Source organism: Carica papaya, chromosome 7 (genome assembly GCF_054855325.1).
Source record: "Carica papaya isolate Zhongbai chromosome 7, ASM5485532v1, whole genome shotgun sequence".
NCBI classification, from domain to species: domain Eukaryota; kingdom Viridiplantae; phylum Streptophyta; class Magnoliopsida; order Brassicales; family Caricaceae; genus Carica; species Carica papaya.
Window position 1 is genome coordinate 11760602 of NC_142315.1, and position 288358 is coordinate 12048959.

Here is a 288358-nt window from a genome sequence, read left to right on the forward strand (position 1 = left end):
CATATCCATATCACTTTTTATTTTCATGCATAAGAGAACGAGAAACAATAGTTTTCATTTCTTACCTGCTTGCTAGTACCCTTGGGGGTCCATAGGAGCGTTCCCCCTACTCGTTAATCTAACATCTAATTTTATAATTGACCAACCGTCTCCATACCCTGTCCAGTAATGGGAGCCAAATATCCTATCGCCTTGATAGCCCATCTGGTATGAGGGTGAATCATATCTCTCAAACCTTTCTGCTAAGGGACTTTTCAGTCCCATCCAACTGAGGTAACATTCATGGTAGGATTTTCTATATACCGGGCCCGTCCGCTCTTTCTCTGAGTAATCAGTAAGTCTTTCACATAAAGATTTTTGTAACGTCCTAGAATTGAAAGGAAGATAACGACATGAATTGAATACGGAAGCGAAATAATAGAGTTAGGGTTTACATTCTTCATACAATAATTTAGAATACCTAATGAGGATACGAGAATGACTCTTCTAAACGAATAACTAAAAAATCAAGAAATAAATGAAAAGTACACAATTAGGTATCCTAGGACGACCTTCACTAACATTTGAAGAGAGTCCGAGTGGTGAACTATTCATAACTCCCTTGTTGATCAGGATCAGGATTTTAGTTCTCTTGATCTGGAATAGTTAATAAAAGGGTGAGGTACACTAACCTAGTAAGAATATCACACTACTCACTGATACAGAAATAAAGGTTGGTAAAAATCATAAAATAATTAATTGAACTCTTAAATTAAGTAAATTTATTTATCATAAATAAAATTATTTATTGCATACTTACAGTAGCGAGATTTCCAAAACCGACCTATAAAGGCAATAACACAAACAACATCATAATCTCATATTCAATTAGTCAGAACAACAACTTTTTTTTTATTTGTTTACTGGTATTCCTAGGGGTCCATAAAGATGTCATACCATGCATGAATCCATAACAAAACTTGTCAACTAACCGACTGTCCCCTACCCCATCTGGTATGAGCACCAAGAATACCAATCCTTAAGACCCTGTCTGGTATGACGGTGAAACAGGCTGTCCCCACACCCCGTCCGGTATGAGTGCCAAAATACTAATCCTCGATACCTCCTCTGGTATGAGACGACGTTCACGATAGGGTTCTCTATATACCCAGTCCATCCACCATCTCTCAGGATATCGAGTAAGATAACAATTTCATTCATTCATTTAACCAAGAAATTTTGCGTTTACATTTAATTTTCAGTTTTACAATTTAATTGTAAATCACGCAAGACAAGCAATACATGCATCAAGAAAATACAACTGAATCATCTTACCAATTCTAGTGTATTATCATGTATTTAAAAATGTAAAATCAAACAATCAGTTAAAATATGACAAACAGAAATAAATAACCAGTTCCGGCTCCATTAGTAATATGTAATTAATTATCAAAGTTTTCTAAATTACGCAAAATACTATATTATTTATAATTAGACTTCAATTCCATAATAGGGAATAAGGTGATGGATTCTTACTCGAATCGGTGTCCGAAATACTGAACTTTCTACTATGCCTACTAGTGGTCCCTGGGTTTCATGAATTTTCTTACAGAGGTAAAAATACGCTTTATGTACCTAAAAATTCTTCAAAAATTTAAAATCGGTGTTAAAAACTTTTTTCAGCTAATTTTAAAATTTTGGCATGGTGGCACCATTGCTTGTGGCGGTGTTTTGCTTCTGATTGGCCATTTTTGGCTAGTTTTGGCCAGTTTCAGCCAGTTTTATACTCATCATTGTGAGAAAATACGTTAGGGGGCCTCGATTGGCCGAAAAAAAGTCAAAAAATAAAAACTTATCGACGACAGAATTTTTTGTTGTGGCGGCTTTGCCGGCTCACTTTCGCAGCTAGGTTTTTTTCTTTAGTCAACCTGTAGAAAATATAATGGTGAACACAATGGTGGAAAAGTCGCACCAAACAGGAAACGAAAAATAGGCTCATTGGAGGCGATTTTTCGTTTTTCCTGCGGCAGCACCGCCGGGATTTACCCACAATTTTTGGCTCATCCATCGTTCATTTTGCTCCGATTTGGCCATAGGGATGTTCAAAATTAAATTCCAAGAAAATAAGAGAATTTTTACCTTTTTTAGCGCTCGGAGGTGGCTGCGGTGCGTCAGTGGACGGTGGTCGGCTTCTTTCTCCAGTGACTTGTTTTTTTTCTCCGGCGGGGAGCTGGCGGCTAGGGTTTGGATTCAGTGTGAAGTGTGGTATTTATACCTGTCTCCCTTAAATCTGAACCGTTCATCGCGTTTGATCTCAACCCTCCTATCGCGTTTAAAGAAAAATTAAATCTAAACCATTCATCGCGATTTGATCTCGACCATACAATCGTGTTTAAAAAGGGAATAAATCTACACCGTTCATCACATTTAACCACAGCCGTCTGATCACGCCTGCCGAGGGAATGGATCCGGGTCGTCCACGCGCAGAGAAAGTATTCGGACCATCTGATTGCAGGCATGCGGATTGCCAGCATGGCCTCTAGCTTGGCATCGAGTCAGCGTGCCTTGCCACGCGGCATGCTCCAATTCATTGGGGCTGCTGATTGGGTAGTCCTACGTGGCACATTTTTCTTGAATTGAGTTTTGACCTCCAGTTTCTGATTTTTCTTTTAAAAATATCCACCGAACTCAAATTTTCACCCATTTTTCCTAAAATTATTTTCAATTTCATCCTCCACCTATTTTTTTCTCTAATTTTATATTAAATAAAAATTTATAAATTTAAAAATTATATTTATATATATTTTTTATTTTTAAAAATAATCATGGGCTAAATTTCAGGCTCGGGTATTACAACTCTTCCCCCCCTTAAAAGAAATTTGGTCTCTCAAATTTGTCTCTCTCTAACTCAATCAAACAGTTAGGATACTGGTCTTTGAAGTATGATTCTAGCTCCCCTATGGCCTCTCTCTGTGTATGATTCTATCATAGGACTTTAACGAAGGAAATTTTTCGATTGCAGAGTACTATACTCTTTCGGTCCACAATACCCACCAGTTCCTCCTCGTAGGACAAATATTTTTAGAGTGAAGGGGCTCGTAGGCTAAGACGTGAGAGAGGTCCGAATTGTGCTTGCGTAGCATGGACACATGAAATATATTATGAACCATGGATAGTTTTGGAGGTAGTGCCAGTCTATAGGTGGTGGTGCCAATTCTGTCTAAAATTTCAAATGGCCCAATAAATCGGGGATTTAGTTTCTTTCTCTCGCCAAACCTACTGATTTTCTTGAAATGAGTGACCTTAAAGAACACCCGATCACCTTTCTCAAATTCCAAATCCCTCATCTGGGTATCCGCTTAACTCTTCTGCCAACTCTGAGCCATCTGTATGTTCTAGTTGATCTTAACTATTTTAGCTGTAGTTTCTTCCACAAGATCTGGACCGAACAAATTTTCATCACCTACCTCTTTCCAACAGATTGGCAATCTGTATAGGCGGCCATATAACACCTCGTATGGAGCCATGCTGATACTTGCTTGGTAGCTTTTATTGTAGGCGAACTCTATTAAGGGTAAATGATCATACCAATGGCCCCTGATTTCAAGAATACAAACTCGGAGCATATCCTCCAGTGTATAGATCGTCCTTTTTGATTGTCCATCGGTCTGAGGGTGGAATGCGGTACTAAGGGACAGTTTCGTTCCCATAGCTTACTGAAAATTAGACCAGAACCGAGAAGTGAACCTAGGGTCCATGTCAGATACTACTGTTACTAGCAGTCTATACAACCTAACTATCTCTCAGATATACATTCTTGCTAACTTATCCAATAAGTCGGTCATCTTGATAGCTAAGAAGTGAGAAGACTTGATGAGTGGTCAACAATTATTCAAATGTCATCATGTCCCGAGCGTGCCCTAAGAAATCCTGTCACGAAATCCATTGTAATATGTTCCCACTTTCACTCCGGAATCGGTAATGGCTAAAGTAATCTTTCTGGGCGTTGATGTTCTGCCTTGACTTGCTGACATACCAGACACTTGGAAACAAAGTCGACCATCTCTCTTTTCATCTTGTTTCACCAAAATCGGGGTCACATTCTTTGATACATCTTAGTGCTTCCGAGATGCATAACAAACCTTGAGTTATGAGCCTCTGTCATGATGTCCCCTTGCAACTTACTGTCATATGGAACACACACCCTGTCCTGAAATCTGAGCAACCCATCGGCAGAGACTCGAAATTCTTAATTTACTCTATGGTCTGCATCTTTCCTGAGGGTGTTAGGGTGGAATCGACGGATTGAACTTCCTTCATTTTCTAGATCAACTCAGGTTGAACAATTAGGTGGGCCAAACATGTAGCTCTCTTCAGGTCCTGAAGTCATACTTGTTGTGTGACCTCTATTACCTTACATTCTGAAATCATTAGGTGAGCTAATATGCCTGCACTTTTTCTACTGAGTGCGTCGGCTACCACGTTGCCTTTGCCCGAGTGATATAAGATATTGCAATCGTAGTTCTTGAGGAGTTCTATCCATCTTCTCTGACGCATGTTGAGATCCTTTTGAGTGAATATGTGTTTCAATCTCTTATAGTCGGTATAGATATGAAAAATCTCCCCATACAAGTAATGACACCAAATCTTCAAGGCATGGATAATCACGACAAGTTCTAAGTCATGGGTGGGATAGTTTTTCTCATGACTTTTCAACTACCTGGACCCATAGACTATATCATTCCCATGCTGCATCAAAACACAACCCAACCCCAGGTAAGAAGCATAACTACAAATTGTATCTCCACCTGTCCCGCTCGCCAAGGCCAATACAGATACAATAGTCAACCACTTCTTTAGTTTTGAAAAACTCCTTTCACAATCCTCATTCCACTCAAACTTGACGTTCTTCTTTGTGAGTTGAGTCAAAAGAGCAACTAGGCTAAAACATCCTTCCACAAACCTGCGGTAATATCCTGTTATCTTCAGAAAGCTACAAATAATGTGCCCTAGAAAGGTTCACTAACACTCCATCTCTTGATATAATGTGCTCTAGAAAGGTAGACTGCTCGAGGCAGAGCCCACACTTACTCAACTTTCCATACAACTTCTTTTCTCTGAGAATCTGCAAAACCTGAGTCAGATAGTGAGCGTGTTCCTCTCTGCTTTTTAAATAGACCAAGATATTATCGATAAATACAATGACGAACTGATCTAGAAATTGTCTAAAAACTCTGTTCATCAAATCCACGAATATACCTAGTGCATTGGTTAGTCCAAATGACATGACTAGAAACTCATAGTGTTCATACCTAATTCAAAAAGCCATTTTTGGGAATATCATCTGCATTGATCTTTACATGATGGTAACCTAAATGCAGATTTATTTTGGAGAAGACCTGAGCACCTTATAACTGATTAAAAAGGTCATCGATCCTAGAGGGGGTACTTGTTCTTAATCGTGACCCTATTCAGTCCCCTGTAATCTATACATAACCTTAACGTCTCATCTCCTTTTTGTACAAATGTGACTTCAGCACCCCGAGGGGACACACTATGTCGGATGAATTCACTATCCTGGAAGTCATTAATCTGATTCCTCAACTCTTCTATCTCTACACGATTCATGCAGTAAGGGGCAACCAAAATAGACCGGGTGTCTGGCTGAAGATCTATAGTGAATTCAACTTCTCTATCTACTGGCAGTCTGACTAGTTCATCCGAGAACACATTTGGAAAGTATCAGACTACCAAAATCTCTTAAATACAATTTTTTTTAAGTTTGTATATTACAGAGAAAACAACCGAGTCAAAGTGCTATGTATTAAGGAATTTGTTGGGGAAGAATAATATTTGAAACTTTTATTAGCTTGTAAATAACTCTTTGTTAGGAGGTTTAAATATAATTTTTCTCATGGAAATAATCCACGGTGGTGTGAGACATCACTAAGTAGTTCATTCTTGAAAATACACAGGGCCCCCCGTGTCAATCTCTATTAAGTCCATCATGGGTGAAACCGAGTCTCGTGGAAGAGGGATCAGATGTTGCTGAGGAGGGACCAGGTGGCCCTGTTACACTGTCAGATGATATGGTGGGGGCTCCGAATTATATGGTGACGGTGTCGGATGATACAACGGAGGAGCAGAGTTGTATTGAGGTAGTGCTAGATCCTCTCGTTATAGGAGTGACTCATATTGTGGAAGTGGTGAAGGGTCAAACAGTTCCCTCCTCTCTTCCCTAGCCTACTGGGCAGAGATAAGTCTCTCTAAAATCTCGAAGAGCCGATCAACATTCTCTCGAAATGACCCTTTTCGGGTTGCCTTATTCACTAAAAGACCTCATCTCTTCGTGTCTTTATACTTATTTTTCACAAGAAAGGGTTGGGTGATAGTTCGTATTTGGTATTTTTAAATCTTTGTGTAAAGAATGGTTCCGAAGAACGCGGCTCTAATACCAACTATAATGCCCCATAACTGAAAGAGAGATAAAGATATGAATTAAATGTGGAAGCGAAATAATAGAGTTAGGGTTTACATTCGTTACATATTATTTAGAATACCCAACAGAGCTACGGGAATGAGCCTTCTAAAAGAACAAGCAAAAAATCAAGAAATAAATTAAAAGTAAATAATTAGATATCCTATGACGACCTTCACTAGCCTTTGAAGGGAGTCCGGGTAATGAACTATTCACAACCCTCTTGTTGATCGAGATATGGATCTTAATCCTCTTGATCTGGAATGATTAAGGAAAGAGTGAGTTACACTATCCCAGTAAGAATATCACACTACTCACCGATACAGAAATGAAGGTTGGTAAAAATCATAAAACAAATAATGGAGCTCTTAAAATTAAGTAAATTCATTTATCATAAATAAAATAATTTATTGCATACTTACTATAACATATTTTCAAAACTAACCTATAGAGGCAATAACACAAACAATATCATAATCTCATATTCAATTAGTTAGAACAACAACTTTTCTTTTTTTATTTGCTTACTGGTATCCCTGGGGGTCCATAGGGATGTTCCACTATACGTGAACCCATAACAAAACTTGTAAACTAACTGGCCGTCGCCATACTACGTCTAGTATGAGCGCTAAGAATATTATCCCTCAATACCCCGTCCGGTATGAAAGTAAAACAGGACGTTTCCATACCTCGTCCGGTACGAGCACCAAAATACTAATCATCGATATCCTGTCCGGTGTGAGACGACGTTCATAGTAGAGTTTACTATGTACCCGGTCCGTCCACCATCTCCCAAGATATCTAGTATGACAACCGTTTCATTCATTCATTTAACCAAACAATTTTTCGTTTACATTTAATTTTCAGTTTCACAATTTAACTGTAAATCACGCAAAACAAGCAATATATGTATCAAGAAAATACAACCGAATCATCTTACCAATTCTAGTGTATTATCATGCATTTAAAATTGTAAAATCAAACAATCAGTTAAAACAGAATAAATAGAAATAAATAATCGATTCTGCCTCCATTAGTAACATGTAATTAATTATCGAAGTTTTTTAAATTACGCAAAATACCGTATTATTTATAATTAGGCTTCAATTCCATAACAGAAAATAAGGTGAGAGATTCTTATTCAACTCGGTATCTAAAAGACTGAACATTTTACTGCGCCTATTAGCGATCCCCGGGTTTCCTGAATTTTCATGCGGAGGTAAAAACATGTTTCACATACCTAAAAATACCCTACAAACCCAAAATTAGTGTTAAAAACCTTTTTCGACTAATTTCAAAATTCCAGCATGGTGGCACCACCGCCTGCATGGTGGCACCACCGCCTGCATGGTGGCACCACCGTCTGCATGGCGGTTTGCCTTGGAATGGCCATTTTCAGTCAATTTTAGCTAGTTTCGGCTGGTTTTATACCAATCTCTATGAGAAAACACATTAGGGGGCCTCGGTTGGCCGAAAAAAGTCAAAAAAATAATAACTTACTAGCAACAGAATTTTTCGGTGCGGCGGCTACGCCGGCTCTCCTTCGCAGCTGGACATTTTTCTTCATTCAACCTGTAAAAAACAGAATGGCGAACACAATGGTGAAAAAATTGTGCAGAACGGGAAACGGGAAGGGGCTCAACGAAGGTAATTTTTTTTCCTGCGGCATCGCCGCTAGGCTTTACCTGCGTTTTTTGGCTCATCCGCCGTTCTTTTCTCTCTGATTTGCCATGAGGGTGTTCAAAATCAAATTATGAGGAAATAAGAGAATTTTTACATTTTTTGGTGGTCGGAGGTGGCTCTAGTGCGACGGCGTGCGACAGTCGGAGGTGGCTCCAATGTGGCGGAGGGCGGCAGTCAGCCCCCTTCTCCGACGACTGGTTATTCTTCTCCGGCGGGGGGCTGGCAGCTAGGGTTTGGGTTGGGTGTGAAGTGAGATATTTAAACTCTTCTCCCTTAAATCTAGGCTGTTCATCACATTTGATCTCGATCATCAATTTAAAGAAGAAATAAATATGGACCGTTCATTGCGATTTAATTTTGACCGTACAATCACATTTAAAGAGAGAAGAAATATGGACCATTCATTGCATTTAATTGTGACTGTCCGATCGTACTTGAGGAGGGAATGGACCCAGACTGTCCACACGCACGGGAACGCATTTGGGCCGTCTGATCACAGGCACATGGATTGCCAGTGTAGCCTCCCGCATAGCACCAAGTCAGCGTGCCTTGCCACACGGTGCACTTCGGTTCGTTGGAGCTTCTGACTGGGTGATCTTATGTGATAATTTTTTTCTTAATTGCATTTTAACCCTCAGTTTCTGATTTTTCATTCAAAAATATCTCCTGAACCCAAATTTTCGCCATTTTTTTCCAAAATTATTTTCAATTTCATCCTTCACCTATTTTTTTCCTAGCTTTACATTAAATAAAAATTTAAAAATTTAAAAATTATACATTTTTATATATTTTTTTTATTTTTAAAATTAATCCCAAGCTAAATTTCGGGCTCCATAATTTTTTATTATAATTTTCATCAACAAACAACCAACAACTCATATCAATATCTCATATTGCATTCACAGATTAATTAAACTACATTTATACTGATGGTATATAAACAAAATAACCAGATAAGTTGATAAGACTATTGAATTATAATTAAGAATATGTACTATTCGAAAATCAAGCAAGTAGAATATTACAGGAAAATAAATAGGAAATTAAGACAATTGTGAACTAGCTGGTTCCAAATCTACTAATAAGCTGTAATTATTTTTAAAATTTTCTAATTTTTCACAAAAAATACAAAATTATACATCGTTAAGCCTTAATTTACCGTAATGGAGAATATGGTGAAGAATCCTTATCTGGATCAGTGTTTCGAGATGTCGAGCTATCTACTAAGCCTCCTAACGAGTACTGAATTTCCTGAATTTTTTGACGAAATTCAAAACACTTATCACATACCTAAAAATACCCCAAAAAATCTAAAATCGATGTCCAAAACTCATTTTGGCCATTTTTTGGGTTTCGACACGGCGTTGTTGCCGTGCTCCGTTACTGGCTCTGCCGACTACGGTGGTGGTTTGCCTCAGTTTGGTTGATTTTGTCCGGTTTTGACTGTATCCTTGCAAAAAACACGTTAGGGACCTTGGTTAGCCGAAAAATCACAAAAAACCGAACTTACCAATGGGGAGGACCTCTGGGTACAGTGAGTCTGTCGGTCCTCTTTCGTGGCTGAGGTTATTTCTTCGGCTACCCTTCAGAGAAAAGGATAGTGAATACAATGATCAAAAAATAACATAAAACGAGAATCGAAAAGGGGCTCATCGGAAGAATTTTGGGATTTTAGCCACGGCAGCTCTGCCGAACTTTACCTGTAATTTTTGGCTCACCTGTTTTTCCTCTTACTCCAATTTAGTCACAAGGGTACTCGGAATCATATTTCAAGTGGGTAGGAGAAATTTTTACCTTTTTTTGCAGTCAGCAGTGGCTCCGATGCGGTGGCGGTCGGCGATTGGCTTCCTTCTCCAGCGTCTGGTTCTTCTTCCCTGGGGGGACGCTGGTGGCTAGGGTTCAGATTCTCATATGATGCGAAGTATTTATAATCATCCCGCGTTGATCTAGGCTATCCATCGCAATCAATCTCATTTGTGCAATCGCGCCTAAGGAGGAACGAATTTAGACCGTTCATAATGATTTATCTTGATAGTTCGATCCCACCTAAGGAGAAAATGAATTCGGGCTGTCCACGCACGCAAGATCAATCCTAGATCGTCCGATCATGGGGCACGCAGATTGTCAGTATAGCCTCCCGTGTGGCACTGACATCGGCGTGTTCTGATTTGTCTAGACTGCTGATTGGGTAGTCCTACATAGCCGAACTTTCTCTATTTATATTTTAACCCTATGTTTCTAATTTTTCTTTTAAAAATATCATCAGAACCCAAATTTAACTCATTTTTTTCAAAATTATTTTCAATCTCGTCCCTAATTCATTTTTTCTCAAAATTTTATTTAAATATAAATAAAATTAATTATTTATTTATTTTAAATTAATAATTAAAAAATAAAAACTTTATCCTGGATCGTTCTTCGAGCTCGGGTATTACAATCTCCCCCTTTAAGAAAATTTAGTTTCTCAAATTGGTCACCCTCTCACTCAATCGAATAGCTGGGAGTACTAGGCCTTAAAACTTGATTTCAGTTCCCAAGTAGCCTATTCCTGCATATGGTTTTGCCATAGGACCTTGATGAATGAAATTTCTCAGTTGTGGAGTACTCTACTCTTCCGGTCTATAATGTCTACCGATACCTCTTCATAGGATCGATCTTCCTAAAGTTAAATGGGCTCATAGGATAGGATGTATGAGGGGTTCAGGTTGTACTTACGTAGCATAGATACGTAAAATACATTATGAACTCTGGATAGTTCTAGAGATAATGCAAGTCTGTCGGTAGTCGCACTAATTTGGTCTAAGATCTCAAATGGTTCGATGAACCGGGGATTTTATTTTTTCCTCTTGCCAAACCTAATTATCTCTTTGAAAGGAGTGACCTTAAGAAATACCCGGTCACCTCTCTCAAATTCTAAATCCCTCCTCCAAGAGTCCGTATTACTTTTCTGTTTGCTCTGAGCTGTCTGAATATTTTTTACAATCTTAACTATCTTGGCTGTAGTCTCCTCTATAAAATCTGGCCCGATTAATTTTCTATCACCCACCTCTTCTTAACAGGTCGGCGATCTGCATGGGCGACCATATAATACCTTGTATGGAGTCATGCTGATACTAGCCTGGTAGCTATTATTGTAGGCAAACTCTATCAGAGGTAGGTGATCATCCCAATGATCCCTGAAGTATAGAACACAAGTTTAGAGCATATCCTCCAGTGTGCGAATTGTCCTCTCTATTTGTCCATCAGTTTGAAAGTGGAATGCGGTATTAAGGGACAATTTTGTTCCCATGGCTTACTGAAAATTAGACTAAAATTGAGAAGTGAATCTGGAGTCTCTGTCAAATACCACTGACACTGGAACTCCATATAACCTGACTATCTCTCGGATATATATTCTTATTAACTTGTCTAAGAGATCGGTCATCTTAATAACCAAGAAGTGAGAAGACTTGGTGAGCCAGTCAACATTTATCCAATGACATCATGTCCTGAGCTTAGGCAACCCTGTTACAAAATCTATTGTGATATCCTCCCACTTCAACTTCGGGGTCAGTAATAGTTAAAGTAACTCATCTAAGCATAGACTTAAAAACAAAGTCGACTACCTTTCTTTTTATCCCGCTCCACCAAAATCGGAGTCGCATACTTTGATATATTTTAAGACTTTCGGGATGTATAGCAAACTTGGAGCTATGAGCCTTTATTATGATGTCCATTTTTAGTTCACTGTCATCTGAAACACACACCCTATCCTGAAACCTGAGCAATCCATCGACAGAGACTCAAAATTCTAGATGTACTCTCTGTTCTGCATCTTTCTTGAGGACAAATATGGTGGAATCGGTTAATTGGGTTTCTCTTATTCTCTGGATCAATTCAGGTTGGACAGTCAGGTGGACCAAACATGTAACTCTCTTTAAATCCTGAAGTAGTATCTGTTGTATGGCCCCTATTACCATACATTCAGAAACTATTATGTGAGATAACATACCTGCACTTTTTCTGCTGCGCGCATCAACTACTAAATTGCCCTTACTTGGGTGATATAAGATGTTATAATTATAATTCTTGAGGAGCTCTATCCAATGCCTCTAATGTATGTTTATATAATTCTGAGTGAATATGTGCTTTAAGCTCTTATGGTTAGTAAAAATTTCAAAAGCTTCCCCATATAAATAGTGACACCAGGTCTTCAAGGCATGAATAATGGTAGCAAGTTTTAAGTTGTGGATGGGGTAATTTTTCTCATGACTCTTTAACTACCTGAACCCATAGCTTATGACTTTGTCATACTGCATCAGAACACAACCCAACCCCAAGTAGGAGGCATCATTGTACACTATATATCCATATGTCCCACTTAGTAATGCCAACACAGGTGTAGTAGTCAACCGCTTCTTGAGTTCTGTAAAGCTCCTTTTGCAGTACATATTCTATTCAAACTTAACGTTCTTCTTTGTGAGCCGGGTCAAAGGAGCGGTTAGACTTGAAAATTCTTCTACAAACCTGTGGTAATAACCTGTCATTCCTAGAAAGCCACGAATTTCCTTAACCAAGGTCAATTTTTCTCATCACTGTACACTATATATCTACCTGTCCCACTCAGTAATGCCAACACAGGTGCAGTAGTCAACCGCTTCTTAAGTTTTGTAAAGCTCCTTTCGTAGTACACGTTCTATTCAAACTTAATGTTCTTCTTTGTGAGCTGGGTCAAAGGAGCGACTAGACTGAAAAATTCTTCTACAAACATGTGGTAATAACTTACCATCCCCAAAAAGCTACGAATTTCCTTAACCAAGGTCAATTTCTCTCATCCAAGCACTACCTCAACTTTTTTAGGGTTTACTAATACTCTATCCCTTGATATGATGTGTCCTAGAAAGGTAGTTTACTCGAGCCAGAATTTATACTTGCTCAATTTTGCATACAATTTCTTCTCTCTGAGAACCTACAAAACCTAAGTCAAGTGGTGAGCATGTTCTTCTCTGCTATTTGAATAGAACAGGATATCATCGATAAACATAATGATGAATTGATCTAAGAATTGTCTGAAAATCCCGTTCATCAAGTCCATAAAAATAGCTAGTGCGTTGGTTAGTTTAAAGGGTATGACTAGGAACTCATAATGGTCGTATCTGGTTCTAAAAGCTGTCTTGGGAATGTCCTCTACACTAATCTTTAGCTAGTGGTAACCTGAACGCAAATCTATTTTAGAGAAGACTTGGGCACCCTGCAACTGGTAAAAAAAGTCATCAATTCTGGGGAGGAGGTACTTGTTCTTGATCGTGACCTTGTTCAATCCCCTGTAGTCAATACATAATCTTAACGTTCCATTCATTTTTCCTTATAAATGTGACTCTAGTATCCCAATGAGACACATTATGTCAGATGAACCCACTATCCTGCAATTTATTGATATGTTTACTCAGTTCTTCCATCTCAACACGGCTCATGCGGTAAATGGTGATTGAGACTTGACTGGGTGTCGGGTTAAAGATCTACAGTAAATTCAACTTCTCTATCCATCGACAATCTTGATATTTCATCAAGGAACACGTTCGGAGAATCTCATACCACAAGAATCGCTTATTTGTATCACGTCCGGGTTGACTTCAGTATTCTGTTGGGTGAGGGTATAGATTATGCCATAGACTATAGGTTTAGCCTGATTTTTGATTTCATATACCCTTTATCGCGTAGTGCTAGGCACTTCCGCAAATGGAGCAGGTGTTATTGAGGCGATAGTAGGGTCAGTCCCCATGGTCCTTGTCGCGGTGTTTGTAAGTCATGTTGAAGAGGACTTGGATTATGTTGGGGAGAATCCAAGTGACACTGTGGTGGCACTTGATTGTATGGTGGGGCATCGAATTGTACTGTAGCAGTGCCAGATGATACAGTGGAGGGGCAGAATTATATCGAGATGGTGCTGAATCCTCTCGTTGTAGGGGTCGTTCATACTGTGGCAGTGGTGGAGGGTCAAACAGCTCCCTCCTCTCTTCCCTGGCCTGCTGAGCAGAGATGAGTCTTTCTAACATCTCGAAGAGCCATCGAGATCCTCTCGAAATGATCCATCTTAGGTTGCCTTATTTAGTAAAGGCCCTCATCTCTTCATGTCCTTGTACTTTTCACAATGAAGGGTTAAGAGTGATAGTTTATATTTTGGTGTTTTTAACTCTTTGTGTAAAGAATGGTTCCGAGGAACGCGACTCTGATACCAACTATAGAAGCCCAAAACTTAAAAGAAAATAAGTTCATAAATTAAATGTAGAAGCGATTAATAGAGTTAGGGTTTATATTCCTTACACAATAATTTTGAATACCCAATAGGGTTACGTGAATGTCCCTTTTAAAAGACAAACGAAAATTAAAGAAATAAAACGAAAAATAAATAACTAAGTATCCTAGGACAACCTTCACTAGTACTTGAAGGAAGTCCAGATAGTGAACTACTCACAACCCTCTTACTGATCAAGATCTAGATCTTGGTTATTTTAATCTAAAATAATTAATGAAAAGGGTGAGGTATACTGGCCCAGTAAGAATATCACACTAATCACACTTACGAAAAATTGAAGATTGGTAAAAAATTTTTAAAAAATAACTAATGGAGCCCTTGCTTTATTTAAATATATTTAAAGCTTGAAGACATTTGTTTAATACTTATCATAACAGGTTTTTCAAAGACAACTTATGAACACCATATCCATATTATTTTTCACTTTCACGCATAAAAGAATGAGAAACAATAGTTTTTCTTTCTTACCTGCTTATTGGTACCCCTGCGGGTCTATAGGGGTGTTTCCCTAGTCGTGAGCGCAATATCTAATTTTATAATTGACCAACCATCCCCATACCCCGTCTGGTAATGGGTGCTAAATATTCCATCGCCTCGATACCCCATCCACTATGAGGGTGAATAATATTTCTCAAACCTTTCTGATACGGGACTTCCCAGACCCATCCGACTGAGGTAATGTTCACAGTAGGATTCCCTATGTACTGAGCTCGTATGCCCTTTTCCTAAGTAACCAGTAAGTCTTTCACATACAGATTTTAATCAAGAAAAAACCAACAACTCATACCAATATCTCATATTTCATTCACAGACTAATTAAACCAACAACTTCCGGTATGAGAGACAACGTTCCCGGTAGGGTTCCCTATGGACCCGGTCCGTCCACCATCTCCCAGGATATCTAGTGAGGCTATCGACTTATTCATTTATCAACTCACAAACCTTTTCTATTTTTCCTTAGTTTTTTGTTCCTCACATAATCATGAATATTTAAACCAGTAACGAGCATCCAACAAAGCAGGCATATCATCGGATTCACAAAATCAAGCCATAATGAAGTAAATAGTGATTCATGCATTCAAAATCATAAAATAAATAGATCAGATACCATAATGCATTTAAAACTGTAAAATAACTCAAACAGCAATTGACCGAAAATATATTAGATTCGGGCTCCATTAGGAACCTTAATTAATTATACATATTTATTAATTCATAAAATACCGTTTTATCATTTATTAAGCTTTAATGCCATGATAGAAAATAGGGTGAGAGATCCTCACTTGATTCGAAGTTTAAAATCAGTTTTTCACTGTGCTTACGGGCAGTCCTTAGATTCCCTTAATTTTTCTCTGGGAACTGAAACACACTTCCGGTACTTGCACATGTCCCCAAAAAACTCCAAATCAGACCCAGGGCCTCTTCGGCCAATTTCAGAATTCTGGCACGGTGGCTCCGCCGTGCTCCAGCGACGGTGCCGCCACCCACGGCGGCGATCCGCCTTGGGTTGGCTGTTTTCAGCCGTTTCCGGCCGAATTCAGCCAAACTAGCACCAGTTCCTGTGAGCAAACACACGTAGGGCCCTCGGTGGGCTAAAAAATATAGAAAACTGAGACTTACCGACGACGGAGCTCTCGAGTACGGCGGCTCCTCTGGCGCGAGTCGCAATTTGGCGTTTTGCTCCGGTCAACCTGTAGAGAAAAGGACGGTGGTAACAGTAGTGTAAAATTACATCGAACGGGAATTGAGAAGGGCCTCATTGAAGGTAAAAATTGAGAAAACTTGCGGTGGCGCCGCTGGGCTTCGGTAGCATTTTTCAGCCAATTGGCCAGTGGTTTGGCTCCGATTTAGCCACAAGTGGGTTCAACATCAAAATCCGAGCCAAGAACAGAAATTTTACCTCGTTTGGCGGCCGAAAAGTCTCGGACTACCAGAATCTCTTGGGTACAAATTTCCTTCTTCAGCTTGCCTAGTTAGAGAAAATAGCAAGGTTAAAGTACTTGAAAATTAAGGAAACTTGCCATCAAGGAATAAGTACCAAATGATTTTATTAATTTGTAAATGGCTCCTCATTAGGAGGATTGAATACAACCTTATTGTTAAAGCAATATATGGTGGCGTGATATACTGCTAGCCAATTCATCCCTAAAATTACATCAAAATCCTCCGTGTCTAACCGTATTAGGTCTACACTCAGTTTTCTATTTGCTATCTCTACAGCACAAGCCCCGTAAACAACTTCCCCTAATAGTGTTTCACCCCCAGCAGTAGACACAAATAACATTGAATCAAGTTTATCAGGTGATATATTAAGTTTAAATGCAAAAACATGTGAAACAAATGAATGCGATGCACCAGTGTCAAATAAAACATGAGCAATATAGTAACAAATAGTGTACATACCCTGTACCATGTCCGAGTCGGCATCGGCATCCTGCTGTGTGAGGTTGTAAACCCTGCCCTGAATAAGAGGTCTTCATTAGTTCTGGTTCCTCGGGCACTCTCTTGCATAGTGCTAAACACTACCACATATGCAACAAATGTTATTGAGGCGATAACATGGTCGGTCCCCGTGATCCCTGCCGCAGTGCTGATAGATCTTGCCACGTGCTGCCCCTGGAGCCTGAGGGGGAGCCTGGATTGCCGGTATGAGCCTCTTATTTTGTTGGACAGGTGCAGTATGTCTTGAGTTCTAGTACCAATAAGTGCTGCTTGATCTCTGGGCGGAGGCCCCACTGGAACCTCCTAGCCTTCCTGCCCTCATCTATCAATGTCTCAGGAGAGTATCGGCCCAGCTCTAGAAACTTACGAGCATATTCCGATACCATCATGTTTTCCCGGACTAGCTAGACAAACTCCATCTCCTTTAGATGTCAGATGTGCTCCGGGAGGTACTCCGCATGAAAGGCTGCTAAGAACTGCTCCCAAGTGATTGGTGTAGGCAGGGTGGTCTGCTTGAGCTCCCACCAATGACCTGCTTCCCCCACCAGCATGTAGGAAGCAAGGGTAACCCTCTGCACGGGAACTACTCCTAAGGTCTTGGAAGCCTTTTCTGTCTCTACCAACCAGTACTGGGCATCTTCGAAAGAGGACTCCCCTACAAAAGTGGAAGGGTTCAGTCTCCTGTACCTCTCTACGTAGCCCGGGTCAATCAGGGAAGGAGCTGGGTCCCGTGGAAGAGGGACTGGGTCGGGCTAAGGATAGATTGGGGGGCCCTATGGTGGCACTTGCTGATATAATGGGGGCACTAGATTGTACTGTAGCGGTACCGGGAAGGACTGTGGCTGGGGCACCATATTATACTGCAGCGGTGGTGCCGGGGGGTACTGCGGAAGAGCAGGCTCGTGCCGGGGTAGCTCGGAATCCGCTCGCTGTAGCGGTGGCTCAACCTGTGGTAGTGGGGGAGGGTCGGGTAACTCCCTTCTCTCCTCTCGGCCTTGCTGGGCAGCAATGATCATTTCTATCATCTCAAATATTCTATCCACATCTTCCCGAAGCGAATCATCCCGAGTTGCTCGGTTTAGTGGGGGTCTTCCTCTCCTCATCTCTCTACACCTGCATTTCACAAGGAAGGGTTGAGTAACGATTAATCGGTTGGTATTTCTCTAAATATTATTGTGTAAGGGACGAGTCCGAGGAACGCAGCTCTGATACCAACTGTAACGGCCCCGGAAATTAAAAGGAAACGTATATATAAAAATTTTAAGTGCGGAAGCGAAATAAAATATTATGATTAACATCCCTTACATAATAACCAAAATGTATTAACGTATGAAAGAATAAGCTAACTAAAGTAAATACTAGAAATTAATACTATAAGGAAAACTATAAAATCTTTAGGCATCTACTCGCCGTCTTCCTGTGGAACGGGCCCGGGAACCAAGTCCTCTTAATCTGAAATAGTTAAGGAATGAGCTACACTAGCCCAGTAAAGATGTCACATTATCTCACTATCACAGAAGTAAAGGTTGGTAGAAAACAAAAACGACCAATGAAGCATAATTTATAACAAATTCATTTATCAATAATAAAACCCTTTACTGTCCATTTACCTCGATGAGATTCATGAAAACAACTTATGAAAACAATAACATTATAATATCATAAAATCATACACACTTTGTAACATAACACATGTCATACTTTTAATATTTTAATCATCAGGCAACAAATTTCCTCTTTTACTAGTCTACCAGTATCCATGGGGATCCATAGGGGTCCCCGCTACACGTGAACCATTCACCTTAATGACTTAACTCCAAGGCCATCCCCATACTCCATCCGGTATGGGCGCCAAAACAATAAAACTCAATACCCCGTCCAGTATTAGGGTGAAGCGGGTCGTCCCCATACCTCATCTGGTATGAGCGCCAAAACATTTAAAGTCTCCATACCCCGTCCGGTATGAGAGACAATGTTCCCAATAAGGTTCCATATGGACCCGGTCCGTCCACCATCTCCCAGGAAATCTAGTGAGGCTGTCGACTTATCCATTATTCAACTCACAAACCTTTCTATTTTTCCTTAGTTTTCTGTTCCTCACATAATCATGAATATTTAAACCAGTAACGAGCATCCAAAAAAGCAAGCATATCATCGGATTCATAAAATCAAGCCATAATGAAGTAAACAGTGATTCATACATTCAAAACTATAAAATAAATAGATTAGATACCATAATGTATTTAAAACTGTAAAATAACTCAAACAGTAACTGACCGAAAATATATCAGATTTGGGCTCCATTAACAACCTTAATTAATTATATATATCTATTAATTCATAAAATATCGTTTTATCATTTATTAAGCTTTAATACTGTGATAGGAAATAGGATAAAAGATCCTTACTTGATTCGAAGTTTAAAATCGGTTTTTCACTGTACCTACGGGCAGTCCCTAGATTCCCTGAATTTTTCTCCGAGAACTGAAACACACTTTCGGTACCTGCACATGTCCTCAAAAAACTCCAAATCAGACCCAGGGCCTCCTCGACCAATTTCAAAATTCCAGCACGGTGGCTCTACCGTGCTCCGGTGACGGTGGCTCCGCTGTGCTCCGGCGACGGCGCCGTCGTCCACGACGGCGATCCACCTCGAGTTGGCTATTTTCAGCCGTTTCCGACCGAATTCAGCCAAACTAACACCAGTTCCTGCGAGGAAACACAACTAGGACCCTTGGTGGGCCAAAAAAATACAAAAAACCGAGACTTACCGGCGGCGTAGCTCTCGAGTGCGACGGCTCCTCCGGCGTGAGTCACGATTTGGCATTTTGCTCCGGTCAACCTGTAGAGGAAAGGACGGTGGTCACAGTGGTGTAAAAATTGCATCGAATGGGAATCGGGAAGGGCCTCATCGGAGGCAAAAACTGAAAAAATCTGTGGTGGCACCGCTGGGCTTCGGCGACGTTTTTCGGCCAATTAGCCGGTGGTTTGGCTCCAATTTGGCCACAGGTGGGTTCAACATCGAAATCCGATCCAAAGGGAGAAATTTTACCTCGTTTGGCAGCCGGAAAGTGCTCCGGTGCGGCGGCGGATGGCGACGGTCGATTCCCCCGGCTATTGGGTTGTCTTCTCCGGCGAGGGCTCTGGCGGCTAGGGTTTGGGGTTGGGTGTGGATGAGATTATTTATAACATTTTTCTTTTAATCTGAGCCGTCCATCATGATTTAATCTGGACCGTCCGATCGTGATTAAATTGGGAATGAATCTGGACCGTCCATCGCGATGCGATCTGGGCTGTCCGTGCGTGATTCAACCTAGGCCGTCTGCATGCGTGAAATCTGGGCCGTCCGCACGCGCTTTTGATCTAGGTCGTCCGTGTGCGCAGGAACGGATCTCAGCCATCCGATCGCGCGCACGCGGATCGCCCACGTGGCCTCCCGCGTCAGCGTCTCTGCCACGTGGCGTGTCCTGGTTGGTGGGGGCTGCTGACGTGGCATAATTATTCTAAATTACGTTTTGACCCCTAATTTTTTATTTTATTTTCAAAAATACCCACAAAATCTGAATTTTTATCAATTTTTTCTAAAATTGTTTTCAATTAAATTCCAAAAATAATTTTATCCCTTTTAATCATTATTATTTTTTTATTTCCATTTAATTAAATTAAACTAAATTTACAATCATATAATTATTACATAATAAATTAAAATAAAATAAAAATAATTCCAATAAAAATAATAATAATAGAATTAGGGTGTTCCAGTTATTATTATATAAACTTAAAATAGTTGACATTTGCTATAATTAAAAAGTATACTAAAACTAAAAATTTCTCTTCACTATTTAACCAAAAAAAAACAGTAAAATTAAAATCTTTCTGAAATCAAAATATAATTAATTGCAGATTTCATTACCAGTTATAATCCGTACATATCACATCATAAAAATTAGCCTAATTAATTTTTTTTTTTAAAAACAGAAAAGTGGAATATATATATATATATAAAAACCAAAAGGTTCACGATATCACCGTGCTACAACCTACAAAATCGAAAAGGGACAGTTCACCTAATTTTTTGAGCAGAAAATTAATGTGAACTTTGAAGGATGCATGTGTGGATCTCGCTACAAACACAAATCTAATCTCACTCTTTGTCTTCGATATCAAATTGGGCAAACCATTTCTGTTCCACCAACCAATTATATATATATATATATATATATATATATATACACACACACACATATATATGGTCACGTGGGCGAAAGGATTGGTAAAATAAAATCGACCCAACACAACATGTGACCTCAATTATGAAATATCAATTGAATAAATATATTTATATCCCCCCAATAATGAATTTTGGTTTCGCTTTTATCTCATTCTATATTATTTTAATAATAATTCGTAAGATAAGGTAATGGTTTTAATGAAATGTGAGTGTGCATATTAGGAAATGTCAAAGATGAGAAAGAACATAAATTAAAGCTTAAAATAGCTTATGGGTATATAGTATTTTTTATTACAACCAAATAAAGACTTGATAATATGAAATGAACAAACAAATGGGCATGAGGGAGAATTGAAATCAACAACTGACATAAGAGATTTTTATACTTTTTTGCGTGAAATTGGGAAGAAAATGTCTAAAAAAAGCCAGCTGGAATGTTGGTATATATTTGGAATTTTTCAACACATTTTTTGGGTCATACCAAATTTAGTCAAAATTAGTACAGTACATTTTTGGCAAAAGTTAAATTTCATCAGACACGTTTTGCAGAACGTTCCTCTTTAGTAGGCACAATGGTAGACCGCCAAACCCATAATAAGTATAGTTTGATGATCTTTTTTTTTTTTTTTTTTACAGTGTATGTTTTTCCAAGGTAAATAAAATAATTATCTTTTGAAGATTAATAAAATAAAATTATGGACGGATGGATAATGGTTATAATGATGATACCATTTTTTCAAAATTCAAATCTAAATCATTTCTATTTAAGAATCTTGAGAAATTATTTCCCATTTTCTTAAAAAAAAAAAAAATGTCAACATCTTCCAGTAAGTTAAAAATTTGTTCACACATCCTTTTCAGCCTTTAAAAACACAAAAATTCAATATCACCATAATTACTTGTAAGAGCTTCACGATTTTCTTTTTATTCAACAGTAATTTCTTTCTAAAATTAAATTAAATTAAATTCAAGACATATTTCCTTCTTTTCCCTTGAACAGAGTTTTGAAATGAAAGTTCCGTCATATTTTGATTGAAAATATTAAAACCATAGTCGTTACATATCAGAATAAACTTCCAATAAACATATATATATATACACACACACACATGCTTTAACAGGGAGACTAATTCATGAAATGTTTTATCTCATTAACTAAATTTTTTTTCTGAAAATTTTTAATTACATAAACTAAAAGTGAGATCTGTTTATAAGAAGAAGTTTGCTCTAAGTTGAGCTCCTGAAGGAACCAAATACAGCTAGCAGATACAGCCAGCCAGAGTAGCAGTAACCCTCAACCACCCCCATAAATAACGAGGAAGGCAAAAAAGGAGGAATAACAAAAACATGCAGTCTCTAAATTGTAGCAGACCCAAAAAAGGGAAAAAAAAAAAAAAAAAAAAAAACAATATTCTTAAGCTTTTATCTACTGTAACAATGGTGATTGAGCCGCCAAACCCAACCATATCTTGCCTTCGGCTGGTTTTGAAGAGCCATTTGCTGGGTTACCAGTCTGGTATGGTGCTTTTGCAGTAATCCTGGTATAAGAAATCAACAACAATATATTCGATTAAACCATTAACCCTTGCAATAGAGCAGCAAATTACACATGAATTCGAGCTTTAGTTATCTCCATTAACAAGAAAGTTGTCGAGTCTATCAAGTAACATATCTGATTTATTTCAAATCATTTGATACAATGATTAGAGATTATAAACTTCAAAAGCAAAACCTTACGTCCTGGTTTTTGTTTTTGGGCAGTTCGTAAACATCAAACTATAACTTTGTCAATGAAGCAAGATATCCCGAGAAATTCAGTTGAAACAAAACTCAGATTGATGAAAGTGGAAAACAATGGTGTTCCATCCTTGTGAACTAGTCTTATGATACAACTAGAGCAATAAATTCATCATATGATTCCAAGTGCCTACCTGTCTTTTCTCTTCTCCAAGAACCTGTGGAGTGAGGCCCTCCTTGCAATAGGAAGCTCTGATGTTGAGAAAAAGAAAAAACTTCTATTAGAAACATGACAACTATTAACCTAAATTAATGAAGAAAACTAAATTGGATTAGAGGATGAGAAGATTACCACAACCAACCGGAGCTGTGGAAGTTTTGATGGCTTCTTCGGTTATATTGTTGCCAAAACTTGGAAGTACAGTCGGGGTAGGAGGAAGAGAACTCCTAGATTCGGTTGGATTCTTGGTTAAATTTCGAGGAGAGACAAGTCGGGTCTGAGCCGGATTAGAAGTAAAAGCTGTGTAGCTTTGGCTGCTTCCCTTGCTTGCTAGGAGCATGATTTCGTTGGCTTTTTCAGCCGGAAAATCATTAAACACAAGCACTTGTCCACCATAAAAGATAGTCATTTGAGCAGTTTGAGGTTCAGGAGTCACGGACTTGCTTACACTAACACAACAAAACCAAGCCAAAATCAGTCAAAACAGAAAATTCATAGCTCTATCAAATGGAACTCCAGCATTCAGAGAACATGACAGCTTTTTTTACTCATCAGTTTTCTTAAACGCACCTAGAAGAATCAGAGGAAGCAAACCCAGTTTGTTGAGGGAATAAATCCATAGATTTCAGGTTTCGAGGAGCCGTCGCCATGTTTCTGCAGGAAACCTCAGCTGGTTTCTCAATAACCGGAAACAAACTCATGGTTTTTGTAGCGGCAGGATGCAGAACGTCGTGCATGCCTGCAAAATTTTGGGTTTGGTAAAATAAAACATCAGATCTCTGAAATTTCTTCTAAATTTGGAATATCAAACTCAAATGAGAAAACTTAATCAGTTGATTTAGTAAAATAGGTAGCCGGGTATTTATAACAAAATTCTTAGCTCCACCTTATCCCAATTTGAATAAAGATCTAGAGTCAGATATGCCTACCCACTAGGGACTATCCTAACAGAGAGGGAAGAGAAATGGAGTATTTCCAACTTTGGATTATCTCTTGCCAGGGCTAAGTTGTAACTATACATATTTGAGGGTATAAACCGACATGCTTATATCAAACGATACGCAAGGATATTAAGGAAAAACAACAAACTAATAGGATTAATTCCAACTCCAGATTTTGCAGATCTGTACACAGTTGAACGACTAGAAACTAATCCAATCCATCCAAAGTAAACGCCAATAACAAATCCAGAAAGAACTATAAATCAGGTAAAAAGATTTGAATTCTATAAGAGATTAACTATATTATAATGCAAAATTTTCAAATTAGATTAATTGGTTTCATAAAAATAATTGCTCACTTTGAAGGGATAGACTGAACGCATCCAAGGATTTAAAGCATCGACTTAATTGAGCCTTAATCTATTAAACTAAAAATTTGAAGAACCAAATGAAAACAAAAGAACTCTCCAGGTTTCCTCTCTTTTTTTTCCCCTTTTTCTTTCTCAGATACCAAACGGAAATAGTAAACCCCGAATATCGGAATATATATATTTGAAAAAGAAGGAAGAATTCCCAGTAAAAGCTAGAATTGAAGGAAGTGAATAAACTCACCATTTGCTTCGATGTTGCATGTCATGCCCAAACTTAGATCTCCAAAACTACCTTTCTCCTTGAGGTACTGACTGAGCAAACTACACTTCTGAGAGAAGCTTGGCTTGTCCGAGAGCTTCCCCGGCTTCTGGCCTGAAGATTCTGAATACTCAGGCGAATTCGACATGTTTACGGGCAACTTAAACAAAAGAGAGACAGAGCGACAGAAGAAGAAGAGAATCCAAAAAAGAAGAGCGTTGCAGAGACCCGATCTTGGAATTCGATTCGTATATAAAAATAAAGCGATGAGATTTATGTCTTCCACTGTCTCTGAAGAGATCAATGTTTTTTGATGGTAATTGGTATCAATCAATCTGTGGCTGGGTGTGGGGATTGAAGGGAGAAAGACCGAGTTTTTATCGTCTCTTTTGGGGTGCTGGGGGGAGTTGAGTTAAAAGGCACGAGGAATAAATGGGAGACTTTTTTAAAAGCTCGTTCCTTGCAGCTTCCGGTGGTTTACAATTTTTTAATTCTCTCGTTTTGTTGATACGATTTTAAACACGTGTTTTATTTTCCTGACACTTCTTTTTGGTCTAATCATTTTTCCGCCATTCCAAACCGCAACGTTTTACATTCATCTTTTTTTAATAAATATAATTTTTTTCCATATATATAAAATTGAGAAAATTGATCAACTCAAACGGCGGAACAAGAAACGGTGTTAATCATGGTTTTTAATACGTGCCGTCCTGCAGGTAAGCAATACGACCGCGGTGGGGACCACTACCATGTTGTTTTACTTATTCAAGGGAAAGAAAGCGGCAAATGCACGTTGCCTCAACCAACAGGTTATCGCCACGTGGAAAATAAGTGGAATGGGAATTCCGCGTGGGGATTTTCCATTTCTTTATAATACAAAAAATGGGGTGTGATTTGGTGCTCCTCCCCCCCCCCCCACCCTCTAATCACATCATCTAATTTTCTCATTTTGATGTGATTTGATGGCTCATGTTTCCATTACCTTTCTTTTCTTTTTTTTTTCTTTTTTTTTTAAAAAAATAAAAATAAAAATTAGTAAAGAGAAAATTATAAAAGATCCAGAAAAATAATTTTGATATATTAAGGTTCCAAGAAAGATTATTAGATAATGTAATAATATATATCATATACATACTTTCATTGTTATAATTAACTCTAAACATAAATTTAGTATTAAATTAATGAAATTTGAGTATATAGGGAATTAATAATTTCAATTAAAATACAAATTATGGACAAATAGTAAAATATAAGAGAGTTTTATGATGATATCTCATATTTAGATGTAAATATCGTTGTATCATGACTAATTATACTATTTCATTCTATTGTCTATAATTTAAATAAAGTTTATATAAATTTATTAAGAAAAAAATAAGTTATGACTAAACATGATTTCAAACATCCGCATATCATTTCTTCAAATATTATCAATTTAAAAAAAAAGTAAATTTAAACGTAAATTAATTACTAATTATAATAAATTCATTATATGAACATAAAATAAAAATAATTTATTATTGTAATAATATCATACACAATAATAAAGAATCTTTGACTAAGTAGTTAATAGCCAAGATAAAACTTAGAGACCCTATTCTTTACCATTATCGTACCATCATATATTGTCATTGTTTCAACCATTGACAGATCATATTGCTACAAACGATACTTAATAATTAAAATAAAAATAATATTGAATGGATCATGCAAATAATGTTAAATTCTGGTGACTTTCATACGAGATCATTAGATATGACTCGATGAATTTAAATTATAATTTTAAAGTATTGAAAAAATTTATCTAAAATATATAGAAGTTATTTTATCATAATATAAAAAGTCAATACAAATATTTAAAAAATATTGTTCAATACAAAATAAAAGAAAAATAATCTACTAATTGCATACATTCAAATGTAAAAGAATATCATAATCCAAAACGTTCCATATATATTCAATTATAAAAACATTTAATTTATATGTGCATGCTTAATAGTTTTATAATTTGTTTAATACACAAAATAAAAATAATTTTAAAATAAAAGACTATATAATAATGGAAGTAGAGATGGGATAGGGATATTTCAATTTTACTTTTTCATCCTGATTGAATTGGAGATTTAACCTCTCCCTCCGCCGGGGAATCCCCATTGGAAAATTATAACTCCTAATCATTGATAATGACAACTTTTTTTTAACATCATTTTATTAGGCTACTACCTATGCTAATGCTTAAATTTCTACTCTATACTTGGAAAGTTACTGAGTTTTTCTTTTTATATAATTCTTTTGCGTGTTATTTTTTATTTTTTTATTTTTTATTTTATTAATACATGTACAGTAAAAAAAATATTAAAAAAAATTCTCTAATAAATATTTAAATAATATTTATTATTTGTCAATGTAAGTGTAACACCCAATTTATTTTTTTTATTTTTTTCTTATTTATTTTAATTTTTTAATATTTAATTTATAAGCTTTTAATTTAATGAAAATAAAAATAATAATAATGATAAAATATGATAAAATTATTTTTGGGATTTAATTGAAATTGATTTTGAGAAAAATGGGTGAAAATTTGGATTCTGGGGGTATTTTTGAAAAGAAAATCAGAAACCGGGGGTCAAAACGTAATTTAAGAAAGTTGTACCACGTTAGTAACTACGTTAGCAGCCCAGTTAGCGGCCCCGGCCAACCAGAACACGCTGCGTGGCAAGGAAGCTAACGCAGGAGACCACGCAGACGGAGCCACGTGAGTGATCCGCGTGCACGCGATTGAGCGGTCCATATCTCATGCGTGCGAACGTCCCAGATCTCACGCGCACGGACGGCCCAGATCTCACGCGTGCGGACGGCTTAAATTGAATCATGCACGGATGGCCCAAATCGCATCGCGATGGACGGCCCAGATTTATTCCCATTTTAATCACGATCGGACGGCCCAGATTAAATCGTGATGGACGGCTGAGACTAAAAGGGAATGTTATAAATAACATCACCTACACCCGACCCCAAACCCTAGCTGCCAATGCCCTCGCCGGAGAAGAAGAACCAGTCGCCGGAGGAGCCAGCCGGTGCCACCCGCCACCGCACCGGAGGGTTTTCCGACCACCAAACGAGATAAATTTTCTCCCATTGGCTCGTTTTTCGAAGCTGAATCCGCTTATGGGCAAATCGGAGCTAAACCACCGGCCAATCGGCCAAAAACACCGCCGAAGTCCAGCGGCGCCGCCGCGGCTTCCTTTGATTTTTTCCTCCGATGAGGCCCTTTCCGGTTCCCGTTTGATGTAATTTTTACACCACTGTATCACCGTCATTTTCTCTACAGGTTGACCGGAGCAAAACATCAAATCGCAACTCACGCCGGAGAAGCCGCCGCACTCGAGAGCTCCGCCGCCGGTAAGTCTCAATTTTTCGTAATTTTTTGGTCCATCGAGGACCCTAGGATTGTTTTATCGCAGGAACCGATGCAAGTTTAGCCGAATTCGGCCGAAAACAATCAAAAATGGCCAACCCGAGGCGGATTGCCACCGTGGGTGGCAGTGCCGTCGCCGGAACATGACGAAGTCGTCGTACCAGAATTTTGATATTGGCCAAAAAGGGACCTCGAGTCTGATTTGGGGTTTTTGGAACACGTGCAGGTACCGGTAGTGCCTTTCAGTTTCTCGAAGAAAATTTAAAGAATTTAGGGACAGCCCGTAGGCGCATTGTAGAGCCGATTTCAGACCCCGAAACAAGTAAGGATCTCTCATCCTATATCCTATCACAGCATTAAAGCCTAATAAATGATAAAACGGTATTTTATGACTTTATAGATATGTATAATTGATTAAGGTTGTCAATGGAGCCCGAATCTGATATATTGTCGGTCAGTTGTTGTTTGATCTATTTTTCAGTATTAAATGCAGTATGAAATTTGATATATTTATTTTATGGTTTCGTATGCATGAATCATGGTTTCTTTTATTATGGTTTGAATTATGGTGAACCCGATGTTGTGTTATTTTGTTTGGTGTTATTATTAGTTTACGTGTTTGTGTATGATTGAAAAATTGAGACCAAGAAAAATAGGAAAAAGATTATGTGAATTGATAAATGGATAATGTGGACAGCCTGACTAGATATCCTGGGAGATGGTGGACGGACCAGATCCGTAGGGAACCCTACCAGGAACGTGGTCTCTCATATCGAACGGGGTATGGAGACCTTATGTGTTTTGGCGCCCATACCGGACGGGATATGGGGACGGCCTGTTTCACCCTCATACTGGATGGGGTATTGAGGTTTATGATTTTGGCATCCATACCGGACGAGGTATGGGGACGGTCCTGGAATCAGCTTATTAATGTTAATGGTTCACGTGTAGCGGGGACCCCCTATGGATCCCCATGGATACTAGTAGGCTGGTAAAATAGGAAATTTGTTGCCTGATTATTAAAGTGCAAAAGTATGACATGTGCTATGTTACTAAGTGTATATGATTTTATGATGGTTATAATGCTATTGTCTTTATATGTTATTTTCACAAATCTCACCGAGGTAAGTGGACAGTAAAGATTTTTATTATTAATAAATGAGTTTGTTATAAATTATGCTCCATTGGTTGTTTTTATTTTCTACCAACATTTACTTATGTGGCAGTGAGATAGTGTGATGTCTTTACTGGGTTAGTATAGCTCATTCCTTACTTAACCATTTCAGATCAGGACGACGTGGTTCCCGAGCCCGTTCCACAGGAAGACGGCGAGTTAGACGTCTAGAGACTTTATAGTTCTATTTATAGTTTTTATTTCGAGTATTTCTTTTAATCAGCATATTCTTTCATATGTTGAATACGTTTTTGGTTATTGTGTAAGGGATGTTAATCAAAATTTTTATTTCGCTTCCGCATTTAAGATTTTTTTATACATACATCTTCATTTAAATTTCCGAGGCCGTTACAGTAAGATTATATTTCTTACCACTTTCTCTCATATAGAATAGATAAATTATCGACATAATATTAAGTAGAATTAAATTATGAAACAAAATCAGACTTTAATATTATATTGCATTTTTCACTAAAAGCATATGACATTAAAAAGAATCACATTTTTAACATATGTATAAATTAGTTTAAATGCTCAATTTGGTCGATGAAAAATTATATTTTTTAACAATATATAATATAATATAGGGTGATATGTAATATTGTTAGACACATTAATTTTTTAAAAAGAAAATGTGATAGCTTAAAAATATTTTCGAGTTAATTTCTTATATTTGATATATTTAATTTAAGTTTTATATATGTTTAAAAAATATATAATAAGGTTAATGAAATAGTTTAAAGTCAAATAGAAAAATGATGGATAAAGATGAATGAGCTAAAGTAAGCATAAAGAAGCATAAAAAAAAATGTAAGAACATTTTAAATGAAATGTTATAATGAACAGAAAGTGACAACTTTTAGATGAAATGGTATGTGAAAAGTGGTAACTTTTAGATGAAGTGACATCACAGAAAGTGATAACTTTTAGATAAAGTGACATGTGAAAAGTGATAACATTTTAAATGAAGTGTCATGTGAAAAAGGCTATTAAATAAAATGATACGTGAAAAGTGATAATCTTTTAAGTGAAGTGACATGATAAAATATAACAACTTTTAGATGAAATAATATGATAGAATGGTGACAACCTTTCTCTCATAACTTCCCACTCCTATAAATAGAGGGTAGGAAGCGAGAGGAAGAATCCGAATAAGAGAAAAATAGTGAAAAGTAAAGAGGTGAAGGAAGAAGAGAGAATACAAAGTGACAGTATTTTGAGATTTTAGATAAAAATCTTGGGGAAACTCTGCTAAAGTTGTAAGAGCAGAGAAAGAAGAAAATAAGAGGAAAAAGGTTCACAATCAAAAGTAAATTATAAACCATTAGAAATGTAAGTTTTTTCTTAAGTTTTGAAATTCAGTTTCTTTTTTATTTTTGAGATTAGTTTTTGAGTATTTTGTTGAATCTTTTTGAGTTAAGAAAGTGACCAAAAATCATTCTGAAACTCTGCCGAATTTTTTAGAGAAAAAAGTCATAAATAAAGCTGGAATTCCACCAGAATTAAGACTATGACTACTAAGGATCTAAAGTAAGTGGATTTTATGGATTCATAGTCTACGTAATTTTGAAGTATTTTACGTATTTTTAGTATAAAAATATGCAAGTATTTAATTTGTCTTCCGTATTTACTAAGTATTTATTAAAATTTTACTTCGATATAAGTGTTATTTCGCTTTGTGTTTTCAATATATGATTTTGATATGTGTACATCACTCATTATGAAAAGAAGTTATTCCGAAAGTACCTGCATTATGCTAGACTTCGATCTGGTCGTACATAATCATTCTATATTTGGGTATATTAGTGAAGTGATAAGTGTGTACGAGTATATGAGGAAACAGTTTAATTTGCGTGCCCTAACCGTTCCATGTTCAGAGGGTAGTAGTGTTTCGAGGTACTCATGTATATCGTTTTGTATTCGGGTACATGGAAAACCAGTGATAAGTATTTATGCTTACGCATAATGTATGATAACTGATTAATCCTCCATAATAGTGATGAAATATACAACATGAATCTATTATCTGATTTGTGCATTTGTTTTCTAATTTGTATATATTTTGGAAAGATTATATGATATATATTTTGTTTTGTATAGAAAAAACTATATATTGTATGTACTATACTGTAATTTTATAATATCATTTATTGGGATATTTTATCTTACCCCTCTATCACCATCCAGATACTGAAGATACCGCTACAGAGTAAACAGTGATATGAAAGAAATTTCTAAAGTTAGACTCTAATATTAAAGTTATTATTTCATACTTTTATTTAGTAATGTAAATAAGAAAATTTAGAACATCGTACATATGTTTATGTTTTACATTTAAGGGATGTAACACTTTTATGACTCTTTTATAATTAATAAAGTTAAGTTATTTTACTTAACTCGAGTGTATGTGATTTAAGTAAATATGCTCCGGTCATTACCCTATAAGACAGGGTGTGGTTCGTGACAGAAAAAATAATTTGTAGTTATATATGATAAATTTGGTTAATTGGTTTTCAAAATTTTCGCAACTTAAAAATGGAATTACTTAGTGTGTCATGTGATATTGTATTAAAAGGCAAAAGAAGTCATAAAAACATTCAAAATTGTTTGCATTTTTATCACATTATCGACAATCCATGCATACAAGCATGTGGGAAAGGAAATAACATAAGTGTCCCCAATTTATACAAAAGTATCTTGAGGTATCTCTAAAGTATTTTCGAACAAATTTTTTAGATATATGTTTACTAAATATATAATATTTATACCAAAAGAGCATAAGAATATTATTTTTGAAATAATTAAACATAATAAAATGAATATGTAAATATGTATTTGTTCAAATAAGTATGTTAATTTTTTGTTTTATACTTAAATATTTTGAATCTATCTTAAAAACATGTCATCCCTTATTGTAATTTTCATACTAGAAAACATTAAAATATGCTTGGATTTTAATAATTTTTTTAACAAGTGGATCTTAATAAAGATTAGTCTTAATAATTAAATTGTTAAAGAATGCATAACCAATGTCAAGCCATACATCGAAACTAAGTCAATATGACAGCTCAGAGTCTAGCCAGAATGTCAAGCGATCAAATAATACATGAATAGTGCAAAGTGCTAAAAGCGTGCTCTAGCAACATACCTCCAAATCCTTTATGACTATTATGTTAATTTTGTTTCATTTGATTACCTCTATGTATACACCAATATTTTATCTTATATAGAAGTTAAAGGAGAAGTATAACTGTAAATAGGAGAAAAAATGGAGTACTTATACAACTCTCTCGAGTATATATATATATATATATGTATAGTGACATTGAAAGTACAACATACTCAATAAAATTCTCTTCATCTTTTTGGGCTTTTCCTTATCTATTTTTCTAAAAATATTTAATAATTTTTTGATATGGTATCAAAGCGATAAAATTCAAGATGAATCTAATCAAAATTCAAACTCAAATTCAACCATCAACCTAAATGTTAATGTTCTCGATATTATACATACAAGCAATCCTTAGTATACGCCAGCAAATGAGAATTCAGGAGCTCTTCGTGTGACTTAGTTACTTGATTCTAGTAGTTATCATGCATGGTAAGATCGATCAAATGAGCATTGTGTATAAAAAATAAACTAGGATTCATTGACGATAGCATCACATAACCCACATATCCAAGCAACCATTTAATGAAACATTGGCTTCAATGTAATGGCATTATAATTACATGGTTATAGAGTGCATTTTCTGTAAATATAAAGTGTAGTGTGTTTTGTGTAGACACTACTCGAATGGATCAACTATAACATTGTCATGCTTAGCAAAATACTCCCAACATCTACAACGTGAAGTAGGGGATAACTAATCTTTTATAAAACCAAGATACTAGAAGTACTTTTTTTAAGTTAAAAGCTCTATTTGTTGAATTAGTGAATTGTGAATCTATTCTCAATTGTATTTATTGGGATTTTAAAGCCATGGTTAAGTATCAATAATGGGATTGGGGAGATGAAATTTCTTATAGGGCTTAATGATCATATAAGGGACTTAAGGCACATATTGTAGCACCCGGAAAGGAGGAAAAAAAAAAAAAAAAAAAAGGGGGCCACGTCAGCAGCCACGTCAGCAGTCCCGGCCAACCGGGGCCTGCCACGTGGCAAGACCGCGTCACTCCGAAAGGAGCCACGTTGGCGATCCGCGTGGGTGCGATCCGACGGCCCAGATCAATCGCGCGATCGGACGGTCCAGATTCAATCGCACGGACGGCCCAGATTCAATCAAAAACGAACGGCCCAGATTAAAACGAAATGAACGGCTGTGATCAAAAGGCAAGGGGTTATAAATAGAACCCCCACACCAGACCACAAACCCTAGCCGCCCGCCACTCGCCGGAGAAGACGAACCAGAGGCCGACCGCCGCCACCCACCGCCGCACCGGGGAAATTTCTGACCGCCGATCGAGGTAAATTTCATACCCTCGACTCGTTTTTCTCCGCTGATTCCTCCTATGGCCAAATTGAGGCCGAAATCCCGGCCAAACAGCCGGAATACGCGGCCGAAACCCAGCGGCGCCGCCGCGCCCCTCTCGGTTTTTGCCTCCGACGAGGTCCTTCCCGGCCTCCGTTCGATGCAATTTTTATATCACCGTGATCACCATTCTTTTCTCTACAGGTTGACCGAAGCCGAATCACCAAAACACGAACCTCGCCGGAGAGCCGCCGTACCTGAGAGCGCCGCCGCCGGTAAGCTCCGCTTTTCCGTGATTTTTGGCCCCCCGAGGGCCCTAGGGTTGTTTTCTGACAAGGACCAATGCGAGTGTGGCCGAAAATGGCCGAAAACAGCCAACCCGAGGCGACTCGCCGCCGCCAGCGGCGGCGCCGTCGCCGGAGCACGGCGGAGCCGCCGTGCCGGAGTTGCGATTTGGTCCGAAAGGGGCCCTGGGCCTAATTTGGATTTTTTTTGGAACACGTGCAGGTACTATTAGTGTGTTTCAGTTCCCCGGGAAAAATTCAGGAAAAATTAGGGACGGCCTGCAGGCGCACTGTGAATCGTATTCGGATCCCAAAAACAAGTAAGGACCCCTCACCCTATTTCCTATCACGATATTAAAGTTCAAAATGATAAAACGGTATTTCTTGAATTAACGAATGTGTGAAATTGCTTAAGGTGGCTAATGGAGCCCGAGTCTAGTGTGATTGGTGATTTACTGTTATTTAGCCTGTTTACAGCTTTAAATGCAAAATGAGGTTTGATGTGTTCATTTTACAGATTTGTGTGCAAATACTACGTTTTTATTAATCATGGGTTGAATGACTGAAAAACTGATACTGTATGTTGTCTGTTCGGCATGAATTACTGTTTTGCTTGTTTGTATGTGAATTGATGATGCTGACTGAGGAAAAGGAAAATGAAAGATTGTGTAGACTGATAATTGTATTATGAGGGTCAGCCTAACTAGATATCCTGGGAGATGGTGGACGGACCAGGTCCGTAGGGAACCCTACCGGGATTGTGGTCTCACATGCCGGACGGGGTATGGAGATCTTATGGTTTTGGCACCCATATCGGACGGGGTATGGGGACGGCCCGTTTCACCCTCATACCGGACGGGGTATTGAGGTTTATGGTTTTGGCGCCCATACCGGACGGGGTATGGGGACGGCCCGTTTCACCCTCATACCGGACGGGGTATTGAGGTTCATGGTTTTGGCGCCCATACCGGACGGGGTATGGGGACGGCCCTGGAAACTGATTATGAATGTTAAAGGTTAACGGGTAGCGGAACCCCTATGGACCCCCACGGATACTAGTAGGCTGGTAAATGAGAAAAAGATATGTTGTACAATGATTGAATTACAAGAGGCGTGATAAGTGTTATGTTTTACAGCTTATATTATTCCATGATTATGATAATGTTATTATTTTTCTTATATTGTTTTCATAAATTCCACCGAGGTAAGTGGATGGTGAAGGTTTTCATGTTAATAAACGAGTTTATTGTAAATTATGCTCCATTGGTCTTTTTGTGTTTTTCTACCCACCTTTACCTCCGTGACGGTGAGATATCGTGATGTTCTTACTGGGCTAGTGTAGCTCACTCCTTATTTAACCATTTCAGATCAGGAAGACATGGTTCCCGAGCCCGTTCCACAGGAGGACGACGAAGGGGATGCCTAGAGACTCTGTAGTCATACTCATAGTTTTATTTTCGAGTTTCTCTCTTAGTTAGTTTAATCTTTTATATTTTAAGTACGTTTTTGGTTTTTCGTGTAAGGGATGTTAACTGAAATTTTGATCTCGCTTCCGCATTTGATATATTTAAATACTCATTTCATTTTAATATTTCCGGGGCCGTTACACATATTTTGCTAATAAAGCCATTTCTTAGCCTCAATAAGATTTATTGTATTATACAATAAGAAGAAAAACATAGGGATATATCCTTTAATACTATTAATAGTGGGTCTCTCATGCTCTTAGTGAAGGAGCCAAACAAACAACCAACCACACAGGGATTAAACCTATAATATGGTAAACGTTATTGCTTGTATTGTAAAATCTCTGGACAGTCTGTTGAATGATGTTTTAAGGCTAATCCAAACAAACTTGTTCACTTTTATTACCACATTCTTAAGTGCACGTTTGAAGCTTTTTACAAATTACATGAACATTGATCTGATACAACCTCCACCCACTAAGAATAAGTAAGTAGGCCCTAATGCTCATCTTACGTTTTCATCCACTTTTCCTGCACATCAGCAAGCTATTAATGCAAACTAGAGTATGACAACGCAAGAGCAGTATGTTAAGTTAATGGCACTGTTACAACATAATAAGTCATTTGTTCACTTAGTTCAATATGTTATTATCACTTCAAATAATGCTCAAATGCCAAGGTTTTCTGATTTATCCCTATACATTTCTGTTTATTCAAATAAACTAAAAGGATGTTTTGACTACACTATAAATTATTGATACAGGTGGTTCAGATTATATAATTTATTATTTTTTTTTACAAGTTTAACATTATTGTATCCTACTTTATCACTCTGTCAAATGGGGAAAAGAACTTTGCCACTCATATTGAAACTATGAAACTCACTGAGAAATGAGCCTTCCATTATTTTCTTACAATCTCATATCAGCCTAGATATTAGTTCAAACACCTAAAATGTTGCCTTTGTTTCTTGTTTGAAATTTGTTTTGTGTAGAACCTTTTGGTGTGGTAGACGACCGAAGAGGGTGAATAAGCATGGCTAGTATCATTTGTTGCAAAATAAAGTCTCTCCAATAACTTTATCCCAAACCTTATCTATTACTGATAAGAAATCCGTAATAATAGTAGCCAACATATATGATGAAGGTTTTGATTTTTGGTATTACCTTCATGGGCATCCTTTAGTATCTAGATTAAAGTTTCTAAATGATATCAGCATATACAAGTCTTCCCATAACAAACCCTATTGCATAGTCCTTTAGCTAAATTTCATAAACTCCATTTCCCTAATAATTAACATAAATATGTGAAATGTTTCGATCTTATACATTACGATGTTTAGGGCTCTTGTAATGATATTTCTTATAATGGATTTCATTATTTCTTTACCATAATTAATGATTTTAGCCAATATAATGGGGTTTTTTTTACTCAAACATAAATTTAGATATGAGCCATGTTTTGCAAGGATTTTATACTATGATAAAAAACACAATTTGATGCTAAAATCAAGGTGACTCAAAGCGAAAATGGAGAAGAGTCTAACCTAAAAGAATTTTACCTTAAAAGGAGAATTATTCACCAAAAAACTTGTATGAAGTCCTTAAATATATCCACCAGAAGATTAATTTACTTTTCTCTCAGTGGAACTATATCACAGATCTTCTTGCTCGCACAAAAATGACAAGGGCCAAACCTGTCACCACTCCACTTGCCACTGAACCAACATTTACAGTTTTGTTTAGTACTGTTTTGATTGATCCTAATGAATACAGAGCCATTGTTAGAAGCCTCCAATACTTGTGCCTCACTCGCTTAATTCATGCATCGACGTTCTAATGAATATTGGAATGCTGTCAAGCGCTTGCTTCGCTATCTTTCTGGTACAAATGATCATGGACTTGTCTTGCACTTTCATACATCTCTATCTCTTCATGCCTTATCAGATGTTGACGGGTTGATAATAAGGATGACTACCCTCTACCAGTGCTTATATTATTTACCTCAGTTGTAATCTCATATCGTGGTCTTTTAAGAAACAATGTATAGTTACACGATCCTCCATTGAAGCATTTTGTTATTGTTACAGCTACTAAGTTACGTTGGATTTGTTATCTTTTAACTGAGTGTAGGATTTATATTACTACTACTTTGGTTATCTATTGTGACAATATTGATGTAACTCATCTTCGTTCCAATATTGTCTTTCTTTCACAGATGAAACATGTTGGGATTTATTATCATTTTATTCGGGATCAAGTCTAAAGTGGAGCTTTACGTGTCACCCATGTGTAATCAGAAGATCAATTAGAAGATGTCTTAACCAAACCTCTTCTACGCACTCGCTTTCAACTTTTGAAGACTAAGATTGGACTCTCTACAGGAGCTCTATATTGAGGGGGCATATTTAAGGAATTAATTATATAATTACTATCAGTCTAACTTAAATACCACAAATTAGGTGATTGATAGTCAACGAAATTAAACCCATAAATCAGGTTATTGATTAGAATTAAAATATTTTATTTGGATACAAGGAAGAGAAGTACAATAAGAGCCAAAAGAGAAGCTTAATTTTTACGAATTCTAGGCTAGGAAACACCAATGATATCCTTTCGAACAAGGTTTATCAACTCCATAGGTGGCTGCTGTATGGAATAGAGGCCAGGGGCCCAGGTGAATGCAAGATTAGCCAGGTAGTCTGCACAATGATTACCCTCGCGATAAACATATTATATACGGACAGTCCAATCCTTCATGAGCCCAGCCTTGATAGCTAAAATAAGACTAGAATTCATATTTATCATAATCGCTTCCCTGTTAAGCACTTTGTTAAGAATTTGTACAGGAAAAAAAACTATCAATCTCAAGAATAACCTAGCGCGAGCCCAGATTTCAAGCTAACTCAAGACCATCTAGGGCCCCCTAAAGTTCTGCCTGGAGAATAAAAAAAAATCCCAATATTCCTAAAGTGTCCCCCAAGCCACTGATCGACACAATTCCTGCCCAATGCACTTGCACAAGCAGTATCACTACTAACACGAAGTGCTCCGTCCGTGTTGATCTTTACCCAATTTTAGGGCGGTGGAGTCCAGCTGATGTGTTCTTCCTGTTTTTGAATACTGTGGCCCGAGATGGCAGACGAGATACAAGAGACTCGGAAAGTGTATTCTGTCAAATTAGACACCTCCTGCTTTAACTCCTCCACATTAAGAGGGTTCCCACCAAAGATGAAAGCATTCCGTTGTTTTTAAATATCTAAGATTAGATTCATATTCTATATATTATAAAATAAAATTATCCCCAAACACTTAGTAAGATACAAACATTTAGAGGAATGTCCATATTTTAAAATTCATTTTTATAATATGTTTTTATCTACTTAACAATGATACTTCAATTTTTAAGTTGTGAAAGAGCAGTAAGCAAAGCAACTAGCTAATTTAATTTATTATAAATTATAAATTCGTTGTGAGAAAGAAAATATATAAATAGTGTGTTTAACTTTTTGACCGTATGAAATTTGAAATTGTTTATAATCATAGAATTTTATACGATTGATGAAGAACTGGTGAAGTCAAAATTGAAAAATCCAGAAGGTGGAATATAAGAGGGTGAAAAGGAGGAGGAGGAGCATTTTCCTCGTGATGATTATGATTGCTTCTCATTTAATTAAAAAAGAAGTCACGGGCAAATGAAGTTTTCTTTAATTTTCATGCGACACGTGTCCTCTTTGCAGACACCGTATATTTTCCTTCTCTCTAAAATATATATATATATATATATATACATATTAAATAATTATTCAAAATACAGTTAAAAGTTTTTTGTGGAAAAATATGAACCGTAATTTATTATTATATTTGAAAATTTTGATTTTTTTAAATATGTATTATTATTTTGTAAATATTTTATCCAATTGAAATGTGTTGAGTGTCGTGTAAACTTTTTATTATTATTATTATTATTTTTTAAAAGAACCATTTATTATACGAACATTATGTAATTAATACAAGGAAATTATAATGTTTGGTCTTTAAACAAAATGATACATGTTTAATCAAAAAATCTATTACAATATATATATTTATATATATATATATGTATGTTGAAAATTTGTCTGGATTAATTAACTCCTTGTAATTTTTATTATTTATTAAGGTACGGAACAGGTTAGATAAAAATTTTATCCAACTGATTTCCAAATCTAAAATCTTAGAGCGTCAAATTATTTTCAAACTTTAACTTCAATAAGAATTTATGTATTTTTAATTTTCAAACTATTGTGTCCATAAATCACTTGTTAAATACGTTACCAAAAGGAAGGAAGGAAGGAAGGAAGAAAGAAAGCTTAATATATAATGTCAAACTAACTAATTATAAAATTGAATATTTAGTGTGGCAACAATGCATAAATAAAAAAAGAAAAAGCAGCAAATATTAATTAAAAAAAAGCCTAGCATTTTAGGCATGTGACCAAAGAGATATATATATATATATGTATTTATATATTGTGAACGGAAGGTGGTCAAATATATAATATAATATAATATAATATAATATATATATATATATATGTATATTGAAGCTGGCATAGTGGACTAAGCAATTGGGCATATTATTATGTACATGACTCGCGACCAGTAGCGGAATTTGCGGGCCAACCATTTCTAGTAATATATTGAAGCTATACGGGGATTAAATTATTGGTAGCGTATAAACTATAGTTTTATTTATTTAATATAAATTTATTTATTTATTTAACTCTTTAATATGTGCCTGCGTTTTGTAAATAAGAATATACAAAAAAAAAAAAACTATAAGATAATAATTTAAAATTAGGAAAAGTTGATTTGGGGACGAATACATTGTTTGGTTGGTAGACCGTGACTCTTAATTATGTATGTATGGCTACTAAAATCACGTGCATTATAATAATAATAATAATAATAAAAGTTGCGTGAAGTCGGTGTTTGGTCAACCAACTGAGCAGAGACTTGAATTAATAATTAATTAATAAGAAAGTTTATATATATATATATATATGATGATAATAATTAAAATCGGTAAATCATCTATTTTGACCCAAATACTATTTTTTATGTTTTATGTTAAAAAAATCAATTGGGTATTAACAGCAGCACATAATTTTATACGTCTATAAACATGTATAATAACTGAAAACAATTTACTTTGGAACTTTTTAAATTGTTTTAAGCATTTAGAGAAATCACTTCCTCGGGATGATTTTGAATTATACACCAAAACAATTCCTAGTTTATAGTTTAAACAAATTACCAATTACTAGGATGATCTGGAATCAAACAAAAATTTAATCCACGGATTGAATTTGAATAGCTAGACTGGAAGTAATCTGTCAACCCCATTGAAAATACATACATTTATATCCTGCACAATTGGTTGGAACCATGAAAAGCAGCTGTCGAAAAACAAATATTTTTTTTTTTAAAGTACAAAAATCATCAACAGACTTGCTCTCTAATCACAAAATTTAAAGCAGCTCATCATTTAAGAGATGCAGGACTGCGTAAAGAAGGCCTGCCTATTCATGAATGTGTAACCTGAACATATTTTTCCTTATGTACAAACTCCATTAAGTAAAAAGATCATAAAAAATGGAGAGAATAAACACAGAGAGAAACTGCTCCTCCTGTTGACCCAATTTACCTTATATCGAAATATAATAACATCAAGTGTTGACTCCATCAAGAAGACAGGCACAGGCACCGTGCATTGCAAAACCAGACATGTCAGAAATCATAATCTATGTCTGTTATATTCTGTGAAGCAGAACGCTTCACAAGCCGTTCTTGCTCATCATATCGGTCAAGGTTCTCACAAGGGGCAGGGAAAATGGTCCCTATCACCCGACCTTGAACAAAGGCACACTGGAATATACGCTTTTTCTTGTATGTTATCCCTACTGACATATCCCGGAAACTCACATTTCTCACTGGGATTTCTTCACTTCCGTGGATACGAACTGGAACACGAACATCTTGACCATGGATTCCTGTGAAGCTGATGTCCTTGAGTATGGGAACAGCCTTTGGATCATAACCATTATCAGGATGTTCATTGTAATCTGTCTTAATAACGATCCCAACTCGGACAGTGTCAAAAGTCAGATTTCGATATGTTATCTGACGAACATATCCACCCCTTCCAGGCGCAGTCTTGATCCGAACTGCGCGCCTTGAGCTCCATACGAGGAGATTCTCCACGGTGACATTTGATACCCCACCAGACATCTCACTTCCTATTGATACACCAGCACTGCTTGCAAAATTCAGCCAAAGGATCTGAGTTACCATCTAAAGGTGGGAGCCGTGCAATTGGTACACAGAGGAACAACAGAATGTGACAACATGATCAAATAGATAACTTCAGCTGCAATGACTTATATTTTCTTGTCTTTCCATGTTTGTGCAGTGTTCCTATAAGATGGACTAGGTCATGCTTTCTTACAAGGTCATGCATTCATGCAATCATGATTTATACTTGAATCCATATCACAAGTTATACTTCTGGACACAATAACCAGCATGAATTCAATCTGCACAAAGTTTGAGGTAACAGTGTCAAGAAATTCACCTGACCATAGACCTAACAATGAGATTACGGATAAGAATGTTCGTTGAAGGTCGTCCATATGCAATTCCATACTGATCCCAGCCACTTTTTATTGCAATGGCATCATCCCCAACACTAATGTAACAGTTCTCAATTACCATATCCTCACATGAATCTGCTCACCGTGAAAATATGGGAATTACTTATGGTAAATTTCATATATTAGAGGCTTGCAATACCATGAATATCACAAATATATTAAAAAGGAAAGAGAAAAAAAGGAAGGAGAACTAGAGAAGGAAAAAAAATAAATGTTGTTTGCTCGCACAATAAAGGAATCAACGCATGAATTTGAACATGAAACAGTATACTATGATCAATTTTTGGAAATATTCTCAGCTCCAGTGCAAGTTCAATCAGCAACAGAACAATGTCAAAGTTTGCCTCAGTGGCATTGCTGCTGGTCAGCTTCAGTTTGCAGGTTTCGTCTTGTGTTAAACATGTCCTCTAGGGCTTACTCCAAAAAAATGAAAAACTACTTAAAGCTTGTTTAATACATGAAAACATTCTACTTATCATTTCTTTATAGATAAAAACATGCAACTAATTTTTTTCTTTTGAAAACAATGGCGTATTTTCATTTCATTTTCCAAATGTACTTTTATTTTTAACTACCATAATGTTTTTAAGCAAAAGCATAACAAGAAGTAGAAAATGTATTCCTATACCAAATGAAGCCTTAGCTTCTTCATATCTTGAAAATATCTCATGATTTGCTGATCCAATCAAACAGATATTATTTTAGAAAACAAAGCCTCTAAAAGCATTTCCTAACTTCAGGTTCCATAGCTTCAATATTTTCCTGTTGATACTTGCTTTGAATTTTACTTCTCTCCTTTGGCAATGTGGTATGTAACCCTTACCACAGAATTTGTGATCCACAGATATTTTACCCATCATATATCTGGAAAAAGTTTGAATTAGAGTACTTACCAGGATCAATTCCATCGGTGTTTGGGGCTTCAGTTACAGGGGCCAAGATGGTAACATCTCTGACTGTTATATTCTTGCAGTCATAAGGATGGAGTGTCCAAAATGGAGAATCACGCAAAGTTATATTAGTGATCACAATGTCACTTGACCACATTATCTGCACTAGAGGACCCCTAGTGTGGTTGAGAAGCTTTTGGCGATACTTCTTCCACCATGTTTGGCCCTGTCCATTGATGGTACCATTATGCCCTACAAAAAATGGAAAGCATAAATGAAAAACACGAATTTGTAATCAAGCCTTAGCAGAATAATCAGCCAGGTTTCTTTACGGCACTGTTTAAGAAAATTACTTAATAAATAGTAAAGATCAACACATGGACCAATCAAATGTGTGTTTGATTGTTGCTGGAGGTGGATAATAAAATGATGTGAGATTCAATACAAAGACCCAGTTTCCCAATACAAAAAAAGAAAAGAAAAGCAAGTTTACCTTCTTTGCAAAAAATTATTTTGATGTAAGTTATTATAATATAAAATACTTGTACCAAAATGTATGGGATCTAGCAGAACTGAGACATTTTCATAGGGATAATATCTCTGTTTTGATTTCTCTTCTATTTCTGCAATATCAGTTTTAGTTAACACAGCTAACCAAATCTTACATATTGCTATATTGTTGCAGCAGACGAAATAGTTAGTGACAGAACAACAGAAAGGAACTTTTTGTTAATTGGCTTTGATCCAATGAGTATAAGAGTTGAAGAACATAAACTATTGGATCCATAGCAAGTGTAACAGTTTTTGGGACAGCAGCTTTCAGGTTTCTCTTCTGAACCTGAAATATATGTTCTAGTTTCAAAACGTTATCCTTATTTCAAAAAAAAAAAAAAAAGGTTGCAAAAAGTTACCCAAAAAACTCTACATATTGCTACAATGCGCCAGCAGTTAAGTTGCAACCCACTTAGCAGTTAGAAAGGTATCTCTTGCTAAGTCTCCCTTCTTACTCTCTTTGCCCAAGTTTATAACAACATAAGGTGATTAAAGAGAAATGCAATTGATATTGCACAAAGGAAAGGAATTTCCAGCTATGTCACTATCTTTATGCTGTTTGCCCAACTATACTGCAACCAGCTAATTAAATGAGGAAATGTAATTGCTACTGAGCAATAGAAATAAATTCTCTTGCTAAGTCTTCCTGATTCTGCTCTTTTGTGCCAAGCATACTGCAATGAGGTGATTGAACTGACATAAATGCAAACCATATATATTTGATGCTAGAAGAAGGAAAAAAACTGAAACATAAATTTAAACCAAGACAAATGTGATTCTAACATTAGAAGTCAAACTGCACAAGAAAAATGTGAATATAAAATTCAGCTTATAGGAAGGACAAGTATTTACTAACCAGTAATAACAATATCTTTGAGGTTTTGACCATGGATTAAACTTCCATACCGAGCTCCAGGATGCTCTCTCCCATATCCATATGAAGGCAAGGGAGGCAGTAGTGGCCAGTACTTCTCATCCTGTTAAAAAACATATCCAAAATAAACTACATTACTGAAAAGTAAGATGCAAAAAAGAAACTAAAATTAGAGGCTTAAAAATTTCGGTCGTGAAATAAATAAAATGATAGACAAGCAGGATTTGGAAAGATGTGTAAAGAACAACTGTTTCAAGCTTCTGAATAAACTGCAGATCCTCATCAATGATGCATGCAAGGCATGCCAACTATACTGAATGCAAGCAAAACTATAATTTTAACATATTAGGCCATGATATTGAATAATGAAGAAAAACATCCTGATATCCCCTTATCAACTCTTGTATCCTCAACATCCTAATATCCCTCAAACCAACCTCTTGAATATATCCCATGCAAGGTAAAGTGCTTCAAAACAACAGATTTTAGGTTGCCATGGATAGCATCCTTGGAATGGGCGTGAAAAAAAGATTCAGAAGGCAATTGATCATCTCACAATATAAAACAGATTAATTTTTTTGAAATAACAACACGAAACAGATTAATATTGACCCAAAATTAATGATACTCACTTTGTACTAATAATACATGGCAAAAATTAGTATACTACTACTTAGCACAATATAAAGCAAAAACTTTCCACCATCTCTCCCATAATTCTTTCTACTTAGATACTCACATTAATTGGTTAGGTTGTCTTTAGTTAGGCTGTAACAGAATTTTGAGGTTACTAATGAGTCCCAGAAACTTCAGTCATGTGAATCTAAAACTATGAAGATGGATAGAAATCAAAAGTTTCCTAAGATAACCCATTGCTTCTCTTGGTACTATTAATTTCATAAAGATTACATGCAGTCCTAACTTATTTTTTCCTTTATTTACTCCTTACTTTTGCTTACCCATGCACTGAACTACGTATGTGAAGCTGTTAGTTTTGTGTCTCAACATGTATTTCAGTGGTAATTATGCAATGGTAATTAGGTGTAAAATGATTATTAAGTTGCAGATAGGACATGTGCTGTATTTATGCGAGCTGTTATATATTATGTGTAGTATTTTTTTGTGTTTAGTAGGAGAAAATTCGGGAGAAAAAGATGGGAGTTATGTTGATGCTGGGAGTAACTTCCAGAATAATAGTTCCTCATTCCTTTGTTACAAACCTATGTTATTTCTGTTTACAGCTTAACAGTAGAAATCTTATTGAAGTTTGAGTACTTTCTTACTGAAGAGATTGTACAGTTCTCTTTAATGAGCTCTTACAATTATTCAAGATAGGCAAGGGCAGGAAAACACAGAAGCACTCAAAAGTTTTTGAGGATTTTTATGTTAGTCGCCTTATAACTAGATTCTTTAGGCAGGACCATAACAGAAGCTTAAACTTTATTACATGTATCTAGGAAAGAAAGTGTCCTCAAGTGTCCTCATTCTGTAAGCAAGCCTAGCATAGAAGACACCAGTGCGCACAACATCCATGGTTAAATGAATCTCCATTTGTTGTCACAAAGTTTTATGTTTTAGTTTGATCTTTTTTCTTTAAAAAAAGAATTATACATAATTCCTTTAGATTTTCATTTTTGTTTGGGTGGGAGTTAGTTCACTTTCATTCAGCTACCTTCTGATAGTTACTGAATGAGCCATACTTAAATAACCTGAACAGTATAATGTCAGGATAATGGCTCATTGGCAGGCTAGGCTGTTGGGTTATTGGGTTATAGAAATATGAGGAGAGGAAGATTGAGGAAAGGAGTCGCAGAGAAGAAGAAGAAGAGAGAATGGGGAGCAGAGACTAGTGAAAAGAACTGTTGAGAGAATTTAGAGAAATATCATATGACTTCATTCATATCTTTTCCTGCATTCTATACATTTAGTGACAGGTCACTGCAGCTAATCATTAGCTGGCAGCAATAGTAAGATTTCTACCACATGATGACAGCTTTACACAGTCAATCACATTCTTTCATACTATACTATCTAGGTACTGCTAACAAACATAACAGAAATTCAAAATCCCAATTGAGCTTCAATTCAAGCTTGAACACCAAATATTTTCAGCAAAAGGAGCATGAACATCCTAAAGGTTAACTTTGCTTGACCTTTCCATAGCCATGAAGATAGGTAATGTGACAATGTTTTTCTAGAACCAGTTTAATGTTATTTCAACCCCTTTTCCTTCATTTTTCATTGCTTACTTTGTATAATTACAAAAAGCCTCTTAATGTGAAAACGACAAGCCGAAAAGCCAGCATACCACCCCCGCCACAAAAAAACACACACCCCCTCCGCACCAAATGGGAAAAAAAAGTATTGCTGACATAAAAATTTTGTGATCCTACTGTTGGAGAACATGTTTGGTCAGTGGCAAGTCTTATCTACCAATACATACTGCTGGAGAATTTTTATGAATAAGGATCCACACATGGAATAAAGCTAATTGCTAAGACAATGATTATTGGAATAAGAACTGCCTAACTTGCAATATCAGTATCTTATCATCAATGCACCAACCAATTACCCAAAAGACAATGATGGAGTGATGCTAAAAGTGAGTATATAACAACTTATTTATAATTTCAGTATCTTACCATGAACACACCAATTATACAACTGAATCAACAATTTAAATGCCAAAATTTCACTTATATTGATAAAGAAATTAGTTTACCGCATGCTGTAGGTATTGCTGAAGATACCTCAAAGAGGTCACGGTTTTTTGTGGCTGACCTTGAAAATTTGATTCAACTATAATTCTATTTAGTTTGTCTCAAACGACAAAGAAAATCAATTTACAAGATATTACATGCCTCCATAGTTCTAAAATCTGCAATCAGCTTGTTAAACAAAACTGGATCTTCAAAAACCTGTTTGGCATCATCATGCAAAGGAGATGATGGGGGTAATCAAAGATGCAGGAGAATTACTGAAAAGATTTTCAACAACGGGTCATTGCCATCATATCCAGTCCATAAATGATCAGCACTTACCATACATCACGATCTCCCACTAATTAAAAAACTTAACCCCATTCCAGCACTTAGTTCACCAACTAAGCAATTGTAATTGGATTGAGGTACTAAGTTCTCATCCACATGAATTTCGTTCATAGGGAAAAATTAAGAAGAATGTGATTGAACATAAATCTACGGTAGCAGTTACAACTATTGCAAGAAAGATTATAATAAAATAGAAAGATCAATTCAAACGTGTATGCCGCTTCACAAAACAGACGACCCAACTTAAATAAGCAAGTGAGAGAGAACCGACCTGGACGCCAAGTATCTCAGAATCCTCAGCCAGGAACAGTGTCATGTGACTGGTAAGGTTAAACGGTGCCGTCAGCCACCTCCCAGGAGGAACATTTAACTGTCCACCGCCTCTCTTCCCGAGCTTGGAGATCGCGAAGACGGCCCTCTCGAAGGCTTCGGTATTCAATGTCACCCCATCGCCGACGGCGCCAAAATCGGTTAGGTTGAAGGCCACGGGTCTCATCCGGGGCATGGGCCGGTTGGGCAATCCCCGCCCGAATATTGAGAACCCGCCGCCAACCACGTTTCGCTGCCATACGAAAACCGAGGCGAACGCCGCGATCCATAGGACCGTGAAGAGGGTTTTGTGAGAAGAAAGGAATGTGGAAACGCACCGCTTTACTTCCAGCCTCTGTTGCTGCAACTGAAAGCGTCCGAGTGGCAGAGTCTCCACCATGATTAGATTAGGAGAAAGGGATTATTCCTTTGTTATCGCCGTAAAAAATTAAGTTCGAGCTCTATGGTTTTAGAGTAATTGTAAGTGCAGAAGGTAATGGTTGGTAGGAGAGAGGAAATGTTGGGTTGCGAACATGGATTTGGTGGATTGGAGGGGTTTATTCGTGTCAGGAATAAAGAGAGATCTATTTGAGTAGGAGCAGGGAGAAGAGGAGAAAGAATTTTGGGAGGATTGGGCGAGACGTTAGCAATCGGGTTCTGGTGGATTGGTTGGGAAATGATGGAGTAATTTTGAAGGGAAGATTCAGTTTGCAGTTGTGTTTTAGGCAGATGCAGGGACGGAGGAGCAACATGAAGTGATATAGTGACAGGGAGTTGATGAGTGATATCTGCTACTATTTCATGTAATGACACTTGTTTGATTACATATAAAATGATATAACATATACTTATAGTTCTCGAACCCATAAATTTAAAAAGATAACATAAACCATATAAAGAAGGAATTTAATTACACTCTCGTTCCTATCTTCTAACTCCTTATGATAAGAAATACATAAAGTATAGATTTCAATACTATCATAAAATAAAAAAGAGTAACATCTAATTATAAAAAGTTTATAGGGAAATTAATTTTACACCATCAATAAAGAATGAATTTAATTACAATACATGAAAAATAATTATTATTCATCAAGAGATATTTACGATTATATATACAATTTTTTATTCTTTTTTATTTTCTATCATTATTTAAAAAAAAATTTAAAATACTTGAATATTTATATATGTATTACTAATTGGATTATAAGAATGAATTTTTTTTTTATAAAAAAATATAAAATAACTTTTTTTGATAGTTTTAAGTAAATAAAAGTATAAGTAAGATAAATAGAAATTTAACAATAAACTGATTGTTCATTAGTTACTATATAAGAATCATCAATAATATTGATTAACTCGTCTTATAATCTATCATCTATCAATATTTATTTATTTTTTTTAAAAAAATATTATTATTTTTTATATTAAATGATAAAAAAATATTATAAAAATTTTTAAAAAAAATTATCTAAAATACATGTACTAATAAAAAAAAGGATGACATAGACAAAATCAAATAATAGAGGCTATAGAACAATAGATAAAAGAGACGTAGATATTAGTGCAAACTTTCATTAAAGATTATCAACTAAATTTGAACGAGAAAATAAGTCATTGATTGTTCATAAAGACAGAAACTATGATAATATGCAGAAGAATTATAATAATACAAAACAAACTTTAAAAGAAAATTTGAAGATGTGAATCATTAAAAAAAATGCAAAAAAAAAAAAAAGACCTTGAGAAGTAATGTTTAAGACCACCTAAAACAATGAAAGAAGGATCGTCCCAACCAAGGCCTTCAAGGAGGAAAAAAGCTAGAACTAATGGAAAAACCAAATCAAGAAAAAAAAAAAAAAAAGAAGTCTAGTCCATTGAGAAGTAATATTATAATTAATATGGAAGCATTTCAGAAAAGTTTAAAAGCATAAATTCTCAAAAAAGGAGGATCTATATAGGTTGAAGTACTTTTATCAGATTTGGAAGAGTCCCCCTTTATCTCAATATATTAAAATAGATAGTATTCCCAAAACTTAAAACACTCTCCTAAATCAATGTAATAAGACTAATAACCATGTTAATTACCTTAATCATTACTCCGCCATAATTGAGTTTCATGGAGCCATTGATGTTAAGCTTTTATCAATTGTTTGTTTTTATACTCGAGGCATGAGCTCACAATTGATTTTTTACTTTGTTAAGCTAAAAAATTCTTTAGTTTTAAAGAGTTCACTTATCAAGAACAAAAAGCTGAATAGTCCATGTGTTTTTCTACTAGGAGTGGAAGAAAGGAGAGATGAAACCATCCATCAGCGCATCTCTGACTTCAAAGCAGAAATAATCATTATAGATAAACTAGGCAAGGGAGTTACAATTGGAACAACAACTAGAGAGATACACGATAACATTTTTGTTTATTCTGTTTTCATTTCTTCGTTATTCACTATGAATTAGTTGGCAAGTTAATTTTTTGAAATTGACTTGCCTTCTCATGTTGATTAGAGAGAAAAGGGCATGTTAAGATGAGAAAGAAGAGGAAGAGAAGTGCAAGAAGGGAACCCCTTTTACTGGCTTTAGAATCTGTTGAAAATGGATGCTATTTGGTCATGTCATCATTTTTTTAGTTCGTTTTCATTTTAAACTTCTTAAAATTCTTTCTCATGTTTCTCTGCAACTCCAATTTACAGACTATGAATTAGTTGGCAAGCTAATTTTTTGAAATTGACTTGCCTTCTCATGTTGATTAGAGAGAAAAGGGCATGTTAAGATGAGAAAGAAGAGGAAGAGAAGTGCAAGAAGGGAACCCCTTTTACTGGCTTTAGAATCTGTTGAAAATGGATGCTATTTGGTCATGTCATCATTTTTTTAGTTCGTTTTCATTTTAAACTTCTTAAAATTCTTTCTCATGTTTCTCTGCAACTCCAATTTACAGACTATGAATTAGTTGGCAAGCTAATTTTTTGAAATTGACTTGCCTTCTCATGTTGATTAGAGAGAAAAGGGCATGTTAAGATGAGAAAGAAGAGGAAGAGAAGTGCAAGAAGGGAACCCCTTTTACTGGCTTTAGAATCTGTTGAAAATGGATGCTATTTGGTCATGTCATCATTTTTTTAGTTCGTTTTCATTTTAAACTTCTTAAAATTCTTTCTCATGTTTCTCTGCAACTCCAATTTACAGTCAACTGCTGCGAAGGAGTCTCCCTCTCTCTTGCCTGCGTTTCTTTGTGGGAGACGAAGTTCTAATATTAATTTTTGTTGACTTTTGGAGAAGGGGGCCTGGAGATTCGGATTGCCCAATCAAATCTTTTATACGTGTCAGGATATAATTGGTTTGCCTCTTCATTTTTATTGCACGTCACACAATTACAAATGAGTCATATATTTGTGCAGATAGATAAGACAGTCTCCAAGGCAAAGGTGTAAGTCACAGGGCAGGAGATTTGTCATCAATGGCTTTAGCCATTGCTTCTACTGCACTTTCAAGTCTTCCAATCAGGTCATTTCTAAACTATTTCTTCTTCAACTTTACTTGCACTAATAAGTTTTATAAAGAAGAACAAAAATAAACTTGTTAGTATTATCGTGGATGAATTGAACAGGGATAATATACCTCGAAAACCATTGACAGGGAAACTAACAACAGCACTAGGATCAGGAAGAACTCTGGTGAATGCAACAAAAGGAGTTTCCAGTGTATGCGAACCACTTCCTCCTGATAGACCATTGTGGTTCCCTGGTAGTACACCTCCTCCATGGCTTGATGGCAGGTAAATTAATTATTAATAATATTTCTTTTACTGTTAACCTCTTCTCTATATCTACATGAACTACAACTCAGAATTTTCTCTATTCTTTAACAGCCTTCCTGGAGATTTCGGTTTTGACCCTCTTGGGTTAGGTATGTATTCAACTAAATCTTGCTAAAAACCAAAAATTAATTTTATTGGGTTTTCTTCTCTTTTTAGTTATAGTTATTTCTTCTTCACGTATATGTAGTATTGGTGGATGCAGGTTCTGATCCAGAGTTGCTTAAATGGTTTGCACAAGCTGAATTAATGCACAGCAGGTGGGCAATGCTGGCGGTGGCCGGAATTCTGATACCTGAATGGCTTGAAAGTTTAGGGTTCATCGGGAACTTCTCATGGTACGATGCGGGCGGTCGAGAATACTTTGCGGATCCGACCACCTTGTTTGTGGTGCAGTTAGGGTTAATGGGTTGGGTGGAAGGAAGAAGATGGGCTGACATGGTTAACCCAGGCTGTGTGAACATTGAACCTAAGCTTCCTAATAAGAAGAATCCAAAGCCCGATGTGGGTTACCCTGGTGGGTTGTGGTTTGATCCGTTTATGTGGGGAAGAGGATCGCCGGAGCCAGTAATGGTATTGAGGACAAAAGAGATCAAGAATGGCCGTCTTGCTATGCTGGCATTTGTTGGCTTCTGTTTCCAAGCTATTTATACTGGGGAAGGTCCCATTGAAAACCTCATGGCTCATCTTGCAGATCCTGGTCACTGCAACATTTTCTCGGTACTACTAATTTTAGTTTTCAGCTTAGTTAATTAACATGATCAAAGAGTGAATAAATGTTTTACAGAATAGTAGCTTCTGTGTGTTTGCAGGCTTTCACGTCAAACTGATTCAGATGATCATCAGTTAAAAACGGGTACTGGGAGGAATATAGTGTTGTACGGTAAATATTGGTTATTGAGCCATTGTAGATAACAAGAATGTTGAAAAGACTTGGAGAATTTGATTGGTTTAATGTTATTTTTGGTTTGATTGGATTAGATTACATGATTGAAATGAGTAAACGAGGTTGTAAGTCCGAAAATTTGGTGACAGAAATAGAAAAAAGTTCAGCACCCACAAACTGGGTTACCCCCTTGAAAGCCTCAAACTTTAAAAATGCTATTCTTAGAATGTAAAACGTAAAACCTGCCAGCTTCATGCACCTCGCAACAATGACACCTGCTCCGCACAAACTCAAACTAAACAAAACCAAACCAATCGACACCAACAGAAACTCACACAACCACACAATCTATCCGAACAGCGGCTCCTTTCTACCCGAGGCTATCCCATTTCCGCCTCAGCAATGGCCGCTGTTCGCTTCCCTCTCCTCCTCCTCTTCCTCCTCTTCCTCCTCCTCTTTTCTCTCTTCAAACCATCTTCTTCACTATCCGATACAGAGGCTCTCCTCAAGTTCAAACAGTCTCTGAAAGTACCAGCAGGTGTCTTGGATTCTTGGGCTCCAGGCTCCTCTCCTTGTAAAGACCGTTGGGTTGGCATTTATTGTACCCAATCCACCATTTTTGGCATCCATCTCAACGACTCGGGTATCTCTGGAACTATCGATGTCCAAGCCTTGGCTGCTCTTCCTGATCTTAAAACCGTCCGTCTCGATAATAATTCTTTCGCTGGCCCAATCCCTCCTTTCAACCAACTTGTCGGCCTCAGGGGTCTTTTCTTGGCTGCTAATCAACTCTCTGGCGAAATACCAAATGATTACTTCGCCTCCATGACCAATCTTAGGAGATTTAATATTGCTAACAACCAAATGACCGGCAAGATTCCCGACTCCCTCGTGCAGCTACCTTACCTCAAAGAGCTTCACCTTGAAGGCAACCACTTCTCGGGACCAATCCCGCCATTACGACAAGGGCTCACGCTAACGGATCTGAACATGTCAAACAACAACCTGGAAGGAGAAATTCCCTCCACTTACGCCAATTTCGATTCCAAACCTTTCCAGGGCAACCATCAACTTTGCGGAAAGCAACTCAATGGTCATTGCAACCAAGCGCCACAATCATCTGCACCTTCGGGTTCTCACTTTAAGGCGACTGTCTTTGTCACTGGTATGGTGGTTTTAGTAATCTTTCTTCTCATGGTTGCAATGATAGCAGCCAGGCGGCGGAGGGATGCTGAATTCAGCGTTCTTGAGAAGGAACACCTTAGCGACAATGAAGCCGGGGAATCCCACGTGCCCGATTCGATCAGGAGGCCTGTGGAGTCGACCCGTAAGGGCAGCGGAGAGTCCAACAGGAGAGGGACACACAATCCCAAGAACGGGATGGGTGACTTAGTGATGGTGAATGAGGAAAAGGGTGTTTTTGGTTTGCCAGATTTGATGAAGGCTGCAGCAGAGGTTTTAGGAAACGGTAGCTTGGGGTCTGCTTACAAGGCCCTAATGAATAATGGTATGTGCGTGGTGGTGAAGAGGATGCGGGAGATGAATAAACTGGGGAGAGATGGATTTGATGCAGAAATGAGAAGGTTTGGAAGGCTCTCTCACCCTAATATTTTGACCCCACTGGCCTATCATTACCGACGAGAAGAGAAATTATTGGTGTCGAATTACATGCCTAAAAGCAGCTTGTTGTATGTCTTGCATGGTAGGAAACACTCTCTTCATTTTTCCATTATATACAAATATTTTTCATTATATAGGATGTCTTTAAACTGTCTGAATCGGTGAGCGTTTCTCTCATCAAGACAATACGGAATTTAGATGGTTTGTTTATGATCTTCAGGTGATCGTGGCATTTTCCATGCCGAGCTGAATTGGGCAACCCGACTGAGGATAATCCAAGGAGTAGCACACGGAATGGATTTCCTACACAGAGAGTTTGCATCCTATGATTTACCACACGGAAATCTCAAGTCCAGCAATGTTCTTCTAACTGAAAATTATGACCCAGTACTAAGTGACTATGCCTTTCTTCCTCTGGTTCATCCCAACAATGCCCCACAAGCTCTGTTTGCGTTTAAATCCCCCGATTACATACAACACCAACGAGTGTCTCCAAAATCAGATGTTTATTGTCTTGGCATAGTCATTCTTGAAATCCTAACAGGCAAATTCCCATCTCAGTATCTAAGCAATGGCAAAGGTGGTACAGATGTGGTTCAATGGGTGCAAACATCAGTTGCTGAGCAGAAAGAGGAAGAGTTGATTGACCCAGAAATATCAAACAATGCAGATTCGATTGGAGACATGATTCGACTTCTCCAGATTGGGGCTGCTTGCGTAGAAAGTAATCCTCAAGAGAGACTAGACATGAGGGAAGCTATTAGTAGGATAGAGGAATTACAACCGTGAGGTATGCCAATTGCTAATTATGATGTTTAGGCTAACAAAACAAAAAAGATAGGACTGGGTGCCAACTGCACCTCATTGCCATGCTTCAAAGACTCCCTCGGGATCCACTCCTACCCAATGCTCTTCTTCATGAAAACATATGATCTGATCTCATAAGGATGCTTGGGAGAGGATATTTTTGGCGAATACGGAAATCATGATTCAACTTTTAATTTTCTCTTTGCCCACTCCATGGCTGCCTGAAGTGAGTGAACTGTAATTGTGCATGGCATTTTTGTTTCTTTCACTAAGAAGTCTTTCTCTTTTTTGCTCCCCCCCCTAAATTAGGAACAAAGCAAGAAACAGGAATATAATCATTTAGTGTCTTTTTTTTTTTTTTTTACTTTTTCTCTGTTGCCTTATGAAGAAAGAAAGCAGGATGTCGACTGGGAAACAGAATGATGTTAATATGAAATATGGTTTGTGTGATCCTCTCAAAATTGAGTGCGGGGCTGGGATCTACCTGCCATCTCTTTAAATGAAAAACTCTTCAGATACTGATTTGTAAAAGGCCTTGGAACTTGTGAGGAGTCACCTCAGGAAATGTAAAATTTCAGACTCTCTTCACTTCCTGTATTTGTATAGGCCAAGTTTGTTTTTGTTTAAATTTCAAATGTACACAGATGAAAATAAATTTCTTTTTCTAAAGTTTCTCTGATTCATATACACAGAAAATGCAAACAGTGCACATGGCATGAGTTTATAGCACGTTTATTTCTAGTACCTAATCGAAGGTGTTTGAAGAGCTTGTTTATTAATCGCTCATGACTGGGTTTAATGAATTCAGTTCACAACATAACATGAAATATGTTTTGTGTAACTATTGAAGTCGTCATGATATGTTTCATTTTTTTATTAAATTAATCTATTTTTTATGTCAAAATAAATAAATAAATTTGATATTGATTTAGAATTTAAGTTAAATAGTATATGAAGTTGAAAATTTGTAATTTTATTGATCTAAATAACTAAGAAAAAGTTGTCAAATTTTACAAATATACACTTAAGAACCTAATAGTTTATTTCTTTGAATTAATTACTTCAATTTTAATAGCATTCAATTAATAATTCATACATAAGTCAACAAAAATAAATATATGACATGTTATTTCATTAGTCAAATTGGTTTTAATATTAATATAAAATATTTTTATCTTATTTTTAGTTATACCAAAGAACTTAAAAAAACTAATATGTTTATTTATATTTAAACATATAAATTAAAAATTGACACAGTTTTTACATTTAAACATATAAATTAATTGGCTTAAATTGTTTAACTATCAGTAAATATAAGATAAACTATTTTTATTTTAGCATATTTTTAATATTAATTTTATTTCCATTGAATATGTGAGATGTTGACATTTTTCATTTTTATTTTTATTTTTTTAAAGCTGTATACTATCTAGTAGAAAAACTATTAAACAACTAAGTAAAGCTTTTAATTTATTGTAGTTGAAAACATTAACTACTCACTTACAAAACAAAATATTATATTCTTAATTGCATTTTATGCAGCAGTTTGCCCTTCAAAAGGGTTTAAATTGGTCTATATTCATATATTTTTTAATCTATATATCAAATGTTATTTCACGTTTAACATTTGAACTAATAAAAAAATATTATATATTAATAAGTTTGACATTATAATATTTTATGTTAATATTATTAATAACATGAACCAAATCAAAAATTTTATATCAAAAATTAAAGTAGAGATTAATTTGAGTAAAATAAATAATACAGAAACCTAATCATTCATAATACAGAAACCTAATCATTCTTTTAACTTATATATTTACCTAAATTCTTCTATATATTTACCTAAATTCTTCTACATATAATAGAGAAGTTATGATGCGGAACTCCAGGACCTTTGCTTGAACTTTAAAACTATTCAATCGGTTTAAAACATAATTTAGATCACAAGTAAAAATGAATCAAATTTGTTCAATCACCCAAATGATATAAGTCAAATAAAACCTAAGAAAGATAAATGATATCTTTTGACCCCAATCCAAACAAGCACCAAGAACAATTGAAATATGAAATCAAAATTGAATCCAAGTGATAACAATTGTATTTCAAATCAACACCTTGTGCACAAAGTGAAAAGAAAGCCAAAACGCTCTTAACCCAATTCTAAAATATTTGATTACAACTCTTGATGTCCACAAAGAATAGTTCATTTGGTATTTATAGCCAAAGAAATCAATGATAAGTTCCAACACAATAACTACAATTGTAACTCCCACAATAACTAGGTTAATTATGTGATAATTACAATTGTAACTCTAACAATAACTAGGTTAATTATAGGCTCATTCTTGTAATAACATTAAGACAAGACTTAGGCCCAAATGAGTTACACTTGACTATATGAGTTTGATTAACTCAAAATAAAATAAAACAATCCAAAATACTTAAAACAACTCAACTAATCCAGCCCATATACAAGACTTATTCACCCATTACCAATAAAACTCAAATAAAGCCAACTTATCTCAAATCATTTAAACCCAATTAAAGTTACAAATTTGGGCTGTTCAAAAAGCTCATATTTGAACTTTCCACAATTGGCCAGCCCATCATCCACATGTTTTTGAGTGAAAACTTGGAGCAACACTTTTAACCTTCTTTACCTTTGATCTTATTACTGGTCCGCTAAAACTTTTCAGGTTTGGAACTCTATTTGTATTCACGTCATTTGAAATTTGTTCCAAGTCACTTTTTGATGTTCTTTGAGTATCTTGAGTGTTTTTAGCCTTATTTGCAACATTCTCCCTCCCCTCAAAAGGGTTCCTCCTTGAATTAATTCCTTCTTGAAAGTGCATCAGCTATCACTTTTTCTTTTCCTTGCTTATATTGGATCACATATGGAAATGACTCTATGAATTCCACCCATTTTGGATGTCGTTTATTAAGCTTGCATTGTCCTTTCAAATGCCTCAAAAATTCATGATCGGTGTGAATCACAAATTCTTTTGGTAACAAATAATGTTGTCATGTCTCTAATACTCTTACCAAAGTATAAAACTATTTGTCATACGTGGAATAATTCAATTGTGCACCATTGAGCTTCTCACTGTAGTAAGCAATGAGTCTTTTATCTTGCATAAGAACAACACCTATCCCAAGCCCAGAGGGATCATATTCAATTTCAAAAGTTGAATCAAAATTAGGCAATCTTAATAAAGGTGCATTACATAACTTTTCTTTCAATAAGGAAAATGCATGTTCTTGTTCTTTTTCTCAAACAAACCCCTTATCTTTTTTCATTATTTTAGTTAAAGGAAGAGCAATGGTGTTAAAATCTTTTACAAATCTCCTATAAAAACTTGCCAAACCATGAAAACTACGCACCTCACTTACACTTTTAGGTGTAGGCCACTCTTGAATAGTCTTTACCTTTTCACTATCTACCTCGATTCCTTTTACACTCACGACATATCCTAAGAAAATGATGCGATCAATGCAAAAATGTACATCTCTTCACGTTACCATATAGTTGAAATTTGTGCAATGTGTCAAACACTTACCTCAAATGCATGACATGCTCATTAATAGATTTGCTATACACAAGAATGTCATCGAAGTAGACAACCATAAATTTTCTAATAAATTCACGTAAAACATAGTTCATTAAACGCATGAAAGTACTTGGCACATTAGTTAAGTCAAATGGCATAACCAACCACTCATATAACCCTTATTTTGTTTTAAAAGTAGTTTTCCATTCATCCCCTGGGTTCATTCTTATTTGGTGATAACTACATTTAAGATCAATTTTAGAAAATACACAAACACCATGTAACTCATCTAATATATCATTAAGTAGAGGTATTGGGTATCGATATTTTACTGTTATTTTGTCGACAGCTCTACAATCAACACACATACGCCAACTACCATCTTTTTTGGGTACTAATAAGACGGGCACTGCGTATGGGCTTAAACTTTCTCGAACGTGTCCCTTTTGTAAGAGCTCCTCCAATTGCCTTTAAAGCTCTTTGGTCTCCTCGGGATTGTTCCTATAGGCTGGTCCATTTGGTATGGCAGCCCCGAGAATGAAGTCAATTTGATGTTCAATCCCTCTCAAAGGTGGTAAACCTTGAGATAGATCATGGAGAAAGACATCGCTAAATTCTTACAAAACTTCAACCACAATACTTGGTAAAAAATGGTCAAGTTTGTTAGTTGAGAAATAAGCTTCCTTGTACATGAGTACAATCATTGGTTTGTTAGAAAATATAATTTTTCTCACATCTCTCATTTTAGCATAAAAGCTCATTTTCTTTCCTTCATTCTTTTCTACGGTCAAATGCACATCTCTTTCTCTTTCCTTTTGATCTTCATTTTTCCACTCTAATTTTCTTTAACTCTCTTTTCTTTTCTCTTTTTCTTTTTCTTTTCTTTTTCTCTCGGCTTCTCTTTGTGCGAATTCATCATGAGACTTTTCAAGTTACATTTGATTTTCAAAAACTTGTTTAGGGGTTAAAGGAAAAAGAGTATACATTTTGTCCTCTTTTTCTACCATGTACCTATTGAGATACCCATCATGCATCACTATCTTATCCCATTGCCATGGTTTACCCAACAAAATATGACTAGCTTGCATAGGAACTACATCACATGTCACCTCATCACTATACTTCCCAATAGTAAAAGGCACCCTCACTTGCTTATTAACTCTTATCTCCCCACTATTGTTAAGCCATTGCAGTTTATAAAGTTTAGGATGTTTTGTAATTTCCAAACCCAATTTATCAATAAACAAGGTACTAACCACATGTACACAACTACCCCCATCAATAATCATGCTACACAATTTTCCATTCACTAGACATCTAGAATGAAAAATGTTCTCTTTTTGCAACTTAACCCCTTCATTATCATTCTTTACTTGCGTATTCAAAGCACGTCTAGAAACCAACAATCTACCTTCCATAGGCATTTTTCCATCACTACAATCCTCCAAAGGAGGCATTTCATCCTCCACATCACTCTCATCATCTATTTCAACACCATCACCACGCATCACCATTACCCTTTTAGTTGGGCATTGAGATGCAATATGACTAAAACTCAAGCATCTAAAACACTTGATATCTCTATTCTTAGGAGTTTGGGAGTTAGAACCTTTGTTTTTATTATCATTAGCATCTTTTGGCTTGGTTTATCATCTTTTTTGAATTAGATAGCCTGTTATCTCCCCTCCAATTTAGCCTCCAATTGGAATTATGAGCCGAAGAAGTGTTGGCTGGCCTTGTGTTCCCTTTTCACTTTAATTGTCTTTCAATCTTTATAGCCATATGCACCATATCATCAATCTCCACATAATGTTAAAGCTCTACAATGTTGGCTATGTCTTTGTTAAGGCCATTTAAGAACCTTGCCACAGTATCTTCCCTATCTTCTTTAATATTAGCCCTTATCATGGCTATCTCCATCTCTTTGTAATAGTCTTCTACACTCTTGTTCCCTTGTATAAGACCTTGCAATTTTTTATGTAAGTCCTTATAATAGTGAGTAGGAACAAAGCACCTTTTGATGATATCCTTCATTGTGGCCCAGGTGGAAATAGGTATCTCTCCATTTTTCCTTTTATTTGTGACGAGTTGATCCCACCACACAATGGCATACTCTCCAAACTCCACAGACGTAAGCTTTATCTTTTTTCTCCTCCGAATAATTCTGGCACTCAAAAATAAGCTCCACCTTGGGCTCCCATTCAAGATAAGCATTCGGATAATTCTTGCCTAGAAACGATGAGATTTTCATTTTGATGCTCCCAATGTTTTTATCAAGATCATTTCGACCCCTACCATAATTTCAACATTCATTGACCAAAGTAGCTTGGTCATCAAATTCTTCCTCCATTTCCTCATCAAAAGGTGGTGTTGGAAGTCTTTTTGCCCTTGGATTGGTTTGGGAAGCTTCCCATCTCATGGAATTTAACTCACTTTGTTGTTTCTCTAGTTTTTCATTCATGTTGCTAATAGCTTGTTGAATCATTTCAAATTGTTGTTGCATTACTTTGAGGATGAATTCTTGATCTTTTGATGTTCTTTCACTTCATTGTGGCTCCATCTTCAAATATGAGATTTTAATGACAAACAAAATAGATTGCAACCTCACAAATCACTCCCTCACATGTTTACTCTCGTAGTATGGGCATTCGTGTTTTACTTAATTTTGGCTTTTACCATCTTTTGAGCTCACACTCTCTTGCTTTTTACCACTCAAGCAATCTTTTATAACTTTATATAAAATGGTCAATTCAAACACTAATTAATTATCACTATGTACTCAATTTTAATTAGAGATAACATCAAATTCCTAAAAAAACAAGATACACGAATTCACTCTATAAGCAAACTAGAACAATCTAAACAATGAAGAGCACACACTTGATATAAAAATAAGTGTATGATGATTTTCATGTTAATTAGACAACAACGAATCAATATTATTACCTCAAGATGTAATAAGAAGCAAATGCGCATAAATATTAAATGAAAACTAAAGATGCAAGAAGAAAAAAATGGTGAATATGAAATTTAATGCATGAAAGTTGCAATTTTCTAATAGAACCACAAATTATCACCTAAAACACTCAAATTAAGTGAAACAAATAATTTTGGATGAAAACAAACTCAATTGAGGTGAGTTGTTTCCAAACAGCCCCAAAAATTACACAAACAATCTCAACCAAACAAACAGCCTTGAAATGAATTTTTCTTTTAAATTTTAAATGTATTTGAATGTTATATGAGATAAATAAAAGGGAAATAACAGCAGGTGTTTCAATTACATAAGGTAAAATTGGTTGAATTGTGTTTTGCACAATTAAGCAAATTAAGCTAATTTGATTTTTTTTTTTTTGCTGAATGCAGATTTGTCTCTTATTTTTTTCAGCAAGAAATAATAAAAATAAAGACAATAAAATAAGAATATAATAATTTACTTGGTGAACCTGGCTCTGATACCAAATGATGCAGAACCCCAAGACTCTTACTCGAACCTTAGAACTCTTCAATCGGTCTAGAACAAAATTTAGATCACAAATAAAAAGAAATCAAATTTGTTCAATCACCCAAATGACAGAAGTTAAATAGAACTCAAGAAAGATAAATGATATCCTTTGAACTCAATCCAAACAAGCACAAAAAACAATTGAAATATGAAATCAAAATTGAATACAAGTGATAACAATTGTATTCTAAATCAACACCTTGTGCATAAAGTAAAAAGAAAGCCAAAACACTCTTAACTCAATTCTAAAATATTTGATTACAACTCTTGATGTCCACAAAGAAGAATTCATTTGGTATTTATATCCAAAGAAATTAATGATAAGTCACAACACAATAAGTAAAATTGTAACTCCCACATTAACTAGGCTAATTATGTGATAATTAAAATTGTAACTCCAATAATAACTAGCCTAATTATAGGCATGTAATTGTTATGTAACTCCTTGTAACCAACACCACTAATTGTTTATGGTACCATTTAGTTATGAGCTCATTGTTGTAATAACACTAAGACCAGACTTAAACCCAAATGAGTTACACTTGACTATATAGGCTTAATTAACTCAAACTAAAATAAAATAATCCAGAATACTTAAAACAACTCAACTAATTCAGCCCATACACAAGAGTTATTCACCCATTACCAGTAAGACTCAAACAAGCCCAAATTATCTCAAATAATTTAAACTCAATTAAAGTTACGAATTTGAGCTGTTCAAAAAGCTCATATTTGAACTTTCAATAATTGGCCAGCTCATCATCCACATGTTTTTGAGTGAAAACTTAGAGCAGCTCTTTAAAATTATTTGCCTTTGATCTTGTTACTGGTCTGCTGAAACTTTCCAAGTTTAGAACTGTATTTGTGTTCATGTCATTTGAAATTTGCTCCAAGTCACATTTTGATATTCTTTGAGTATCTTGAGTGTTTTTAGCCTTGTTTGCATCAAGTTAAATATCAAATTGCTAATTGATCTCTTTTTTCATATGTTACCAAGAACCCACGAGACTAGTAATGAAACAAACTTGATTGTTTAGCGATGAGAAATGCTTGATGAGAAACAATAAATCACTCGGCTTCACTATAGTCGTTTATAATAACTTAAAATTGCTGGTGGATACTAGATAGAGATAATTTTTCTATGAAATTCAACAATATTTTAGTGTATTTTAGAACTTCATATGAATAATTTTTAGTTTGTAAAGAGATGAACATGAAAAACAAAAAAAAATATAACTAACATGTAAACCATGTGGTAGCCACATTAATCGTATTTTTTAAAAGTTGCTATCATGTTTATCGTGAATGACTACTTAAAGTACGATGTTCATGTAATAATATTATTTATTATGCAGACATTTATTAAATAGTATTACAAATACTATTGGCGACAAAATTTAAAATCTAAACAAAAAATTATGTACATTTTAGGTATATATTATGATAATTATGGATATAAAAAATTAATGTTGAATAATTGTAGGTATGGTTATATAGTTGATCTTTATATGGAAGTAAAATTTAATTAAAATTTTATTTGAGTTTAAGGTAAAAAGGATTGTTATAGTATAATTTTAGTTTTAATATTTATGTAACACCCACCAAATTTTTTTAAAAAAATTATTAATAAATATAATTTTATATTTAATTTATTTTATTGTATTTTATTTTATTTTAATTTAATGTAAAAGTGGAGTAAAATTGATGGAGGATTAAATTGAAAATAATTTTGGGAAAAAGGGGTGAAAAAATTAGGTTTTAGGGGTATTTTTAAAAGAAAAATCAGAAATCGGGGGTAAAAATACAATTTAAAAAAAATTTACCACGTTAGACACCCGGTTAGCAGCCCCGACCAAGTAGGACGCGCCAAGTGGCAGAGGCGCTGACGTGGGAGGCCACGTGGGGGGGAACACGTGGCCGATCCGCGTGCACACGATCGAACAACTGATGTCCATTCCCGCGCGCACGGACAGCCTGGATGCGCTCCCTCCCAAATGCAATCGATCGACTAGATTAAAAGCGATTGGATGACCCATAGTGAATCGCGATGGACGGCCCTGATTGGATCGCGATGAACGACCTAAATTCATTTACTATTTAATCGCGATCGGACGATACAGATCAAACGTGATAGACGGTCCATATCAAAAGCAAATGAGTATAAATAACCCTCCTCCACACAAAACCCTAAACCGAGCCGCCAGAACCCATTGCTGAAGAAGACAACCCAGTTGCCGGGGAGCCGACCGCCACCATCCGCCACTGCATAGGAATCCTTTCTGACCGCCAAAAAAGGTAAAAACTTTTCTTTTTGCACAAAATTTAATTTTAAGCTCACCCATGACCAAATTGGAGTGAAAAGATCGATCAATTGGCTGAAAAATACTGACAAAGCCCGACGGCGCTGCCGCGGGGAATTTCACAAACTGCCTCCGATGAGGCCCTTCCCGATTCCCGTTTCGCATAATTTTTTTATCGTTGTGATCACCATTTGCTTCTCTATAAGTTGACTAAAGCGAAACACCCAACCACAACGTGAGCCAGAGGAGCCACCGCACCGGAATGCCCTGCTGCCGGTGAGTTTGATTTTTTATATTTTTTTGGCTAACCAAGACCCTTTAACATGTTTGCTCGCAAGAATTGATGCAAAATTAGCCAAATTTGGCCGAAAATGGCCAAAAAGGGCTGACTCGAGGCAGACCACCGCCACGGGAGGCGGCACCGTCACCGTAGCATGGCGGAGCCGCCGTGCTGGATTTCTGAAATTGGCCGATTGGGCCCTTGGACTTATTTTGGGTTTATTTAGAACATTTGTAGGTACTATAAGCGCGTTTCAATTTTCGAAGAAAAATTCAGGGAACTCAGGGACAACCCGTAAGCACAGTAAACCGTTTATCTATTCGGTGTTAAATCGAGTAAGGACCCTTTATCCTATTCCCTATCATATAATTAAAGTTTAAATAAATAATAATACGGTATTTTATACAAATTAAATAAATGTGCATAATTAATTATGGATTGCTAATGAAGCCCGAACCGAAAATTATTTTATGTTGATTTATTTTATAGTCTAAAAGCATGATGGTATCACCCGGCACCATCGTAGTATGATCCAGTGCCCCAGCTACAGTACCACCCTGCACTGCGATAGTACAATCCAGTGCCCCTACCGTATCAGCAAGTACCACCACAGGGCTCCTTAATCTATCCTCAGCATGGCCCAGTCCCTTTTCCACGGGACCCAGTTTCTTCCATGATTGACCCAGGCTACATAGAGAGGTACAAGAGACTAAATCCATCTACTTTTGCAGGAGGATCCTCTTTTAAAGATGTTGAGTACTGGTTAGCAGAGACAGAGAAGACTTTCAAGACCCTAAGGGTGACTCCCAAACAGAAGGTCACCCTTGCTACCTACATCCTAGTGGGAGAAATAGACCACTGGTGGGAATTCAAACAGACCACCCTGCCTATTCCAGTTACTTGAGAACAGTTCCTAGCAGCCTTCCATGTAGAGTACCTTTCAGAGCATCTCCGACATCTGAAGGAGATGGAGTTTGTCCAGTTAGTCCAGGGGAACATGACTGTGTCAGAATATGCTCGCAAGTTCCTAGAGTTAGGCCGATATTCCCATGAGACATTATTGGATGAAGGCAGGAAGGCTATGAGGTTCGAGTGGGACCTCCACCTAGAGATCAGACAACATTTGTTTATGCTAGAGCTAAGGACTTATTCGGTCGTTCTGGCGAAGGCACAGCTAGTGGAAAGGAGCTTCCGCACCCTTTCTCAGGCAGCAGAGAACCTCAGACCCTCAGCTCCACTCCCCAGACTAGCATCTACTGTGCCTGTTCAACAAAACAAGAGGCTCAGGCCGATGATCCAGGCTCCCCCTCAAGCTCTAGTGATAGGACGCGGTAAGATCTGTCAGCATTGTGGCAGGGATAATGGGGACCGACCCTGCCACTGCCTCAACAACACCTGTCGCATATGTGGTAGTGCCCAAAATTATATGAGGGAGTGCCCAAGGAACCAGAATTAGGGCAGACCTCCTATATAGGGTAGAACTTACAATCTCACTCAGCAGGATACAAAAGCCAACCCGGACGTGGTACAAGGTATGTACACTATTTGTAACTATCTTGCTTATGTTTTGATGGATACTGGTGCATTGCATTCATTTATTTCACCTGTTTTTGCATCAAAATTTAATATATTACCTGATAAACTTGATTCTACGTTATTTGTGTCTACTGTTGGGAGTATGACACTATTGGAAGAAGTTATCTATAGGGCTTGTGTCGTAAATATTGCAAATAGGAAATTGAGTGTGGACCTAATAGAATTAAACACGGGGGATTTTGATGTAATTTTAGGAATAAATTGGCTAGTGGTGTATCACGCTACCGTAGATTATTTTAGGAAGAATGTTGTATTCAATCCTTCTAATGAGGAGTCATTTACAAATTAATAAAACCATTTAGTATTTATTCCTTCATGGCAAATATTCTTATTCGTCGAGTACTTTAACCCTACTGTTTTCTCTAACTAGGCAAACTCAAGAAAGAGAATTGTATTCAAGATATTCCAGTAGTCTGAGACTTTTTAAATATATTTTCGGATGAACTACCCGGACTGTCAGTGCACAGAAAAGTTAAATTCACCATTAGACCTCCAACTAGGCACCCAACCTATTTCGATTGCTCCTTACCACATAAGTCGTGTTGAGATGGATGAACTTATGAAATAGATCACTGAATTGCAGGATAGTAGTTTTATCAGACATAGTGTGTCCCCTTGGGGTGCCGGAGTCACTTTTGCTAGAAAGGGAGATGGGACGTTGATGTTATGCATTAATTACAGAGGGTTGAACAGAGTCACAATCAAGAACAAGTATCCCATTCCCAAGATTGATCATCTCTTCGATCAGTTGTAGGGTGCTCAGGTCTTCTCCAAAATAGACTTGTGTTCAGGTTACCATCAGGTAAAAATCAGGACAGAAGACATCCCTAAGATAGCCTTTCGAACCAGGTACGGACACTATGAGTTCCTGGTCATGCCATTTGGGCTAACCAACGCCCCAACCATCTTCATGGATGAACAGGGTCTTCAGACAATTCTTGGATCAATTTATTATTGTGTTCATCGATGACATCTTAGTTTATTCAAAAAACAGAGAGAAACATGCTCACCATCTAACTCAGGTTTTGCAGGTTCTCAAAGAAAAGAAGCTGTATGCAAAGTTGAGTAAGTATAGATTTTGGCTTGAGTAGACCACCTTCCTAGGACACATCATATTAAAGGATGGAGTGTCAGTGAACCCTGAAAAGGTTGAAGCAGTGTTTGGCTGGAAAAAATTTACATCAGTTAAGGGATCCGTAGCTTTCTGGGAATGGTAGGCTATTACCGTAGGTTTGTGAAAGGATTTTCTAGTCTAGCTGCTCCCCTAACCCGACTCACAGAGAAGAATATTAAGTTTTAGTGGAATGAAGACTGTGAAAGAAGTTTTTTAGAACTAAAGAAGCGGCTGATTACTGCACCTATGTTGGCCTTACCGAGTGGATCGAAGGGATATAAAGTTTACAGTGATGCCTCCTATCTAAGCTTGGGTTGTGTTTTAATACAACATAGAAATGTCATAGCCTATAGGTCCAGACAGTTAAAGGATCATGAGAAAAATTATTCCACCCATGACTTAGAGCTTGCCGCAATCATACACGCCTTAAAGACTTAGTGCCATTATTTGTATGGAAAGACCTTTCAGATCTATACCGATTACAAGAGTTTGAAATATACATTCACTAAAAAGGATCTCAACATGCGTCAGAGAAGGTGGATAGAAGTTCTTAAGGACTATGATTGCGACATCTTCTATCACCCGCGTAAGGGTAACGTGGTAGCCGATGCACTCAGCAGAAAAAGTGCAGGTACATTAACCATTTGATGGTTTCAGAATGCAAGCAGATTGGGGCCACACAATAGGTACGATTTCAGGACTTGAAGAGAGTCACAGTTTGGGTCACCTGACCGTTCAGCCTGAGTTAATCCAGAGAATAAAAGAAGGTTAGTTCGCCGATTTCGCCCTAGTAACCCTCAAGAGAGATGCAGAACGGGGAGTTAACTCAGAATTTCGAGTCTCCGCGGATGGGTTGCTCAAATTCCAGGATAGGGTGTGTGTTCCAGGTGATAGTTAGTTAAAGAGGGACATCATGACAGAGGTCCATAGCTCAAAGTTTGTCATGCATCCTAGAAGCACTAAAATATACCAAAGTATACGACCCCTATTTTGGTTGAACGAGATGAAAAGAGATGTAGATGACTTTATTTCTAAGTGTTTGGTATATCAGCAGGTCAAGGTAGAGCATCAATGCCCAGACGGGCTACTTAAACCATTACCGATCCCAGAATGAAAGTGTGAACATATAACTATGGACTTCATGATAGGATTACCTAAGACACGCTCAAGATATGATACCATCTGGATAATTGTTAACCGGCTTACCAAGTCTTCCCACTTCTTGGTCATCAGGATGACCGATCTCTTGAACAAGTTAGCAAGAATGTATATCCGAAAAATAGTCAGATTGCATGGAGTCTCATTGACAGTAATGTCCTACAGGGACCCCAAGTTCGCTTTTCGATTTTGGAATAACTTTCAGTAAGCCATGGGAACGAAACTGTCTCTTAGTATTGTATTCAACTCTCAGACCGATGGACAATCAGAAATGACAATCCGTATACTTGAGGATATGCTCCGAGCTTGTGTCCTTGACTCCGGGGGCCATTGGGATGACCATCTACCCCTGATAGAATTCGCCTACAACAACAGTTACCAAGCGAGTATTAGCATGACTCTGTGTAACACGTTATATGGGCGCTCATACAGATTGCCGATTTGTTGGGAAGAAGTGGGCGATAGAAAACTGTTCGGCCTAGATCTGGTAGAGGAGACTACATTCAAAATAGTTAAGATCAGAAAGAACATTCAGATGGCTCAGAGCTGGCAGAAGAATTATGTGGACACCCGGATGAGAGATTTGGAATTTGAGAAAGGCGATCGAGTGTTCCTTAAGGTCACTCATTTCAAGGGAATCAGTAGGTTCAGTAGGAGGGGAAAACTGAACTCCTAATTTATTGAACCATTTGAAGTCTTAGACAGAATTGGTACCGCTGCCTACAAACTAGCACTGCCTCCAAAATTTTTCAAAGTCTATAATGTGTTTCATGTGTCCATGCTATGCAAGTACAACCCGAACCCCTCTCGTGTCTTGGCCCACAAGCCTTTTCCACTCAAGGAGGATCTATCCTACGAGGAAATACTGGTCGGCATTATGGATCGAAAGAACATATTACACCGCAACCGGGAAATTTCTTTTGTAAAGGTCATATGGCACAACCACACACCGAGGAAGGCTACATGGGAGCTAGAAACAGACTTTAGAGTCCAGTATCTCTAGCTGTTCAATTGAGAGTAAGAGACAAATTTGAGGGGCCAAATTTCTTTTAAGGGGGGAGGGGTGGGGGAAGTTGTAACACCCACCAAAATCTTTTTTTTATTATCAATAAATAATTTTTTTATTTAATAAAATGTATTTTTTTATTTTAATTTAATGTAAAAATGGAGTAAAATTGATGGAGGATTAAATTGAAAATAATTTTAGAAAAAAAGGGGGAAAAATTGGGTTCTATAGGTATTTTTGAAAGAAAAATCAGAAATCGGAGGTTAAAATACAATTTTAAAAAATTTATCACGTCAGACGTTCGGTCAGCAGCCCTAACCAACTAGGACGCACCAAGTGGCAGAGGTGTTGACGTGAGAGGCCACGCGGAGGGGGAGGGGGGCACATGGGCGATCCGCGTGCGCGCGATAATGACTAAGGTCTGTTCCCGCGCACACGGACGACCTGGATGTGCTCCCTCCTAAACGCAATCGAACGACCAAATTAAAAGCAATTGAACAGCCCAGAGTGAATCGCGATGGATGACCTAGATTGGATCGCGATGAACGGTTCATATTCACTCCCTATTTAATCGTGATCGGACGGTTCAGATCGAACGTGATGAACGACTCAGATCAAAAGTAGATGGGTATAAATAACCCCCATTTACACCAAACCTTAACCCTAGCCGCCAGAACCCCTCACTGGAGAAGACGACCCAGCCGCCGGGGAGTCAACCGCTGTCACCCGCCGCCGCACCGGAACCTTTTCCGACCACCAAAAAAAGTAAAAAAAATTTTTTTTGCACGAAATTCAATTTTAAGCTCACCCATGGCCAAATCAGAGTGAAAAAATTGGCCAATTGACCGAAAAACACCGACAAAGCCCGATAGTGTCGCTGCATGGAATTTCACAAATCGCCTCCAATGAGGCCTTTCTCGATTTCCGTTTAGCGTAATTTTTCTACCATTATAATAACTGTTTGCTTCTATGCAGGTTAACCGAAGTGAAACGCCCAACCGCAACGTGAGCCGGAGGAGCCGTCGCACCGGAGAGCCTCAGCGTCGGTGAGTTTTGGTTTTTGTATTTTTTCTGCCAACCGAGACCCTTTCACATGTTTGCTCGCAGGAATCGATGCAAAATCGACCAAATTCGACCGAAAACGACCGACCTGAGGTGGACCACCGCTGCGGGAGGCGATGTCGTCGCTGGAGCACGACGAAGCCACCGTGCCAGATTTTTAAAATTGGCCGAGTGGGACTTGGGACTTATTATGGATTTATTTGGAACATTTGTATATACTATAAGCGTGTTTCAATATTCAGATAAAAATTCAAGGAACCTAAAGACCGCCCATAGGCGCAGTAAACCGCTTAGCTCTTTGGCGTTAAATCGAGTAAGGACCTTCACCCTATTCCCTATCATAGAATTAAAGTTTAAATAAATAATAATACGATATTTTGTACAAATTAAATAGATGTGCATAATTAATTACGGATTGCTAATGGAGTTCGAACCGAACATTGTTCTCTGTTGATTTATTTTACAGTCTATAAGTATGATAGTATCTGATTTATCTATTTTATGATTTAAATGCATGTATTGTTGCCTTACCTGACTACTGTTTGATTTAGGATTTGAGACATGATTGCATTACCTTATGCATGTTTATTTGTTTATGTGATTATGTTTGATTTGGTAATGGAGACTAAAGGAAAACAAGAAAGTGGTGTGATTAAATAAACAGATGGAACGACAGCCTTACTAGATATCCTGGGAGATGGTGGACGGATCGGGTATATAGTGAACCCTACCGTAAACGTTGTCTCATATCGGACGGGATATGGAGATTTGGTAATTTGACACTCATACTGGATGAGGTATGGGGACGACCCACTTCACCCTCATACCGGACGGGGTATTAAGGTTTAATGTTTTGGTGCTCATACCGGACGGGTATGTGGACAACTCTGTAATTGAGATTGTTAAGGAAAATAGTTTACATGTAGCAATGACACTCCTATGAACCCCCATAGATACTAATAGGCTGGTGAAATGAGAAACGATTATGATTTAGTTTATTGTTAATGGATATGAATTTATAATATGTTCTATGTTGCTGATTGTTCATGAAGTTATGATATGTATGATATTATTGTTTCTATAGGTTGTTTTCATAAATTTCATTATGGTAAGTGAACGGTAAATGATTTTATGATTGATAAATGAATTTGTTAAATTTAGTGCTCCATTAGTTGTTTTGATTTTATATCAACCTTTGCTTATGTACCGGTGATATATTGTGATATTCTTATTAGAATAGTGTAGCTCACCATTTATTTAACTATTTCAGATCAAGAGTACCTGGTTCTAGAGCCCGATTTGTAAAAAAATTGCTAATAGATTCTAAATATTTTCTATTTTTCATTGCTTTTCTTATTTCTCGTGTTTCTTTCAGAGAATTAATTCCGTAATGCTGTTTAGTATTTTTAAATTATTGTGTAAGAAATATAAATTTTAACTTATTATTTCGCTTCTGCACTTAAATTATTATATATTCTCTTTTGGATTTCTAGAGGTGTTACAATTTACATTGATGAACATAATTGGTTTTGTTTAATTAATAAATAAATTATTTCTATATTTAGATTTATTTAAATTTAAAACATTGTTTTGATTTTATACGATTTTTAGTTTAATCTCCATTCCACACCTTTTTATAGGCAGTGAAGATTTGAACAAAAGAATTAATTAATACAAACATTTATTAGCCTAAAAGAAGGGCGTCAACCGGAAAAGGCCAAAATAAAAAATCGTGGCAGGTGGCACGACACGTGGTCCTGAGATGCAGAATACGTGGCAATTAAGCAACAGTCTCGATCGATACCAAAGCTCCTCGCTCTCGCAGTGCAACACAGGCGAGAATGTACCGAACAGCGGCTAGGCGGCTTCTGGCCGGTGCAACGGCAAGTAACTTCAGCAATGTCCGTGTCGTCCAATCCCTTAATCTCCAGGCTTCAATCACTCCCTCTTTGCGATTTTCCACTTCTACAAATTCCCAATCACCCACTGGTCCAACCCTTCATGTAGACCCCATAAATCCTACTCTTTCAGATTCTTCATCCACGTCAACCTCATCAGCTGAGGGGCCTCCGCGCCAGGAGAGGCGGAGACCAAGAGTCGAATACCAGGACGAACAAGCTCGAGTGCTTAAGGCATCTCTTGGTCACGTAGTCCGTACACTCACTATTTTCCCTTTTTCTTTTCCCAATTTTAATATGTTAATTCTGAATATTTTATTTTATTTTGTTTTATTTTTTTTATGTTATGGTGCGCAATTATCAGGTTATGTTAATCAGTATGGTTTTGAAATTGTTTTTAGTTGGAGGATATATACTGTTATAACTTAAGTTGACGCATATTATAATCAGCTGAAGTTTAGATTACTGGTATGATATGCATTAGCTTGTTTATTTGGGTGCTGAAATATGAGGAAGTTACTTTACACCATAATTGCGATTGGCGTTTTTAAGTTTTCAGTGGTAAATAAATTACCATATGCAACACTACCTCTTTTTGAAGTGACATCCTCTTTTGTCCCATTTTTCATGTGGATAGCTCTTATGTTTGATTGGCTCCCTTAGGTTCATTTGGTGGACACAGAAAACAATTGAAAAAAAAAAGAAGGTTGAGGAGAAAATGACTTCGGGGAAACTATATGTTCATACATCTGAGAGCAGACAATGTCTTGGTATCTTAATTGTGATGAATTGCTAACTACATGGATATGCAGATGAGGCTAGGATGGACTGAAGAAGCCATGATCGCAGGTGCAAGGGATGTTTGTATATCTCCTTCGATAATTGGATCATTTCATAGAAAAGAAGCAGCATTAGTTGAGGTGTGCTTTCTTCTTTATCTATTAATTTCTCTCCCTTGTCAAAGCCTTGAGGCAATTACTTTTAAGGTTTTAATTCTATGTAGTCAATAGCTGGTGCTCTTTGTTGGCCATTTGGTTCTGATGGATGACTGTTCCAAGCACCAAAAGTTTTTAGGCTACTAATCCTTAATTTTTTGAGAAATCCTTCACCCTTGATTGTGAATGACACACCAGATTTGGACTGGGGAAAAAGGATTTACAGTCTCCTGCCTTGCCAAAACTGTGGCATATATGTTTGGACTAGATTCTATTTTACACAAGAGCAGGATTCTCTAAAAATCTAAGGTCCCGGGTGGCCAAGAGGGCCCACTTGGAGACTTGGGATCTTAGTAGGAAATGCTTAAAACAAGGAAAATAACTCTGAGAATGACATCCCAGTATGAAAAAAATCTAATATTCCATCAAATTCACTATTTTATTTAGAGTTTCCTCTTTCTTTGACATTGAAAATAATATCAAAAAATTTTGTTCATTCCCTTTCTAAGAGAGGCGAGACTTATTTAATCTTTTTTAATTTTTACTTTATTAATATCTCCTTTTCTTTGATTAGAAATATATTAAATTTATTTTGTATTGTACAAGGAATAAAGTCCATTTTTTTATGTGCTTTCGGAAAATTCTAGTACTCCATTCTATTATATATAAAGATGTTAGAGCAATTGAAAAAACTAGAGACCTGCAGCCCAATATCTAGGGGAATCTTGAATATGATGGATACTATCAATATTTGTTTGATGAGAAATGAAAAAAGAAATTAACAAAAAAGCAAAGATACTATTAGAACAAAATATTCAAATAGCAAGCATCGACATATAGGTTCCAAATCCAAGTGGTAGTATCAAGTCCTCTAACTAAAAAAGTCTCATCCGAGATGAAATTCTAAATGTCCCTAGCACCAAGTAAATGCAACATTCCTAGAACCATACGACTTACTATTAGATTAGATTTGGAGTTATCAGTTTGAGTTTTTATCCTTAGTTGGGTTCATGTCAAAATTTTGACACCCAAAATCCTATGGAAGGTTTCTCAAACAACAAAGAGCTGAGTCAATTATTTAGTTATTGGCACAATACTAAAAGTTAAATATCTTTTGTATCTTGATTGTACCTTTTTGTTTTTTTTTTGTTTTTAAAATTTTTCATTTTCCTCTTTTCTTTGAAGTATGAGGTGGCACCTTAACTCTTTTTGATAGGATGAGGTGAAATCTCTCTAGTAGAATGGTATAGCATTTTATTTTCTGTTGGTCCTTTTGGTGCTGGAGTTTGGTTGTGCCAAAGGAAGTGGTGACTTGTGCTCTCTTGTTAGTTTAAGATGATTTCCAAGTGAGGTTTGCTCCAGAAGTTATTAACCTGTGACGATTCTAGTACACCCTCTCATGGGTCTAGAGATGGTGGCTAGAGGAAGTTGCGACCATGGTTTTCAACTTGTAAAAATAATAGTAATTTCAGCTGCCCAACTTGTCTAGTTCTGGAGGTTGTTTTCTTTTTTTTGAAATAAAAAGTATACTATATCATTACTTCATCAGCACCAAGGGCCTGCTATCCATGTACGAAAATATTTACAAGTCAGTTAGTATATCAATAAAATTCCTAAAATCCTTGGAGGCTTGCTAGGAGAGGATTTCAACTATTGACAAATTGAGAATTAGAGAAAGTGTGATGATTAATGGTTGCTACTGTTGCCTGCAAGCTGAGGAAACGTGTAACCATCTCTTATTATGGTGTCCATTAGTTTACAGCTTATGGTGTTTGATCTACGGCCTTATGGGGATTGATTGGGTTGTTATTGGGTCTGTTGAGGGAGAAATATGGGCTTGGGATGGGTTATATGTAAAAAAAAAAAATATTGTTAACTTGATTCCTTTGACTGTTTTCTGGATCATTTGGAAGGAAAGAAATGGTGGACTTTTGATAGTGTTGAGAATAGTATCAATATATTAAAAGATAAGTGGATACACTATTTTGGTTCTATTTTTTAGAACATGACATTATTAGGGATGAGAATGTCATTGATACGCTAACACGATTTTTAAATTTTTTATACATAGGTGGTACTTCCTTTTTGGTGCCTTATTAATACATACTATACATTTTTATTTCAAAAAAGAATCCTAAAATCCTCCAATGAAAGAATCGGATGCCCATCACCAAAAAAACCAATACATGGAGTTATCTATCTCTAACTCTAATAAAATCCTTTCTGCCCTCTTAAATGCTCTTTAATTCTCTCATTTCACAAAATCTATAAAATAGTAAGAGGGATGAGATCTAGATGTTTCCTCCCATTGCTAATACCTTTTCAGGCCAATATCTCATCTCTTACTAAGCCAGCTATTGGCAATTAATCCTCAATAATCCATAGGATATTGTCTATAGTTTGTGCATGAAGGGGTACCAAAGCATAATATGGTCACAAGATTCCCCCTCCCTTTTGCATATAAAATAACTTATTCACCAAAATTTTTTCCCTCCTCAATTTATCAATTGTCAAAATACACCCGTGTTTTGCCTTCCATACAGAGAAAGTAACTTGTAGGAGCATTTATCTTCCATATTTGCTGAAACGGGAATTTGAGCTCTAGTAGTTCATTCATAATCAACTAATTACAATATGACTTGATTGTGAAGAAACTGTTACTCTTGAAGTTCCATAATGGTTGATCAGTGTTTTCATTAAGTCTAAGCGTGGAGAGTAAGCTTAGTCTAAAAGTGGTGCAAAGGAATTTAAGGTTTTTAGACCAATATTAGCTTAGTCAGTTTTATGTATAAGCTTATTGCTAAGGTGCTGGGTAGGAGACTTGCAAAGGTGTCGGGGGTGGTTATTGGTGATTGTCAACATGCTTTTGTGGGTGGTAGACATATTCTTGATGTTATAATGGCTGCTATCGAAACGGTTGATGACCTTATGACTAACAAAAAGGATGGGTTGGTTTGTAAACTTGACATGGAAAAATCCTACAACCACGTTAATTGGGATTTTGTTGATTATATGTTTTTTAGGATGGATTTTGGTTTGAAGTGGAGAATATGGATGAAGAATTGCATCTTAACCACTTCTTTTGTCATTCTTGTGAATGGAGGCCCCTCAACATTTTTCAAAGTGATTAGAGGCTTATTACAAGGCGACCCTCTATCTCCCTTACTCTTCATTATTGTTATGGAGGCTCTAAATGGTCTTTTGAATAGACAAGGAGCTTCATTTGATCAGAGGTGTTTCGGTTGGAAAAAATGAGAACACCATCGAAGTATCTCACTTAGTCTTTACCTTGGTCTTCTGTCAACCAGATATAAAGAACCTACTACATCTAAAATGCATACTTCTGTGTTTCCATGCTGTTTCTGGACTCAAAATAAACTTATTTAAATCTGAAATGGCTAGAATCGGTGGTAGCGGGGATGTTGGGCTGTTTGCTACTGTTTTGAGGTGTAAGGTAGTAAATCTTCCTTTTAAATATCTTGGAATTCCACTTGGTGCTAAATACAAAGATCTCATGTCTTGGGAGCCGATGATTGAATTGTTTGAAAGAAAACTTTCTGGGTGGAAGAGAAAGTTTTTCTCTAAAGGTGGGAGATACATATTAATCAAGAGCACTTTATCTAATCTCCCAATATATTATTTATCAACAATTACCATCCATTCCAAGGTGGCGAAAAGATTGGAAACAATATAATATAGATTCCTTTGGAGTGATGATGATGATGGTGATAGGAAATACCATTTAGTAAAATGGGACAATATCAAAGAGCCTCCCAAACTTGGGGGGGGGGGGATGAATATGGCTTTACATGGCAAATGGTTGTGGAGATACTTGAAAGAAGAAAACAGTTTGTGGTTGCAATTGTTCATTCAAGATGGGGTAATTTCATGATGAGCAGGGCTGACTGTAGAATTACTATCCCTCATGGGAGAGGTGCAATTGTTCATTCAAGATGGGGTAATTTCATGATGAGCAGGGCTGACTGTAGAATTATTATCCCTCATGGGAGAGGACTGTGGAGGAAAATTATGATGCAATGGACTAATTTTCAGCAATGTTTTTCATGGAAACTGGGCAGAGGCAACAGGATTTACTTCTGGGATGATTGGTGCGGGATGGGTTGTCTTAGAAGTTTATTTCCCAGTATTTTCAGCATTTGCTCAACCCAAGAACTTGCGAGTGGAGAATGTTGTCCAGTTTGTGAAGGATAGAGCTGTGTGGGACATCAAAGTTTCCCGGAATTTGAATGATTGGGAGGTGAGCGAGTTTGTAGAATTATGCAGATTCTTGTTAAGCAGAAGGTATCTATGTGTGAGGACCAAATCTGGTGGAAACTTGGGAATAACGAAGTTTTCTCGGTCCGATCATACTACAAATTTCTTCGTAGAAGGAATGGTGAGGGTAGGGTTATCTTCCTGGCAAAACAAATCTGGAAAATGAAAGCTCCCCCCATGTTTTGTTTTCTTTTCTTGGGAAGCTTGTTGGGAACGAATCTTGACAATTGATAAACTGAAAATAAGAGGAAGGATCCTGGTTAATGGCTGCATCTGTTGTCTTCAAGCTGAGGAAAATTGCAACCATCTTTTGTTGTGGTGTCCAACTGTGCACAGTTTGTGGTATATGATTTATGGTTTGTTGGGTATTGAGTGGGTAATTGTTGGGTTTGTTAGAGAGGAAATTTGGTTGTGGGATGGGCTATCTGTAAAAAATAAATCTGTAAACTTGATTCCATTGACAGTTTTTTGGGTTATATGGAAGGAGAGGAATGGTTGGGTTTTCGACAATATTGAAAGTAGTATCAATAGATTGAAAAATAGGTGGTTACATTATTTTGAGTCAACATCGTTTAGTCATGACATTATCAGTAATGTAGATTTTGGAGATGTCATTGATACACTAACACGGTTGTAAATCCTTTTTGTAAATGAGTGGTACCCCCTCGGTTGGTGCCTTGTTCATATATATATATATATATATATATATCTACCTTACTTTTTATTTAAAAAAAAAATGATCATACTCATTCACCTCTCAATCATTTAGATTTCTCACTATATTCACAATCCACTCACTATTCCCTCCGTTATCTATGTACACCTCATAAACTGTGCTGGTCTTGTACCGTGCTATAAGATAAATATGAGGAAATTGATCCTTGCGAACTCCTCCAAGCCAGGAATCCTGCCAAAACTTAATTCGATCTCCTCTACCCACACTCTTTTTTCTTGAAATAATCCTCTACCCACACTCTACCTAATGCATTCTTGAAATTTAGTCTAGTCATTCTAATTTTCCTCCACATTCCATTCTCGTGCGGTCTTGTCACCTCTCTAAACAACCAACTCCTATCAGTACTGTAACTTTGTCTCAATCACTCTCCACAGAAGGGTACCATTCTCTTTCATGAATTGTCATAGTCATTTCCTTTGTAGAGCCATATTCATCTCTACAAAGGGTCTCAACCTCAAGCCACCAAGAGATATAGGTGTTTTGACCTCCTTCCAAATCACCAAATGATAATTTCACCCTTCTTCCAGATCGCTCCAAAGAACCTACACTGAATAGATTCCAATTTCTTAACTACCTTCACTGGGATTGTTCAGAAGAGACATGTAATATATAGGTGGATTCACTAACGTACTCTTAATAAAGGTAAATCTCCCCCCCTTGGATAAAAAGTTTCTCTTCTAACCCGCCAACTTTCTTTCGAACCTCTCCACCACTGGATCCCATGTTTTCTCATCTTTATAGTTTATCCCTAAGGATAAAGCCAGATACTTGATTGAGAGTTCCACTCTTTAACATTCTCTTTCACCGAATCTCCATAGTTGTGGAGATTGTTATTGACACTTTTAACCTTCTCTTTTACCTATATAAAGACGTTGGATGTAATAAGGATGATATTGTTTGTTGTTCTTAGCTAATTTGACAGTGGAGGAAGCAGTCAGCATAGGTTCGGCAAGCTCTGATATCAGTTGTCAGGATTCTGGCTCATGGATTTCAACAATTGCACCGGAAATAGGAGGAAGAACGAGAGAGAATGGGAGAAATTTAAGGAGTGGAAGTAGAGAGAATAATGGTTGAAGAGTGGGAGAAGAGTAGGGGGGGATAGTGACAATAGTCTGCTTTCTCATTGATTTCAGCGAGCATCTAAATACTATTGTCTCAGCAATTAAGAAGGTAGCGGTAAAATTCCCTCACAGGACAATACAACTATAGCCAGTACAACCTAGTACACTAGTACATAATAGAATAGAAATTGCTGAAAACAAAATGCAACAAGGAAATGAAAAGCAACGTCCAAAGGAAACATTCCAAAGAAAACTCTCATGCAGGTCTGCCCTTTGAATTTATTCCTGCCTTTATGCTAGGCTCTTAACATAAACCAGAGGTAATTTGCTATCTATATTTTGGAATAGAACTTAGATATGCACTGAGGGTTTCTTAGTATCACATTTTATGTTTAAGCATCACATTTGAGGTTTGATTGCATCATGCATCATCACATTTAAGCTTTTGATTGCGTCATATAACAGAAAATTAAGATGATTCTTAAAGATCGTATAACAGAAAATTCAGAAGATTCTCATAGAACTCTGTTGAATGACTGGCTTCCTCGCAAAGGTGAGATTAAAAGGTATTTATAATGAGTCCTTGGTAACATTTGCCAAATATGACTTAAAAAAATACTATGCTAATAAGAATAGAAAAATTCAAATACTTAATTAGAATAAAATCCTAAAGTTATTAAAATCATAATAGTAGACAATTAAATAGTAGAGCAGTTGTGCACTTGGAAGTATTATAACTTCTAATCTACTCAGAGAGTCTGAATCTAATACATTATCAAGAGATCTGTAAGGAATAGAGAAGGCAATGAAGAATTTTCAGCAAAAGATTCTTGGGTACTTTTCATACTCTTGGAAATTGTTGGTTTCTCTCTGGATGAGCTCATACTACTAAGTATTCATCTTTTTTGACTTCTGAGCTTTATATTAAAAGACCCATAACAAGATAACAGAGTAAGTGCCTTAACAAATTGATATCAGAGCCTAGTACTATGGGAGATTTACATCCTTTCCAAGAGCAATTTGATGGCTTTCTGAAGGTGTATCTGGAAAATCACACCCATGCCATTTTGGAAGAAAGAATGATTAATTGGTGCAGACGTGGGAGCTTGCAACCTTGGACATACAACATCCAATGTTGGCTGACAGATTGGATATATTGACCAAATATCATTTGGTGCCTGTTTTGCAGATAGAAACATGGTGAAGGTAGCATTAACAGGGAGCAAAAGGAATGACAAGGTGATCTAAGCATCAGTTAGGATGCTGCTGTTTTGACCCTGGTGCCTAAACTTTCAAAATAGGACTTTGTCCATTATGATGGTTCCAGTGATCCATCATGCTGGATTAATCATTGAGTATCTCTTTAGGCATCAACAAACACCCGCAGAAGAAGAGTTAGGACATGCTTCCTTCCATTTAGAAGGTCATGTGCAACTCTGATTCTTGAAATTGGTATGCAACAAACATCAGTTTCTTGGGAGGCATTTAAATAGAAGAATAATCTGCACCTTTGGTTGCCAATCTTAGCAATAAGTTGGGGAGTTATCCATACTTTGTCAAGTTGGATCCAAAATATCAATACCAATTTGAACTCTTGGTCACTCGTGCTAGTTCATTGACACTAGATCAAGAAGCAGAAATATTTGTTAGTGGTATATGAGATTAAATATTTGTGGGGGTTGAGTTGCATGAAGCACTTAGTTTACAACTGCCATAAGCCTCACTTGATTATATAAAAGAAGGGGTGATTCTTCAAAATCAGAGAACTGTTCCAGGTGACAAATAGGTTATCTTCTTCTTCCTGATTGCTCTTTGTTAAGCATTGAAGCCAAGAGAAATTGATAAGAGGAGACTGAAATGATTGTGTTTTAATTATGAGGAAATGGTTTGTGCCTGGTATTGCTGTAAGCGCCGCTTTTGTTTTAGAAGTGATTGATGAACCAAACTTAAACTCTTGGGATGTCTATGACATAAGAGGACAAAGTGGAATCTGAAATTTCTCCATGCAATAATTGCCATATGCTATTCCTGAACACTGTAGATTGAAGGATTGTGTTGTTAAATCACCGAGACGATGTACATAGATTAAAATAAAAGCAATGGAGAGAGAGTAGAAAGAATTTTAACGTGGTTTGGCAATTCTGGTCTCAGGAAGCACCAGAGATGGGTTCAGTCTGATAGTGTGCTCGGGTTCTGTACTGGAATTGTGCTGGGGCCTGTTTTGTGCCTTTAATTGTGCCCTGGGGTCATGTGTAGCTAGTTTTGGTCCTAAGATGGTGCCTGAAATGAGGTCTAGGTAGTTCCAAAATCGAGCCTGAAGCTGATGCTCTAGTTTACCTATTTTTATTGCATTAAAAATAATGTTAAATAAGTAAGATATAATAATACAAATATGATTGCAGTATTACCTTATTAATTTTTTTTGAAGAAGTATTACATTATTACCTTAATTTCTTTTTCCTTTTGTTTTTATGATTCTTTAGTGGGGGATCCCTTATCCTCTGGGTCAACATCATATTTTTCCTCTTTTTCTTCCTAATAAATCTTCTTTTTTTTTATTTTAAAAAATTATTTTTTCTCCTTGTATAATCAAATATTTGAATGTGATAAATATTAGATTACACAATCGTTTTATTACATTACATCCTTGTTTTTCTGAACGAAACAAGACTTCAGTTTTCTTTCATTCCCGGCTGCAGCTATTCTACATATTCTGCATATTTGAGATCCTGTTGCAGCATTTTAATGATTTTTAGCTGTTACCAAAGAAAAAAGAGATCTGTTAATTCTATCAAAAAGCTTTTGCATTTCTTGTTTTGATCTTGATAATGACTTGCATCTATTTTTCTCCGTGCTCAGTTTTTCATGGATGAGTGCTTACAAAAGCTTATTGATAGAATTGACCTGGGCAAGGACTTGCAGAACTTGATTCCAAGTAAGCATATCTCCAAGCTTGTTAGAATTAGACTAGAAATGCAAGCTCCTTATATCTCAAAATGGCCTCAAGCTTTGAGCATCCAGGTACTATCTTTGGCTTCTTTCTCTGATTAGGTTGTTTGCTTCTGTGGAGCTTGAATTCTTGAGAATATTGGTTCCTTGCTGTCTTCACAGGCACACCCACAGAATATATCGACAAGCTTTAAGCAGCGGGCTATGCTGGTTGATGAGATATGGCATGCTGCAGGTGATGAGGGCTCTGACATAGATTGGTATGTGAAACGCACTATACTTGGAGGAATATACTCAACAACTGAGGTTTTCATGTTGACTGATAGCTCCCCGGGTTTGTTTCATTCTTTGACAACATTTAAGTTCTGTTTAAAATATTTCTTAATTTTAATTTTCTTAATTTATATTTTATTCCAAAATCATATAGGTTTCTTAACAATAACTAATAGTAAAAGATTATGATAGATTAGAAATTTATTAAATATTATTTTTAGTATTTTTCTAAAAAACTGTTTTATTTGCAATTTGATTATTTCACAAATATACAATTTTACATATTTTTATGAATAAAATACATGTATATATATACATGAACTTAGAAAATAAAAACTAAAGAATATTTCACATACTAGTAGGAGCTTTAATTTTGAATTTTTGTTTCGTGATAGAATTTTGTGACACATGGGCTTTCTTGGAAGATCGAGTGAAAGATGCATTTGATATGAAGAAGACCATTCAAGAAGTAGGTTTTTCAAGTTTCTATTGTTGCTTGATTTTGTGTTTTCTTTATTTCCTTGCTGAGGGAGTTATACTTGGTACAGGCAACGTACTTGGCAGAAGCTGTTGGTGCGGGAATGGGAAGTTCTTTGCAAAAGTTTTTGACTAATGTTCTTCCGAAATGACAACCAATTATGGATTATTCGAAGGAAGCATATTGTTTGCTCTCTGGGTAACTTATGAAAATCCTACTATTTACGCAAGTATATTGCTTGTCTTGCCATTATCTATAGCTTCCACTGGGGACAGAATCTTGGAGCAGATATTTTCACTTCGATGGTGGTTTGCTGGTCCTTTCAAGTGTCTTCTTTAGTTGGGCATATTTAGTCCAATTGGGGGAGAATTCTGTGCTGCCCTGGGTTGAACTAACACCATGCGTGGTTTTACTTTGATGAGGAGCTGCCATATGGGAATGGTAATCTTTTTTAAGACGTTACCATTAAGTTTAGCGAGCTGTCTTTTTTTTTTTTTTTTTTGTTTTTTTGTGTGGATACTGGGATTTTTACATCTAGCCTTTTGTTACTAATAAATTGATGCTTTTATTTATTATTATTATTATTATTCTTTTGGTCTTTTTATTTCCAAGAAGTTAATTGGAAGCATATTTTATTTTGGTTTTTATTTTTAAAAAATAAATTAATGGGTAGTAAAGTTTATTTTTCAATCTTTTCTTAACCAACAAATAAATTGCTGTTACTGATTCTTCAGAATTACTTGTCAGCAGTCAGGTAGGTTTGTTTGTTTGTTGTTTTTTTTTTTTTTTGCAATCCAATTTTTTAACTATTTATTGTTCAGATTCGGAAGTCAATTGCTGTTGCAAATAAATGGGAATGATTTTTTATTAGAAGTTTTTTATTTAAAAGCTTGAAAATTTGTGGCTTATTTTAATTTATCATGTAAAAGCAAAAAAGCTACAGACCTGGAAAAAAAAAAAAAAAGAGTACGTAAAGAAAAAAAGATGAAGTATACTGAAAAATTTTGTGCCATGGCCATGAGGACACTATGTAATCATTTCAATTCCAATGTCAGAATGGTTTTAACGTCCACTAATTTTAAAATTTTATTATTATTATTATTAATTTTTTTTATTTAGTTTATTTTATAATTTTTAAATTTTAATTGATTAATTTAATTTAATTTAATAAAAATAAAATAATAATAATGATAAAATTGGGTAAAAATATTATTTGGATTTAATTGAAATTGATTTTGAGAAAAATAGGTGAAAATTTAGATTCTATGGGTATTTTTGAAAAGAAAATCGGAAACTGGGGGGTTAAAACGCAATTTAGAAAAATTGTGCCCCGTCAGAGCCACGTCAGCGGTCCAGTCAGCAGCCCTAGCCAACCAGGACCTGCCGCGTGGCAAGACCACGTCGACCCGGGAACAGGCCACGTGGGCGATCCGCGTGCGCGCGATCGGACAGCCCAGATGCGTCCCCGCGCGCACGGACGGCCCAGATCAAGCGTACGCACGGATGGCCTAGATGCACGTGCACGGACGGCCCAGATCCAATCAAGTACGAACGGTTCAGATTTAATCAAGATGGACGGCTGTGATTAAAAGGTAAAAAGGTATAAATAAAACCCCCACACCTGACCACAAAAACCCTATCCGTTTGCCCTCGTCGGAGAAGACGAACCAGACGCCGGAGGAGCCGGCCACCGCCACCCGCCGCAGCACCGGGGAGTTTTCCGACCGCTGATCGAGGTAAATTTCATACCCCCGGCTCATTTTTCAATGCTGAGTTTCCCTGTGGCCAAATCGGAGCCAAAATCCCGGCCAAACGGCCGGAAAACACAGCCGAAACCCAGCGGCGCCACCGCGCCCCTCCTCGATTTTTGCCTCCGATGAGGCCCTTCCCGGCCTCCGTTTGATACAATTTTTATATCACCGTGATCACCATTCTTTTCTCTACAGGTTGATCGGAGCCAAATCACCAAAACACGAACCTCGCCGGAGAGCTGCCGCACCCGAGAGCACCGCTGCCGGTAAGCTTCGATTTTTCGTAATTTTTTGGCCCCCCGAGGGCCCTAGGGTTGTTTTATCGCAGGGACTGATGCAAGTGTGGCCGAATTCGGCCGGAAACGGCCGAAAATGGCCAACCCGAGGCGAATCGCCGCCGCCATCGTCGGAGCACAGCGGAGCCGCCGTGCCGGAATTGCGATATTGGCTGAAAGGGGCCCTGGGTCTAATTTGGGATTTTTTGGAACACGTGCAGGTACCAGTAGTGCGTTTCAGTTCCCTGAAAAAAATTCAGAGAAAATTAGGGACAGCCTGTAAGCGCATTGTAGAGCCGTATTCGGACCCCGAAACAAGTAAGGACCCCTCACCCTATTTCCTATCACGATATTAAAGTTCAATAAATGATAAAACGGTATTTCATGAATCAACAGATGTGTGAAATTGTTTAAGGTCGCTAATGGAGCCCGAGTCTGGTGTGTTTGTCGGTTAGCTGTTGTTTGGCCTATTTTACGGTTTTAAATGCAGTATGAGCTCTGATGTTTTCATTTCATAGTTTCGTGTGCATATATTACTGTTTTATTGATTATGGGTTGAATGACTGAGAACCCGATGTTGTATGTTGTCTTGTTTGGCATAAATTACTGGTTTGCTTGTTTGTATATGAATTGATGATGCTGACTGAGGAAAAGGGGAATGAAAGGTTATGTGAATTGATAATTGTATAATGTGGTCAGCCTGACTAGATATCCTGGGAGATGGTGGACGGACCGGCTCCGTAGGGAACCCTACCGGGATTGTGGTCTCTCATACCGGACGGAGTATGGAGACCTTATGTGTTTTGGCACCCATACCGGACGGGGTATGGGGACGGCCCGTTTCACCCTCATAGCTGTAGCGCCCGGGAAATTGAAGAAAAAAAAAAAAACGCGCGCGCCACGTCAGCAACCACGTCAGCAGACCCAGTCAGCTGTCCTGGCCAACCAGGACCTGCCACATGGCAAAACCACGTCGATCCGGGACGGGCCACGTTGGCGATCCGCGTGCGCGCGATCGGACGGTCCAGATCAATCGCGCGCACGGACGGCCCAGATTTAATCGTACGGACGACCCAGATTTAATAAAAAACGGACGGTTCAGATTAAATCAAAATGGACGGCTAAGATCAAAAGGCAAAAGAGTATAAATAGAACCCCCACACCAGACCACAAAACCCTAGCCGCCTGCCTTCGCCGGAGAAGACGAACCAGAGCCGGCCGCACCCACCCGCCGCCGCACCGGGGAGATTTCTGACCGCCAATCGAGGTAAATTTCATACCCCGACTCGTTTTTCCACGCTGATTTCTCCAGTGGCCAAATCGGAACCAAAATCCCGGCCAAACGGCCGAAAGCCAGCGGCGCCGCCCCGTCCCTCCTCGGTTTTTGCCTCCGATGAGGCCCTTCCCGGCCTCCGTTTAATGCAATTTTTATATCACCGTGATCACTATTCTTTTCTCTACAGGTTGATCGGAGCCGAATCACCAAAACACGAACTTCACCGGAGAGCCGCCGCACCCGAGAGCACCGCCGCCGGTAAGCTTCGGTTTTCCGTAATTTTTTTGCCCCCCGAGGGCCCTAGAGTTGTTTAATCGCAAGGATCGATGCAAGTGTGGCCGAATTCGGCCGGAAACGACCAAACCGAGGCGAAGCGGCAGCGTCGTCGCCGGAGCACGGCGGAGCCGCCATGCCAGAAATGTGATATTGGCCGAAATGGGCCCTGGGCCTAATTTGGGATTTTTTGGAACACGTGCAGGTACCAGTAGTGCATTTCAGTTCCCCGGGAAAAATTCAGGGAATATTAGGGACAGCCTGTAGGCGCACTGTGAAGCCGTGTTCGGACCTCGAAAAGTGTAAGGACCCCTCACCCTATTTCCTATCACGGTATTAAAGTTCAATAAATGATAAAACGGTATTTCATGAACCAACGAATGTGTGAAATTGCTTAAGGTCACTAATGGAGTCCGAGTCTAGTGTGTTTGTCGGTTAACTGTTATTTGGCCTGTTTTACAGTTTTAAATGCAGTATGAGGTTTGATGTTTTTCATTTTATAGTTTCGTGTGCATATTTTACTGTTTTACTGATTATGAATTGAATGACTGGGATATTGATGCTGTATGTTGTCTGTTTGGCATAAATTACCGTTTTGCTTGTTTGTATGTGGATTGATAATGCTGACTGAGAGAAAGGAGAATGAAAGATTATGTAAATGGGTAATTGTATAATGTGGTCAGCCTGACTAGATATCCTAGGAGATGGTGGACGGACCGGGTCCGTAAGGAACCCTACCGGAATTGTGGTCTCCCATACCGGACGGAGTATGGAGATCTTATGTGTTTTGGCGCCCATACCGGACGGGGTATGGGGACGACCCGTTTCACCCTCATACCGGACGGGGTAATGAGGTTTATAGCTTTGGCGCTCATACCGGACGGGGTATGGGGACAGCCCTGGAATATGATTTCAAGTGTTAAGGGTTAACGGGTAGCGGGATCCCTATGGATCCCCATGGATACTAGTGGGCTGGTAAACGAGAAAAATATATTGTGTAACGATTGTATTACGAAAAGCTTGATAAGTATTACGTTATACAGTTTATATATATGATTTCATGATGATGATGATGTTATTGTTTTCGTATATTGATTTATGAATTTCATCGAGATAAGTGAATGGTAAAGGTTTTATTATTGATAAAAGGTTTTGTTGTAAATTATGCTCCATTGGTCTTTTGTGTTTTCTACCCACCTTTACCTCCGTGACGGTGAGATATCGTGATGTCTTTACTGGGCTAGTGTAGCTCATTCCTTATTTAATCATTTCAGATCAGGAAGACCTTATTCCCGAGCCAATTCCGCAGGAGGACGACGAAGGGGACGCCTAAAGACTCCATAGCCGTATTTGTAGCTTTTACTTTCAAGTTTCTCCTTTAGGTAGTTTGATCTTTTATATTGTGAGCACGTTTTTGGTTTTAGTGTAAGGGATGTTAATCGAATTTTTGACTTCGCTTCCGCATTTGATATTTTTAATATACATTCCATTCTAAATTTTCGGGGCCGTTACAATACCGGACGGGGTATTGAGGTTTATAGTTTTGGTGCCCACACCGGACGGGTTATGAGGACGGCCCTGGAATCTGATTACAAGTGTTAAGGGTTCACGGGTAGCGGGACCCCTATGGATCCCCATGGATACTAGTAGGCTGGTAAATGAGGAAAAATATGTTGTGTAATGATTGAATTGCAAAAGACGTGATAAGTATTATGTTATACAGTTCATATGATTTCATGATGATGATAATGTTATTGCTTTCGTATATTATTTTATGAATTTCACCGAGATAAGTAGATAGTAAAGGATTTTATTATTGATAAAAGAATTTGTTGTAAATTATGCTCCATTGGTCTTTTTGTATTCGGTGAGATAGTGTGATGTCTTTACTGGGCTGGTGTAGCTCATTCCTTATTTAATCATTTCAAATCAGGAATACATTATTTCCGAACCCGTTCCGCAGGAAGACGGTGAAGGGGACGCCTGAAGACTCCATAGTCATATTTATAGCTTTTATTTTCGAGTTTCTCTTTTAGTTAGTTTGTTCTTTTATACTTTGAACACGTTTTTTATTTTAGTGTAATAAATGTTTAATCAAAATTTTTATTACGTTTCCGCATTTGACCTTTTTAATATACATATTTTATTTAAGAATTCCAAGGCCGTTACAATGGTAGTTGTTTCTTATTTTCTAGGTCTACATACTTTTTAAGTGTCTGTTTATATTCGGTCTACTGTCTTTAATGACATATATTTTCACCTCTGGGGTAACTGAGACGTGTCCTAATCCGCTTTTTGTAGTAGTAAATGTCTCATGCTGCTCTTTGAGGGGAAAAAATTTACTAGTCTTCTAATGTTTACACAAGAAATAAAGTGTATGTATTAAAAAATATTTTATGATTAGAGGTATCAATTATGAAGTTATTTTTATAATATTATTTGAAGTATGCATTTAGAGATTATGTTAAAGTATTATACATTATGTATATTAATGCAACCTAATATTTATAATGATGTATAAATATTATATGCATAAACAGTATGTATATATACATAGAAAGAAAAATAAATTTTATATATGCTAGTATAAGAAATATATTAATCTAGTTTACCTTTACTTTGCTATCTTAATTTAGAGGGATTTTTTATTTACTAGCGGATATAAGATAATCAATTTCCCTTCATTTTCCATTTAATCTAAAATATTAACTTGTAAATAAAGCCCTTTATCCCCCTTCCCTCTTCTCCTCTATTCCCCTCCATCAGTCTTACCCTAACTGCATCAATAAGCTAAAAGGTTATCTTCAAAGTGGCAGTAAACAAAACAGTACCTGCTCTCTAGTGAGAGAGAGAGGTCAGGGCCCAGAACTGACGCTTATAAGCTACAATGCCATAATTCACCGGAGTAAAGTGAAGGCAACAGTGTCCGATGACAATGACAAAAATATTTGAAGAAAATGTAAGCAACGGAATTCATCCAACTGTTCTTTACAAGTTTCAGAAGGTGTAAAAGCTCTTTATGCAAGCGTTTTATACGTATCTGTTGGCATCAACAACTACAGCAGCCTCCAAACAGGAGCAGATTAGAATCTCTTTGTAACAGAAGGACAAAGTGTTCATGTACATTAACAACTTGGAGAAGATCAACTACTCCACCTTATAAAATAAAACAAGATTACAACTGTCAAAAACATTCCCAAATATTTGATCAATCTATCCATTCGGTTCCGCCTCTCAATTAGCCTCAACACCGAGTTTGAGAGCCCCACTGTATTGAGAACATCCAGAGCTTTCCGTTGTGCCCTCTGAACATAAATTTTAGGTAAATTTTACAAGTTTTGATCAACTTGTTAGAAGCAAAAACCATGTCAGTGTGCATAAAAATTGTCCATTTGTTTTTTAATAAATTTCTTCTCACAATTGATTAGCCTAAGGAACAACAATTGACCTGGATTTAGTTTTTACTAACTATAATCCATGAGAAGTCACAGGTCCACAACACATACTGTCCAATTGATTAATTCTTATTTCATTTCTAGTTAATAATTCCTAAACTTCATTTTTAAACTAGTCTAAAATCATGTTATAGTTCCACACTTCAGAAACTAATGTACAAGTACAAGAATTAATCAAACAGAATGAAATTGAACCAAAGGAGACTTAATTCCATTCTGTTTTTCATAAAATTGGCTGGGCACAACCTGTATTCCTCTCCCAATCAGTAAGAAGGAAAACATTGCACTTTCAATTACTAATAGAATTCTATTAAGTATTGTTTTCAGGGTTTTATACTACTAACAGAGGTAGATAGCTAAGACAATGAAAATGTTATTTGATTCATTCTTATAAACAGACTAAACAGAAATCTCAATACAACTGCTTAGTCATGCAGATAGTCCAGTTCCCATATATTAACATGTTCTAACCTTATCAGCCTTCTTACGATAATCCAAGTCCCCAACAAATAGATTAGCAATTACTTCTGTTTTTGGGTTGGGTTATTGCAATCCTCATAAGTACCCACAACTACGAGGCTACTGCCCGGGTCTAGAATAGACATAAATTAACAGAATCTTCTAATGCAATAAAGTACATAAAATTAGTTTCTACCAACTCTACAGAGCTCAAATTTTCCTTTGTTTCAGACCTCAGTAAATGATGGCAAAATATATTCCTTATTGGATTGATTAACTGAATTTTGAATTATATAAATCAGAAGAACATATCCAGATAAACATTTCAGCTTCAACTTCTTTTTACCAACTTAAATCCAGTGCGCATGTCCTGATAGGAAACACCACTTGTACATAAGGTGCATCAGAGACCCTGGACTGCTGAACCATTATAATTTTATTTCAAAGCACATGATTGATAACCCATTTCTCATGTTATCCATTTTGACACCTCAATACCACAAGTCTACTATCGGTTATTTAAGAATTACAGTACATATTATCTCCTTTGCTCCATTGCACGGAACTGTGTCCTTTGTCTCCTATCTCTCAGTTCATGTTCATGAGAAGTGCATGGCAAAAGGCTAAAAGGAAAGAAAAATACCTTCAGGCGTTCCCTTTGTTCTGAATATTTTGAAAGGATAGCTGTTCCAGTTGCAAAAGATTCTTCTAGCATCCTCTTTGAGTTCTGGACTGACTGCATTGCTTGGGCTTCCTCATCAAACACTGTCAATACATGCTCTGAGCCTCCTCTCTAGAATATGAAATAAACTCTATTAGATGGTAACAAGAAAGTGAAGCCATCAATGACCACAATATCATTAATCTTTTCAAATCACTACTAGAGAATAGAGAAACATACAGCTCTTCCAAGCAATTCTGTCCTTTCTTTGGCTTCCATCATTCTTCTCTGACTTCTCAAATTGTATCTCTCCAAACTTTGGTTCAAAGATTCACACTCTTCCACTACTTGTTCAACTTTTCTGTGTCAACATAAGTAGCATTCTATTGACTTACAACCTTACACGTGTATAAGAATAGAATCATTCATCAATTAATCCAATATAGAGTAGAACTCATTCATCAATCACCAATACATCTATTTAACCAAAACAATTTTAATTTTTTTTACTAATGGATTTGTTAGAAATTGTGCATGCATTTGTAAGACATATGTGCATGCAGAGGTTATTTTATTTTTTTTTTGCAGCTACCTTTTCCAGAGATCACGCTGGGGTCGGGCAGAGATGGAGCGCCAGAGGTGATCCATTTCTGAGCAAAGGGAGCGGAGCTTGGTGATGTCCTTCTTGACAGCGGAGGAGAGGTCAGTGGAATCCATGGTGGTGGAGTAGTCAAGGCGCTCGAGATGCTCAATCCCGTCTCTGGCTCGCAGGAGCAGCCGCTTAGAACTGCCATATATATCAGACAATGTCGCGCCTCCACCTCCTCCTTCCATTGGTAAATTGCCTCCACACTCTTTAATACTCAGCACGTCTGCTTTTAGATAGAGAGTAAGAGAGTCTTGCCGGTAATTTCCTGCTTTATCACTTCCTGTGGGTCGAGAATGTGACAGAAAGAAAGAAGATTTGAAGAATTTTTAGAATCAGATCTTTCACCTGCAATTTTTAAGGGAATTGAGCTGTCAGTAGTACAAAGCAGTTTACACATTCCAGCTTCATGTCTTCTTAAGTAATAAAATTTGCCCTATCTGCGTATATTTTACAGATAGAAGTGGAAAAGAAAATACATACATATCTTCCATTTGTCACAACAGGCCACGAGGTGAAAAGAAACCTAAAATACTTTTATTATAGAAAGAATCGCCAAATCCTATTAAAAAAGGGATTGGATGCTAGAAAATTCATTTGTCTTAATTTAGAGATTCTTAGCTCAGGAATAATATGGAGTAAGAAGGTGTGAGGCATCTACCCGTGATGTAAACTAAATAATGGTGTAATTTGCAAGCATATCCATTAAAGTCCTATCTAGGGTGCAAATGTGTGATAATATCATTCGTTCATAATTCAATCCACAAATTAAAAATGAGAAGTTAAAATATATCGTGAAGAAAAATAAATTAAACGAGTGTGAAATAATACAAGGAAAAAAGACTTTCTTTTTTCTTCCAAGTTCTCCATCATTTCTCGCTCAGAAAAAGGGTTCAGTAAGATAAAACTGATTCTTATTGTCTTATTATTATTATTGTTGTTGTTGTTATTTTATATTTCTTTATATTATTTGTTACAATCCCTACTGGCAGATTACACTATGGAACAACTCATGATGAAATCAGTAGGTATAACTGGATAATTTTTTTTCCGATTTTCTACCTTTATTTATCTTCAGAAATTAAATAAAATAATTAAGATTCATTGGATAGAGAGAATCCTATGGTCTCTAGAGTAAAAAAGGGATTGGATGCTAGAAAATTCATTTGTCTTATAATAGACTTATTTCCTACCTTTATACATACTTGACACTTATTTAAACACACTTACATAGAGATTACATAATAAACATTAAAAAACACAGAAAAAGAATTATTCCTTTTTATTCCTCCTTTGATAAACCTTCAGGTAAGGAACTAATGTTCCTTCCATTATTATTATTGCTTTTAGTATTCCTTGTAATAAATCAAAACAATTAAGAAAACATAAGCTTTCAAAAAATCAAGAAAATATAATCCTATAAATTAATTTTCAATATCAAATAGCAAGGGACCCAGTCAATCTAATAACAAAACTTTACTATTCCAAATGATATCACTCTGTTTGATTTTTAACCTAAATGATGATAAAGAGTAACACATCTTCCTTATTTATCGAAAAAAAAAGATTAAACAGTGAGAAAACTCTACTATTTCTAGCCCAAAAGAAGGAAAATTTTAGCTTTCAAAACATGGATGCTAGATTCACGGTAAAATCGTTTTATAGGCAGACTGTGGGGGCTGGGCAGAAAAACACACCCCTCTTCCCTTCAACCCAGATTTGGAAATCCAGAGTTCGGTCTAGAATTGCTTTCTTTGTGTGGGAGGCTAGTAGAGAAAACATATTGATACTTGATAAGCTGAAGACAAGAGGACAGATTGTGGTTAATGGGTGTTTTATGTGCAAGAGAGCGGAAGAATCATGCTGTCACTTCTTCACTGCCAGGCTGTTCATGAGCTACGGTGCCAGATTTATAGACTACTCGGTATCAATTTGGTAGTTTCAGACTCGGTTTTTGATGAGAAGGCTTGGAATGGGATAGACCTGAAAAAGAATATTGTTAAGATCATTCCTTTAACCATTTTTTGGATCATTTGGAAAGAAAAGAATAGGAGAGCTTTTGAAGGGAATAGAGATGGATACTAATAGACTAAGAGAGTTATGGTTTAATTATTTTGGATACATTATTTTGAGTCATGACATCATTAGAGATGAGGATTTTGGAGATGTTATTGATACCCTAGTAACTTTGTAAATTTGCAAATGGGTGGTACTCCCATTGGTACCCTGTTAATATATATTTACACTTTATTTAAAAAAAAAAAAAAAAGAACATGGATGCTAGGCAGGAAGCAAGAAAACGGTGAATAAACCATGAATAGGACATCAATTCAATGACCAAGTAATGAAAAATCAGTGAATGAACAAGGGTCAAAACAGTGACATTTCTAACAACAATCTCTTTCTGATTTAATCCAAAACAAAAGGAAAGATATAAACACGAATAATGTTCTAACGTCCTCACTGATTTAAACCTATTTATGCTCTCAGCAAGAAAACTTCTATTAAAAAAAATTTAGGGAAAATTGCATCATGCATTATACTCAAATGATATAGAAACCCATCACTGTCCAAACAAAATCAAAACCTATCCACTATCCTGTTTTAATATTTCAAAAAAAAAAACCTATTATCCTGTTTTTAAGTTTCATACTGCCTTGGAAATTTGTATATGGAACAAGAAAAGGAAGCAAATTTGCAAGACTCGGAATATCCCTAGACAATGTGGATCTCTCCTTGCCTTTCCTTTTTCTTACTGCTTCTCACTCAAAAAACCCAAATATGATCTCTTCCTTCACAATTTTAAATTCCCAGATAAACCCAGAAATTTTTTTTTCTTTTCTCTGTTCCTTACCTTTCTAACCTAGAAAGCTAACACTTCTCTCCAATTTTTCCCTCTCAATTTTCAGATATTGTGTCCACCCCCCTTTTCTCTGTCTGCCTCCTTCATTTAATAGACTCAAAAATCCGTACGTACTCTCCACTTCAAGCCCTAGCCTGCTCTCTCTCTGTCCTCAAGGAACCAGAAATACCATTTTTTACAACCACCAGATGATGGAAGACAAAAAAAGGACACTGGAAAAACATAATATTTCAATAAAATTCAAAGGGAGTTGCCATTAACTCATTTAAGTTGGAATTATACACCAAAACATGCACTGGTCGATTTAAAGAAATTTGGGTTTGCGAAATAGTCTCATATATAAATGCATATGTTCATAGATTTTCGCTGAAAAAGTTTTCTATTTTAATTTTAATGAAATTAAAAAAGTGATCAAGAGAAAACAATCTTCAAAAGGTATATGCATAAATCACAACTAGCCTCTAATTTTTGAGCACATGCTCTTCAACCTCCTATATCTTCTTTAACATCAAATTAGACATTCAAAGTACTTTTTTTAATACCAAAAACCTAGGACCAAGTTTTAAATAGGAAAATAAACAATGGCAGCAACTAAAAACTTCTGTAACCCACTTTGGACTTCAAACAAAATTAATAAAATATAATCAATGCCAACAAAAATCAACACAATAAAGGAATCTAAAATGGGAGGCTGGAGGCAGGCTGTGGCACAAACCAAACGACTAATAGGAGTCAAACTACAACTTATATCCCTTGTGCAAACAATAGACAATACAACTGAAAAGAAATATTGCTTGCACATTACCAAACAACCTACAATAGAAAGCTAAATAGAAGGAAATGGACAAAATGCCCAAAACAATCACCAGAAACCAAACTCCATTGGAAACAAAATCCACTAAACATAATTGTATGCATGCTCAAATAGTAACTTAAACTCCCTCATGTACCCAATAATAGAAACAGAAGTAAAAAGGCTTAAAACGAAGGTGCATCAACCCAAACATTCATTTTCACCCCACATCAACACAGAAGAAACATTAGAGAAAAGCTTGACAAAATGAAATGCTGAAAATCTGATCAATTTTAAAATTTAAAGAAATCTCCTTAACGCCCAATTGAAAATCATTATTCTACAATAACGAAGGATGCATGGCACAGCATCTAGAACAAAGCAAACTGAACAAACAGAAAGAAATCTTTGACTCTGACCATTGTTAACGAAAGAGTAACGTGACAGTTGCATTGGCATTAATTCATGCTCGTAAGAAGTTTGCAAACCCATCATACTCCATACTCCCAAAGTCAATCACAAATCAAGTACATAAAATTCCGTTCTAACTGTTCAGTCGACTCCAGAACCAAGTTCAAGTTATTATCTGCAGAGATCTATTTTAGAATAAATGAAAAAGAAAGTGAGCTTGGTTATACCGCAGCAGATCCCTTTTTCCCTATGACTTCAGGCTAGCCGAACATGTGGAAGGAAAATATTTTTCCTCTGCCGCTTCCTCAGCAGAACACTCTTCAATCCTTCTATAATTTCTCTCTCTCAGGAACCTCAAGACCCCGAAATCCTCCTCCTCCCTCTCTCGATTTCCCTCTCTTTTCCTGTTCACTCTGCCTTCTGCTCTCAAACCCTCTAACTCCCCAGAGTTTCCATTTGTCTTTCCTTCCCAAGAATGAATCCTTAGAGCTCTCTCCTCTCCGAAATCACCTCTATTCTGACGTGTAAAAGATAATATATATTTAATTATTTTTAATAAAAATAAAAAATAAAAAATAAAAACATAAAGTTTGAAGAAATAATACAATAACCAATGTAAATGTACATGAAATATTTTGGTCCTTTTTGTGTTCTAAATTGGGTTATAAGTTTTGGATTCTTTGAGGCAGCAATGCATAAGGAAATGACTAGATACTATCGCAAAATGAAAAAGAAATCATATACAGATAATTTCATAACTAGATATAATGAATGTATGTAAGAAGGAGAATGAATTCACCGTATCTGAGAGAAGATGGCCGACGTCGTTTCTGAATGCTAGACCGAGATTCTCCCGAATAATCGAAAAATATTTCGCGTAGATTAGGGCGTGCAAGTGTGTCGGTCACTCGGTGATGGGAAAGAAGAAAAGGAAAGCACGATGTTGTGGGTTGAGGAAACAAAAAAAATAAAGAGGGTTTTATGGATATGGCAGAGAGCGGGAGAGAAGAAGGTGATTGGCAAAAGAAGAATCTGGACGGCGACGGATAGCACTGGTCCGTGAAGGGGAAATTTTGGTCGTTTGATGGGTGAAGGTCAGCAAAGAGTGAGGAGAGGGCAGGGGGTTTGTGAATGGAGGGTGAGAAGGAGGTGGGTTAAATGCCAGAGAGAAGAGGGAAACACCTATCTCAGTTGTCATTCATCACTTTTTCCAATCACAAGCCGACACGTCAACGCATTGTTGGCACATCTTTAATTTATGTTTTTCTATTTTTTTAATTAGGAAACCAATTATATAAAAAAAATATAAAAAAAAAAATTTGTTGAACAATGAATTATAAATATTAATTTTTAACCTATATTTGTATTGTTACTATTAATTTCTTATCATATCAAAATTAAAATACTATTAATTATGACAATATATAATAAATAAAAATATTATATAAAATAAATATATTGATGATCCTATAACCAAATACATGATTTCTTAAAAAAATAAAGAAAAGTAGTATATAAATTAAAATATTATAAATCATCATTTATACAGTCATTATTAAATATTTAATAATTAATTAATATATACATAATATTATATACTGATAACATTAAATTCGGATATATTCTCTTTCATGTACTTAAACTATTATTAATGAGATAGATTTATTCTACGCAGTAATTATTTAATTTATATGTTAATTGTTTTATGATTAATATACTTATAAAATTCTTTTTATGTACATGTAAATCTATCAATACATATACCATACGAGAGTTATTACATATGTGTGTGTATACCCTATGCAGCACATATGCATCTTTTCCTGCATATGATGTATAGTTGTTATACGTGTGTGTATATATATATATATATATTTGCATGCGTGCGTATGTGTACGATGTATAAATGTATTTACGGTATGTATATATTTGTTTACTTGTGCCTACGGAATGCTTTCCTGGGGCTTAAGAGACGGGAAATGTATCACCAGATGCCACGTATAGGTATGGAAGTGAGACATGCCCAAGAAATTAAACTGAAGAGGTGATTTCAGGTTCTTCAGCCAGCCCATTACCATTACGCATAATCGACCAGATCGTTTCTCCATAAAATACTGAATACTTTCATTTTCCAAATAGTTAATTATTTTTACGTGTATTTAAATTAATTTTCTAAATAACTAATTAGATGTATGTGTTAAACCAATTACAAATCAATTACATGCATCTGTTAATTTAATTCTTAAAATTAATTTTTAAAATAATTAAAATATTATATCCATGTATATTATATTATTGCCAGGGATATGGCTGCATCAGATTCTGATATATTTAATTTATAAAAGATTATAAATCTATCTCATAATCGCAGAGAACGAATCCATCCATGGCTACTGCATCCGAGATTGCAAAAAAATTGAAGATGACCCCCCACCCAGAAGGCGGTTTTTACATCGAAACTTTCAGAGATACTTCCGTTCTTCTCTCCAAATCTCAACTTCCCTCTCAATGTAATTTTCTTCCCCTTCTTTTCTTTTTTGAACTTTTTACGTTCGCCGTTGACTTTCTTCTTAATGTTCTTTATGATTATGTTTCTTCTCTTGATTAGAAATTTACTCTGTGGGATCTCTGTCTGATTATTTAACACGTCTCCATCCTATTGATTGATGTCCTTTCTTTACTTCCCTTTTTCGGATGCGCTTTTATTTCCGGATTTGCTTTGAATGAATCTCGCACGTCAATATCGTATAAAAAGAAACTGAGGGCTAAGCTCTGTCATTTACCTTCATCTGATTCCTGTTAGTATCGAAAATTGGATTTGCATTTGGTTTGAAATCATGAGTGACAACGCTTGAGTCCGCTCATCTGAGGGTCTATACTACAATCCGTAATCCAATAATCCGATGCTGACCGAGGGGTTTTATCTGCTGTCTATTCACGATTCTGCTTCGTGTGTAACCATGAGTTATCCTGTAACTCCTTGCTTGGCGTGGGGTAATGATCTAAGGAATGGAATAGTTTTATACAAAAGATTAAAATATTAAGAGTTAAGCAGGCAATGTTTTGATCACTTGACGTTTATCTGATTTATAATTAATAATCTTCTTATGTCTGCAGTTGAATCATTCAGCTTCTTGTCTTTTCAATGTTAAAACCAGTATAGTTTGTCAGATTTCAATATTCAGGGATGTCTGATTATGTCATTACTCATTTTAGAAGTCATAATTTGCATAAGAATGAATAATATTGAATGAAAAATAAACTCTCTGTTCCACTTTAATCCTGAATGCGTTACAATTTGAAATCCCACTTTACTTGTTTCCATTTAAGATTCTTTGATGTAACTTCTTTTTAGCCCTCAGTTATTGTCTTTTTTAAACCTTCTTCACAGACAAAGTAGATCGTCCAGTCAGCTCTTGTATATATTTCTTGCTTCCATCTGGGAGTGTGTCACGTTTTCATCGCATACCATGCGCGGAGACCTGGCATTTTTATATGGGGGAACCTATTACGGTAATATGATTACGACTCAATTTCTTATAGACGAAATTGTATGCATCATTCAATCAGCCTTTCAGTTGGTTCGAAATTTTCTTTTCATGTTAAACAACAATTGCCACATTTCTACTGCCCGTGATTTTTGAGAGTCAAATGAATGTTGGGATTCTCAGCCATTTTCCTAAAGACAATTGTGAATATCAAAACTCATATGCTTAGAAACTGTTTGGTTTTGTGCAATCCGCCAAATCATCTGCCTTCATGAATATTTTGAGCAGAGATTAAGTAGTTATGCATCCATGCACTTTAGGTGGCCATATATGCCTTATGCATACATATAATCTTTGCGTGTACTTATCCTACAATAAGTTCCTTTCGGGACCCATTATTCCACGAGTTCACTAGTCCAAACAGGAAACAGAAGTTTACATGAGAAATTAGACAACAAATGGGTAAATTACTCAGTCATTTATGCTGCTCAAAACACATCATGAATCCAAAAGAGACAACAATTTCTTTGTTTTTTCAGAACTTCGTCAACCTCAAACTGGACTGTCTCTTATTAATCCTTTCCACTTTTCTTTCAGGTGGTTGAACTGAATGACACGGATGGGAAAATCAAACTGACATGCCTTGGACCCGACCTGGTAGGAGAAAATCAGCAGCCACAATACACCGTTCCTCCAAACGTGTGGTTTGGTTCATTTCCAACCAATGACGTATCCATTTCCCCAGATGGGATCATGCAGAAAGTTAAGCCAAGAGATTCAGAAGGAAACTACTCCCTTGTGGGGTGCACTTGTGCTCCTGCCTTTCATTTTGAGGACTTTGAGCTAGCAAAACGCACTGAGCTCGTTTCGCACTTCCCTGAACACGAAGCACTCATTTCTTTACTTACCTTCCCGGACTGAAACCGAAGTATATTTTTAGGAAATCACACACTGAGATGCTGTTTCCGTAATATTAGGAGGTGTGCTTTGAATTTTGAATATCTAGTTTGATGTATGTTTTACAATTCAGTTCAGTCAGGAAAACAAAAGGATGTTTTACTAATAATTTTCTGTTCTTGTAAGTTATTTAAGTATTTCTTATTTTAAAAATTAAGTATCATGATTTCAAATTAATATTTATATTAGAGAAAATAAATAAAAATAATTGAATTGGTATAATAGATTATTAAAAAATTTAAGTTATTAATATTTTAATTGTTATGTACTTTTTATTATTTTCTCATTTTTTTTATATTTAATATTAATTCTATTTATCAAACAAAACACTACCTTTTTCTACTAAAAATATTTTTAATAAATATTATATTATTTTTACTGAAAATAATTTCTATTGCACTTTAACAGTCTACAACAAAAATATCAGTGGGGTCAAATTCGAACCTAAATGTAATAGAAAAACTTTGGGCTCATGCATCTACCAAAACTCACTCATTCTAAATGTCAAAATATGAAAGGAAAAAAATGTCTCCATGAAGAAAAAGAGAGAAAACAAAAAGTCAAGCCGTGCCCACAAGTATATAAGAATTAATTACTTTTATGGCAGAGAGTAAAGCTAGCACTAGAATATATATATATATATATATATATGTGTGTGTGTGTGTGTGTACATATATATCTATAACCCATTTGATCACAGGAGTTGCATCGACAACCACATTAAAAATGAATATTTTCCATGACAAATAAGGCACTTGACTCAAGCCAACAACCATTTCAACAATTGATTTTTTAATGTAAAGCAATTGCTTTCCTTTTAAATTTTTTGATTAATTAGATATCATTTTATTATTTACTTTGCCTCTTTTATTTAGATGCAGAAGGTGTTTAAAATTGTCAAATATATATATAGTTCAGTTAATAATTAAACCAAATATATTGACTCAAAAATAATAGTAAACATCAAAGGTAAGCATCTGACCTTAATAACAAGTATTGATGTACTTTTAAATTAACATAAAAAAAAAACTTCTAATAAAAAAAGTTATAGATTAAACTCTGAATTAAATCTACTGTAATTAAAAATCAATATAAGATGTGTGTGTGTGAGAGAGACTGAGAGGAAATCAATTAAAAAAAAAAATGGGATGGTTTTACTTTGGTTGAAGAGTCATGATGATGAGAGAGAGAAAAATATAAAGAAAAATTAAAGCCCCCTTTGTATTCTTCTTTTCGTGTGTCTCCCGTCTCCCTCTCTCTTTTTTCATTCACTCTCCTTTCTTTCTTTTTTTCTTTTTTTTTTTAATTCTCTCTTCTTTTTTCATGCACAGGGACTCTCATTCTCTTTCTTTTTCTTTGTGTTTTCTTCTCCTCTTGCCTTGTAATTTTCCACTTCAAGTCTTCTCTTATAGGTGAGTGATGCTGTGAAGACCAATTTCTTTGCCTGCCCGAAAATTTTTCCGAAACTCTCGTGAATTAATTTTTATCATACTGCTGAAAATTCACAAAAAGTTATTAATATATCATTTCCAGTTGTGTGTATGCATTTTCCTCATCTTTCTTTTTAATAGTAATGAGCTCGAACTAACAATTTGTTACTCCAGCTCATAAGAGAATATTCGCATATCAATTGCTATATTATCACTCAATCCCACCGTTTTGGTGAAGAACTGATGCTTCTCACGAGTCACTACATTAGTCAGCATGTCAGCTGAATTTTTATCAGTGAGAATCTTTTTCAATAACATTAATTGATTATTCAACACTTCACAAATTCAATGATATCTTACATTAATATGCTTAGTTCAACAATGATATGTAGCATTCTTGCTCAAATTTAAAGTATTTTGACTATCATAATTTATTACATATTCATCTTGCTTCAAACTTAATTCTTCAAAAAATCTTTTTATCCAAAACATTTTTTTACATACTTTAGTCAAAATTATGTACTCTACCTCAGTGGTAAATAAAGCAACACACTTTTGCAGTTCAGACTGTAATAATACAGCTCCTTCTGCCAAAGTAAACACATACCCTGAAGTAGACTTTCTATCATCAAGGTCGCCTGTAATATTTGTATATGCATATCCCTATAGAACTAGTTTTAGGCCTCCAAAGTATAAGATGTAAGAAAATTTGACCCAGAAGTTAATTTGCTCATTTTTTATTGAATTCAATATATTTTATATAAAAAAAAAGTAATAGAAATTTAGACCTAATACCATTCAAAGATGATGAAGTCATAGTGGATTGAGAGACCATTTAATAAAATTTTTAATTATCTGACTTATTTCTTTTATCTATCTAACTCTTATGCACAAGTATTTTAGAATTTTAGTTGATAAAAGACTCATATGAAAGATGAATTTATGCTCTTTTATAGATAAGAGAATAGACCAAAGCACATTCATGATAATTAAATGTGTTATAATCGTTTGTACTATTATATTTTAATTCTCATAAAATATAATAATTTTATAATTTATTTTAAGGTTACTCACTCCATCAATGTCTCTTTTCATTTATAACGATTATTTATTTTTTAAGGTATACTTTCAATTAACTTCAATCGTTATGAGTGGATGAAAAAAATAAAATATCATGTTAGTGGGTTATCTACTTAATTACTAGAATTAATATTTTTTCACTTGACCCACTAAATCGATTATGAAATCTATAATAATATATATATATATTTATATTAAAAATATACTTATAGATAAATGAACTTGATATGTGATTTTGATAAAATCAGCCAATAAATCCAAAATTGTTATACCATAATACTAAAATAACTTAGATTATAAATGTTAATCATAGTGATCACATGACTTCAATGTCATATTTCCTTCTATGCACCGGACATCAATAACTTTTACTTATTCAGTGCATAATGCCAAAAACAACACCTATAATTTATCTTGTTAAGACATTTTCTGCTGATTAAATGCTAAATTGTGCACCAATGATTATAAATCAGGAAATAACATAAACAAATTTTAATGTACAAAATGTCAATTACTCAACCGCTAAAATATCAATCGTCATATTACGGATTACTTAAAAGGCCCATTGATGTGGAATTCAAAATCAACAATGTAATCCAAAACCCCCTATATACATCAATAACAAAAAACTCAAAACGATAAGTAAACCCTCCCTACTTGACCCTCATTCAACAAGGGAGTGAAAACTAAGGTAACTAGGAAATAAATAAAGAATTATAATCGGAAAGACACTATGAGACTTACCCATATACAAGATTCACTCTTGCAAGCTTGGAAATTTAAAACAAGAATATTTGAATTTTATTAATGAGCTCAAAATTCTAAATGAATTACAACTCTTAATTAAAGGCCTATATATAGTGTAGACCATGCCAATAATAAGGAGAAAAAATAATTTTCTACTTAATGGTAGAAATTACATAAGAAATTAAATCTAGACTAAAATAAAAAATTAAGAAAATTACAACTAAAATATGATTGATATGATTTCCATATGATAAATTTTTTTTGAATAGGGAATATCTTAATTTATTTTGGCTGATTTAGGGAAAAAAATTCTGTCAAGATATTTTTCTCTTTCTCAAGTGTTTTCCTTTTCTGCAGGATTTGATGTTTAATGATTTTTTTCTCTTTCTCAAGATAGCTCGTAATTTAGGAGTAATTTCTCATTTTGGTTGATTTTTAATTATGAAGTTTCCCATACGATTAGGAAACAAAATCCCATGGCAAATTTTCTTTTACACATCCTGGAGAATTTTTCTATTTTCTTGTTTATTTTTTCTTACACTTGGAGTGAATAGTATATATCATTATACCCTTGAGTTAATGGCCTTATTATCTTCTTTCCTTGGGTTTTTTTAGTGGGTCCAAGCTCATCTTCCTCATTAATCCATGTTTGGATAAAGAGTTGAAAAGTCTGATGTAATCTTTTAGCTCTCCTCCTTGTAATGGGCTCACTTGGCATTGAGATATCTTTTCCATCAACTTAATTCATGTCCATGCTCACATCATTCCCTCCCTCTTTAAAAAAATTTGTCCTTAAATCTAGACCTGCATAAAAAAGGGAAATGTCATAAATATTAAACATAAAAGATACACCATACTCACTTGGGAGATCAATTTTGTAGGCATTATCATTGATACACTATAGGACTTGAAAATGTTCGTTTTCTTAAGGGTCCAACTTAGATTTTTATTGATTGAGAAATCTTTCTTTTCACATATGGACCCATACCCAATCGTCGGGTTGGAAAACTACTTGTTTCCTTTCTTTATTGGCATGTTGTGAGCAGGATTCATTCTTCTTCTAGATATACTGTCTGGCCTTCTTGTGTAGGGCTTTAACAAGTTCTACTCTCCTTTAAGCATCGGTATCCTAAAGTTCCTGCAAAGATAAAGGTATGAGGTCTAATGGGGTTAAATGATTAAAATCATAAAAAATCTCAAAATGTGAAAAGCCTGTACACGTATGAATGCTCCTATTATATACAAATTCTACCATAGGTAAACAACCCTCCCATGTTTTTAAATTTCAGCCAACTACAGCTCTCAACAAGGATCTTAAGGTCCTATTAATGACATTAGTCTAACCATTAGTCTGGGGGTGATATGTAGTAGAGAATAACAACTTTGTTTCTAATTTACCCCACAGAACTCTCCAAAAATGACTAAGAAATTTCACATCCCTATCACTCACAATTGTTTTAAGAATACCATGGAGTCTCACTGCATTCCTAAAAAATAAATTTGTGATATTTATCGCATCATCAATCTTATAGCATACAATAAAGTGTGTCATCTTATTAAATCTATCCACGACGACAAATATGTTATCACTACCTCTCTTGATCTTAGGTAATCTTAATACAAAATTCATTTATATGTCTATCTAGATTGATGTAGACACAGGTAAAAGTGTGTATAATCTATGAGGTAAAACCTTAAATTTAGTCTGCTAACATGCAATGTGCTTACTATATATGTGTTCAACATCTTTTCTCATGTTAGGTTAAGAAAAATGCTCATATAATATGTGTAGAGTTTTAACTACCCTAAAGTGCCACATCAATCCCCCACTATGAGTTTCACGAACCAGTAATTTCCTAAGTGAATAGTTTGGCACACATAACTTCCCATCCCTAAAGAGGAAACCATCATGCCTATAAAATTTCTGGAATGCAGAACGCTCACATGCATGATAAACAGTTAAAAAAATCATTATCATTAGCATATATCTCCTTAATATGTTCAAATCCTAACAACTTAGAGTTAAGTATAGAAATCAAAGTAAACTTACGAGATAATGCATCAGCAACAATATTATCCTTACCTTATTTATACTTAATTACATAGAAAATGATTTAATGAACTCGACACACTTACCATAATGACGGTTGACTTTACCTTCGCCCTTTAGATATTTTAGAGATTCATGGTCTGTGTGTATCACGAACTCTTTTAACAATAATTAGTGCTACCATGCCTCTAATGCTCTCACCAAGGTGTATAACTTCTTGTTGTATATTGAGTAGTTCAATGGTGCACTCTAAGTTTTTCACTGAAATAAGCCACGAGATGCCCTTCTTGCATTAGAATTGCTCCTATACCGATACTTGAAGCATCATATTCAATATCAAAAGTCTTGTTCAAGTCAAGTAAAGCTAAAATAAATGCAGAACATAATTTATCTTTCAATAAAGTAAAAACATGCTCTTATTTTTCAGTCCATACAAATTTCACATTTTTCTTTATCAGTTAATTCAATGGTGTTGCAATGGAATTGAAATCTCTAAAAAAACTTACGGTAGAAGCTCGCCAAGCCATGGAAACTCCTTACCTCACTAGTTGATGTTGAAATAGGCTATTCTCTTATTGCTTTCATCTTATCCTCATCCACCTCAATGCTCTATGCATTAACTACAAATAAAAAAAAATCATTTTTTTACTCCAGAATGTACATTTCTTGATATTGGCATACAACTGTTCTTTCTTAAGGACCTCAAAAATAAATCTGATATGTTGAAGTTGATCCTTTAAAGACTTGCTGTAGATTAGGATGTCATCAAAGTAAATTGCTAAAAATTTAACTAGAAAAGGTCGTAGAACATGATGCATAAGTCTCATGAAGGTGCTAGGGGTATTTGATAACCCAAAAGGTATTATTAACCACTCATACAACCCATACTTGGTTTTAAAGGTAGTTTTTCACTCATCTCCAGGTTTCATCCTAATATGATGGTATCTTAAGATCTATCTTAGCGAAAATAGTAGATCCACTCAATTCATCCAACATATCATCTAACCTAGGGATATGGCGTCTATACTTTACCGTAATCTTATTGACAGCTTGATAATCTCCACACATCCTTCAGGAGTTATCCTTCTTAGGCATAAGTAATACTGGAATAGTACAGGAGCTTAAACTTTCTCTTACATGTCCCTTACCTAACAACTCATCCACTTATCACTGAAGTTCTTTTGTCTCCTCTGGATTACTTCGATATGCTATGCGGTTAGGAATTGAAGTTTCAGGGATAAAGTCAATTTGATGTTCAATCCTTCATAGTGGTGGTAGACCATTCAGAATCTTCTCTGGGAATACATCTTCGTATTCTTGCAAAAGAGAAAAAAACAGAGCTAGTAAAATAAGTGTCAATGTTAGAAAAATTTAGATAGACTTCTTTGTACCAAAGTACAATTAAGCTTTGCATCTTATAGATCACTTCCCTCACTTTTCTCTTCCTTATATATAAACACTCCTTTATTTTCTCTCTCTCATTTTTTTTCATTAGGCCTTTTTTATTTTTTTTGAGCCTTTTTTATACTCAATGGGCTTTCTTTATTATTTTTCAACATCTTTTTCTCTCAGTGGGCCATTCTTTTTCTTTTCGGCCTTTTTTCTATATTTTTCTAAATGTTCTTTAAAAGATCTTTTAATTTTGATCTGATCAGCATAAACCTCCTTTGGGGATAGAGGTGTCAAAATGTATTTCATACCATCTAGACGTAAAGAGCATTGATTCTTAAACTCATCATAATGTACATATCTATCATACTGTTATCATCGTCCAATGATTGGTGTGCATGAGAATGATATCACAACATACCTCATATTTATACTTACCAATGGAGAAGAGAATCTTGATTTTCTTGTTTATCCAGACTTCTCTACGTTCGTTGAGCTAATGCAATCTATAAGGATTATGATGTTTTGTACATGACAATAATAACTTATCAACTAATAAAGTACTGGCAGCATTAGCACAACTGCCCCCATCTGTAATGAAACTACATACCTTCCCATTCACATGATATCACATGTGGAAGATATTCTCTCTTTGATCGTTATCTATTTTCTTAGATTATATATTCAGTGCTCTCCTGACAATTAGGATCTCACCTTAAACTAATGCTGCTAAATTGTCTTCATAGTTATCCAATGATATTCTGCTATCATCATCACTACTGTATTCACTTACACATTCTATCTCATCATCATCTTGAAATAAGATGATTCTTTTGTTGGGACATTGCGAAATGATGTGTCTAACTCCAAGGCACTTAAAACACTTCATATGACTTTGTTTTGAGTAGTAGTAGGTGGTTTAGAGTTACCTTTAAATTCAGCAGAGCTAGACTTATCCCTAATTTCTTCAAACCTCTTCCTCTCCTACTTTCTAGGTTATCTAGAAATATACTGAGGATTAGACTGATAATTTCCTCTAGAGGAATCCCTGTTCTTCAGTTGCCTCTCAATCTTCACAGCCATGTGCACCATCTCTTCTAAATCTATATAGTGATGTAGCTCCATAGAACTGACAATCTCTTTATTCAAGCCACTCAAAAAATGTAGCCATTGTGGCTTTTGAACTCTCATAAACTCTAGCTTTAATCATTGTCATCTCCTTGTGATAGTCTTCCACAGACATGGATCCCTGCGTTAATTTTTGGAACTTCTGGTGCAATTCTCTATCATAATAAGATGGAACAAACATCTTTCTCATGATGGATTTTATCTCTCTCTAAGTGGATACAAGTTGATCTCTATCTCTTCTTATGAGGACGATCACTTAATCCCACCAAATAAATGCATAATCTGTAAACTCGACTGTTGTTAGTTTTACTTTCTTAACTTTACTATAGTTGTAGCAGTCAAAGATCAACTCTATCTTTCGGTCCCACTCAAGGTAGGTCTCTACATCATTCCTTCCTCTGAACAAGGGTGTCCGCATTTTGATGGATCTGATGTCACCATTTTCCTTATAGATTTCTCTTCTATCAACCTCACTATTATTGCCATAAGACTCATCATCATCTGATTGGTGTCGATGTCTTGGATGACCAAGGTTCCTTCCTCAATCTCAGCATTCATCCTTATTGTTATACCTTTAATGGCTAAACTCAATCCGTTGTACATGTCATTCATCCTAGCCTCCATGCGCTCCTATAATATCTACAAAAAGATGAATTAAAAAGAAAAAAAATTGCTCCCTCATAATAACTCGTGTTTACCTCTCTTGTTTTCTTTCGTCAAGTTAAGGGTTGAAATTGGATCTCTTGAATCAAGATAAGCAAGGTTGTTTTTAAGACTCTGCAAAGAATATGTGATGCTCTTATGCTTATAACTAAATATTTAGGATGTAGTTAATCACTTAGATGCATAATGTAACTAAAACACTTAAGAAAGAATGAAAGTAGGAGTAGAAAAAGACAATCCTGGACTTAAAGTTTCAAGGATTTGATTAATGCCTATGGATAGAATTAGAATATTATATCTAATTATTATACTTCAATAACGGTTGCACTCTATGACTCATATGAGTTTCTGTGATGCAGACACTAATACGAAATATTAAATACAATGTTGTAAAAAGAAAACAAGGGAGCCACATACATCTTTGTTTTTTTACTCTCTTTTTTTTACCTCGCATATTCTGTTTTTTTTTTCTCACATATTACAGATTTTGTTTTTTTTTTTTTGTTTTTTACAAAATCTCTGTCCATTTTTTATTATAACAACAATGTTAAAAAAAATTCTTGAAAATAAATTAAATAAATTAGCACTTATGTAACAAGTGCTAATTTTATTCAAGAAAAATAAATGCAAATAGTAAATTAGAAAGATAATATATTTACTGGAACTTAAGCTCTGATACCAATTGATACAGAATCCGAGACCAACAACACAATCCAAAATGCCATGTATACATTAGCAACTAGAAACTCAAAGCCCTAAATAAATCTTTTTTACTTGATCCGCACTCAACATAGGAGTGAAAACTAAGGTAACTGGAAAAGAAATAAAGAATTAGAATTGAAAAAATGTCATGAGACTTATCTCGACAAGTAATTCTAATTCTTAGCACAACAAGTCGATTAAAGACCCACTCACTTACTCTTGCAAGTTTGGAAGTTTAAAAATAAGAATATTTGAATTTTTTAATAAGCTAAAAATTCTGAATGGATTACAAGTCTGAATTAAAGGTCTATTTATAGTGTAACCCATTCGAATAATAAAATAATCTCCTAATTAATTGTAAAAATTATATAGGAAGTTAAATATAGACTAGAATGAAAAACTAGCAAAAATTAAGAAAAGTACAACTAAAATATGATAGATATGATTTTTCTATGAGGAAAACTTTTTAAATAGAAAATGTCTTAATTAATTGTAGCTGATTTAAGGAAAGAAATTCTGCCAAGATATTTTTCTCTTTCTCAAGCATTTTTCTTTTTTGCGGGATTTGACATTTAAAGAATTTTTATCTTTCCCGATATAACTTGCAATTTATGAGCAATTTTTTCTCTTAGCTGAACTTTAATTGTGAAGTTTTCCCACAGGATTAGGAAATAAAATCCCATGAAAATTTTTCTTTTTCATGTATTGGAGAATTTTTTAATTTTCTTGTTTATTTCCTTCTTACACTTGGGGTGAATGGTATATACCATTCTACCTTTGGGTTAATGGCCTTATTATCTTCTTTCCGTGGGCTTTTTTAGTGGGTCCAAACCCATCTTCCTCATTAATCCATGTTTGGATAAAAAGTTGAAGGATTTGTTGTAATTTTTTAGTTTTTTCCCTTGTAATGGGCCAACTTGGCATTGAGATATCGTTTTTGCCAACTTGATCCAAGTTCATGCACACATCACTCATCCTTATAACATGTTCTGCATATGTCTTTGGAGATAGTCCTTTAGTTAATGAATCAACAATCATAAGTGTGGCACTAATATTTTCAATTGACACTTGTTGTTTATGGACTCTTTCTCTAACAATTAAGTCCTTTAAGTCCATGTGTTTATATATACTGGAATATTTATCATTATTAGAAAAGAAAACAGTTGCGATGTTATCCCAAAATATTCTCAGCATCTTTGCAATAGAGTTGACAACACCAAGCCTTGAGATGAAATTCCACAACCACAAAGCATGACTTGAGGCTTCAAAACATGTTATAAACTCGACCTCCATAGTGGATAGTAATGGACTATTTTACACTCTTTCACGAAATTGCTACATTTGCTAACATAAAGACAAAACGTGAAGTCGACTTTGAGCTATCATGATAACCACCATAATCTGATTTCGAGTATCCAATCACCTCTAATTATTCTAATATTTTATATGTGAGTGTATAATCGTTTGTCCCTTAGAGGTACGTTATAATTTTTTTTACAGCTTTCAATGTTCAATTCCCGAATCACTTTGGTACCTTCCGAACATACCAACAACGTAGCTGATATCTGGTCTAGTACATGTTTGAACGTACATCAAACTTCCCACAGTAGATGCATAAGGAATTTTCGTAATCCATTCCCTTTCTAAGTCATTCTTTGGGAACTAAATTTTACTTAATTTTTCACCATTCAAAATGGATGCAATATTGACTAAACATAACTGCGTATTGAATCTCTCTAAAATTCGGTTAATATATCCTTTCTGAGATAAACTGAACAGTCTTCGAGATCGATCCTTGAAGATTTCTATTCCAATGATATAGGTTGTTTCACCCACATCAACCATATGAAAGTTTTTAAGGAGATACTTCTTGGTTTTGTATAACAAACCAAGATCACTACTAGTTAGCAAAATATCATCCACATATAGTATAAAAAATATAAACTTGCTCCCACTATTTTTCAAATATATGCACTAATCAACATAATATTTCTTAAATCTGAAAGATATAATAGTATCATTGAACTTTATATACCATTGTCTGGAAGGTTGTCTAAGATCGTATATGGATTTCTTTAATTTACAAACTAGGTGTTCTTTTTTTTTCTTTGAGAACCCTTTAGGTTATTCTACATAGATATTTTCATCTAAATTCTCAATCAAAAAGTTTTTGCATCCATTCGATGTAACTCTAAATCAAAATATGTTATAAGTACCATAATGATTTTAAGGGAGTCCTATTTAGAAACTAGGAAAAATGTATCTCTATAATATATACTTTCCTTTTGAGTAAAACCTTTTACCACTAGTATAAATTTAAATCGTTTTATACTACCTTTAGCATATTGTTTGGTCTTGAAGACTCATGTATAATTGACACTTTTACAATTATCATGCAATTCGACAAGATCCTAGACACCATTATGGTCTATAGATTTCAACTCTTAACTCATACCTTATATCCACTTATTATAATCATCACTTTCTATGGCTTATGAAAATGTAATTGGATTTGTTCTAATCCCAATATAAAAATCATATTCCTGTAAGTATACAACAGAATCATATAATATAACAGAGTTATTTTCTCTTTGAGATATTCTCACAGGCATTGATTGAGGTTGTTTTATAATATTTTTAATGACGACATCTTTTTGTGGTAATGAACCATTTCCATTATATAACTCATTTTCTGTAACTTACTGAAAAGGTTGAGTAACAATTATTTCTTGAGGCAAAAAGGGTGGTGGAATATTCACTCTTATTTCCTCAAGTTTTACATTTATTGGTTCATCATTCCCACTAATTTCGTCATTCTCTAAGAATCTGGCATTACTGGTTTTAACTATTCTTGTACCATGATTAGGACCGTAAAATTTATACCATTTGAACTTATCTGGATAATTAATGAAATATCTAGATATTTTTCTTAATCTAGGTTTTTTTTTTTATGAGAATTGAATATTATTGCCTCCATTGGAGAATCCCATATATGTATATGTTGTAAACTTAGTTTCCAACCAGCCACAACTCGAAAGGAGTTAAATACATTACCTTACTAAGAACTCTGTTCAAGATATACATTGCAGTCGTTAATGATTTGCCCCATAAAGAAATAGGTAAAGAGAGTAACTCATCATACTCCTAACTATGTCTATTAAGGTATGATTATGTCTTTCAACAACACCATTCTACTGTGACGTACCTAGTATTGTGTATTGAGCACGAATGTTATGCTTTTCTAGGAATTTGGCAAAGAGACTAGAATTTTGTACTAACTCATTATATCTATCATAATATTCACCACTTCGATCATATATCACAATCTCAACATTTTTATCTAATTATCTCTCAACATTTGTAATATACATATCAAAGATATTAATAACTTGAGACTTATCACGCATTAGATATACATAACTATATCGAGATAGATCATCTATAAAAATAATAACATATCTTTCTTTAGTGAAACAAGGAATGGAGAGTGGTCTGCAAATATTTGTATGAATTCTCTCAAGAAGCTCATTACTTCTTGTGGCACCTTTCTTTGTATACCTAGTTTGCTTTCTTTTTATGCAATCTACGCATACTTGAAAATCAATGAAGTCAAGATTTTCTAAAATTCCATCAATCACTAATCTCTCAGTTCTTTATCTAGAGATATGCACTAGTCTTTTGTGCTACAAGAATGAAGAATTTCATTAATTAAGTCACGTTTTGAATCAATATTTGAATGCATGGTAAATAAAGCTTGTGCGAATTCATAATTCAGACAAATTTTATATAAACCATCAAATAAAAAACCACAATCAACTGTCATTGAATTAAACACCAAATTTAGTTTTTCACCACCAAAATAAACTGAATATCCAACAACATCTAATTTGGATAATGAAATTAAATTCTTAGAAATCGAAGGTACATAAAAAGTGTTCAAAAGATCCATATGATGACCAGTCTCTATTAACAAGTGATAAGTACCTATAGCTACCACTTATACTTTGAGACAGTTTCCTATATAACGAAAATTTTCACTTTCTTTCAGTTTTTCGGGTTGTAAAGAATCCCTGTATTGAATTAGTAACATGAGTTGTGGCTCTAGAATCAATCCACCATTTATCAGAAGGAACCTCATCAAAATTTGATTCATAACATATAAAAGAAATACCCATACCTCTCTTTTCGAACCAATTTTTATGTTTATTACATTCCTTTTTTACATGACTTTTCTTATCACAAAAGTAGAAACGTAGAGTAAATTTTTCATCATGACTCTAGTTATTTTCCCTATGTCTACTATATTTCTTTGGTGGAATTTTCTTTACTTTTCTGGATATATCTTTATTCTTCATATCTCCATGAGTAACTATAAGGGCAAAACTATGTCCATCTTGTTTTAATCTCATTTCTTCTTGAATACACTTGTTAGTAAGCTCATTCATATTTCACTACTCATTATTAGTGTTATACTAGATCCTGAATGGAGCAAACTGCGAAGAAAGCGAGTTAAGGACAAATTGTACTAAGAATGACTCACCTATGTTCATGCCCAATGCCTTAAGTTTTGCAACCTTTTTAGCCATGTTCGTAATGTGTTGTTGAATTTTTTTTTACCATCATATTTCATTGTGGTCAATTCAACCATCAGTGTATCTACAAGAGACTTATTGACGCGTTTGAAATGCTCTTCCATAGATTTCAGAAATTACGAGACTATCTCAATTTGATGTTAGTGGCAATGACCATTTTTATAAACATAAGACTAAGTCTGTTTGACCTTGTCCAGACTTTTAATTATTCTATTTGCTCCAAGGTACTATCATCAATAAAAGGTTTTTTAATTATTAAAGCTAGGTCAAGATCCAATAAACCTAGTGAGAATTGAACCCTTTTATACCACTCTGCAAATTTGATCCATCAAAAGTTGTCATTCTAGATGGAAAAGAATACAGTGAAGTGAGAATTGTAAAAATAAAATAATGCTCACAATAAGGGTTCAAGTATACCTATAATATAAAATTAAAATTTATAAACGATTAACTGTTGATATCACTATAGTTTTTTCTTTGTGTAAAACATTAGCATATTTAGTGTTTACTCAAAAGAACTTAAAGTACTTGATATTTTATGTCGTTTATATGTCATCTTTGGGTATCCATCTAAATAACACAAAATAAACTATCAGTTCATAATTAGTAGAAAGTGAATCTCCTTTGGATTAGTCTTAATCTCATAATTATAAAAATATATATATATCATTCTTTTATAAGTCTCCCTTAATTCTTTAATGCAATTTAATTAACGCAAGACTCATCAATATTAGTTACTTTGCTAATTCGTCATGTTAATAAATCTTAGGTTGTAAAACTACGAAACTATGATTTGTTTAAAAAATATACATATATTTATATTCACATTATGAAATTATTTGTTAAATTAAAAATATATGCATATATATACACTATTGATGTAATAATATATGCACATATAAAAATTATTGGTGTAATAATATGTATATATAAACTGTGGTGTAATAATATATATATATATATATAAACTATTAGTGTATTAATATATACATATATATGAACTATTAGTGTAATAATATATATATATAAACTATTAGTGTAATAATATATACACATATATAAATTTTTAGTGTACTAATATATACATACATAAAAACTGTTAGTGTAACAATATACTGTTAACGAATTTTAATATGTATAAATTCAACTTATTTTGATACCATATTTAAGAAAATTTGATGCAGAATTTAATTTACTCATTTTTTATTGAATGGAATACATCTTAAGAAAAAATGTAACAAAAAATTAGCGTTATATATCATTCAAAGATGATACAGACATAATGTGATTGAGAGACTCTTTGATAAAATTCTTAATTTTTTTACTCATTTTTCTTCATCTAACTATTATGCACTAGTATTTTGGAACTTTAGTTGATGGAAGACTCCTATGAAAGGATACTTTGTGCTCCTTTTATAGATAAGATAAGAGATCAAAGTACATTCATAATAATTGAATGTGTTGATAACTGTTTCTATTATTGTATTTTAATTCTCATAAAATATAATAATTTTCTAATTTATTTTAAGGTTACCCACTCCATTAATGTACTTTTTCCTTTATAACGATTATCTATTATTTTAAGTGTCTTTTCAGTTGGCTTCGTTATGAATGGATAAGAAAATTAAAACATCAAATTAGTAGATTATCCACTGAATTACTAAAATTAACATAAGCATATCTTACAAGTATCTCTTAGATACCTGAGAATCCATTTCACAGCATCCTAGTGGTTTTTACTAAAATTCGAAAGAAACCTGCTGACCAAACCAGCAAAGTGAGTAATATATGGTTGGGTGCAAACCATTGTATACCTCAAACTCCTAACTATTGAAGAGTAAAAAACAGTTGTCATTTCTTCCATTTCTTTTTTAGTATAAAGACAAGATTTCTTTCTACATGTAAAGTGATTAGAAAAAGGTGTGCTAACTAATTTAGCATTATTCATATTCAATCTACTTAGAACATGCTCAGCGTACTTCTCTTGTGATAGCTACAACTTCTTAGTTTTCATGTCACGAGTTATCTGTATGTCCATAATTTATTATGTTGGTCCCAAGTCTTTCATATCAAATGAGCCAAACAACTCATTTTTCAAACTGCTAATTATGGTAGTATATTTCTACTATTAACATATCATCCATACGTAGTAGAAAATGATAAACTTATTATTTGGGAATATCCTGAAGTACACACAATGATCCACATTTGTTTTGGAGTAGCCAAGACTCACCATGAATGAGTCAGATTTCATATACCATTATCTTGGAGCTTGTTTCAACTCATACAAGCTTTTCTTTAACCTGCAAACCATATGTTCTTTCTCTTTTACTTCAAATACATGTGGTTGCTCCATGTAGATTTCATCCATCTAATCACCATGGAGAAATACAGTTTTCACATCTAACTGCTCAAGCTCAAGATCCAAGCTAACAGTTAAACCAAGAATCCCGAATGGAGATCATCTTCATAACAAAAGAAAATATATCATTGAAATCAACTCTTTTCTTCTGATTAAAGTCTTTTACTACCAACAAGCTTTATACTTTACAAGTTAAGTTTATATATCCATTTGTTTTTCAACGCTCATTTCCCTTCTAAAAGTTCAACTAGCTTATAGGTATTGTTCTTCTTCAGAGAACTCATCTCCTCTTGCATTGTTTTCATCAACTGAGTTTTTTCTTTGTGATTATGAACTTCTTGAAAGCTCTTTAACTCCCTCTCTTTACTAATTATGACATATTTAGAACCGGGATATCTAATAGATAGATGACATGTCCTACTTCACCTTCTCACTTAAGGCTCTTCTACAATCTGAGTTGGAGGGGGCTGCTCCCCTTACTCATTATCATCGACATCTACTGGTGTTGGCATATGTTCTTCGTGTGATTCTCCTTCACCGATGGCATCTCGGATTGAAAGAAAAACTAATGTCAAAATGTCTTTACTTCTTGTAGCTTTTTCTAATGTTTCAAAGTCCAACAGGTTATTGTATTCATGAAAGATCACATCTCTAGACCTGATGACTTTTTTCTTCACTAGATTTCATAATTTGTATTGAACTTTGCATCTCCTTAACAAAAAAAAAAATGCATGGAATAGTCTTCTCATCAAGTGTTTGCCTCTGTTCCTTAGGCACATGTACAAATGTCCTGCACCAAAATACCTTCAAGTGAGAGTAGGTAATACCTTTCTTAAATCCTACTAGAATGTCAAAATCCAAAGTAGTTGATGGAGAGCGATTCATTAGGTAACAGGTAGTATAAAGTGCTTCTCCCTAAAATGACTGGTAAATTAACCATTTTTAGCACATATCTAACATTCTCTTAAACGGTTCTGTTTGTTCTTTTAACAACACTATTATATTGAGGAGTACCTAGAACAGTCTTCTTATGTCTGATTCCATGCTGTAAATAGTAGTTCTAAAATTCATTTGAATCATATTCGCCACCATTGTTACTACGAAGACACTTTAAGGATGCTCATTTTTCTCTTTTTGCCATAGCATGAAATTACTTAAAATACTGTAAAACATGATTTTTTGTTTTTAAAATAAACACCCAAACCTTTCGTGAAACATCATAAATAAAAGTAACAAAATATCTATTACCACCTAATATTTCCACATCAATAAAACCATAAACATCAAAATATGCTAACTCGAATACATTCTTTTTCCTTTTAGAAGAATTATTAAAGGAAATTTTATGTTGTTTTTCATATAAATAATCATCACAAAGATTTAAACTCATACATCATAAGTCTGGTAAAGTATCATCTTTAGATGCATTCAGAGTACATTTGATTGTCTTGACTTGAGTCTTATAAAGTGCGTGAGACAATCTACCTCTAGCAACCATAACTGAACCTTTAATGAGTTTTCATTTTCTATCACCAAAGAAGTTATAATAGTCATCTAGATCAAGGACATGAGTGCAAATCATATTCAAGTGCAAATCTAGCACATGTCCTACATTTTTCAAGATATATCTACATAGATGGTGTTGCCCATCTTCACTCTGCTAAAATCTTTTACGTTGTACACAGCAAAGACATCCCTCTTGGGTGTAGCATAGTAGGACACTACTGAATCAACAACTCACTCAGTATTAGGATCAGCAACATGACAGTGACCCTCAACAAAAGAAAGTACAACTAGATTTTCATTTTTATTAACTACAGTTGCAATGGTATTCAAATCATCGATAGTTTTCTGATTTTTCTCATTATTTTATTCCATTTTTATGGCTTTATAGTTTCGTTTCATATGTCCCTCATTGACGTAATGATAGCAATTGAATTTTTCTTTTGACTGTAACTTGCCTTTATATTTATTATGCCCCTTAAGACCTCTATTTTTACTTCTACCCCTTACTTTTAGTGGTTGTAACAAGATCTTGTGAAGTATCAATATTCATATCCTTCCTTCTAGCCTCCTAATTATAAAGATTATCCTTTACTGAGGATAAAGACAAAGCAGCATTTGGAAGAGAATTACTAAGAGACACCATCAAGGTCTCTCAACTATTTGACAACGAACTCAAGAACAATAATATTTGCATTTCATCATTTAGAGTTATTTTCATAGTGTTCAATTGATTTACTAAATCCTAAAATTCACTCAAGTGTTCCATTATTGACCACCCATCTCACAGCTTTAGGTTCATCAACTTTCTGATAACAAAATTTTTATTTTGAGCATTTTTCCTCTCGTATATAGTCTCTAATTTCCTCCACAAGTTCTACGCATTAACTTCTTTATTTATATGGTGGTAGATGCTGATATCTACTCACAGTCGAATAGTTCCAACAGTTTTTCTGTGTATTTTTTTTCAATCTTCTTCTGATCTCCTACCTGACTTAACAATTCTTATTTTAATAGAATCATACAGATCCTTACAATAAAGAAGATATTCCATCCTTGACTTCTCAATTGAATAATTTGAAATCGTTAATTTAATTATCGTATATGTGAATTCTTCTATTTTAATTTATACAATTAATTTTGGACCATAAATTAATCAAACTCTGATATTACTTATTGGGTCCTAATTTAAGAATAATTAATTGTATAAATTAAAATAATTATCGAAAAAATAAAAAAAATAATTAGCAAAAAAAATTACTGCAAAAGAAAAATGGGTGCAAGTAATCCATCCATAGTAAAGTAGAAAATAGGAAAAATTAATTAATTAATTCCCCTGTTATCTATGTGTGAGAGAGAGGGAGAGAAAGAGAGAGAGATAGAGAGAGAGAGAGAGGAAATCAAGAAACATGGGATGGGTTGACTTCGGTGAAATAGTGATGATATGAGAGATAAGAATAAAGAAAAAGTTAAAGCCCCTTATTTTCTTCTTTCCAAGCTGGCAAGATATATATATATACACACATATACATGTGTGTGTGTATATATAAATCTCTTCTCTGTTTCTCTTATTTCTCTCACTCTCCTTTCTCTTTCTTCTTCTCTCTTCTTTTCTCACACATAGAGACATTCTTTCTCTTTCTTTTTCTTTCTATTTTCTTTTCTTCTCAGCTTGCAATTTTCTGCTTCAAGATTTCTCATTTTATAGGCAAGGGATGCCGTGAAGATCAATTTTTCTGCCTGAAAAATCTTCCAAAAATCTCATGAATTGATTTTCATAGTTTGAAAAATTAGCTAATCAAATTTAATGCAATTAATAAATAGCCTAAGCCAAAGAAATCGAACACTAGCCTCCCTGGTCCTTCAAAAAGGAGGCTATGCTCCTACATCACACAATTTTGCGAGCTCTTGAATAGACAAGCTTGATGGAGTAACCATAACGGTGGTTATTAGTAGGTTGATGAATCACAAGAAAGTTTTTTTAATCTCTGGAGTGCTATGAAATTTTGGTCTAGATCTTCGTCGAGACTTACAAATATATGAGCTCACATGTGAATGGAGGTGAGGTGGCTCTTAAGAAATGAAAAATAATTAGACTAAAGAAAACTTTAGGCGCCACAATATAACAAATGCATCCAAGGTAAGTTAATCCCCAAGTGCACGAAGAGTTAATCGAGTACACCCTATCTAACACTTGATTATCCTAAATAGTTGTTGAAATTCGAAATGAAAAAAAGTTGTTTAATGGTCACAACCCTTTAAAGCCACAAGTAAAACATACAGCAAAAGTGAAAATATTGTTACGTCCATCATGTTCTTGGCATGATGCTAGTGAATGCAAAGACTTAAGGTTGAGATTGAAAACCTTGTTTAGGGAGGCTACTATAAAAGGTTCATGGTGGTTAATTGTCAACCTCTGCCAAGGAATCATGGAAAAGATGATAGGCAAAGAAATATGATCAACGTCAAGGACAACAAATTCAAGTGATAGCATGAAAGATCCATTCATTATTACGCGAACAAATATTAGGAGGAAAATAACCGAATGGCCAGAGAAACACTGTGTGAGTGGAGGTAAGGTATATTAACAGCTGAAAAAATCAACGATAGCCTTAAGACTTTATCACGTTTTCTACGTCAAACCTTGGGGGACTAAGAATGTCTCATGAGGATATATATATTGTTGTTATAACCAGTTATGAGGTGAAATAAATAGGTCATAGTTGATATAAAAAAGATTCATAATTTTTTTTTTTTTTTTACTTTTAATTTCAAAAATGCATCTGTCTCTATCATTAAGTCAAAAATCTTATTTATTATAGATGGAGTTCCAATAGTGAGATGGGTCTAGAAGGAAGTTGTAAGCATTACATTCATACAAAAATTCCATACCAAGTATTAATTACACACCCTTGACTATCAACTACAAGCTTGTTGAAAAGGAACAATTTCATTGGTTTATGGAACGGTCAATTAATATACCAATGATGATGTTAGGTTATAAGAACACTCATGTATGGATTTATTCTTTATATATGGGATTGAATCTGGTCTTAGTTTGAAAAATGTATGTAACAGTTTCCAAAAATATGAAAAAGCATTATTCCTTTTGTTGAACTGCATTAATGAACCTCTTTTACTGTGTTTGAAATGTGTAAATATGAAGAAAATTGGGGGGTTAAAATCACTATAATATAATTCGCTAACTTTCCCCGTCATCCTAGACCCACGTGTCTTTACTCACAAAGTTGCCACGGCTAACAAGTGTCGACATGGTAGCCCAGCAGCATAACGACGTGGCAATCTCAGTGTGATGCGAGCGAGAGAGGGGGATAGTCAAGTCAGGGTTTTGTCGAAGTAATTTTTGTAGGTGGTGATTGATTTATTTGATTTCCATATGAACTTTTCCTTTTTGTTAAATGTTTTGTTTTGTGGGGATTTTTCAGGTTTAATAAAAGATTGATTGATTTGATGGTAATTTCAACGGGACAGGAATGGATTCGTCAGGCTACGGAACTGAATATCAACATCTTCATCAACCGGCTTTGATTGTTGGGGGATGCTTTGCCGCTGTGGCAGTCCTTACCTCCATCTATCTCATTCTTCAACATCTCAGATCATACACCAACCCTGCTGTTAGTTTCTTTCATTACCCACATTATTCAATTCTGTTATGATCTTCTGGATATTCATTTCTTTATCTATTTGTTGCTGGGTTTGATTATTGGAAAATTACCCAAGTTATTTCCTTCTGTTCTATTCTATGCTACAAAAATGTGATTGTTTATTCTAATTTTGCGTGTTAAGACTAATCTAAGAATCAATAAGAGTTCAAGACGATAAAATGATTATTTTTCAGGAGCAAAAATGGGTGGTTGCAGTTATTTTCATGGTTCCCGTCTACGCTACGGAGTCTGTAAGTTTCTGTATGTCTCTCTGAAATGCAAAGGACATTGTCATTGAAGTAATTGAGTTTGAGTTTGATGTAACTGAGGAATTGCAGATTATATCATTGTGGAACTCAAAATTTTCTTTGGCATGCGACATTCTGAGAAACTGCTATGAAGCATTTGCCTTATACTCTTTTGGAAGCTACCTGGTTGCTTGCCTGGGTAATCTGCTGACATCTTTTTAGGCTTGATTTTTTTCAAGATCTGTTTATATTGTTGACATAAATCCAGGTGGTGAAAAAAGAGTTGAAGAACTCCTCGAAAATGAATTGAGAAAATGGCTTGGGAAGCCATTGTTAGAGGAGAGAGACGAAGATCATTGGGTTCAACAGAGGCCATTTAGAAACTTTTTTCTCCGGCCATATATTCTTGGAAAAGATCTCTTCACAATAGTAAAGTTTGGTCTTGTGCAATATGTAAGATATTAACTTGTATTGTTTTGCTATATTGGGTGGGAAATTTCTTTTGGATTCTGATTATATTCTGGTTGCTACAGATGATTCTAAAGACAGCCTGTTCATTCTTAGCATTATTGTTAGAGCTTTTCGGGGTCTATGGTGATGGAGAATTCAAGTGGTATTATGGGTATGTATTGCATATTTATCTTGCATCCCTGCATTCTCTAGTTTAGCGAAGTGATTTATCATAAAAAATATCTGTCAGTTCAAAATTCTTACTGCTAGATAGATGATGAAGTTTCTTTACTGCACCCTCCTGTACTGTTGCAGGTATCCATACATTGCAGTAGTTATGAACTTTAGCCAGATGTGGGCATTGTATTGCCTTGTGCAGTTCTATAATGTTACCCATGAAAGGCTTAAAGAAATAAAACCATTAGCAAAATTTATTAGCTTCAAGGCTATTGTGTTTGCTACTTGGTGGCAGGGAGTGGGGATTGCACTCTTGTGTTACACAGGTGTTCTGCCAAAGGAAGGAAAATTTCGAAATGGATTGCAGGACTTTCTGATTTGTATAGAAGTAAGTTTTTTTTTTTTTTTCTTTTTATATTCCTTTATATTTGTCTTTACTAATTTGAATATGTAAATAAGTGAACTGTATTAATTTTTATGGTTCTGACTACAAAAGATATTGTGAGCTACATTTACTATTGTGCAGTACAACCATGAGAGTCATAGAGCACGATAATAGTGTATTTCATGGCTTGATAGATGGCCATAGCAGCCGTTGCACACATATTTGTCTTCTCAGCAGAACCTTACCGATTTATCCCAGCGCCAGTATATGGGACGGTCACTGCTGAAACAAGCAGAGCAAAGGTTAAGTTAGAGGAGCATGGTGAGGAAAAACCAGCTTTAGTTGAGGAAGTTGAAACTCAGGTTGAAGCTCCTGGAACAAGCATCAGAAGTAGTGTTCAGGACATTGTGGTTGATGGCGGTCAGCATGTAAGTAGACTGTTTATTTTCAAGCACAACATACCTTATTTTCAAGCATTCTCTGAATAATCTACCGTTTTACATGGTCCTTTATTTTAATCTTATAAAGTTTGGTGAATAGGTTGTCAACGATGTTGTGTTGACTATAAACCAAGCAATCGGACCTGTAGAAAAGGGTGTAACAAAGATTCACGAGAAATTTCATCACAAATCAAAAGGTCCAAGCGACGAGGAAGAGGAGTCGGAGTTTGAAGTTGAGGAGCATGTTGAAGGAAACTCCATTGAGAGAGATGCTAGTGTTTGAACTTAATGAGAGTAGTGACATTTCCTTGTCTATTCTGTTGTCTATTTACCTTTCTGAATTTGAAGCACATCAAATCAGAAAGTTTCTGAAATGGGTCAGTCAGTTTGCTCAAAACAATTTTCCCCAGTGCTCTAATGCTCAACAATTTCACCAACCAATAACATTCTATTTCATGGTAGAAATCCCAATTTGCCAGTAGACTAGATCACTACATATAACCTTGAAGAGTTTAAATACAGCCCATGAATTAACAGCATAAACCCGTTACGAGGGAAATATTCCTGAAGATCTTATATTTCTGATATACAGAACGCTGATCACTTGGGCAGCAAGCCAATATAAAAGAACTCAGAGAGAAACAAAAAAATTATATATTTACTGTAAAACAACTCGTGTATGCATATACAGTTTGAGGCATATTATCAGTGTCCGTCTTCACCAGGGCAACATATTGCTGAACAACACTCTGCGCAACCAAAACATGCTAGAGCAGCACACAACTGAGTGAATGCTATTGCACATTGGTCATTTATCTTGGTGCAACACTGGATGCAGCACATGCAACAGCAGTGACTGCACATCCTCCCGCAACAATTTGAAGCTGCCTTTATGAACATTTCGGCAGCATCAGGCAACTTTGCTTCTCCATATCCTGGTGGGATGTTTTCCGTGGTGGCAGTTATGTCACCAAATCCAATACCGAGGCTATACAACAATATTTTTCTCAAATTCTTCAACTCTACCACCTTTTCTGGATCACTTTTGTTTGACATCTGTTCCAATTTATTGTCAAAGATCCTACTAGTAGGGTTCTACATAAAATGATTCGGTACAAACAATGTACAAAAGAAATGATCTAATAATGATTTATTAGCCTTACACCCAAATAAAATATTCATGATCCAAGCATATTTGACAAAAAAAAAGGATGCAAAGCTTGGGATTCCTGGTAACTGAAAAGCTAAACATTCTGATATCAGGCGACAATTCGAGTAAACTTAGAATCAGCATGATAAAGCTTTTTGGGCTTTTTCTTTGGAAGCATTATCTTGTTTTTTGAGAATTTGTGTGTGATCTATTTTTGAATCTTCTTTTTTCTAAAATTACTTTTTCCAAAAAATTTTAATTGAAAAAAACAAATTAGCTGCTTTAGGACAAGAACTATATTGAAAGTAATAAAATTTGCTTTCACGGAAAACATATTTGTTTGTGGAATATATCCCTAATTTTCCTTTTCATATAAAAAAAATTGTTTTCAAGGAAAACAAATAAGAATCATCAATTAGCTTTAATCACTATACATATTTTTCTAAACAAATTAATATAGAACATATGAATATATTTTAATTTCTAAAAAAATATTCCTTAAATGCAATACAATTATGTAAATGTGCTCCTTGATATTTTGATATGTATTATAACCAAAGCAAATATTTTGTACAACATAACAACAATATTTTATTAAAAATAGTTTACTTAAAAATTTGAACTTTTAATCATGGCAATAAAAGCAACCTTTTAGAATTTTTTTACCTCCACAACATTATCAAACAGTCTTGGCTATTAATTCATTTTATATGAACAGATACTCTGTTATTCTCACAAGAGCTACCAAATAACAATAACAATTGAAGACAATGCATACCCTTTTGGCTCCAGCTGGTTCTGTTGCTTTCCTGACTTTAACTTCCTCAAGCAGGGCCATAGTTGTATACTCAGACGGAAAGCCAGTCTGAATGCTAATTTTAGCAACCTGGGCCAGTTAAGGGATATTTCATATATATTTTATATAATATACATATATATGCAGCAGAAACCGTCCCCAATTTAGAAAATGGAAATTAAGCCAGGAGAAAAGAGATGCAGTCAATAGAAGTTAGAGTCAACATAGCACCCAACAAATTGGATATATATATATACATATTTTTTTAAAAAAAAAAAAGAATAAAGTGGAATAAATTGTTCAGCATTTCTCAATAGAATATCAGCATGACAAAACCTATAGCACCCAAAAACTTCCGATATTGCATTGAACTGTCTTGTCTTTGAAAATTAAGCCTTTGTAAAAACCTGACTAACTTACAGACCTTTTCTTGAAGTTGTTTATCGTCTGAAAACCAGGCCTGAGCAGTTAGCAGATCAATTTTCTGTTTTGCAAGTACCTGTGACAAGAAAAGAAACAGTAGAAAGTCATACTAAGCAGAAAACTGTGAAGTCGCAGCACTCAAGATCCAGAAAAAGAGTAATTGAGAAATACTGTTGGACCCAACACTAAAATAGAAATGGAAAGTCAAACATAAGAATGTGAACGACGAAAGAATAACTGCTGTTACACTAGAAGCTATAGGCTCTGGAAAGATGAATTAAAATGGGAAAGTGCAAAAGCAGGGAAATAAGACGAGAAAAAAAGTAGTGATTCTGTTTAATCAAAACATATGCATTTTTACATTGCAATAAACATAACAAAACCAAGATCCCCTCATGATAAAAAGCAAAGTCATAAACTGCCCGTACTCTGTCTATAGGAATGTCTTTTGCACTTTGTATCTTCAAATCTACTATGCAATTCGTTAAATCTCCCTTGAGACCTTTAACTGTAAGATTATCTGGAAACTTTCCTTGATAACATCCAGAAACAATCAATGGGCTTACAGATGAAAGGTCTGGAATACGGGAAGGATATACCTACAAAAATTAGAAAATCTCAAATCAAGTAAAACTAAAAAATAACTTAATTCCATGCAGAAGAATAAAATTATCAATTAAGAATAGCCAATAGACAAATTTACAAGGCACTGCATAGTTGAAGCATTGAATATAATTAGCAAAGAAACCAGTTACCTTAAGCATTAAGAAATATGGAACATAATATCTCTTCAAATTAAGGGATTGTCCTCGGTCATCCCTTAATATCTCAAATCAAGCAAAATTAAAAAATAACCTAATTCCATGCAGAAGAATAAAATTATCAATTCTTCAGAATATCTCAAATCAAGAAAAATTAAAAAATAATCTAATTCCATGCAGAAGAATAAAATTATCAATTAAGAATAGCCAATAGCCAATAGCCAAATTTACAAGGCACTACATAATTGAATCATTGAATGTAGTTAGCAACGAAACCAGGCAACTTAAGCATTAAAAAATATGGAACATATATCTCTTAAAATTAAGGGATTGCACTCGGTCATCCCTTCAGAATTTTGATATTTGCATGTGCTGAATCAAAACAAAGGCATATAAAGGTTATGAGGCTAGAAAACATCTAATATTTTATGAGGCTACCATGAAAACCCAAATCAAAGTCAGAACAGGCATACCTCAACCTTGTTAAGATCCTCAAAGCCATGAATAGTTATATTAGTAAGCACCGTGCATAAAGCTCTGGTGAATAACCTTTGCAACTGGATTTCGATGGTACCTGACAATCAATAAATCATATTAGAAGTCAATTGCATTAAGATCTGATGTGAAAAATATCTAATTAGTCGCGATTCACAATGGTTACTTATCATTTAGTACATTAATAAAGGAGTCCAAGTTCAATATCTAAGCCCAACTGTTTCAGACTTGATGGTCGTAAAATGAAGTAGAAGAATTGGAGCCAACAAGCGGAAGAACACCAAAGAATAACTGAGGTTTTAACTTATCTCCTAAATTATGAATTATTTAAAAAATTTGAAAAAAACAGAGACTGCAGAACTAACCTACGTCATATGCAGCTTCATGATGGCCCCCAGAGATTGTTGCAAGGGTTTGCAGGAAATAGTTATTACAAAATGAACCTGAAGTATATCGCATAATAGATTCCTTAACATGGTATGTGGAGTTAATAGTGTAAGCCACCAATGATGCAAAACATAATAAGAAAGGATTATTCATCTAGTTCTTTTCCGTTAGTTCCAAACTAGCAGATAAATAAATTACAGTTAGTGTATATATATTATTAACAATTCTTTCTTATTATGTTTTATAGCAGATAAATGAATAATGGTTAGTGTATATCAATCTATCAGTTCAGACAACATCCACCATGTAAGATGGCTTACAGCAAACAAAATAGAGGTTGAAAGAATAGAATACTTGAAAAGATTACCGATGCCAAAAGTGTATATGCGTGGACATATTGATCCTCCATTTGTTAGGCGACTTTTCATTACATCACAGATGTGTCTCTCATCTTCCACGGCTCCATCAGTAACAAGAAAGATCATAGGAACAGAACCACGAGTATTGGACAACATTTCCACTGCCTAAAAGACATAAACAGCTAAATATTGGATGCTTTATCGAAGATAAGTTGTAAAGGATAAGAGTCAATATCAAACAAGAAAAGTTCCTCAAAAAAGGCATCAAACAGGCATAAGGAACATATCATGAAAAACATGAGGATATTCTAACGATATATGTAATATACCACCAAACATGATTGTATAAAATCGGTTAAACAAAGGTAAAGCATCGTCCGATTGCTATAGAACCAAATAAAATAATTAACTATGGTAGATTTGGAAATCAAATGCTTTTGGACTACTTCTGCACTCCGATGCTCAAGAAATGGAATGATTTTGGCTCTTCTATTTGTTTCTTGTGGAAGGTAAAAACAGTCTCATTCCTATACAACCAAACAAAACAAGTAACTACTGTAGATTATGGAAATCAAATGCTTCTAAACTACTTCTACACTTCGATGCTCAAGAAAAAAAATTGGAATCCTTTTCTCTCCTGTGTTATTTCTTGTGCAAGGTAAGCAATGAATATTGGTTTTCTTTTGCAATTTACTTGAGACCATCTATAAACATTTAGTCAATGTAAAAAGTCAAAGAACAAAGAGGTTTGCACACATCTATAAACAGAACATACAATTGATGAGTTCTAGATTAAGAGATCACTGAAAGTAAATGATTGGAGACCTTGTCCAAGGGAGCAAGTATATTCGTTCCACCTCCCGCAATGTAAGCAATGAATATTTCTTGTGCAAGGTAAGCAATGAATATTGGTTTTCTTTTGCAATTTACTTGATACCATCTATAAACATTTAGTCAATGTAAAAAGTCAAAGAACAAAGAGGTTTGCACACATCTATAAACAGAACATACAATTGATGAGTTCTAGATTAAGAGATCACTGAAAGTAAATGATTGGAGACCTTGTCCAAGAAGGAAGTATATTCGTTCCACCTCCCGCAATGTAAGCAATGAATATTTCTTGTGCAAGGTAAGCAATGAATATTGGTTTTCTTTTGCAATTTACTTGATACCATCTATAAACATTTAGTCAATGTAAAAAGTCAAAGAACAAAGAGGTTTGCACACATCTATAAACAGAACATACAATTGATGAATTCCAGATTAAGAGATCACTGAAAGTAAATGATTGGAGACCTTGTCCAAGGGAGGAAGTATATTCGTTCCACCTTCCGCAATGAAGTTAATGCTAATCCACTCATTTGCCCTGTCAACTGCTTCATTGGTGGCCAACTCCATTGATGTTGAAAATAAATAAGTCTCACCATTGAAAGCCATAATGTTGAATAAATCTTCAGAACTAAGCCCAAAGAGAGCTGCGGATAATGCACTTTTCATATCCTCAAGTGGCTTTCCATTCATGCTTCCACTTATATCAACCACAAATATCACTTCCTTTCTGAATACCTATCAGATTAAATAAATTGAAGACGTACTAATTGACAAGAAAAGAAGGAGAGAGACCAAAAAACCTCTTTATTAAAACAAAAAGAAACCCAACCTTCCTATTTTCTTGACTTCCTGGCATAAGATAGATACAGAAAGTTTCCCGCTGATCAACATCATGGATAGATGGAGATTGCAAAAGCAGACCACCGAATACATCAGTTGAAGAAACCTAAAACATAAAAAATAAAAAAGATAAAATGGCAGAATTTAAGTTTAATAACATAAGACAAAAGCACTCAATCAGAAGATGCCCATATATCGGTAATACAATTAAATTTTTAAGTTATATCCACTCTTCAAGAAACCACTTTGTTGTAGCCATTTATGTAATAAACAGCTAATAAATACAGCTAACTCGTAAAATAAATAGATAATCTGATTCTTACAGTATATGAGAAATTAAAGTCGGAATTCGACCATGCAAGAACTTCTGCTTCATACAAGAAACCCAACTTCCCAACATGACGCCTTATTTCCTGATGTGACAACCAGAAACGAAACACTTCTAAGACAGAAAATAAACAAATATATACATATATATATATATATAAACGAGAATCCCAGTAAAATTGATAAAAGTGCACCTTCAGAGGATGACTACTTGTCTTACACAAAACTTCAGTTCCAGTACCAGCATCCACATTCAATTGTATCTTCTCTTTTTTTGAAATTTTCTTTACAGCAGGAGTTACATACTCAGGAAAGCGAAATGGTACGTTCACTGAAAATTGGCCATCCTTATATGACAATTTCTGGGACCAAGAAAGTCTAATTGAAAGATTGGTACCTCCATCAATCTGGAAAGATAAGAACATGGCATAGTTCAGTAGAAAGTGAATTAAACTCCATAACATTGCAAAATAAACATGTCAATTTTGAAGGTTTTTTCCTATGGAATGGGTAGTCTTTACCTGTGGTATTGTTAAGGTAAAAATATGTGGTTTCAGAAAGCCTCCATCTTCATCCCGAGCAACTCTTTCCACATGCTTGTTGTCTTGCACCGCAATCAGTTCAGTATAATATGATTTTCTAGGGACGTCAACCTCAACACCTAGAATTGAACCCTGTTAGCCAAATAATATAATTGAGAACAGTAATCAATAGGTTCAAACATTGGAAAGCAAAGCAACGTTAACAAAGCCTAACATAATTTTCATGTTTTACTTTTTCTTCAAAAGAGAAACATCTGTTCTTTTCCATTGTAACCCGGAAGGGGAAAGTAACAGAAGCTTTACTCCTCCCTGGTTGATTATTCATTCTTTTCTTTGTATAGGTGGTAAGAGAGTTCCCTTTATTTTGGAAAAAGAAAAAAAAAAGATATTTTTCCAACAGCAAATAGTTCAGTATGTAATTTCCAATCCAACGTCCTAAATAATCCTAGGGGGATACAGTTTAAACCATTTTAAGAAGTTCACTTTTCCCTCATCATAGTACCAAGGGCTTAATTCCAAAACAATCACAAATTCGCAACTCAATTTACTTTATGGCCTGAGAATTGATTTCTCATGAATCATGATCTGATTCTATCAGTAATAATTGTAACTTCTCCAAACTTAAATTATCCAATAAGATTAATGATCACCAACACCAAAGAAAACTATGAACATCTATAAAATTTCAGAAATTAAAAGAAAAATTGTAACTAAAACTCCATTCTTTTTGGAGTCGAATAGGATATTTAAACAGACCTGGTCGCCCATGGGGACAGCAACGCGGCAATCACAGCTCCGGCTGCCCATAACGCAGTGGACCCGCCAGGATCCGATGACTCGAACAAAAGCGGTATCCAAATAGCAGTTGACAACCAGCTCGATACCGTTCATTTGCAAGGGGATCAGCGCGGGCGGGTCGCACCTGCCGTGCACATGCGGCTGGTAACTCGGTATATCAGGGTTGTCGACGATCCCCGGGTCTGATATAACGGCATAGACCATTGGCGCCGTAGGAAGATAGTCGTGGGCAGACGACTTCTCCATCTGCGGCAGCGGTCTAGGCGGAGCCACCGCCCGGTCCTTCCCAAAGTATATCCGCTTCGAAAGCTTGAGCCCGTCATCCACAGCCTTTGCAAAATCTTCGGCCATCGGGCAACAAAAACGTGTTTCTGTTTCTGCTATTCAAAAAATCAAAAAGCAAAAGAAAAACGTAATGGACAGATTGTTCTAAGCTTTCGAGATAAGAGAAGAAGTTCGAAGTCGGGTCTCCTCTGGCAAATAGCGTGAAACCATAACTTTTGTATTTCTTTTTTTAAAAATTTATTGTATATTTGATTTTAGATGTTGGGGAAGGCTACAGTACTACAACAACTATTTTAAATTTCCGTTACTGTCGATGTGAGTCAGACGTCTTGTTACGCGTCGAACGACAATACAATCTGCCGACTTGTTGAAATCAAGAGATTGACGTACCATTCAATAAATCATTTTAATCAGAATCTGATGGTGGTCCTGCACGCATATGATTGATTATATCAGGAGTAACGGAACACTCAGTTTAACTATTCTGGGTCCGCCACTTGTGAGTTTAGAGAATGGATCTGACCGTTGGCTACTTTACCAATGTCTAGTTTCATGCGCAGCCTGTAGAAAGAAATAAATGATGGCTAATTGATGTTGACACCCTTTTCCAATACGGCGTAGTTCCTTAGCCGCACTGAACTCACAATAGAATATATATTTTATTTTTTATTGGATATAATTTTGACAGTTGTTCAATTATGTTAGTTAACAATAGAATAAGTAATTTCATTATTCAGCCAAAAAAAAAAAAAAAAGAGTTAATGTAAATTACACATTCCACTACAAAAAGCATTGATTCACTGAACCAAAATCTTCTGTAAAGATTAGATTAAATTTAGAAAGAAACAAATTTAAAATTGTAACGCCGTGGGTCTGCCAATCGTCATTAAAATCCATGACATCCAACATTTGATATGCCGTATTTCATTGTAAGAAAAAGAAACAAGACACGTGCGCCACTTTCATGTGTGCTTTACTTACTGTCACCAAGAAAAATAATGCACAAAACATTTAGCAGTTAGTTCTGCAACCCATTTGGGCTACAAAATAAGATTGAGAAGTGACTATCCATGCCGAGTATTATTTGGCTGTAAGATTATCAACAACTTTAATGAAAAATTACATCTGCGACTCCACATCTTCCGGCCCAATGTTCCCTTTCCCTTTCGGTCTTCTTCCCCTAATTACAGTAATCTGGAATTTCAACTTCCCCCATGACTGGCCTTCTACAATCTTTAGTTTACAATGTTTACATGAAAGATAAAAGAAAAATAGTATCGTGAATTCAAGTATATGAATTCCTCTCCCCCAAGATGAAGGAACAACCATCACTCCGTCGCAAAAGCAAAGAATACCTAAACTATAAAAGTCTATATGACCTATAAATCTACAAACATGAAGACCACAGAAGTCGTTTACCATGGCCCACAAAGACCAGAAAGTGTACCTTTATGCAAGTTGCTTCACTGGCTCAAGTTTAGAAAATGAACTCCAAACATAAAAACTGCCAAACATACCCGTTCCATGTTATTGCATTCCTCCTTGTCAGCACTATTTCAGTCCTTGATTCAAGCTAACAGAAAGAATTAGTTCTGTCCAAAAGCACGCTACAGGTATCTTACATTCACCATCAACCCTCCAACACCTATATTTGTGCAAAAAGAATTTCATTCCACGTGTCAGGGACACCAGGCAAGCACCAATGCAAGCAATCCTGCGCTCCCGGCGAGGCTGTAATGCTGAATCGAGATATATGACCCTCATCTCTCAGTTGCGACAGTGCTGTTATGTCCAAAAGCTTAACCCCTGTTCCCTTTACTGCATGTGCAGCACTGTAATCACTAGACTCATCTTGCAGAACTTCCTTTCCCACAGACATAGGGGTGGTATTGTCACAGCTCCCTCCTGTGTTCCAATCCCCATTGACAAAATGCCTAGGTGAGATGCTCCGATAGAAGGCCTTCAGTTGTGGATGCTCGGGAAGCTGTGAATTCACCCAACTAACAATATTGTGGATGGTGAAATTCTTCGCATTTCCAATTGGTGCTAAGTTCTTGTCAGTGTTGGGTGCACCTCCAACATGAATGACCCATCTGTTAGCCTTTAGCTTGCCTCGATTCCAGTGGTGCCCTGTGTTGAGAACCAAAATGTCAATCCTGTGAAGATACTTGCTTAAGAATGCCGGAGGACGATCAAGATGCATGGCATAATCAGTGGCCCGGTTCTTGATGTCAAGGGGTTCCAAGTCACAAAGGGTTGATGACCAGTAATAGAGAATAGTACTATTCGTATCTGGAAACCTATATGCCCAACCATTAGGTCGGGTTGCTCCTTTTGGCTTGACCAGCCCAAACTCTTCTCCCACATCTACAACATCAGGCCTCTCATTGCCACCGGTAATCATGCACATTAGAGACTGGAACTGCTGTCTGCCCAATGAATCTCCAACAAAAGCTAGAGTTTTGTTTTGCATCCTGAAATGCATCAATACAGTTCTCACATTATGCAAAATGACAGGTATGCTAAACGAAAAAAGCATTGAAATAGTTAATATAAAATCCAAATCAAAGGGAAAAAGAGAACATAGAGAAGCTCAACAACAATGAGAAGAATGCAAAAACGATCCAGGAAAGGATTATAGTCATGCCCCTTGTCCCAGGCTTCTCATATATGAAATTGCGAACAACTGTACTAGATAACTGAAAGAAAAAATCAAGGCCTCAGAAGGCACATTCAAAAAAAAAATGAATCAAGGCCTCACCAAAGCATTATAAAAAATACCTACTGATGTAGCTGAAAAGAGTATAACATCAAATCCAGCACTCAGCAGCTTGACATAATCTTTTTTATTTTTTCAATAAGAATGACATAATCTTAGTTACCTAGATGTGCTATTAAGGTGATAATTTTCCTGAGGACTTGTACTCATAAGAAGGTCCAACTTTACTATTTATATTCTCACATTCCCAAACCCAAAAGACTGAAATTCTAGACAGAAAGCTGTCTACCATATTGTGTACTGTCATACTCCACTTTTGTCCAACCACAACAAAAACATTTATAACAATAATAATAATGATAATAAAAAATGTGATGAAATGAGAAATGAGAGGGGGGGGGGGAATTCTGGAGCTCTTGAGGGACTTTCAAGAGCAGAATGAGAAAGAGGGGAAGAGAAGCTCAAAAAAACAAACATACAGTGAGAGAAAGAAGGTGATTCAAGCAAAGAGAAAAAGCAAGGAAAATGGAGAAAAATTTGAGAAATGAGGAATGCTGAGAGCATCGTGACAGTGAACTTCTGAGAGCTGTTTAGGAATCTCTAACTGTGATCCTAAAACTCTAGCTTCTAGTGTTCCAATACTTGGATTTCTGAAAATTTGTTGTTTTTATTTGAAAGGCCTTGTAAGCTCAAGTTTGTATTTCTTCTTGTACCTTACATGTAATGCATGTTTGAGTGTGATAACTTGATGTGATGACCATAATCTGTCAGTTAAATTGCAAAATAAATTGAACTTTGACAACCATGCTCTATTAATCTGAAGTGTATGTATTTGAGTGGGGAACTGCATATGACTTCTTCTCTCCTTCAGCGTGCATTTGAATAATGGTTTCAGGGAAAACATGTTCGATGCAGTGTATTTATATTCCTATTTTTCGGTTTGAGCTGAATAAAAGACATCAAATAGTTGTTTACTTTAGCACATTTCTGTCAAGTAATGACCAAGGTTGAAATCTTGAGTTTGATAGTTCAACGAGAGTATACATGAATTAGGATATCCATGAGTTAGACGTGATTTTTAATGGTTCACTCCACTGTTTTGAGTTGCATTAAAGACCTTTCCTGCAGTTATTGTTTCAGTTTCTGCCTTGTTTTGCTAAAAAGAATCATGTTTTTTTTCAGTTCAAATCTGTTTGGAAGTGCTGAATTGATTTTAGTGCTACATCTCTTCATTTCAAATTCTGTTGCCAAATTACTTTTGGGGAAATACCAAGTCTGTTTTGGCGAAGTATTTTCCTCCTTTTGAATCTGGTTGTGAACCCAACAGAGGACCCTAAATCTGTCCCAGACCCTTGTTTAGACTTTTCAAGATTATTTTTACATTGTAAACCTACTTTGAATTCCACTTCACACTTCAAGAGTACTGTGATCTTTCTTTAGAATTATAGATATGTTTTGGGTTCCTTTTAGAGTGTTTTAAGAGCTGTATCAATTTTGGATTCAAGACTGTCCGTCCATTTCATGTATCAGTTTGTTGTTTTTCTTAAGACTTGAAACTCTGAGGTTTTGGGTTTGCTTTACTGTTTGGAGATATGATGGATGGAGAATTAACACTTTTTTGGGTATTTAGGCAGGGGTTGTTTTGTTTGCATTCACCCCTACCGTTTAGTTTGCCTTTTCAAGGATAGTTTAATGTCATGAACTAGATAAGTGGTATACTTCAATTGCTGCTTTGAGAATTAAAAAATGAGGAAAATATGAACTGTTCTAGGCTCTTGCTTATTTAAGAACTTTATTTTCGGTGGTTTACAGTAGAGAAGGTAGAGAATTAACATGTTGCTTGCAGTGTAAAAATGAAATAAATGGGGACTGTTTTATGTTTCTGTACATGAACTGTTTAGTTTAAATATTGGAGGGTTGTTTGGTCTTGTCCAATCCAAAGAGTAATGATGTGCCACTTGCTGTCTGGAACCCAAACAAATGAAAAACAGAGGCTGCTTTGGACTTTGAAGACAAGTAATATGTAAATTTTTGTTCAAATAAAGAATATAGACTTGAGTAGACTTTTTACATGTATTAGCATTGTCCTAAAATTAGGTATTTTATTTCATGTTTCTTATCTTATGAGCTATCCTTTTGCTTGTTTTATTGTTTCTGTCCTCTATATTCTACTATTTTCAGGATAAACCAAAACTTATAAACTTATGCCACTAGACGGATGTCTCAGCCTTTTCTATCTAGTTTCGTTTTCCTAACTTAGTTTCTCTTTATTAGACCAGTGCATATTTTGATTGTTTAAACCCACTTTAAACGGATTAGTGGCAACTCTTTTTTGCATTTATTGCAAATTCTCATTTTTTACAGTGTTTTGCTCTAGTGTCACGGTTGTAAGATGTACCACAGCTTAAGTTTCAACGGAAAAGTTAGGGTTCAAACTCTCAATATCTAGTTCTAGTACCATGTGACTTAACTAAGTTGTAAAGTTGATTGCCCCAAGAGCTTAACCTAACAAAGAATTATCCAACTTTGCTGTTTACATAGTAATAATGCTACAAATAGAGATAGAAGTGGTGACAAATACTATACCTTACCAATCCAGGACAAGAGCTACAACGATAGAGTTCCAGGTTAAGGATCAATTTACGGGGCGAGAGATTAGTCTAAGAGATGATTAAAAGATTGTCTATCTTCCTTCCCTATTGTGACAGCGATTAAGGACTCATTGGAGAGGACAATAAGATCTCAGAGCTACTCCTAAACAAAATTCTGCTAAAACTTTTATTTCCTTCTCAAGCATTTACAATATGAATTACAAGGAAATTTAAATAGCTTTAGCAGAACTTTCAACTTAAACAGCAGAGTAACTGAAATAAAACGACTTCCAAGATTCTACAGCAGAAAGATGAAAAGTAAAACAAGCATGAAAAATTGGACCACTTGGAAACATAAAGCAAACTGATGAGATCAGATCCAATTCTGATCTCTTGGCTTGGTCAACTTTATTCTTCCCATGTGTGCCACACCTATCTAAAAAGGTATCCAGCTCAAACTAATTCAACCACCTAATTACCAGTAAACTTAACTTGTTTTGGCTCATAACATATAAAAATAACTGTTACAAAGTCTGCAATGTAGGACTTGGATTTAGATCTTATTTTGCCACCAAACCCAACCAAAACTTGAAACTGTGAAATCAATCCATCATGATATCTTGCCAGGCAATACATGCTTTTCCCAGGTTCAGTTTATCCAGATTGGCCCACGTGTTGTCTTCAACAACTTATCTTATATATCTACAACAAAAAGAACCAACTTCGAATAGTCCTACATTGTCTTCGGTTTATACCTAAAATTTGTGTATTTGTCTGTAAATCCATTCTTATCTTAATTAAAAGATTATAAAAGTCCTATCTAGAATAATAAAATTGAGTTCATATGGAATTCCATACGGACTTGAAACAATATATTCCAAAGTTCATCAAAATATGGAATTCTATACATACTTAATATTTTATCATCCTAATACAATTTACACCTTCTATTACTTAAACTAAGCGTGGATTGCAAATGAATTTTACTTCATCTTTGGATTGATTTCAAAGGTAGCTTTAAGGATGAAGCCTGAGTTTCTAATTTCTAAATTGTCTAACTATCTTTTGGGTCATTTAGAAAGAGAGGAATATGACAGTTTTTGAAGGTATAAAAAGCGACATGCTTAAGATTAAAGATAGGTGGTTCCATTTGTTTGGGTCTTTATTAATGAGGAATGATTTGTATAAGGTGAAAAATTTTGAGTATATGATTGATTGCCTTACTAACATGTAAATCTTTTAGTACATGGACTGCACCCACTTGGTGCATTGCTAATATTATTCATACTTTTTATTTCAAATAGAAAAAGATAACTCAACATCAGCCTTTTTAAGATGTCTTATCAGATTATTTTCAGCCATGAGACAAATTGGATTACTTGACCCGAGGCAAGAACATGGTTGGAAAGCTAGACAAAAGGTTTGACCTAGATATGAGAAATTCATAAAGAACATACTGCAGTACCTTCTTAAGAACTTAGACCCTTCAAATTCTTCCATTGGACAATTGTTTGGTTGCCAACGTAGTTTCTCGTAGGCAAAATCCGTGCGCTGCATCAACCTGCAAGCCCACATTGATGCTAGCCATTGTTTACAACCAAACCCAGAATATAGTGGCCGGTGCTCGTCTACAACCCATTTTCCTTTTGCATAATTACATCCTGGAGAAAAAGAAATATTGTCAACCAAACTCATTGACCATAATAAATGGCTCTTACGAATATGGTAAACAAAGATCAAAATAACAGTTACAAGCAGAAATTGTTTACTGACAGAACCAAGCAGAGAGATGAATGTTATATATGGTCGGAAAAAAAAATCTAAAAAGAAGTGAATCTACTGCTTTAGAAGACATATGCAAAATAAATGAAGAATGTACATATGTAGGAAATGTATATATATATACATGTATACTTACACTAGGGGCAACTTAATTTTTTCTCAGGTTGTTAGGACAGTGAATATTGTTAGCACAACTGGATATTTCTCTCCACCACTTTTAGCTATTTTGTTAGCATCTTTTTAACGGCTTTTGTCCTGGCTAAAAGCTTATATAATGGCACATTTGTGCCCATGTAAACACAAGAGAAAATCAGAGAAATTCTCCTCTTCTCACAAACCTTCTTTCTTTATTTTCTTCATGGTATCAGAGCGGCAACTCTGATCCAGAATCATTCATCATCCAACTCAAGCCGAAATGGCCATGGATGAGCAAAACTCCTCTCCTCCTAAAGTTATTTCAAGTTCCTATAATCCAATGCCTATCAACCATTCTCACGTTGATTAGGCACCTTCATTTGTCACTGGACACAAACTGAATGGGAGCAATTATCTCTAATGGTCATCATCTGTACTCATGTTCATCCGAGAGAAGAGTAGGATGAATACCTTACGGGAGAAGCCATTCAACCACCAGCGCACGACATCTGGGTGGCTGCGCGTGAGTTCTACTCCAACCGAGACAATACCTTGGCCATCTTCGAGATTGAAACATATTTGCACGACCTGCGACAAAGGGAGCTCACCGTGACCCAATATTACAATGCACTCACTCAAAACTAAGCAGCAGCTTGACGTCGTCGAAGAACATCAGTTGAGCTGTCCCGAAGACTCGAAACTCTTCAAAACTCTCACTGAATGCAAACGGATTTTCAAATTTTTGATGGATCTCAACAAGAATCTAGATGAAGTTCGAGGTCGCGTTCTGGGTGTCAAGCCGCTGCCAAGTCTCAGAGAAGTCTTCTCTGAGATTCGTCGAGAAGAGAGCAGGAAGAAAATCATGATGAGGGATCTTTACTCTAGCCCAAATTCGACAGAGATGAACTCTACTCTTGCTGCTCAAAGGAAGTCGCTGCTAGGTGAATCCCAGCTCAATGCCCTAGCTCCCGAGCATGCCTCTGCTCTCCTCGGTCGTGCTTTAGAAACAGGAGAAAGGAAAGGAAGACCCTAGTGTGACTTTTGCAAAAAACCGGGTCACATTAAAGATAAGTGATGGAAATTACATGGTAAACCAGCAGATAAAAAGAATTTCAGAAATGACACTCAAGGCAATATGGTCATTTTAGAGGAATCATCCCCTGCATTCACACCTACAGAGAGTTCTCCTTTCAGTCCAGCTCAGATGAAGACTCTCCTACAAATGTTTTCTCATAAGGGTATTCTCGGTAATACTTCCGTTGCTCAGAGAGGTAATTATTTACTCTCCTACAAATGTTTTCTCATAAGGGTATTCTCGGTAATACTTCCGTTGCTCAGAGAGGTAATTGTTTACTCAGTTTATCTACTTACCCTGTGAAAAAGCAAATGTGGATTATTGATTCAGGGGCATCCGATCATATGACCGGAGATATTATACTCTTTCATCGGTACAGTGAATATAAAGAAATTTCTTCCATCATGATTGTTGATGGAACTAGTTCTAAAATAGCAGGGGTTGGTTCAACCATTATATCATCGAATATGATATTGCAGTCTGTTCTTTATGTGCCAAATCTCGACTGTAATCTGCTATCTGTAAGCAAATTATGTAAAAACTTGAACTGTGTTGTTAAATTTGACAGTGGTTTATGTATTTTTCAGGACTTGACCACGGGGACGATGATTGGCAGTGCTAGGAAGGAATCAGGACTTTATCTTCTAGCAGTTACAAACTCTCCTCAAAATGGACAAACTTCAAGTGCAATATGTGCTAGCTCAGTATATGTAGGATGTTCTAATATTGACCAATTTATTATGTTATGGTATTATAGATTAGGACATCTAAACTTTATGTACTTAAAACAACTATTTTCTACTTTATTCAGAAATAAAAATCCGAGTTCATTTCAATGTGAAATATGTCAATTTTCTAAACATACCCGCAATTCATATCCCAGTATTACTTACATCCCATCAAAACCCTTTGCATTGATTCATAGTGATGTTTGGAGACCGGAACGGGTAAAAAATGTTACTGTCACAAAATGATTTGTCTCTTTCATTGATGATCACACTAGAATAACCTGTATCTATCTGATGAAAGAAAAATCTGATATTAGTCCAATCTTTTACAATTCAACACTATTATTCAAACCTAATTTCAAACAAAAATACAAGTGTTGAAAACTGACAATGCATGTGAGTATTTTGCATCCAACCTAGGAAAATTCCTTACTAACCAAGGTATTGTCCATCAAAGTTCTTGTCCTTACACCCCTCAACAGAATGGTGTAGCCAAAAGGAAAAAAATAAGCACATCCTTGAAGGATCATGCTCACTTATGTTTACCACAAATGTTCCTAAATTCCTTTGGGGAGAGGCTATTCTCACTGCTACATATCTGATCAACAGGATGCCCTCCCATATCTTTAAGTTCAAAATACCTTTTGATTCTCTTGTTCAAGTATTTCCAACATCACACATTCTTCACACAATTCCTTTTAAAGTCTTTGATTGCTTTATTTATGTTCACATTCACAGTCACCTCAGAGGGAAAGTAGATCCTACAGCCCTCAAATGTGTTTTTGTCGGGTATTCTGCTTCTCAAAAAGGTTATATATGTTTTTATCCAGTAACCCGCCAGTTTTATAACATTATGGATGTCATTTTCTTTGAAAACCAACCCTTTTATCCCACTCTTGATATTCAGGGAGGAGACATCTAGAACTCAGGAATATCAATTATGCGATGTGAACATATCTCCACTACAGATTCCATTGACAACTTCAGAAAAAGAACATGTCTCTGAAACCACTAAAGAACCTGAACCCACCACAGAGACTAATAGCACATTACGTGCAATTAGTAAGTTACGTGTCTATATCAAGAGGAACAAAACTAAGTACTGGAGCCAACTATACACTGTCATGACTCAACTCCTGGACCAAGCACCTAGAATAACAAAGGTAATGAGATCTCTGACTCAACTGTTGATATTGGTTTACCTATCACTTTACGAAAGGCTGTTCGTTCTTGTACAATGTATTCCATACAGGATTATGTCTCTTATGGCAAACTGTCTTCAAAGTATCACACACTTATGAGTAAGTTTGACAGTATCCCTTCTAAACCAAGAATAGTTCATGAAACTCTCAAGATCCCTGAATGGAATACTGCTATCCAAGAAGAAATTACAGCCCTTGAGAAAAATAGGACATGCGAGTTATCTGATCTACCTTCAGGAAAGACTCTTATAGAATGCAAGTGGATTTTCACCACTAAGTACAATCCTGATGGTAGTGTAAGCCACTACAAAGTTCAACTTGTCGCTAAAGGATTTACTCAATCTTATGCAATCGACTATCAAGAGGCATTTGCTCCTGTAGCCAAGCACAACACAATTCGGATATTATTCTCTTTAGCCTTTAATCTTGAGTGGCCTCTCTTCCAACTTGATGTGAAAAATACTTTCTTTAATGGTGATCTAGAGGAATAAATGTATATAGAAGTCTCACCTGGACTCAAGATGAATCCTCAAAAGGTATGCAAACTAAAAAAGACACTATATGGTCTCAAACAGTCTCCAATGGCGTGGTTTGAAAGATTCATCAGGGCAATGAAACATATAGGATATGAACAGTGTCAATCCAATCACACTCTTTTTGTCAAGCATTGTATCACAGGAAAGAGAGGTATACTAATTGTTTATGTGGATGATATTATCCTAACAAGTGATCATAGTGAAGAGATTCCAAAATTGAAAGACTTTTTAGTTAGAGAATTTGAAATCAAAAACTTTGGGATACTCAAATATTTCCTTGAAATGGAAATTGTCAGATCTAAGAAGGAAACTTCTATATCTCAACGGAAGTACATCTTAGATCTCCTGAAAGAGACAGGTATGCTTGGTTGTAAACCTGCAGAGACTCCCATGGAAACAAATGCTAAACTTGATTACAAAAGTGACATTAAACCTGTTGATAAAGAGATGTATCAAAGGTTTGTTAGCAAACTTATCTACTTGACTCACACAAGACTTGATATCTGTTTTACTGTTAGTACTGTGAGTCAGTTCATGCCTCAACCTACTGAGGAACACGAGTGCTGTCTATCATATTCTGAAATACCTAAAGATGACACCTGGACAGATATTATTCTTTCAAAAGACTCTGGTCAGAGATATTGAGATCTATACTGATGCTGATTGAACTGGATCTGTTACAAATAGGAGATCCACATCTGTTTATTGCTCATATATTTGGGGTAATTTAGTCACTAGGCGTAACAAGAAACAATCTGTTGTATCAAGAAGCAGCGCTGAAACTGAATTACGATCACTTACATATGGAATATGTTAAGGAGTATGGCTTAAAAAGATTCTACTTGAACTAAGATTTTCTGCTCCCACTGCAATGAGGATTTGGTGTGACAATCAATCAACTATTAACATGACCAAGAATCCTGTGCACCATGACAGAACTAAACGCGTTGAGTTGATCGTCACTTCATCAGAGAGAAAACTGAAAGTCAAGATGTGTCACTCCTATACATCCCAATAAATCAACAAACAACAGACATACTCACTAAAGCACTACCAAAAAGAGAGTTCAATAATCTTGTATCCAACCTAGAGTTACTTAACTTTTATGTAACCTAGATTGAGGGTGAGTGTAGAATGTACATATGTAGGAAATGTATATATATCTATATGTATACTTATACTAGGGGTAACTTAGTCTTTTCTCAGGTTGTTAGGACAGCTGATATTGTTAGGACAGCGGTTATTTCTCTCACCATTGTTAGCTATTTTGTTAGCATCTTTTTAACGGTTTTTGTCCTATCCAAATGCCTATACAATGGCAAATTTGTGCCCATGTAAACAAAAGGGAAAATAAGATGAATTCTCCTCTTCTCACAAACTTTCTTTCTTTATTTTCTTCAATAAATTATAAGGTGATATGACAGGAAACAATGTTTTAATCAAGTATTATTGTGCTTTCATATAATAAGGCCTCATGAGCTTCAATCCATAGCCATTAATTAAGTGACCGAATTATTGCTCAGCTATTGAATTTGACCAGCTAGAATATCCAAAAGGTAAATAAATACTCCTTAAAGAATATAACATTGACACAAAAGAAACAACTGATAAATAGTTACTAGAAACTTCAACTTTAACTTCATTAAAGAAAGATCATAGGTAGAGTCCACTTCCATGAGCATGTCTGCCATTTAATTTTTTCCGACGATATGCAACAGAAGACAAATAACCTTAGGAGATTATCCTCTTTGAGTTTTAATGAGATTGAAGTTTGCAGAGCTGCTATTTCAGCAAACATTAATGAACTAAACAAGCAATTAGAAATATAATACCTTCTGTTTTTGAATGCATTGTCTGATTCTTTTCATACTTCTCCGTCACCAGTGAAGAGGTTTCATCAATTGGTGCTACTACATCTAAACTTTGTCTTTCTTGTTCTGAACTCCTTTCCCTCAAAGTCACTTCGTTATCTTCTATTTCCCTTCGAGTTTGTATGCCCACATGCTCATCATCTTTACTATGTTTGGTCTCTATTTGTGGAGGTGAAAACATTTCTTCTCTTGGAATTATTTTCACTCCTGATGATACAGAGCTGGTTGAAGGAGTTTCCAAAATAACATCTACATCATAAACCAAAGAGAAAAGAAAGAGAAAATATGCAATTAACAGTTTTAAAGTGTTACTAAAGATACTTTTAAAAGAATAAAAAGTATAAATATATTCATTCATACACACCAAGATAGTGCAAAAAAACTATATACAAAATATTTAAATATCAATCAAAATGTCAAATAAGTTCCCTAAGATCCTCGAAAGAGCATAGAGGATAATCTTTAATAAAAAAACCAAGGGTCTGGAACCAACTATCCCTAAACCTGTCAAAAGTCACTTCCATGCCTTCCAACGTCCTCTCGTTCTTCTCCTTCTACACCACCTAAAAAGTAGCGAGGGAAAAAGGCTAACATGTTCCTTCACACCCCTGATCCTTTTCCACACCCATATTTCCTCCCTCACCGAGTCAGCCATCACCCAATTAATACCAATAGGCCAAGAGCAAAGGTCTAAAATTTATAGGCAAAGGGGCACCACAGTAGGATATGGTTGAACGACTCTACATTCCTTCTACACATATAACAGCCATTCACCAGAACCCTAACCCTTCTAATCAGCTTGTCCAGAGTTAAAATGCATCCTCTAACTGCCTCCTAAGAAAACAAAGCAACTCTCAAGCAATGTATTAACCTTCCAAATTTGGTTGGAAGGAAAATATGTACCCATACCCTCTTTTTTGTCAGATAGTTGAAGAAAAAATTGACAGAGAAAGTCCCTCTAGAACTAAGACTTCAAAGGGATCGACTCTAATCCTATCAAGCCTAACCCTAGAAGGGGTGAGAAGTAGGGATTTCCCAGTCAATAAGGTTCCTTGTGACCTCCACATACCACTCCCCATTCCTCGTAGTGCGAATGTAGACATCTTATACCAAAGCATCCTTGTATCAAGCAATGGCATGGATATGAGGAAACTAGACTCTCAGAGTACCACTTTTCATCCAAGTTTCATGCCATAGCCTGACCCTTGCCCCAGTGCCAATCCACCAGCTGATGTAGTTGTCAAACTTCCTTTTGCTCATGCACATTTTCTTCCACAAGCCATTACTTTGACGTCTAGACACCATTTTGGTGAACTGACCTCTTTCCTCAGTGCCAAATTTCACCTCAATTACTCTCCACTAAAAATTGTCATTTACATTCATGAATCTCCAGTGTCATTTCCCCTGAAAAACCCTGTTGACCTCTACCATTAACATCAATCCCAACTCACCAAGATGAATAGGCTTTTTGACCTCATACCAAACCACAAGGTAGTAGTTCCTCTTCTCCTCGAGATCTCCCCACAAGAATCTGCACTCTACGGACTCTAGTCTCTTGGTCACACTCACAGGGATCGTTATGAGAGATATGTAATAAATAAGAATGTTGGCCATAGTGCTTTTAATAAGAGTGAATCTGCCCCACCCCACCCCCTCTCCTGAATAGAAGGTTTCTTTTCCAACCAGTCAACCGCTGTTTAAAGCAAGCCACCACTGGATCCAAAGTGTTACTAAAGATACTTGTTCAAAACTTTACACTCATGTTTCCCTAACTTTAGTCTAAACAAGTAAGATGAATGCATCTACTTTGCAGAGAACAAGGAACCCATTAGATGCAATTTGCTAATATTTCACTTGCTAGGGATCTCATTTTTTAGTGCAGCATACCAAAAGTTCCTTAATTCTATAGCTGGAAGGAAACTGCCCACGTGATCAGGCATGCATGTATTCTTGTAAAAACCCTCAAAATTCTTGGAAGGTTAACTAAAAATTAAAGATGTCCGCGCTAATAAAGCACAATTAAATTTTAAAAAAAAAAAGAAAAAAAGAAGGAAAAAGCAAAGAAATGTAGTTTAACCTGGAGGCAGCCGAAATAATCCACTTTTAGGTGGGAGAAAGGTGGTGAGAATTGGAGTCCTGTCCCATGCCCATATGAGAATGGTTGTACACACAAGAACGATAAGCATAAGGGAGAGTTCTTTCACCCGAAGTCCGATCACACTTGCTTTCATCCTATAGACAGGTCAAAATATGCACTATTCAACATACAATTCAAGCACTGAGAAAGAAAATTCATAAGAAGAGGGGCAAAATCCAAAAAGGAGACAAAATCAAATTTATGCAGATTTCCTGCTTCCCATACCGTGGCTTTAGAATCAAAGCTGCTACGTTTATAATCAAGACTTCACCTCAGAAGCTACCATCATATCCACAGAGTTTGTATACAGTAAATTCGATTGACATACTAGAATAAATGTTTTTTTTTCGCATCTAACTAGCCATGTATCAAAAGCTTCAACATGGAAAAAATTTTCTCATGAGACCTAGAGGAGGCAAAACTTAGCTCAAGTATTGAACAGGACTTCCGCAACTTCACTTCAGTCCTCCAATAGATACATATTATAAATGCCCGTATAAACAGAATCTATTCAGTAAAAACAAACTTAGAGTCCAAAATGATATTAACTGACGAACTCTTCGCCAAGCATCCTAGCCACCATACATCAGCTCAAAAAAAAGTAGAAGTTAGCATCCCCCTAAAACACCAGCTACTTGATAAATTTCTTTCCCAATTTTTAAGTTAGCAATAAGAGTAAGAACAAAGCAACTGACAAATAATATTTTAATTCAAAACTGAAATCAAGGCAATAAATTAACTAGAGCATCCCGTAATCCATCTTTATTCTATCACAGAGGAAATCTAAGACAACAGAAACCATAATCCATCTTTGTTCTATCATAGAGGCAATCTAAGACAACAGAAACCACCTAAAAAGCATGAAAACGAAATCAAGATTACCTACACAGAAACAAGTAAAGTTTTCAAGTTAGGTCAATTAACTCATAAATCACACCAAAAATAACCCAATGTGAAGAGAAGAAAGCAACGTAACAGGGTAACTCTTGCGGAAAAAAAAAATGCCGATTTAAACCCAACCACGGATCTGCATTATTCGATTTAAGGTAGGCAATCCAAATAAAATTATGCAAATTTTAGGACACTAAACGAGCGAGACAATTACCTGAAATAATCAGATATTCCGGAAAAAGGAGATGTACGAACGCGCTTTCCTTCAGATTATAATTTATTAATTAATATATGTTCTTCTTCTTTCTTTGACAGGATTCTTACAAATAAAAAGTATCGGCGTTGATAAAAATTAAAGAAAAAGAGAGAGAGAGAGAGCGAGAGAGAGAGAAGCAAAAGACGGAGAAGAAATTGGAGTTGAAGAAAAAGAGAAGAAAACGGAAGAGATTGTGTGGGCTAAAGAGTCTTGCACCGCGTCGGCATTGACGATTGTAAAGCAAAGGCACAGTCGAAGATAACACGTTGAAAAATATTAAATCTGCTGAAAATCGTATTAATCGTGTCAATTATCTTGTGGCTTGGGTTTTTGACTTAATGATCTCGCAACGGAAATATCATTATTTTAATAATTAAAAGTTAATTAATTAATTAATTAATTTAATCATTTATTTAATTTAATTAATAGTTAAATTATTTTAATATCAGCATTTTATTTTAAAATTTTGATAAAGATAGAATGTTACATATTTTAATAAATATTAGCTTAGAACGTTTATTTTTTAATTATTGAATTTAAATTTTTTAAAATTTATTTAAATAAAACAAAGTAAGTATTTTTCAACAAAAAAAAATTAAATAAAAATTTAAGATTATTAACAATAATTGAATTATAAAAATTAACTAGATGAAGAAAAACTATTGCTGAAACATGCACTTCTAATGTGAGTAGGAACCTTTTACTACTCAATCATCCAAGTAACACTCCGTCCGTACATACTACTATTTGACATATTTATCATAAATTTTTAAGTGATATTATAAAAAAGATAACATATTCAAAATAGTAAAAGTTACTAATAAATCTTTTGAAAACAATAATAAAAGAGGTTAATACACTTACTCTATGATAGAAATTACTTACTTTTCTAATTATTACAAAAAAAATTAAAAAAACACACAAGGAACTTAAGCGTCGACTGTTGTACAATACAAGTATGCGATGAAAATTTTATTTAATGACCCAACACCATTGAAAATTCTACATAAAGTAAATATAGCGATGTAACATTTGTTGCTTAATCATGCATAATTATTTATATTAACAAAAAAAATGACTTTTTAAGAAGTAAGCAAAAAGAAACTATATAACTACAATGAGAATTTACCCATATATGAGTAATAAACATGAATCAAATTTTTAACATTATTCTCTAACCGAATATGTTTGATATTCAATTGACAATGTAAAAAATAATCCATATTGATAATTATAGTTAGGTGGAGGTAATAGTTGGGATGGTCCAAGCCCCGTAATAGAGGCAATTCTATGTGCTTCAAGCTTGTAAAAATCAACAACTATGAACCTTAAATTCTATTATAAGCAAAACACTTTGGCACTAAAACTAGTAACATATAGTATTAAATACAAATCAAAAGCTATTAAATTATACACCAATTTAATATGTTTAATATTCAAATGATGATATCAAAAATGATTGAAGATTAATGATTGTAGTTAGAACAATTGACAATCGAGATGGTCCAAGCCTTGAACTAAAGGCAATCCCACATTTTTAACTATCGCACAAATTAATAACATTGAACTCCAATGTTTATTTCAAGTAGTAGACTTTAACATTCAAGTTAGTAAGAGATAAGTATTAAATAGAAGTTAATAGTTACAAAATTATACGTCAATCATATATGTTTTACTATTCAATTGATAATGTCAAAAATAATTAAAGATTAATAATTATGTTTAGGTACATTAATGGCAGTTGATATGGTCTACGAAGTCATAATTAAGGTTTACCTAAAAAATTATTCCATCAAATATGGTTTTACATGATTTAAGCTCCCAAAAATTAACAATAGTAAATCATGAGTTCTATTCTAAGTAAAACACTCATATAGTATAAAAAAATTTCAACGAATTTAGTTAAATAAAAAACAAAGAAGAATTTCAAATAGTAGCTCATGAACTTTTTTTTTTTTCAATTTCTAATATATAGATATTGATTGTTTATTTAAAATGTCTCAATATTTAAAATATTCAATAGTATTAGTCATTACTCACATTAAAGTAATATAATTGAGCATTAAATGCTCTTCAATGACCAAAAAAGGGACGAGGGAGGCCAAAATATATGATATTATTATCAACTTCTTGAAAATATTTAAATTATACCTTGAATTTTTGTGTGCTTAAATTGTCCACCAACTTTTAAAAATATGTAAATCATTCTCTCACTATTAGAAAAAATTGACATCGTCAAATATCAATTCACATGGTCATTTGTTTTAATCCATGTGTCTATGTGGACCCATATAAAAATTCTTTCTCTAGTCAAATTATTCCACCTCAACTTTAAGTAATTGTTATTCTCCACAAACATGTACCCTTTTTGCAGCAACATACCTACAACAAGCTATGTAACGGCCCCGTAAATATTAAAATGAAATGAGTATTTAAATATATCAAATGCGGAAGCGAGATCAAAATTTCAGTTAACATCCCTTACACGAAAAACCAGAAACGTACTTAAAATATAAAAGATTAAACTAACTAAGAGAGAAACTCGAAAATAAAACTATGAGTATGACTACAGAGTCTCTAGGTATCCCCTTCGTCGTCCTCCTGCGGAACGGGCTCGGGAACCATGTCTTCCTGATCTGAAATGGTTAAATAAGGAGTGAGCTACACTAGCCCAGTAAGAACATCACGATATCTCACCGTCACGGAGGTAAAGGTGGGTAGAAAAACACAAAAAGACCAATGGAGCATAATTTACAATAAACTCGTTTATTAACATGAAAACCTTTACCATCCACTTACCTTGGTGGAATTTATGAAAACAATATGAGAAAAACAATAACATCATCATAATCATTGAATAATCTAAGCTGTAAAACATAACACTTATCACGCCTCTTGTAATTCAATCATTGTACAACATATCCTTTTTTCTCATTTACCAGCCTACTAGTATCCGTGGGGGTCCATAGGGGTTCCGCTACCCGTTAACCTTTAACATTCATAATCAGTTTCCAGGGCCGTCCCCATACCCCGTCCGGTATGGGCGCCAAAACCATGAACCTCAATACCCCGTCCGGTATGAGGGTGAAACGGGCCGTCCCCATACCCCGTCCGGTATGGGCGCCAAAACCATAAACCTCAATACCCCGTCCGGTATGAGGGTGAAACGGGCCGTCCCCATACCCCGTCCGGTATGGGCGCCAAAACCATAAGATCTTCATACCCCGTCCGGCATGTGAGACCACAATCCCGGTAGGGTTCCCTACGGACCCGGTCCGTCCACCATCTCCCAGGATATCTAGTCAGGCTGACCCCCATAATACAATTATCAGTCTATACAATCTTCCATTTTCCTTTTCCTCAATCAACATCATCAATTCACATTTAAACAAGCAAATCGTAATTCATACCAACAGACAACATACAATATCAGTTTTTCAGTCATTCAACCCATAATTAATAAAAACGTAGTACATGCACACAAATCTGTAAAATGAACACATCAAACCTCATTTTGCATTTAAAGCTGTAAACAGGCCAAATAACAGTAAATCATCAATCACACTAGACTCGGGCTCCATTAGCAACCTTAAGCAATTTCACACATGCGTTAATTCAAGAAATACCGTTTTATCATTTTGAACTTTAATACCGTGATAGGAAATAGGGTGAGGGGTCCTTACTTGTTTTCGAGATCCGAATACGATTCACAGTGCGCCTGCAGGCCGTCCCTAATTTTCCCTGAATTTTTCCCGGGGAACTGAAACACACTAACAGTACCTGCACGTGTTCCAAAAAAAAATCCAAATTAGGCCTAGGGCCCCTTTCGGACCAAATCGCAACTCCGGCACGGCGGCTCCGCCGTGCTCCGGCGACGGCGAGTCGCCTCGGGTTGACTGTTTTCGGCCGTTTTTGGCCGAATTCGGCCACACTCGCATTGGTCCTTGTCAGAAAACAACCCTAGGGCCCTCGGGGGGCCAAAAAATCACGGAAAAACGGAGCTTACCGGCGGCGGCGCTCTCGGGTGCAGCGGCTCTCCGGCGAGGTTCGTGTTTTGGTGATTCGGCTCCGGTCAACCTGTAGAGAAAAGAATGGTGATCACGGTGATATAAAAATTGCATCGAACGGAGGCCGGGAAGGGCCTCGTCGGAGGCAAAAACCGAGAGGGGGCGCGGCGGCGCCGCTGGGCTTCGGCCGCGTATTCCGGCCGTTTGGCCAGGATTTCGGCTTCGATTTGGCCATAGGAGGAATCAGTGGGGAAAAACGAGTCGGGGGTATGAAATTTACCTCGATCGGCGGTCGGAAATTTCCCCGGTGCGGCGGCGAGTGGCGGCGGGTGGCGGCGGTCGGCCTCTGGTTCGTCTTCTCCGGCGAGCGGCTGGCGGCTAGGGTTTGTGGTCTGGTGTGGGGGTTCTATTTATAACCCCTTGCCTTTTGATCACAGCCGTTCATTTTGTTTTAATCTGGGCCGTTCGTTTTTGATTGAATCTGGGCCGTCCGTGCGATTGAATCTGGGCCGTCCGATCGCGTGATTGATCTGGGCCGTCGGATCGCACCCACGCGGATCGCCAACGTGGCTCCTTTCGGAGTGACGCGATCTTGCCACGTGGCAGGCCCTGGTTGGCCGGGACTGCTGACGTGGCTGCTGACGCGGCTGCTGACGTGGCCCCCCCCTTTTTTTTTTTTTTTTTTTTTTTTTTTTTTTTTTCCTCCTCCTTTCCGGGTGCTACAAGCTAGGTTGGGCCAAATTCCCACCAAGCGAAATAGTGGAGCTCCAAGCTATATTTCACAATAGCATACTTTCTTCTCTATAAACAATGGGACAACTCAAACAAACAACGACTTATCTTTCATAATAATATACTGAAGTCAACAAAAAATTGTATGATCATTTAGGAGAATAACTAGAATCTTAGTTTCATAGTCATAGATGAACCAATAGAAGTTAGTAGCATTCAATATATCATCATCAACATGTTTATTTGCTGTTTAAAATTAACACTGTCGAAAATAACTAAAATGGTAATTTTTCATTTAACCTAATCATATATTATAAAAATTACACAAATTGATTTAACAAAAAGAGCCACCACGAATTTTTTAGCTCAAACTCATAGAACTCTACTAAAGAAGAAATAAAATTTAGAGAAAATAAACCAAAACTTAGTAAATACTACAAAAATAAAGCCAAGGAAATTAAGATCCAAGCTTGAAAGAAGTAAGAAGCACCAAGAGAGCAAAATGAGCATCTCAGTTTAAACCATAAATGACAATCTCTAGCATAAGTGGAACTTTGCATATATTTGTGATTAAACTGAAGATAGTGATGGCAACTATTGAGCGTTCAAGAAAGAGGTGAAAGGAGAAAATTTTGCATGTGTTTTGGCATTTGGAGCAAGAAAGATAGATAAAGAGAGAAAGTAGAGAAGGTGAGGTGAGAAGAAGAGAAAGGCATCAGAGAAAAAGTTGTTTTTTATTTTATATGGGTCCACATGGGTACCACGTGTCATCTATATGGTGTTCACGTGGATTGAGACAAATGGTAACATTGTCTATGTATACTGATATATGATAATATTAATTTTTTTTAATAATAAGAATGTGATTTATATATTTTTAAAAGTTAAGAGTTGATTTTAGCGTAAAAAGAGTTTAAGATTCAATTTTAAATTTTTTTAAAAAGCTGATGGTGAAATCAAATATTTTGACAAAAAAAAAATCATTTGTAAGTTATGTTTGGTATGTAATAGATACATCTTTTTGAAAGATCATTAAATAGAACACTTCTCCTCAGTCCTCTCTACGATATAGTTGTGCAACATATAATGAAATATGTTTTATTTATTTTTTTTATTTTTTCAGTAATTTTTCAATTTATAATAGTTTTAAATCATTTAAAAATGTATTCTAAGAATTTCTAAATGCATGATGTTGATATTTTTTTCTATTTATTTATTTTTAATCAATTTATGGAAAATTACAGTAGAATTTGAAGAATAAATCCTTAACTTTTAATCTAATATTCTACTTATCTTTTCTTTAGTGTTTATAAAATATTTATTATGCTCCAGCTAAGCTTCTTAAAGTCCCTTTTTTTTTTTTTTTTTTTTGAATAAAGTTTTATTTTTCTCATAATAAAACCCTTATAGGGTATTAATTTATTATACTTAAGACTTTAAGTTTGGGTTGTATAATAAATAAATCCATTTAAACCTTCTACAAACTCATTAAATATTATTAATACTATATATTTAGGCCTTGTTAATACTCAAAATCAGTCCTCTAAATTCAATATTTTCTTGTTTGTTTGGAATGATATTATTATTATTATTATTTTCTTAGTATGTGAACCAAATGCAATATAAACCTTGAGATGAGTATATCTCTCGTCTATATTATTATTTGTTGCTAATATATACACTTTTACGCAATCCCTTAATGTTGCTTAGTATTAAGGTAAAATATCTTTGATATTGATGACTATCTTTTTATACTATTATATATTTATTAATTTTATATTAAAAATTATTGTAGTTTATGCTTTAATTACGCAAGTCGTAAACTACTAATGAAGTGATATAGTAGTTAAGAATATTGTATTTTGTTGGTTACGAGTTTGAACTTCGATAATGAGATAAAATTTATTATTTTAAAGATGTATTTTAAGATGATCGGTGATTAATTTATAATATTTTATTAAAGATAATTAAAACTAACTTGTTTAAACTAAAAAAGATTAGAAACTCTGAGATAAGGATTTCCCAAAAACTGCTTTTAATTTTTAGACTAGCTGAGTTTAATATTTTAAGAGCTGTGCATAACCAACGTTAGTTCAAAATTATACATTTTATGTTTTGAAGGGACTAGTATTTTGTACATTCTAACTATGCACAGTGAGACTTTAGTTATGAATTAATATATTATATACTTTTGGGCAATCAACATTTCTTAATATTGGTTGATTACAATGGAGTAATTAATTTTAGTCATTACAAAACCAAAGAACTGAAATTAATTTTTTTCCTGTAGTAATAAAATTCGTACGTGCTGAAAATTAACAGCAAGACGTGTGATTAAAAATGGTTTGGTGTTGATTTAAGCCATGGAGGAAGAAGAATACCTACAAACTCTGGCTTCTTGGTAAACAAGACCTGGTCTGCAAAAGTATCCTTCACTAGGGTTACAATGTCTATCCTCTGAACATATACACTGCCCTTCTAGGGCACACCCATCTTCTTTACTACTACCTTGTAATGATTTCCCCCATAATATCTCTTTTGACCATTCACTAGAGAACATATTCTTAGGGTCTAGTTGCTTCTTTACTGCCATAAATTTGTTGAACTTAGGGTACTTACTCTGCACATTCAAGAATGCTAGTTTCCTGTTCTTTGCCCAATGCGGCTTAGCCCCATACTTGAAGAATGCCATTTGCTCCACTTCTTCCCATACATCTTGGTTTAATCTTGGAGTTGAAGCATCCTCAGCGCGATAGTAGTTGAAATCCAGAACCACAGAATCCTCATTTTGGCCTAGGTAAGCCTCAGAAGCCTTGATAAATCTGATCAAAAAGCCATTGTAGATGTCTACTCCACAAAAACTATCTGGCATTACCATGTCTCTAAGTTTTTTGACATCAAGAATGAAGTCTCTGAATTTTGTAACAGAGAATATTGCTGTTGTCTCATAGAAGAAAAGACCATTGATTCTTGGATCCCAAGCACAAGCAGCATTTTTATTTGAAGTAGGGGAATATAAACAAGAACCAGATGTCTGCATCTTTCCTTGATGACCCACTACTGGGTAGCCAGTAAAGATCATATTGTTCTTTAATCCATTAGCAACTAGCTTCTTGACTTCCACAAAAGAGGACGCCATGATGCATTTCCCATTCATATTTCTTGTCTTCTCAAATAACTTCTCTGCATTTTCACACACACATATATATATATTGTTAGAATGTTATTTAAAACTATATGATGTTAAAAAGAGTTACTCAACAAATATATAGCTACTATAACATGTAATCGAGTTAGAATTATAACTCTTAGCATATATAAACTAAGCAAAAGATAATAATTATTGTTTGCAGCTTACCAGTTGCTCTGACAGACTTGGTGATTCCGATTAAATTGGCTTGAAATCCAAGGAAGTCATTGACTCCACTGCCAATAGTGTTCAACGGAACTCTGTAATCGTATCTATATACAACCTTTTGTCTTGATGGATACCACGTAATATCCCCGAATTCATATTTTTTTGCATGATCTATGAATGTATCCTCAAGCACACCATCATCCGTAAAGTCATAGGTTATGCTTCTTTTGAATCCTGCCTCTAATGCCAACTTCACCTATTAAATTCATACACATATTATCAAAACTCACCATTTCGTTTACCCACCAAGTCACATGCACTTCATTTTACTATTGGTTTTCAATTTATCTCACACATTTTATGTAGCTTATTTTGTAAGTCAATTTTTTATATTCATTTTTTGACCTGTTAAAATAAAATTATCAAAAGTTAAAAAAAAAAAATTTCAGGCGAACTCTTAACAAATTATAAATCCATGGATCCAGCATATTTCAAGCAGTCACGGATGCCATGCTTATCTACCTAATTTCGTGTTTTTAGAAGTTTTTGCCGTTGAAATTTAAGGGTATATTCAAACTTCTTTATTTCCAAATATTTTTATAGATTAAAAATTTTAGATGAACTATTTAAGCATTTCACGTGATATTCAGAATCTGATAAATTAATTTAATTTAATTTAAAGTAGATGGGACCATAAATCATCAGCCATCTAGCTTAACCAGAAAGAAAAAATAAATAAAAATAAATAAATAAATAAATCAAATTAACTTTACCTTAGAGATGATACCCAACTCCCCTAACGACACCTTGGCTGCGTTAAGGAGTGTATTTTGCGCTTCAATTCTGATAACCTTTGCAAACCCTTGTGACTCTTCGGCAGGGACGACCAGGCTAAGGCCAATAACATGATCGTGAACCGCTCCTCCTTTTCCCCACCACGAGCTCCCGTGAGCTCCCGTGCTTATCAAACCCCCAATACTCACACCTTCCCAGTACGGCGCCGCCACCAGACTCAGCCCCGCCTCCTCCACTTTGTCAATCAGCTGCCGTAAAGAAACTCCAGCATCAACCGTCACTGCCAAATTCGCCGCATCGATTTCGATTTTGGAATTGTATTCTGCTGTGCTTACGAGCATTGCCGATGAAGTTGCGGGGCAAGCCAGTTTTGGTATGGTGTGCGAGAATTTGGTCACCACTTTCAGCTTGAGATTGTTTTTGTTGGCGTAGGCGACAGCTAGGCGGACCTCTTCTTCGGTTTTTGGATATACGACGTCGTTCTGGACATGGCAGTTCCTTCTGTCTCCCCATACGCCGTAAGCGTTGTAGAGGGTGCATACGGTGTCGTTGCATTGAACTGGCGGGAGTGGTGGCATGGCTGAACCCAGCTGCCATGGCGTCAGACCCACAAACCCAAGGATAAAGAACCAAGCGTATAAAAGTTGATACATCGAGGCAAATGGTGATGATTTCAGGGCTCGGGTCCTGCTTATATTGGTTGGTAGGTGTATATACGAACATATATATATATATATAAGAGTGTTTATATATGCTTTGAAGCTATAAAAAGAAGGATATAACTTGGATTGTACCTCAAGGCAGATGGAAATAGGTGAGAATAGATCCTTTGTGCTGGATTTTTTGTGGGCTACTGTTTATATTTCCGTCCATTAAGGTTCTTTTATTTTAAGAGTTTTTAAACTTATCTCAAATAAATAAATAAACGATAAAAAAAAAACCAGCCAAAATTAAAAATAAAAACAAAAATCTACAAAATTTGGCACTAAATCTTTTTTATTTTGTTTGGTATCCAAATTAAATATTTTTATTTTGTAATAAGAAAGGCCTATGATTAGATTATAACACAAAATTCTTATCCAAGTATTCAAGTGTTTCATCTAAAATATAATTTTACTTAAAATGGATATAACCTAATTAATATAAATATATATATATATTTTTTTAAAATGTAAGTATATTCTACTAAATTTGGACTAAGTTGACTTCTAAAAGTAGTACATGATATTAATGGTTCAACTTGTATGGTTCAATTATTTTCAGATCCAGCCTATGAGCTCGTACTATATATATATTCAAAATAAAAGCATGTAATAATTTATATGCATTTACACATATTTAACCATTTCTCAAAAAATGCATAATCTAACAATTTAAAACCAACTTATCTTTTCATAAAACTTTAATTTAATGTATTAAGAATATATCTATTTTTGAGTATATATTTATATATAAATTAAATATTAAACATATATATATGTATATAGTGTATAGAGTAAATTACAAATTTTTGAAGTTAATATAGAAAAATCGCCATATATTTTACAACCGAATAGAAACTACATATTCTACATACTTCAAAGATTAATATACTCTTGAATATTAATTTATTTAAATAATAACTGACATTAATAAAATTATTATCTAAAATTATTTATTTAAATATTAAAAATTATTTAAAAATAATTCTCTCCATATCACATGCGGGAAAAAAAATTTAAATAAATTATTTAAAAATCACTACAAGAGAAAAGGGTCTTTTCGTCGTTGTGCAGCAGCAATTAACGACGCGGATTTTGAAATTTTTTTTTTAAATATCAAGACTTAGTTAAAAAAAAAAAACCCCTAATTTCATTTCACCCAAACCTCTCTCTCATTGCTTCAACGTTTTTCAAGCCGCACAATCCGTTTGTAGCTTCACCATTCCTTAGACATTGATGAACCTACTTCTTGGGCGGACGAATGTCCTGTTTTTGTAATACCTGAGTTCAGGATTAATTTTAATAATTTAAAAATAAATAAAAATTTATTTATAAATTAATTTAATTTAATTTTGTTGAATTTATTTAAAAAATATGTTAGAAATATAATAAAAAATAATTTTGAAAAAAAAAATAAAAATTTGGATTTGTTTGATATTTTTACAAGAAAAATTAAAAACAGAGAGTTAAAGTACAAATAAAAAAATTGTGTCATGCATGACTACCCAGTCAATAGTCTCGAAGAACCGGAGCACGCTGCATGGTAAGGCACGCTGACGTCGGTGCCACGCGGGCAATCCGTGTGTCCGTGATCAGACGGCCCATGATCGATCTCATGCGCGTGGACAACCTGAATTTGTTCTCCCCTTAAGTATGATCGGACGGTTGAGATCAAATTGTGATGAACGACTTAGATTTATTTTTTCTTTAGGCACGATCGGACGGATGAGATCAATCGCGATGGACGGCCCATATCAACACAAGATGGATATAAATACTTCACATCACACGAGAACTTAAATCCTAGCTGCCAGCCCCTACTGGAGAAGAAGAATCAAACACCGAAGAAGAAGGCTGACCGTCGACCGTCGCTGCACCGGAGCCACCGTTAACTGCAAAAAAAGATAAAAATTCTACATACCTGCTCGGAATTCGATTCCAAGCACCCTTGTGGCCAAATTGGAGCAAAATAGATGGGGGTAAGCCGAAAATTGCAGGCAAATTCCGGCGGAGCCGCCATAGCCAAGACTTAAAATCCCTTCGATGAGCCCCTTCCCCATTTCTATTTTATATAATTTTTAAATCATTGTGTTTAGCGTCATTTGCTGTACAGGTTAGCCAAAGAAAGAACCTCAACTACGAAGGAGGACCGGCAGAGCCGTCGTACCTAGAGGTCCCCCTACTTATAGGTTCATTTTTTGTGATTTCCTGGCCAACCGAGGCCCCTAACATATTTTTCTGCAGGGATATGACCACAACTGGTCAAAACTGGCCAAAACATGCTAAAATCAGTTAAAACTGGCTAAAACTAGTCAGGCCGAGGTAAACTGCCGTCATGGACAGCAGAGTCGGTGCTGGAGCAGGGCGGTGTCGCCGTGCCGGAACCCAAAAATTGATCAGAATGAGTTTTGGACACTGATTTTGGATTTCTGGGATATTTTATGTATGTGACGAGTGTTTTGGATTCTATAGAAAAACTTCAGAAAGCCTAGTACCTAATAGAAGGTGTAGTAAACAGCTCGACATCTCGGAACACCGATCTGGATAAAGATCCTTCACTTTATTCTCTATTACGGTAAATTGAGACTTAATGATGTATAATTTCGTATTTTTATAAAAAATTAGAAAACCCTAAAAATAATTATAGGTTACTAGTGGAGACAAAACCGGTTAGTTCATTTTTTTTTCTGATTCTCTGTTTATTTTTATGTACTTCCAAAATTGTTTACTATTACATTGTGCATGGTTACATTAATAATTTTTATAGTCTTCTCGATTTTTTGGGTTATTTGGTCCATTTTTACATGATTTATCTGGTTATTTGATTACTCGATTATTGGTTATGATAAGTTAAATCACTTACTTAAAAATCGTTTTATTGATATGTGAATATACAATGAGATATTAGTATTATGATCAGTTGTTATATTGATGAAAATTTGTATGTGAAAGACTTACTGGATACCCGGAAAAGGACGAATGGGTCCGGTACATAGGAAACCCTACTGTGAACGTTACCTCAGTCGAATGGGATTGGAAAATCTCTTACTATTAAGGTTTGAGAGATATGGTTCACCTTATTATCGGACGAGATATCGAGGTAGTGGAATGTTTGGCGCTCATTACCGAATGGAGTATGGGGACGATCGGTAATTATTTAAATTGGATATTGGGTTCATGAGTAAGGAGACATCCTTATGGACCCTAGAGGTATCAGTAAGTGAATAAAAATGAAAAGTTATCGTCTCTTGTTATCTTATATGTGAAAATAAAAAGTGTAGAAATATGGGTCTTCATAGGTTATTTTTGGAAAAACTCGTTACGTAGATACAGAATAAATGACTTTCTTTATATTAAAAGAATTTACATCAAATTAAGGGCTCCATTAGTTATTTTTATGATTTTTACCAATATTCAGTTTTTTATATCTGTTATTAGTGTGATATTCTTACTGGGTTAGTATAGTTTACCTTTTCATTAAGTATTTCAAATCAAGAGGATCAAGATCCAGATTCTGATCAACAAGAGGGTTGTGAGTAATTCACTACTCGGATTCCCTTCAAGTACTAGTGAAGGTCGTCCTTGAATATTTTAAATTATTATGTAAGAAATGTAAATCCTTACTCTATTAATCGCTTTCACATTTAATTTGTGAATTTATTTCTATTTAAATTTTGAGTCTTTACAGTTTTTCTAACACCCAAAAATGGTATTTTTATTATTTAATTTATTTTAATTTTTATTAAAATTTTTGTTTAATTTTATTCTATTTTAATATTTAATTTATAAGGTTTTAATTTAATTTAATAGAAATAAAAATAATAATAATAATAAAATATGGTAAAATTATTTTTGGGATTTAATTGAAATTGATTTTGAAAAAAATGGGTGAAAATTTAGATTCTGGGGGTATTTTTGAAAATAAAATCAAAAATTAGGGGTCAAAACGCAATTTAAAAAAGTTGTGCCACGTCAGTAGCTACGTTAGTAGCCCAGTCAGCAGCCATGGCCAACCAGAACACAACGCATGGTAAGGAAGCTGACCCAGGAGGCCACGCGGGACGGAGCCACGTAAGCGATCCGTGTGCACGCGATCGAACAGTCCATATCTCACGCGTACGGACGGTCCAGATCTCACGCGCACGGACGACCCATATCTCACGCGTGCGGACGACTCAGATTGAATCACGCACGGACGGCCCAGATTGAATCACGCACGAACGGCCCAGATTTATTCCCATTTTAATCGCGATCGGACGGTTCAGATTAAATCGTGATGGACGGCTGAGATTAAAAGGGAAAGGTTATAAATAACCTCACCCACACCCAACCCCAAACCCTAGCTGCCAGTACCCTCGCTGGAGAAAAAGAACCAGTCACCGGAGGAGCCGGCCGTCGCCACCCGCCGCCGCACCGGAAGATTTTTCGACCGCCAAACGAGGTAAATTTTCTCCCCTTGGCTTGTTTTTCAATGCTGAATCTGCCTATGGCCAAATCGGAGCCAATCCATTGGCCAATCGGTCGAAAAACAGTGTCGAAGTCTAGCGGCACCGCCGCGACTTCCTTCGATTTTTGCCTCCGATGAGGTCCTTCCCGGTTCCTGTTCGATGCAATTTTTACACCATTGTGATCACCATCCTTTTCTCTACAGGTTGACAAGAGTAAAACATCAAATCGCGACTCGCACCAGAGAAGTCGCCGCACCCGAGAGCTCCGCCGCCGGTAAGTTTCAATTTTTCGTGATTTTTTAATCCACCGAGGGCCTTAGGATTGTTTTATCGCAGGAACCAATACAAGTTTGGTCGAATTCGACCGAAAACGACAATCCGCCTCGGGTGGCGATGCCGTCGTCGGAGCACGGCGGAGCTGCCGTTCCGGAATTTCAATATTGGCCGAAAAAGGGCCCGAGTCTGATTTGGAAATTTTTGGGACACATGTAGGTACCGGTAGTGTATTTCAGTTTTTCGAGAAAAATTCAGGGAATTTAGGGGCGGCCTGTAGGCGCAGTGAGAACCCGATTTCAGACCCCGAAACAAGTAAGGATTTCTCACCCTATTTTCTATCACGGTATTAAAGTTCAATAAATGATAAACCGATATTTCATGAATTGTGTATAATTAATTAAGGTTGCTAATGGAGCCCGAATCTGATGTATTTTTCGGTCAGTTGTTGTTTGATCTATTTTATAATTTAAAATGAAGTATGGTATCTGATGTATTTATTTTATGATTTCGTATGCATGAATCACGGTTTCGTTTATTATGGTTTGAATTATTAGGAGCCTGTTGTTGTCTTGTTTGGTGTTCATTACTGGTTTACGTGTTTATGTTTGATTGAATAATTGAGACCGATAAAAACCGAAAAAAGGTATGTGAATTGATAAATGGATGATGTCGACAACCTAACTAGATATCCTGTGAGATGGTGGACGGATCGGGTCCGTAGGGAACCCTACCGTGAACGTGGTCTCTCATATCGAACGGGATATGGAGACCTTATGTGTTTTGGCGCCCATACCGGACGGGGTATGGGGATGGCCCGTTTCACCCTCATATCGGACGAGGTATTGAGGTTTATGATTTTTTGCGCCTATATCGGACGGGGTATGGGGACGACCCTAGAATTAAGTTATTAATGTGAATGGTTCACGTGTAACGGAGACCCCTATGGATCCCCATGGATACTAGTAGGCTGATAAAAGAGAAAAAATTTGTTTTATGATAATTGAAATGCAAATTTATGATATGTGTTATGTTATAAAGTGTGTATGATTTCATGATATTATAAGGTTATTATTTTCTTATGTTGTTTTCATGAAGCTCACCGAGGTAAGTGGACAATAAATGATTTTATTATTGATAAATGAATTTATCATGAATTATGCTCCATTGGTTGTTTTTGTTTTCTACCAACCTTTACTTCTGTGACAGTGAGATAGTGTGATGTCTTTACTGGGCTAGTGTAGCTCATTCATTACTTAACCATTTCAGATCAGGAGGATTTAGTTCCCGAGCCCATCCCGCAGGAAGACGGCGAGTAGACGCCTAAGGATTTCATAGTTTTATTTATAGCATTTATTACTAGTATTTACCTTAATTTATTCTTTTACACGTTGAATACTTTTTTGGTTATTGTGTAAGGGATGTTAATCAGAATATTTATTTCGCTTCCGCACTTAGAATTTTTAATACAAATATTTTCTTTTAAATTTTCGGGGTCGTTACAGTCTTAGCCTCCGAACATAATCGTCATCATCGATTGCGACTCCTCTGTATTGTCGTTGACTTCGACTCCATTTTCTTCTTCCTCTACATCTCTCCAAATCTCTAGTTGAAAGCTTAATGTTTGCTAATGCTTGATTTATCTTCGACGAATTTATATGGATCTCCTCGTGATGAGAGTTTGGATCCAACAGAATGAACCAAAGTGGCTCTGTAGAAGAGAACCTCGTATTTCTACATATTATAAAGGAATAAGAGGCAACATAGAGGGATTTATTAGAGACGATGGAGAGGAGAAAAGAGAAAAATATGAGTTTTTATTATTTTATTTTTTAAATAATTTAACTACTATTTTATATAAAATAAAATAAAAATATATTATTTAGTTCATATCTAAGTGAATGTACGTCAGATGTTACGAGTACAAAATTTTAACGGGGTTTAGTTAAAATTAAGAGGTAACTAAATAAATTTTAAAAGTATAAGGATCAAAATATAAACAAAATTTCTAAAGGGGCTGATTTATATAAATTCGAATAGTACAGGGTTCATCTCAATATTTATTCATTTTTCTGATCAATTCTCATCAACCAGAGAACCCTACTAAAACAAATCATAAGTTTACCTCCTGGATTGAGCTTATCGAAGAGTCGTAGTAAGGGTCGATATTATCAATGACCCTCCAGACTGACTTTATTGCTGGAGCTGAAGCGGAGAACACTCTCCAGTCTATCTGCTACAAGCGCGGTTCCCTTCAGCTACTCGACCAGGTTCCGCTCTATCTGTCTCTCATCCATTTCAAATTAGGCTTTGCTTAGATATGTTCACTTGAATAATTCATGATAGATGAATTTGTCACTAAGTGACTTCATGTACAAACCAATTTTTGCTCACCAGATAATGGGAATAATGCCTACATAGAGAAGCGAAGCTTTGTAGGAGGAAAAATGTTACTGGCAGCTTTTTCAATCGGGACTTAACTGTTGATTGTTTCTCTTAATTCAATAATGATTTATTTATTCTTTTGAACAGAGAAAGCTTCCTTTGGAAATTACTTACTTGGATATTCGAGATGCATCAGATGGATGGTAACTTGTTCTGGCTCCCTCTCCTTTCGGTACTTATTGTCTTTTTTTTTATTTTTATTTTGCTTCGTCTTTTTCTTGTCTATCTCTAACTCATTTTTAGAAATGGAACTCTTCTTTGTAAGAATAAGAGGCCAATTAATAATTTATTAGATGGATCCGTTAGATTTCCTTGAGATTTCAATTAGGGCAGTGGGATTGTCTTCCATTAAAATTTGGACTGTGTTGATATATACAATGTGTTTATGTGTTTGAGCGCCACTATGCGTGTAACATTATGTATATATGTATGTATATATGCATGTAAACACGTATAAGTTGATATATGTACATATCAGTTGTATTATATATTCATATATATGCATATATATGGGTATGTGTTCGTATAAATATATATATATATATATATATATATATAGGAATCATAGTAAATATGCATGTTATACATATATTTCTTCTAAAATATTGTTTTTCATGTACTATATTACGTATGTTTGTACCATAAACACGCATGTGCATATGAAATGGAAGTTAGAAATTCTTTTCATGTGCCAATCAGATTTTTGGGTTTTAAATTTCAGCACATGCTCTGCAATTTTTGTTACTCAGCATTTGCTTCCTTTGTAAGTGATTTAGGATAAATTAGGGTTGAGTTGCTTGCTTAAGAATCTAGGGGAAAACCTAAACATTACACTAGTGTTCTTAGGTATCATGCCTAGGATTTGACTAAATCACACAATAGGTATTGAGAAATTCTCAAATTAATTTTAAATAATTGAATGATAATCTCAAAGGAGATTAGAATGGTATTTGTAGATCCTTTTCCAAATAAGATTAGACTAAAAAATACTGATATTAGATAAGAAAGCAAAACATAGATAAACTTAGAAACATAAAAATAACCTTCTCTCAATTACTAAGTTCCATGAGTAAATTTCACATGCAAATCAACCAAAATATGCAATATTTGAGTGCTATGCTACTTGGTGTTTAGGGTTGCTATACGAGATATGGTTGTACGTGGGGCACCTGCCATTGCTATCGCAGCAGCCCTCTCCTTGGCTGTAGAAGTGTTTAACTTTGAAACTTTCAGCGGGACATCTGAGGATGCTGCTTCTTTCCTTGTTAAGAAGTTGGAATATCTTGTCTCGAGGTATTTTATCTTACTACTTAGTAGTCAAGTTTTTATGACAAATATAATTTTCTTTTCACTTCCGTATATTTTATTCCCTTATGGTGATGAGGAACGTATGTTTATTTTATTTGTTCTCATGATCAGCACCTGCATTTGCTATTACGTAACCTTTGACAGCAAATGCACAAAGCATTGAGAAGCCTATTTGAAAAAATTTACCAATCTATACTTTTCCTTGAATAGATGAAGTTAATCCACTCTTCTGACTTCAGGCATGAGAAAATTTTCATGTATGTTACAAACTCAAGGTTGGCCAATATGAGTGATCCACAAAATATCAATATTGTTGTTTGGACCTGCTAAACCTTTTCCTTTTTATCTAGTATTTTCTTCAGAAAAAAAAAATATAAAAAATTGTTAGAATACTTATATTGTTGGAATTCTTAATATATGGTCGAACTTATTACTTACTCTGAGCTGTTTAATCAGTAACTAATGGTTACCATGTTTCTCCAGTCGACCAACTGCAGTGAATCTTTCTGATGCTGCAACAAAACTTAAACAAGTTGTAATGCAAGCTGCTGATACTTCTTCAAAGCATGAGGATGTTTTTCAGGTAATGTAACTGCTGATTGTGGTTGTTTCAGTTTGCATATCATTGCCGTAAAATCTGTTTTAGTGCTTACTGCAGTAAATAGTAGCACAATGGCCTCCCTTTAGTTAATGATTTGTTTTTGTTCATTTGGAAATTGCGGCAACTCCTGTTGCTAATCTTCTGAATTACTTTGCTTTCTCTATCCCTCTTGTAGGCTTACATACAAGCTGCCGAGATTATGCTCAAGGATGATGTTACTTCAAACAAAGCAATTGGGTCTTATGGAGCAAATTTCCTTCGGGACCATGTGAAACATTCTCAGCAGCTATCTATCCTGACCCATTGCAACACTGGCAGGTGCCCATCTTCTTTTTCCTATTTAGTTTATTATTGAAATGATTTTATCTCTTGTCCACCTCCTAGCCGATCCATGATTATGTTTCATGATTCTTTCACATTCTACTCATTCAGATTCCAGAAGATGGTTTTGAACTCTTGCAGAAACTGAACTAGCAGTTCATTCTAACTATGACTCAATCTTTTTTTCCCAGTCTTGCAACTGCTGGATATGGGACCGCCCTTGGTGTAATCCGTGCAGTTCATGCTGAAGGAGCACTAAAAAGAGCCTACTGCACTGAAACTCGTCCATTCAATCAGGTAACTATTTAGATTCTTGTTCTTAAATGTATACGGGTGGTATTCTTTTGGTTCTTTGTGCATAATAATACTTAGTTTTTATTTAAAAAAAAAAAAGATTTTTGTTCTTAAATATTTTTGACAGTCTACTAGGCACTAGAAAATTGAGTAAGGCTGTGCTCATAAACCTAATGGGTTTAGTCCGCATATGAATCCATTTGCTTTAGACCATGGATGCAAGTGCAACAGCGCTAGCCCATACAAGCACATCAGCATATCACAGTTGCCTGAGCCTAATGAACATTATGCTTTGGTGGCCAGGTAGTTGGCAAATAGGGGAAACTGTTAAGGGTAAATTTGTCCCTGAGAATAGCTGGGAATCAACACATGATAATAGTGGCAAAATTTAATGATGGGGAAGTTTTCTGATTTCTGCTGTTGATTGCAGTGTTCACTATGTTGGGTAGAGCAGTAGATGGTTGATTTTTTGAAAATTCTAACTTCCAGGTCCAGATTTAGGGGTTGGGATTGACTTTTGATAATGTTGAGTAAATGTGGCTGGGCTATAATTTAAGTTATTTTTATCAGGCATTTCAATTGGTCTTGTCTTGTTACACAACTTTTTGTATTTCAGAAGAATTGGTCCTTGACATCATGCACGGTAGTCATCAGTCTTTATAGTTAACCATGCATGGTAGTTATCAGTCTGTATATTTAACCATAGGTTGGTATCGTAATATGTTTGACTGTAAACACAGGGATCTAGGCTCACCGCGTTTGAGTTGGTTCATGATAACATACCTGCTACTCTCATAGCAGATTCTGCTGCTGCTGCATTAATGAAAAATGGCCGCGTAGATGCTGTCATTGTTGGAGCAGATCGAGTGGCTGCTAATGGTGCTTAATGCAAATGATAAGTTATCTGCTTTGAGGTTCTAATTGTAGAAAGCACCTCTAACCATTTTGTATAACTACACGCAGGTGATACTGCTAATAAGATTGGAACTTACAGCCTTGCCTTGTGTGCAAATCATCATCAAATTCCATTTTATGTTGCTGCACCACTTACCTCTATTGACTTGTCCCTTTCTTCTGGAGAAGAAATTATTATAGAGGAAAGATCTGCGAAGGAATTATTGAACACGCATGGAGGATTAGGGGAACAAATTGCTGCATCTGGAATTTCCGTGTGGAATCCAGCTTTTGATGTTACACCTGCCAATCTGATAGCTGGTATCATCACAGAAAAGGTTTTTCTCCAAATACTAGGCCATTAATTATGTGTTTCTTTTTCACAACTGCATAAATGTCTTAAGCTTGTTTTCTTCGATCAGGGAAAACTTGAGCTACTCTTATGTCCTCTTTGTGCAGGGTGTTATCACGAAGATGGGGAAGGATGCTTTTGATATAAAGAACTTTGTTCAGAATGCAACTCAGCAGACATTTGTATAAACAGTACTTCTCAAATGCGGCAAGACTTGACAAGATATTTATGACAAGTGACCTCGATTATGATGAACACCAGTTTTTGCTGTAAGTCGGAAAAACTTGAGGAAGCGTGTATGTGGTTTGATATATTCTGCTAAACTTAACTGGATATAGTGAGAGTTGTTTTCGTTGAATGGAAAATTTTCATGGAGTTGAGCACTTGCATATAATTGGTTAAGCAACTGCCACAATTCATGAAATAATATCTGCTGCTGCAAATCCCATTTCTGACTCGCGGTATGCCCATTCTGTTATTATTATTTTATTCTAGATAATTGGAAAACAAGTTATTTGTTGAGAAAGGATCTATTATATGAGTGTGAGTGTGCGTGTGCGTGTGCGTGTGTGTGTATAGCCTGTATGTAGGGAGAAATTGATATATCTTTTGCTCAAAATGACCAGGCTACAGCTTATATAGCCGGGTTAAGTAGCTAAAACATCTTAATAATGACTTGTTATAATAATCTAAGTTTAGTTAATTAAAACTATTAACAAAAATCAAAATCTCCAAAATACCGCAATTCCATTTACTGACTATTTTTATTAACTATACAAGGACTCGGAAGGCCTAACAACATACTCCCCTGAAGGCTTGAAATACTTGGTTGTGTGATTAGCATGCACAAGAAAAAGTAGTGTCCCATTTTCCTAATTTACACCCAACACTTTCTCGTCACATAACTTTCTTTTAGATTTGGACCTAAGCGCAACAATAGTCTAATGCCACGACATTGTAACCCCTAGCATGATGGTTAGGAACTTTACAATGCCATATATTCATGAATAATACAAGGCTAACAATAATAAACGCGAACAAAGAAATTAATAGATGGTAAAAATTATTCTATTAGTAATTTAAAACCCAAAATAATTCTCTCCAAATGATAATTCTCTATCCTAAGATCTGAAATATATTATCTGATGATATTAAAAATTAAAAAAATATGTAGATAGTTGATATTAAATTCTAACCAACACACCCCAAAGTTTGTTTGTGCAAAAGTCTCTTGTTTAAAATCTAAAAAAGAAAAATAATAATTTATAAGCTCCACCGTCTTAATGGAATCAATATTTTAAAATTAGTTGTTGCTATGCAATAATAATAATAATAATACATAAAACTCTGACAACTACAAATATTAAAAATAGATTTTCTCACTCTCAACTCACATTTTTTATATATGTTCTTTCTAAAAATCTATTTGTAACGGTTCCGGAAATTTAAATGAAATGTATGTATTAAAAATTTCAAATGCGGAAGCGTAATAATAAAAATTTGATTAACATCCCTTACACAACAACCAAAACGTACTCAAAACATGAAGGAACAAACTAACTGAAAAATATACTCGAAATAAGAACTATAAATATAACTATGAAGTCTTTAGGCGTCCCCTTCGCCGTTTTCCTGCGGAACGGGTTCGGGAACGACGTCTTCTTGATCTGAAATGGTTAGATAAGTAATGAGCTACACCAGCCTAGTAAAGACATCATACTATCTCACTGCCACAGAAGTAAAGGTGGGCAGAAAACAAAAATGACCAATGGAGCATAATTTATAACAAACTCGTTTATTAACATAAAAACCTTTACTGTCCACTTATCTCGGTGAGATCCATGAAAACAACATATGAAAGCAATAACATTATCATCATCATTAAATCATATAGACTTTATAACATAACACTTACCACGCTTTTGCATTTCAATTATTAAACAACATATTTTCCTCATTTACCAGCCTACTAGTATCCATGGGGATCCATAGGGGGTCTCCGCTACCCGTGAACCATTAACATTACAACCTGATTCCAGGGCCGTCCCCATACCCCATCCAATATGGGCGCCAAAATCATGAACCTCAATACCCCGTCCGGTATGAGGGTAAAACGGGCCGTCCCCATACCCTGTTCGGTGTGGGCACCAAGACACATGTCTCTATACCCCGTCCGGTATAAGAGACCGCGTTCCCGGTAGGGTTCCCTACGGACTCGGTCCGTCCACCATCTCCCAGTATATCTAGTCAGGCTGTCTACATTATCCAACTTGCCTTTTTTCTTAATCTCAATCATCCAAATCATACACAACATGTAAACCAGTAATTGACACCAAACAAGACAACACAGTATCGGGTTCACCATAATACAAACTATAATAAAAGAAACCATGATTCATGCATACGAGACCATAACATAATAACATCAAACATCATGTTACATTTAATACTGAAAATTAGATCAAACAATAACAGACCGACACTGTATCAGACTCGGGCTCCATTGTCTGGTTCTTCTTCTCCGGCGAGGCACTGGCGGCTAGGGTTTTGTGGTTAGGTGTGGGTGGAGTTATTTATACCCTTTGCATTTTAATCTCAACCGTCCATCAAGATTAAATCTGAGCCATCCATCGCGATGCAATATGGGCCGTCCGTATGTGTGAATCTGGACCGTCCGTGCGCACGTTTGATCTGGGTCGTCCGTGCGCGCGGGAACGGATCTGGGTCATCCGATCGCGCGCATGCGGATCGCCCACCTGGCCCGTCCCGTGTCAGCATTTCCTTGCCACGCGGCGTGTCCTGGTTGGCTGGGGCTGCTGACCGGGCCACTGACGTGGGTGCTGACGTGGCACAACTTTTCTAAATTGTGTTTTGACCCACAGTTTTAGATTTTCTTTTCAAAAATACCCCCAGAATCCAAAATTTTACCTATTTTTCTCAAAATCAATTTCAATTAAATCCAAATAATATTTTTATCCAATTTTATCATTATAATTATTTTTATTTTCATTAAATTAAATTAAATTAAATAAAAATCTAAAAAATTCAAACAAATAAAAATAAAAATAATAAGATAAAATAAGAAAAAAAAACACTTGGGTGTTACACTATTCCACTATATATATATATATCCTTAAGACACTAAATAGATTGGAGGAAAATGATATTGTTTCGGCTAAAATGTGTTTATTTAATGGTACCAAACAAGGTGGAGAGAAACGATACCGTTTTAACTAAGATGTATTTATTTACGGGGCACCAAACAAGCTGGAGGGAAGAGATATTGTTTTAGGTAAAACGTGTTCATTTAACGGGCACCAAATAGGTTAGAGGAAAACACAGTTTTAGCTAAAAATCTCAAACGAGGTTGTGTTAGTATTTCTAAAGTTAAAAATTAATTATTAGTTATACTTTTCATGCTTAATGAATTAACTTATTTATATCTTTAATTTCGTAATTATAAATTTTATATCAGTTAATAAAAAATAATTTTATAAGAATTTTTATTTTTATTTGTTAATATATAGAATTAATTTAAAATTAGAATATTGATTTAATGAGTTTTTTTTTTGTGTACTTATTTTGTTTTATATAACTAAACTTTAATCTACCTTACCTCAAAGATATTGATTTGCAATAATGATTTACTAAAAGAATTTGCAATAGTGGCAAAAAATATTCTGCTTTATTTTTTGAATTACTGATGATATTTATAAGTTTATTGCCACTGCATTTGAAAGATTCTTGAACACAACGATTGTTTTGGTTTTTGAAAATAAATTTTGTATCAAAGAACTCTTTATTTCGATTTTTAGTTTTAATGAATAGAAAAAGAGAAAAGATTTAAAATTGGAGATAAAAGGAGAAATATTTTAATTAATGAGTTAACTTAGATTGGCACATACGTGGCATTAAAATTTAGTCTAAATTTGACTTTCATTAACATTATATTATTTTAAAAAATAAAAAATAAAAAATACTTTTTCTATTTAAATATTTAATTATGTGAATTCAATGTGCATATATTATATAATATCTGATGATTGTATTTGTTTTAATTTTTATTTTATTTTATTTCGTTTTTTTATCTGTAATATTCGTATAAAATTTGCTATATAATATCTAAATACAAATAATTTGTTTAATTTTATTCCTACGTCTATTTCAATTTTTTTTTTAAGATGGATTTAATTCATATATTAATTTTTATATATTAGATAATTATAATTTCATAATAAAATGAGAATATATTAAACAATATAAACAGTGGGGTGATGTTCAGAAAATATATTTACAAAAGGCGCTTCTCTCTCTCTTTATTCAAGCCCAAATAAAATGGAAGTTGCATGTCCATTGCCCGGCAGGTACGAATCAACCTCTCTTCTCTGCATCCAAATTTTCACCGCTTCTTTTCTTCTACTTAAAGCCCTGTTCTTCCTCTTCTTCTCCTCTTCATTTTACTCTTCCCATAATCAATTACATGATGTCTCCTCTACATCATTCAGCTCCATAGCCATTTCGATAGAAAGAAACTCCTCGCTCGCTTTCGCTTTCGCTTATACCCAGTGAAGAAAACAAAGTCGAACTCCATCCGAGGATCCTCCCGCTTCCAACCCATTAGACTCGTCAGTTCCCATCTATTACCCTATCAAAACCCTCGAAGAGCTCGCCTCGCGATCTTATTTCGATTCATTTCACTACCCGTTTAACAAGTCGTCCGTATGATACCAGGTAAATCATCTTTTCCCTCAATGGAACTGATCTGGTGCACATCTAGGCTACAAATCCCGGGTTACTGGAGTGGATCTCAGCCAAACTACTGTTTGCTTGTATTAGAATAATATAGATGTCCAGTATGTGATTAAAGAAAACCATAAAAACTTTTAGATGCAAAGTCTACAACATCAAATAATTGTTTAATCGACATAGACATAATTATCTTCTAGAGTTATAAAAACTGCAAAAACTCCAAGTGCCCTCCTGCCATTTGACAAACCAGTACTTGCTGCTTTATTAGACTACATGGAAAATGAAACAAAATATATGAAAGGTTGAAAGCTTGAAGATTGTTAAACAATTGTTTCTTGAAAGATTTTATAAACAAATTTCAATTGTATGAAGTTGTATAAAAGAAAGGCAATGCTCAGTAAATAATCACAAATAAGTGCATACTTATTTTGAGTTGTCTGAAAATCAGGGGGTTGGTTGTTCTCATAGATCAATCCCGGAGCAAATATAGCAGTTGATACGTTATCCTTATTCAACACATCAAGTTCAACATGTTTCTAATGAATTTCCCTATATTCTATGGATTTACTAGATTAAGAATGAACTTTATAACATAAAGGGAGAAAAAGAACATACAAAACTTAAACAGATTAATAAACATGATAATTTACTTGATGTAATCAAAGTAAGCTCATATGATAACAACCATGCATTTCTTAACTCCTCTTGAACATCCGTAATTTATCAAAAAAGAAAAAGTTCATGTTCTATGAAACTGCATCTCATGATTGGACTTAGTAAAACCAATAGATCTTAAGTAGTCGTAACAGTTTAGCTTTGTGGCAGCCAAGGTCCTACGATGGATGTGTACAACATGTGTGTGTGTGTGTGTGTATAAATAGTGTACAACAATTTTGATTTTTCTTTCTAACAGATAATCTTTATAGAATGAAACCGTTGGCAAATTTCAATAGGTAGCATTATTGTTTCTTAAGAAAAATATTATACACACTATAAAATCTCCAAGCATGGACCAAAGAGATAGAAATTAAAGAAGAAATCTTATTATAGCCATATACATAGAAGCATACTCATGAGACATATGTTTCATTGTCCACCATCGTAACTGCCCCTTCTAAATATATCAATTCCCATGTAAACATCAAATTTTTTATCTCCATCAGGATATGCTAAAAGCTTTGGGCCATCTTTTTGCATGATGTAAACAAAATTCTGTGAGGCAAAAAAAAATATTTTCATGAGAAGATGAAGAATAAGGCATAACTTTCCATGTATAGTTTACAAATATGCCATCACAAGCATCAAAGAACAGTGTATTGTTTTCATTCAGTTAATTTTCTAGTTAAGCTCTCATTTGATTGTAACGCTATCATACCTGCCTAAATTAATTTCATAACAAAGTATTCAATCAAAATACATCTAAAATATTTTCTAGTAGCAATTTAAATTTTTAGGATAAAAAATGACAAAGAAAAATGTTGAAATTTTGTGTTAAAGGTAAAAGTTCATGACACTTATCAGATCACCATAGATCTAGCTATTATGAAAGTGGTCTTGGTTAGATGATTGACAAATTCTTCTAAATTAAGGATTTGCTCTACATCAAATTTATTCTCTAAATTGAGTTGTGAGTAACAATTATGATGTTAACTACAAAAGAAATTATGATTGTTGAATTTCGTAGAAAATATAACAATAATAACAATAACTGTTATAAATTTTGTTTCCTTTTGCTCCTCTCCCTTTCACAAGAGAAAAAAATATCAATTGAGATATTAATTTACATAGAAACCAAAAAGCATGAGGACACAACATACAGAGCCTACCTAGCTGAGGAATTCAAAATAAATGCTAGGACAAAACCTATGGGAAATGCGAGAAAATAAAAAATCCATGTAGATCTATAGAAATATACCAACCATCCATCAAATCCCAAAGTACTTGCATGCTCAGCTAAGCACTCGACGTACATTTGTGCAAACTCTTTACTTTCAAGTAAAGTATTGCAAATAATTGTTACAATAGAAGTTTAAATGATAGTAAAATAAACGTCCCATTCAAATCCAAATAAACATCAATTTTTAACAATAATATAAACGCTCAAATTGCTTCACTTTAACTGACTCGTTATTGCCAACATAGATGTATCTAGCACCATCACTTGGTTTTCGACAACTCAAGCAAGCTAACATACACACTGATGTGAATTATAGCACCAGAATCGATCCACCACTTGTATTTTATTCAAAATTATGCCAAAATTATTCCTTACAAGAAAAAAAAAAGTCCAAAATATCCTTAAAATTGAACCCTAAAAAAATAAAATAATTTTATTTTTTATTTTTTTGCTAATCAATGTCAGTAGTTGACCGTTGACTGGCCAAAACTGTTAATTATTGACCGGTCAACTCGTTGACCTTGATCGGGTTGGGTCTGAACTGTGTTGATTAATTGGGTCATTTCTTAAGCCCACATGAATGGGGGCCTCCCCTATCCCTTTTTTTTTTGTTTTTTTTTCTTCTTCGGCCTCGAGCTTGAGCCCGAAGCTTAGCCCAGCATTGGCACGTTGGGCCGGTACTGGCGGCTTGGATCCAACCTGAATCCGAGCCTAAATCTGAAGAAAACCTAATTTTTGTTTTTCTTCTCTTTTTTCTTTGATATAACTTGAAGGAGAGAGGGCGTAGGTTGTTCGGCTGCCATGCTGCAACCCCTTCGAAGTCATTCGTGATGCTGCTGCCAGACGACTGCGGTCTCCTCACTGACGCGATTGCAGGACCATGCCGGTCCCGACGGTGGCAGCAATCCGAAGCTGAAACTGTGAGGCTGCCACTTCTTCTTCTTTCTTCTTCCCTTATGCAGCTTTTCGATTCTTCTTTTTCTCCTTATGCGATGATTTTTGGGCGTCGCTTCTTTTGCCTTTCCTGCGGCCAAAGGCCATTTCAACTACTCTGACGCTTTACTTCACCTTCCAGCTTAAGCCTGCAAGGCCGTGCAGCCAAAACCCAAAAAAAATCCAGAATTTTGTATTTTCAAAATTCTGTATCCAAAATATACTGCAAGATTTGAGTCTTCAATTAGAAAAAAAAAATGGATCTCAAAAATTCAATATGAAGTGGCTCTAACACCACTTATATGAATTTAAAAAAAAAAACTAAATTTGAATTTAAAACATATTAATATCGAATTATTGAAATTAGATTTAGTAACGGAAGTATATTTGAATCCATAATAGAAAAAATTTGTATGTTATGCGGTTAATCTTCTAAATTATCACGTTGTATTGTATTTTAGAGTTCTTACACTCTTTTTATTTTTGGTGATATGATAACAAAATTAAAAAATTTTTAGGGGTGATCTTGAGAATCATAATTATCTATTTATATTCTTAAATTTTTATTATTTTTAATTTAATTTATTATTAAATTAAAAATAATCTTTTTAGTTTCTACACATAAAAATAAAATTATAAATTTTAATTTAATGTATTAAAATTTAATATTTTTTTAATTTTAACTTATTACTTTTAAATAGATCTAATTAAATTGGTAGTCATTCATGCACAATAAATCAATATATAAGTCTACACAATTAATTAAAATTTAATAATTATTGTCTTAGAAACTAGCTAATGTATTTGATGATTTATTTATATAAAAGAAGTTCTCGACTCTTTTTTGATTGATTATTTTTTGAACAAAATGATTGTTTTTTAAGTTAGTTAATGAAATATTTTTTTTTGGAATCATTTCTTCCTCGGTGAAATAATTTGTTTTATTTATAAAGAAATGTTACAAATAAATATATAATTTTAAATTATTTATTGAGAAACACAAAAGAAACAAAAAAAAAAAAATTCCATAATCTAATAATAAATGAAATAAACAAATTATTTAAGATAAAATATTATCTGTCTCAATGGAAAAAAATGAAAAAATTTCAGGAAAACTGATAAGCGCAATATTTGTAAAAAGCAATTTTATAATAATTAAGTATTTGTGTTTTTTTTTGTATATTGTCTAATTAATAATAGATATTAATTTAATTTATAATAAAATATACATTTTTAAAATTATTATATATGCAGAAAAATTTTCTTAATCCTAACTTCGTTAATGGAGTTCGCTAAAGGTAGGTTTTAAACTTTTTAATCCTACCCTCACCCATGTCAAAGACTAAAGGAAAGGATAGTTTGGTCAAATCATTCCTTCTTTCTTCCTCTGCGAGTTAAAAACTAAATAAAATCGATAGCTTTGGGTATCTTGGGGACAAAGCTTTCTTCCTTATCATACAGCGAGCAGAATTCACTCTCTGCAGCGGAAGTACGAGTCCTGAAAGCCCTTTCTAACAAAGATGAGTAGAGGAAGCGGAGGCGGGTACGATCGACACATCACCATCTTCTCACCCGAAGGTCGTCTCTATCAAGTAGGTTAGTATCCAATTTCCCATTTCTTACATATTGCCTTTTCCTTTTTGGTATTTTCCCCTCACTTCATCAGCCACCAAACTGAGCATTGGTTATGTTATGGAACAGAGTACGCCTTCAAGGCCGTGAAGGCGGCCGGGATCACTTCGATTGGAGTTCGCGGAAAGGATTCTGTATGTGTTGTTACGCAGAAAAAAGTTCCGGTGAGTTTTTTGTTTTTGGTTTTTATTATGCTCAGATTTGGGCTCTTCTTTACTTTTTGGACTAGGGTTTTAATGGGTTTTGATTAATTTGGATTACCGTTTGAATACATTGGGCAGGACAAGCTCTTGGATCAGAGTAGTGTAACTCATCTTTTCCCTATAACAAACTTCCTTGGATTGTTAGCTACTGGCATGACAGGTTTGTCTCTTTAGCTCCCATTTCCTTTGTTTTACTGTGCGCCTGAGAATTTATTTTTGGGTAAATGTTACTGAAGGGTAGAGTTTTTTATTATATAGCCTGTTCGACTGTTTTCAGTTAATTCCTACTGATCCCCATTAACCCCCGGTTACCCAAGCATTATAACCTCTTTTAACTCTCTGTTATCCGACGCCAATCCCAAATTGAGATAATTTAATCTCAAAATTTGGTTAGAGGGTTTGTAGTTCATTTAATGTTATATATTATATATTTCCAAATTATTTACTGTTATTTTTCAGTATTTACAAAATGTAGAGTGATATATTTGTCTTATTTGGCAAATCCCTGCCTTTTTAATAGAAGAAAAGGAATATCATTATGAGGCAAGGCACCAAGGGGGAGCCATCTATGTAAAAGACATTTTCAAAATAGAAACAAAACGGCAAAAACTTTCTTAAATTCACAATGTTAAAGAATGGCATGCTCTGCAATCAAAGACACAGGATGAAACCAGCAATCTCTAATTCTATAAAAGGGAGAGCAAATGACCTAAAAGATGTATTGTTCCTTTCTTTGAAATGAACCAAAAAATAGAAATAGGAATGAGCTTAGGGAGTTTTCTCCTAGATTTTACACACCTTAAATGCCTGATTAAGCTTATAATTTCAGCTCAGCCGACCTAGACGCCCAAGTCAAGTTTAGAGGCCTATCACAGAGTCCCAAAAACTTTAGCCTTTACATGCTAAAGGGGATTGTTAGGGCTTCATACTACTGCAAATACATGATCTTTCCCATCTTCTAAAGTTATTCATGGTCAGAATTCTGCTCCAAGCTACTTCCCTGAAAGAAAAAAAAGCTATCAGGAGAGAAGCCTTGTTTTTCCATATTTGCTTTCTAGGAAATGTTTGAACGATTGTGTCTTGAGAGCCGAAGTTGTGGTACATGGATTTCATTGAGAACTTCCCATCATCAGTATGGCGCCACACTGGACAATCATCTTTAGAGGTCTCAACCAACACTTGGATGAAAGCACCATCAACTCCAAAGGCTCTATTCTCCCTGTTATTGATGTTTCTATTGAGTTTAATTTTCCAAGTTGCTTGATTAGTGGGTTTAAAATGTAAAAACAGTCACTTCCGTACAAGGGAACTGATCCTCAACAGAGTGTCACCACAACGCACCACTGATCCTCCTTAAAAATTCTTTCCTAATTCTCTTTACCTCTTTCAACCGAACAAGATAGGTTGAAAACTTCCTTTATCTTTTTTTTCTGTATTTATCTCCAAAAAAAACTATAATCTGTTCCATACTTTATTTTAGATTCTATTGTGTTTTGTGTTGCTCTAAACTCCAAATACAGTGTTATGGATTTATCTGATGCCTTTTCTTCTTCTTGAGAAGGAAAAGAGAGATGAATTATAGAGTACCAAGGGGTGCCACCTATATAGAAAAAGCACGAAGGTGCATATTTACTGAGAAGTAAAGATGTCAATTAAGTTTCTTTGAACTTCTGCCGAAAATAGCGGGTGGCCTCTGAGCAAAAAACAAAGAGTGTGGAAACAAGAGTGCCAAGCTCTACCAAAAGAAAAAAACGTATTGTCAAAAGCTCTTCAATTTCTTTCCTTTCAAATGATTCACAAAGTAGCTAAGGGGATAAGAGAAATAAGCTTCTTCATTCCTCTTATTCGTCAAGATGCCATGCCGAGCCCTATAATTCCTTGATACCAAAAGCAGCCATCATTGATTTTATAACATCACAAACCTCACATGATAAGAGAAAGGGCATCTTAACTTCAAATGATCTAGGGTCTCAATAAATATATTTACCCCAGTAACAACCATTCACCATGAGTTTGCCTTTCTTCATAACATTGTCAATAGTGAGGATGTCCCCATAGGTAGCTTTCCGAACAAAAAAAATGCTATTCTTGGTGAAGCATTAGTTGTTTTATTAGGTACAAAATTATTATATGAGAGTTTAAGTTTATTTTTTCAGCTGATGCAAGAACCTTGGTCCAACAAGCAAGGAATGAAGCAGCTGAGTTTCGATTCAGATATGGATATGAGATGCCTGTGGATGCGCTTGCTAAATGGTAAAGTATTTTGTGGTGAAAGTTAACCTAAGTTGGTTGATTTTGAGGCAGTATTCAATATACATGATGGATTTTGCCTGTATATTTGGTTAGAAATTCTTCTCAGAAACAGCTGACAAATGTTTGTTGTATTTAAGAACTGGTGTTAGATAGATTTTGGTTGTTAACTAATTTCTGCTACCAAATGTTGAAAGAAGCTGATATTACTGTCCCATGAGTTACAACAACATACTCCTAAGGTGTATTTTAAAGAATCTTGGCAGTAAGCATTTTAGGTATACATTTGGTTCATATGGTTTTGTACAGGAAACTTCATGTAGTAACTGATCATCCAACTTTACAATTACTTGAATGTCGATTTATTTTAATGCGGGACCATTGAAGTTTTATTTATTTATTTATTTTTTCATCTTTTGCTTACTGCAAAAGAAGCAGAACGTGTTACTTACTATGACATGTTTGATTCATATAGGATTGCAGACAAGTCTCAAATCTATACGCAACATGCTTATATGAGACCCCTTGGCGTAGGTAAATTTGTAGTCTCTTCAACATGTACTTTTGCTAATTGTAGTTTTAGCTTCCTGTGGCAGATGTTGGACTTATGTGTTCATATACATGTTTTTTACACACTTATTGATGTTCCAACCTGCACTAAGACGTTTTATCTTTTGTTGTGAAGTTGCAATGGTTTTGGGTATTGATGAAGAGAAAGGACCCCAACTCTTCAAATGTGATCCAGCTGGATTCTTTTACGGCCACAAGGTATGTTGAAGTGAATCACTCTAACACCCATGGATATGGATTCTTGGTGTTTTATAACATTCTTCTAAAAGTTTATGTTAAGACCATGGCTCATGACATTTTAACTTGTATGATACCATCAAACTAACATTTTTCAAGCTATAAGCTAAGGAGCAAATATATTTCAAATAATATAGTCCCTGCAATTTCAATAGTACCCACTTTATTTTATGTCCTAATTGAAGTTTTCTTGATCTATTCCTGGAATTTTTGCACTGGAATTTGGTTTCCTTTGTGCAGAAAAATTTCTTCTTTATTGAAATATCAATTCCTTTCTAACAACTTTAGGAGTGGAAATGATTAAAACATGAAAATCATCCAAACTCTAGATACCAGTTATGTTGTGGTAATTAAGTGCAAAAAATGTTTCTTAAAGAAAAAATCAAGTAAAAAATTGTGATCGGAGTTAAATGAGAATGGACCCAAGCAGGCGGTAGCATTGACCTATGCTTTGTGGACACTGAAGATTTTATTAACTTTGGTAGTATTTACCTGAAATTTATTCCTTTCTCCCACAAAAGTTGGGATGGATTCTCTGGTTTCAAATGCGATAAGCATATAAAAGCAAAGAGAGGATTGCTTAGTGAAAAGCTTGTTTTTTTTTTTTTTGAAATATAGTGAAAAGCTTGTTTTAGTTGCTTGTTAAACAAAAAATTGAATATTAAGTGTTATCTCGTTTGTCCAGGCAACCAGTGCTGGATCAAAGGATCAAGAGGCAATCAATTTCTTGGAGAAAAAAATGAAAAATGATCCTGCATTTTCTTATGAGGAAACAGTGCAGGTAACTTCCCTCTTATCTTGTCATTATGTTTGCACAAAAATTTGAAAATCTGTCAAACTTGAGAAGAGGAAGACAAACATGTATCTGGAAAATTCCATGAGAATATGCCATATGCCTGTGTAGAGCAGATTGTTTAGACCGAACATGAAGTTACTGTTTTCCTCATGCTTAATTATATTTTCTGAATATGCTTCCCAAATATGTTTGAATACGTGGGCCAATATTTTTTTGTTTATCTTTTTTTGTGGGTAAGGGGATGAAGAGATGAGGGAGTTGGGAAGTGGTGGGAGCTTGGAATAATGAGGCAGAGGAAATTTGACTCTAGTAGCTATGAGAAAGAACTTAGTATTATTCTTACAATTATGTATATTGGCAATTTTATTTCTTTGAAGCTTTGAAGTATAAGTTCTATGTTATTCAAGTTATGATAGTTTCAGGAATATTTTGGCATTTTTCTTGTTTTCGGTCGTGGCTATAATAGGAATCAGATCATGTCTATTATATTTATGAGCAGAACTAGGATTTTGTTTGGTGTCTAGGGAGTTTAAATTCTTCTTTTTCATATTAAGATTTCAAGTGTTAGGTGGCTAGGAATAAGTGGATCTTCCATGATCAGTCGACATCTTCCCACTAGCTTAGTGACAGGGTTTCTTTCTTGGGATCCCTCTGGGCCAAAGCTCATGGTTCTTTTATGAGTATAGCATCCCAATTGGGAGGCCATCATTTCTAGAGATTAAGGCTGCTGCTATACTTCTCTCTTGTTTTCTCTTTCCTCTGTTTTTTTGTTTGTTTTCATGGAGGATGCCTTATTCTCCATTTTTGTGTTTCCTTTCTCTCCTTTCTTTTTGATTGGAGTTTCTTCTTAATTAAAAAAAGAAGGATTTCAAGTGTTAATAATTTTTATGATTATACGGTTTTTCGTATTAGGTATTAGGTTTTTCCCCCCTACTATTGGTATTTTTTGGTCTGATGTTTTTTACTGGAGCATAACATATTGTGGGTTTTGGTTAAAAATGTAAAATTAAAGGGAGAATAAATATATGTATGAAATATTCATTTCAAATGATAATGATAATTTATAATTTAAAGCATAATAAAACAATAGTGATTTATAACATAAAATAATAAACTTACAAATAAGAACAGAAAATTAATAAATACATAAGATAACAATATGAAAATTAATAAATACATAAGATAACAATTGATATTTTTTGGTCTGATGTTTTTTACTGGAGCATAACTTATTGTGGGTTTTGGTTAAAAATGTAAAATTAAAGGGAGAAAAAAGATATGTATGAAATATTCATTTCAAATGATAATGATAATTTATAATTTAAAGCATAATAAAACAATAGTGATTTATAACATAAAATAATAAACTTACAAATAAGAACAGAAAATTAATAAATACATAAGATAACAATATGACAAAGGTGTTGGCAATTGCGCTACTGACGTGACGTGACCATCACTTGTGCCCCATACCTGGAAACTACCTAGTTGTGCTGACAATCAGATCTGATCATGTCACGAGCTGAAGTGATTGCGCTTTTATCACTAAAGTGACAATCAGCAATTGACCAAGGATAGTGCAATCCTGTAATGTTTTAAAGCTGGACTTGGGGTGTGGTTTAGTCAGTATCTCAAGCCTTACGATCATTGCAATGTGATATAGCTGTGATCACATGATGGTTGCAGTGAGATCACGACCACAACAAGATCCGGTCATAGTGTGGTTGTGTTTGTAGAGGATAGGTCTTGGTGGTAGCTTCACCTGATTCCAGTGTAGTAGTTGTAGGTGGTTTGAGTTATAATCCAGTTGCATAAGATGAATCAAACAAACTGGAGTAAGGTTACAAGGAGTTAATGAACTCATATAATATCTTTTTCAAAATACAATTCAACTAGTTAAAGAATTCTTTCAGCAGCTTGTGGTCTTTGCGATTATGTGATGCAGTCATGATAGTATGAAGAAATTGTTACTAGATGTGAATTATTTTTTAAATATGTTATTAGATGTGAAGTGTATTAAGTCATAAGAGGGTTTTGTTACATTTGAGACTTAAAAATGGAAATGAATCAGACAATAAATTGGTCAATATTAATTTTTTTTTAGCTTATAAGCTCTTTAAAACAAAAGTTGTTTCCCTGCAACTCTTTGTTTATGCTGTTGGGAGAGCTTATAAGCTATGTAGCTTAAAAGCTCTTACATATTTACCAAATGTGTAAAAAATTATATAATACTACTAAAGAGCTTATAAATTTTTGTTGACTAAAAAGTAAGCTGAGCTAATATGCTCGGAGTTTGATTTCTAAATTTGCTTGATGTTCATCAGCTATTGGTTACCCAGCACTATTCTCTTAATACATCCTAGGGGTACCATTAAGAGCCTTAAACAACACTTTAACCTAAGTTGGCAAATTATCTCAATCTTTTGGGAGCAGAGGGGAAGTATTATCAACAAGAGGGCATGGGGTTGCTTGGTACTGCCCAAGTACAAAAACTCTACAGATTAGTCAAAATGTATGTAGGGCTATTCCTGAAGCTTTCAGCAGAAATAAGAGGATGACTCGTAAAAGGAAAACCCAGAGTCTGGAACAAAAAACTTGATTCTAATAAAGGGGTAATTGGTGCTGCCAAAGCCCTTTTGGTCCTCTCCCTCCAAATAACCATCAAGGTAGCAAAGGGGCTAAGAAAAATGAGTTTCTCTCTACGTATATAACCCCATATTCCTTGCCAGTTGCCTTCCCCAAATCTCTTCAACTACCGAACACCTCATCACCCTACTGAAACCAAGAAAGTCAAGGCAACATGCTTTAGTGGAAAGGAGAAAAATCATTGCAAAAGGAGGTGGTTCAATAGTTTGATTGCTCTCTTACACTAAGAACACCTATCAACAATTATCTTCCATCCCCTTTTATTGGAGAGTTGTTAACATTGAGAATTTTCCCTCACTTTTCTCTCAAGCAAAAAAAAGGGAGAAGCATTAAGCTTCAATGATCAGGGAAAAAAAGAGCCACATGCAAATAGTAGGACTTCGAAAAACATTTCCCACCGAAAGGACCACTAGAATCCAACTTCAAAGTCAGGCTTATCATTCCCCTCATAATTTTTTTTTTGAAATAATTATTCCTGTCCTAATAACCTTAAAGAGAGGGTGGTGGATGAGATTAACGTACGCATCAACTTTGCAGTCATAAGGTTCCTCACAAGATCCATATCCCACCATCCTATACTAGAAGAGAATATGTTGCCCATGGTGTCATTCTTGTATCTAGCCAAGGAGAACACAATGAGGAAATGCTAACACAAAAGTCCCCTCTCAGTCTAATCATCCGACTAAAACCACACCCTTGCACCCAAAACCAACCCCGGGCAAATGCAACCATATCCCAATCAGAATTAGTTTTCTTCTGAAGACCCAAGCTATGTGGAGTTCTAGATTGCCGGACCCTCCAATCCCTTGCATCAGACCCAAACTGGGTCCTAATCACCTTCCGCCACATTCTATCCTCACTATTCATGAATCTTCAACAAGTGGTCTAGTGCCAAGTCCCCTTGGAAATGGGGGATTAACAGAGTCCTAATTCATTCAATGAAACTTCCTTTGTTCCTTAGGATAATCTCACATAAAGGAGCACTAAAGTGCCTTCGACTTTGTTGCCACACTAGCTGATATTGTGAAAAAGGACAAATAGTAGATGGGCAGGTTAGGCAATATACATTTAGTGATAGTTCACGTCAACCCTCTTTAACATAAAACACCTCAGTCTCTTCCTAAATCTTTACACCACAATACCTTTCCAAATATGGGCACGGCAGGCTCCCACGTGACTCTTTAAGGTTTGCCAAAGGGGTGATCACGAGGAAGATGCCAGCAAAATCCTCTATATTCAATTCCTCCCTGCGAGAAACCAATTATGATTTTAAATAAGTTGACCTTAAGTTCACAAATAACTTGAAAGCAAAAGAGTATGCGTCTTATTTTAAGGAGAATCTTATTATTGGACTTGCAATATCAACAATTTTCGTTATCAAAAAGCAAATTGTATCTCCTCCATTGCCTTCGTTCCTTCTGTTACAACCTACCCTTGAAATAAGTGTCAAAGTTCGTGGCTTGAACAACCAATCTGTCAAGGATCCTCATAACAATGATGAAAAGAAGAGGTGAGCGGGAATTCCCTTACCATTAGTCCCCAAAGGCCTTGAACTAGAGGGGCTGCTATTAACAATAACTGCAAAGGAGGTGGAAGAAATACAAGTCTTCATCCTTAAACACCTTTTGTTTCTTAACCCAAGTTGGAAGGGAATGCATCTTAACTATTGACAGGTTGATGAGAAGGGGTACAACTATGGTGAATGGGCGCTACCAATGTGAAAGAGCTGCAGAGACTTGTAACCATATTCTCCTTTGGTGCCTTGTAGTTTATGATTTACGGACTATGATGTATGATCTTCTTGGTATTAAGTGGCTGATTGCAGGGTCAGTGAGGGAGGAACTATGGGCTTGGAAGGGGTTGTGTAACAAGAAAAAACTTGTAAAGCTTATCCCGTTAACTATTTTTTGGGTAATTTGGAAAGAGCGTAATAGTAAGGCTTTTGATGGTATAGAGGGTGAGATGACAAGAATTAAGGATAGATGACTTCATTTCTTTGGCTCGTTGATTTTGGGTTATGACATATATAGGTGGGAAGATTTTGGGAATGTCATAGATACTATTACTACTTTGTAAATATTTTGTACGTAGGTGGCACCCCTTTTGGTGCCTATTAATAAACTTTCACACTTTATTTAAAAAGAAATCTCTTAACCCAAAGTTTCATCAGCATATAGAACAAGAAGCTTAGAGACACATGGTTGTAAGGCTTCAACACATCAAGTTTGTTGACTAAACCCTCCATACCATTTGTTTGCATAAAGTTGACCATGTTATTAGCAATCTTCTCAACATCCATGGTTTGTATCTTCAGCAAAAGCTTTCTAAAACTCCCTCATGACACTTCCCACCAGCTCTCCTGCAGTTTTGGTTAAAACCTTAGTGATGAGTTTGTATGCACAACTTTTCAAGCTCAGAGGTACCTTAAGCTTTAAGATGAGCACCAAGAAGGAAGGGTACACCTAGAGGCAAAGGACCCTTTTTCGAAGTCTGCGAGTATCTCCATAAGGACTTTGATTGGTAGTTTCTTAAAGAAAATTTGCTTTTAGTTTTTCTAATTAGAAGTTTTCTATTCTCAGCAAAGGACTTTTTGTTAAAGTCAGAAAACATCTCCATAAAGACTTTGATTGGTAGTTTCTTCTAGAAAACTTGCTTTTAATTGTTGTATTTAGAAGTTTTTTATTCTTAAAAGTAATATTAGTCTTTGGTAAATTTCTTTTGATAAAATATTTTTGAGATGCTACAGAGAATATTTATGTTTGATAACAATATATTTAAAAATATTTTGAGAATTCAACTAAAATACTTACTGTATTTCGGGAAAACTTCAATGTTTCTAGAAGTTAAAATGTGTTGATATATATACATAATTAATCTTTTGGAAAGACTATAGGTATATCTGGTAAGAAACTAAAACTCATTAATGACTTTTTTTTTCCTTGACATAGAAGCAAATTTTGTTACTTTGACAAAGTAACCACATGATAGCTGTGGGAGCGGCTAAAGTTTCTCTTTTCAATAGAATTTTCTTTAGGAAAAGAATTAAAAAATACAGTAGTAAAAATTAATTTTCTAAAAATTGTGCTTTAAGAAAGAAACAACACAGGAAGCAGACTGAATGGAGCCAAACTCTCTTTTAACCATTGTTTAACTCTACTCATATTTTCATTTCTATGATGATTTATTTGTATTATCCTCTGTTGATGTGTATTTTTTTTCCTCTATCTATTTTATAAAGAAAGCTATATCTTCACTAAAATATTTTTTGTGAGCTCTCTCTAAACATAAACTATAAATTGAATGCTATCAAATTAGGGGGATTCAATGGTATGTGAAGCTGATAAAGTTCTTTTTGATTAGAGTGAAAGTAGGTTTCGTTGGTGTTTGTCCATATGTGTGGGTTTTAAATGATTTCCTAAGCAAGATTATGATATGCAAAATGGTTGTTCCATGGAATCGAAAACTAGTACCTGCATTTAGCATATATTTGTACACACACACACACATAACACATATACAACTTGTAGTAGCATTTAGCATAAAGTGTATTGAAGTGACATTATCTGAATTCCTAATTTTTGCTTCATTTCCAAAATTGTGTAGACCGCTATCTCTGCCCTGCAATCTGTTCTTCAAGAGGATTTCAAGGCGACTGAGATTGAGGTGATGAGGTTTCTGTTTATCATGAGTCATTCTCTGCCAATATTTAGATCAAAATTTTCTGTTTATCACTTCTTGACAATGCAGTTCCTCCCCAATGCAGAATTATTTTTTAGAAATGAAAAATCATACAGTTTTCTTAATATCCAGATTATTTGGCTAATACTCAATTTGGACTTGCAGAATATTGTGAAACAAGTGAATTTGATGGGATATATTTAATTTGTGGAATTACTATTAACAAGGGAATTTGATAGGACACAGTTCATTCTTATTATTCAATTTGTGGCATTGCTCTAGCTATTACAAGTAGAGTTTTCTGAATTAGTTCTGGTAGAATTTATATTTTTATCATGGAAAAAGACAATGTGAATCATCCTGTTGTATTATTAGAGCTGGAAATATTGAACCTACTTCTGGAGCTAAAATGTATCTTTCCTGACATTTACTGACATGAATCTAATGACTTTGGCAGGTAGGGGTGGTGAGAACAGAAAATCCTGTTTTTCACGTGTTGTCAACTGAAGAAATCGATGAGCACTTGACGGCCATTAGTGAGCGTGACTGATTAAAATGCTTGATTGGGGAAATGTTGCTATTAATTGAACCTGCAAAATATACATTTGGTTGATCTCAGGGTTCTTTTGTTGGTTGTTTAAACTAAAATTCTCCTGTCGTTTCTCTGCCTTTTTAAGGGGTATTAAATGCATGTGCTAGAATTATTTTGCTGCTCTTGGCAGATATTTCCAGGCTTCACATTTTTATCTATTTTTTTGAACTAAAAAGGAAAAGAAAACGTCACCCGAGGTGGCCGATGGTTATACAGGCTCAAGTGAAGTAGGAGGGAGTATAGGTCGTCAGGGCATTGCTCCAACCAAATGGAGTTATCGTGGAGATAGTGCACCTTTTGGACGAGCCAGTATGTGCATATGTTGGCCTCACGGATAACATGGGAGATGCAGACTTCCCAATCGCTGGATAAGATGTTCCTGATTTGCGTTTTGTGGTGCATGTCAAAAGGGCCGTGCCAGTCTCCGTGCTCTAAAAGTGAGCAAGGAATATGGAGTCAACTCCCTGGATAAGGTTTTTAATCCCGTTGTCCTAGGTTAATTTAGCCCCTCTAAAGCTCCAGTAACTTTAGCAGCCATAGGGCGATCTTGACTAAAGTAGCTCGTAAATCCTACCACCTAACGCTCTTGATTGTTGCAAAGAAGGCTACTATCAGTGACACTGCTGGGGCTATGAGCTGAAACATGATCCATCCGTCCATAAGCTGATCAATCGGTGTTGATGGCTAGTGGTAAATGATTTAAACTTGCAATCGTATAGATATTTGGCAAAAGACGGATACTTGTTACCCACTAGAGTGCAAATGAAGTAATATTAGAAAAGAACAAATCTTGGGCTAAAATATTTGCAGTATGAGATGAAAATATTTGAGCAAACAATTAATAAGAATCATGATGTTCAAATTTTGTGCTTCAATCACACGTATCTGAAGTAGAGGTTAGAAGTTGGTCACAAGAAACAAGAATTTGAAAAGTAAGAGTTTTCATTTCCTCATGCATTCATACAGATATATACAGCTGGGTATGTATACAGGCCGGAGAGTCATAAACCTAAAGACAAGCATCCAAACAAATCCCAGTTAAAAGAAGAATGTATAAGTTGATAGAAATAGCAGGCAAAACGTGGTGAAGCTATCGGTCCCCCCAACAATAGCAAAAGATTCCCCTGGTTGTGTGTGTATAATTAGGAAAATTGACATTCTTATCTTTTAAAGTGGTCCTAATTAATTTGAAGAAATTAGCATAAGTTACACGAGCCTCACCCTCTTCTTCTTACGTCTCTTTCTGTTGTGGCACACCACGCGGACATATTTGTAACTTCCTTCTATCTTCAAACATACCATTTTGCAATCACATGCTTTATATAGACACGTGTGTGTGTGTGTGTATAGATATGTATGTAACTTTCATGCTTCTTAATTATCTGAATAATGGAGACTGTTCTAGCCATGGTCTTAATCTATTAACTTGTAAAGCAAGAAACTTATAAGATAAAAAAACATGGCAAATTTACTACCTCAAAAAAAAAAAAAAATATATATATATATGTACTTATATTTTTGTTTTGAGTAAAAAAAAAAATGATTGCTTGGTTTTTCTTACTTGGCTCATCAAAAATCTTATTAGTAGCTAATATTCTACTGAAACTGAAAAGACAAGGATTGACACATTGATATCTTCTTCTTGTTTGCTTGAAGGATTGATCACTATCTCTTCTTAGCTTCAAGGCTTGAGTATGACATTTTACTTGTTGGAAAGCTTAGAAAGGCTTATAGGAGGAGGAGGTTTGCTCTTGATCTCTCTACCTATCTTTCCGCAAGTACTTAAGTTCTTTTCCATGCCGAAGAAAGACCTTTATTTTCAAGAGAGTTGTATCCATTATTCAAAGGAAAACTCATAGGTCAACATATTCTTCTTATATAAACGTGTTGAGAAGAAGATTATGCTGAGTCCCATGTTAATATATATATGTATATGTGTGTGCGTATATATATATATATATATGTCCTTCAGTTTAAAATTTAGGCATTAGACAAGTTTTATGGGTCCCTGCACATGTGTTAATTTCCTCAAACGACAAACGACAGGTTGCAAACTTGCACTTGGACGTGCACGCCTCATGTCCTCTTGTGCCAAGCGAAAAAAATAAAGGGGAAAAAGAAAAAAAACATTAGTAATATAATATTTATTACTCATCTTCAAGAAGCTACAACATCATGATGCATGGTGCCGCTATCGGTCCCCCATGACAGGACAAGATTCCATCTCTTTTGGCTAAGAATTTTGGAGATTATCGTGTAAAAAATACTGAGCCTCTTCTAAATTTTTGAGATAATATTTTCTGTAAGAATTTTTGCATGTACTATAAACCCACGTTCTATGCTGCTTAATTAATCAGAGAGTGTAATGTGTGTGTGTGTGCATATATGTTTATATATAATTGTCGTAGAACTGTGTATTGCCTTCCAGTTCTTCTTAAGCAATCTTTTCATTCACCGATTTGATGTGGCATACAGAACGTATAATACCTACCTTCTCCAACTTTAATCACGACAATGAACATATATAGTTGTTAGCAATAAAATCCCAGTGTAAAGTGAAGGTTAATATTTACTCGCAAGTGATTGTGAAGATGAAGCTAAAAAGCTTCTAGTAAAACAAAGCCAGGGAAAAGCCTGAAAATTGTTTTGTTTGGAGGGAAAACTCAAATGTTCGTCTCTTAGAATCACGAAATTTGGATGAATAGATGTCGGTATATATGGATGGAATAATCCAATATTGTTTTGCCATTTTTGGTGTTCTTCAATGAAACAACATGGTGGATGCATGTCAGCAGATAAGGTTTCCGCTTATGTATCATCAGTGTGTGTGTGTGTATATACATCTTGGCTTGCTATTATTATTTCCCTTTTCTTATTTATCAATATTTCAAATATAGACCCAAAAGTTGACGTACAAACCTCCGTGTCTTCTCTACACTACATTTAAAGTGTGTAAATAATCATCCAGTCTATTTAACAGTCAGTTTCATTCAAAAGAATTAATATTCAATAATAAAAAAAAAAATCCGTGTATATAAATAAATAAATATCCATAATTAGAAATCTAAATTTATATCATATTAATAAAATGTTGACACCGTGAGGGGAGGGGAGGCGTAATCGCAATTTTCATTATTTGTATTAATTCACATGACTTCTAGTTTGTAATTGAAATAAATGAAAATATATAAAATTTATTTTTTATATTTAAAATTAATGCAAATAAATTATATGAACTTATAAATTTATTTGACCTTCCTTCTGCTTGGCTGACACGCATGTTACTTGATAAGCTAAATTTATAAAATGCAATCTCCTTCAATTTCAATTTTGAAATAATTTATTTATTATTATTATTTTAGAAAAAAATATTGAGAAATTAAAAGGTGGTGATTGATTGTGTTTGTAGTTTTTGTCCTTGTCATTATTGGGAGGTGGAAAGTAGACAATCGCCGCAGGTTATTTCCCATGCCCATCACAAACTCATCATTTTTCTTAATTTCAGATATGACTCGCTTATCATCATCTCACCCACAATGGACTCGACCCATCAAATTTAATTTTAAGCCGAAAACAAAACAAAAAAAGAAAGAACTCTTATCCGAATAGGAAAGTAAATCCGCCCCCAAAAATAAAATAAAAAATAAACAACAACTCTTTCTAATAAGACTGCAATTCGATTTATGCCACGCACCCACAAGCTCATTGTAAATAATAAACCTAAAAATACAATCTTTTTTATCCAACTCAGTCAGATCATCATATCATAATATTACCAACCCACATTATAAATAACCTTTTACGCCTCTACAAGAGGTAGAGAACAAAGTGTTTGAAACAATGGCGGTCTCTGGTTCCGACTCTCAAGCACCCAACACCAAGGTAAGCCCTTCGACGACGTCGACGACCACGGAAGTCGAGTCTGTCAAATGCGATTCATGTGGGTTCACGGAAGATTGTACTCCTGCATATATTCGCAGGGTGCGCGACAGATATGAAGGCCGTTGGATTTGCGGACTCTGCATCGAGGCAGTCAAAGACGAAGTTCTCCGATCCAATACTCTAATCTCCACCGAAGAAGCACTGCGTCGTCACATCAATTTCTTCAAGAAGTTCAGATCCTCTACTCCGATCGACGGAGCAGAGCACCCAATCTCTGTCCTGTGTAGGATTCTTCGTCGAAGTCTGGATACACCCACAGCTCTTCGATCCAACTCCAGTAGTTCTTTGATTCCGATTCAAAGTGTTAAAGGGTCGGGACTGGTTCGATCGGAGAGTTGCTTTCCTTCTTTGTCTCGTTGATTGCTTCTTTTCTGGTTTTGCTACTTGTTAATCGCAGGTAAATATCAAGCAGAGTAGTCCTGTTTTCGTTCTAGATTTTGTATGTATATTTTTAGGGCCTTAATAGCTCTTATCCTCTTTCGATACCTGAACAGATTAAACATATTGTTTCTCCTTGTATATAATTGATTTCAATCGACAAAACTGCTTCAATATTTCCTTCAGTTCGTTTTTGAATTAAAACGAAAACGGTGCAATCTCCATCCTCTGGTTTTTTTTTTTTTTTTCTGCCATTTGTGCTTCGAAGAAAATTTGGTACAGTGAATCCCGTGCATAAAACAAAATCATAGGAGGGTGTAGTTTTAGGTATGTTAAAATCTAGTAGGTTATTTGAGGCGGCCAGCTGTGTGAAAATGGTTGATTTGTAAGTGACAGAATAAAATATATAGAAATGGTAAGAACCGGTGATTGATTAGGAGGAAACTGCCAAGAAACACCCAAAGAAAAATAGCCAAGAAAGAAAGGAATGGGTGTTTTTGAACAAGATGGAGAATGGTGATCACTTTTACCTGCAAGAGCAACTCAGGCTAAGAACATGATCATATTTTCTTTTTGTTTTCATTAGATTGTTTAATTTGTCCTACATTATGCTGACACAGGTGTGGAGTATAGGGGGGGCCTGTTCTAGATGAATCAAGTAGATAATGCAATGGTAGAAAGTCTCTTATTCATGAGAAGTTTCTGGATATGTCTGCTCAAACAAATGTAACATGTCTGAATTCACAGAACCCATGAAAGATTTTTGTTGTGAGGTGATATTCTTAAATTTATTACAGAATTTGGAATTCATTATATACAAAAATATCATCATAAATTTATGTTTTATCAAATAAAAAAAGAGAAAAAATCTCAGAATCTTCAAAGGATTCTCCGTTTGGGCCAACACATGTGATGGGTAGAAATTATATATATATATAGTCCAAATCTGTTGCTTTCTCTCTTTGATTTAATGAGACGTAGTCAATCAGCCATTGACTTCAAGGGTTGAAACATACAACTCATATATATTTAAACCATAGAACTAATCGTATAACAACACAAGAATTTCTAGAACTCATTCTCAAATACACTTTTAGTTTCTTAAGAAGAATATAAAATCTAAAAAATTATTAAAAAAATTTGAATGTTTTTGGGTTTCTCGTGATACACACACACAAACACACAAACATATATGTCTTGGAATACCATTGTCTCTTTGCTCTAATTCCAAGTACCAGAAATCCTTATTAAAGTTTATTTGATGCCAGGTTTTGAGTAGGCAAAATACGAAAAACCCAAACTTTAAGTCAGTATTTTATATCTTACTGCCAGCCTCCCAAACCTGAGCATATAGGGTTGGGCTAAATTGCATAGGACCGGTCCAAATCGAGATCGATTAAAAAACAAAAAAACAAAAGAGCACATGAATCGAAGTCATGTTGTTTTAGTTTTGGAGTGGACTGAGCTGATATGTTTTGGTCCATCATGATCATGATTCAAATCAAAGTAGACGAAGTTTCTACTTTTTTTTCTTTCTCAAAATCTGATTTTTTTTTTTTTTTTATAATTCAAAACAACTTAAAATTAAACTAAACTAATTTGATGGAGATCCATTCACTAGAATTGAATGGCCAACCGAGGAGATATATTTCATAATCCAACCCCTCAATTTGTTCCCAAAATTCATGTTAACTAACGCACTCTAGTATAGAATCTCTCTCCATTTCACAAAAATTGAAACTCTCTGCCAACTCCTAATAACACACCCTTTTACCTATTTGTCAACACTTATAAAATTTTATACATAATGTCAACAGGGGAGATTGGTTTGAAGTCTTTTAAGATAGCTGAGTTTTCAATTTTAGAAATTAAGGTTAAAAAGGATAAATTTAGTTAGTTCTAGAAGTGAACAATCCAAAATAATTTCTCTATGATGGTCATGATATCACTCTTCAGCGTCTCCTACTTTTTCCTAATGAACGACATATTACACCCATCAGGACCCAATGCTCTATCCCCATCCCTATTCATGACTAGACTTCTAGTTTTTTCCACCAAAAATTGGACTTTTAACTCTGCCCTTTACTTATTTAACCTATTACACTCGATCCTTTGTAATAACCTTCAACCCGTTACCATCATTAAAGGGATCCTTACAAAAACCTTTAAAGTTCTCCTTAATAATCTTTGGCTTATTTGAGACGGTCCCATCGAAAATCATCATATTCACTCTTATCCTCATGTTGATCGCTTTGTAAAAGAATTTACTATTGTTATCCCGATCCTTCAACTATTAGATCTTAGCTTTTTGCCTTGCTACACATTCTTCTATTCTTATCAAACCCTAAAGTTCTAATTAATCTCACAAAATTCTCCTTATTTTCTCTCTTTTACTGGGATCTATTCTAGCTCTCTTACCATTCTTTCTAGTATCTCTTGAGTTTTTTTTTTAATTTCACACCCAATCCCGCCAACTCTCTCCCTCTACCACTCTTTAAATTCTTGTTTTAATAACTTTAGGTTCTTTGCAAACCTGACACTAAAAGATCATTTTACACAAAAATTATTATATTTTCCAACCATTAACTTTTGAATGTCTTTTCTATTCGCCATTATATTCAAGATATTGAATGGTCTGGGCCCTCAATTTACATCTTCACTTCTCAGCCCAACTAGACAATGGTCGAACACTGAATTAACAACATTCACCTGTTAACATTGAGAAAGGAACCAATGAACTTGTCACTGATAAGAATTTGTCAAGCCTATTAAGGGTCAGGTCATCTCACTTGTTAGATCAGGTAAACTTCTTACCCTCCATAGATAAATCCACTAAATTCAATGCTCTCACTAATTCAAGCAAATTCACCTCAATTTCACAATGACCTTTCATATGAAAGTATACCCCCATTTCTCCCCGAATATATGAGACACTAATTGAGGTTTTGGCTACTTTCTTGATAATCTATTTGAAAAAAAATATATATAATGAGTAAAAAGTAGATAGAAAAAATCTTAAATAAGGGGAATGTGTTAGAGTTTCTTTAAGCTTTAGATGTGTGCATATGAGGAACAAGGCTAAGTGGTAAGTAATTTTTTAATGTTCGTATCAAGCTCGGGTCGAGAAATGTGGGTTGTTTAGAAGTAGGGGTCTAGAATAAAAAATTTCTCATAGAATCAAAATATTTGTTTGGCAAGTACTTAAGAACAAGGTTTCAATTGTTAATTACCTCAATAAGTATAGGGTTATATGCTAGAGGTTCTAAATGTGTGTTTATTTTATGCAATGAGTCCAGAGTTAATCTATCACATTCTTTTACATTGTAAGCAAAGTTGGAAGGTATAATTTAGTTGTCTAGGATGGTAACGATTGAATGGGTGGTGCCTAGGACAATTATAGAGTCTTTTAATAATTAAAGTTTCATATGGGTTGAAAGAGGAAAAAAGAAAATTAGTGTATTTCTGTTTTTTGTGACTCTGTAGTGTCTTTTATTCTAATTCAATGACAGAATATTTACACATAAAAGAGCAAGTTTTGGGGAGTTTGTAAAGTTAGTAAGAATTAGGCTTGCATTTTGGGTGAAAGTCTATATTCCTTCTTTGATGTAGCTTTTGTTGAGTAACATTTTCACATCCATGCCTAAATTAACAATTGTCGAAAGGAGTAATATTGCTACTAAACCGAGCCTTTGGATTCCTCCATTGGTTGGTGTTTGGAAATTCAACGTGGATTATTTTTTTTTGAAGAAGTCTAGCCTTGCGAGGGCCGATGGGTTTTACATGACTTTGAACAACACAATTCAACTTTTTTTACTCAATAAATTATGGGTGCATGGACTCAAGTGAGGCTAAATTGATTACGATCAAGGAGGCTTTGAAAATACTTGGTTTTGGTCCCTTCCAAGGGACTAACTCCATTGTCATAGAACGCTTCTCTATATTCGCCATTTCGTGGGTTACAAATGATAATTTTCTTTAGAAATTGAATGGGTTGGGTAATAAAATAAAAAAATCTAAAGAAGATGTTTGGCTCAATAACTTTGTGAACATAAATAGAAAAACAAACATACTAGGTGATGAAAAATTTTAATTAGTATCAAATATCATAATCTCATTTATTTCAAGTACATAAATACAAAGTGATTTTAATTACATATTATACTATAAAGTGAAGTAAATGAATAACACCATTCAAACTCAAGTTCTTGGTCTTATTTCTATGTTTTTGATTTATTTTCTAAATCCCCAATTATTTTCTGTTATTCTCAACTTATTCTCTTTTTCAAAACGTGTAATTTGATATTGGATTCTTCATTCTCTCAATCTCATATCTCTTTGGCCTTCTTTTCCTTTCAATACATCATTCAAAGAGTGTTTACTTTGTTCTTGAACCTCTTCTATTAACACGTATACAAAAACTCTCCAAAGCTATATCTCTCTAGTTTATTTATCTATAGAGCTCATGTTTTTCCTTTCAATTGACTCTAAACTTGTGGGTCTCTTGATTCTCTCCTCCATTCTCGTCAATGACTGTGTCCTCTCACACCAAAGAAGAAGAGAAACTCCTCTTTTACATTCAGACCCACATCATACCCCCCCCCCCCCCCCCCCCCCTTATTTCTACTTTCGAAATTGGTTGATTCTTTTTCCCCTCTCCCTCCACCCCTTTGTTCTCTCTATTACAACCTTATTACCCTTTAGCTCCAATTATTTCTCATGTTAAGTGCCATTGAAGAAAAGGCTCTTCCTTGTTTTGTTAATTAACAAACCAGAAGCTAAAAGTATTGCGAAAAAAGGCTTCCAAAGAAGAACATTTGAGGCATTCTAAGGATTTGGACTTGCATTAGTTATGCGTAAATTAGCCTTGGACTTCATGGAAATTGTTTATGTGGGCTACAAATTTGAAAGAAAAGTTTGAAACAAACCCTAAATTCAAATAGTGAGGAGTACATCACAAATACAAATTCACCATCATCACACCCAACAATTTCTTCTTGATGTAGAAAAAGCATCAAGAACAGGCGCAAGGGTTTTCTACAACAACCACCTCGTCATTTCCGGATCTGAACAACAAGTACCCAACGGATAGCCCGGTGACGATCGCCAGAAACACGCCTCCGTTGAAAGACATGATGGCCAGCATCAGAAGGTATCCGATGGCCGAATTCACTCCGAAGAGCACCGCGATCGCCACTCTCGCCGCGTCAGTCCGGCGGGGCCTGGGGAGAAGAGGAGCGGCGGTGCCGGAGGCCAGAGATTTGAATTTGAAGCGTCGATCTTCCATGTATAGGTAAAAGGCGGCGAAGAGGCAGCAGGCAAGCAAGGAGAGAAGGTAACTCTGCCATGAATCTGTCTTCCAGGAGTCAAAGAGAAGAGTCACCTTCTTGCTCCAATATATTGTCATGTGCATCATTTTCGCTCCCTACTTATTCCGTCCTTGCAAAAATGCGCTCCTGTGCGAAAGAGAGCGGAGAAGGAAGAAAGAAAGCGGATTATGTCCGATCCGAAATGTTGTAAATTAGCCTTGGAATTATGAGGTTACCCATTACTATTGTTTTTCAGTTTGGACCCGAAAGAGAAAAAAAGAAAAGCTTTTATTGTTTAAATGGAAAACATCAATACAGATATTGTTGAAAACAAAATCATCTTCAGGATCCTGAATTAAGAAAATGAAGAAGATGAACTCTTAACTATTATCAAAATTGGGTCTTGACAATTATGGAAACTTCGAGGAGGCTTCAACCAGCTAGTATTTTTATGGAGTTACCCATGGCACCAACCCAAATTGCCCATCAACTTATTCCACAGGCTACTTCAATTTCGATTAAATTACTCCTGCTGGACACTCAACTTATACTAACATGATCTAAGATATATCACTTCAACAAAATCTTTACACCAGAAGATCTAGCTTATGGTCAACAATGAATCAAACAGCAGGGAATGAATCAATATTTTCAGTACCCAGATAGTGGGGTAAAATCAGGGTGACACGCAAAATTGCAGGAAAAATAAAGAAACAAGAAACAAGAACTCAGAGGAATGAGGAATTATCATGAAATTCTTAATACTCTCATCAAAGAGATCCTAAGCAACTCTGGATCATTACCCATGCTATTTACAGAAGCTAGCTACTCAATTCAATGCTGTACAACGTTTTCAAAAACTTAGATTTCCAACTCGTGCTAACAAACAAAATATACAGCCATAAAACTGAATGGTATGCCGAAGGCAAAGACTGATACTTCACTAGATCTAAAGCATCACACCCATCGATGCGCTCACTCTGTAAGCAAGAAATATCATGTAGATCGTCACAAGGCCAATTCCTAATATCTTGTTTGGCCGCATATCATTCTTTGACAACACAATGACTGACCAAACAATCCCTGCCATCAGAAACCCCATTGTACAAAACAGGCTACCATCTTGAGATACTATAAAAGATTCAGGTTGCTTAGACCAGGCTCCAAGAAACATAGACACCCCCAAGCCAACAACAATGTTGAACATAGGCCCTGCATAACATCCTGACATGGCAATCTGGATACCATCTCCACCATTCGTTGCCAGTGCAACATTTGACATCAGATCACTCATTGAATTACCCCATGCCAGTACAGTTAACCCAAGAATTGATGGGTTGATTCCAAGAATCACACCTAAAGCCAACAGCAAAGCAACAAGCTCAGTTGCAATGATATAAAACCAGATAATACTCATAAAGAATCCTCCAAAAGCCCAGGGAAGCAGAAAACGTCGAGGGGGTTGATCAGGTTCGGTGTAAAGATATGCTAAAACACCAAAAATACCACCGGAACTAACACCCAAAAAAAATGTGATTTCACCACTCGAAGAACTCACATTATCTTGTGTGTTCCATAGAAATGCCAGGAGAATCGGTGCTAATGTAGCACTAGCCACAGCATGTGACTTTGACCACCGCTCTTCCTCCACTATAGGGATTGTCAGCCGTCTTGGAAGTGTCAGTGGCATCTCCAACAATTTAACCATTTTGGAGCAAGAGAAAGATGAATCTGAATCTGAATCTGAACTCTCTGTTTCCTCATCTTTCCAACCCCACAAATACTTTGAGTTGTCTGTGCTGGCTTTCAATGACTCGCTCGAGTAAATTGCCACCTTTGAAGCCCACATCCAATGAGGCAGCTTGCTTTGGAGATATGGTACATCACCTTCTGAATCAGATTCTAGCAGCGAGACATGAATACTGGAGATATCCACTTCACTTGCATGAGAAAATATGCTTCCTTTAACAGGAAGTAATGGTGTTACAGCACCCAATCTTAGCCTCCGGGCATGTTTCCTCAGGATTTCATTAGCAGCAACAGCAAATGCATAAACCATATAAATGGAAATAAATGCTACTGCACCTCGAACAGTCACCTTACCATCAATCAAAATATTAGCAAGCGAAACAAGAGCAAAGAGGAAGAAACATATGTCTCTGACAAAGCATTTTCCATCAATTTGTATCCTCCTCTCTGCAACGCACAGAGAAACTGCTCCTACGACAACACAAGTAACGAAAAGGGCTCCTCCCAACACACTACTGAGACCTACATCACTGGCTTCCTTACCCACAAAAGCAGCAATACTGGCAAACACATCGGGAGCTCCATTCCCAAGCGGAAGCAAAGAGATTCCCGCAACGGTTGGCGTCAATCTCAGGAGATTGGAAAGCTTCTCCAGTGAACAACAAAAATAGTCTGCTGCTGTGTTGCCCAGTAGGTAAAACAGAGCAGCCAGCCACAGAGCCAAAACTACGTATCCCAAAGCATTGAACCTTCGGCATGCACAGTAAAAGAACCTAAGGTAATTGAAAAACCCACCTGCAGTGCACTGAGGGTGGGCAATTAAGAACTCACAAGGGCTACCATAACCATCATGTTCCAACAACCCAGCGCATAATTCAGGATCTTTAGCTGCAAAATTTCTTGTTTTTGACTCATTCACGTGGATAAAACTAGCATTCACCTCCGCAATTCTCCTGTGAATCACCTCGATCGAACCTGTTAATCTCCGCTTGGAAGAGAGAACATGCGATTTCTTCAGAAACGCACTGTTAATTAGAAAGTTTTTTTGATTGTACAACAAGACAATCAATACCAAAAAGCAAATTCCATTAAAAATAGCACGGTATCGAGGACGTTTCGCACCATGAAAACCTCTCGACTCGTTCATAGTGTCTGTTATCGTCTTGTACTGCAAATTAATTACAAACTCGACCGCTTGACAATGGGGAATCGTCGAGCTGACGCAGTGAAACAGTGAGAGTGATATTTAACTGGAAAATTTGATTAACTGAGACCCATATGAAAGCGGAGGATATTCAAGCCTTTATTACCAAATCTGAGAGCGATGTTAGATTGGCAGTAAATGATTGAATAAGACGCGCGCGGAAGAAATCTGAGAGTGATTCAAGAGAGAATATGAAAGGCGCGAAGTGTACCATGAGAAGAGAACAAAAGAAGTAGCTTCTCCGTAGCTTCTCCCTCTGTTTTGGCTCACGGGCATTAAGAGGCAAAAGATAAAAGAAGATGGTTTGGTTGGTTTCAATCTTCCACCTGCTCCATAATATTACAAGATGGTAAACGTGGAGGTTGGATGAATCGTCGAGACTCTCGGGATTCTGGTACCGTTCACAGTGTCTAAAACTTGCAAAGGCGTTTCAGCTTCGGATCAACCCTACTTTACTAGTAATGAAGAAGATAGACAGCATCTTAATTATGGGCAAAATTTAAAAATTTTTTGATACACTTTAAGAATTGTTCCGAGAGAGAAAATAAACTTAGCTTTTTGCAAATAAATACTATCATGACTTTCTAACATGACTCTAATTGATTTCTTGATTTATAAACTCATAATTTCCAGAACTAAAACAACCCACGGAAATCAAAATAAAGTTTATATTTTTTTCTCTCTTTTCTTTTAATTTCTGTAGTATCATATAAAAAAAAAATCTACATATCCTCATGAAATTAATTTTTTTTTTTATGAAATAAAATTAAATAATGATAACTAAAATGGTATGATTTATATCTTACTTTATGTGAATAAAACCACTTATAGAGCTAAAAAAGTTGTACATAATTAGATATGGATTTATAATCTTTTCTTTTTTTTTTTTTTAATTTATTGTTGTTTAAAAGTATTAAACTCAAAAATTTCTAACGTAATATTTTTTAAATAATTATTGCAAAAGCAATTCGACTTAATTTTTTAATCCTATTTTTAAGATAATTAGTTTTATTTTTATTCTTTTTAAATGTAAAAATCTCAACAAAAACTTGCAATAAGTAAAATGTTAATTAAATCCTTTGACATACCCTTCTATTATTAGTTCTCGATTAATCATTAAAATCCACTAGTGCACATCTAAGGTTACTTTTGATTAATTGCTCAACTAACATAATGAATTTATCCCTTACTAATATTAGCTTTAAGCCAATTTCTCTAAAATCCTATTTAGTGATCAAACCCTTTAAGACCCCCACAGAAAGAGACCACTTGTAATATAAAGACTCTATTCCCGTATGTCTTTTCACTAGCTTCTTATCCATGTTATCTAATTTAGACTCTTAAATAAAAAAACGCTAACCCTTAATGATTTCACCAAATTCATAACCTCTATTTGTTAACACTACTACCACCACCTTCTAATGTTCCATGTCACAAACATAGTCCTAGAGTACAGACAAATATAACACTAACATAGTATAACTATTTACCTGATGTGACTCTCTCCTCCACAGCTTTTCTTTCCTCTATCTCTATCAGTTTTTTTACAATTTCTTCTTCGTTCGATATCGACACAAAACCTAATTACTTTCCTAATTCCCACGATGATGTAGCCTCTTTGATTACTTAATCATCCATATAATAATCTTCTTCCAAAAGCTAAGTGTTTGCTTGTTTTTATGTGTTTCCTCTCACCTTTCACCAAGGTGTTTTTGTTCGTACGGACCACTATTAATTTATCCACCATACTTTTCCTTTAATTCTCTTAATGTATTTGGTGCTTGTGGAGTTCATCACTCAACACTCATTTAAGTCTACTAATGATCGTATCATAAATTATCTCTCGACTGTATCTAACATCTTCCACCATCTTATCTCTGATTATTATATAGGTACTTAAAGCCTTTAGGTTACTTAGTTTTTCTCTACTCTAACTGTGGATAAGAGGGTGAATATCAACAAAATTTTGGGACCTAACTTTCAACAACATCTTGTCCACTTTAGTTTTGATTATTTGATTAGTATATTTATCCTTATGACCTTATTTTTTCAAACCATAAAACCATTTCTCTAAATGTGCTCTTCCTGACATGAGAGCTTCATTGACTTGGCATTTAAACTCAAATAATAGCAGAATCTTGCTATCATACAACCTTGTAATTTCATGTACCTCCTTTATTTGATTAAGAGTTTCAATTCTCAAGACTTTTGATTCAAGTTCATCCTTAAGCTACCCTACCACACATGTATAAACCAAACATACTCCTTAATAGAAGAATTGAAGCTTAAGACACATGCCTTAGTTTTATTTTTCGATGCAATTATAGGTGTTTTTTTAGCACTTTGTTTACACATTTGAAAATTATCTTTGTCATCATTTTCCTTTGAATTTGGGTTCCTCGTTTCCTTCCCATTAACTAATACTTTCTTCTAGTTGTTTTGCCCATATGGCACATGTTGTACTTTTACCTCTGTAGATTTTTTGCATTCCTCTTTGGTTTTATCCATGCAATTCAGAGTAATTAGCCGATTCTCACCACCTTCACCATTATCCTTACTCTAATTAGCATAATCTCATTTGTCTACCTTGCTGCCTTCTTCGTCTCCTCTTTTTTTTTTTTTCTTCAGACCTCACAAATACAATTCCTGTATGACTTTTTTCTTATTGACAAGAACACATTATTAATACAACCATAGTTCATAAGAAAACTTTTAACTTACTGTAAGAAACTAATTTGTGTATACCATTGATGAAAATAAAGAACAACCACTTCCTATTCAAATTTGTGCTTTCATGAAAACCAGTTCTAACAGTGCCATTGACACCCACTTGGGCTTCATTTGTTGTGTGCGCACATCTAAAGCTTGAAGAAGCCCTAATCCATTTTATTTATTCAGGAGTTTCTCTCCCTACTTTTCACTCATTAGATTTTTTCTTTTACGAGTAGATTATTGAGAAAGTATGACAGCGTTTATTGAAATTCTGACATAAAAAAAAATAAAAATAAAATAGACTGTCTTAAAAGAGGGATTGAAAGAAATATCACAAGTTGAACTGCTTTTGCAATAACTATTTGAACAATATTAAGTTAGAAATTTTGGAATTTAATGCTTTTAAGCAACAAAAAATAAAAAAAAAAAAAGACCGATAACCTATATCTATGTATAACTTTTTTTTTCCCTATACGATATATTTTTTTCACATAATATAAGACATAACTGAGATATCATAATCCAATTTTATGTGATGGAAAAAAATTATTTCATGAGGATACCGTAGAGTTTTTTTAGATGATACTACAGAAATTAAAAGAAAAAAGAGAGAAAAAAACGTAGATTGTTTCTGGGCCTGAAATTTATCTTGCAAGCCCTTAAATTTTTTCCTTTTCTTGATCAGTTTCTTTTAATAAGCGCCATATGGTACCAGAAGTTTAAATACTGTGAACAGTTCCAGAATCCCGAGTAAGTCTCGTCCCTCCATTCAGCTTCCACGTTAGCATCTTGTTATTTTATGGATCAGGTGGAAGGTTGAAAGCGGCCAAACCATCTTCTTTTATATTTTCCTTCTTACTGCCCGTGAGCCAAAACAGAGGAAGAAGCTACTTCTTTTGTTCTCTTCTCAAGGTACATTTCGCGCCTTTCATATTCTCTCTGTTGAGTCACTCTCATATTTCTTCCGCGCGCGTCTTATTCAATCATTTACTGCCAATCTAACATCGTTCTCAGATTTGGTAATAAAGGCTTGAATATCCTTCGCTTTTATTTGGGTCTTACTTAATCAAATTTACCAATTAAAAATCATTCTTACTGTTTCACTGCGTCATCTCGACGATTCCCCACTGTCAAGCGCTCGAGCTTGTAATTAATTTTGCAGGACAAGACGATAACAGACACTATGAGCGAGTCCAGAGTTTTTCTTGTTGCTAGACGTCCTCGATGCCCTGCTATTTTTAATGGAATTCGCTTTTTGGTATTGATTCTCTTGTTTTACAATCAAGAAAACTTTCTAATTAACAGTGCGTTCCGAAAGAAATCGCCCGCACCTTCTCTCTTCCAAGCGGAGATTAACAGGTTCAATCGAGGTGATTCACAGGAGAATGGCGGAGGCGAATGCTAGTTTTATCGACGTTAATGAGTCAAAAACAAGAAATTCTGCAGCTAAAGATCCTGAATTATGCGTTGGGTTGTTGGAACATGATGGTTTGGTAGCCCTTACGAATTATTAATTGCCCACACTCAGGGCACCGCAGGTGGGTTTTTCAAGTACCTTTGGTTCTTTTACTGTGCATGCCGAAGGTTCAATGCTTTGGGATACGTTGTTTTGGCTCTGTGGCTGGCTTCCCTGTTTTACCTGCTGGGCAGCACCGCAGAATAGTTTTGTTGTTCACTGGAGAAGCTTTCCGATCTCCTGAGATTAATGCCAACCGTTGCGGGAGTTTCTTTGCTTCAGTTGGGGAATGGAGCTCCCAATGTGTTTGCCATTATTGCTGCTTTTGTGGGTAAGGAAGCCAGTGATGTGGGTCTCAGTAGTGTGTTGGGAAGAGCCCTTTTTGTTACTTGTGTTGTTGTAGGAGCAGTTTCTCTTTGTGTTGCAGAGAGGAGGATACAAATTGATGGAAAAAGCTTTGTCAGAGACATATGTTTCTTTCTCTTTGCTCTTGTTTCGCTTGCTAATATTTTGATTGATGGTGAGGTGACTGTTCGAGGTGCAGTAGCATTTATTTCCATTTATGTGGTTTATGCATTTGCTGTTGCTGCTGCTGAAATTCTGAGGAAACATGGGAGGCTAAGATTGGGTGCTGTAACACCATTACTTCCTGTTAAAGGAAGCATATTTTCTCATGCAAGTGAAGGGGATATATCCAGTATTCATGTCTCGCTGCTAGAATCTGATTCACAAGGTGATGTACCGTGTCTCCAAAACAAGCTGCCTTACTCGAGCGAGTCATTGAAAGCAAGCACAGACAGCTCAAAGCATTTGTGGGGTTGGAAAGATGAGAAAATAGAGAGCTCAGGCTCGTCTTTCTCTTGCTTCAAAATTTTTAAATTGTTGGAGATGCCACTGACACTTCCAAGACGGCTGACAATTCCTATAGTGGAGGAAGAGCGGTGGTCAAAGTCACATGCGGTGGTTAGTGCTACATTAGCTCCCATTCTCCTAGCACTTCTATGGAACAAACAAGATAATGTGAGTTCTTTGAGTGGTGAAATTGCATTCTTCTTTGGTGGCCTTCTGATGATCTACATTATATTTCTTGCTTGCAGAGTGAGTGCATCAATGGGTGTGATGCTCTAGATCTAGCGAAGTCCTGAGTCTTTGCTTTTCGCTAGCCATTCAGTTTTATGGCGGTCTATTTTGTTAGTTAGGACATGAGTCTGGAAATCTAAGTTTTCGAAAACGTTGTATAGCATTGAATTGAGTAGCTAGCTTCTGTAAATGCTAGCTTCTGTAAATGGCATAGGTAATGATCCAGAGTTGCTTAGGATATCTTTGATGAGAGTATTAAGAATCTCATGATAATTCCTCATTTCTCTGAGTTTTTGTTTTTTGCTTCTTTATTTTCCTGCTATTTTGTTTGTCATCCTGATTTTACCCCGCTATCCGGGTACTGAAAATATTGATTCATTGTTGAGCATAAGGTAGATCTCGTGGTGTAAAGATTTTGTTAAACTGATATATCTTTAGATCAGGTCAAGTCTCCAGCAGGAGTAATTCAAGCTTACTTTATGTAGTCTGAGGAATAAGTTGATGTGCAATTTGGGTCAGTGCCGTGGAAAACTCCATAAAAATACTAGCTAGCTGAAGCCTCCTCGAAGTTTCCAAAATTGTCAAGATCCAATTTTGATAATAGTTAGAATTCATCTTCTTCCTCAAATCCTTCTCTTTTTCTTTCTGTCCAAACTAAAAATTACAGTAATGGCTGACATTGTAATTACGATGACTTCCAAGGCTAGTTTATAACATTCCAGATCAGAAGGAAGCTTTTCTCCCAATCGATTTGTCCGTCCAGTGAACTATCTCTCTCTCTCTCTCTCTCTCTCTCATCACTAAATGAAGGCCAATTTTCTTTCATATTTGCTTATTAGCCCACATAAACAACTTCCTTCAAGTCCACGCCTAATTTACGCGTAACTAATGCAACTCCAAATCCTTAAAATGCCTCAAAATGATCTTCTTTGGATGTGTTTTTTTTTTTTCCTTCTAACACTTTTAGCTTCCGGTATGCTGGTTGACAAAACTAAAGAGCCTTTTGTTCCATGGCGCTTAACATGAGAAGGCAAGATGCTCTATCATTTGTTTAACCTAGATTTTAAAAAAGAGAGACAAGTGATTATAGGTATATGAGGGATTTATTTGCAAGTATACCACATTGTTCAACTAATAAAGTGATAAATAAAGTATTGTATTAAATATTAAATTTGTAAAAATTTTATTATTATCTAAAAATTAAAATTAAATTTAAAATAATTTAATCGAAGTAAAATAATTAAATAGAAGAAAACTTATCAAAAGAAATACACTGGAATAATTGATTTCACCTAATTCTTAGATATATTCGAGTTTTAATTTCGCAATTAATTTAATATATTCTATAATGGTCGAACTATCGTAATGTACTTTTGGTTTTCTTTCAAGTATTTCCTACCTCTATCAATTAATAACAATTATTAATTTTATTCAATTTAATTTATGACAATTCGATTTCTCTTTATCAATTTGATTATGTTACTCTCGTTTAAATCGTAATTAATACTTAACAATACATATCTAATTAATAAAATTTTACTTCTGCTATTACAAAACCATGAATCACAAATCAAGTCGTGAGTTGACCAATTCTCACAACCAAATTAAGTTCAATATTGTTAAATCACAAATTTATTTTTGATTCAGGCTATGTCAATCACTCCGATAAAAAAATTTTAGTCCTATATGGTGAATTGAGGAAGAGAAGTTATTATTAAGAAAAATATAATAAGGTAATAATTAAAAATAATTGTATGAAAAATCACAAACATTCCCATTCAAGTTTCATAAAGAAAATTCCTAAAAATTTCTATAAAAAGAAAATATGCTAATAAAAACTCAAATAAATATTACTGTGGTTATTTTTCTTCTTTCACCGAGCTCTTCTACCTTTCCCGTTCGCACCACACCAGCTCACTTCCGCACCGGTCTGCTTCTCCTACTCAGCTCGTTGCTGCCTTTCGCTTGCATTCGTTGTGTTCTTTGACGAAACTCGCACTCTGTTTCTCAATCTCCAAGCTTTGCAAATTTGTTTTCTGCTTTCTCTCTCTAGCTCCTCTCTCTTTCCTCCATATCCGTCATTTTGGTTTTCTCTTCTTCTCCTTTTTAATAGGCGAATGCAAGAGAGGAGATCCTTTTTGGCACCCTTATTTTTTCCTTTTTAACTGATTCTCTCTCTTTTTTTTTTTTTTTTTTAATTTTCCTCTTCAACTGCTTCTTTCTTTTCTTCTTCTGCTTTTTGTATTTTTTTTTTCATTCTTTTTTTTTTTTCCAAAACGACGTCATTTTGAGCGTCTGGTTCCCAGCCTCAAAATGACATCGCTTTAACTGTCGCTGGGTTGCTGCTGCAGGCCTAGGCTAGACTTCAAGGATTTGCAGATCTGGACCTAGGCAAAAACTTCTTATTTTCTTCTTCTCTTCTCAGCCTTTTTTGTTAGATTCTTTTATCAACAAATGGGTTTAATATGGGTTTTGGTGTGCATAACAAATTATCAATTTATTTAACATGTTTAAAAGTAATCAATTACGGTTAAATAGTTATTAACTTTAACGTATTAGACTTAAGTATGGACTTCTAATATGTACAGATACTATATTTATAATTTCTCATTTTATGATAGATAAAATAAAAAATAACAAAAATTAATGATATAAAAAAACAGTTATGCTCCCCAAATCGTACGCATATTTTATTTTATTTTGTTATTCTATCAACAGAAAAAAAAAATTTTAAAGACTACGTGTCGATTAGGAAGATTTACCGTAATACACAAAAATTTATTATGCTATGTATTCAGATATACTTCTATGTTCATTATCTTTGATTCAATATGAGATTTGTTTAAAGTTTTCAGATTGGATTTGGTTTAATTCTAACAATTGATATAAAAGTAATCTCATATTGAACATTTAAAATTAATTTTTTTTTTCAATTTAGTGTTAATTTTTTTTTTGTCAATTTTCATTCCGGATCTAATTTTGGTTTAAATAATTAAGGATTTAGTTTTTTTGTGTTTAAATAATTTTGGATTAAATTAGCTTGGTTTTGAAGAGGCTGATCGGCCTCAGCCGCACCACACGCGGTGAAAAACAGCGGCCTTTGGCCACCACATAAGGAAGAAGAAGAATTTAAAAGTCGAAAAAAAAAGTTCGGCAACCAAAGTGTCGCGACGGGATCGGCACGGTCCTGCGACCTCCTGGCAAGACGATCGCGACCGTTTGGCCGTGATATCAGACGCAATGCTGAGCGGGGAGGGGCTGACAGGTGGCAGCCGAAAAGCCTCCCCCTGTGCAAGGAAGAAGAAGAAGAAATTTTTTTTTTTTTTTTAGGTTTCTTCTTCTGTTTGGGGTTGCAGGCCGTGGGTCAAATATTTTTTCTAGATTTAGGCTTTGGGTTCAAGCCCGAGGCTGAAAGAATAATAAATTCTTCTTCTGTGGAGTATGAATGTCGAATGATTCATGAAGAATTTATTCTTGGTGAAAGAATAAAGAAAATGTGTGATTAAAGAAATCATTGGCATTGTCGACACAAATTGTTTTTATGAATGTTCCAAATTAGGTTTTTATCATACTATAAAATTTTGGGATGATATGACTAACATCAAATTTTACCTTGAATAAAAACAAGCAGGTGATTTTCGTGTAATCATCAACAAATGACACAAATCATCGAGTCCTAGAAATATTAGGTATATGAGATGACCCCTAAATATTACTATAAATCAATATAAACCGAAGTGAACTTTTCTTATTATTAAAATGAAAATTGCATGCTTAGTTTTTACAAATTCACAAATATTACTGTGTAAATTTTCATATTACAGATTTGTATATAATAAAAGAAACATAACCTTTAAAATAAAGGACGAGTATCCAAGTCTCTTATGATGGAACTAAATTTTGTGCATGGGGTTGGTGGTAATGGCCAAAAACATTCTCTTAGGTGCATCTAAGTAGTAGAGTCCATATATGGTCTCAACAAGTTCAATCATTTTTCCCTAATTTTGCTCTTAAAATTTACATTGAGAAGAATGAAATGTTACTTTGTAGTTCAAGTATGTATAATAATTTATTTATTGACACAAAGTTAGTACAAAATTTAGAAATATACAACACACTTTTAAGGACAATAGAAATGTTGCCCTTGCCCACAATGGTATCAAGAGAATCATCTATAGTGATAATCTTTTTGTTACTTGGACATGGAACATGTATGTAAAAATATTTTAAGTATTGATCTTATGATCTATGGTTCTTGAGTCTATAATCCAATAATTTTTAAAGGATTTATCTGAAATATTTAGTTCTTATGTGATAGAAGCCATACTTGTGTGTGCTAATTAATCGTCACCTATCTGTTTATCTAGGGATCCAAGTCGAGTCTAACCCTTAGTCTTTCCATCTCCAATATGAACTTATTTAGGTCTAAAGTTTTAATGTTAGAATTTGTTCCCGTAACTTGGGATGTTTTCTCTAAGATCGTTGAAGTATTGGATAATAAATAATCGTCACAAAATAACTGGAATGATTTTACCAAAATTAAATGGTTACATGAAGTGGTTCGTATTTGGTCGCGATGAAAGCGACAGAGGGAGTTATGCAATACAGTGCATGTTTGTGGACAGTTGCTGGAGAGTAGTGGCTATAGGGAGCAGTGACTGGTTCTAAGGCCAACTATAAAGGTTGGCTATTGGTGGAGGTGATCGGTTCTGTGGTGGATGGCAGCAGAAGGGTGGTGATCGGTTATAAAAGCTGACCTTTTTTAGGTTTTTTTTTATTTCGATAATGAATGTTGAATAACATTTATAAAAAATTTCGGAATTTTTTAACCTAAAGCTCTGAAACCATGTTAATAATGATTTTGACGGATACTTTTTATTGAATAACCACTATAGATAGAGATTTTTTATGATAGAAAATGAAATAATTAATTAATTACAATTAATTAGAAATGATATGATTTCATCATTTAATTTAATTTGCTTCTTTTCTAGTACTATGATTTATTTAATCTTTTAACTTCCTAATTTTCTTCCCCTTTAATATCACGATTTCAATCCTTTTTAGCATCTTGATTTATTTCCTTTTTAATGCCATGATTTTCTTTATTTTTGATATCTTAATTTACTTCCTTTCTAACATGATTTTCTTCATCTTTAACATTATGCTCTCATATTATTCTTTCAAATGCATCCTTTTATGCATCATATATTGTCCCCATAGTTTTTCTCTTACTCAAACGAACCTAAGTCTCCAGCTGAAGAAAAAAATTTATATGTTTGTTATGGTCTATTTTTGACATGTCCATTATGAAATTGAAAACAATGGCTTGATTTCTATTGAATAAAGATGAAGTATATGCATACATACGATCTTAATTAACGGTCAATCAAATATTTTAATTCTAATCAATCACTTGACTTGTGGGATTTAAAGTGATTGACTATCAATTACCTAATTTGTGGGATTTAATTTGACTGATAATAATTACACAATTAATTCCTCTAATATGCCCTCTCAAGATGCAGCTCCTGTGGAGGGTCCAATCTTGGTTTTCAAAAGTCCAAAACGAGTGTGTGGAAGAGGTTTGGTCAAGACATCTACTAGTTGATCTTCTGATGACACATGGGTGACAAGTAAAGATCCACTTATGACTTGATCCAAAATAAAATAATAATCAATCACAACATGCTTCATCTGTGAATTAAAGACATGACTAGAACAAAGATTAGTTGCACCAACATTCTCATAATAGATAACTGGAGTAGCAAAAATATATATGTCAAACCTAGTTAGAATAGATCAACTATACCATAAAGATAACGAAGCAAGCATTTGACAACATTCTAATAATCAATAGTAGGTTGATGCATGAATCAAGACAACTTAACAACATATGTAATATCAAGGCAAGTGAGACATAAGTATTAGAGACTTCCAACAACTACTCTGTATCCAGAAGGATTAGTGAAAACAATACCGAAGAGAATTATAAGTGTTGGCTCGATGGCAAGTGGAGTGGTGATAGATTTCGTGCTTGCCATATTTGTGTGAGCGAGAAGATATGTGATATGCTTTTGTTGAGAGAGAAGTAAACCAATAGAGGTAATAGCAACTTCAACACCAAGAAAGTAAGTCAAATCACCAATATTTTTTATATAAATTATTTTTTCAAGAATATTAATGAACTGTTGAACTATGGTAGCATTGTTTCTAGTAAAAATTATATCCTCAACATACACAAGGAGATAAGGTAGAGTACAATTGGTGTTGAGGACAAAGAGTGATGTGTCTGTATGAGAGTTTATAAACCTAAAGAGGATAAAAAATTATCTTAGCTCATTGTACCCAACCTGTGGTGCTTGTTTAAAACCATATATAGCCTTGCGTAACTTACAGACATGCATAGAATTATTAGGATAAATAAAACCTGGTTATGCCATGAAAACATCTTCAGAGAGATGATCTTATAGAAAGGTATTGTCGACATCAAGTTGACGAAAAGACCATCCATGACTAACAACAATATTGAGGACCAAATGAATAATGGTAGGCTTGACAACCAGACTAAATGTGTCATGATAATCAACACCATGATGCTAATGAGATTTATACATGTCGATCGAGCCATCAGATAAATATTTAATTATAAAAATCCATTTACAAATGATAAGATTTTGCATTGAATCAGGTGTGACAAGTTTTCATGTTTCATTATGCACAAGAGTATCATACTTCTCAGACATAGCCTGATGCCATTTAGGATCTTTAACGACTTGGGTCAGTGTGTGCGGTTGAAGTTGATGGTTTGAGGTGATCGTAGCGGTAAGATTGAGTTTTTGGATGTGTTTATGAATTTTATTTTTAACGCATGTGGTTATATTATGAGTATTGGTAGGTGGATTTGGAGGAAGGGAGTCTAGAGAAAGAGTTAAAAAATTAGAGGATGGATTGTATGAGTTATTGGTGGTGTCGTTGGAATGTCCTAGTCGATTAAATGATGGGGTTCGATCAACCGAAGTTTGGCTAAGAGGAAGTGGGGGTTCAGGTATGGGACGTGGAGTGTTGGAGGGTGTGCTATGTGTGGAGGATATGGAATAGTTGACCAAAGATTGGTTGTAAGATGGATTTGAGCTTGGGGGCAAGGCTATAGAGGGCATATTGAGTGGCACACCCTTTGTAGGAAGAAATGACGCTGATGGGAACCAATTTGGGAGTGTTTTTGGACTTTGAGTAAGATGACTTTGAATGGAAAAACAAGTTCTATAAATTTGACGTGACAAGATGTGTAGATTTTAGAAGTTGAAGGATCAAGATAGAGATAAAAAATTTAGATGAGGGAGTACCCAACAAACATACAAGGGAAGAATTGATACTCAAGTTTATGATTAGAGTAGGGACGAAGCCATGGATAACATAAATAACTAAAAATACGGAGTTTTGTGTAGTTTGGTGGAAAAGGGAACAAAGACTCATAATGAGAAGAAAGGGAAAGTGTGGCTATGGGCATGAGATACACAATGGTTGTAAAGGTATAGTACCAGTATATGAGCAGAAGTAAGGCATGAGTAAGTGGAGATAGACTGGTTTCAACGATATATCAATGTCGGTGTTCAAGGAGACCATTGTGTTAAGCTAAATGTGAGGGATAGGTGAGATGAAAGATTTCATAAATGGATAAAAATTAATCTAATGCTCGATATACCCCACCATTATTGGAGTAATGAGTGACAATGAAGTTTTTAAAGTAATTTTCTACTAGCCCTTTAAAACGAGGAAAGACATCACAAGCATGAGATTTTTTTTAAAGGGTAATACCATATATAACGTACAAAGTGATCAACAAAACTAACATAATACTTGAAATCATCAACAGAGTAAACGGAGGAAGTCCAAACATAAGAAAATATTACTTATAAGGGGTGAGATGAAATAATTGTAAATGTACAAAAAGGAAGTTTGTGACTCTTATTGCTTAAACACATATTATAATAAGTGTTTTATGATGTAGAATAAGGTAAAGAGAAAGTTGACATAATATGTTGAATAATAGGAAATGATAGAAGACCTTATCTTAAATGCCACGAGAAGAAAGTGGTCTTAATACTAGAAAAGACAACAAGTGGAGAAGATAATTTTGAAAGGAGGTTGGCCATTATAGACATTATCTTTAGTGTTTCCTATCAAAAGAATTGCCCTCGTGCTAAGATCCTTCACATGAAAGAAAATAGGTAAGAATTCTATAAAAACATGATCAGTATTGTAAAATTGATAGATAAAAGTAAGGTTTTTTCTCATGTTAGGTACACAAAGGACATTGTCTAAAGTAAAGGTGCGAGCAGGGGTAGAAAGAGTGGTAGAACCTATATGGGTAATGTGAAGACCTGAGCCATCACGGATCATAACATCATCGAACTTTGCATAAGGTAGTGTGAAGTGAAAGATTGTTCAAGTTTGTGGTGCCATGATGCGACGCCTCACTATCAAGTATCCATGTGGGGGTGTTGGTAGTCTCAAGAGATGTAAAATGTGCATGTTGTAACCATGGAGAAGCAAGACATGGAGCATGTGAACGTGTTGACAATGGAGCCAATGATGATTGGGTATTTGGAATAATGGTGTGAACTGTGGAAGGTGCAAAGATGTCTGTGGAAGTCAATATGGTTAAAAAAGAATGTGGAGAATTATGAGAGAAAAAAAAAAGAATAAAAGAAACATGTCAGGAGCATGGTAGCTCTAATACCATATGAAATTAAAAATAATGGCTTGATTTCTATTGAACAAAGATGAGGTATATATATATATATATATGTACAATCTCAATCAACAGTCAATTAAATATTCTAATTCTAATCAATTACATAATTCATTAGATTTAATTTGATTGACTATCAATCACCTAATTTGGAATATTTAGGTTTACTGGTAGTAATTACACAATTAATTCCTCTAATATCTATTAGTTGTTTTCATTTCTTTTTGAAAGGCATGAAATTGTTTAACACTATTTGAAATTGTTTTTTACATTTGGAATTATTTGCAGAGTTTGGGAAAAATCCCTAGATTCATTTTCTGCTTTGATTTCACTATGTAGGGTTATCTCGAATTGATGATGGTTTGAAGAATAAAAAAATGAGTAAAAAGGAGTTGTTACTTTGTTGTCCAATCTGGCTATTTGAATTAAGCACTATTTTGAAGATCTAAAAAAAAATGATTATGATTGGCTATTAAGATAGGCATGCTTCATAATTCTAAGGCTTGTATATTCATTAACATGACACCTCTCCTTTAAGTTATTGAGTGCTTAATAAGGGAGAAATATAAAGTTACTAGTTAAAAAGAAATATGTCCATGTTACCTGGTATTTGTCTTACACATTCCTACTTGGGACTATTTTATTGAATCTAATTTCTCAAAAATTAATCAATGTTAATCTTAAGCATTTTATTTTGATTCTAATAAGATTAGTAGCAAGTTTCAACATTCATAATTTTAAATCTTAATTTTTTATTTAGTTTTCAGATGAGGTTATGACACATGTACTATTAATTCATATGTAGCCAAGTTTACCTCCATTATAAATTAATATACACGATTGTATCAATGTTGGAGTTCTTTCAAACTCATATTTTAAGTTAGCAAAGTCTTTGACTTCAGAATACAAATACAATCAACTTATGTAAGGTATCACAAACTTAATAAAAGGAGTATAATCCATTTACATACGTTAAGACTTCTTCAAAAAGGAACGAGAGAAGCCATATTATTAGCATATGATCTTTTTAGAGCTGGATATATAATTAAGATTTCTTTTAAAATTGTTTCAAAATGGTAAATATGTTTTGCTATTGTACTTGTGACTTCATCTAAATAACCAAATAGATTTTGTTAGTTTAACATTAGTTAATTGGGTTTCCCACATTATATAATTTCTAGAAATGAGATTGATAAAGAAAGAATGAGAGTGATATTTATGTAGTACCATCTGTGGCTGCTGAGTGGTGGAAGAAAGGGCGGCAATGGACAATGAACAAACAGTGAAATTGGTGATAGATAAGGAATCGAAGAAGTAGTGGATTAATTGTCTATTATTTGCCCATGATATGATATGAATATCAATAATCTAAAAGACAAAAGATGTGAGGTAATTCTCAGAAATAGTGTTAAAATTGCGTAAATTCTGAATTGATCTAAATATCCTTGAATAAGAACTATCAAAGAACAATTTAGAAAATATTCAGAAGATTGATTAAGATAAATAATAACATTTAATAATTAATAATTACTTAAACGAAAGACATAAAGCTTGTATTAGTTTGATACAACAGACATGCATTTCCCCAAGCTTTAATTGTAACATATATTAATGAGTTAGCAACTAGTGGATTCGTGATGAATATAGTCCAGAATAGCAATGACGCCAAATATAAAAGCTTTGTCCATTCTTGGCTTTATAACTACGTGGTAGACATCCTTACTTGCCATTAATTCTTCTATTTCTTTCGTCACTCCAATCTGCATGTCATAACATCAACAACTAATTCATTCACTCTTTAACTATATATTGAACATTTTTGACAGCTTAAAACACGAAGAGAGAAGGCAAAATGAAAAAGAAAACTAAAATGATGTTAATAATTTTAAACAGAATTTACTTTAGAATTATATTATTAGAAAAATCTTGTGCTAAAATTAGAGAAGGAAAAAAAAAATTTACCTGAGCAACAGTGTAGCCAGTTGAATCAACAATAGTACAATCTTTGTCGGAGAAATAACCTTGAACATAAAAATCATTATTGTTGTTGGTTGGCGTAAGAGATATTTTGATGGTATTATTGTATGCTAAACATGATTTCTTGGGCTCCTTCAACATGAAAACCAGCTTTGGACGTCCTTCATAATCAAAAGTTAAACCCTTCCACTTCCTATGAATGCTTAAGGCCTCAACCATTCCTTCCTACATCCCAAATTCTAATCATAAATAACCTTAAAATTTCATGTATGCATGCATGCATGCAATATATATATATATATCAATTTTTTTATTTTTTTATTTTTTTATTTGAGAGGAGATAAATTCGAGCCCATTAAATTTTTACTAAATGTTATATGCTCAACCAACATGATAAATTTTACTTTAATTTTTTTTATTTTTGCTAATAAAGAGAAACAAACAAATAAACTATTGATAAATTAACGGGTTTAAATATTATCCCAATGATCCAAAATTTAATTTGAATTTTGTATGTGTATAAGTAGGTATGTCTGTAAGGATTACCTTTCTACGAATAAGAAGCAAAGTATCTCCATTAGCATCCCGTAGAATCAATTGACCTTTGGTACCGACAACTCCACAACCATCAACTCTGAAAATAACGTTGTGAGCAGAATCTGTCACCACAAAACCTCCTCCCATCACCACATGCGGCCTCCTCCTCACCACCAGCACCTCCTCATGTGATGAGCAATATATCTTGCTTACGATCGCCACACCTCTGTTGCCCTTTGAACCCATCTTATTGATGCAAATTCTTCCCTATTCAATTCATCCAAAACTGCGGATATATAAAACTATATGTATATATTGGTAGCTATGCTAAGAAGCTCTGCCTATTTAACGCGAGAAAAAGCGAATACTTCCTACGCTACCTGATAGAAAGAAATAGAAGGGCTTAATACTTTTTATCTTAATCAAACTTAGTTTGGCCAGCTTTGACCACAGGGCACGTTAGAATACAATGTGTGCGTGTGTGTCTTATAAGTCATATCTATGTACGTACATGTAGAGGATGAATATTATGTTTATGCGGCATGAATACATGCATTACGGATGGTTTACTTGTTACAGATGATGATGACCAATGACTGCTAATTCCAGTATCATCCAAATTAGTTATGAGGGGGTACGTGTGTGAACAGAGTTATCAAATCAAGTTTGTCTAATAAACAATTGTACGGCCGTTTAAAATTTTAATAATTACTTGGATTTATTTCAAGCCTTTAATTAAAGTACTTAATAGGCAACTATTCAGTTTTATTATTTACGTGGTATTCGGCTAATTAAATTATAATTTATGATTAATGACTTTTTAATTATATGATTTAATGTTATCTTTATAAAAATACAAGTTTAAATTTGAATATATTTATTTTTTTTAAAAAAAAAAAAAACTGATATGGTAGTTGATATTTTTAAAAGAAAAAACAAATAATTTAGCTAATTTGGATGATCTATTTATATCATTATAATTTTGTATACAACTTTTTACGTTTCTATTAGTATAAGAAACAGCGACCATATACATTAATATGTGAACATGTTTGTAATTCGAATCTCTTGGTTATATATATATATATATATAAAAGTTGTGTGTATTGTAATTTCTTTGGGAGTAAGTATTGACTGAAAATGATTAAAAAAAAAAAAAAAAGGGATTCAAGAACTTTTTGAAAAATTGGGCAGCTTGGATGACCACGGAGTAGCCTCAAGGAATCTATTAGGCTCTCATTTCTACACGATTCCTTCACCATATAGAAAATAAAAAAAAAAACATGTTATTTGTATTAACGTTTGGGTCACTCCAAATTATAAATTTTCTTCTTCTTCTTCTTCTTTTTAAATTTTATTTTGGGAATTAATTCATGGTTTATAGTTTTCCTGCTCAAGATTCTTATGTAATTGAACACCCAGCCCACTAATAAAGATTAATTATAATGTTGAATTTTAATGAGAATGATATAATAATTTGTATACATTAAAGTGAAGCTAGTTTTCTTGGAAGTCGGCTGTCCTGTATCATTAATGATAAAACAAAATAAAATCTCCTCTTTCATTGCATTTTTGACCAATAAGCATATAGACTTCTCGGTGTTTTCTTTTTGGCCCTGCCCTAGAAACTCGAGTGTTTACTGAATATTATAATGCCAACATGAACAAATTATCAAATACAATTGAAGGAACGTGTAAGGTTGTAAGCTTAACCTTCAAAACTTATAATAAATATATCAAAAGAAAATCAAGCCCGCTACTATTATTATTATTATTATTATTACAAGTCGTAAAAGTGTGATTAAAAGAATGATTGATTGACAAATATTTTAATTAATGTTTTTTTTATCTCTGGAATTATTGTAATGATGGAAATATCAATTATTGTAATGAAGAAAATTATGAGATCGTTGACTTAAAGAACTCCTATAAGGGTGGGTAGTTAAAAATGATATTACTCCTACTGGAATGTGATAGCGTTTCAGTACCTTATTATGTTAACCTATTCACACCTTCAATTTGTATCTAATATGCTATTTTAAAATATCAAATTTTAGATACTCCTTCATCGTTATTGCATATTAATACAATTAACTATTTGGACACATGTCAATTACCTTATCCAAATGGTTAAATTTTTTTTTTTTTTACTACATTGCATATTTGATATCACATGGTTTAAACATGCCATCCAAATCGCGTCACTTAAAAGAAGCCCTTATGATGCAGGGTGGAGATATAGATGACTCAATTGATCGAAAACACTTCGATCATGAACCCCCCCCCACTATATTCAGTAATTCAAAACTTAATTATCTAATTTTAACTCTCTCTACTAAAATAACAATTAACGTATTGAATGTTTATCCAAATAACTAAAATCTAAAAAGATAAGGAAAGACCTCACGACTTATCCAATGAGTCGATCCCGATTCCTGACTAAACGAAGCAGTCTGAAACTCCTTAACTTGAAAAAGCCTAAAGAACACCCAAAAATTAGTAAAGCTAATTTTAAGAAACGTAAAAGTTTTGATTTATTGATTTATGAAGTTGTGATTTACAGCCTAATGGTGAAACATTTTAATTAAATATAAATACTTGAAAAATAATAAAATAATATTATATCTCAATCCTTAATCCAAAAATACTAATTAAATAATATTAATAGATAAAATTACAATAAAATATTAATATTTAAAAATACTAAAATAATGCAACAATTATCACATGTGATTTTGGATAAAATCACATGGAGAAAAAGGCAAAAGGATAAGTTTTCTCGGCCACAGATCCCACATTCCCATGATGCATGTCTTCTATGCACTCAAGGCCTCCTACATGCATGTCTAGCTGCGGGCATGCGTGTCCACTTGTGAGCGTGATTTCTTTTCATCAATGGTGCGTGTGTGCTCATCCCTAACGCGCACGCGTCGTATTGCCTGCGTGCATGATTTTCCTACATGCACGCACGATCCTCTTCATGTGTGCGTGTCACTGTACTTTACACACGTGTAATGTGGTGTTCACATGAATAGTTCCTTTATGCGTGTGCGATTTATTGCTCTGTACATGCCCCCACCCAGCGTGCGGGGAAAAGCTTCCTCGCACATCCTACATGCTTGTTGCTTATGGCCAAAAATTTTGCGGGTGTGGGTACTCATTTTCGCACACGTTTGGGCTCACGCATGTGTACCTGATGGGCATCCATACTCATATGATGCTTTGGGCTTCCTTTTGAGACTAAACTCTAGGACCAAGCCTTTCCTTGGTCGTGAGGCTCAATAACTTTCTCGCCTCGGGTAATTTCTTATTTTTCCTCCTTTTTTATTGACGTCTAAGCTTGTTTATTATTTCCTCGTGTAGGACAAATTCTTTAGGAGTACTTTCTATTTGAGGATACTTCCTAGTGTGTCCTAGGAGCACACTACTGCATAATCACTTTTTATCTTTGGGGAAGCAAGATTTCTCTTCATTCTTTATCACATTATCTTTTCTTTCTTTGGAAAGATTTGTTCTCGAATCCACATTCTGCAAACATAAAGAAGCTAATGTTTGGGTTAAGTAATCCATTAAGAACATAGACATACCCAGATGATGTTGCACAAAATAATTGTTCTTTTATCTTTATCTAAGCTTTACTCTCCTCCGCTTTGCTAGCAAATTCATCGTAGGTTCTTTTGAGCTTGAGCTAGTCTTCATGTACATCCTTTCAAGATAATGGCATAAGAACATGGGTTGATCCATTCATATGGAAAGAATTTTGATTCTTTCCCCCCATCATGTGTAACGCTTCAGTCATACTGCCAAGGTTGTCCCAATAAAATATGTCTTGTTTGTATAGGAACCACATCACACATTACCTCATACTTATAATTACTAATTGAAAATGGGACTAGGACTTGTGTAATACCCAGAATTAATTTTGAAAATTTAAAATTAATGTATAAGATATAATTTTTAAATTTATAAATTTTTATTCAATGTAAAAATTAGGAAAAAATAGGTGGAGGTGAAATTGAAAACAATTTTGGAAAAATGGGTGAAATTTGGGTTATGTGGGTATTTTTAAAAGAAAAATCAGGAACTGCAGGTCAAAATACAATTTTTAAAAAATGTACTGTGTAAGACCGCCCAATCAGTAGTCCCAACGAACCAGAGCACGCCGCGTGGCAAGGAACACTGACTCGGTGCTGCGAGGGAGCTCATGTTGACAATCGGCGTGCCCGGCATCGGACGGTCCTGATTTGTTCCCGCACGAGTTGACGGTCCGGATCCGTTCCCTCCACAGGCACGATCGGACGGTCGTGATTAAACGCGATGAACGAGCTAGATTTGCTTCCTCTTTAAAGCAATCGGACAATCTAGATCAAACGCGATGGATGACCCAGATTAAAGTGAGACGGATATAATTACCTCACTTTACACTGAACCCTAACCCTAGCTACCAGCCCCCCGCCAAAAGAAAAGAACGAGTCGCCAGAGAATTGAGTCAACTACCGCCCACCGTTGCACCAGAGCAATCTCTGATCACCAAAAAAGGTAAAAAAATTTAAATTCCCTCAAATTTTAATTTTGAACACCCCCATGGCAAGATTGGAACAAAAAGACTGGTAGATTAGCCAAAAATTGCGGGTAAAGCCCGACCATATCGCCGCGGAAACAATAAAAGCCGCCTCCGATGAGCCCCTTCCCGATTCCCGTTTTGTGTGATTTTTTCACTATTGTAATCACCATTTTATTTTCTACAGGTTTACCGAAGAAAAATGTCCAATCGCGAAGGTGAGCTGGCGGAGCCGCCGCAACGGAAAATTTTGCCGCTTGTGAGTTTTTGTTTTTCAATTTTTTTGGGCCAACCGAGGCCCCTTAAAGTATTTTCTCACATGGATGAGTATAAAACTGACCGAAATCGGCCAAAACTTATTGAAAACGACCAGTCTGAGGCAAATTACTGCCGGTGCCATAGCACGGCGGCACCACCGTGCTAGAATTCTGAAATTGACCAGAAGAGATTTTTAACACCGATTTTAGATTTTTTGGAGTATTTTTAAATACTTGAAGCGTGTTTTAACCTCCGAATGAAAATTCATGAAACCCGGGGACTGCCAGTAGGCGTAACTGAAAGTTTAGTATTTCGGACATCGATTCGAGTAAGAATCTTTCACCTTATTCCCTCTTATCGAATTGAAATTTAATTATAAATAATACGGTATTTTGCGTAATTTATAAAACATCGATAATTAATTATAGGTTACTAATGGAGGCAGAACCAGTTATTTATTACTATTTTTCCTGTTTTAACTGATTGTTTAATCTTACAGTTTTGAATGATTAATAATACATTGGAATTGGTAAGATGATTTAGTTGTGTTTTCTTGATGCATGTATTGTTTATTTTGTGTGATTTACAGTTAAATTGTGAAACTGAAAATTAAATATGAACGAAAAATTGCTCGATAAGTACATGAATGAATGGTAGCCTTACTAAATATCCTAGGAGATGATGGACGGACCGGATACATATGGAACCCTACCGTGAATGTTGCCTCATACCGAACGGGATATCGAGGATTGGTATTTTTGTGTTCATATCGGACGGAGTATAGAGACGGCCTGTTTCACCCTCATATCAGACGAGGTATTGAATGATGGTATTTTGGCGCTCATACCGGATATGGTATGGGGACAACCTATTTCACCATCATACCGGATGGGGTATTGAGGGATGGTATTTTGGTACTCATACCGGATGGGGTATGGGGACGATATGTTTTACTCTCATACCGGACGGAGTATTGAGGGATGATACTTTTAGTGCTCACATCGAACGGGATATAGGGATGGTCGGTTGGTTGATAATGTTGAATAAGGGTTCATGCGTAGTAGGGATATCCCTATGGACCCCTATGGACCCCTATGGATACTAATAGGTAGATAAAAAGGAAAAATTATTGTTTTAGCTAATTAAAAATGAGTATGATGTTGTTTGTGTTATTGTCTCTATAGGTTGATTTTAGAAATCTCGTTACGGTAAGATACAATTAATTATTTTATTTATGATAAACGAATTTATTTAAATTAAGAACTTCATTAGTTATTTTTATAATTTTTACCTAACTTTATTTCTGTGTCGGTGAGTAGCGTGACATTCTTACTAGGCTAGTGTACCTCAGTCTTTCATTAACTATTTCAGATCAAGAGGACCAAGATCCAGATCCTGATCCACAAAAGAGTTGCGAATAGGATGCCCAGCTATTTACTTTCTATTTATTTCTTTGATTTTTTGTTTGTTCTTTTAACACGGTCATTCCTGTAATCCTATTGGGTATTCTGTATTATTGTGTAAGGAATGTAAATCCTAACTTTATTATTTCACTTCCACATTTAATTTAAGTTCCGGGCCGTTACAGTTGGTATCAGAGCTGCGTTCATCAGAACCATTCCTTGTACAAAATCCTTATGAAACATAAAAAAATAATGGATTATTACTCAACCATTCCTTATGAAATGCAGGTACAGATAGATGAGGAGAGGGAGACCCCCACTAAACCGAGTAGCCCGGGAGGGTTCGTTTCGAGAGAATGTGAACCGACTATTTAAGATGTTGGAAAGACTCACCACTGCTTAACAGGCTCGGGAGGAAAGGAGGAAGCTACCTAATCCTCCCCTGCTGTCACAGGTTGAGCCACCCCTACAGCGGGAGGATCCTGAGCCACCCAATATAACCTTGCTCCTCAACAGTAACATCTTGTACCACCAAAGTATGGTCTAGTGCCCCAACTGCATCAGCTGGTAGCACCACAGTATAGCCCGGTGCCCCAACTGTATCACCCAGCACCACCGCAGTACAATTCGATGCCTCCACCGTATCTAGTACCACTAGAGGGCCATCCAATCCATCCCCAGCACAATCTAGTCCCTCTTCCATGGGACCCAATTCCTCCCATGATGGACCCAAGCTACATTTAGAGGTATAAAAAATTAAACTCATCTACTTTTGCAGAGGGATCCTCTTTTGAAGAGGTCGAGTACTAGTTAGCTGAGACAAAGAAGGTCTTCACGACTCTTTGGGTGATTCCCGAACAGAGATTCATACTTGCCACCTACATGCTGGTGGGAGAGGCAGGTCGCTGGTGGAAACTCAAGCAGGCTATCCTACTTATTCTAGTCACTTGCCAATAATTTTTTATGGTTTTAAATGCATAGTACCTCCCAGAGCATCTCCGACATCTGAAAGAAATGGAGTTTGTACACATGGTCCAAGGTGACACGACTGTATCAGAATATACCCGAAAGTTCCTAAAGTTGGGCCAGTATTCCCTTGAGAGCATGATGGATGAAGGCAGAAAGGCAAAAAAGTTCGAGTGGGGTCTCCGCCCTGAGATTAGACAGCAGTTGTATGTGTTCGAGCAGTAGGGAATCTTAGGCTCTCGATTTCACACCGCATACCAGCAGCTACTGCACCTCTTCAGTAGAACAAGAGACCTAGGCCAATGACTCAGGCTCCTCCTCAGATTTCAATAACAGAACACGGTCGGACTTGTTAGTACTATGAAAAGGATCATGGGGACCGATTATGCTATCGCCTCAATAATACTTGCCACATATATTGGAGTGCCCAGTATTACGCGAGGGAGTTCTGAGGAATCAGAACTCGACCAGACCTCTTATCCAAGGTAGAGGTTACAACCTCACTCAGTAAGATGCAGAAGCCAACCCAGATGTGATACAATTTACGTATACTATCTGTAATCATCTTGAATATGTTTTAATTGATATTAGTGCCTCACATTCATTTGTTTCACATGCTTTTGCATCAAAGTTAAATGTATTACCTAAAATAGTTGATTATGTATTGTTCGTGTCTACTCTTGGGAGTATGACACTACTGGAGAAGGTTATATACAGAGCCTGTATCATAGATATAGTAGATAGAAAATTTATTGTGAACTTAATAGAGATTGACACGGGGGACTTTGATATAATTATAGAAATGAACTGGCTAGCGGCGTATCACATCACCGTAGATTATTTTCATAAGAAACTTGTATTCAACCCTCCTAATGAAGAGTCAATTACAAATTAATAAAATTCTTTAAACATTATTCCCTTATGATAATTTTTCCTATTATTAAGTATTTTAACTCGGCTATTTTCTCCAACTAGACAAACTTAAGAAAAAGATTTATATTCGAGAGATTCTGGTAATCCAAGAATTTTTGAATGTGTTCCTAGATAAACAATCTAGACTGTCAGTTTACAGAGAAGTTGAATTCACCATAGATCTTTCACCAGGAACTCAGCCTATTTCGGTTGCCCATTACTGCATGAGTCGTATTTAGATGGAGGAGTTGAGGAAACAGATTAATGAATTACTGGATAGTGGATTCATCTTACACAATGTGTCCCCTTGAGGTGCTTGAGTCACATTTGCAAGGAAGATGATGAGATGTTAAAATTATGTATTGACTACAAAGGACTAAACAAGGTCACGATCAAGAACAAGTACCCCCTCTCCAAGATCGATGACCTTTTTGATCAGTTGCAGGGTGCCCGAGTCTTCTCCAAAATAGATTTGCGTTTAGGTTACCATTAGGTGAAGATCAAAGTAGAAGATATTTCCAAAATAGATTTTTGAATCAGGTACGGACACTATAAGTTCTTAGTCATGCCATTTGCACTAATCAACGCACCAGTCATCTTCATGGATTTGATGAATATGGTTTTCAGAAAATTCCTGGATCAGTTCGTCATTGTATTTATCGATGATATCCTGGTCTATTGAAAAAGTAGAAAGGAATATGCTCACCATCTTACTTAGGTTTTACAGGTTATTAGAGAAAAGAAATTGTTTACAAAGCTGAGTAAGTATGGGTTCTGGCTCAAGTAAACTATCTTCCTAGGGCACATCATATCAAAGAATGGAGTATCAGTGAAACCCCAAAAATATTGAGGCAGTGCTCGACTGGGAAACATTAACATAGGTCAAAGAGATTCGTAGCTTTCTGGGAATAGTAGGTTATTACCTCAGGTTCGTGGAAGGATTTTCTAGCCTAGCCGCTCTTTTGACTCGGTTCACCAAGAAGAACGTTAATTTTGAGTGGAACGAAGACTGTGAAATGAGTTTTTCAGAACTAAAGAAGTGGTTGATTACTGCACCTGTGTTGGCCTTGCCGAGCAGGACAGGGGGATATACAATTTATAATGATGCCTCCTACCTGGGGTTGGGTTGGGTTCTGATGCAGTATGGGAAAGTCATAATCTATGGGTCTAGGCAGTTGAAGAGTCATGAGAAAACTACCCCACCCATGACTTAAAACTTGCCGCGATTATCCACGTTTTGAAGACTTAGCGCCATTACTTGTATGAGGAGATCTTTCAGATCTATACCGACTATAAGAACTTAAAACACATATTTATTCAAAAGAATCTCAACATACATCAGATAAGATGGATAGAACTTCTCAAGGACTACAATTGCAATATTTTGTATCACCCAAATAAGGGCAATGTGGTAGCCGACGCATTCAGCAGAAAAAGTGCAGGTATATTAACTCACTTAATAGTTTCAGAATGTAGGGCAATAGGGGCCGCACAACAGGTACGACTCTAGAACCTGAAGAGAGTTGCATGTTTGGCCCACCTGACTGTTCAACCTAAGTTGATACAGAGAATAAAAGAATCTCAATCCACCTATTCTACAATATCTGCCCTTAAGAAAGATGCAGAACAGGGAGTAAATTCAGAATTTCAAGTCTCTGCTAATGGGTTGCTTAGATTTCAAGACAATGTGTGTGTTTCATGTGACAGTAAGCTGAAAAAGGATATCATGACCGAGACCCATAACTCAAAGTTTTTCATGCATCCCGAAAGCACCAAGATGTATCAAAAGTATGCGACCCCAATTTTAGTAGAACGAGATGAAAAGAGATGTAGCCAACTTTATTTCCAAATGTTTGGTATGTCAATAAGTCAAGACAAAGCATCAACGCCCAAGCGGGCTACTTCAACCATTATCAATTCTGGAGTGGAAGTGGGAACATATCACAATGGATTTTGTGACAAGATTGCCTAAGGCACGCTGGGGACATGATGTCATTTGGGTAATTGTTGACTAGCTCACAAAGTCTTTCCACTTCTTGGCCATCAATATGACCGACCCCTTAGACAAGGTAGCAAGAATATATATTCGGAAGATAGTCAGGTTACATGAAATACTAGTGACAGTAGTGTCCGATAGGGACCCCAAGTTCACTTCTCGGTTCTTGTCTAGTTTTCAGCAAGCTATGGGAACGAAATTGTCCCTTAGTACTTGATTCCACCCTCAGACCGATGGACAATTAGAAAAGACGATCCACACACTGGAGGATATGCTTCGAGCTTGTGTTCTTGACTTCGGGGGCCATTGGGATGATCATTTACCCCTAATAGAGTTCGCCTACAATAACAGCTATCAAGTAAGTATCGGCATGGCTCTGTACGAGGTGTTGTATGACCACCTATACAGATTGCCGATCTGTTGGGAAAAGGTGGGTGATAGAAGATTGTTCAGTTCAGATCTTGTGGAGGAGACTACAACCAAAATAATTAAGATCAGGAAGAACATTCAGACGGTTTAGAGTAGACAAAAGAGTTATACAGATATCCGGATGAGGAATTTGGAACTTGAGAAAGGTGATCGGGTATTCCTTAAGGTTACACCTCTAAAGAAAAAATCAGTACGTTTGGCAAAAGGGTGAAACTAAATCCCTGGTTTATTTGGCCATTTAAAATCTTAGACAAAATTGGTACCGCCCACCTATATTCTAGCACTGCCTCCAGAACTATCTAGGGTGCATAATGTGTTTCATGTGTCTATGCTACGCAAGTACAACTTGGACCCCTTTCACGTCTTGATCCACGAGCCATTTTCACTTCAGGAGGATCTGTCCTACAAGGAGGTATCGTTCGATATTGTAGACCGAAAGAGCAGAGTACTCTGCAACTGAAAAATTTCTCTCGTTAAGGTCCTATGACAGAATCACACACTGGGAGATGTTACATGGAAGCTAGAATAAGACTTCAGAGCCCAGTATCCTTAACTGTTTGATTGAGTGAGAGAGAGATAAATTTGAGAGACTAAATTTCTTTTAAGGGGAAGGATGAGAGTTGTAATACCCAGAATTAATTTTAAAAATTTAAAATTAATATATAAAATATAATTTATAAATTTATGAAGTTTTATTTTATGTAAAAATTAGGAAAAAATAGATGGAGGATGAAATTGAAAATAATTTTGAGAAAAATTGGTGAAAATTTAGGTTATGATGGTGTTTTTTAAAGAAAAATCAGAAACTGGAGGTCAAAATATAATTTAGAAAAAATATGCCACGTAGGACCGCCCACTCAGTAGCCCCGATGAACCGGAGTGCGCAGCATGGCAAGGCACGCTGACTCGGTGTCGCACAGGAGGCCACGCTGGCAATCCGCGTGCCCGCGATCGGACGGTCCGAATTTATTCCCACGCACATGGACGATCCGGATCTGTTCCCTCCTCAGGCACGATCAGACGATCGTGATTAAACATGATGAACGATCTAGATTTATTTCCACTTTAAACGCAATCAGACGGTCGAGATCAAACGCAATGAACAGCCCAGATTAAAGGAATACGAATATAAATACCTCACTTCACACTGAATCCTAACCCTAGCCGACAGCCCCCCGCCAGAGAAAAAAAACCAGTCGTCAGAGAAGGGAGTTGACCGCCGACCGCCGCCGCGCTAGAGCAACCTCTTACTGTCAAAAAAAGTTTAAAAAAAATCATTTGCTCGAAATTTGGTTTTGAACACCCACATGGCCAAATAGGAGCAAAATGACCAGTTGATGAGCCAAAAACTGCGGGTAAAGCCCAGTGGCACCGCCGGAGAAAAAATCAAAAACAGCCTCTAATGAGCCCCTTTCCGATTCCTGTTTTGTGGGATATTTCCAACGTTATAATTACCAATTTATTTTCTATAGATTGACTGAAGGAAAACGCCCAACCACAAAGGTGAGCTGACCGAGCTGCCGTACCGAAAAATTCTGTCGCTAGTGAGTTTTTATTTTTTTGACTTTTTTTGGCCAACCGAGACCCCTTATCGTGTTTTCTCGCAAGGATGAGTATAAAACCGGTCAAAATTGGCTAAAACTAGTTGAAAATAACCAGTCCGAGTGAAACTGACACTGTAGGTGATGGTGCTAACGCCGGAGCACGGCGACGGTGCCGTGCCGGAATTTTAAAATTGGCTAGAAAAGATTTTTAACACCGATTTTAGATTTTTTGAGGTATTTTTAGGTACTTGAAGCGTGTTTTAACCTTCAAAGGAAAATTCAAGAAACCCAGAGACCGCCAGTAGGCACAGCTGAAAGCTTAGTATTTCGGACATCGATTCAAGTAAGAATCGCTCACCTTATTCCCTATTTTGGAATTGAAGTTTAATTATAAATAATACAGTATTTTGTGTAATTTAAAAAATGTTGATAATTAATTATAGGTTACTAATGGAGACGGAACTGGTTATTTATTACTGTTTTTCCTGTTTTAACTGATTATTTGATCTTACAGTTTTGAATGAATAATAATAAACTTGAATTGGTAAGATGGTTCAATTGTATTTCCTTGATGCATGTATTGCTTGTTTTGCGTGATTTACAGTTAAATTGTAAAATTGAAAATAAAATGTAAATGGAAAATTGCTTGATTAAGTGCATGAATAAATGGTAGTCTTACTAGATATCTTGAGAGATGGTGGACGGACCGGGTACATAGGGAACCTTACCGTGAACGTTGCCTCATACTAGACAGAGTATGGGGACGGCCCGTTTCACCCTTATACCGGACGAGGTATTGAGGGATAGTATTTTGGTGCTCATACCGGACGGGGTATGGGGACGACTAATTTTACCCTCATACTGAACGGGGTATTGAAGGATGGTATTTTTGGCGGTCATAACGGACGGGGTATGGGACCGGCTGGTTGATTGATAATGTTGAATAAGGGTTCACACATTGTAGGGACATCCCTATGGATACCAGTAGGTAAATAAAAAAGGAAAGTTGTTATTCTAGCTAATTGAAAATGAGATTATGATGTTGTTTATGTTATTGCCTATATAGGTCAGTTTTGAAAATCTCGCTACTATAAGTATGTAATGAATTATTTTATGATAAATGAATTTACTTAAATTAAGAGCTCCATTAGTTATTTTTATAATTTTTACCAAGCTTTATTTCTGTATTGGTGAGTAGCGTAATATTCTTATTGGGTTAATGTAGCTCACTCTTTCATTAACTATTTCAGATCAAGAGGACCAAGATCCAGATCCCGATCCAAAAAAGGGTTGCAAATAGGATACCCAACTGTTTACTTTACATTTATTTCTTTAATTTTTCGTTTGTTCTTTTAGAATGGTTATTCCTGTAACCATATTGTATATTCTGAATTATTGTGTAAGGAATGTAAACTCTAACTTTATTATTTCGCTTTCGCATTCAATTTATAATTTTTTTTGAAGTTCCGAGCCGTTACAACTTGCTTGGTGACTTTGACTTTCTTACTGTTATTTAACCAGTATAGATTATAGGGATGTGAGTGCTTTATACGAGACAATCCTACCCTATTTACAAGTAAAGTATTGGCTACATTAGTACAATTCCCTTCATCGATGATGATGTTGCAAAACTTTTTGTTCACGAAGGATCTAAAACAGAAGATATTCTCCCTCTGATCAGTACCATCGGGTTTGACTTATATGTTCAAAGCATGCTAGATCACAAACATGTCCCCCCGCACTAGTTACATGATGTTTTCCTTGCTTTCAGCTACTAGGGGTAACTCTTCCTACTCATTATCAATGTCATGATCACTAACCACATTCCCATCATCCCGTAAGATCATTGTCTGTTGATTAGGACACTGGGATGTGATATGTCCAACTCTTAAATACTTAAGACACTTTACAGTACTCTATCTGATAACAAGTGTTTTAGGATTACCTATTAGGTTAGGGACAAGTGACTTGTCCTTTTTATCCTCAATCTGCTAGTCTCATATCTTTTAGGCCATCTAGGATTGAACTGAGGGCTGAGATTCATAATCTCCATCGTGTTTCTCCTCCTTTTTAATTGTCTCTCGATCTTAATAGCCTTATATACTATTTTCTCTAAATCAATGTAGTTCTATAGTTCAAGGATATTGACAATCTCCTAAAAATTGAGCCATAGTAACCTTTGGCCTTTTTTCGACTCTAGCTTAAATCATAATGATCTTAATTTTTTTATGATATTCCTCTACAGACTTAGTGCCCTGAGTAAGGCATTACAACTTCTGGTTTATATCTCTGTCAAAATAGGATAGCACAAATCTTTTTCGTATGATAGATCTTAACTCTCTCTATGTTAAAACATATTCATCTCCATCTTGTTGTCATAGGGCAACTAGCTGATCCCACCATACTAAAGCATAATTAGTAAATTCAAGGGTGTTATGGCATCTGAAGATGCACCTGACATTTTTTTCCCAGTTAAGGTATGCCTCAACATCATTCTTCGTTCGGAAGGGTGATATATGTGTCTTGAAGGAGTTAAGATCTTTATTTTTCTTCTCCCTATGATATTTCCTCTACTATTGAGTTCCTTATTATCTCTTTCCCTATGACATCCCCCTCTACAATTAACATCATCTTCATCATAGGATCCGACCTCATTTGACACTACTTGATGTTAGGCTTAGCTATGATGTTGTCCCTTTTCTAACCTATCCATTTTTGCAGTCATGTTACTCATCTGGACACTTAGTTGGGTGAACATATCCAGGATTGTTTCTTCCATGGTAATAAGTCAGTTATTCGCACTTTAGTGAGACATAGTGAAATGATCGGCAAAGAAAAATGTTAGTGAAACAAAATTTCACTCCCTGAGCTTTACTCGTATTTAGTTCACAGTCTCTTACACTATAGCTTCCTCCACCAAGTTGAGCATCAGGAACCATATTCACTTAATCAGGACCTGCAGGTTAATCTTAAAGACTCAATGAGGAATTCTAAAAGGAGTCTTGTTTTTAGAAGCTCAAATTAAACACACAGAAGAAGAAATTGATGTGTTTTAATTAAATGCTAAGTAACTGGAATCAAATAGCTACTTATATGTATTTTGGAACAAAGCACAATGAAGGATAAAGACTTGAGCATAAAGAAATGATTCTTAACTTAAAGCATAAGGGACCCAATTAATCCCGATGGATATAAAAAAAATATTACTCCTAATTATACTACCCCAATGAAGGCTACACTCTACGAGCAATTAAGTTTCTTTTATGCCAAATATATACAAACTCAATGATGCAGTGATTACAAATAAATGTGGGAGCAATGATTTTCAGGCGTCTATAGAGACAGTTAATCTTCCTTGCTCGTGCAATGTGAAAATAAAAGTTTTCACGCACACCTGATAGGTGAGATAATATTTTTTTGACGAATCAAAAGTTTTCACTTGTTGGGCGATTAATTTTTTTGACTAATTTCACAAACACACTACCACTTAAAGGAACAAACTGGATAAGATCAAATGGTATGTAAACCACAAACAACACAGATTAGCAACAATGTGTTTTAATTACTAATTATGCAAAAATATAGTGCAAAACAAAATAACGTAGCAGTCTTAATAAGGGGCATAAACTCCAATACCAAATGACGCGAGATGGAGATGGATGACTCTATGGATCGAAAACACCTTGATTATGAACCCATTATATTCAGCAATTCAAAATTTAATCACCTAAATTCAATATTCCCTACTGGAATCACAATCAATATATTGAAGGTTTATCCAGTAACTGAAAAATAAAAATAATATGGAAAGACGCCACAACTTACTCAACAACTCAACTTAAGCCTAATAAGCATAACAAACATGGATGTTATATTTAACACTTAATGGCCTAACCCTAATCAAGTTTAGGCCAAGACTCGTGAGCCTAACCCAATTTATATCTAACACTTGTAGGCCTAGCCATAGTCAAGCTTAGGTTAAGACTCTTGAGGTTGACCCAACTTTATATCTAACACTCATAAGCCTAGTCTATGTCATGCTTGAACTAAAACTTATGAGACCAACACAATCTAAGCTTAAAACTTACTACTGACAAATTGTATTCAATCGTATGTTAAAACTAAGTCAAGCATGATAAAGGTTTTTCAACCTTTAACTCTTATAATCCTTATTTTTATATGCTTCTATTTTTTGATATCATCAATTTACATTATTTTTAAAATAAATTAGTAGACTTGGCAATTACGAAAAGTGCACATATCAGGTGAAAGAATATTCTAAGAATGTAGGGAAGAGGGTTTCACCTCACTATACTTTTATTCATTGGCAAAAGTGTGATGATCTTGTTCAAGTAATGAAGGAAACAAAGTGGAAATCAACTTTTTATAACACTAGTTAATAAATATGAAAAGGTGGTTACATCCCCTCATTAGGTATCATGAGGAACTCTTTAAGTAGATGATAAACTACCCCTAAGTGCAAGAGGACCTTAGCTAAGACTAAACCATGGTGGAAAATAACCTAACTCAGTAACTTAAGAGACAAATAGGAAAATCCAAGTTTGAAGATGCCTAAGAGACACTAAGAAGAACATAGAAGAGGTGAATAACAATTTGGCCAACCCTAGTAAAACTATCATATCTTATGTAAAGCTTGTAAAAGGCCTTTTTTGAGAAGCTAAAGATAAATTGCTCAATGGTGAAATTATGAGCTCAAATATATTGTTGAGTGTCCTTTATCTTATACTTAGATATATGAGTATTTTCAATTAAATTTTAAGCTTTCACTAGTATACCAATGTGATGGGAAATATATTATGGATCACCTCAACATTTATAAAATGTAAGTATTTTGAACACTGAAGACAAAAAAAAAAATCCATATGTTATCCTTATTGACATTCAATGGAGGAAGAATGAACTTTTTCATAGTTATCCTATAAGATTCTAAGAAGAGTTTATTAGTTATGGATAAGGTAGTAAAAGTTTTAGCTACAAGGTCATTTCTTAAAGGCATCAATTTCATTTCATGAACATTTAATTTGCAATTATGAAGAGAAGTTATAGTACAAACAAAAAGGATGTTAAGGTATTTAAAGAAACACATAATTGTTACTCATCAATAGGCTACTTTAGCAAAGCCCCAAGTGTGTCAGGAAGCAATAATTATGGTGAAATAATCACCTTACCATAAGCCAATTAGATAGTAGATGTGTTAGTTAATCTATGGATGAGTAGAGTTATCTCAATAATTGAGGGAAACACTTTAATGAACAAGGGAATTACCAAGGATTCCCTAAATATAAAAAGCTCCTCAACTCCCATCAAATTAAGGATGAATAATCATTATAATGGGTGAAGATTATATAGGCTCGACCAATAAAACAACAAAGTGCACTTAGTTCCTCACCCTAGAGGCCTAAAATGAAACTTCATTAAAGAATATGAATATGTGCTAGTTAAAAAGGCTATCATCCACATACTTCCACAAGGCCAAGGAGAATTGGATCAGACTATTAGTAAACATGATGAGTTTATTTATAGTGTCCTTCTGGTGTTATCGATCCCACCATTAGAGGAGGAGAAACATAGAAAAAAGAGTCGAGCAGGAGACTTAAGCAGATAACAAGGGACACAAAGAGCATCAATCCATATATACCATCAGAGGCCATGAGGACACCCTCATCGCCCTGCCCTCTCCCCAGTCTCCAAATCCACTTTAAACAATATAGGGACAATGGAGACGTGCCCGATGCATTTAATGACACCATGAGAATCATAATGACTAACTACAGAGAGTTGGATCATACTACAACATTTAGGAAACTAAGGGCCTTGATGAAACATTTTGAACATAGCCTTGTCTTTTGTCTGAAACAAAAGTAATGTTTAAAGTTAAGTTTTGATCATTAGGGAATCTGATCGTGCACAAAGAAAGAATGGAGGGTTATGCTTAGCATGGACAAATGAGATAAATGTGACTATAGTTACAGCAAATGAGAATTTAATGTTTACTCAAATCCAAGATATGCAATTGGATAAAATTTGGATGTTTACTTTTGTGTGTGTAACACTTCATGAGGTGGGGAAACAATGATTCTAGGAAAATCTTATGGAGAAGGGAGAATAATTAATTGGGCTTTAGATAGTAGTCAATGATATCAATGAAGTCTTACGGGAAAGAATACGTAATAGACAATGTTTGTGGCCTCATCTTCTCAACAAAAATTCTTAGACTTTATGGCAAATTTTAAACTAATTGAAATGGGATTTAATGGGAACCTATATACATGGTCAAATAAGAAAGTAAATGAGTGAAGAAAAAAGCTAGATTGGACAGATCTATCACTAATAGTACATATGTTCTTATGTATTATTATTATTATTATTATATATATGTATATAATATATTAGATACAATAATTAATTCTTAATTAGTTTTCAATTGTTTGCTTAATTAAACGTATTCTTCGTGTTTTTTTTGTTGTTTATTTATAAGAGGAGATACGAGATATATGATATTGTATATACACAAAAAAAAAATCTAATCGTCACAATCGTCATGATGCGAATGACAGAATAAGTCTGTAAAATTTTAATTTTTTGTTTTTAAATTTGGTTCCTTTTTTTTTTAAATAAGAGCACTTGTCACTAGTCCTATTGGAAACAAGATCATGCACTAATTATTATATTAGTCTTTTTTATAAAAAATCATACAAATAAGTAATACAAAATAAGCAAGTATTAGGTATTTATTATGTTATGTAAGTTTAATATTATAATCGTAATTTGCATGTAAATTTTAATAATTTAGCTTTTGTGAAAGAGATAGTACCTTTAATCACTATCAAACAAACATAAAGTGGTCACATAATTTGGTGTGAACTTTACACACCCATTTTTTGTCACTTTTGTCTTAGTTTCTTATGTGGTTATAAGTTACTTTTGCTTTTTTTCCCAATATTTCACTAAATCAACTATTTATTATTTGCATTTAATTTCATGACCATATTTTTTTTTTACACAAAGTCTAAAAAGTGTCTACACATTAAATTTCGTAAAAAAATAGTCACAATTTTATTAAAATATAGCAACCATCCTTTTTAGTTAGCTAATTTCTAGAGTAAATTTACTAGTCTCTTACAGCGAAACTCAAAATAGAAAAGAAGTTCTAATAGAATTCAATTTTTCAGAACCACGGGCTATAGATTAGCAAATTAAGAGTTGGAGAGTGAATTTTAAAGTTTTCAATTTTCAAAAGCTATTTTATGTTAATACATAATTCTATTAGTCTCGTTAACTTGGTTTTTGCATTCATCTGCTCATGATAATAATTTTTTTATCATCTAAGTAATTCAAATATTTGTGTAATAGTAAAAAAATTTTCAGTTGAGACATGTTTAAATGAAAGTATAAAAATTCAAGACAAGAAACAAATTCCCTAACTAGTTAAACAATGAAGATATGTTAGACAATTAAACTTGATTTAATTAATGTTGGAAATCAAAACTTGAATTAATTAACAGTAAAGAGAGGAATGACAACAATAAAGAGGAAAAATGTAAACTGGCAACGATAAAGAAGGTAAAGGTAAAATGACAACCTTTCTATTTATATATATAGTTTTAGACAAAAGAGAAAAACAAACAAATGTAAAGAAAAAAAAAACAATTGAAAATGTAAGGAGAAAAAAAAATTGAATGAGATTTATTCGCTTCAATAAGCTAATGCATAACGAGATTGGAGTATGAAATTTGGTATTGTGTGTATTGTAAAATTTGTGTTGTTTGTATTAATAAAATTTTGAGTATTTGTTTGATTATCAAATTCATTATCTTGGTAACTACAATAAAATTAAATTGCCAACAAACTCATAGTATTTAATCATTTTGGCAGTGCCATCCAAAAGTAAAATATAATAATCTAATTAAATCGAGGTTCAGGTAAGAACTCAATAATCAATAACAAATAAGAAACAATTAAATTATTTACCTTCCCGTCAACTATAATTCCTTCTACACCCATTTAAATTGCTACCTCCACAATCGAAATAAGAGCTTGTGCCTCCAAAATACCTAGAGACTAAGGGGAAGTGATCTTTCTCATGCCTAGAAGGATCTTTATATCCGTCGAGTCTCTTCCAACAATCCCTAAATCGGATCATCCTTCCTCACCCATAAAAATATTTGTATTTAACTTTATTAACCCCATACGGAGAAAGCAACCATGCACTAGAAGTATGAGAAGATTTAAAGAATAATAATTTAAAAAAAAATTTATTTCTGATGTGTGAGTATGTATATATTTTTACAATTTCACGTGGAAAATCTAAAAATTCCACCGACATGATAATTAGTAACACAGAGATAGAATGACTATGATCTCATGCTACATTTGTCTTTACGTTATGTCTTTTTTTACTGGAGAGATATATGTGTAAAATTAAATTATTCCTCATGAATTGTGGTTTGAGTTATTTTAGTGTTGTAAAAAATTATTTTTTGTGAGAGGGATTTCCTCTCTGCCAACAAAGAAAAAAAAAAAAAAAAGAAGAAGAATATGAATTTCGGGTAACACGGATGAAGTCTTACTTAACTTGGAAAGTTTTCCAACCCATAGAAGTTCTCCATATAAGTATATATGTGTACGACAATCTTCCAGGCGTAGAAATACACTTGGATCCAATCTTAGAATTAAAAAATGGGAGAAGAGATTGATGTCAAATCAAGGGCTAATAATATTTTGGAAGAAAGATGATTTAATTATAATACTTACTGACAGAGAATTCAGAATCAAATTAATTTGAACCCAAAAATTGAGCAACAAAGAAGAAGGAATGAGTACCTTAAAAACTGAAATGAAATCAAAAATATTCAGTGTAGAGAGTAGTAGCTGGGAATTTTCAGGACAGTCTTTTTCATGTCAGATTATTTTTTACCATATTCCTTTTTACCACCCTGCTTCAAGGTTCAGTTAACCATTTACGGCTACTTGTTTGTTTTGAAAAAGTAAAGTTCACCGAATATTTCAATTTTTACTGAATCTGTTGAGAGTAAAAAAGTAAATAAATAATTTGTTGTTTATTTCGGTTTCTCTCAAAGTGAGCGCTTGATAGATGGTTGAAGAAAATAAAATCCCCAAAACAATAAAAAAAATTTCAGTCTCTCTCTCTTTCCTACGCAGCGGTCACGTGCGATCTGAGGTACTACATCGTGCTTTTCGCTTCTCTGCCACTGCAAAACCAAATAATACAACAACAACAACAATGAACATCAGAGGGGAGAGAGAGAGAGAGAGAGAGAGAGAGTTTTACGTGTTGTGCGTAATGTTTGTGTTGAAGAACGTGTTTCTTTTTTAAACAAATTAATTAAACTCGAAAAACTCACACTCAAACCCCGATCAAATCTCTGTACCATATACTAAATGGGTTCGTACAGATGCAGAAACCATTGCAGGCTTTTTTAACAGCCGTCTTTACCATTATTACTACTATCATTAATATTTCTTACCATGCAATAACCCCTTTCCTTTTGGGTCTTCCAAACCCATATACAATAAAATACCCATCATAACCATTCCAACCTTTAAATCTCTTTCATATACCATTTCAAGCAACCCCCTTTTAAACTCTACCTTCCATCCCGCCCATTTTCACTCACCAACTTACTCTCATATTTAAACATTTACATACAAAAATGTACTGGCGGTGGTAATGGTTTTAGTTTCTTGCTCTGCTACATATTTCCCCTTTATTTTTTTTTTTTTTAATAGTTTTGTTTTGGCAGACCCTTTTGTGCTGGAGTCGTAATTATCCCTGTCAGAAGGCTTAATTACTGCTTCTGCCACAAGCTTTTCGTATACTACCATTCACACCCTCTAATATTACTTGCCGCTTCTTCTTTGTCGCTTGATATTTGCATTTGCTGCTGCTTCACGCACTACTTCTGCTACTTTTTATCACCCCCTTTCTTCTTCTTCTTCTTCTTCTTTTTCTTCTTCTTCTTCTTCTTTCAACTGCTCTCTTTGTTTCCGGCTCATGCATTTGTTCCTCATGTGGTTGGGTACTTGGGGTGATTAAGAATCCATCGCGTTTTTGTCGCCGGTTGGTGACTCGACCATGGCTGTTCCCCCTGGTGGTGGGTCTGGGGTGCCGTCGTTGCCGCCGCCTTGCCCGAAATCCCCGCCGGAGTATCCTGATTTGTATGGAAAGCGAAGGGGAATGGCGAAGGTTCAGCTGCTAGAGAGAGAAATTGGTTTTCTCGAGGTGGGTTTCAATTTGGATTGCTCATTAAGTACTTTTACTTCGCTTTATTTAATGTCATAACGTTATTTCTTTGCTGGAAAATAGTGTTTTCAATGCACTGGAAAATGTAGGAATTTATTTATTTTTTTAAAAAAAGGTTCCAATGAGATTTCAAAGCTTTTCTCCTCTTTTCCTTTTGAAAATACGTAAAATTTACAGAGTCCCTAAACAATCACAAATAGGTAAATTATTTATTTCTGATCAAGAACACCTTTACTTGTAAATCTGAGGAAATTTACTGTTTTTGATCGAACATAAATGGTATGCTCTGGTTGATGTGAGGTTCATGTGGGATGATTATGCAGGAGAGGTACAGAGAAGAGCAAATAAATATAAGCATGAGAAGAAAACAGGCCTTTTCATTAGGGTAGAAGCCTGAAATGGATATTAGAAAAACAATGTTGTTAATGATGCTGATTGGTCATTTATGGGTGGGTAGTTTTTGCCGTGATTCCAGGCTACCTGACAATTAACCTATCATGGCATGAAATGAATTGCTTGCAGACTTTTTATCTTGAAAACTGAAGCATGCCATTATTGCTGCCCTTGCGCTCTACCTAACCTGCACCTTCAGGTCCTATTCTCTTCTTGGATTATTTGCCTCTGTCAAACTCTGAAACCCTCTACAGTTCTAAACAGAACCCAATTAACACTGTGATTAGAGATTAGTCTTCATAACTCTTCTTCTTTTAAATCCATTACTGTCAAAAAATACCCACTTGGTTACAGATACGGATCCTGTGCAGGTGTCTTTTCTTTTCCTGTAAACTAGTACACCCTGACCCCCGAGCCCTCTGTAATTTTCTTTTCATGTTACTGCAAATATGGCATGATGTCCTCTGTTTTGTATTGTATATTTAGAATTAATAAATGAGTAAAACTTCCATGCAATAATGCAAGTCTTCACATGCTTAAATTCGGGCTTGGAACCTTTTGCAATGATTAAAAAAATGGAGGAAAGCTTTAAACACCATAAAATTGGATTCACGTGGTAAACTTAACAAAACCTTTTGTCTAATTCTAGTACATCAGGTAGTTAATGTATTATACATATCCAGTTGCTATTTTTACTTGAATTTTTTCCGTGGAATTGAATATAATAATGTTACTAGCACTTTTATTTGGAGCAGGAGGAAGTAAAATCTGTCCAAGCTCTTCAACCTGCTTCTAAATGCTGCAAAGAGTATGCCTACATTTACTATTTTATAGCATAGCTTCTTGTTTTTCTTACTTTCGGTCCCAAGGATTTCCTTTGTAAATAATCAGGGCTTGTTTTCCATAAATTATTATAAAAATTACCTGCAATTTTTGTTTCTAAGTTGTTGTTGATTATGTAACATATGTTGTAATAGACTGAAACTATATTTTGACAGGGTTACTGATTTTGTGGTTGCAAGACCAGATCCTTTGATACCCACGTAAGAATGTTTGTTATTGCTTATTTTTTTTCTGTGTATGATTGTAGAATTGATTTAAAATCCTCATGTTTCTCTCTGAAGCAAACATAAGAAGCACCGAAGATCCTGTAGATTCTGGAAGTGGCTTTGGTATTCTTTTCTTCCTTGTTCCTGCTTATGTTCTGTATGTGCAGCTTTCAAATCTCACTACTCTTTTGCAATAAGTTGATTTATTAACAGATTGATCAGAAACACTTGAAACTAATATAATTTAATTAACAAACTTGACGTGTTTAGTGTACATTCATGTAGGAATTTACAAAAGCTTGAAAATTAATTTAGTGTTTCTGTTGAATGTTTATAAAGATGAGTTGTATTGATATGCAGTGGACTGCCCTGCTTTAGCTTGTCATGGATATGCTGTTGCTGCCATTCTCAGTGCTCATGCCAAGTCAAGTGCCCCCAGTGCCCACGCTGCTCAGACTGTCTAAAATGTCCACAGTGTCCACGCTGCTTCCAATGCCCAAAATGCCCAAAATGCCCAAAGTGCCCCAGATGCTGTGATTGTAACTGTGACTGCGGTTGTCACTGTAACATATGTAGCTGCAAATCCTGTTTCAGCTGTCCGAGGGTCAAGTGTGGGTGGCCACAGTGCTGCTGCTCCTGCGCTTGTCCTTCTCTTCCATCTTGTTGTTGTAGAAAGATATCATGCAGCTGGAAGTGTTGTAGTTTCCGGTTGCCTTCATGCCCTGACTGCTCTTCTTGTTGCAGATGGGGATGTTCTTGTCCCAAATGTCCAAAGCCAAAGGTACGCCTATGTTGCAGTTGTAAACAATTGTGTTGTAATCCATGCTGTCTATTCTTCTAGCATCGTAATGCAAAAGCTCATAAGGAAGCTCCTCTTCTGTTGCCACTTAAATTTTCAGTCTAGGCTTATAATATATTTTTCTGCAATTAATGGAGGCATTGGTGCACGCACTTCAGATATACATAGGACTATGCAATTAATAATGGTAGTGTGTGGATGGTTGGATATATTGGGGAGGGAAGTTTGGGATTGTTGAGGATTGATTTTTTGACAGGAATTCAGAAAAAAGTCTTACAAATTAAGAAGAGATGTGATGGAAAGCAATGGGTTATTTTGTTGTCTGGTTCAGAAATCTGGAGGGAGGAGTGTGAATGGTTAATTTCTTTCGTTTCTCATGGTTTGAGTGACAGAAAATTTGGCAGGAGTAGAAATGGTAACAGACGATGATGTTCATAATTCAGATGGTGGACCTACAACCGATTAATGATTAAGCCGAATAATTGAAATGGTCAGGATAGTTAACAGTAGCCATTAGCCATCAGTCTCAACTTTTCAGTGCCACTGTCACCACATCATCACTGCAGTCCACTGCCCTGCACATGTCTTTTCCTTCACTTTCTTCTCCCTTTCAGCCTTTTTCACCTATTGACTTAACTACATTACCACACTTATTCACCTAACTTTAGAAAGGCAATTAAGTTTTCAAGTTAATTATTACTGTCATTAACTATGTAAAGCATCTTATTTCCTCCCGTACATTAAAGCATTAAGAACCCAACCTGTTTATTACTTTCTTAACATAACAAAATACCAGGAGACATCTTGCTATCTTGTGAAAGTAAAACCAATATTTCTTAAATTGGTATGTCACTCATCCTATTACATTAGTTGTAGGAACAAACAATACAATAAAAATTTCACCTATCTGGGCTGGCTGGCTGCCTTCCCTTCAAAGGCAAAACCGTGAGGAAGCATGTTCTTATCCAATGCGTCTGAGCCATTTTTAACCCAGTCTTCTTAAACCCATTAAGTGCCAGGCCCATAAACACAAACCCAAAATGGAAATTTGATGTTTCAGACAAAGTGATCACAACTGGGTCCATGCTAATGACACTGGGCTCCTCACTTGATGTCGTGAATTGATCCAAGAAATGGACCCAAATTCTGACCTACTCGTAGGAGTTACACCTCGCTTTGCCACAAAGGTTACCGTGTATCTCTTCTTCTCTCCCACACTTCTGAACATGAGCCGTGTGGGCCTGACCTTGATCCCAACAGAAGATGGCCCAGACACGCTAACATTATACATGGACCTGGCTGAACCCACATTGGTCAACTCACGAGTGTATCTCACAACTCTCTTGTTATTGAACAAGACTGAGAAGGAAGGGTAATTAAGCTCCCCTGGGTCGGCAAATTTGTTTGCGCAGCTGATATTGGGCCGCTTGACAATGGCTTGCACGTGCTCCAGCGTGTAGTCCAGGGAACAGAGGAAGGAGATATATTCCTCAGTAGAGATGTCATAAACGAGTCCGGGGTTGAGAGCCTTTTGCGGGTCAACATGACCTGACCCATGAGCGAAGGGGTTGGAGAACCCACCGCCCGCGGCGTCCCTGAGTGGGAATTTGGTGTTGTCAAGGGTGTAAGCAGTGGTCATGAGGGCAGACTTGATTGCGCTTGGACTCCACTCTGGGTGGGCTGCTTTCAGAAGTGCTGCCACACCACTGATGTGTGGGCAGGACATGGATGTACCTACAAAATCCATTAGGATCTAATTTGTTAAATATTATTTACCCATTTTATACCTAAAAGAGGCCATGCTGCCACAGCTCACTCCACTTAGAAGAAGAAGGTGAGGAGACTATTAGATTCTTTTTCTACTTTACTATTATATATTAGATGAATCATGAGAAGAAAATAATAAACAAATAATCATTAAGATGGATACTTCAATATTTATTCCTGGTTCTAGCATGGATTAATTTAATCGAATTATCTGGCCTCTCTAATTTAAACTAAATCCCGTTCTAGTTACTACGTTCCAAGTCAAACTTTTGGACTCTGTTAATGGCAACCTTTTCAGTTTCTTCATCCGTTTGAAAAACACCCAACAAGAAATAAATTCCGAAACGTAATGTAATGGCACCAAAAGTAAGAATATAGCCGTTGGAAGATACCTGACATGATGTTGAACTGAGTTTTCCTGGTATCCTTGTCCATACCAGTGGGTCCAATGGCCTCCGACCAAGCGGCCAAGATGTTGACGCCAGGCCCAATCAAGTCAGGTTTCAAGATCTGCGGCGTCACCAAGTTCGGTCCCCTCGAGCTGAACGCTGCCACTACCGGCGACGGCTTGATGTTGAGCACCGTCCCTCCGAACGTCAATACAGCCGTTGGGTTGGCACTCGACCTAACATATTCCCTTATCATATCCCCGGCCTTTCTCCCCACCGCAACCGCCGGACACAAGTGACTGTCCGCCACCATCTCCTCGCCGCTTGCCGCCGTGTTCGCCAATATCATTCCCACCCCACCAGCATCGCGCACAACCTCTCCCTTCTCCACACGTGCGTTGATCCCTCTGTCACAGACTACCACCTTCCCACGTATGAGTGCCGGATCGAGAGAGCCGCGCAAGCACAGGTTGCTCGTGTTGTTTGTCCCTTTGCTGTAAACCAGACCCACCGGTTTGGTTCCCATTCCTTTGCCACTATAAAGCGAGACGCCAGTGAAGCGCTTATTGTTGCCCAACACAACGTAAGCCGGGAAATCACGGTCCAGGGTCCCGGCTCCGACGGTCATAATCCACGGCGCTACATTGGCAAGCGAAGCCCTGCCAGGCCCACTGTTTCCAGCCGAGCATGAGACGAAGATGCCTTTTTCCATCGCACTGAACGCTCCAATTGCTATAGTGTCGCGGTAGTAAGGAGCAGATCCACCACCAAGAGAGAGCGAGAGCACGTTCACCCCGTCCAGTATGGCTCTCTCCATACCCGCGAGAATGTCGGATCCGAAGCATCCCGTCTCCCAGCAGACCTTGTAGGTGGCCACGCGCGCATAAGGGGCCATGCCACGTGCAGTCCCGCTTGCGTAACCGAGCAAACTGGCGTTGGAAACGGCGGCGCCGGCGGCTGTGCTGGCAGTGTGGGTGCCGTGACCGTCTACGTCTCTGGGCGATGGGATTTCCTTGGGTTTTTTCATGTAACTGCCACCGGCAGCCATGTGGTAGCCCCTTGAGAAGCTTCGGGCCCCAATAAGCTTCTTGTTGCACAGAGATGGGCTGAAATCGGAACCTGATTCGCACTCGCCGCGCCATCTAGAGGGGATCTCAGGCATGCCCGAGTCATCGAAACTCTTAGACTCCGGCCAGACCCCGGTGTCCAGAACCCCAATGATGACATCATAAGAAGCGTGATCAAGGTCCTGTGCATTGTGCCCGGCCCACAACCCGAAGTCAGTATCAAGACCCAAGAACTCTGGGGTTCGCGTTGTGTGGAGAGTGTAGACGGTTTCCTCGTAAACTCCCAGTACGGAGTGGGATCGACGGAGTGCCTCCGCCTCAATCGGGTCGAGAGAGGCAGCAAAGCCATGGAAGGCGGCAGTGTAGGTGTAGAGGAGAGAGTCGGAGGAAGAGGAAGAGGAGAGAGAGTGGAGACTGGCAGAGTACCAATCATGGTGGGTGGAGAAGGAAGAGGGTTTGGCATGGGGATTCATGTGGACTATGTAGGTCCGCCTGGCTGTCTCCGAGAGACATTGTCCTAGGAGGAGGAGGAGGAGGAGGAAGAAGAGGGTAGCGAAGCAGGGGGCGGCACGGGTAATGGAGCCCATTGGTCTGGTATGAAATGTGAGAAAGAAGAAGATGGGAAGGAAAGGGAATCCACAACGGTCGCTCTTGGGCTGCGACTGTCAAGGGAGGATAGAAGAAGAAAAACAGTCGTGTGTCGGGTTTATACACTGAAACTTGTGAGAATGGGCACGAATGTTTAATAATTTACGTGAATGCCACCGTCGGTGTGATCATTTTATCAATTTAAAAATGAAAACCAGAGATGAGTCGTTGAAAATGGAAAAGGTTGTTTAAACAAAAGAAAAAGGAAAAGAAGAAAGAACGCGTCTTTGGTTTTGCTTATTTTCCACATAAAGGCGGAACATATATATATATATATGTATATATATACATACATAGGTGGGAGATGTAAATTATATTACTCGGAATAGTATGTAAAACCCATCATAATTTTGTTCTTTCTACGCACATGGGGGAGACATTAAACAGCTGGATAGAGGCCCTCCCTAATCCTTAGCCCTTGGTTCAAATCTTTCTGCCCATCCGCTTATTCCTCAATTCTCTTCTTGTGGACTGCGTTCAATTCAAACAGTTCTATCATCTTTCTATAACTCAATTTCTTAAGTGTTGTAATTCATCTGTTTAATTAGTCTCTAAAAAATATATATATATATATATATATTTTCTTTTATTCTTAATTATAACATTATAATTAATATGTATGTAATATTTAACGGGCGTAGTAGTAAGCATATTTTTATTCAAATAAAAAAAAATTTAATTTTATCTTTTGCTATAATAATTTTAATGATGAAATGAACAATGTGGAAACTTTTTTAAGTAATTGAGAGTAAAGTTTATCTAATAGGAAGCATCAAAAATTTTTATTATAATTTATAATATCCATTAAGTGGTTTATATTCAATTGGAAACAGGGTGGTTAATGCAAGTGCAAGAATTTGTGAGTATTATTTAATTAAAACATTTCTACTTTACTAAACTAAAGTTTTTGATGTAATATGTCATCTAATTTTATTTATACTTATAAATACATCTCATTATGCACACACACACACACACACATATATATATATATATATTGACAACTTAGTCTATGTACCCTAACAAAAAACAAAAAAGCCTATGTTATCTCAATAAAATCAATCTTTCTAGAAATGAGCAAATAAGAAAAACTAGTAGCAGCAACTCTCCAAAGTTGATAATAGACATGCCTTCCTAAATTTGCACAGCAATATTTTAATCATGTGGACATGTTATATATTTATTGTATTGATTTATTTATTTTTCAAATTTATATAATCCATACTAAAATGCTGCATTATGTAATTTATTAATTTCATTAATACATGTATTTATTATACATTTTTACACTCACTTTTTGACATGATAACCGTATGATGTAAGAATACCTTAAATTTAGAATTCTATAATTTTAGGTTCTAAAACTTAAACAATGATATAATATATATTTATATGATGCTAGAGATCCTTTTTATTTATTTATTTATTTATTTATTTATAAAGCGTCATAATTACAGTATCTAACAACTTTTGTTTACTCAGAAAATAGAATTGAATAATCTCAAGACGTATCATCTATTTTTTCTTGCACTAAATGTTATTTCTATAACTTATTTCAAAGGATGAGCATGTTTTAACACTTATTCCAAATTTTTGGGTTGGCTTCCTCATTTGAAGTGAAGTATAGATGATGTCTTTCGCATTCATATGATGTTAGAAATCCTTTTTTTGTTTAGACAACTTATGTGAAACACATAGTTTTTTTTAATAAACATATAAATAAATATTAATAAAAAATTAAAAATTATATACAATAATAATCATATGATCATTTTATACTTTCCAAAAAATGAGAAAATTTTTTATCTTCTTTTAGATTTTGCAATGGTCAGAGGCAATAAGAGAAGGGATTAAAGTGCTAGAGCAAAATAAGATTTTTGCAAATCTATCATATGAAAAATGGACCATATGATTGTAAATGGATATATAAAATAAAGTTTAATGCTGACAAAACAATTGAAATATATAAGGTATGACTTGTAGCAAATGACTTTTTAAAATATACTAGTATAAAATTTTCTTATCGATTACTAAAATTACTTTGGTAAGATTGTTCCTCTCTTTATATGCCATCATGGGTTAACTTCTCCATCAACTGGATGTGGACAATGCATTTCTACTCAAAGATTTAGAGGAGATTTATATAGAATTTTTACCAGATGATCTAAATAGGGATTGGGGAAAGGTGATAAAAAGTACTCAAGCAATGGCTAACATCTATTATGAATTGAGTTAGTTAAGATATCTCTTAAATGACTTTGGAACTAAACATCCATAGCTTGTTGTTGTGTGTTGTAATAAAGCTACTATTCATATTGTAAACAATTATGTTTTTCATAAAATAACAAAATACATAGAGTTAGACTATCACTTAGTCCATAAAAAGATTGAAGATGGAAGTACTATAACAAGGCATATAAATATCTACTCTTCATCTTATTAAGCCACTTCCTAACAGACTTTTTAGCTCTAACATGACTAAGATAAAATAAAAAATATCTACTCTTCATCTTGTGAGGGTTGTCAAAATAGATGCTACTCGAGCCCACTTATTAAGCCCAAAGACTGAATGGGTAACGGTAACCTACAAAAGGATTAGCCCATGGAATTTTGTGTGTGTGTGTGTGTATTTCTTAATATTACATTAAAAAAAAATGGACTCTATGTATATGCAATTCACGTCCACCACATTTAAACCTAGACATATAAACTTTATTTTTTATTGATCGAAAGCATCAAGATATAATAAGGCAAAATATAACTATTATAAGAATTGAGAAGAAATACATAAAGTGTTCATGAATATGTACATTTACATTAATAACTAAATTTAAATAAATATTTTGCAATCAAATTTTAATTACTAATAATTTTTTTAACAAAACTAATGTATTTTCTATAGATTTATAAAGTTGTTATGACTAATATTTAATAACATCTAATATATTCAGGTATTTATTTATACTTAACAATAAATTATTATAAGTAATTAAGAGTATTCAATTATTGATTTTATTTAAGGAGCAATTAACTGAAAAAATCAACTACGTAATTAGCAAGTCAAACCGACCGAAATAATATTTTTAACCACAACTAATTAACATGTATTTTTCTCCTACGAGCAATGTTTTGAATTTTACATAACTTATTTTTTTCCTTTTTCAACCTTTAATCTAATGTTTCAATGAACATCGCCTTTATGATTAAACAAGATTTTTCTTAAAAACAAAAGCATTAAAAAAGAAAAAGAAACACAGTTGAAAAGTATTGTTCTATAAATATTGTGAATAATTTATAAAACATGGTAATGATGATGAATATCTATTGCTGAAGGAAGAAAAAAAAGAACAGAGTTAAAGTTAAATCAATCTTCCATTTATCTTCTAAAATCCAAATACAAGTTGTAATCAACTAAATTATTGATTATCTTATATTGATAAGTAAATGAGTAAAGTTGTAGCAAGTAACTGAGTGCTTATTGAATATTAGAATTTATTCCGAAGTTAGGGTTAGAGTTTGCTTGTAACAGCCCCAGAAATTTAAAAGGAAATGCATATAATAATTTGAGTGTGGAAGTGAAATAAAGGTTAAGATTAACATCCCTTACACGATAACTTAAAAGTACTAACAAACATCACGGAACAAATTCTCTAAAAGAAATATGAGAAATGAAAAAAATAAAGGAAACTATAAAGTATCTAGCATCTACTCGTAACTTTCTTGCGGATCGGGCTCGGGAACCGGTTCTCTTGATATGAGATGGTTAAATAAGGGGTGAGCTACACTAGCCCAGTAAGGACATCACACTATATCGCCGACACAGAAGCAAACGTTTTTAGAAAACCAAAAACAACCAATGGAGCACAAATTTTAAACCAATATATTCATTAAAAATAAAACCATTTTTTCTTTTACTTACCATTGGGAAATCTGTGAAAAAAACCTATAAAGACAATAACATCATACAGATCATAACTGTTACGGCCCCGAAAATTAAAAGAAAATGCATATATAAAATTCTAAGTGCGGAAGCGAAATAAAATATTATGTTTAACATCCCTTACACAATAACCAAAACGTATTAAATGTATAAAAGAATAAGCTAACTAAAGTAAATACTATAAATGAATATTATAAGGAAAATTATAAAATCTTTTAGGCATCTACTCGCCGTCTTCCTGACCAACGGGCTCGGGAACCAAGTCCTCCTTATCTGAAATGGTTAAGTAAGAAATGAGCTACACTAGTCCAGTAAAGATATCACATTATCTCACTGTCACAGAAGTAAAGGTTGGTAGAAAACAAAAACGACCAATGGAGCATAATTTATAACAATTTCATTTATTAATAATAAAACCCTTTTACTGTCCACTTACCTCGGTGAAATTCATGAAAATAACTTATGAAAATAATAACATTATAATATCATGAAATCATACGCACCCTGTAACATAACACATGTCATACTTTTAATATATAAACCATCATGCAACAAATTTCCTCTTTTACCAATATCCATGGGGATCCATAGGGGTTCCCGCCACACGTGAACCATTCATGTTAACAACTTAATTCCAGGGCCGTCCCCATACCCCGTCCGGTATGGGCGCCAAAACAATAAACCTCAATACCCCGTCCGATAGCCGAAATTCTTTGATTCTCTTGCTTTTCCGGTAGATATCCGCAAGTCCAGGCTTTCCATCTGGCGAACGGATTAATCTTCCCCTCTTAAGACCATCTTTGATTTGGAAGGGAAGACCTCTAGTTGAAGTCAACGGAACCCAAGGAGTAAATGAATAACAAGCATAAGACTCACCATACCTATATAAGAGTTCATATTTTCTTATTGATACTCGCTGCATTTTAGATTTGATCTCAGCAAGATGCTTAACAGCTAGCAGAGAGTGACTCAGTCCGAGGATATTGAATGAAAACAAGAGCAAGGGAGGTCAGCAGCCACAAAGAAGAATGGAACCATTGGTCTAAGGATCTTCACTATTGGGCTTTTCTCTTATGAGATCCGGGGTTGGGGAATTACCCGATCAAAAGTCTTTGGATGTCGCAGATCAGCTGTCCTCCCCCACTTCTATACTCTCTTCTGCCTTCCTGTCCAATCATGAGTCTCAAGTACGTCTGCTTCACTAGGCTCTGACACCGGTACCTGTGCAAGAAGATCCATTTTTCAGGGAACCGTTGATGCAACTCTCTTTGAGTCTGATGCCACAGGAGCTGCTCTTTCATTCCTTCTTTCAGAGTGAGCTGAGAATTCTGACCCAGGTAATGACATATGTGAAGCTGGCCAAGAAGCAGGGTAAACAAGATGAGTAGCTAAGGGAGCTGGTGGGGAGGACGAGATGGCAGCTATGCGTGTCAACCACACATGGACATTGACTGATTTACCTGCGGGCAAGAAAGCTGTTGGTTGTCGGTGGGTCTTTACCATTAAGTACTTTCCTGATGGGACAATTGAGAGGCTGAAAGCTTGTCTAGTGGCCAAAAGCTACACTCAAATCCCAGGTAACGATTATGCTGAGACTTTCTCTCCGGTAGCTAAACTCACCTCGGTTCGAGTTCTCTTATCTCTTGCAGCCAACCGGAACTGGCCCTTGCACTAATTGGATGTGAAGAAAGCCTTCCTCCCTCAAACCTCACTGAAGATGGCGTCGGGGTAGGAAGGGGCAACCTCCCGGCTTTGTTGCTCAGAGAGAGTCACGGAAAGTATGAAGATTACGGAAGGCTATCTATGGTCAAATGCAATCTTCTCGGGCCCAGTTCGAAAAATTGACTACAGCCCTAACTTCACTCGGCTTCTACCGAAGTCAAGTAGACCATTCGGTCTTTGTTAAACATAGTGACCGAGGGATGATCGCATTGGTTGTTTATGTCGATGATATTGTCATTACTGGAGATGATGGACTTGGTATTTTTGCCTTAAAGCCTTTTGTCCATATTGGCCTTCACTCCAAACGATCGGTTCGAGTCTACTGCCGCAATTGGCAATTAATTGGATAAGCGGTGGTCGTTCGTAGGCTTACTCGCCTCTAGCTCTTCTTCTTTGGGATGAAAGCCCCGTCCTTGCCGAACCTGTGTCAAATTCCTCGTCTGAATTGAATAGCTCATCGTCCTCGATTTGGTCACCTCAGTCTTCCTTGACCTCGGGTTAGTCTGATTCCACGCGAACTGCTAATGCGGTTGTGGCTGGTTGAGGTGCCGCTCTTCTTTCTGATGCGGGAGCCCCCTTTTCCGTAAGTGAGAGCACTAGCACCGTCCGACTCCACTGGTACTATTTATCTATATATGGATCGTGTGTGCTTTCTCCCCGATCAAATGACTTCGGTACCTTGCAGAACGACCTCTAAACATCAAAATGAGGACTTCTGTCTGAAAAGCGTCCGATAGGTCAGTGGCCGGTCTAATTTGATGGGCGAAGATTATAGGTTTTCACGCCCTAAGCGCCCGCTTTTTAAAACGAAAAGTAGGATGAATTTCTTCCTTCCCTCTCATGTAGTCGTCGGCCTCATCCGGTATGAGCATCAAAACATTTAAAGTCTCCATACCCCGTATGGTATGAGAGACAACATTCCCGATAGGGTCTCCTATGGACTCGGTCCGTCCACCATCTCTCAGGATATCTAGTAAGGCTGTTAACCTATCCATTTATCAACTCAATCTCATTCCTATTTGTTCTTGGTCTCAATTACCCAATCAAACATGAATTCATAAACCAGTAACGAACACCAAATAAGTCAAACATAACATCGGGTTCACAATAATCAAACCTTAATAAATTAAACAGTGAATCATGCATACGAAGCCACAGAATGAACAAATCAGATACTACACTGCATTTAGACTATAAAATAAATCAAACAGGAACTGACCAAAAAACATATCAGATTCGGGCTCCATTAGCAACCTTAATTAATTATACATATCCATGAATTCATAAAAATACCGTTTTATCATTTATTAGACTTTAATATCGTGATAGGAAATAGGATGAGAGATTCTTACTTGTTTCGGAGTATGAAATCTGGTTCTCATTACGACTACGGGCAGTCTCTAGATTTCCTGAATTTTTTTTTCGAAACTGAAACACACTCCCGGTACCTGCACTGTTCACAAAAATTTCAAATCAGACCCAGGGCCTATTCAGCCAATTTTAGAATTCCGGTACGGCGGCTCCGCCGTGCTCCAGCGACGACACCACCATCCATGGTGGCGATCCACCTCGGGTTGGCCGTTTCTGACCGTTTTCGGTCGAATTTGGCCAAACTTGCATTGGTTCCTATGATAAAATACCCCTAGGGCCCTCAGTGGCCAAAAAATTCTAGAAAACTGAGACTTATCGGCGGTGAAGCGCTCGGGTACAGCGGCTCCTCCGGCGCGAGTCGCAATTTGCTATTTTGCTTCAGTCAACTTGTAGAGGAAGGGACGGTGGTCACAGTGGTGTAAAAATTACATTGAACAGGAATCGGGAAGGACCTCATCGGAGGTAAAAAATGAGGAAACCCGCGGTTGCGCCACTGGACTTCGGTGGTATTTTTCAGTGGTTTGGCTCCGATTTGACCACAAGAAGGTTCAGCATCGAAAAATGAGCCAATGAGAGAAATTTTACCTTGTTTGGCGGCCGAAAGGTGCTCCGGTGCAACGGCGGTCGATTCCTCCGGTGGCTGGGTTGTCTTTTCCAGTAAGGATTCTAGCGGCTAGGATTTGGGGTTGGGTGTGGATGAGATTATTTATAACTTTTTTCTTTTAATTTGAGCCGTCCATCATGATTTAATCTGAACCGTCTGATCGCAATTAAATTGGAAATGAATCTGGACCGTCCGTGCATGATCAAATCTGGGCCGTCCATGCGCACGTTTGATCTGGCCATCCGTGCGTGCAGGAACGAATCTCAGCCATCCGATCGCGCGCACGCGGATCGCCCACGTGGCCCGTTCCGCGTGGCCTTCCTGCGTCAGTGTCTCTGCCACGCGGCGTGTCCTTATTGGCCGGAGCTGCTGACCGGACTACTGACGTGGCACAATTATTTTAAATTACGTTCTGACCCCCGATTTTTTATTTTCTTTCCAAAAACACCGCCAGAATCTAAATTTTCACGCCTTTTTTCAAAATTATTTTCAATTAAATCCAAAAAATAATTTCGCCTCTTTTTATTATTATTATTATTATTATTTCTATTTATTTGAATTCAATTAAATTAAAACCATATAATTATTACCTAATAAATTAATTATTAAAATAAAATAAAAATCAAAATAATTCCAATAATAATAAAAATAAAATTTTGGGTGTTACAACTCTCCCTCCCTTAAAGAAATTTGGTCCCCCAAATTTGTCTCTTACTCTTGGTCAAACAAATGGAGATACTAGGCTCTAAAGTCTGATTCTAGCTCCCATGTAGTTTCTCTTGGCGTGTGGTTCTGCCACACGACCTTTACAAATGATATTTTCCGGTTGTGGAGTATTCTACTCTTTCGGTCCGTGATACCGACTGATACTTTCTCATAGGACAAGTCATCTTGGAGTGGAAGCAGTTCATGAGCCAAAACATGATAGGGGTCCGGGTTGTACTTACGTAACATGGACACATGGAACACATTGTGGACCTTGGAGAGCTCTGGAGGCAGTGCTAGTCTGTAGGCAACAGTACCAATCCTATCAAAGACTTCAAATGGTCCAATAAATCGGGGGTTCAGTTTTTCCCTCCTGCCGAACCTACTAATTCCCTTGAAATGAGTGACTTTGAGGAACACCCGGTCGCCTTTCTCAAATGCTAAATCTCTCATCCGGGTGTCCGCATAACTCTTCTGCCTGCTCTGAGCTGTCTGAATGTTCTTTCTGATTTTAACTATTTTAGGCATGGTCTCCTCCACCAACTCTGGGCTGAACAATTTTCTGTCGGCCACTTCTTTCCAACAAATTGGCGATCTGCATGGGCACCCATATAATGCCTCATATGGAGCCATGTCAATGCTCGCTTGGTAGCTGTTGTTGTAGGCAAATTATATCAAGGGTAGATGGTCGTCCTAATGGCCCTCAGAGTCAAGGACACAAGCTCGGATCATATCCTCAAGTGTACGGATTGTCCTTTCTGACAGTCCATCAATCTGAGGATAGAAAGCAGTACTGAGAGACAGCTTTGTTCCCATGGCCTGCTGAAAGCTACTCAAAAACTGAGAAGTGAACCTTGGATCCCTATCGAATACCACTATCACTGGAACTTCATGCAATATGACTATTTTTCGGATATATATTATTGCCAACTTGTTCAAGAGATCGGTTATCCTAATGGCTAGGAAGTGGGAAGACTTGGTAAGCTGGTCAACAATTACCCAGATGGTGTCATGTCCTAAACGTGCCTTGGGTAATTCCGTTACGAAGTCCATGGTGATATGTTCCCACTTCCACTCCAGGATCAGTGAGGGCTGAAGTAACCCACCTGGGCGTTGATGCTCTGCCTTGACCTGCTGGCATACCAAGCATTTATATACAAAGTCAGCTATGTCCCTCTTCATCCCATTCCACCAAAACCGAGGTCGCATGCTTTGGTACATTTTGGTGCTTCCGGGATGCATGGCAAACTTCGAGCTACGGAACTATGTCATGATGTCTCTCTTTAACTCACTGTCGTATGGGACACATACCCTGTCCTGGAACTGGAGTAACCCATCGGTAGAGATTCAGAATTCTGAACTCACTCCCTGTTCTGCATCATTCTTGCAGGCTACTAGGGCGGGGTCGATTGACTAGGCTTCCCTTATTCTCTGTATTAACTCGAGCTGGACGGTCAGACGGTCCAAACATGCGACTCTTTTCAGGTCCTGAAGCCGAATCTGTTATGTGGCCCCAGTTTGCCTGCGTTCTGAAACCATCAAATAGACTAAAATACCTGCACTTTTCTTGTTGAGAGCATCTGTCACCACGTTGCCCTTACCCGAATGATACAAGATATCATAATGATAGTCTTTAAGGAGTTTCATCCACTTTTTCTGACGCATGTTGAGATCTTTTTGAGTGAATATGTGTTTCAAACTTTTATGATTGGTGTAGATCTGAAAGGTCTCTCCGTATAAATAATGGCGCCAGGTTTTCAAAGCGTGTATGATTGCAGCAAATTCCAAGTCATAGGTGGGGTAATTCTTCTCATGATTCTTTAACTGTCTGGACCCATAGGCTATGACCTTCCCATGCTGCATTAGGGCACAACCTAGGCCTAGATAGGAGGCATCACTATAAACTGTATATCCCCCCGATCCACTCGGTAAAGCCAGTACGGGTGCAATGGTCAGCCGCTCCTTTAATTCTAAAAAACTTCTCTCACAGTTCTCATTCCACTAAAACTTGGCATTATTCTTTGTGAGTCGGGTTAGGGGAGCCGCTATACTAGAGAATCCTTCGACGAACCTGCGGTAATAACCTGCCATTTCCAGGAAGTTACGGATTTCCTTAACTAATACAAACTTCTCCCAGCCAAGTACCGCTTCAACCTTTTTGGGATTCACTATACTCATTCCTTCGATATGATGTGTCCTAGGAAGGCGGTCTGCTCAAGCTAGAATCCACACTTACTCAACTTTGCATATAGCTTCTTTTTTCTGAGGACCTGCAAAACTTGGGATAGATGGTGAGCATGCTTTTCTCTACTTTTTGAGTAAACCAAGATATCATCGATGAACACAATAACAAATTGATCTAAGAATTCTTTGAAGACTCTGTTCATCAGATCCATAAAGATGGTCGGGGCGTTGGTTAGCCCAAATGGCATGACTAGGAACTCATAGTGTCCGTACCTGATTTGAAAGGCCATTTTGAGGATGTCTTATGTTCTTATTTTCACCTGATGGTAACCTGATCGTAGGTTTATTTTGGAGAAGACCTGCACACCCTGCAGCTGATCGAAGAGGTCATCAATTCTGGGAATGGGATATATGTTCTTGATTGCGACCTTGTTCAATCCTCTGTAATCAATACAAAATCTTAACATTCCATCTCCCTTTCTGGTAAAAGTGACTCTGGTACCCCAAGGAGACACATTGTGTCTAATAAAGCCATTGTCTTACAATTCAGTGATCTGTTTCCTCAGCTCTTCCATCTTAACGTGGCTCATGCGGTAAAGAGCAACCGAAATTGGTTGGGTGCCTGGTTGTAGGTCTATAATGAACTCAACTTCCTTGTCCACTGGCAGTTCGGGTAGTTCGTCCGGAGACACATTTAGAAAGTCTCAAGCTACCGAAATCTCTTGGATAGAAATTTCTTTCTTGGGCTTGCCTAGTTAGAGAAAATAGCAAGGTTAAAGTACTTGAAAATTAAGGAAACTTACCATCAAGGAATAAGTACCAAATGATTTTATTAATTTGTAAATGGCTCCTCATTAGGAGGATTAAATACAACCTTCTTGTTAAAACAATCTATGGTGGCGTGATACGCCACTAGCCAATCCATCCCTAGAATTACATCAAAATCTCCCGTGTCTAACCCTATTAGGTCTACACTCAGTTTTCTATTTGCTATCTCCACGGCACAAGCCCTGTAGACAACTTTCCCTAATAGTGTTTCACTCCCAGCAGTAGACACAAATAATATTGAATCAAGTTTATCAGGTGATACATTAAGTTTGGATTCAAAAATATGTAAAACAAATGAATGCGATGCACTAGTGTCAAATAAAACATTAGCAATATAGTTACAGATAGTGTACATATCTTGTACCACATCCGGGTTGACATTGGCATCTTGCTGTGTGAGGTTATAAACTCTGCCCTGAAAATGAGGTCTTTATTGGTTCTGGTTCCTTGGGCACTCTCTCGCATAGTGCTGGGCACTACCACATATGCGACAGGTGTTGTTGAGGCGATAGCATGGTCGGTCCCCGTGATCACTGCCGCAGTGCTGACAGATCTTACCACGTGCTGCCCCTGGAACCTGAGGGGGAGCCCGGATCGCCGGTCTGGGCCTCTTATTTTGTTGGACAGGCATAGTAGGTGCTGGTCTGCAGGGTGGAGCTGAGGGTCTGTAACTCCCTGTTGACTGAGAAAGGGTGTTGAAACTCCTCTCCACGATTTGCACCTTTGCCAGAACGACTGAATATGTCTTGAGCTCTAGTACCAATAAGTGCTGCTTGATCTCTGGACGGAGGCCCCACTGGAACCTCCTAGCCTTCCTGCCCTCATCTATCAATGTCTCAGGGGAATATTGGCCTAGTTCTAGGAACTTACGAGCATATTTTGATGCCGTCATGTTTCCCTGGACCAGTTGGACAAACTCCATCTCCTTTAGATATCGGATGTGCTCAAAGAGGTACTCCGCATGAAAGGCTGCTAAGAACTGCTCCCAAGTGACTGGTGTAGGCAGGGTGGTCTGCTTGAGCTCCCACCAACGACCTGCTTCCCCCACCAGTATGTAGGAAGCGAGGGTAACCCTCTGCTCGGAAACCACCCCTAATGTCTTGAAGGCCTTCTCTATCTCTGCCAACCAGTGCTGGGCATCTTCGAAAGAGGACTCCCCTGCAAGAGTGGAAGGGTCCAGTCTCTTGTACTTCTCTACGTAACCCGGGTCAATCAGGGAAGGAGCTGGGTCCCGTGGAAGAAAGAGTGGGCCGAGCTGAGGATAGATTGGGGGACCCTGTGGTGGCACCTGCTGATATAATGGGGGCACTAGATTGTACTGTGGCGGTACCAGGTAGTACTATGGCTAGGGCACCGGATTATACTGCGACAGTGGTGCCGGGGGGTACTGTGGAGGAGCAGGCTTGTGCCGGGGTGACTCGAGATCCGCTCACTGTAGCGGTGGCTCAACCTGTGGTAGTGGGGGAGGGTCGGCTAACCTCTTCTCTCCTCTCGGCCTTGTTGGGCAACAATTATCCTTTCTAGCATCTCAAATATTCTGTCCACATCTTCCCGAAGCGAATCATTCCGGGCTGCTCGATTTAGTGGGGGTCTTCCTCTCCTCATCTCTCTGTACCTGCATTTCACAAGGAAGGGTTGAGTAACGATTAATTGGTTGGTATTTCTCTAAATATTATTGTGTAAGGGATGAGTCTGAGGAACGCGGCTCTGATACCAACTGTAACGGCCCTGGAAATTAAAAGGAAACGCATATATAAAATTTTAAGTGCGGAAGTGAAATAAAATATTATGTTTAACATCCCTTACACAATAACCAAAATGTATTAAACATATGAAAGAATAAGCTAACTAAAGTAAATAGTAGAAATAAATACTATAAGGAAAACTATAAAATCTTTTAGGCATTTACTCACCGTCTTCCTGACCAACGGGCTCGGGAACCAAGTCCTCCTGATCTGAAATGGTTAAGTAAGAAATGAGCTATACTACCCCAGTAAAATGTCACACTATCTTACTGTCACAGAAGTAAAGGTTGTTAGAAAATAAAAATGACCAATGGAGCATAATTTATAACAATTTCATTTATTAATAATAAAACCCTTTTACTGTCCACTTACCTCAGTGAGATTCTTGAAAACAATTTATGAAAATAATAACATTATAATATTATGAAATCATACACACCCTGTAACATAACACATGTCATACTTTTAATATGTCAACAATCAGGCAACAAATTTCCTCTTTTACTATTCTACCAGTATCCATGGGGATCCATAGGAGTTCCCGCCACACGTGAACCATTCATGTTAACAACTTAATTCCAGGGCCGTCCCCATACCCCGTCCGGTATGGGCGCCAAAATAATAAACCTCAATACTCCGTTCGATATGAGGGTGAAGCGAGCCGTCCCCATACCCCGTCCAGTATGAGCGCCAAAACATTTAAAGTCTCTATACCCCATCCGGTATGAGAGACAACGTTCTCGGTAGGGTCCCCTATGGACCCAGTCCGTCCACCATCTCCCAGGATGTCTAGTAAGGCTGTTAACCTATCCATTTATCAACTCAATCCCATTCCTATTTGTTCTTGGTCTCAATTACCCAATCAAACATGAATACGTAAACCAATAACGAACACCAAATAAGGCAAACATAACATCGGGTTCATAATAATCAAACCTTAGTAAATTAAACAGTGAATCATGCATACGAAGCCACAGAATGAACAAATCAGATACTACACTGCATTTAGACTGTAAAATAAATCAAACAGGAACTGACCGAAAAAAATATCAGATTCGAACTCCATTAGCAACCTTAATTAATTATACATATCCATGAATTCATAAAAATACCGTTTTATCATTTATTAGACTTTAATACCGTGATAGGAAATAGAGTGAGAGATCCTTACTTGTTTCAGAGTCTGAAATCGGGTTCTCACTGCGCCTACAGGCAGTCCCTAGATTCCTTAAATTTTTCTCCAAAAACTGAAACATACTCCCGATACCTACATATGTTCCCAAAAACCCCAAATCAAACTCAGGGCCTATTCGGCCAATTGTGAAATTTCGGCACGGCGGCGATCCACCTTGGGTTGGCTGTTTTCGACCGTTTTCGGTCGAATTCGGCCAAACTTGCATTGGTTCCTGTGATAAAACACCCCTAGGGCCTTCAGTGGCCAAAAAGTTCCAGAAAATCGAGACTTACCAGCGGCGAAGCTCTCGGGTGCGGTGGCTCCTCCGGCGCGAGTCGCGATTTGGTGTTTTGCTCCGGTCAACCTGTTGAGGAAGGGACGGCGGTCACAGTGGTGTAAAAATTACATCGAACAGGAATCGGAAAGGGCCTCATCGGAGGCAAAAATCGAGGAAACCCACGGTGGCGTCGCTTGGCTTCGGCGGTATTTTCCAGCCAATTGGCCGGTGGTTTGGCTCTGATTTGGCCACAAAGAGGTTCAGCATCGAAAATGAGCCAATGGAAGAAATTTTACCTTGTTTGGCAGCCAGAAGGTGCTCCAGTGCGGCAGTGGGTGACGGCGGTCGGTTCCTCCGGTGGCTGGGTTGTCTTCTCCGACGAGGGTTCTGGCAGCTAGGGTTTGGGGTTGGGTGTGGATGAGATTATTTATAACCTTATCCTTTTAATCTTAGCCGTCTATCACGATTTAATCTAGGTCGTTCGATCGCGATTAAATTATAAATGAATCTGAACCGTCCATCGCGATGCGATCTGGGCCATCCGTGCACGCATTTGATCTAGGCCGTCCGCACGTGCGGGAACAAATCTCAGCCTTCTCGCGTCAGCGTCTCTGCCACGCGACGTATCCTGGTTGGCCGGAGCTGATGACCGGGCTGCTGACGTGGCGCAATTTTTTAAATTGCGTTCTGACCTCCGGTTTTCGATTTTCTTTTCAAAAACACCCCCAGAATCTTAAATTTCACTCATTTTTTCCAAAATCATTTTCAATTAAATCCAAAAAATAATTTTACCCCTTTTTCTTATTATTATTATTTTTATTTCTATTTATTTAAATTCAATTAAATTAAAACCATATAATTATTACCTAATAAATTAATTATTAAAATAAAATAAAAATCAAAATAATTCCAATAATAATAAAAATAAAATTTTGGGTGTTACAATAACTTCATGCACAATCAGTAATATAGAACATATCATAAATTCATATTCATTAACAATAACTAATCATCACTGTTTCTCGTTTCACCAGCCTATTAGTATCCATAAGGATCTATAGGGGTGTCTCCGCTACATGTGAACCGTTTCCCTTAACAATCCTAATTCTACGGTCGTCCCCATACCCCATCCAGTATGAGTGCCAAATGACTAAGTCTCCATTCCCCGTCCGGTATGAGACAACATTCACAGTAGGGTTCCCTATGAACCCAGTCCGTCCACCATCTGTTAGGATATCTAGTGAAGCTGTCACATTATCTATTTATTAGATCACATATCTTTCTTATTTATACTTAATCTCCGTTACCAAATTAAGCACAATCACATAAATAATGAACATGCACCTGGTAATACAATCATATCTTAAATCCCAAAATCACAGTGGTCAAGTAATACAGTAATACATGCATTTAAAACTCTAAAACTAGATACCATCATGCCTGTAAACTATAAGATAAATCAACAAAACAGAGAATGGTGTCCGATTTTGGGCTCCATTAGCAATCCGTAATTAATTATGCATATTTATCTAACTTGTACAAAAGACCGTACTATTATTTATTCAAACTTCACATCTATGATAGGAAATAGGGTGAGGGGTCCTTACCTGATTTGACGCCGAAAACTAAATAGTTACTGCGCCTACGGACGGTCCCTAGGTTTCCTGAATTTTTCTTCGGGAACTGAAACACACTTACGGTACCTACACATGTCCTAAATAACCCATAAAACAGACCCAGAGCCTACTCGGCCAATTTCGGAATGTCAAACTTGCATCGGTTCCTGCGAGAAAACATACTTAGGGCCCTCAGTGGGAAAAAAAACGTAAAAAATCAAAACTTACCGGCGGTGGGGCTCTCCGATGCGGCGGCTCCTCCGTCTCACGTTGCGATTGAATGTTTTGCTTCGGTCAACCTGTAGAGAAGAAAACGGTGATCATAACGGTGAAAAAATTACATCGAATGGGAACTGGGAAGGGCCTTATGGGAGGCATTTTCCGAAACATCCCGCGGCGGCTGTGTTTTCTGGCTAATTGGCCGGTTCTTTCACTCCGATTTGGTCATGGGTGGGTTTAAAATTAAATTTCGTGCAAGAGGAGAAATTTTTACCTTGTTTGGCAGTTAGAAATTGCTTCGGTGCGGCGGCGGATGTAGGGTTAGGGTTTGGGTGCAGATGAGGTTATTTATACCCATCCGCTTTTGATCTGGACTGTCCATCGCTTTTAATCTGTACTGTCCGATCATGATTAAATATGGAGTAAATCTGGACCGTTCATTGCGATTCAATCTGGGCCGTCCGTGCACGATCCAATCTAGGCCGTCCGTGCGCGATGCAATGTGGATCGTCCGTGCGCGCGGGAACGGATCTCAACCATTTGATCGTGCGCACGCGGATCGCCCACGTTGTTCCCCCTATGTGACCTCCCACGTCAGCGCCTCTGCCACCTGGTGCGTCCTGGTTGGTCGGGGCTACTGACCGGACATCTGATGTAGTGCAATTTTTTTAAATTGCGTTTTGACCTCCGGTTTCTTATTTTTCTTTCAAAAATACTTGCAGAACCCAAATTTTAACTTATTTTTTTTTAAATTATTTTCAATTAAATTTTTAAATAATTTTGTACCATTTTTATTATTATTAAATTAAATTAAATAAATTAAATTAATAAATAATTATATTTATAAAAAATAAAATAAAAATAAAAAAATAAATGTCGGGTGTTATATTGCTCCTAAGTGTTATTTACCCACATCGGTGATTTAGCAATGTCGCGGCAAGCATGGCCACGTGGGGAGTTAGGGTTTGTTGAGGGGGATGACTGGTGAGGCTTGAGAGTCACGTACGAGCGAGCTGAGCGAAAGAACAACAATGAACTTGAGTGGAAGTTGAATCAAACTGATTTAATTAATTTATAACAAACTAAATTGATTAATTCAGTTGGAGGAGTTGGTCCTGTCACTTGTAAAACATATATGTATATATATATATATATAAAAAGTGATGTGGAAAGTTATTAGTAGAATCTGACAACATAATTTGGATTTATATATTATTTAATATTTGAGATTTGAAAACACTTGTTTATATTTTATGTAATAAAACATAATACAATTCATTTATATAGATTATAAATTACTTATGATTATGATTTGTAAAAGTGAGTAAGAAATAATGATTGATGATTGTGGGCCCCACGCCAGAATTGATATGGGCAGAGATAGTGGCGCGAATTTAGGCAATCCCTCTTCTCTTTTTAAGTTTCCCATCTGAAAAATCTGACAGAAATCCCGCACGCCCTTTCTCCTCACTCCACACAAAATTCTCACTTGTTAATAATAAAATATATATATATATATATACATATTTTCTCTCTTCAAAAAATTCTTAGTTATTTTTAGTCTTCAAAAATAATTTGGAATCACTAACAACTCACTTGATCAATTCTATGCATAACTTTTTTCAATTTTTGCATGTTTAAGAGATTACTAAAATGCTACATTTACCTTATTAAGTCTAAAATACTACAATATTCTTGATTATAAATTTCTCAATTATAATTAATAAGACAAACATCGATAAAAAAAAATAAAGATAATGAATTACTTCGAACGTAATAAAATCTTTTAAGAGAAAAAGATGAAAGAAGATATTATGCAAGATTGATTTTAAAAAATATATGATATTTTTTATTATAAGTTCTCGGATTTTAATGTGTAAAAATAAACTTTAGTAGAATATAGATGTAATAGATTAGATCATGTCTTTCTATTATTGATATATTAATCCATCTAAATTGATTTTATAAATAAGATAATTTGAATTATATAAAAAGTCAGACAAAAGAATTTGATATATCTATTTTTTTAAACTATCGTAACATAATCCTTATGAATGTTTTTCTAAGACAATGGAAGAGACTATGGCATAAGGTGTAATTTAAGAGACGATGGAAATAAGTTGGTTTTTTTCAAATGTACTATTGAAAAAAAAAAGATATTTCTTGTTGGTTTTAAGGTTAATAATTATGCATTTTTTTTTTCAAGTATCATTATAGGTTTAGGTGCAACTCTTATTTTATTATAAAGGTTAATTGGAAGAGTTGAGGTTAGTTGACTGTTGGTGCTTTCAATAAACTTAAAGACATGTTAACTCTGTAAAAAGCTAAACACATTAATTAACGGTATATTTAACTTAATTAGAACAATTTTAGTTACACTCTTTTTTTTTAATGTCTTTAATGAAGATGACGGAAGGTACCATTAAGAATTTTCTTTGGTTAATTTTGTGTCTTTTTTGCTCCTAATTGGGATTACAATTGGAGAAAGGTTTAGGGCTTAATAGCTTATTGGAGATGGATATAGCTTTTTCAATCATGTAATACTTTATATTTGATACAATTGTCTTTCTTTTAAAAGAATTTTTTTATAAAGGGTTTGTATGTGCAGTGGAAACTCTTTTTCCTCAATAAGAGATTCTTATAAATATATAAAGCAATTGGAGAGGTACATTAGATATTGTTGCTTTTATGAGCTATAATGGTTTGGTTGGTTATGGTGGATTTAGATTTATATTAAGGGATGAGTTTATATTAGACTTTTAATACAATTTATGGATTAGGGTGGATCATCTTAAGGTTCGAGTTTTTAGAATCTTTTATTTGGTTATGATTCAATATAGTCCTATATACAAGTTAGGGTTTGGGTAAAAGCATTAATAGAGGTGGGTTATTGAATTAAGGAGAAGTGTGTTTAATTGGAGAGAATTTTGACAAGTTTTAAATTAAAAATACATTAAATAGAAATTAAACAGCACGTATGTGAGATTAAAAAAAATATATGTGCTATGAGTATATTGTTATGAGCTTAAAAAGGAATAAAAATGATGTTCGCAACCTATAATATTAAAGAAGAAGAAGACATGTGATTGTCAAGTTATAACTATGTAGTTGGATGGAAATTGATTTATAAAAGAGACCAACAATGGAAGACATACAAACAAAAGCTCATCTTGAAATTAACTATTGTTGATATAAAAAAAATAAGCACTATATGAACTTATAATTCTGTGTGTAGCAGTTATGCTCACATTAACTTATAAAAAATTGTTACCGTATGATCGTATTAACGGTCAAATTGGAGATACGTAAATGGTACTATTGACGTTATGGTTAAAAGACTCATTTAAATAATTTTTAAAAATATATAATTATATTTTATAAAATATAAATTTATAGTATATAGATCAATTTGGATAAATATGAATAATTTATGAAATTTTTTAAATTAAGGAGAAGAAAATCTTATCTAATTACATCAGCAATTACAATTACATATTGATGTTAAGAAAATTAACTGTTACTAGATAATTGTTAAAATTTTTGAAAAAGTTAGGTCTATTTAAACACAAAAATAATAAATACATGATAAATATTAAACGACAATTCATTGAACCTTTTTTTTTTTTTTTTTTTTGTGATACATACCACAGCATCAAATTATATATAATTAATGTATATGTCTGAGTTAATTGCAGAATAAATTTTCATTGGAAAACAAAATAAAAACGAAGTGGCTAAAGTTTAAGGCGGTGAAAGCAAACTCACGAGAAGGGAGCGCTGCCTACGTTGATGTCGACCAGAAAGCATCTTTGAAAATCCCCAAAATCGTTGCCTCATCATTACTTCAAACAAACACATACCGATGCTGTTGAATTAATTAAAGGGAAGCATGCGATGAAACCATAATATATATATATATATATATATATACATGGGTTGGTTTTAGAATTAAGATTTATTTATTAAAATTTAAGAAAAATGATGCAATTCACTGCACCTGTTGCTTAATCATGAAAGTGGCCACCAACACCATCCAAAGTAGATAATTGTTGGTAAAATGAAAATTAACGAGTCCTTAGTTGGCAGAATGGCATAGATTATATTTTGAGAATTTAGAAATCATTAACATATAAAATTCAAGTACGTCAAAGGTAACAATTTCTTGATTTTTCAAGGCATCATCAGTCAAAAACAGAATGTAATGTATCTAATGATTTGTTGCAATTGAGTGCACATACTCCTTTTTGGCCCCTTTTAAGCTGTCACAGCAATACGTCGTTCTCCACGTTCAGTGGTATCCATCCATGGCTATAGAGAACTAGGTTGTGGATTTGATATATATATATATATATAACCTTCAAATGTTTTTATGGATAGATGATTTGAGTTTTTGTATTATTAACATATTAAAATATAATTTTGTTTTCAAATTCTTATGAAAAATACAAAACTTAACCATTTAACACTTCTCTTTACTTCTCATAAAATTTTCCCATCAACCAAACAAGAAAAACAAGAAAAAAATAATAATTAACCTCCATCGATTAAGCTAAGCAGCCTTGTCTGACTTTCTTTTCTTCTCATCATACTTGTTCTTAAAGAACCTTCTTTTCCTATACCCTTGAATAATTCAAAATTTCACAACCTCCCACATGAGTAGCCTCTCTTGCTAGTTTTCATCTATGATCATCTATGAGGAAAATGGTATTTGTGTACATAAGAGATGAAAAAATTACAAATGTAGTTCAGCAAATTTATACAAAAATAAAGGAAAATAAGAAGAGGGGACCTCTCGGCCTAACACTGTAACCAAACTTTTGTTTCTTTATATAAATCTAACAAGGCTCCTTTCTTTGAATTCAACAAACTCGCAATTCTTATTTGCTTGAGCTTCATAATTCTTATTATGCTTGACGATCTTCTTTATAAGCAGTTAAAACTTGAGCGAAGTATATACTCTTCCCATTTCCAATAGTAGCATTTATACAAGAAGAAGTTTTTTGAAGATCCTAAAATGTAGAATAAGTAAAGTCTATCTCTTAAGTTTACATATATCAAGAAGTTCGATTTTAAATAAATATTAATAATGATAAAATTTAAATATGTGGATCACTGTAGATTTTATAGTGGCAGATATTTATATATTATACCCCCTCCAAATCAAAGCGAGAACAAAGTCTAATCTTGATCTTAAGTTGAAGGAATTGTCGACGAGGAAGAGGTTTTATGAGAGCATCAACAATTTAATCTTCAGAAGAGACATGAGTAACACGAAGAGTGCCAAATTGAACCTGATCTCGAATAAAGTGAAAATCAATTGCAACATGCTTCGTTCTTGAATGGAAAACTGGATCAGGTCAAAGTTGAATGACTCTAATATTATCACTATAAATTACATGGCAACCAGATATACGAATGCTAAGGTCAGATAGAAGAGAGCAAAACCAATTTATTTCAGTAGTTGTATTAGCGACAGAATAATATTCTACCTTGGGGGAGGATCGAACAACAATCTTTTGCTTTTTGGAACTCTAGGACATAGATTTTTTACCAACATAAACAATATAAGCACCTGTGGAGCAAAATGTGTCTTTGTCCCCTCCTAGTCTGCATCCAAAAAAGCATGTAAATTGATAGGTGAGTCACAGTAAATTTAGAGGCCATCATTGATAGTGTCAGCTAGATAATGTAATAGGTATTTGATAAAGGATTAGTGCTAGGTTGTTGGATGATGTATATATTGTGATAACTTACTAACATCAAAGACTATATCTGGTTTTGTGATTAGTAAATATTGCAAGCTACCAACGACTTGGTGGTAGTTAGATGGATTAGATAGAGAGGAGCCCGAGTTGATCGTGAGAGAAAGACTAGTCGGTATTTGAGTGAGAATTGGTTTGGCTTGATTTATTTTTGCTTGAGTTAAAAGATTCATAATGTAATGGTGTTGCCAAAGTAATATACCATTGTTGTTGGGTGTAACCTCTACGCCCAAGAAATATGTTAACACCCCAAGATCTTTAATAGAGAATTGTTGAGAAAGAATAATAACAAAGTTATTCACTGTAGAAGTGTCAGTACCAATGACAATTATGTCATCAACATATACAAGAAGATATAGAGTATGGCCAAAAGTATTGAAAACAAATAAAGAGGAATCAACATATGAATTCTTAAATCCATATGAAATAAGAAAAGTTCGAAGTTCCTAATACAAGGCTCGAGGGGTTTGTTTCAGGCCATAGATTGCTTTTTGAAGTTTTCATACGCGTGTTAGGCTATCTTTATCAATAAATCCTGGTGGCTGAGACATGTAGACCTTTTCATAAAGGTTTCCTTGAAGGAAAACATTGTTTACATCAAGTTGTCTTAATGACCAACCACAGCACACGGATAAACTTAGTACAAGTCGAATTGAGATGGGCTTAACCATAAGGCTAAATGTGTCATGAAAATCTACTCCAATATGTTGATAAAAACCCTTGGCAATAAAACAAGCTTTATACCTGTCAATAAAACCATTATATTTATGTGTGGTTTGAAAAAACCACTTGCATCCAACAAGGTTGTGGTTTGGGTCAAGTGGAACCAAGTCCCGTGTTCCATTCTTAACTAAGGCATCATACTCTTCAGATATAGTCTGACGCCATTTATGATTTTTAAGAGCTTGAGTCACTGAAGTTGGTTCAAGGTCACTAATTATGGATAGTTGACTATGAAGGTTTATTTTAGTGAGAGGTTTGTGAATGTTATTTTTGGCTCTAGTTATCATGTAGTGAGTGTTATGTGGTTGAGTGGGATGGAGAATTATTATAGGTGAGGGATTAGATGAAGGACTGTCACATTGGGACAACTAAGGAATTACTCCATCCGATGATGTATTGAATAGTAGAACTAAAGAGTGTGATGAAAATGGAATCAGTGGTGGAATCCAAGTGGAAATGGTGTTTAGTTCGGGACGATGAGAGGAAAGAGAAAGAGTTTTAAAGGGGAATACAGACTCAATAAATTTAACATGCCTAGATACATAGATTTTGGAAGAAGAAGAATCAAGGTAGTAATAGGTACTTTGAGTTAGAGGGTACCTAGGAAAGACACAAGGTTTGGAATGGGAATCAAACTTGTGTGAAGTATATGGTATAAGTCAAGGATAATAAAAGCAACCAAATATTCTGAGTTTGGAGTAGTTCGGAGCAATTCCAAATGTGTTTAAATAGAGAGGATATGTTTAAAGTGGGTGTAGGCATGCGATTTATTAAGTACACAGCGGTAGCAAATTCATGAAACCAGTAGATGAGAGGAAGAACGACATAAGATAGTAAGGCAAGACCTATTTCCACTATGTATAAATGACATCTTTCGGAGAAACCATAAGGTTCTAGTGTGTGAGGTGGTGTTGTGAGATGGGAGATGTCATTGATGTAAAGGAAATTAGAGAAGTACTTGGTTGCATCGATATAACCAAGAAGATCATGTCCAATGAATAAGTCGTGAAATTGTAATTTCTAGGAAAGGTAGTTGGTAAAGGTTAATTTGAGAGGTGTTTGAGCAGCGACATTGATGCTGATAAGATTGGAGTGAGATTCATTGGTGTTGTGAATAGGAATATGATTAGACAGATTTACCATGATGAATAAATAGAGTAATGTTTTGACGAAACTATCAGCGATGGGAGTATTTACGACTCGGAGTTATTACTGAGGAATGAGCCTTTTTGGCAAGTGTGTTGGTACACTGGAGGCTATTGCTAGGTGTTTGGGAGTGGTTGAGCCAAACAGGATAGAGAAAGAGAAGAAGCTTATTGAGGTTTTGAGGGAGATAATGAGGTTGCAGGCTGGGTTCTGAAGATGGTTAATTAGAGGAAGTTGATTGAGCTTTTGAAGGAGATGAAAGGTTGCAGGATGAGGTTTTAAAGTTGTTCAAGCCACAACCCAAGCTCTTGAAGAAGAATCAGATAAAGGAGAAGAAGAAGGCCAAGATCGATATGCTCTGATACCATGATAGACAGTTAAGACTTGAGTAAAATACATACACTTCCCATTTCTAGTGGCAACATTTATACGAGAAGAAGTTTGTTAAAGATCCTAAAATATAGAATAAGTAAAGTCTATATCTTAAGTTTACATATATTAAGAAGTTTGATTTTAAATAGATATTGATAATAATATTATTTAAATATGTGGATCATAATAGATCTTATGGTGGCAGATATTTATCTATTATTTCTCTCTAATATACTCATACAAAATCTTGATAAACTTACCTCTATTCTTGATATCTGCACTATGTTAATATGTAGTAAGCATCGGGATTAAATTCAATGGATTAAGAGGGTTCATTCAATACACAAATTTCAAATATATTATAATTTATAGTCTATCTTGTATAGTGATTATATGAAAATTCAATATATGCTAAAGTAAATTTTATCCCAAATATTTTTTTCACCAAATTTCTCAATAAATTACTAAAGCTTCTATTAGTAGTTTCCATGTATCAGTCTGTTTGGGGATAACATATAGTACTTGATTGGAGTTTTGTGTCAAGCTTCCTCTATTAAACTCTCCATAGATGACTCAACTTATATTCTTCATTGAAATTAATAATTTTTAAAATACTTGAAGTTTCACCACTTTTTTAGTTACAAGTTAACCATGATAATTATAATAAAGCCAATATCTCATATATTCTAGGTAATCTTAAAAAAATCTGTGATAATATCTTTCCAATGGACATGAGGAGTTATAGTGTAAACTCATTGTTTGTTCAGCGCTTTTAACTTAGCAAATTGTACATCTCTCCACTGCATAACGTCCAAACAAAGCTTCAAACAACATAATCCATGATAACTTTTCAATTTTTTTTGTTTATCTTTATTTTTATGGAGAATTTGCCTTTTAACAATTTTTCTTTTTTCACAAGATAAAGGCTTGAGATGATGCATTAATCTTTTCTTTTTTAGACTTGTTGCAGTTGGTTCTTTTCGTGGTATGGGACTAGAGTGATGCCTAAATAACTAGAGTAAAGCCTTACACATAATTTAACAAGTTCTATTCTTGTTGGAAGATTACTACTTTTGGAGTGACTTTGCTTCAGCTAGGTAGTAAATCTCAATTGAATTTTAAACTTAAGTTACTAAGTTTTTGAAATGACTATTGTTAGATTTTTTCCTACATGTGAGCTTAATGTAGGCCTCGATATACATATCACGCTGTCAATTTATAGGTCCATTTAAAAGTGATTAGATACGGTTAAACAGAATTGGGCCTTAATGCATCGGGTTTAGGTATAGGCTTATATGTACGGATATTATTTTTGTAATTTCGCGTTTTATGATCAGTAAAATGTAAAATACAAAAATATGACGATATAAATAGGTAGTTATGGTTCCTGAATTACATGTTCGCCATTTTTTTTTAATTTCGTCATCAGAAAAAACTAGCTTTTGAGACATCTTGTTAATTTAGAAAATTTTACTGTCAGACGTGAACAATTCTTTCGCAAGTGATCTAGGTACACTTCCGTTTATATTTTTATTAATTTGGTACAAAATTGCATGTTTAGATTTACAGATCTATTGATTTAAAAAATATTTTAAAATTTTTGTTTTTTTTTTCCAAACAGTCAATATTGACTTTGACCAGTCAACAATCAACTGTTTGATAAAAAAATCTAGAGTTTTTTAAATGTATTTTTGGTCATTTTATGGTTAATTTTCTTCCTAATTCAGTTTAAATTTGATTTTAATTTTAAATTTTAATATTGGTATGTGCATATACATATTGAAATAAATTGATTTACACAACGTATTACCAAAGCAACATCTCTTGTGGATAATTTATTTATTTTATAATGTAAATAGTTGCATGGTGTAATTTACGTGAATATTAATCGACCCAAAGAAAGCTTAATATTTAACATTATTGCATTTTATTTTTATGGTAATGAATATGTGACAGTTATTCAGTATAACATGTGAACTTTAAATTGGCACAAATGAAAGTTTATTGTTTGATGTGTTCTTACTGTCTGTATTTAATTACTATTACAGGGTACTATTTATAAATTAATATTCTGTCCAAAATAGAGTGTTAATTGAGTGCTCGGTATCTTGATATGAGAATATACTTTTATTTAATATTTATTATTAAATTTCATAAATTACAGTTTTATATGACTATTATTTACTTTATTTTTATATGTTCACTGTTCAGTTCACTTTACCGCTGAAAATATCATCGCGAATATTGATTTCATCATAATATTGAAAGACATAGACTCTTGTACATTTTTGTCAACTCTTATTTTCATGAAATATAACGGAGAATGAAACATAAATGAATACATAAAAGAGATGTCTGATATTCAAGTTAAGCTTAGGAAACTTAGTTTGGATATTTTAGAAGAAATATTGGTGTACATTGTTTTAATCTCTCTTCCTTCATATATTAATAATTTTAAGGAGACATACTACAGTCAGCAGGAATCATGGACTCTCAATGAGTTAATTTCACACTGTGTTGAGGAAGAGGAAATGCTAAAGTCTGATAACATGAAGAGTGCTCAGTTAGTTGTGGTCTCAAAGGCTAAGAAGAATAAGAAAAAGAAAATAGCAAAAGATGTTGTGGTTATAATGAAACAGAAAAGGCAACAAAAGGTTAAGAAAAAAAGTGTATATTTCTTTTGTAAAGCTCCAGGACACCAGAAGAAATAATGCGTCGACTATCATTCGAGATGTGCAAATAATGGTTTACTTCTTAATTTTATTTGTTCTGAGGTTAATTTAATTTCTGTACCTACACACACCTGGTCGATAGATTTTGGTGTCACAACTCACATCAGTGTGCCTATGCAGGGTTGCCTCCACTGTCACAATCCAAGTAATGGTGTTATATTCATTTATATGGGCGATGACAAACTAGTTGAGGTGGAAGAAATTGCCAAATTTAAATTATTGTTAAGGACTGAATTTTATTTGGATTTAGAAGAGATTTTTATTGTACCGTCATTTAGATAGAATGTGATTTCTGTTTCTATATTAGGTTTGATTATTTATATTCATATGGAAATGAAAATTTAGTATTTTTCTTAATTAAATCTAGTTGGTTTTGGTTCTTTATCAACGCATAATAATCTTTATTTGCTTGATACAATTACTTTTTATAATGAATCCTTACATGTTGGTACAATAAGTGTAAAAAGAAAATTAATTAAGGAGAATTCTGCTTCATTAGGGCATAAGAGATTAGGTCACATCTTCTAAAAGAGAATTGAGAGACTTATGTCAAATGGAATTCTAGATCCCTTTGATTTTATAAATTTTGATATATGTGTCTATTGCATCAAATAAAAACAGACAAACATTAAGAGATTCTGTGCCAACAAGATTACGAACACATTAGAACTAATTCATACAAATATTTGTGGACGGTTTCCTACAGGTTCTTGGAATGATCAACAATATTTCATAACGTTCATAGATGATTATTCTATATATGACTACCTATATTTCATTAATGAGAAGTTCCAATCCCTAAATGTGTTCAATAGTTTTAAAGTAAAAGTTGAGAACCAACTTAATAAAATGATTAAAACTGTTAGATCTAACCGTGATGGTGAATACTATGGCAGATCTGATAAATCAAGTAAACAATGTTCAGAACCATTTGCTCGATTCCTAGAGGAATATGGTATTGTCCCATAGTACAACATGTCAGGTTCTCCTAACATGAATGATGTTGCTGAAAGGCGAAACATAATACTTAAGGATATGGTGAGAAGTATGATTAATCATTCTACCTTACCTAAATCACTATGGGGAGAAGCATTAAAGATCGCGACATATTTACTCAACAAAGTTCTAACTAAAGCAATTACAAAGACCCCTTATGAGCTTTGGACGGCCAAGAAGTCTAATTTGAGACATTTGTACATTTGGGGATGTCTAGCTGAGGCTAGGCCTTATAGGCCACATGAAAAGAAATTGTACTCCATAATTGTTAATTGCTATTTTTTTAGTTATTCTAAACAATTCAAGAATCACAAGTTTCATGATCTCATTGTTAAGATAATTTTTTATACGAGAAACACCCAATTTTTTGAGGATGTTGAGTTTGCAAGGGGAGAAAAAGTTCGAAACCTTATCTTTAAAGAGAAATAGGTCGATATTCATATTCTATCAGTTGCTCTTGACGATGATCAGGATCAGGTTTTATATTTAGCATTGCTCAAAAAATAAATTCAGATCAAGACAAGGTCATAGTATCTCTTGTTCCTGTTCAAAAAACTGTTCCTAAAGCATACACTTCGCACCTTCAATTACTTATATCATTAAAGAGATCCACTAGAGAAAGGAGAAATACAATTTCAGATGATTATATTGTATATCTCCAAGAGCATGAGTTTGACCTAAATACAATGGAAGATGATCCTATCAATTTCCATCAAGCCATAAAAAGTTCTAACTCTCAAAAGTATATTGATGCCATGAATGAAGAGATAAATTTGTCTTCTTTAGATGTAAAAGATTCCTTATACTTTAACTGTATGGATGGAGCTTTATGTACACATAGGTTTTTACGCATCTAAATATTGTGTACATTGTTGGGATATTATATAAATATTTAAGCAATCCAGGTATGGATCGTTTGAAAATAGCCAAACATGTCACGTGGTATCTAAAGAGAATAAAAGATTATATGCTCACATACAGGAGGTCAAATTAGTTGGAGATCATTGTTTATTCTGATTCGGAGTTTGCCGGATGTCAAAACAGCAGAATATCTACATCAGGCTACATTTACTTGCTTGTTGGGGAAGCTATCTCCTAAAAGAGTACCAAGCAAACACTTGTAGCCTCTTCTACTATGACAATAGAGTTTATAGCTTGTTATGAGATATCCAATCATGAAATATGACTGTAAAATTTTATCATTGAACTGTGTATTGTTGATGGCATAGAAAGACCATTAAAGTTATTTTGTGACAATAAGTCAGTAATTATGTATTCCAACAACAACAGGAGCTCGACGAAGTGAAAACATATAGATATCAAGTTTCTCGTTGTTAAAGAAAGAGTTCAAAGTAAGTAGATATCGATAGAACACATTGGAACAAACTCCTTAATTGCAGATCTGCTCACTAAAGGATTACCACCTATAGTCTTTAATGAGCACACTGTTTATATGAGCATTATATCCTTAGATAATGTATAGGTTCAGTGGAAGTCTTGTACCATAGTTGCATTTATTTTGTAAGACATGTCATAAACTTTGTACTTTGGTTTATGGTTATATTGTTTCATTTCAATTATTATGTTTTGGCTTTTTTTTTTGGGTTGCATATTATCTTCGAGTTTTCTTACAGTTGATCTTATTAAGGTTAAGGCATGATCAGTTGAAAATAGGCATGCTTAGATCACATAGCATATAATTTTTATGTTGCACATCCATGCTTGATTTATGTCATTTGGTTATACTGATATACATGACTATTGAAGGGTTTAGCTACGATAGCTATAGCGAAGACTACTTTGATCCTATGTCGTTATGATCAATGGACATGATTGTTTGGTGATGTATTCAGATTTTAATAGCACAGTTTTAAGTACTCATACAATTATTTAATGCATAGTTAAGGTGTCACATAAAGCTTAAGTAAGAGGTTGTTAAATTTTTTTCAACATGTAGACTTAATATAGACCTCGATATGCATATCAATCTATCATTTTATGGACCCGTTTAATAGTGATCAAATACGGTTAAACAGAATTGAGCCTTAATGCATCAAGCTTAGGTATCGGCTTAATATGTACATATATTATTTTTGTAATTTCTTATTTTATGATGGACAAAATAGAAAATACAAAAATATGATGATATAAATAAGCAGTTATACTTCCCAAATCATACCTTCGTCATTTTATTTTTTTGAAATTCTGTCATCATAAAAAATTAGTTTTTAAGGCATCATGTTAATTCAGAAGATTCTACCACTAAATTGGAATAATTTTTTTGCGATAGATCCAAGTATGCTTCTGCTTATATTTCTCATTAATTCAGTATGAGATTAAGTGTTTAGATTTACATATCTATTTATTTGAAAAACATTTATATTCTAACAACTATTTGTAACATGTGGATTATTAAGGGCCTTTTTATTGGGTTTTAGGTTTTTTTAGTGCAAGATCAATTGAGAACTTACTTTGCTTTTTAAGAATTGGTCTTAGTTTATTGGTTACATCTAGCCACAAAAGTGTGTAAATAGGCATGAAGGTGACTTAGAGAAAAGAACTCTATAATAGGTGTCAAAATATTGGGAGCGATTATGGATCCAAGAAACTTCTCAAAAGACCTAAAAAAGGGAAAGAGAAGATTAGAAAAACTAAAATTTCTCTAGTACAATAATTCTAATGCTAAAAACTAATATATTGAAAACAAAAAGTGAGGTAAGAGTATGGGACTAAGCCTTGTATGCGTAGTTAGGAATGATGTGTTGCTTTTATAAGGGAAATCATGCTCTCAGTTTAGGCAATATTAAGTTGGAAAAGTAAAAAAATTACGGGGCTCCATTAATGATCAGATTTGGAGTGAAATAGGAGTTTCTACAAATGGATCTTGTCAAAATTATAGGTCTTTGTGGATAAACCTTTAACATGGTTGGGGTTAAGGAGGGTGAACTATTACTTGTGATTATTTCTCTCTCGTTAAGATAATGAGTTTAATTAGTTAAAAGCCTTAGGTACATAAGAGTTTGAGTTTCAAGCTTTCAAATAAGTGGAATAACATTGCTTAAGTAGTAAGGAGTGTGCTAGAAGAGGGAGAGATCACGTTTTGTATTGGAGGACATTATTGCAAAAGTAGAATAAAGATTTATGCACATCTATAAATATATATATATATGCATATCTGAACTTCAAAATGAATATACATTATGAAATAAAAGCCTTAATAACTAATAGTTTTATATAAATTTGAAAAACATCAAAGCACATTTAGTAAATTTCATAAAGTAAACTACATAAATTGAATTTGGATAAGATAAAACTACAAAAAATGAAATTATATTTGATCTTTGAAAAAGTTATGAACTTAATTGAAGTAGCTAAAACAATATACAACGGCTAGTTTTTGTGTGTGAGAAATAGTTAAATTGGATATTAGGTAGAAATGGTCCCATTCTTTCATATAAATTATTTACTCATCCCAAGGCAAGTGCGATTAATACATAATTGTTTAAAGAAAAAGAAAAAGAAGAAAAGAGGGTCTTATCCATATTCTTTTGTCAAGTATTAAGCTTATATATATATATATATATATTTATTTATTTATTTATTTATTTATTTATTTTTTAAATAATAAAATTAAAAAAAAAAAAAAAAAACAGATTTTGGGTGTGCTCATCTTGTGGGAGAAGAATGCCTTTGAATCCCAAGATTTTTATTTTTTTCAATTGACAAAATTCTTGTAAATTTAGCTTCTATCATCATAAATAAAATATAAATTAATGTTCGTATGTTACTTGAAGCAGATTATATTTATATTTTATTTCTGATAAGCCCTCTAGGTTGTGACAATCTTGAGTGTTGAAGAGTTGGTGTGAGAACCAGGATTGTTGAATATATTTAAATAATTTATATAATTCGTAATAAATTTAATGATTTTTTTTTAAAAAAAAACTTTCAGAAAATAAAAAATAATAATATTTGGAGGCTTAAAATATTAATATAAATTAATTTAATATATTTTCTTCTTTTATTTTCAAACTTGTACTACTTTTTTAACAACACTTTTTCACATCAACCTACTCTGCATTTTTGTATTTTAGATGTATGGTGTTTACTTATAAAATTGAGTCGTAGGGGGCCCATTTAGCAGAAAAGCAGGCTGCTAACTTGCCCATTTCCCTCTTCTATTAATCCGAAGAAGAGTCCAATTAACATATTGATATATTATCTCAATATATATATATATATATATATACACGTAATGTTGTATGGCTAGAAATATTTATATCAACCAATATCATAAGCTAAGATTATATCTCAAAATTGAATTTAATTTATGCATAATTGACCTTTAAAAATTCAATTCTCCTAAATAATAATAATAATAAACTTAAGATACCCTTTTTATAGATACTTTGAACTACAATTCAGAGAATAAATATATTAAAAATGTTATTAAATAAGAGACACCTCAGAGTTGGAACTTGCTAAAATATAATTTATAAAATTAATAACTTAAATTCTCATTTAAATAATACAATTTTAATATTTATAGGGAAGCTAATGATATTTAAATTATATTTACATTTATTTAATTGCTGGGCATTCATTGAACAAAATTACTAGGAAAAATCCGTACTCAAATATTTATTTTTGTTTTCTAGCTACCATGTTCATAAATACTCTAATATTGAATTCTAAATTAGTTTTGAAAACTTAAACTTCATCACAAATACAAACAAATCTCACTGTTTCTCTCTTCTTTATCATCCTCTATAGTTCTCTAGTTTTTAAGACTAAATCTTAATTTTAACTTACTATATATGTATGTAATATTATAGTATGTGAAAATCATTTTTCAATGAAACTATATTATATGTGTAAATTATTAATTGAGATCTACAGAAGAAAAAGACACAAGTACAAACAAATTCCAAAAAGAATTTGACATGAATCCAAGCCTAAAACTTTTCACATCTATAAATTCACTGTTCAATATGCAAAACAAATAAATAAATAATATAGAGATAAAAAAGTGTCTATCTTTATATCAACAAATGAAATTGAATTTTCTATAAATATAATTAGTTAATTTTAAATTTTTATAAGAAAAGTATGAGAAAATTTAGAGAACCTTTTAATTTATGTATGAGCTTCAAGAACATAAATCTTTAAATAAATAAATAAATAAATTTAGATGATGGAAGAGTCGTATGTACAATTTTATCAATGCTTAACAATGTTAGTAAAAGAAAGACATGATAGATATTAGAATAACATCCATGCAATTACTTCTAAGTAATAGGTCAAAATGTAATTACTTATAACTACAAGGATAATTTGTAATTTCGTCATAAGTTTAATGTTGTGTATAAAAATACTTCTTCAATCCTCAATTAATGGCATATTATCACTTTCTCCAATTTACAAAATCGAGCGTTCTCTCTTTCCTCTCATTCTTTTTGCTTTTCGAGCTCACTTCTCTTTCTCCGCTAATTTTCTCAAAATCTTTCTCATTCTATGCTATATTTCTATTAAATTCATCTTCAGATTTATCACCAAATTCGATACGGTATCAAAACATTTGCAATTTCTTTAATCGATCGATTGTGGTGAATGTTTAATGAAACCCTAGGTAGTGTTTCTATACTTTAATTCATCGAAAGTTGAAGATCTTGTTAACTAAATGGTCATGAAGGATATCTGAGTTTAGATTTATCAAAATTTAAAGAATTTGTCTCAAATCTTTTTTATTTGCATCTAAATGAGAATCCTTCACTCCAGCTTACTTCAACGGTACTTACAGATAATAACTTTTATTCTTAGATATGTTCAATGCATATGTTTTTAATTTCTAAGAATAAGTTTGTAAATGAATCTCTTCCTATTCCAATAGAGATGATCCTTTATATGGAGTATGGGAATGATGTTATACTTTAGTGATTTCCTAGACAATAAGAGCCCTTATCACCTTCCATAGCACAGAGCATAAGTTAGATAAATTATGTAAAGGATTTATGGAAATATCTATATGATAGATTCGTACAAAATGATATAATGTGTGTTTTTGACTTTCAAGATAAGATATATTCACTAAAACAAAAAATACATTTGGTTACTAAGTATTTCACTCAGATAAAAATATTATGGCATGAATTATCAGAATTGAGACATGTACCTGTATGAGTGTGAATCAAAATGTGTTTATAATATAAAAAATACAAATAAAAGATATCATAAAAAAAAAAACATAATCTCTTTGTCCCTTAAAGGATTGAATGAGTCCTTTAATATAATGAAATCTCAAATATCATTTATTGAAACTCTGTCTTTTTTTAAATAAAGTCTTCGCGCTGTTGTTGCAATATGAGCGAAGTTTCAATGCATGATTCTCTATACAATATGAGTCAAATACATTATATACAAATAAGACTTATAGTTAGCAACAGAGAATGACTAATACTTATAATTTTGGAATTACTAAGAAGAATAATACATAAGCTAAAAATAAAAGGCCAACTTATACACATTCGGGATTTGTTGGCCATTCAATAGATAAATGTTTTAGGTAACATGGTTATCCATTAAGTTGCAAACCTAAGTCAAAGAATCTCTCAAGCATCAATCAAGCAAGCACTTGGTAAAGAATAATTTTGAAGTAGTAGCTGAATTCTATTTGAGATTCATCAATCAATGTAATATTTAAGGTGACTTGCCTATTTCTTTCACCAAAGACCAATATCAAAAGCTCCTAACCTTAATCTAACCTTATTCAGTTACAACAATTATACCACAAATGAGTACTTTCACGGCCAACTTTCGAACCTATATCACAACCAGGTAAATTTTTTTCACAATAAATAATTGGATCATTGATTTTGAGGTTACTGATCATATGATTAGTTCCACATGAGATGTCTGATTTCTACAAGACAATACTTTGATTAAATTACTTCAATTCTTAAACAGCACCTGTCATAGGAGATGTCTATCTTTCACCCAAATTTGTTCTTCATAATGTCAATGCCTTGTACGCCCTTACAGTTTTCCCTCACAGCTAGAAGACAGATTGGTATAACTACAATGAACAGTTTAACGACTCCTAAAAGCGTAACCAAAAGAACAAGCTCAGGCGTAACTGCAAGGGAATTAATAGCTATACCCTCTTCTTATAATTGCAATACCTCTCGTCTCCATTCAAAAAAATGTTACAATAAATTTCAGCTTCAAGCTACAGGCACTGATTCATGATTCATTATCCTATTCCTTCTTAACTGTTAATTGTGGCAATTACCTGTTGAATTAGTCATTTTGCATGCGGCCTACAAAATGAACACATCAAACATAATTCCAGAATCGTCAATGCATGCATAAAACTTACACACAAGCAGACTCGAACACAGAGAGAGAAAGAGGCCTAAAACAAAAAGGGTTCAAGCCCGATGGTATTTTCACATATAGGCTGTGGTGCATATGGAAATCCCATTCTCAAATCATAGTGTCATAGGAAATTTGCATATTACAGAACTTGATACACATTAAATGCAATAAGCAGAAATCAGATCTTCTACTCAACATCTTGAAAGCAGAATAAAAACATTCAAATGCTCAACCACACTAGTTTAGTGTCCATACTTCTGGAACTCCCACTCGCTGTTATCTGTACAAACCAAACACCACAATATGAAGATTTCTTTTTCTTCTCATGGATATAACAACACATAATAGAAGATTAAAGACAAATATTTAGAAGAAAATATGCGACATACCCAATGGGCAAACTTGACGAGTCTTCAGCCATCGGCTGATGCAATGGAAGTGAAATGCATGGTTGCAAACTCCTACATTTACAAAATATCAACACCTATTGTTACAATTCTTTTTTTTCCCCAAGAAACTATTGTCATATATCACAAATGTCAAAACTCATGTATGAAGCACATAGACTGCGATAATCTGGCCTAGTTTAACATTAAGCACCATATATATGAAAGAAGCATAAATCCATGGGTCCAAACCCTAACAGGTCCAGATATAGCTCCATAAAAAGAATAGAAGAAGCTCATTTAAACAAAAGAAACTAGTAAGATAATTAAAACATACACAAGAAAAAAATCATAAGCCATGAATTATGTTGATGAAGTGATATTGTGGACTTCACATCGGGATGTCATGCTTTAAAAGAAAATAAAGTGGAATCTACTTTAAATATGTTTTTTTTTTTCTTTAGAAGAGAAGTACTGTGAAATATTATTAAGAAGGCACCAAGAGTACCCATGTACAAAAAAAGTTATTAGATACAAACAAGTAGACAAATCTATCAGGTGATTAAACTCTCCTTCAGAAACCAGCTTACCAGAAAACCATAAATTTATTGTCTGAACCAGTTGCCATTAATCCCATGAAAAGGTGCCACTCAAAAAACTCCTTTATTTCTTTCCCTCAAAATGAAAGTAGGGAGTTCGGTGAGAGACATTCTCATAAATAGGAACTGTGCTACTACTTGAGGAATAAAACAAAGCAATCCGAAGATTGAGGGATAAACATATGTTTACTAAATTATAGTCCATCATGAGCTAAAAGTTTGAACATAAAATCAATAACGAATATAAGGTGAACGAATATCAGGTTTGGTCACTTGTATCTTACATACCAAGAAGAAACAAAAAAGAAACAATAGAACTGCTAGTTATATCTTCAAAACCAAGAAGAAAAAAAAGAAAGCTCATTAGCAGATAATCAATGTTAACTATATTCTAATACTCCTACTCTATATAAGAGTACAGCTATGGACATGATCTATACAATCAATTCAAAACATATTACAAAGTCATAACCACCATATGCTTTCCCAGTAATGAACTAATGAGGATCAGAATATGGAAACAAATTTATAGCAAATCATCACAAGAAATGCCAAATGTGAATGAGACACATAAAAATATCAATGGCATCAACACATAGGAAGCAGAGGGAAACTATATGAGCAAAAGGAAGAGAAACGTAAGCCTCTGCTAAGATAATAATCCAAGATCCTTTAAGCTCAGAAGGCTTCTTATTTTTACTGCTTCAAGTGACAAGACACTATCAGTCATTTCTGGCCCTTTCAACTCAAAGCTCCAGATATTTGTATTCGCTTAGGCCCAAATAGGTATGCTGCATATAATTGTTTTAATCATTTTGCTATATGCTATGATTGATGGAGATGGAAAGTGAAGAGAAAAGGAAAAAAGAAGTGGGTGACAACAATTTTCTGGCATTTTTTCATGGTTAAACAGAAACTATTTGGTAATGAAGGAATTTAAGAAGGAAAACATGGATCATAAGATAGAATTAAGTTCTCCTGAAGTACTATGTAAATCAAACCTATTATAAGCAAAAGCCCAAGAAATGCCTCAACTAGCATGCTCTCCTAGAAGTGTTGCAATTAGTGACACCAAAAATATTCTTTCATCCCCGATAATAAAATAATAAAAATACACAAATAAGAGCTATGGGCCTTGTAAACTAGCTTCTAGAAGAAATTAACTAAGTCGGTAAATGTAGAGTAGAAGCATACCCCAAGCAACAGTGCATTCCTCGCTGGTAGCGCTAGCCTGGTTCGCTTGGCACTCTATGCCTAACCATTAAACCAGTAAACAATCAGATCGCCCGCAAAAGAAAATCAAGATTTCTTTATCTAATGCAAGAGAGAGATTGCAATTAAATCAAGAGGGGAAAAAGACCCACAGAGATCCATAATGTGGTTCCTGCAGATTGCACAGTTATCTACAACAATATCTGCGTTCATCAACCCAAATTCAACACAGATTAGAAACCCTAACGCATAATCACACACACACACACACACACATATATACATACGCACACAGACCAACACATATACGAAAAGGAACAAAACGTATTACGGCGAGGGTTTTGAAAGATATACCCCATGCCCAGAGAGCGACGGCGCTCCACTTTTTGATCTCGAAACGCTTGGGCTTCTTGGCGGAAGAGGAAGGAGCGCTGCTGCTTGAAGCTTCGCCAACCGGAACCATGGGCACATCGGAGTCCAAAGTAGCCATTCTTCCCTATTCCAAATTCCAAAAAGGAACAACACTGATAAGCAAGAAAAAGCTCTGGTAGCGTGGTCTGGGGTTTCCCGAGAGAGAAGGCAAAACTTGGCGAATATGGAGCAACTGCGGAAAACGAAATATAAATACGACCCGGTTCGATTACAATCGGGTATTTTCATTTTTCCACAATCGGACCAGTTTTCGACCGGAGATATTATTTTTCAAACTAAATATCCAAATTAAAAAAGGAATTATATTTTAATATATTTTTAATCGAAAGTCACTAATTTAGTGTAATAATCAAAACATATTTAATCAATAAATAGTTTAATTTTCAAAAATTAAATAAAAAAAATTACTACACAATAAGTAAGAAAATTAAAAGTATTGATCAATTTTAAGCCAAATGTAAATTGAACAATAAAATTGAAAATTTTGAAATAGTTATAAATAGTATTTTGTTGTTTTTTCTTTCTTTTTTTTACTTTTGTGGCAATTAGTAATGCCAATAAAGTACGATGCAGCCAAAGCAAAGATTGTCACGAAACTGCCCCACAAAATAATAAGCTTGCACATGATCGTTATGGTTTCCACAGCAAAAAAAAAAAAAAAAAAAAGTCATGCCACGTGGTAATTGTTTACCGTACATTTATGCCAATTTTGAAACGGACAAGAAATGTGTTAGCACAAGGCAGTGTTATTTATCAATGATTTCTCAAACTGTCATACAACCTCTATTATTTTGTGGCCACTCACAACAAATTTTCAAATCTATTTTTATATATTTATTTATTCTACATAAGAATATAATGTTAAAAATCTAATACCAAATTCTTCTTGTGATGAAGTCCATCCTGTCACCATAAAAATATATTTATTTAAGTCATAAAAAATATAAATAAAATCATTCATAAAAAGATCTATTGAATTTAATCGGGTAAGTCACTCATAATGAGACCCGATTCGATTATAATTACCTACTTAAGTAAAATTTTAAAATTAAAATTATGATTAGTTATCACATCCAGAGAAAGTTACTCACATAATAATTTATAAAAAGAAAAAGGAAACATAAGAAAAAAAAAAAAAAACGTACATAGAAAAAGCTCATTCACTCACTCACTCTCTCTCTCTCTCTCAAAAAGTTCTGCTTTTATGAAGAAGAAGAATGGATTTTTGGTTGATTTTTCTTCAAAAATTTGGATTTCTACAAAAGGTATTTATGTCATGAATAAATACATACAGTTCGTCATGTGTTAATGTGATTATATATGTTGTTATGCACATTGATCTTAGGATATTAGTTACAGAATAGATTTGCAAAGTATATGTTAATTTTATGAATTTTTAATATTGATATCAGAGTATTTTAGTTAATTACATGTTTAATTTTTGTTCCAATTTGTATTTTTTTTAAAATTTTGAGTAAAAGTCATTTTTTTACTTTTGTGGTAAAATATTTTTGTATATTATTTGTAATTTATAGACAAAAAATTATAGAGTTATGTATTTTTTAGAGTCAATTATGTTTAGAAAAAAGAAATTCTATTAATGGACATCCAATTTCTTTTACCCGGTAGAGAAATTGAAGATGAGGTACATTTTAATCTTTTTACTATTTTTTTAAATAAAAAATATAATACCCGGGTCCAGAATTTAGCCCGGGATCAATTTTAATATTTTAGATATATAAAAAATTTATTTTTAAATTAATTTATTTTAATGTTTGTTGAATTTATGGAAAAAAATAGGTTTGGGATGAAACTGAAAATAATTTTAAAAAGAAATGATGAAATTTTGGGTTTGGGGAGTGTTTTTGAAAGAAAAATAAGAAAATTAGGGTCAGAGTGCAAATAAAAAAAATTTTACCACGTAAGACCGCCTAGTCAGCAACCCTGACGAACCGGAGCATGCTGCGTGATAAGGCATGTTGACATCGGTGCCACGCGAGATGCCACGAGGGTGATCCGCTGGACCCACGATTGAACAGTTCATGATCGATCCTGCGCACATTGACAACCCGAATTTGTTCTCCCTTTAAACGCGATCGGATGGTCGAGATCAAATCGCAATGAACGGTTTAGATTCATTTTCTTTTTAAATGCGATCAGATGGTCAAGATTAAACACGATGAACGACCAAGATTAGTGCGATGTGAGTATAAATATTTCGCATCACACTTAACCCGTACCTTAGTTGCAAGCCTTCTGCCGGAGAAGAAGAACCAGTTGCCAGAGAAGGGAGCTGACCACCGACCACTGTCGCATCAGAGCCGACCGTCACCGCATCGGAGCTGACCGCCAAACACTGCCGCACCGGAGTTGACCGCCAACCGCCGCCGCACCGGAGCCACCTCCGACTGCCAAAAAAGGTAAAAATTCTTATACCTATTTGAAATTTGATTCAGAGCACCCCCATGGTCAAATTGGAGCAAAAGGAATAGCAGATGAGCCGGAAACCGTGGGAAAAGCTCGGCGGAGCTGCCGCGGTCAAAGTCCCAAAACCCCTCCGATGAGCCCCTTTTTTATTCCCGTTTCACATAATTTTTTGACCATTGTGTTCATCATCTTTTTCTGTGTAGGTTGATTGAAGAAAGAATCTCGGCCAGGAAGGAGAACCGGCAGAGCCACTGCACTCGGAGGTCCCCCCTCTGCCGATGAGTTCGATTTTATACAGTTTTTCGGTCAACTGAGGCCCCTGATATGTTTTTCTACAGGGATACGACCAAAACAACCCAAAAACTGGCCAAAACCGGCTAGGCTAAGGTGAACCGCCACTGTGGGAAGCGGCGGCGTGCCAGGACCCCAAAATTGACTTGAATAAGTTTTGGACACCGATTTTGGATTCATATGGTATTTTTAGGTACATGACAAGTGTTTTAGATTCTGCATGGATAATTCAGAAAATCCAGTAGCAATAAGAAAGCGTAATAGACAGCGCGACATCCTAAAACATCAATCTGGGTAAGGATCCCTCACTATTTTTTCTGTTACGATAAATTGAGACTTATTAATTAATAATTGTGTATTTTTATGAAAAAATTAGAGAACCTTAAAAATAATTACAGGTCACCAGTGGAGCTGGAACCGGTTAGTTCATGGTCATTTTTATTTCCTATTTATTTTCCTATATTACCTATATTTGGTTATTATTATACTATGCATAACTCAATTGATGATTTTTAGGGTCTTTTTGGTTATTTAGTTATTTATTTCCCCTGTATTGTGTGCCTGTATTTCTGTCATTAGTTATTTAGCTGTGTTAAACTATATTATTGTCTAAGTAATCTGTGAGTATAAAATGAGATATAGTTATTGTGTGATTGATTGTTATACTGATAGAAATCTGTATGGGAAAGACTTACTGGGTACCTGAGAAAGAGTGAACGGGTCCGATACATAGGAACTCTACCATGAATGTTACTTCAGTTGGACGGGGCTGTGAAGTCTCTTACCAGTAAGATTTGAAAGATATGGTTCACTTTCATACTAGACGGGGTATCGAGGTGGTAGAATGTTTGACGCCCATTACCGAACAGAGTATGCGGACTTCTAATTAATTATTTAATTAGATATTGGGTTCACGAGTAGGAGTACATCCCTATAAACCCTCAAAAGTACCAGTAAGTAGGTAAAAATGTAAAATGATCGTTTCTTATCATTTTATATGTGATAAATAATAGTGCATAAATATGAGTTTTTATAAATTATTATTAAAAAAGATTTGTTACATAAATATTAAATAAATGACTCTTTTTATAGTAAATAAATTTACATTAAATTAAGAACTCCATTGGTTGTATTTCTAATTTTTATCAATCTTCAGTTTTCCATATCTGTGATTAGTGTGATATTCTTACTAGGTTAGTGTAGCTCACTCTTTTATTAACTATATCAAATCAAGAGGACCAAGATCCAGATCTCAATCAATAAGAGGGTTGTGAATAGTTCACCACCCGAACTCTCTTCAAAAGCTAGTAAAGGTAGTCATAGAATACTTAGTAATTTATTTTTCGTTTATTTCTTTGATTTCTATTTGTTTTTTTAGAAGAGAATATTCTCGTAGCACTATTGGGCATTCTAAATTATTGTATAAGGAATGTAAACCATCACTCTATTATTTCACTTCCGTATTTAATTTATGATTTTATTTTATCCAAGGTTCCAAGTCTCTACAGTTGGTATCAAAACCGCATTCCTTAAAACCATTCCTTACACAAAGACTTAAGGAAACACGAAAAAAAAGAATTAAAAAAATGAATTATCACTTAACCATTCCTTGTGAAATGCAGGTACAGATAGATGAGGAAAGGAAGACCCCCACTAAGCCGAGCAGCCCGGGAGGGTTTATTTCGAGAGGATGTTGACCGATTATTTGAAATATTGAAGAGACTCATTGCTACCCAATAGGCCTGAAAGGAAAGGAGGAAGCTACCTGACCCTCCCCCGTTGCCACAGTTTGAGCCACCCCTATAGCGGGAGGATCTTGAGCTACCCTGGTACAATCCTGCTCCTCCACAATACCATATGACACCACCACAGTATAGTCCGGTGCCTCAAT

The 288358-nt window shown here is 35.3% G+C and overlaps 20 protein-coding genes, 1 long non-coding RNA gene and 1 pseudogene across 35 annotated transcripts; 10 read left to right on the top strand and 12 right to left on the bottom strand.

Moving 5' to 3' along the window:
- Nucleotides 1–22445: 22445 nt before the first annotated feature.
- JAZ1 (jasmonate-zim-domain protein 1) lies at nt 22446–25045 on the bottom strand. The gene is made up of 5 exons (XM_022035541.2): nt 24619–25045; nt 23636–23804; nt 23198–23514; nt 23040–23097; nt 22446–22646 (listed from the first exon to the last, which is right to left on the bottom strand). Exons 1-5 carry the CDS (start codon nt 24782–24784, stop codon nt 22535–22537), a joined length of 822 nt encoding a protein of 273 aa, XP_021891233.1. The 5' UTR covers nt 24785–25045; the 3' UTR covers nt 22446–22534.
- Nucleotides 25046–40950: 15905 nt separating this feature from the next.
- Nucleotides 40951–48642, bottom strand: LOC110817723 (Pectin lyase-like superfamily protein). Its single transcript, XM_088207760.1, has 5 exons — nt 47782–48642; nt 44443–44563; nt 43038–43286; nt 42066–42219; nt 40951–41747 (listed from the first exon to the last, which is right to left on the bottom strand). Exons 1-5 carry the CDS (start codon nt 48217–48219, stop codon nt 41222–41224), a joined length of 1488 nt encoding a protein of 495 aa, XP_088063886.1. The 5' UTR covers nt 48220–48642; the 3' UTR covers nt 40951–41221.
- Nucleotides 48643–50213: 1571 nt separating this feature from the next.
- Nucleotides 50214–52607, top strand: LHCA6 (PSI type II chlorophyll a/b-binding protein (Lhca2*1)). The gene is made up of 5 exons (XM_022046322.2): nt 50214–51317; nt 51421–51588; nt 51682–51719; nt 51833–52347; nt 52440–52607. Exons 1-5 carry the CDS (start codon nt 51271–51273, stop codon nt 52455–52457), a joined length of 786 nt encoding a protein of 261 aa, XP_021902014.1. The 5' UTR covers nt 50214–51270; the 3' UTR covers nt 52458–52607.
- Nucleotides 52608–52755: 148 nt separating this feature from the next.
- On the top strand, nt 52756–55609 carry LOC110817681 (pollen receptor-like kinase 3). Its single transcript, XM_022046321.2, has 2 exons — nt 52756–54215; nt 54354–55609. Exons 1-2 carry the CDS (start codon nt 52916–52918, stop codon nt 54920–54922), a joined length of 1869 nt encoding a protein of 622 aa, XP_021902013.2. The 5' UTR covers nt 52756–52915; the 3' UTR covers nt 54923–55609.
- Nucleotides 55610–72253: 16644 nt separating this feature from the next.
- Nucleotides 72254–83707, top strand: LOC110817713 (ubiquinone biosynthesis COQ9-like protein). The gene is made up of 6 exons (XM_022046365.2): nt 72254–72665; nt 73226–73333; nt 82280–82441; nt 82532–82703; nt 83038–83111; nt 83191–83707. The coding sequence occupies exons 1-6, from the start codon at nt 72357–72359 to the stop codon at nt 83269–83271; spliced, it is 906 nt and encodes a 301-aa protein (XP_021902057.1). The 5' UTR covers nt 72254–72356; the 3' UTR covers nt 83272–83707.
- A 5918-nt stretch (nt 83708–89625) lies between these two features.
- On the bottom strand, nt 89626–97143 carry LOC110817678 (membrin-11-like). Of its 5 annotated transcripts, none has more exons than XM_022046319.2 (6): nt 96783–97143; nt 96211–96500; nt 91863–92199; nt 91511–91631; nt 91253–91402; nt 89626–90000 (listed from the first exon to the last, which is right to left on the bottom strand). In XM_022046319.2, the coding sequence occupies exons 3-6, from the start codon at nt 92102–92104 to the stop codon at nt 89839–89841; spliced, it is 675 nt and encodes a 224-aa protein (XP_021902011.1). In that variant the 5' UTR covers nt 92105–92199; nt 96211–96500; nt 96783–97143; the 3' UTR covers nt 89626–89838. The 5 variants fall into 5 exon arrangements, with proteins under 5 accessions (XP_021902011.1, XP_021902007.1, XP_021902012.1 ...); XM_022046315.2 differs by having other exon boundaries at nt 91863–92264; nt 96783–97142; XM_022046320.2 differs by lacking the exon at nt 96211–96500.
- A 1184-nt stretch (nt 97144–98327) lies between these two features.
- Nucleotides 98328–100586, top strand: LOC110817647 (RmlC-like jelly roll fold protein). Its single transcript, XM_022046278.2, has 3 exons — nt 98328–98493; nt 99375–99496; nt 100069–100586. The coding sequence occupies exons 1-3, from the start codon at nt 98370–98372 to the stop codon at nt 100390–100392; spliced, it is 570 nt and encodes a 189-aa protein (XP_021901970.1). The 5' UTR covers nt 98328–98369; the 3' UTR covers nt 100393–100586.
- A 20864-nt stretch (nt 100587–121450) lies between these two features.
- LOC110817644 (organic solute transporter ostalpha protein (DUF300)) lies at nt 121451–123904 on the top strand. The gene is made up of 8 exons (XM_022046272.2): nt 121451–121709; nt 121934–121990; nt 122078–122186; nt 122256–122440; nt 122521–122609; nt 122753–123002; nt 123194–123427; nt 123540–123904. The coding sequence occupies exons 1-8, from the start codon at nt 121569–121571 to the stop codon at nt 123720–123722; spliced, it is 1248 nt and encodes a 415-aa protein (XP_021901964.1). The 5' UTR covers nt 121451–121568; the 3' UTR covers nt 123723–123904.
- LOC110817643 (inter-alpha-trypsin inhibitor heavy chain-like protein) lies at nt 123868–131669 on the bottom strand. Of its 3 annotated transcripts, XM_022046270.2 has the most exons (14): nt 131107–131668; nt 130330–130482; nt 130003–130215; nt 129805–129894; nt 129471–129587; nt 129107–129376; nt 128872–128985; nt 127819–127975; nt 127430–127507; nt 127043–127143; nt 126237–126407; nt 125810–125884; nt 125368–125475; nt 123868–124495 (listed from the first exon to the last, which is right to left on the bottom strand). In XM_022046270.2, exons 1-14 carry the CDS (start codon nt 131497–131499, stop codon nt 124145–124147), a joined length of 2391 nt encoding a protein of 796 aa, XP_021901962.1. In that variant the 5' UTR covers nt 131500–131668; the 3' UTR covers nt 123868–124144. The 3 variants fall into 3 exon arrangements, with proteins under 3 accessions (XP_021901962.1, XP_088064185.1, XP_021901963.1); XM_088208059.1 differs by lacking the exon at nt 127430–127507 and having other exon boundaries at nt 131107–131669; XM_022046271.2 differs by lacking the exon at nt 128872–128985 and having other exon boundaries at nt 131107–131667.
- An 817-nt stretch (nt 131670–132486) lies between these two features.
- TBL16 (TRICHOME BIREFRINGENCE-LIKE 16) lies at nt 132487–147632 on the bottom strand. 2 transcript variants are annotated; one of them, XM_088208060.1, is made up of 5 exons: nt 147315–147632; nt 146150–146304; nt 144034–144321; nt 138209–138404; nt 132487–133907 (listed from the first exon to the last, which is right to left on the bottom strand). In XM_088208060.1, the coding sequence occupies exons 2-5, from the start codon at nt 146301–146303 to the stop codon at nt 133079–133081; spliced, it is 1467 nt and encodes a 488-aa protein (XP_088064186.1). In that variant the 5' UTR covers nt 146304; nt 147315–147632; the 3' UTR covers nt 132487–133078. The 2 variants fall into 2 exon arrangements, with proteins under 2 accessions (XP_088064186.1, XP_088064187.1); XM_088208061.1 differs by lacking the exon at nt 147315–147632 and adding an exon at nt 146435–147236.
- A 6694-nt stretch (nt 147633–154326) lies between these two features.
- GULLO3 (D-arabinono-1,4-lactone oxidase family protein) lies at nt 154327–157077 on the bottom strand. Its single transcript, XM_022046279.2, has 3 exons — nt 156227–157077; nt 155454–155709; nt 154327–155278 (listed from the first exon to the last, which is right to left on the bottom strand). The coding sequence occupies exons 1-3, from the start codon at nt 156899–156901 to the stop codon at nt 154452–154454; spliced, it is 1758 nt and encodes a 585-aa protein (XP_021901971.2). The 5' UTR covers nt 156902–157077; the 3' UTR covers nt 154327–154451.
- A 6663-nt stretch (nt 157078–163740) lies between these two features.
- LOC110817707 (NagB/RpiA/CoA transferase-like superfamily protein) lies at nt 163741–168342 on the top strand. Its single transcript, XM_022046357.2, has 9 exons — nt 163741–163940; nt 164203–164258; nt 165250–165408; nt 165907–166006; nt 166200–166342; nt 166537–166642; nt 167380–167518; nt 167603–167871; nt 167993–168342. Exons 1-9 carry the CDS (start codon nt 163845–163847, stop codon nt 168071–168073), a joined length of 1149 nt encoding a protein of 382 aa, XP_021902049.2. The 5' UTR covers nt 163741–163844; the 3' UTR covers nt 168074–168342.
- Nucleotides 168343–176858: 8516 nt separating this feature from the next.
- PAA2 (20S proteasome subunit PAA2) lies at nt 176859–188201 on the top strand. The gene is made up of 9 exons (XM_088207260.1): nt 176859–177060; nt 177166–177260; nt 177378–177459; nt 179456–179552; nt 180025–180083; nt 180235–180317; nt 181042–181137; nt 187402–187461; nt 187934–188201. The coding sequence occupies exons 1-9, from the start codon at nt 176985–176987 to the stop codon at nt 188024–188026; spliced, it is 741 nt and encodes a 246-aa protein (XP_088063386.1). The 5' UTR covers nt 176859–176984; the 3' UTR covers nt 188027–188201.
- Nucleotides 188202–191720: 3519 nt separating this feature from the next.
- LOC110825484 (DUF1677 family protein (DUF1677)) lies at nt 191721–192564 on the top strand. The gene has a single exon (XM_022055944.2). The coding sequence runs from the start codon at nt 191909–191911 to the stop codon at nt 192368–192370; it is 462 nt and encodes a 153-aa protein (XP_021911636.1). The 5' UTR covers nt 191721–191908; the 3' UTR covers nt 192371–192564.
- Nucleotides 192565–197201: 4637 nt separating this feature from the next.
- Nucleotides 197202–198010, bottom strand: COPT5 (copper transporter 5). Its single transcript, XM_088207968.1, has one exon. It carries the CDS (start codon nt 197799–197801, stop codon nt 197400–197402), a length of 402 nt encoding a protein of 133 aa, XP_088064094.1. The 5' UTR covers nt 197802–198010; the 3' UTR covers nt 197202–197399.
- Nucleotides 198011–198431: 421 nt separating this feature from the next.
- Nucleotides 198432–201242, bottom strand: LOC110824945 (cation/calcium exchanger 4-like). Of its 2 annotated transcripts, XM_088207967.1 has the most exons (2): nt 199253–201242; nt 198911–199050 (listed from the first exon to the last, which is right to left on the bottom strand). In XM_088207967.1, the coding sequence occupies exons 1-2, from the start codon at nt 200588–200590 to the stop codon at nt 199045–199047; spliced, it is 1344 nt and encodes a 447-aa protein (XP_088064093.1). In that variant the 5' UTR covers nt 200591–201242; the 3' UTR covers nt 198911–199044. The 2 variants fall into 2 exon arrangements, with proteins under 2 accessions (XP_021911118.2, XP_088064093.1); XM_022055426.2 differs by having other exon boundaries at nt 198432–201238.
- A 2854-nt stretch (nt 201243–204096) lies between these two features.
- Nucleotides 204097–206184, top strand: LOC148252966 (cation/calcium exchanger 3 pseudogene; annotated as a pseudogene). The gene is made up of 2 exons (XR_015813591.1): nt 204097–204271; nt 204495–206184. The product of XR_015813591.1 is annotated as a cation/calcium exchanger 3 pseudogene (transcript).
- Nucleotides 206185–216140: 9956 nt separating this feature from the next.
- On the bottom strand, nt 216141–217607 carry LOC110817716 (LURP-one-like protein (DUF567)). Its single transcript, XM_022046368.2, has 3 exons — nt 217174–217607; nt 216613–216852; nt 216141–216410 (listed from the first exon to the last, which is right to left on the bottom strand). The coding sequence occupies exons 1-3, from the start codon at nt 217408–217410 to the stop codon at nt 216267–216269; spliced, it is 621 nt and encodes a 206-aa protein (XP_021902060.2). The 5' UTR covers nt 217411–217607; the 3' UTR covers nt 216141–216266.
- A 21051-nt stretch (nt 217608–238658) lies between these two features.
- Nucleotides 238659–241846, top strand: AGG3 (guanine nucleotide-binding protein subunit gamma). 3 transcript variants are annotated; one of them, XM_088207257.1, is made up of 5 exons: nt 238659–239497; nt 240649–240719; nt 240910–240954; nt 241036–241117; nt 241321–241462. In XM_088207257.1, exons 1-5 carry the CDS (start codon nt 239351–239353, stop codon nt 241336–241338), a joined length of 363 nt encoding a protein of 120 aa, XP_088063383.1. In that variant the 5' UTR covers nt 238659–239350; the 3' UTR covers nt 241339–241462. The 3 variants fall into 3 exon arrangements, with proteins under 3 accessions (XP_088063383.1, XP_088063382.1, XP_021901990.1); XM_088207256.1 differs by having other exon boundaries at nt 238821–239497; nt 241036–241083; nt 241321–241846; XM_022046298.2 differs by having other exon boundaries at nt 238830–239497; nt 240667–240719; nt 241036–241083; nt 241321–241846.
- A 653-nt stretch (nt 241847–242499) lies between these two features.
- Nucleotides 242500–245804, bottom strand: LOC110817666 (Subtilase family protein). Its single transcript, XM_022046296.2, has 2 exons — nt 243919–245804; nt 242500–243493 (listed from the first exon to the last, which is right to left on the bottom strand). The coding sequence occupies exons 1-2, from the start codon at nt 245567–245569 to the stop codon at nt 242829–242831; spliced, it is 2316 nt and encodes a 771-aa protein (XP_021901988.2). The 5' UTR covers nt 245570–245804; the 3' UTR covers nt 242500–242828.
- A 3819-nt stretch (nt 245805–249623) lies between these two features.
- Nucleotides 249624–265914, bottom strand: LOC148252967 (uncharacterized). 2 transcript variants are annotated; one of them, XR_015813439.1, is made up of 6 exons: nt 262290–262766; nt 262025–262095; nt 261788–261963; nt 258898–258939; nt 252645–258599; nt 249624–249843 (listed from the first exon to the last, which is right to left on the bottom strand). It is a non-coding gene; the product is annotated as an uncharacterized LOC148252967 (long non-coding RNA). The 2 variants fall into 2 exon arrangements; XR_015813440.1 differs by lacking the exons at nt 249624–249843; nt 262290–262766 and adding an exon at nt 265781–265914 and having other exon boundaries at nt 251937–258599.
- Nucleotides 265915–281158: 15244 nt separating this feature from the next.
- On the bottom strand, nt 281159–283922 carry RBX1 (RING-box 1). 3 transcript variants are annotated; one of them, XM_022046331.2, is made up of 5 exons: nt 283672–283921; nt 283470–283520; nt 283300–283359; nt 281510–281581; nt 281159–281400 (listed from the first exon to the last, which is right to left on the bottom strand). In XM_022046331.2, the coding sequence occupies exons 1-5, from the start codon at nt 283805–283807 to the stop codon at nt 281363–281365; spliced, it is 357 nt and encodes a 118-aa protein (XP_021902023.1). In that variant the 5' UTR covers nt 283808–283921; the 3' UTR covers nt 281159–281362. The 3 variants fall into 3 exon arrangements, with proteins under 3 accessions (XP_021902023.1, XP_088064135.1, XP_088064136.1); XM_088208009.1 differs by lacking the exon at nt 283470–283520 and having other exon boundaries at nt 283672–283922; XM_088208010.1 differs by lacking the exon at nt 281159–281400 and having other exon boundaries at nt 281507–282896; nt 283672–283922.
- Nucleotides 283923–288358: the final 4436 nt, after the last annotated feature.

Coding starts and splice junctions, on each gene's coding strand:
- JAZ1 (XM_022035541.2), bottom strand. CDS start 24,784: ATGTCGAATTCGCCTGAGTATTCAGAATCTTCAGGCCAGAAGCCGGGG. Junction 23,515..23,635: donor GCTTCCTCTGATTCTTCTAG/GTGCGTTTAAGA, acceptor TTGTTGTGTTAG/TGTAAGCAAGTCCGTGACTC. Junction 22,647..23,039: donor TTGGAGAAGAGAAAAGACAG/GTAGGCACTTGG, acceptor TTCTTATACCAG/GATTACTGCAAAAGCACCAT.
- LOC110817723 (XM_088207760.1), bottom strand. CDS start 48,219: ATGGTGGAGACTCTGCCACTCGGACGCTTTCAGTTGCAGCAACAGAGG. Junction 43,287..44,442: donor CAAAGATATTGTTATTACTG/GTTAGTAAATAC, acceptor CATTTTTTGTAG/GGCATAATGGTACCATCAAT. Junction 42,220..43,037: donor CACCGATGGAATTGATCCTG/GTAAGTACTCTA, acceptor CACGGTGAGCAG/ATTCATGTGAGGATATGGTA.
- LHCA6 (XM_022046322.2), top strand. CDS start 51,271: ATGGCTTTAGCCATTGCTTCTACTGCACTTTCAAGTCTTCCAATCAG. Junction 51,318..51,420: donor CTTTCAAGTCTTCCAATCAG/GTCATTTCTAAA, acceptor TGAATTGAACAG/GGATAATATACCTCGAAAAC. Junction 51,589..51,681: donor CCTCCATGGCTTGATGGCAG/GTAAATTAATTA, acceptor ATTCTTTAACAG/CCTTCCTGGAGATTTCGGTT.
- LOC110817681 (XM_022046321.2), top strand. CDS start 52,916: ATGGCCGCTGTTCGCTTCCCTCTCCTCCTCCTCTTCCTCCTCTTCCTC. Junction 54,216..54,353: donor CTTGTTGTATGTCTTGCATG/GTAGGAAACACT, acceptor TATGATCTTCAG/GTGATCGTGGCATTTTCCAT.
- LOC110817713 (XM_022046365.2), top strand. CDS start 72,357: ATGTACCGAACAGCGGCTAGGCGGCTTCTGGCCGGTGCAACGGCAAGT. Junction 72,666..73,225: donor AGGCATCTCTTGGTCACGTA/GTCCGTACACTC, acceptor ATGGATATGCAG/ATGAGGCTAGGATGGACTGA. Junction 73,334..82,279: donor AAGAAGCAGCATTAGTTGAG/GTGTGCTTTCTT, acceptor CTCCGTGCTCAG/TTTTTCATGGATGAGTGCTT.
- LOC110817678 (XM_022046320.2), bottom strand. CDS start 92,104: ATGGAAGGAGGAGGTGGAGGCGCGACATTGTCTGATATATATGGCAGT. Junction 91,632..91,862: donor CAGCGTGATCTCTGGAAAAG/GTAGCTGCAAAA, acceptor ATGTTGACACAG/AAAAGTTGAACAAGTAGTGG. Junction 90,001..91,252: donor AACAAAGGGAACGCCTGAAG/GTATTTTTCTTT, acceptor ATTTATGTTCAG/AGGGCACAACGGAAAGCTCT.
- LOC110817647 (XM_022046278.2), top strand. CDS start 98,370: ATGGCTACTGCATCCGAGATTGCAAAAAAATTGAAGATGACCCCCCAC. Junction 98,494..99,374: donor ATCTCAACTTCCCTCTCAAT/GTAATTTTCTTC, acceptor CCTTCTTCACAG/ACAAAGTAGATCGTCCAGTC. Junction 99,497..100,068: donor ATATGGGGGAACCTATTACG/GTAATATGATTA, acceptor CTTTTCTTTCAG/GTGGTTGAACTGAATGACAC.
- LOC110817644 (XM_022046272.2), top strand. CDS start 121,569: ATGGATTCGTCAGGCTACGGAACTGAATATCAACATCTTCATCAACCG. Junction 122,441..122,520: donor AGTTTGGTCTTGTGCAATAT/GTAAGATATTAA, acceptor TGGTTGCTACAG/ATGATTCTAAAGACAGCCTG. Junction 123,003..123,193: donor ACTTTCTGATTTGTATAGAA/GTAAGTTTTTTT, acceptor ATGGCTTGATAG/ATGGCCATAGCAGCCGTTGC.
- LOC110817643 (XM_022046270.2), bottom strand. CDS start 131,499: ATGGCCGAAGATTTTGCAAAGGCTGTGGATGACGGGCTCAAGCTTTCG. Junction 129,895..130,002: donor CAAGTAGTCATCCTCTGAAG/GTGCACTTTTAT, acceptor TTGTCACATCAG/GAAATAAGGCGTCATGTTGG. Junction 127,976..128,871: donor ATACTTCCTTCTTGGACAAG/GTCTCCAATCAT, acceptor TATGTCTTTTAG/GCAGTGGAAATGTTGTCCAA.
- TBL16 (XM_088208060.1), bottom strand. CDS start 146,303: ATGAAAGCAAGTGTGATCGGACTTCGGGTGAAAGAACTCTCCCTTATG. Junction 144,322..146,149: donor ATTATTTCGGCTGCCTCCAG/GTTAAACTACAT, acceptor TTTATGATGTAG/ATGTTATTTTGGAAACTCCT. Junction 133,908..138,208: donor GGGTCTAAGTTCTTAAGAAG/GTACTGCAGTAT, acceptor GATGCATTTCAG/GATGCAAAACAAAACTCTAG.
- GULLO3 (XM_022046279.2), bottom strand. CDS start 156,901: ATGTATCAACTTTTATACGCTTGGTTCTTTATCCTTGGGTTTGTGGGT. Junction 155,710..156,226: donor AGTTGGGTATCATCTCTAAG/GTAAAGTTAATT, acceptor TGAATTTAATAG/GTGAAGTTGGCATTAGAGGC. Junction 155,279..155,453: donor CAAGTCTGTCAGAGCAACTG/GTAAGCTGCAAA, acceptor GTGAAAATGCAG/AGAAGTTATTTGAGAAGACA.
- LOC110817707 (XM_022046357.2), top strand. CDS start 163,845: ATGACCCTCCAGACTGACTTTATTGCTGGAGCTGAAGCGGAGAACACT. Junction 164,259..165,249: donor CGAGATGCATCAGATGGATG/GTAACTTGTTCT, acceptor CTTGGTGTTTAG/GGTTGCTATACGAGATATGG. Junction 167,872..167,992: donor CTGGTATCATCACAGAAAAG/GTTTTTCTCCAA, acceptor CTCTTTGTGCAG/GGTGTTATCACGAAGATGGG.
- PAA2 (XM_088207260.1), top strand. CDS start 176,985: ATGAGTAGAGGAAGCGGAGGCGGGTACGATCGACACATCACCATCTTC. Junction 177,061..177,165: donor AGGTCGTCTCTATCAAGTAG/GTTAGTATCCAA, acceptor GTTATGGAACAG/AGTACGCCTTCAAGGCCGTG. Junction 187,462..187,933: donor TCAAGGCGACTGAGATTGAG/GTGATGAGGTTT, acceptor TGACTTTGGCAG/GTAGGGGTGGTGAGAACAGA.
- LOC110825484 (XM_022055944.2), top strand. CDS start 191,909: ATGGCGGTCTCTGGTTCCGACTCTCAAGCACCCAACACCAAGGTAAGC.
- COPT5 (XM_088207968.1), bottom strand. CDS start 197,801: ATGATGCACATGACAATATATTGGAGCAAGAAGGTGACTCTTCTCTTT.
- LOC110824945 (XM_022055426.2), bottom strand. CDS start 200,590: ATGAACGAGTCGAGAGGTTTTCATGGTGCGAAACGTCCTCGATACCGT.
- LOC110817716 (XM_022046368.2), bottom strand. CDS start 217,410: ATGGGTTCAAAGGGCAACAGAGGTGTGGCGATCGTAAGCAAGATATAT. Junction 216,853..217,173: donor TGCTTCTTATTCGTAGAAAG/GTAATCCTTACA, acceptor TTTGGGATGTAG/GAAGGAATGGTTGAGGCCTT. Junction 216,411..216,612: donor CTGGCTACACTGTTGCTCAG/GTAAATTTTTTT, acceptor TATGACATGCAG/ATTGGAGTGACGAAAGAAAT.
- AGG3 (XM_088207256.1), top strand. CDS start 239,351: ATGGCTGTTCCCCCTGGTGGTGGGTCTGGGGTGCCGTCGTTGCCGCCG. Junction 240,720..240,909: donor GCTTCTAAATGCTGCAAAGA/GTATGCCTACAT, acceptor ATATTTTGACAG/GGTTACTGATTTTGTGGTTG. Junction 241,084..241,320: donor AGATTCTGGAAGTGGCTTTG/GTATTCTTTTCT, acceptor ATTGATATGCAG/TGGACTGCCCTGCTTTAGCT.
- LOC110817666 (XM_022046296.2), bottom strand. CDS start 245,569: ATGGGCTCCATTACCCGTGCCGCCCCCTGCTTCGCTACCCTCTTCTTC. Junction 243,494..243,918: donor TCAGTTCAACATCATGTCAG/GTATCTTCCAAC, acceptor TGGATTTTGTAG/GTACATCCATGTCCTGCCCA.
- RBX1 (XM_022046331.2), bottom strand. CDS start 283,807: ATGGCTACTTTGGACTCCGATGTGCCCATGGTTCCGGTTGGCGAAGCT. Junction 283,521..283,671: donor CGTCGCTCTCTGGGCATGGG/GTATATCTTTCA, acceptor TGATGAACGCAG/ATATTGTTGTAGATAACTGT. Junction 281,582..283,299: donor GGAATGCACTGTTGCTTGGG/GTATGCTTCTAC, acceptor TTGTAAATGTAG/GAGTTTGCAACCATGCATTT.